This window comes from Carassius carassius, chromosome 21 (assembly GCF_963082965.1).
Source record: "Carassius carassius chromosome 21, fCarCar2.1, whole genome shotgun sequence".
Taxonomy (NCBI): domain Eukaryota; kingdom Metazoa; phylum Chordata; class Actinopteri; order Cypriniformes; family Cyprinidae; genus Carassius; species Carassius carassius.
Window position 1 is genome coordinate 22,160,502 of NC_081775.1, and position 243,793 is coordinate 22,404,294.

General features: G+C 38.3%; 9 protein-coding genes, 1 long non-coding RNA gene and 1 pseudogene across 16 annotated transcripts; 2 read left to right on the forward strand and 9 right to left on the reverse strand.

Annotated features, from left to right (window-relative positions):
* Window positions 1–68,097: 68,097 nt before the first annotated feature.
* On the reverse strand, window positions 68,098–115,566 carry LOC132097864 (UDP-N-acetylglucosamine transporter-like). 3 transcript variants are annotated; one of them, XR_009422783.1, is made up of 9 exons: window positions 115,144–115,565; window positions 114,287–114,515; window positions 112,930–113,084; window positions 112,732–112,854; window positions 112,475–112,649; window positions 110,626–110,744; window positions 109,261–109,394; window positions 108,948–109,137; window positions 68,098–68,282 (listed from the first exon to the last, which is right to left on the reverse strand). XR_009422783.1 is itself a non-coding variant. In XM_059503833.1 (8 exons), the coding sequence occupies exons 2-8, from the start codon at window positions 114,474–114,476 to the stop codon at window positions 109,047–109,049; spliced, it is 987 nt and encodes a 328-aa protein (XP_059359816.1). In that variant the 5' UTR covers window positions 114,477–114,515; window positions 115,144–115,565; the 3' UTR covers window positions 108,801–109,046. The 3 variants fall into 3 exon arrangements, 2 of the variants coding, with proteins under 2 accessions (XP_059359816.1, XP_059359817.1); XM_059503833.1 differs by lacking the exon at window positions 68,098–68,282 and having other exon boundaries at window positions 108,801–109,137; XM_059503834.1 differs by lacking the exons at window positions 68,098–68,282; window positions 108,948–109,137 and having other exon boundaries at window positions 110,587–110,744; window positions 115,144–115,566.
* LOC132097860 (forkhead box protein D2-like) lies at window positions 75,175–77,759 on the reverse strand. Its single transcript, XM_059503829.1, has one exon. The coding sequence runs from the start codon at window positions 77,136–77,138 to the stop codon at window positions 76,029–76,031; it is 1,110 nt and encodes a 369-aa protein (XP_059359812.1). The 5' UTR covers window positions 77,139–77,759; the 3' UTR covers window positions 75,175–76,028.
* LOC132097210 (forkhead box protein E4-like) lies at window positions 80,941–82,745 on the reverse strand. Its single transcript, XM_059502846.1, has one exon. The coding sequence runs from the start codon at window positions 82,564–82,566 to the stop codon at window positions 81,298–81,300; it is 1,269 nt and encodes a 422-aa protein (XP_059358829.1). The 5' UTR covers window positions 82,567–82,745; the 3' UTR covers window positions 80,941–81,297.
* On the forward strand, window positions 98,802–106,487 carry LOC132097211 (protein FAM78B-like). Its single transcript, XM_059502847.1, has 2 exons — window positions 98,802–99,269; window positions 105,822–106,487. The coding sequence occupies exons 1-2, from the start codon at window positions 99,007–99,009 to the stop codon at window positions 106,342–106,344; spliced, it is 786 nt and encodes a 261-aa protein (XP_059358830.1). The 5' UTR covers window positions 98,802–99,006; the 3' UTR covers window positions 106,345–106,487.
* Window positions 115,567–117,780: 2,214 nt separating the features above from the next.
* Window positions 117,781–181,750, reverse strand: LOC132097861 (neurogenic locus notch homolog protein 2-like). Its single transcript, XM_059503830.1, has 34 exons — window positions 181,396–181,750; window positions 161,326–161,407; window positions 145,118–145,383; window positions 144,630–144,971; window positions 141,280–141,402; window positions 140,085–140,318; window positions 139,713–139,868; window positions 137,188–137,373; window positions 136,978–137,091; window positions 136,002–136,115; window positions 135,635–135,868; window positions 134,994–135,104; window positions 134,679–134,871; window positions 134,271–134,416; window positions 134,074–134,187; window positions 132,964–133,083; window positions 132,611–132,763; window positions 132,007–132,235; window positions 131,714–131,915; window positions 131,311–131,464; window positions 131,014–131,198; window positions 130,459–130,591; window positions 130,126–130,368; window positions 129,906–130,018; window positions 128,799–129,316; window positions 128,187–128,537; window positions 127,945–128,087; window positions 121,373–121,577; window positions 120,964–121,054; window positions 120,720–120,873; window positions 120,277–120,599; window positions 119,627–119,774; window positions 119,413–119,510; window positions 117,781–119,303 (listed from the first exon to the last, which is right to left on the reverse strand). The coding sequence occupies exons 1-34, from the start codon at window positions 181,466–181,468 to the stop codon at window positions 117,921–117,923; spliced, it is 7,434 nt and encodes a 2,477-aa protein (XP_059359813.1). The 5' UTR covers window positions 181,469–181,750; the 3' UTR covers window positions 117,781–117,920.
* Window positions 181,751–195,579: 13,829 nt separating this feature from the next.
* On the reverse strand, window positions 195,580–196,105 carry LOC132097866 (uncharacterized). Its single transcript, XR_009422784.1, has 2 exons — window positions 196,061–196,105; window positions 195,580–195,737 (listed from the first exon to the last, which is right to left on the reverse strand). It is a non-coding gene; the product is annotated as an uncharacterized LOC132097866 (long non-coding RNA).
* A 1,504-nt stretch (window positions 196,106–197,609) lies between these two features.
* LOC132098280 (notch homolog 2 N-terminal-like protein B) lies at window positions 197,610–200,430 on the reverse strand (annotated as a pseudogene).
* Window positions 200,431–205,087: 4,657 nt separating this feature from the next.
* On the reverse strand, window positions 205,088–216,995 carry si:ch73-281k2.5 (neurogenic locus notch homolog protein 1). Its single transcript, XM_059504443.1, has 7 exons — window positions 216,977–216,995; window positions 211,457–211,666; window positions 211,026–211,367; window positions 206,930–207,052; window positions 206,035–206,268; window positions 205,666–205,821; window positions 205,088–205,517 (listed from the first exon to the last, which is right to left on the reverse strand). Exons 1-7 carry the CDS (start codon window positions 216,993–216,995, stop codon window positions 205,324–205,326), a joined length of 1,278 nt encoding a protein of 425 aa, XP_059360426.1. The 3' UTR covers window positions 205,088–205,323.
* A 3,992-nt stretch (window positions 216,996–220,987) lies between these two features.
* On the reverse strand, window positions 220,988–224,300 carry LOC132097865 (vesicle-trafficking protein SEC22b-B). 3 transcript variants are annotated; one of them, XM_059503838.1, is made up of 6 exons: window positions 224,084–224,198; window positions 222,696–222,749; window positions 222,477–222,586; window positions 222,146–222,306; window positions 221,915–222,061; window positions 220,988–221,392 (listed from the first exon to the last, which is right to left on the reverse strand). In XM_059503838.1, the coding sequence occupies exons 2-6, from the start codon at window positions 222,711–222,713 to the stop codon at window positions 221,238–221,240; spliced, it is 591 nt and encodes a 196-aa protein (XP_059359821.1). In that variant the 5' UTR covers window positions 222,714–222,749; window positions 224,084–224,198; the 3' UTR covers window positions 220,988–221,237. The 3 variants fall into 3 exon arrangements, with proteins under 3 accessions (XP_059359821.1, XP_059359818.1, XP_059359820.1); XM_059503835.1 differs by lacking the exon at window positions 222,696–222,749 and having other exon boundaries at window positions 222,477–222,576; window positions 224,062–224,300; XM_059503837.1 differs by lacking the exon at window positions 222,696–222,749 and having other exon boundaries at window positions 224,084–224,299.
* A 1,672-nt stretch (window positions 224,301–225,972) lies between these two features.
* LOC132097867 (N-acetylneuraminate lyase) lies at window positions 225,973–230,147 on the reverse strand. Its single transcript, XM_059503839.1, has 12 exons — window positions 230,007–230,147; window positions 229,754–229,823; window positions 229,561–229,634; window positions 229,372–229,459; window positions 229,023–229,080; window positions 228,749–228,824; window positions 228,561–228,653; window positions 228,274–228,422; window positions 228,119–228,165; window positions 227,671–227,755; window positions 227,516–227,555; window positions 225,973–226,924 (listed from the first exon to the last, which is right to left on the reverse strand). The coding sequence occupies exons 2-12, from the start codon at window positions 229,819–229,821 to the stop codon at window positions 226,779–226,781; spliced, it is 924 nt and encodes a 307-aa protein (XP_059359822.1). The 5' UTR covers window positions 229,822–229,823; window positions 230,007–230,147; the 3' UTR covers window positions 225,973–226,778.
* A 1,409-nt stretch (window positions 230,148–231,556) lies between these two features.
* Window positions 231,557–243,325, forward strand: LOC132097868 (ER degradation-enhancing alpha-mannosidase-like protein 3). 3 transcript variants are annotated; one of them, XM_059503840.1, is made up of 21 exons: window positions 231,557–232,744; window positions 232,839–232,884; window positions 234,015–234,115; window positions 234,224–234,263; window positions 234,366–234,478; window positions 234,576–234,726; window positions 236,315–236,449; window positions 236,907–237,012; window positions 237,134–237,231; window positions 237,983–238,108; window positions 238,192–238,275; window positions 238,379–238,462; window positions 238,653–238,777; window positions 238,902–239,076; window positions 239,168–239,313; window positions 239,532–239,676; window positions 239,855–240,046; window positions 240,184–240,349; window positions 240,609–240,794; window positions 240,986–241,033; window positions 242,141–243,325. In XM_059503840.1, the coding sequence occupies exons 1-21, from the start codon at window positions 232,632–232,634 to the stop codon at window positions 242,437–242,439; spliced, it is 2,679 nt and encodes an 892-aa protein (XP_059359823.1). In that variant the 5' UTR covers window positions 231,557–232,631; the 3' UTR covers window positions 242,440–243,325. The 3 variants fall into 3 exon arrangements, with proteins under 3 accessions (XP_059359823.1, XP_059359824.1, XP_059359825.1); XM_059503841.1 differs by having other exon boundaries at window positions 238,902–239,064; XM_059503842.1 differs by lacking the exon at window positions 240,986–241,033.
* The last annotated feature ends 468 nt before the right edge of the window (window positions 243,326–243,793 follow it).

Sequence of the window (243,793 nt, forward strand, 5' to 3'; positions counted from 1 at the left end):
TGTGCAGCTCGGAGCTTAAAAATAAACCTGCAGTGGCCTGCAGGGGCGCTGCACAAGATCCCGGGCCCTATGCATAGGCAGTCCAAATGGGCCCCCCTCCCCTTGAAAATATATATTCCAGACATTTCAAGGGCCCTCTCTTCCTTTGGGGCCCTGGTAATCAGTACTGGTTTTACCCCCAGTCCAGCGCCCCTGGTGGCCAGAACAGATATTTCATCGCTTCGTTAGACTGTGTGAGACTTTTCCCCAATAGGCTACTCATCCTGAAACATGTGCTCAATAAGCGCCTCCCGGAGTTAGGCAAATATGTGATTTAATTACTGTAAATTCTTGTCTATTCTTTCTTCTCCTGCTTTATTCAATGTGCGAATTATTCAATGACTTTCACATAGCCGACTTTTAAGACGTTTCTGTTAGTAATTTTCAGTCGCTGGAGGTTCGTGTCACGCCTGCCTAAACAGTACACTTTTTAAAAATAAAGAATAAGAATACATTCTTTATTTACATCCATAGAAACCTTCCAATGCACAAAAGGTTGTTTATAGTGCAAATGTTTTTTTAGATAAAAATAAATAAATAAATAAAAATGGTTCACTGTTCACTGGATCATAAATATATTAGTGCTGTCAAAAATTTTTTTAATCGTATGCCAAATAAAAGTTTTTGTTAACATAATATATGTATGTGTACCATAAATATATGTATATATAAATACACACACATGCATATATATATTTTTTTTTAGAAAAATATGTTATTTTTATACAATAAATATATTTATTTTTAATATAAATTAAATGAATATGAATATAGACACGTAAATACATGCAAATATTTTCAAAATATATACTGTATGTGTGTGTATTTACATATATGAACATAGAACACAAAAATATATTATGCAAACAAATATTTTATTTTGGATGCGATTAATCGCGATTAGTCTTTTAAAAGCACTTATAGCAAACAAAAAAAAAAAAAGTTTAGCTCACTATTTTGAGAAAGCACAAAACCTAAGATTTTTTATATTGTGTTTTGTATGCAGTGATAATGACAGTACTTAAGTTTTGTCATTGTACTTGCTCCACACTATTGTCATTGACAGCTACAGCACTCCACGTATTGTTGCTATGAGGCTACTCCTCAGACAATTTTGGCTTCTGTTCACTGACGTCTATTTAGCACACTAGTAACTTGTAATCTTATGTTGTGGTTGTTAAAATGTTGTTTACAAAGGTTGTTGAAATGTATACATGCTTCCAGATAAAAAATTATGCATTATAAGACCCCCTCAACCTTGTTTTGACCTCCTTTGTTTGGGTTCAAGGCTTAATTAGGGAGGTCACACCACCCAATTCCTCTATAATTTGCACCTTGATTTTACTCAAAGAGCCTTGCAAATGTGCAGATAAGAGCAAAGCTGGCAACCATGTTAAATTAAAAGCCATATTATTTTTCGCTAACTACTACTAGTTACTACAGTCAATGCTATTGTCACTGTAAGCTGTAGTTGCCATCATTACCCGAGCCCCCATTCCCGGATGTCTCAGTGAGTCTATAGACTGGCAGCAGGCAGTGGTTTGGAGGTGGAGGAGGTGGTGAGGAGATAAGCAGGTGTTTGTTCTTTGCAGTGATAGTGTGTCTCAGTAGTGAACAACCCCCCCCCCCATACTCTCCCCTTCCTCAATGATCACAGCCACATTCTGCAGCCACCTCCACTTGGCTGTTCCCCCCGGCTTTGATCAAAGCCCTCCCACATACACACAGCTGCCCGTGTGTGAGCTTCTGCCTCACTCCCCCAAAACCCTTTAGATCACCCCCAGAGAGTCCTCTGGGTAGGATAGCTGTGTTTGTGCAGTAGGGTGCAATGGATTGAAAGAAAGAGAGAGAAAGATTGCCAAAAAGCTTGTGTGTGCAAGAGTGTGTTAATGCTGGGAGCAACAACAGACTGAAAGCAAAGGAGTCCTTGTAAAAGAGAGAGGGAGAGAGAGTCTGAGAGTGTATTTAATGTTGATTTGTGTACATGATTAAGCACGCAGACTTTCAGATGTTTAGGCAGATCTTTTTAACACACAAACAGACAAGACCACAAATGAAAGCCTACAAACTTGCTGTCAGTAAACATATGTGAAATGTACAGACATATGGCGACACCTGCGTGCGCTTATTGTTCCCAAGCAAAAACTAGAATAGCACTCTGATATTTTACTTGAACTGTCACTACAAGTGTGTTTCACAGATAAACTAAATTAAGCATGTTTGCTGGAAGAGACAGCAAACATGAAATGTGAACTCCAATACAGGTTAAATCTTAACCTTCAGCACTATACATTAAAATATATAACGTGTGTTCAAAGATCAATATTAAATTCATTAATATTAGAAAATGTTGAGAATAAAAATGATAAGCATTTAAAAATATTAAATTAAATATGAAAACATTTAATAATAAATAATATCTCTTTAAAAACATGTCAAAAGCACTTAACAAATTGAGTCAAATGTGTTCTTCTAGCTTTGCCTTGAACTCTTCCCCTCCTCAGCCTGTGCAAACTAATTAAATGCCAATTATATCATGAAATACTTGCCATAACCCTCATAGCTTTGGTCGATAAGACATCACACAAGTGGGCTGCATGTGCTAAAATGTTCCTAATTTTCCTTTAGATTAAAAAAATCACTGCAGGAAATCTGCATAAGGGTGATGACTGAGGACTTTCAAATGAAGATAAAATTTGATATTCAAAATTATACATTCGTTCACCAATGACAAAAAACCCTAAAAAGTTGGACATAATTCTGATATTTCATGCATTATTTATAAAGCCATGACAAAATCTTAAATTGGCCATATAGTAACACACACAAAGCACACACCTCTCACGAGGCTGTCATGAAAACATCAACTGGCTATTTTCTTTACATCTCAAGGTTGTTGTCACAGCTCACTTATGGTTGAGATCAAAGCAGGGCATCCAGAAACTGCCCAAGGGCAGAAAAAGCTGAAAGAAATCATCAGAGAGACAGACTTGAGAGGTGTGACACACGGACAGTCATGTCTGCACCATCTCCAATATGCAATGCGCCTTATGCCAATGAGATTCCTCACACAGGCCTGATTTCCATAAACACCATGTGTTTTGCCACAACAGTGGTCGCGTGGGATATAAGCATTTCACATGAACACAAACTGCTGTGTTGGTTTTTAGGCATCGTCTTTGTGCTTCTCAGAAGCGATCAGATGTTTTTAATGCAACAAGGCTCACATGAAATCACCTTCAGCTGTTCGGCCTCTACAAGCAGAGCATTACAAAAACTGTGCATTATTCTATACTCTTTCTTTTACCGTAATACATAATGTAGTATAATTACAGGGTCTTAAATCCAGTCTAAACGTCTTAAAGCTATGTTAATTCTTGCATTTAGAAAATTATTGCATCAATAAATCTGACACAAGCTGTTTACCTAACCATATTTCTATTCCTAGGTTTTAGTCAATGTAAAATGTGCAAAGCATGTTATTTTAATTGACTGCCAAGCATTTACATGTAAACAACAACACAAAGAAAAGTAAAAATGCGCGCCTTTTCCACAAAGAGGAAAGCATATTCATCCATAATGCATGTGACATTAGCTGGTTGCTCATTCCTTCCAAATGTTTCATCTGGTTCTCCTGACTCACTTCAAGTGCTGATACCAGACAGAGAGACAGAAACTCATGAAACTCTAATCCCCTGCCTGTTTATGTAAGCTCCAGCCAGTGCTGTTAAACAGCCTCTTATTTTTGGTTCAACCTGTGGAGAGGCCAAAAACCCAAACTATTCAGCTGGTCTGAGAAAGTGTGTGTATTTGTGTGGCCATGTGTTTATACGAGAGGGCTGGAAGAGGAAAAGAAGCTAACAAACACTAAGACATTTTATTCTGCTTTTTGCTCTTTTGCGATCTTCTGCAACCTTGAAATGTTCCTCATTTTAACGTCTGAGGATACTATAAAACCATAGGAATTGAATTTATTTTGCTAGTCAACACACAATAGCAGCTGCATATTCGTTTGTGGTCATTATCCGCATAACAATGTATATATGAGAATGAGTTTGATCGTTAATAGACACAATTGCTACGTGTTTGGCTACATTTACTCAGGACCGTTTCCACCTCAGTTTGCATTGATTTTGGGAGCAAAAAGACATCACACAACAACATGGCGGAAGTTCATATTAATTCTAATTTGACTGAGGAGTAAGAGCGTTCTGCATGACAGTAGTGCATAATATTGTTAATGAGTATGCATCCAATGAATAAGCAGTGTTGGGGGTAACGCATTACAAGTAACGCGAGTTACGTAATCAGATTACTTTTTTCAAGTAACTAGTAAAGTAATAAAAATTACTTTTTAGTTTACAAACAAATATCTGTGTTACTTTTTCAAATTATTTTTTTTCCAATCTATTTATTGACAGCTCTCCAGTCCCCATGTTGAGAAAAATCATAAGATGTTACTGTAGTTCTAAAATAAATATGAATATGCTCTTCTCACTGCAATAATTTAATGTTAAACAACACAAATGTCCTTTATGTATTTAATCCCATTCTCTAAACCAGTGTCTTTGCTTCTGACCTTCGATGATCCAGTTCAACCATACTAATAAGCAAAAATTACTCTAGACAAACATTTGTGTGTCTTTTTTTTATTGCTGAAGTGCATTGAAATTTCTTCTTCTGCATTCTACTGTACGGATGTACTGTAAATTTACTTTCCCTTCAGCCTGAGGCATATTCATTTCACTTTTGGTGTGAAAAGGCTTTTATTTTTGCCAAAATTATAACTTTTTTTATTTTAAAAACAAACAAGCAAGCCCTGTACACTTTCTCCAACACTGTATAAGGCTAAATGCGACCTAAGGTTATTGATGTTTTTTATTGTCTGATGGAACAAATATACTCACCTAAACGGTCCACACTTTTTCTCTGATTTAGGAAAATGTTTCATTCAAATGTATCGGCTCATCTTTCCCTTTTCTTATATGAATGTAGCATTGTAAAGTCTGATTCATTAGTGAATTGGTTCATGCGGATGGTTCTTTTAAATGAATAGATTTACAAAAATGATTCACCAACTCATGTACCTGTAATTTATTACAAATAAGGGTGTTGTTGGTTTATTTTGGTTACATGGTCAAGTTGATACTGTAACATAGGAATATTTTCCCCTTAAATATCTTCAGTTTGCTTACCTGTTTTTTGTTTGTAGCTTGGAGCCCAGCTTAAAAAAATGCTTATTTAAAGGGGTATTTAACCCAAAAAATATTGTTTTCTTATAGTTGCTAGAAGATATTTTGAATATTCAAACATTTTCTGGTAGCCACAGAATTCCACAGAAGTCAGAATTTTCATTTTTGGGAGAGGTATCCTTGTAAACTTCACAATTCAAATTATGATTAGCTTTAACAAGCTACAATTTCAAAGTAGCTTCTCCATCACTGGTTATGACCAGACGCTTCCATTGTCTTCCACTTCCATTTAGCCAATGATAAAAGTGGTGCGATATTACAGATAAAACAAAGCAGAACTGTGGAGTACAGTCACTGAACTTTTACACTTCGTTTGTGAGGGCTGTTAAGGCTGGCTGAATTTAACACAGTGATGTGATTTCAAGGTATTCAAAAGCTATAATGCAGTCAGCACTCAAGCTTCATGGCTGATAGGAGACCAGAAGCCGGCGTTTGGATTGGATCACATGACATCTGCAGCCTCTGAGTCCTGTAAATCGAGCAGACAGCATAGAGACATTCAGTTTACTGCAAATACAGTAAAATAGTGTAAAACCGTGAGATATACTGCTAATGGGAGAAAGGGAGATGGATGGGAAAAAATTAAGATGGAAAGTGAGAGATTAAATGTGAGGCCTGTGATGTGGAAGAATGCGAGGCTATCCCTGAGTGCAGGGATTGGTAACAGCTTCTATAAATTTACTAACATTTCTCATGGGCAGAAATATCAGATGTTCTAAACAATCTTGCCACAAAAACACACACACTGAGATAGTCCATTGACATTTACTGCACATTCTACTGTGCTGATGAAACAGCTTGGAATGGAAAAGTACAGTTATGCATTTCTAGAAAAAGTAGTTCATTGTAGTTAAAAATGTATATTTTAAATTAAAATGTAGTTAATTGATATTACTCAGTACTTAAATGTATAATTACACTGTAACACATGCACCTTAAACCTTACAATAAAGTGTAACCCAAAAATGTTTACTGGTAGGAATAATATATTAAAGGGTTAGTTCACCCAGATAGCAAAATTATGTAATTAATAACTTACCCTCATGTTGTTCCAAACCCGTAAGACCTCCTTTTATTTTTGGAACACAGTTTAAGATATTTTAGATTTAGTCCGAGAGCTCTCAGTCCCTCCATTGAAGCTGTGTGTACGGTATACTGTCCATGTCCAGAAAGGTAAGAAAAACATCATCAAAGTAGTCCATGTGACATCAGAGAGTCAGTTAGAATATTCTGAAGCATCGAAAATACATTTTGGTCCAAAAATAACAAAAACGACGACTTTATTCAGCATTGTCTTCTCTTCCGTGTCTGTTGTGAGAGAGAGTTCAAATCAAAGCAGTCTGGATATCCGGTTCGCGAACAAATCATTCAGTACACCAAATCAAACTGAATCGTTTTAAACGGTTCGCATCTCTAATACGCATTAATCCACAAATGACTTAAACTGTTAACTTTTTTAATGTGGCTGACACTCCCTCTGAGTTCAAACAAACCAATATCCCGGGGTAATACATTTACTCAAACAGTACACTGACTGAACTGCTGTGAAGAGAGAACTGAAGATGAACACCGATCCGAGCCAGATAGAGAACAATAGACTGACTCGTTTACGAGTGAAGAACCGGTTGCATCGGTTTTCAGATCACCAGTAGTTCTTTCGGACAGTTCGATTCAATAAACCGGTTGAAGAAAACGGTTCACCGGTTCTTTTGCGCTCGACGTAATGGAGTCATTGGCGATGATTGCCCTTGATTCAAGCCTTCGGTTTACCCGCGCTCATAACACTAGCACAGAATCAGTTCAGAATCAATCACCAAAAGAATCAGTTCGTTTCAGGCGCTCTGTGTGTCAGTCTGCTTCACGCTGAATCACACATGCGCAGTATCATCAGCTCCTCGATTCTTCTTATCTGGCTCGGCTCGGTGTTCATCTTCAGTTCTCTCTTCACAGCAGTTCAGTCAGTGTACTGTTTGAGTAAATGAATTACTCCGGGATATTGGTTTGTTTGAACTCAGAGGGAGTGTCAGCCACAGTAAAAAAGTTAACAGTTTAAGTCATTTGTGGATTAATGCGTATTAGAGATGCGAACCGATTAAAACAATTCAGTTTGATTTGGTGAACTGAATGATTTGTTCGCGAACCGGATATCCAGACTGCTTTGTTTTGAACTCTCTCACACAACAGACACGGAAGAGAAGACAATGCTGAATAAAGTCGTCGTTTTTGCTATTTTTGGACCAAAATGTATTTTCGATGCTTCAAAAAATTCTAACTGACTCTCTGATGTCACATGGACTACTTTGATGATGTTTTTCTTACCTTTCTGGACATGGACAGTATACCACACACAGCTTCAATGGAGGGACTGAGAGCTCTCGGACTAAATCTAAAATATCTTAAACTGTGTTCCAAAGATAAACTGAGGTTTTACGGGTTTGAAACAACATGAGGGTAAGTTATTAATTACATAATATTGCTATCTGGGTGAACTAACCCTTTAAGTGAAAGTGCACAGGAAGTCAGTACCCACACAAAATCTGAGAAATAAGTGGACATGTCAAGTGTAAGTTGTAAGTAATCATGTAAGTTGTAAGTGCACACTAGCTACTGACCCACAGAGGCCAAATTTTTCACTCACTGGACACATGATTCTGAGAGTAGGCATGTAACCTACTGCAAACACCTGCATACTACTGCATCTAATGAATGTTTACTGTAGTACACTAAAATAAATGTTAAATATGTATTTTTTATTATTTTTAAAGCATTGTATTCTTTAAAATAATTAATTTAATAAAATAAAAATAATTGTTTAAATAAATATACATTTAAATATTTACATTTTATTTATATATTTCAAATACTATCTTTAAATTGTGCATTTTATATTTTATTTTATATATTTCTTTTCTATTACTTTGCAGGTAATTTTCCAACCAACCAATGTTACATTGTCACACTGTGTATAAGGCTTATGAGACATCTCATTGACAGACATGGAATATCCTCATTGTGTGTGGTCATCTGTGCGGTTATCAATTAAAATTACAACGGATGAAAAGATTTTTCCCTCTTCACAATGTATGTTTTTTAAATGCATTTTCAGCATTAACTGCTTGACTGTAAAATACATCAAACAACGAACATTAAGTAAGTCAAATAAAATGTTATCTATAAAATAAATGTTACTCTTAAACCTCAAGATATTATACCCCATTCCTTCATCTCATCGTCAGTCCTTCTCCTTTCCTTCCTATAGGTTTCTTCTGGCATTCTCACATGCTTGTCTTTGCATCGGAAAAAAATCCTGCAAGAAACAAGCAACTGTATTAACAGATGGACAGAGTCAATAAAGCACACACAAATCGTGTCTCTGACACATCTGTTTCTCAGCATTAGAGTAATTTCCTCGCTGAAGAGACCTGGGACAGCAGTGATGGAATGGAGGGGGGACTCTGGGCTCGCCCCTGAGACCTCTCATCTTTCACTGGGAGTAAGTAACTGGGCTAATCCCTCTTGGATGTTCTTGATGAACAAGCATCATTTGCATGATCACAACCGGCCCTCCATTGTTGAAGGGGTTTCTTCTTGTATTTTTTATACCACATTTGGCAAAGAGCATTGTTTACTGAATTGAGGTCCTATTTCATAGCATTTCTTACCAGATGCTTAGTGTCCATTTTATGATAAAACAAGACAATAAATAATAGGTTACAAACTCTGGACCGTAAAATACACATATTGTTCTCTTTCAGTACACTCACTTTGACAATAAGGCCATTTATGTGACAGAGACCCCACACCACCAGCTGAACTGGAACTGTGGCTGACCTCAGAAACACAGTTAGCTTACAATCCATATTGGAACCCTGCATGGCAGAGCGGCTCAAAGCAAGGAATTTCCCATGATTCAAATGCTCCCGTCAAATTACTGCAGCTCTCTTTACTCCTGTGAGTCATAACTGGCTTTTCTACTGAAAACCTTTGTGCTTTTAAATATATATTAATAAACCTCATTGGGAAATGATCTCAAAGCACTGGTGGTACCATGCTGATAGAAGCTGATGCTGTCTTCGGAAAAGGGACAAAACAAACAAGTTAAATTTGTAGTCCCCATTGTTTTGACCTATGCACTAACAAAATATCACTATTTCTCATCATTTAAAGAGCACCTATTATGCAAAATCCACTTTTAGATGGTGTTTGGACATAAATGTGTGTTGGCATTGTGTGAACACAACCACCCTAAAATCACAAATATCCACCCACTCCTGATTTTTTTAATCCCTTTTAAACCAAGTCAATCTCAATAGGCCTGCTGTTTTGATTCTCATCCAGTGTGACATCACATTGCGTAGGGACGGGCCACGGGATTTGATTGACAGACTCCTTTGTGAATGTTATGTCATTACAGTGCTTTGCATTTTAACCGTATTCGTGTGCCTACATTAAGTATATTTTAACTAATCAGCGCCGAGCTTGTGAGATTAGTTTCTCCATTCGTAGCAAGATATTCACTCAGGAACACAGCTCGTTCAATTGATTCGCTCCGATGACAGGTCAGCATGGCATGAGCTCTGTAACATCGCTCTGTTCTGTCCCACTTTCAGTGCATTTGTCTTCCCATATATACAACCAAACACCGGTTCTCTCGCTCTACTTTATGTTGCTTCTACCGGCTGTTTATTGCTGTAGATACGCTGAGAGTGCAGAGAGACAATACACAACGCCCTCTTCTGGAGACTTGGTGGGAATATGCAGCTCATTTGCATTTAAAGCAATACACTCCAAAACAGCTCAAAAAATTTACATTTTCCAGCTGTTATAATAAATAATCTGTTGGGTATTTTAGGCTGAAACTTCACAGACACATTCTGCGGACACCAAAGACCAATATTACACCATAAAAAGGGGCATAATAGGTGCCCTTTATAATATTTATAAAATATTGAACAGAATAGTGCTGTTTTTGGATGTTCATGTCCAAAATAGTAAGTACATATGTACGTCAGATGCATATAGTGTACAACCCGAATTCCGGAAAAATTGGGACTTTTTTTTAATTTTAATAAAATGAAAACTAAAAGACTTTCAAATCACATGAGCCAATATTTTATTCACAATAGAACATAGATAACATAGCAAATGTTTAAACTGAGAAAGTTTACAATTTTATGCACAAAATGAGCTCATTTCAATTTCGATTTCTGCTACAGGTCTCAAAATAGTTGGGACGGGGCATGTTTACCATGGTGTAGCATCTCCTTTTCTTTTCAAAACAGTTTGAAGACGTCTGGGCATTGAGGCTATGAGTTGCTGGAGTTTTGCTGTTGGAATTTGGTCCCATTCTTGCCTTATATAGATTTCCAGCTGCTGAAGAGTTCGTGGTCGTCTTTGACGTATTTTTCGTTTAATGATGCGCCAAATGTTCTCTATAGGTGAAAGATCTGGACTGCAGGCAGGCCAGGTTAGCACCCGGACTCTTCTACGATGAAGCCAGGCTGTTGTTATAGCTGCAGTATGTGGTTTTGCATTGTCCTGCTGAAATAAACAAGGCCTTCCCTGAAATAGACGTTGTTTGGAGGGAAGCATATGTTGCTCTAAAACCTTTATATACCTTTCAGCATTCACAGAGCCTTCCAAAACATGCAAGCTGCCCATACCGTATGCACTTATGCACCCCCATACCATCAGAGATGCTGGCTTTTGAACTGAACGCTGATAACATGCTGGAAGGTCTCCCTCCTCTTTAGCCCGGAGGACACGGCGTCCGTGATTTCCAACAAGAATGTCAAATTTGGACTCGTCTGACCATAAAACACTATTCCACTTTGAAATAGTCCATTTTAAATGAGCCTTGGCCCACAGGACACGACGGCGCTTCTGGACCATGTTCACATATGGTTTCCTTTTTGCATGATAGAGCTTTAGTTGGCATCTGCTGATGGCACGGCGGATTGTGTTTACCGACAGTGGTTTCTGAAAGTATTCCTGGGCCCATTTAGTAATGTCATTGACACAATCATGCCGATGAGTGATGCAGTGTCGTCTGAGAGCCCGAAGACCACGGGCATCCAATAAAGGTCTCCGGCCTTGTCCCTTACGTACAGAGATTTCTCCAGTTTCTCTGAATCTTTTGATGATGTTATGCACTGTAGATGATGAGATTTGCAAAGCCTTTGCAATTTGACGTTGAGGAACATTGTTTTTAAAGTTTTCCACAATTTTTTTACGCAGTCTTTCACAGATTGGAGAGCCTCTGCCCAGCTTTACTTCTGAGAGACTCTGCTTCTCTAAGACAAAGCTTTTATAGCTAATCATGTTACAGACCTGATATCAATGAACTTAATTAATCACTAGATGTTCTCCCAGCTGAATCTTTTTAAAACTGCTTGCTTTTTTAGCCATTTGTTGCCCCCGTGCCAACTTTTTTGAGACCTGTAGCAGGCATTAAATTTTAAATGAGCTAATTAAGTGGATAAAAGTGTAAAATTTCTCAGTTTAAACATTTGCTACGTTATCTATGTTCTATTGTGAATAAAATATTGGCTCATGTGATTTGAAATTCCTTTAGTTTTCATTTTATTAAAATCTAAAAAACGTCCCAACTTTTCTGGAATTCGGGTTGTATATAGGCCATTTAGGAATTAAAGTACAAACAAGTGTGTTTCTCATACAAAAAGAACCCATTTGGAATAGGTGTGCAGGTGTATCTGCTAAGCTTAAAATTAAGTAAAATGAAATAAATTAAAACCTAATATTAATATAATAAATATCTAATGTAATATTGAATAATAAAACAAAATTAAATAAATAAAAATGAGAAAAAACTACAAATGCATTAAATATAAAAAAATACATATTATACATATATATATATTATTGCTTAGCAGATACACACACACACACACACATGGTGTGTTCTTATTGCATGTAGAAATCAAACGTATTTATTCCCGTATTTGTTCGTGCATTCTTTTATTCATAACTGCATCTGCTGTGCATATGTGATGTTTTCTCTTGATAATCTATTGATTTTGCTCCTGTTATAGTAAACAACCACATGTGTAATACACAGTCTCCACAAAACTGGTGAATGACAACAGAACTATTACTGGAGTAAGAGGGATTTAATCATTTTCTGGTCCTTCACTGAGCAGTCTGCAGGAGTGGCCTTTAGACAAACAGTCACCACATGCTTAACTTTCAAATAAGCCATTATAGATCAAAGGCCACGAATGTGATTGGACCATGGACACTCTCTCTCTCTCTGTCTGTGTTTTAAAAAGGCCATTCCAGTACAATAATCCCAGCTTTCACCTGTCTTTTTTTCACAAAGTTATTACAACAAAATATATCATGCAAGATACAAGCTGACAGAGCGACAAAAAAATCTTTGTGAAGCGAAATAGCAAAACATCAAACAGATTTAATCAGAAGAGGTCGATAAGCATCCAGCCTCGGTTAATTCTCAACAAATTATCTAATCCAGATGTTGCACTTTGAGTGTAAACACAGTACCCTGCAGAATCATAAAACAAATAAGCATGAAAAGGGTTTAGAGTTTCAAACAGAGCCTAACCCGGCTCGAGACCTTTCCACTGCAAACCCCACCACCCTCCCTCCTGGCTTGGCCTTTTTCAAACAGGAAAATGTAAATATGGTAATATTTAGCACGTGTTCTAAAACAGATCGGTTTTCACAAGCAGGGAGAGAGAGAAAAAAAAAGGAAAAACAGGCCCACACACGATCCCAGGCCTCCCCACATTTACTGTGTGTTCCTGTTTGGTTCTGCAGGGATGTGCTTTGTGGCTTGATTCTGTTTGCAAACCGACCCACCCAGATCTTCCACACTCCGAAACCTCATCTGGGCCAGTGAAAGTGTCTCATGCGCAACAAACTTAACAATAGAAAAACACCAAACCAACAGGTCTACTGATCTACTCATGCAAAAGGATAATGTTTCCAAAGACAAGGGAGGGGAGAGAGAGAGTGAGAGAAAGGAGGAGAGACGGAGGAGTGAAAAGGGAAACACTCAAGACATATGGATGTGTTTAAGGACCACCAAGGAAGGGAAACTTGTGCATTTTCGCATAAACCCAGATAAACTCCAAATATGTAATTACACGGGGTTTAGGGCTTGTCTGTTGACAATTCATTCAGGAATCTTATGGCTTTTAGTGTACAGTGACTATGCTCTGTGATGGAGTCGGTGCCTGATCTACATTCTATGCTTGATCGCTTACATCCAAGGAGCGAGAGCGCGAGCAAGAGAGAGAGAGAGAGTACACTCCTTTTTGGCAGAGCAAGAAGAAAGGAGTGAGAGGAATGGCTGAAAGTACATAAAAAGAAAGGAGGAAAAACGAGGACCCTCGTAAAATACCTGCAGCACGTTTTAAAACTTTCATCACGTCTAGTATTTATAGTGCTTCGATTCCATGTCAGTGTTTGTAGCCAATTTGTTGTGTTCCAATAAATAGACTGGCCTATTTATCAGCAGACCACATGGCAGCCATTTATGGCGGCTAACGAGAGGCAGATGTGCCGTGTGTATTTTTTCGCATGCAGGTTTGACGCGCTGACAACCTCGGACAGATAGCTGAGATGTACGGCCCTGGCCCTGACTTCCGTATCAGCTGCACACAGCCACCGTGATTTCCTCCTCGTCCCCTCCACAGTGACTGATGGTTGTATTAATACGTTCATTCCAGACCATTTGGTAGGCGGACACTGGAAAGATTTTCTTTGGCAGGCGTGACGAGCGTATGCAGCCTAAACAACTTCAAAGCATCTTCACTCCTGGAGAGGGAGGATCATGTAATCTCATACACATCTGTGCTATCAAACTGTGATGTAACATGAATCATAATTTGGAGGGACTTGGCCTGGCTCTCCCTCACACGTCTTGAGAAAAGTGCATTCATGCACCACAATCTGTGTGTATGTGAGAGTGTGTGTGTGTGTGTTGCCAATTACCCCGGCTATAAATACAAGAGCCCCATCCGTCACCGAGTCTTTGGGTGGCTGTTGCACCACACTAATTGGTTACAGATGGTCCCCTAGATTTCTCCGCTCACAACAGCACCGTCACACAGCCTGTGTGTGAGAGAAAAGCCGCAGGGCAAAGCGAACATGGGAGGGAAAAAAAGATGAGTGGCAGTTCAGAAGTAAATATGGGGAGAGGACAGGAATAAACAAGAAGGATTTCGAAGTTCCTCTTCCTTTCTTCTTCAAATCATCGTGCTCCATATCCTCTCTAACTGTGAGCCAGATCCACAAGGGTGGGACAAACAGAGTATTAAACATGTTTTAGTTCGACTATAAATTTTCTGTTTCCTATTTTGCCAAAGTTGTTTTATGTGATTATGTTTATAAATGGTAAATTCCTTCCTTGAAGAGAAGGGCTTGTTGAATGTTACGCATCAGCCAATACAAATTGTCTCTAGGGCAAGCTTAGCATCACAGGGACCTTTTATGAGGACCAGAAAGTAACAGGGTTAAGGAGACGTTCGACATACTGCTGGAGCTGCGGCATATGCAGGTGGGACTTCACCTGAAATGGACAAAGGAATCAAAAATGTTACCTGTTCCTCAGGGTCAGGCAAAAAATCTATTAACCTCATTAATTCATATGCATGGATTTTTATTGAATTGGAACATAATGCAAGAAATTTGATAGTTTAATAGTTGAAAGAAATCAACACAGTAGTGCATTCAGGGAAGTCTACTTTATACAAAATGTGTAACTTTTCAGTTAAAATTGCAGTTACATTATTATTCTTTTTTTAATTTCAATTCATTGTAAATCAATCTATACATTTAGGAAGTTAAAATTTTTGGATGTTGTGGAATTAAAATTCCATACAAATTCAGAAACTGAAATTTGAAAGATATACTCAGTTCTGAATTGTGCTTTCTGAGACATTATAATTTATAACAAAGAACTTAATCTAAAATACAGTAATCATTTATAATACATATTGAACCATGATAATCAAAACATTCCAGCTATCATTATAGCAAACAATTCTTTGTTTTCTTTGACTTTGAGCATTAAGCACCATCTTATCTTAAAAAGATAGTGTTGCAATGCATCTCAGCATTTTACCGCGCTTAACAGTCTGGCCTCCAATTCCCTGGATTACCACCTTCTTTACAGGCTAGATGTCAAACTATGCGTGTGGTCTTGCTGTGCACCCTGGGGAGAGCTGATCAATTGACATCTATTAACACTAAATTAGTATTGATCGGGAAGCTGGGGGACACAGCTCCTCTGACAGTTGGCCAGAGCAAACACTAAAAGTACCCAAAATGACTTTCAGCTGATGTGGAATCCAGACATCATGTGAGAAGCTGAACTAACTGAGGACCCATCCTATAAACCCAAATGTCAAACTTTGCTCACATGACTGAAAGATATATTAAAGCAATGTAAAAAAAAATTAATAGCTTCTGATATAATTCATAATTTCCTTAATTTTAAACAAAAAAGTAAATGTGTATTTTTTACATAAATTTGAGAGAGAAAAATCCTGGGCCCTGTCCACAGAACATGTCTACAGAGAAAGAGGCAACGGTTCGACGGCACGTTCGCGTCTGGCGAGCAACTACTACATGACAAAGGAACGGACTTTTGAGCGAACTCCATACACCAATTAAAGCTATTTGACATCAGGGAGCCTCGTACCTCGGAGCCCTAAACGGCAATAAATCCATTAAATCCCGCTCATTAGAGCACTAGGCTCATTAAGTCTGAGCGAGAGAGGGAGGAGCAGCGCGTGAGTAACTCTCTGCGTGCGCACCGACACAGTCATTAACGCAAGCTGAGATAATTACGGCCGCCTGTTGTCAGCTAATCAAACTATGAACATCAACACCGACGCTCTTGGGTTGCGCTAATGTGGCTACTAAAACAGAGCAATATACACCTATTTATGTACGCCAATCATTAAGACTTTTTTAAGAGAAAAACGCGTAGCCTATTTAGGATTCAAACAAAGATTCATCAACAGGGATTGTTAAAGAGATAGTTTACAAAAAACAGTAAACACAAGATATTTTGAAACTTTGGACCCCATTGGATTTATGTACACTACTGTTCAAAAGTCTGGGATCAGAAAAATTGTAATGTTTTTTTGAAGATGTGTCTCATGCTTATGGCTGCATGTATTTGATCAAAAACAGTAGGCTGCCTAATATTGTAAAATACTGTTACATTTTAAAATGACAGTGTGACATGATCTTCAGGAAACCATTTTATGCTTATTTATTATTAATGTTGGAAACAGCTGTGCTGCTTAATGTTTTTTTTTTTGGCGCATGTGATATTTTTTCAGGACTCTTAAATTAATAAAAAGTTAAAAAGAACAGCTTTTTTTCAGAATCCTTTTGTTATAACTCATTTTTTTATGGAACATATCCTTGCTGAATAAAAATGTTTCTCTCAAAAAAATGAAAAAAAAAAAAAATTCTGACCCCAACTTTTGAATGGTTGTTTGTATGGTTACAAAAGATTCCATAAAAGAGCTGTGAAGTAAATGGATGCAATTTTAATCCCATAATACTGCCAATACAACCCTGCTAGAGACACTTTTAGGAGTCAGTCAGACTGTAACTCTAATTCCCAATTATAGAGTCCTATAAAATTTATAGCAATATTCATAAAGCATTGTGACATTTTGAATAGTGCCAGCTGAATCTTATTAAGCACGCTTCACACTATATTCTTTATGAGGGGTTAATGCTTTTTCTCAGCCATTCACATTAAAGAGTCTTGATGCTGCTGCAGCTTTAGGAATGAGGAAACATTCTGCAGAAAAAAAAAAGTGATGAGCGATGGAGAATAGAGAGAGGGATTGGTATGGGAAGGAGAGAAAGGAAAGAAAGACAGAGGGATGGTAGGAAGAGAGGAGACTGCAGGCTAAGGAGAGCCAAGCATTTGAAGTGTGAGCTCTTGTCTGGATGAGCATGTGTTAAACCTTTGCAAACCCATATCGGCCAAGATCAAATATTTATATATGCTATTGTCTAATGCACAGTAAAATCTCCAGTGTTGAAATCCCAGTGTTAAGGATTTTCAGAGTAAAGAGTTAAAGTTGTGGTGTAGTAGAATTTCAAACGATTAACACTAGCTAGTGTAAACAGCCCCGCTTGCGGTGTAAACACAGAAAGTAACCCTTATTTACACTGTTGAGTGTTATTAGTCACATCCGGGACATTTTCTCGTGTGCGAGCCTGACCCGTCTGAAATATTTTTTTCAAAGACGCCATTTTCTTTGCTCGCGATGCGAAGCGCATAAGGATGTAATCATGTAAAACAGTGAAATAAAGTGTTTAGTCTTACTTACAAAATGTGTTTTGTAATATCATATCGTTTTATAACGATATTTATGTGTATGCGCCTAAACGTTTCTCAAGTGACATTTCCTTTCACTCGCGATGCGGATCCGACTTTTCAAAACGGGAAAATCCGAAAGTAAGTGTTTTTATGTCATTTAAAATATGTATTTTATAACATCACATTGATTTAAGGTGATATTTATGTGGTGTACACTCCTAAACCTCTTCTCAGAGCGATATTTCCTTTCACCAGTGATGCGAAGTAACGTTAGACCAGGAAGTTGGTTTTAACAAGGAAAACACCGAAAGTAACAGTTAAGTGTTTTACCTCATTTACCTCATATGTATTTTATAAGATAATATTTTTATATGATGATATTTATTTGCTGGGCACACCTGAACAAGCCTAACGTTAACCGTTTCTCACAGATTTGAATTGCTCTGCAGTGAGCAGATGCGAGGTCACTGGGAAACACCAGAAGGAAGTTAACCGTTTTAAACGTTACCTAATTTGTCTATATGTGTTTTATAACATCATATTATTTATAGTGATATCTATCTGCTATATTTTCTTTCACTCGCGATGCTCTGGAGCAGATGGGGAAATTGGTTTTAACAAGAAAAACACCAAAAGTAAGTGTTTTATTTATTTTACGATATGTATTTTATAAAATAACATCACTTTATGATGATAGTTATATGCTGTGCGTGCCAAAACGATCCGAAACATTTTCACAGATGAAATCTGAAATTGAAGGGAAACGCCAGATGTGTTTTTAACGTTACCTCTTATATAATACAGTATGTAACACGTCATAATGTCAAATCAAACCACTGCAAAACTACTCAAATATAAATGGCAATATAAGTAAATTGTTCTTGTGTGTCTCATGACCAATTTTTGTGATTTTCATTAAGCATGCATTGAGTTTTCATGTTGTGGTTTTCTTGTTGGATTTGAGTGCTGTCTTCCTTGAATTAATTTGAAAATAACACTTTTCAGTAAACTCAAACTCTCTATACTGAGTGAGTTACATTCTTCATCATTTAAAGTGATTTTGTGCACCCACAAGTCTTGGAGTATGGCACATGAGTTGCAGTTAACTACTTTAGACACTTTATTATGATATTATCATTAAGCATTACATTATGTTTTGTATTTAGCAAAAGGGAGTTGTATGGGTTTGATATTACAATTTTAAGGAAACATTTTTTTTTATATTGTCACAGATGGTTCATGCTGGCTTAAAAGAAAAATCAAAAGGAGATGATGCGCTTTAAGATTATGAAGCCACCAATACATGAGTAAGTCACAATTGCATATTTTAATATTATCATGTTTGTCATGTTTATTTTTTCTACATAATAATAATAATAATAATAATAATAATAATAATAATAAAAGAGTCTTGATCTCTTTCTTTAAAAAATTAAACTTTAAGTTTTTATATATATATATGTTTGGACAGTCATTTATTTATGTGCTGTCCCATTTATTTCCATTTATTTTAATAGGAGTCGTCCAACCTCAACGCAGAGAGATCAGCATGCATTGGAATTGTGACTTTGTCTCTGTTGTTAGAAGACCCATTTTCTAGTAAGACTGACTTTCTTTTTACAAAATACATTTACAGTGAATTAAATTATTTTCCTTAAAGGGATAGTTCACCCAAAAATTCAAGTTAAAGCATTCGTTCATCCAAAAATTAAAATTAGCCTGTGATTTATTCACCCTTAAGGCAACCTAGGTGTATATGACTTTGTTCTTTCAGATGAATCCAATCTGAGTATTATTAAAAATGATCCTGGCACTTCCGAGATTTATAATGGCACTGGGTAGGAGTTTCTGTTCAACATTCCAAAAGAAGTACAATAAAATCCATCCATCCCTAATGACGTGACATGACACACAGCCAAGTATGATGTCCCATACTCAGAATTCGTGCTCTGCATTTAACCCATCCAAAGTGCACACACACAGCAGTGAACACACACCCGGAGCAGTTTACACACACACAGCAGTGAACACACACCCGGAGCAGTGGGCATCATTTACGCTGCGGTGCCTGGGGAGCAGTTGGGGGTTCAGTGTTTTGCTCAAGGGCACCTAAGTCGTGGTATTGAGGTAGTAATAAACAGTGCCTCACACGGCTACGGGGGGTGAATAAAGGCCTCCTGTAGCGAATCAGTGCGTTTTTGTAAGAAAAGTATCCATATTTAAAACATTATAAACACTTTTCTTTTAGCTTGTGCTGACTTTCGTGTGTGCAAGCCGTTCCGGATGACTTTGGTGTAGCGTTATCTCCAGTGAGAAAATGCTAGCCACATGCAAGAACCAACGCTTGTTTACAGGACCCTAGGAAAACCAGTCTTGTCTTGGCTTTCATTGAAATCCTCCAACACTTCTCTTTACAAGTCCTTGTTTTATACTTCTAATTCGGAATTCGCTCGTTTTGCTCTCTCCTCCACTCTTCAGTGTTCGTCACTTCTCACCATGCATGTGCTTAGCCGACGTTGTACTACATCCGCCCAGAAGGGCTTCCGCGTACAACACTTAGTGCAAGCTAGAGAAACATTTTATTATGGAAGGATGCCCTTTATTTCACTTCTTTTGGACTGTTCAACAGAAACACCCACCCACTGCAATTATAAAGCTTGGAAGAGCCAGGACATTTTTAATAAAACTCTGTCTGGATTGGGAGTGGTCCCATGTATTTCTTCTGTAGATTTAAAAAAAAAAAAAAAAAAAACGTTTGGTGTTCCTCAGAAGACAGAAGGTCATACAGGTTTGGAACCACATGAGGATAAACACATGACAGAATCTTCAGTTTTGGGTGAACTATTGTTGTATTGCAATTCATACTTGTATTTGACATTTCACCTGATAATAGTTTTGATAAATGGATTTGAAAATATTTATTTTTTGTATGTGTTTTTATTTATTATTATTATTGTTGTTGTTTTTAAATTTGACAGGGGAAGGTGTTTGATGCAAATAGGATGGGATCTTGCTTGGCTGAAAAATGCTGAGAAACGCATCTTGTCGTGCTGAAAAAAAAGAAGTTTAGAGAAGACAAAAAGACTATTCTCTCCAAGGAGGTCCAAACACCATCACAGACTTTGATTAGTAAGCATTAACATTTATTCTGCATTCATGGTAATTAATGGCATGCTGTAGTTTAACCTGATAAATGTCAGCAATATAAATCTTGTGACATTACGAGTACATATGGACCAAATAAGAATGTTTTTGTGTCTTTGTTTTGACATTAGAATGTTTAATTGTTTTAAGACCATGTTCTTTACATAGAAAATGTTTTTTTTTTTTTTTTTGAATTGAAACATTGAAAGTGAAGACATTTTGGTGCAGGAAAAAAATACAATGTTTCAATAAAATAAATGTAAACATTTTATTGTTTTGTGGGTTTATTTTTTTAATATTTTCACCTGAACACTGGGGCAGTGTTGACCAGTTAATCCATGAGTGTTAACTTTGAACACCAACTTTGGTGTTCTCATCATCCAAGCTGGTGTTAATATTTTACACCTTAAGAGTTTGTTGGTTAACACTGTCAGAGTGTTAATAATGTTAACTCTTTCAAAAGTGTTAATTTAACACTTTACCAGTGATTCCCATATATACTATGGGCAAGTGTTAATTTTAACTCAGAGGGAGTTAAATCCACTCTTTAAAATTTGCTGTGTGGAGAGCTCGGCGGTGAGTGCCTTAATTTGTTTTCCTCCACCACAAATTAATTCCGTCCCCATCATCAGTGTCCTGCGAGGTGACTGCGATTATCTCGGCTCTATCTTTGGACGGCTGATCAAGCATGCTCTTCAGACATTTAAATGGTCAAACTCCACTTTACAATTACTTCTCATCTGATACACACATTTCCATAGATTAAAGGTGAGGCAGAAACACTTGAGGGAGAGGCACGGACGCCCCTAACTAGCTCTCATTTCTCCCTCCTCTACATTTCTCCACTCAGTTTCCCTTTTTTCTCTCATCTATCACTTCCCCCCTCTCTTCTTAACATTGCTCTAATGAAGAGGCAGATTAAAGGAACATCTACATAAGAGCTTATCAACCCAAGAGCTTCACAATAGAAGCCGTAAGTACATATATTTTCTCTATACTATGTAATGTACAGTTACAAAGCCAATCATCAGAGAGTGACAGATAGAAAGGCAGCGAGCTGTGCACACGACACCAGGATCGTCACTTAGTGTAAACAGCATGTAAAGCAGAAATGTGCTGGCACACAGTGAGGTAAATGTTTGGCCCCTCCGCACCAATACAGAGTAAGTGTTAGAGCCTGATTGTACTGCTATTACAGGCAAATGGCAGCACTTCCATTCTATCACTGAGCCCATAATAATCAAAGTCATTGATGACTCTGAAAGAGAGAGAGGGGCCAGAGTCAGGGGCTCTCAGACACTTCTGCTGTCACCTCTATCATGTTGTCATGAGTGGATCAGAGGTTGACCATGATGAACCTGAATGCGCAGAAGTCACTGGGACTCAATGATCAAATACAACAGAAAGACAGATTGGTCTTTCATCTTGATTCAAGGAAATCAAGTCAACAACTGCCTCACCTCAAACCAACAAAACCCCCCAATTTGAGGCCAGGGGACACAAACATCAAAGTACAAGACATTATCTGAGCAAGCTGTAGAAGCAGACAGAGTGGGAGGGTCAGTGATTTTGATTAATGGAAACTGAAACCAATTGAACTCAGAAGGTCTGCATCCAAAAGTTTGGTCTAAGTTCAAAGAAGATGTAGAGTGAGGTCTTGTGCGATTCAGAATACAACTGAAAATTCATTTTAATGACAATTTAACTCATTTGAATTCAATTAAAATTTGTAATGAAACAGAATTACAGTGAATTGAAATTCAAAAGAATTTAATATACCTATATAACTAATTTAGAACTAGAAAAACTAATTTTATGTTAAAGCCTTGACTGAAAGTTTTGATACGATAGATAGATATGTTATTTACAAGTCACAACCCAATTCAGTTTCCTGTGGTGTGTGGCTTGAAATCAAATTCCAACTCATTAATTAAAAATGAGCCATTTCTTTTGTTCTGAATTTTGCCCAACGCTGTTGTGAGAGTTTGACACACTTATTTGTTTTCAAACTAAAATCTAATGTTGAACTCTAAATGGAAGATCTCTATTTAAGTCTTATTCAGTGCAGTTCTAAGCATAAACTTCACTGTGAGAAAGAGGTTCGAGTAAAAGCAGTGGGTTGTGTAGATGGAAACAGGTCAGATATCTGCAGCTCTTAACAGTTGTTACTTTTCACTGCAAGACAGGGAAAAGAAACAGTCTGTAACTAAGCTCTTTAAAACATTAACTTAACGTATGATATAACTGAATGTAATCTAATTTTCTGTAACTCAATTTTCATGTATCTGCACCCAATCTTCAAGAGAGTGAAACTCAATTTGTTCCTAAGATTCTGAGGGCGAGATATCTTGGAATAATGTTTACAAAGTCACCCCAAACTTAAAGGCTAAAAGCCTGACAAAGACGGCGTGTGTTGTCCTTAAGTGTTACAGCAGGAGGGTGTGGCTCAGTTTCCAGGAGAGTTTATTTGAGCTGACTGACAGACATGAAGCTAAGTTACTGTGGCAGGGGGGGCGTGGTTTAGCGAACCCTGCAGCGGAGAAGAGCGTCAGGAGACGCGCGGTGAGTGGGTTAAGCGCAAATAACGAACACCTGTCTCTTGTTGCAGTAATTGGCGTGGAGAGTATAAAACACCAGGAGAAACAGGAGCGGGGGAGAGAGAGAAGGACTGCTGGCTGCTACACTCCTGGACCACGGAATTTGTGTTATTAATTATTATTTTCCGTGCCCTTTGTTTTGTATAATTTTTTGTTGAAATAAAAGCAGTCAGTAGTAACAGCCGACCCTGCCGTCTTCCTTCCTACGCAACTAACATTGTTACACTGGTGCCGAAACCCGGGAAGGAAAGATGGATGCCGCCGCCGTGCCTGTGCCCTCCGCTGTACCATTTGCGGAGCTGATTACATCCCTCGCGGTCATGCAACACGATCAACACCAGGCCCTGCTGGACATATGTCACGATCAGGAGAGGCGGTTTCAAGCCATTCTCCAAACCAAGCAGGAAGACCACTCGCCCACCTCCCTCTGCACAAAATGGGGCCTGAGGACGACCCGGAGACATTTCTGGATTTATTTGAAAAGTCTGCCGAGGTACAGGACTGGCTGCGGGACCAGTGGCTGATGCGCCTGATCCCGGGGAGTCCCAGGAAGCGGCACAGCAGCTTCCGGTGCAGAACCTCCTGGTTTTTGACGACCTGAAGAGAGCCATCATCCATCGACCCTTCGTGATGGCCCAACAGCTCCGGGACTCTTGCCGCAAATGGTTGCTGGCCGACGGAAGCGACGTGGAAAAGATAATCGATCGTGTGGTGCTGGAGCAGTTCGTCACTCGGCTACCAAGAAGAACTGCCGAGTGGGTCCAGTGCCACCGCCCCACGTCGCTGGAGTCGGCTATTGATCTCGCGAAGGACCATATGGTGGCGTGCCCCGGGGTCAGCGAATCTCTTCCATCAGCTTCTCTCTCTCCTTTTTTTTCTTCTCCTTCTTTCTCTCGACCTGTCCCTTTACCCAGGTCCCGTCCGCCCGGCCCTCCTCGAGTCCCGCCCCCGGGGCGGGGTGGGAATTGCCAGAATCACTATGCGGCTCCCCGAGTCCTGCCCAGGGCATCGGCTGGGTTGGACCCCGCCCCTGTTTCCCCGCTCTCTCCACGCCAACCGCTTAACCCACTCCCTGCCACTGGAGCGGCGGGGAGGTCTGGGCCGGCCTGCTGGCGTTGCGGGGATTCAGACCATTTTGTGGACAGGTGTCCCGTTATGGAGGTGGGGGTGATGATCCGGGTCCCGGGCCGCATGGTTAAAGTACGGTGTGTACACAGGGATGTGGTTGAGTATCCTATTTTGCCAGTCGTTATCAAATTTAGGGGACAAAACCATAGTGTTGAGGTGGCAGTTAATCCGCACCTCCGGCATCCGTTAATTTTGGGGACGAATTGGCCAGAGTTTAAAGAATTATTGGGGGCTTTATGCACGGATGCCTCTTAGGGAAAGAATGCACCGGAGGGGGATGCGAGTGTGCGGGCGGGAGAGACTGAACCGGGACCACTGAGTACTGCCTCAGGGGAACAGAGCGAAATCGAGAGAATTATTCTCTCGGAGCGCGATGATTTTCCCCTGGACAGTCTTTTTTAGGCGGCTCATTCTAATCCAGTGGCTGGTCATTTAGGACAAGGAACGACACTAAATCGCCTCATGACCCGTTTTTTTTTTTGGCCGGGCATTCACGAGAATGTGCACAGGTGGTGCGCGGCTTGTCATGAATGTCAGTTGTTAAACCCACCAGCCATCCTGTTTAGAAGTTTTCTTTAATCTGCCGAGTGGGGATTCCTAAAGAATCCTCACTGATCAGGGCATGGCGTTTATGTCACGGACATTACGCGAACTTTATGAATTATTGGGCATTAAATCGATTCGAACCAGCGTCTTTCACCCACAAACGGACAGGCTGGTCGAACGTTTTAATTGCACGCTTAAGACAATGATTTGTAAATTTGTTCAGGAAGACGCCAAAAATTGGGACAGATGGTTGGAACCCCTGTTGTTCGCTGTGCGAGAGGTCCCGCAAGCCTTCTCTGGGTTTTCCCCCTTCGAGTTGCTCTATGGTCGACAGCCCAGGGGGGTGCTGGATGTCATAAGAGAGACTTGGGAGGACGGACCTTCTCAATCTAAAAACGAAATTCAGTTTGTGATGGACCTGAGAACAAAACTCCACACTTTGGGGAGGCTCTCTATGGAGAATTTGTTACAGGCCCAAGACAAACAGAGCCAGCTGTATAACAGGGGAACCAATTTGTGTAAATTTGCACCAGGAGATAAAGTGCTTGTATAACTCCCAACGTCAAGTTCAAAATGACTTGCAAAGTGGCAAGGACTGTTTGAGGTAACACGGCAAGTTGGAGAGCTCGATTATGAGGTAATACGCTCAGATAGGAGAGGAGCTCTCGCTCTGGCCCCAGGGGGAGATCATCTCTCGCCCTCCCAGCTCATTGATTTGACTACATTACAGGCAGAGTTTGCTGACGTGTTTTCTCCCCTACCTGGCCGTACAAATCTCATTCAGCACCATATCGAGACAGAGCCGGGCGTGGTGGTTCGCAGCCGGCCATATCACTTGCCTGAAAACAAGAAAAAAATAGTTCAGGAAGAATTAGATGCGATGCTTGAAATGGGGGTAATAGAAGAATCCAAAAGTAACTGGGCGAGCCTGATAGTTTTGGTTCCTAAGACGGACGGCTTAGTGCGGTTCTGTGTGGATTTTCGCAAGGTGAATGCTGTGTTGAAATTCGACGCATATCCAATGCCACGGGTTGACGAATTGCTTGACTGGCTTGTTACGGCTCGTTTTTTTCGACATTGGACTTAACAAAGGGTTATTGGCAGATCCCCTTGTCTACATTATCCAGAGAAAAAAAACGCTTTCACGACGGCGTTTGGATTAAACCAATTTGTTACACCCCCGTTCGGGCTGTTTGGCGTGCCGGCTACGTTTCAGCGACTGATGGACAGGGTGTTGCGGCCCCATGGTGCATATGCTGCTGCCTATCTAGATGATATCATTATATTTAGTAATGACTGGCAGCGGCATGTGCAGCATGTGAGGGCGGTACTGAGGTCGCTGAGAGGGGCTGGGCTCATGGCCAACCAGAAGAAGTGTGCGATTGGGCACGTGGAGGTAAAGTATCTGGGTTTTCACTTGGGACATGGGCAGGTGCGTCCCCAAATTGATAAGACTGCAGCGGTTGTGACCTGTCCGCGTCCCAAAACCAAAAAGGAGGTGAGACAATTCTTGGGGCTGGCGGGATATTATAGAAGGTTTGTGCCTAATTATTCGGACCTCACCAGCCCCTTGAGTGATCTCACTAAAAAGGAAGCACCAGATACGGTTCAGTGGACGGAGCCGTGCCAGCAGGCGTTAACCCAGGTAAAGGCTGCTCTATGTGGCGGGCAGTTGCTTCACTCTCCTAATTTCTCTCTCCCTTTTTTGTTGCAGACGGACGCGTCGGACAGGGGCCTGGGTGCTGTCCTGGCCCAGGAGATAGAGGGGGAGGAACGGCCGGTGCTGTACATTAGTCGCAAGCTCTCTAAGAGAGAGACTAAGTACAGCACCGTGGAAAAGGAGTGTTTGGCCATCAGGTGGGCCGTCCTCACCCTCCGCTATTATCTCCTGGGACGGGAATTCACCCTCTGTTCGGACCACGCTCCCCTGCAGTGGCTCCACCGCATGAAGGATACCAACGCGTGGATCACTCGTTGGTATCTAGCTTTACAGCCTTTTAAGTTCAAGGTGGTCCACAGGCAGAGTGTTCAGATGGCTGTGGCCGATTTCCTCTCCCGGAATGGGGGGGGGCTGCAGGCCGGATGGCTTCCCGGCCTGAGTCGGGTGGTGGGGGTATTTGGCAGGGGGGGAGTGGTTTAGCGAATTATTATTTTCCGTGCCCTTTGTTTTGTATCATTTTTTGTTGAAATAAAAGCAGTCAGTAGTAACAGCCGACCCTGCCATCTTCCTTCCTACATCGTTACAGTTACACAGCTCCCATTGTGACTCAAGCATCTTCATCAGTGTGAAGCAGGTTAAGGATGTTAGTGGTCTGAGACTTGAGTACAGGAAACTGTGCTGTGATGCAGGATGGTTTAGTCACCCTCAACGGTCTGGGAAAACTCCTGAGTCATTTCTAGACAGTTTAGTCTGACTGTGCAAGGCATGGCGGAACACTGATCTTTGATAATTTCTCAATTTTACAAACCAATGTGAAAAGTTCAACAGAAATAGTTTAGATTTTTTCACAAGTCTGATTTAGACGCCTAGTAGCCTACATACAGTATTAACCGATACATGTAAATTTCAGTTCATCCCTGCAGTTAGTGCTATCCATTTCTGTAATCTGTCAGTTGTTGTTCCGTCGGTTTTCCTACATGTTTTCGCAAGGAAAAGAAAGATTTGGTGTTGATGGGATTTGATTAAGTTCCAGGCTGAGAACGGATGACCTTTTAAATTCGTCTTGACAGAGGAGCAGCAGTAAATGCTTTCCGACACAGGCAGCAGTGAAATTTTTCTTCATTTTCCCTAACAACCCCTTTCAACTCTCCATTACCATCCACCTATCATACGTTGTTTAGCCCACTCAACCAACTTCCTTAATTCTGTGTCCTTTTGAGCCTTTAATGCCTCAGCCAAGTGGCATCAGACGTTATTTAGGAAATAGAATGTGAACGTTCGAAATGTTTATGAAATTTCAGAGGTCCGTTCCTATGGACTGTGTAATTGTTCCACTATCAGTGTAGGCGGCTTAAGTGCAACAGTTTGCAAGCCATGTAGAGATTAAACACAAACTCAGTCTTTTATCAAAGACAGATATGGAGAAAAACAATGAATTAGCAGGACAGAGATTAGCAGATAGAAAGTGTAAGAAACAAAGTTTGAGATCTAAAGATACTGTTATGGAAGTGAGCGAGTGTGTGTGTTGCTCTCTGGCAGGCTGGAGTGGAAGCTGAAGTCACTAATGGGAACAGTGTGTTTTTTCCCTCCAAGTTCTTTGCCCCAGCTGCCTATCAAAAACTAATATCCTCAAATTTGACGCTTATGTTGTCCTTTGAAATTAGAAAGAATCTGTGTCTAATGCTATAAGCCAAACCTGGCTCCCCTGAACTTCGCTCCACTTTCAGCGCAGTCTGACTGACTCTCTCTCTCTCTCTCTCTTTCTCTCTCTCTTTCTCTCTCTCTTTGTGCCACTGAGACCCCAGGATTTAAAGACCTACAGCGTTCTTCTTCCAGTCCCGCGCCCTTGCTCCCCCAGGCCCCTTGGCCTCTCTCTCCTTCCTCCCTCTCACTCACTTTCTCCCTGTACGGTCGGTTCTTTTTTAAATACAGTAACACAATCTGCGGGAAACTGATATAATCTTTTCTAAACTATAAAAGTCAGTCACCCAGAGAAACATCTGCATGGTCAAATTTAAAACAAACTGTCAGGGAATCGGGTAACCCATAAAGAGAATGGCGGAGAGAGAGAGCGAGGTGCCATGAGGGGCTCCCTGATCTTTTAACTTCACCTCTCCACAGACGCTCCACTCTCAGTTTCTTTCTGTTTGTTCCTCCTTCAGCCTATCACTCCATTCCAGTAAATTCTATTGCATTTCTCTTTTTCATCTCAGCAGAGCCCACCCAGGGAATACTATTCTTGGAGATGGATTTTATTAACCGTTAAAGACCCGCTAAGCAATAGGTTTTGACTTTTACCTTGTGGTAGCCATCAGATGTTCCTGTTTTGTGTCACAGGTACACGTTCACATAGACTTCTGGGATTGAAAGACGCAATAAGTATAGCTGGTTCTGTTGGAAATGTGTAAAATAACAGAAAATGTACTGGCAGCTCATTACACAAAACACTATCCATACATTTTATGGACATTTCTGTTAACTCTGAAACACAATGTAATGAAGTAAAATTCTAAATACTGGTAAAACAAGTGTAAAAAATAAATACAGAAAAAAATGTATTCAAATTATACAGTATATTGTGCCCTGTTTTTACAGATTACTTTTAGAGTGGAATATGTGGGTGTTTACTGTGTATATTTATATTGTATATAGAAATAGACAATTTTTTTTATATTTTATTTTTATATAAAATATTTATATATATATATATAATATAAGCTATTTATAATTATAAATTTGTGTGTACATGCATTTATATACATAATAAATAAACAGTACACACACATAAACATCTGTTAAACACAAACTTTTATTTTGGATGAGATTAATCGTGATTAATCATTTGACAGCACTAGTATAAAGTATATACTGCACATACACACACACAAACACACACTTCTATTCAAAAGTTTGTGGTTGATAATTTAGTCTTTCACTTCTCCAAGGCTCCATTTCTTTGATCAAAAATTGAAAACAGTAGAATTGTAAAATTTTATTACAATTTAAATAAACAGTTTTTACACTAAAACTAATTTCACTAAGAAATTACTAGTAAATTTCACAATTACAAAGAAACAGCAATTAACACATTGAATTAAAGGGGTCATATGATGCCATTTCAAGTTTTCCTTTCTCTTTGGAGTGTTACAAGCTCTTGGTGTGTAAAGAAGATCTGAAAAGTTGCAAAGATTAAAGTTTCAAACCCAAAGAGATATTCTATATAAAATTGAAGACTCGTCCACACCCTCTTAAAACACCTCATTTAAACACGCCCCCACATGTCTATGTCATGATGTGTGAAGATTTGCATAACGCCTCCCAAATGTTCACACAAAGAAAGAAGGTGTAACTTTTATTCTCTCTATTGCCACCGGTGCCATGTTGTGGAAAAGCTGTGTTTCATTGGGAAAGCGGAGCTACTTTGTTTGGCTTCCAAAAGAGGACACAGCTAGAAATCAGTGGTTAAGTTGTGTTTCAACACTGTTCCAGAACAGTTCAACCCAAATATTCAGATGTGTGCAGCACATTTTATGGAGGACTGTTTCCTGATCCTGGGAGAGAAGACTGCAATGCTGGCTGTTCTGACTAACAGTCTGTAAGTATGATTACATAAAGGATTTGCCACTGATGATTCAAATGCGAGTTTTAAGCAGTGTAGAATAGCGCTTGTTGTTTGTCGTTTTTCCGATGAAAAATGCAGACATGGTTTTATGTTTACGAAATGCGATGCAACACAGCGCAACACAAAATAATGTTTTTTTTAGCAACATTATATGATCCCTTTAAATGTTACATTTTGAAACAGGACAACTGAAATAGCATTTTCTTGTAAAACATACCCCAATAATTGTTTTATTTGCAGTGTATTTTAATATACTTTAAAATAAAATATATTCCTGTGAGTCATACTCCACTCTTCAATGTCAAATGATCCTACAGAAATCAATCTAATATACGAATTCAGCGCTCAGGTAACATTATAATATTTAAAACAGTTTTTTTTTTTTTTACAAGATTCCTTTATAAATAAAAAGCACAAAAAAAAATGTAAATAAAAATTGTGTAAGTCTTACTGTCTCCAAATTTGTTAATGGTAGTTTATACATACACAAATGTTAAAATAAATGTTAAAACAAAAGTAATTCTGAGTGATTGAAAAAGCATGACTGCTATGTGTAAATCTGTGTGTGTGTCCTCTTGGCTGTTGAGTCACACTTTGGATGTGTTTAATTGCCACACTGACCCACCACTATTGGAGAATGAACCCAGCCAAATGCACAGACAAACAGCCCTTACTCACACACTAAATACTTCAGCCCGTGAAGTGTACTGCTTCTGTCTGAGGACATACAGTGATCTCGGTATTTAATCACATCAATGCACACCCTGCTCAGAGAGAGAAAACATATTAAGAACCACATACCAATGAGCGCACACACACACACACTTGTCCACTCACTTACTCTCTCTGTCACATCGGGTGACTAATCTCACCCACAAATAGCTTGAATAACACCCACAGCATGGTGTTAAATTGGTAGTAAAGAGTGTGTGTGCATGTGTGTCCTTTGTGGGAGTCAATAACAGTGGATCTGGCTAATGCCAGTCCTAAATGGTGTCTCTAATTACTTGGCCTGGAGATGGCTTTTAGCTAAATCACATGCTTTCTGAAGAGCCTGTATCAACAGAGACAAGGGCCTGAACAATTACACTAGTCCTCTCCCATCTGCAACACAGTGTGGCTTTACCCATCAGCCCCTGGCTCGCCGACGCTTCCTCATTAGCTGCTCTCCTGGACTAGGATGTTTTCCCCTGTGTCTGTCATAGAGAGAGCTTACTTATGTTAATGTTTTCACTGGCTAGGGGAGAGAGAGAGAGAGAGAGAGATATGGATAAACAGAAGCAGAAGATGAATACCGAGTGGACTGTTGGTTTTAATTGATACTGGAGAGGTGTAACATGATTGTTCTGTAGAGGACACTGGAGCACCGCTGCGCTCACAAACGCACACACATGTACTCAAACTGAGTGCTATGGGTACAGCTCTCATGTTTAATGTAACGTGATAATACAGAACACTTTGACTTGGATTCATAACCTTCCTGCAATATTTGATCAGCTGTTTTTGGTAACGGTGGCTGAGACCCGAAAATTCTCACACAATATACCCAAGTCTCTGGACCATTTAGTGGTTTTCCAGTTTTCTTTCCAGTATTTCTGTTTGTGCGTAATGTATAGTGTGCAGACTTCAGGTAATTTTCAACGCCATTAGCGACACCAAACAATATTACCAGTATTAATTATAGGTTAGGTTTCTTAGTAGTTGGCGCTAAGTTGTCTCTGCACACTAAGCAGACATAAACAAAACAAAAGTCTTTATCTTATTTTATTATAAATTATTGTATTATTGTAAAGTATAAAAGAGTAGATATAGATAGAATAGATAGCACTATATACAGAATAGATAGATAGCACTATAAAGATAAAATAAAACATAAACAGTATATAAATATATATATATATATATATATATATATATATATATTAAAAAAAAGATTTTTAAAAAACATTGCATTGTCAACCAACTGAAATTTTAGTAAAAACAAAAATAATAAAATGTAAAAAAATTAACCAAAATGACAAACATTAGTGATATAAACACATAACAAAATTATTCAAATAAAACCAAAATAAAAAACATTAGCTATATAAATGTGCTTTTGTCATTTTTATTGTTTTTATGTTGTTTTATATATATATATAGAAAACATATTAAGAAAAACACACACCACACCCCCTCCCACACACACACACAAATGAACTAAAACATAAAAAAATAACACTGATTATTATTCTTAAATTATAAAATAAGATAAAAGAAAATAAATCATTAAAACAGAATAGTTATTAATTTTTTTTTCTCATCTTAAATTATTAGATTATAATGATATATTATAAATATTTAAATAACAAGAATGATAATACAATTTTATATTTTGTTTTAAAGTGCCAGTTTAATGTACATGTAAATAAAATAGTTAATAAAAAAAAAAAAATACAATCACACACAGAGCCTCTAGAAGTGGCAAAAGATTTTTCAGATTGAAATCTAGCGTTTATCAAATGCTCAGTTTAACAACGTTTTAACACTATAGTTCTATACTCAAGCCTGAGAGTGGCAAGACAAGAGTGTACACGGAAAAAGAGAAAAGAAGAGGATTCAGAGAGAGCGAGAGAGAGAGAAAGAGGAGTATAGGAGCTAAGTGGGGTTGGCTCTCTCAATAGTCAGCCTGCTCCACCTTATTAGCCTCCAACCATCCTCTTCATCCAACAGCACCATCCGTAACTCAGCGCTGACTCCAAAACACTATCACCATCCGAGAGATACAGAGAGAAGGGGGGGGGGGGGCAGCCTCAGAGTACGGGTGGCTCTGGCTCTTCAGTTAAAGAGCTTTGCAATCATTGTGCATATTTCATTTTGCACCATTTCCAAATCAACAGTCACTCTCTGTTCTGAAGCCCATGTTGCAATCACGAACAGGCCTCTTCACCGCAGTCTGCTTCCACTGGAACAACATGCACCAGTTCCACACATTTGCTGTGTTCTTCTTTTTAAAATTGCAGTATTACTCATAACTTAAAAGTATGACATGTAATTTTAGAGATGCTAGCAGCATCAAAAACCCTCAAACTGAAGGCTGATTTATACTTCTGTGTCGGATGTTATGCATCAGTTTGCACTTATACTTCTGCATCATTGTCCATGTCGACCGCTAGTCTCTGCAGTGTCCATGGGCATGTTGCTGGTGTAACCTGCAGTACGACATAAGACGAAGAAGAAGTGGCTCATCGGAGGAGCATTATAACCGTAACAGCAGCAAATAGATATATTAATTAATTAAATTAATTAATATAAAATTACAAATGGAGACAACAACAGAACAGGACAACTACTGATGTATAATACTATGTAGTCATAAATGATAAGACATTTGTTCTTTGTTTTATTTTATATAAGAAGGTGTAACATTAAAATATATTAAAGTGCATATAAACACAGACAAAAATCTAGTACATACGGAGGGAGGGGTTGTAATAGACCACTCACAGTCCTTGTTGTCCGTGTAGAATTGACGCGCTGTTAGATTGTTGTAGAGGTGCACGTCAGGCTAGGGCGGAAGGGAGTGCATCTAAAAACAGTTGTTTCCAAACAGGTTTCCCACACACTGATAACAGTCAATTCCCTTCTGAACAGCTTATCACAGGTAATTCCACCCCAAAGTAATGCTGCACAACATGTCAGAAACCTTATAACAAAGTTTAGAAAACACCACAATGTTTATGACTCGATTATCGTTGCACATTCAACTATTTTAACATGAATTACACTCTTCACCTATAACTTAGTAGGAAGAGACAGAGCAAAAACAAGAGAGAAAGAGAGAGAGAACATCTATTGAAAACCTGTGGGGTCTGCACTTTTAAGGAGGGGAATTCATAGGGGTTCGAGACAATGGCACCAGTCAACAATGGGGCTGCCCTCTCTCTCTCTCCATCTCTTCCTCTTTCTTTCTGCCTCTTCTCCTTCTCCCACACAAAAGCCAGCTGGTTGGATCACTCAGTGGAGAAATGAAAGAAGTACATGGCATTTTAATGGGCGGGCCAACAGACAAGAGGAGAAGATAGAAAAAGAGAGAGGGAGAGATGGAGAGAGTATGTGTGCAGAGCCTAGTCGTGCTGTTCCTGAGCCTTTTTATCTGAGTGATTGCCCCCAATTAGATCCGTGTTCAGGGTGGTTGAGAACACGCTGGGTTCAGGGAGGGGGTTTATGGTGATGAGTGCCCCGTCTCCTGCTCATTAACCCCAGTCAAACAGAACCGCAACGCAAAAAGAACATCAAAAACAACACATTATTTTGTTTAATTGCGGGTTTTAATTTTAGACATGTAAACAAGCGCAGAAACTGGCTCATTCTGTGTCATCTGATGGTCTAGGGGGCACGGGTAGATGCACAGATTTACACAGGTGTCCTGAATCAAATTCGCGACCAGGTATAGGCACTTAGAGGAAACAGAACTGCTTTCTAATTGGATCTGATGCTCCCAAACTTCTTATTAGCCTTCCTGCTCCTCTTTTAACAATTTTGAAACATTTTATTCTTTTTAGTTCTGCCTCCTTATAATGAATCGTATTCTTTGTTTTAAGTTGTTTTAGATGCTCAACCCAATATTCAACATGCAATTAAATAATCAAATTTATTTTAAAAAGTTAATATTACTAGCTAATTAAATGCATGTTAATGCAGTGTTAACCAATCCAAATATAATGGATTTTTACACAATATATATATTTTTTTAAATGTATTGTTCATCTAATTTAACATTGGTATTTCAAGCATAATCGAATAAAACTCTCAATGTTTGTGGACTCATTTTGGGAAGCTATTTCTGTAAACGTTATTTCTGTAGGTTCATAAAACTGTTACCAGTGCTTTTAAAACTAAAACCATTAAAACATTTTTTTGATAATAGAAATAAACCTGAAATAATTTAACGTAAATATTAGAAGAAATCTTTTAGAAATGTTGTCTTAAGAACTAATTGAAAGAAACGTTTAATTTGAAGGTCTAAACTGACTAAAACTGAATAAGTCCTCTTTTTCTTTTCCATTCATCCTCTACCCTCTTATATCACATTTGAGTGAAATAATACTCTATCCTCATGCACCTCAGACAAGCTTACAGTAAGTCTCATCTACATCCGAGTCTTTCTCTTCTTCTCATACTCATGCTTGAACTGCCAAGCAGAGAAATTCCAGCAGATTTTCATTGAGCTACTGGGAATACACTGTCATAGCTACATTGAGTTATAATGCCAATTTGCATGGTTTGATATAACTTTATAGCTAAATTATTGTGTAATAAATTGGTTTTCATTACTCACCGAGGCTATTGTGGGGCAGAAGGGAGGCAGGGAAGGGAGGTAAATCTTCATGCTCTTACTTTCTTTGATATTAAATAACAGGAGGACCATTGCTACAGCTGCCTAATGCACATTAAGACCAACATACATTAACAGATTGTCACTGTCACTGTCATGCATGCAAACATTCAGTCTCTCTCTCGCCCACTTTCAATGCCATATTGACACAACAGGTGTGGAAGGGCAAGGGGGAGAGAGTACTATTGCAATCCCTTGTCTCCACTGGCTTAGACATTGTAGAGAGAACGAAGGAGGAAGCCAGTGTCCATAAATCGCCATGAACGTGTAAATGCCACTGCTGTGCATTCCAGAAAGAGAACAGGAGTCCAAAATGCTACAAGTTTCTTTCTCTCGTTACTGCTGTTGTTTTAATAATACTGCAATCCCACACATACAACTCTCTCTCTCTCTCTCTCTCTCTCTCTCTCTCTCTCTCTCTCTCTCTCTCTCTCTCTCTCTCTCTCTCTCTCTCTCCCTCTCTCTCTCTCTCTCTCTCTCTCAATTCTGGTCTTTTACTGGCACAAAAAAAAATGTTTTACTTGCCAATACGTCTGGCTATGTACTGTGATAAATTGTGCAGTGTTAAATAAAATTGCAAACAAATAATATTAACATTCAAATATCAGTAGACCAAAAAATAAATGAATGAATAAATAAATAATCACAAATAAAAAGCTAAATAATTTTTTTAGTAATTAAAAAAGGGCATCATAAGAAACTAGCAATTAACAAGTTGAATATAAAGGAATTGTAATATTAAGTCGAGATGATTTTGAGATTTTGGCCTATTTCGCTTCTTGTAAATGAAACATCCAAAATACACATTTAAATGTTTATTTTATTGCACTTTTATCTTTTTTGTGCCTGTAGATTTCTTTCAAAGCCATTTTTCACAATGAGTCAAAAATCTCCACTTCAGTATCACTTACATAAACCAAACTTTCCAATTGTATTTCTAACTATATTCTTAACGTTTTACAGAGGTGTTTGGTCATTTATCATTCACCTGATTTAAATAACTTATCGGATTGATAGTATTTTCTGAAATATGTGATAAATAGAAAAATCCAAATCCCCTCTGTAAAAACTTTAATATGTCAAAAAAAATTATAATAACACAAAACAATAATTTTGAACCTACTTTATCCAATGTTCAAATTTCTGTTCTGAGAAGTTATGCAAATTAGTGCATATTTAATTAAATTATTCCTTGTTTGCATATTCAAACACGACATTTCAGAAAACGTTTTAATGTACCGTATTTATCAACTAAGTATGGTGTCTTATTAGTTACATTTTTTTTACCTTGTTCACCTTTTGTCTTTTCTTAATTGATGAAATCAGTAAGAAACCAAAGGTGAAGAAAAACACTAATTGTGCCAAAAAAGAAATTGTTATGATGAGCCTTTCTTTCTTTCTTTCTTTCTTTCTTTCTTTCTTTCTTTCTTTCTTTCTTTCTTTCTTTCTTTCCCTTTGAACCCATGAAAACAATAGTTTTTCTATTAAGAAGTTTTGCTGTCATCGGTGATTTGAATGATGCCTGTTTCTGAGGACACAGTCCCTCGGTGCCAAAAGCTGAGAGACAAAGAGAAGCGTAGTAATATGACAGCGTGTTTCCACTCACAATATCCAAGGGGCAGAACCTTCACAATTACTCCCTTACACCCCACAGTTAAACAGAGAGAGAGAGAGAAAGAGAGATAGTTTACATTATCATCAGAGTTGCTGGATTCATGTTTATGTTTAAATAACCACTGTAATTATTTGCTTGGACAATACAGTTACTTACACAGTCCACTGCTTCAGTTTGAGCGAGACAAATTGAGTGTGTGGGAGAGAAACTGAACATGAAAACAAGATATGTTTTTCCTTATTTCATGTGTGTCATGACATTCTTTGTCATCTCTGAAGCAAGAGGCTACAGATCAAAACAGAAAAACACAGAATAAAGCCTTAAATCCAAATCCTGAATTATGCTATATTTATTGCCACTGGAAAACGGTTTGGAAATTTGCCCCTGATTTTTCACAGACATTTCAAAGCAATAGTGAGGTGACTCTGGAGCGCATTTCCTCAGACTGTAGCGCTCGCATGGCTTTTATCCTGTGTGACTCAGACTCAGCATTACACAGCAAACCGATCCACATCTGTTAACAAAGAAAGGACAGAATCCACAATATCTTTGTCTTCAATAATTTGTAATCGAACCCCATAAAATGAGTCAACACTCGCCTTCCACCTGATGGCCATTTTACTGAAAACAAGGAGCTGTGTCCATAGCAACTGACAAACCACTGAAAATACCCCTTTGCACAAAAAAAAGAGATTAGATTAGACAATTCAAAGTAGAGTTATTTAAAATGGCATATTTTTGAAAGAACACTAAAAAGTTGCATAAAATCTAAGTAAAATTTTAAGTTAAAACACTGTTGACACTGTTCTTTAAAACATATCTGGTCCTATTGAAAGTGACTAGTCAGTCTGTATTATTATTATTATTATTATTATTATTAATACACAATATTTTAAAGAACACTGGGGTCTTAACAACATACACTTTTAAAAATAAAGGTTTTCACAGCATGCATAGAATAACCATTTCTGAGTTCCCCAAAGAACATTACAGTGAACAATTCTTCAAAAAAAAAATGTATTTGGTGTTTTATGTTTTACTAGTCCACTATTAAGAACATTGTGTTAAATCGAAATGGTCTAGGAATGATAAAGGTTTTTTTATAGAACCTCCACTGCCAATTAACAAAATAATAAATAAATAAATAACATTTTTGTCTGTGTGTGTGTTCCACAATAACAAAAGTCAGTAATACAAGTTTTGGGTGCACTGTCTCTTCATTTCTATGGAAGCATTGGAAATTCTTGATGATTCAGAGCAAACTTTTAATCAAGTTTGAGAGTGTACAGTGTGTAAAGGAGTCAAACACAGACATACAAACACCATCAGCCCAGGTCTTAAACTGGGCCTGCCTGCTTTCCCCTAACCCCCCACTCTCCCACATCAAAGGCCATCAATCTCTCCCGGTACAGAGGGAAAGCCAAATATTTAGAGAAGGCCCAAGTCCCCATAAATCTGTTGTGGGAGAGAGTGGGGAGAACACGATATACCCCTAACACACACACCTAGCTCCCCATCCCAGCACTCTCCTCACCTCCATCAGCCAGAGGAAGCAAAGAAAGACAGAAGGAATCTGAAAAACAGAGAAACCTGCGCTGTACCCAAGATGAAAGGTGCACGGGGAGTCTTAAATTAGGTAGAGAAGTATATAGTGCCCCCTGCCTTTTAATATACACATGCATAAAGACAAAAGTGTGTCAAAACAAAAACACACATTAAAAATGTATAACTACAGCTTTAAATCATGGCTATGGCTAACATACTTCCACAAATGCAATCCCCTGAACACAATACACACACTTGCAATCCAGCAACTTTGCTCCCGGCCTTTGATTTACAATAACAAGGCTTGGTTCCACTCGAGTAGGCTGGCAAATATTCTAAACTATTTATTCCCCCTTTCATTGGAAAACAATATGGTGTTTTGTGTAATAAAGAAAGGAATGCTGTACTGGCAGGTCAGAGGTCGTGTTAGGAGTAAATTGAGGGCAGATGAGGCCTTGCGGAGAATCTAGTTTGTGAATGGAGCTGTGCTGAGGAGAGTGGACAAGACGCAGAGATGTTTGGCTTGCTCTGAGTGCAGGATGAGGAACCAGCCCTAAGATCTGGAGGGCTCTTAGCACCACTGAGATAAATGACGTGAGTTTATCCATCTTATGGCTGACCACTTCAATGAGAGCATGCCTATTGTACCTGAGAAACTATTTACTGGTGCATTGGTAACACACACACAGTCACAAATACTCATATACACAGTCTCTCATCATCCACTTAATCTCTTTTTCATTCTTACACACACACACACACATCTATACAGAGGACAGTCCTCAGCTGTCAGGCTGACAGGGAACAACAGGGATTATACTCTCTCTCGCTCTCTTTCCACATCCTCAAGAGTTCTCAGTTTGTCCTTTATAGGGTCAAACATGAAGATCGATCCAATGGACAGAAAACAACAACCTCGAGCCCTGACAGATGCCTGGATCAACTAAAGAATTCTTTTGGGACCTTGCTGGAGACAGCCACCTCAGCCGATTCAGAGCAGCCCTAAACCCAGGACTGCTGCTACTACATCATGCAGTCTGCATAGGGCACCAGAAGTTTATATGTAACAAAATAAAATGATAATATATTTAAATTTTAACGTAATTGTTTAATATTTTATTATTTTTATGTTGTAGGCTTAGTTTAAGTAGGTTGAGACTAATAAATTGTCTTGATAATTAAAGTTGTATAAAACTGTTTATATTCAATAAAACAATATTGTATTCATTAAAACAATATAATATAATATAATATAATATAATATAATATAATATAATATAATATAATATAATATAATATAATATAATATAATATAATATAATATAATATAATATAATATAATATAATATAATATAATATAATATAATATAATATAATATAATATAATATAATATAATATGGTATTAAGAGGCTGTGCTATATTGTGAATAAGAATTCATAATGTATTATGACTTATTTATAATACAGCATGCCACAAGTACCTTATGGTAAGAATATGTATCAACATGTTACTTTTTTCCAAGTAAATTCATTCAATTCTATCATTCCAGTAGTTTCTGACATTGGTAGAAAACAGCAAGAGAATGTTCTTACGTGTAACACGCTTCATGTAATCAAATAAAAAACAAAGACTAGGAACTTTTCTCATCTGCTGTTTGATTTTTTTTTATAAATATATGGTATTTCCTCACATACATCTGCTTATATCAGCATGAGAAAATTTTATTTTCCAACTTTTAGTTTAAAACAGACTGATTCATGGCACAGCATGTCATTAAACAAAAAAAATTATGAGCACATCATACCAAAAAAAAATCAAATAATAATATTCCCTCTGTACTACAGAAACTGGAGTTTTCATACAAGCATCTACAAACGTGGGTACGGTGGCTCTGCAATTCCATTCTGTCTGTTTGTGTGTTCTGACACCCATGCTTCAACCTCTGTCTCAGCATCCAGGAAAAGGCAAATTCAGGTGCTTCTGTCATCTCGCTCCGTCAGTTTGTTGGTATTCTTGGCTGTCTTGCCCAGTGAAATGTCACCTCTCTGAAGGCCGCTATCTATTTTGTGCATAAATGTCAATAATGAGTTATACAACCACAATATGGCAGAGGATTCTTTGCACGGGGGTTTTGTAACCTTTTTTCAATGCTGCGACTTTACTTTTAAAAATTCAGGTATGTCTTGAATGTTTCCCCAGAGCAGCTTTTCCCCCCTCTGTTATTTAACTAACCGCTTCTCCTGTATTTCTTTTCTGTGTTTATTCTTACAGCATTAATTCCATCTTTCTTCTCTCTCTCTCTCTCTCTCTCTCTCTCTCTCTCTCTCTCGGTTTCCCTGTTCCTGTGTGGGCTGTGCAGAGAGAGCTCCCTTGTCTCAGTGTTTGACACGCGTCTTCCTGTGTGGCTGCCAGGACCGCTGGGGACAGGAGAGGAACAAAGCTGTCCAGAGGACTGCCCGATTCAATTACACACCTAGGCCACAAAGAAAACTCAGACCGTCTGCACTCACAGGCACAGTGGCCTGCACCCACCACTTTGAATGAAGATATTTTTCTTGGACATTGGATTGTTTTGCAGTTATTCAGCTTTTTGAGGACAATTTTTAGGTTGCATTCTAATAAAATTAAATGACAGGGCATTAGTTTATTGTTATGATAGGAAATCCTCCTAATAGACTACAACACATGATCAAGAGAAGATTCTGTCATCATTTACTCAAACTCATGTCGTTCCAAATACTGAAAATCATATATCACAGATACACAAAAGAATTAAGCACTGTTTTCAACATTGATGATAATAACAAGAAATATTTTTTGAGAACCAAATCAGCTATATAGAAAAATTTCAGAATGAATATTAGAATTATTAGAAAGAAATTATTTTTTGAAGAATCATGTGACACTGAGGACTGGAGTAAAAGCTGCTAAATTCTGCACTGCATCACAGGAATCAATTACATTACATAAAATATATCAAAATAGAAAAAAATATATATTTTAAATTATAATAATATTTAGAAATATAACCATATTTGTGAATAAATAAATGCAGCTTTGGTTAGCAATAGACCATTTTCAGAAACATTTAAAAAATCTAATTTACCCAACACTTTATACATTTATTTCATACCATAAAAGCACTGTAAGTCACTTCGGACAACTGTGGTAATAACCAATGTAACACACTACCTCTAGAGGTTTATTGCATTTATAAAACAGCAGCAAAGCAATATGATAATATGTCACATATATCATTCCTCTTACTCCTCCCCTCTCTTCACCTCATCCCTCTTGTGAAGCCAACAGCCCCCTCCACTGGGCCAGGGAGGGTCTCTGGTCACGTAATTACTCCTCGCTGATCCTAATAGCACATCACAGCCACTTCAGCCGGCCTCCGTCCAGAAGCACCCAGTCGGGGACATTCGTTACCCCTGTGACCCCCACTCTAGCACCCTGAGAGGGGCCCCCAACATCTTCTACCCCCAACACCCAAGCGCTGGCCCCCTTGCACATGCATTGTCCCCTGGGGTTTAATTGGAGCGATGTTCCCTATTGTTCTCGCTCTCAATGGCAGTGGAGAAGCCCATTGTAGGAGTGAATGAGGCCAGGAGTGTTCATTAGGTCCCGCTGCTGAATGGGTCTATCTGGGATTGAGGACCACAACACAGAGCGTCCCGGACCTCCGTGGAGGGTGAAACCACCATCGGTCTGACATACACTGACGCTTGGCCTCATGAAAGGCCTGTAACTGCGGGTTCATTTGTTATGGGCCTTTTGTTGCTCTAAGATTGATCAGAGAAAGAAAGAGAAAAAGAGAGGCCTGGATGCCCGACCATACCTGAGGGATCTAGAGCTGCTGAGAGGAGGCAGATAATGTCCTGCAACATCGAGAGACAATCTAACCGGGATTCAGATAATTCAAGTGTAAACTTGCAAAAATATACGCAAAGAAGATGAAACTGTGTGGCAGTAAATGTATGTGTGAATATATATATATATATATATATATATATATATATATATATATATATATATATATATATATATATATATATATATATATATATATATATATATATATACACACACACACACACACACACACACAAACGAAAAACAAAAAGTTTATGCTGCTCAGCAAGGCTGCTCTTTTTTTAATCAAAATACAGTGAAAACAGTTATAATGTGAAATATTATTCACATTTAAAAGCTTCCTATTTGATTTTATTTTAAATGTAATTTATTCCTGTGATGGCAAAGCTGAATTTTCAGCAGTCATTATTTCAGTATTAAGTGTCACAGTATTAAGTGTCCTTAGAAATCATTCTAATATGTTGAATTGGTGGACAGTGTTATAATGGTTATTAGTTTTATCAACAGTGAAAACATTCTTCGCTGCTTAAAATATCAGTGAAATATTTTCAATATTTTTCGATGAATACAAAGTTCAAAAAACAGCATTTACTTGAAATAGTAATCTTTTGTAAACATGCTAAATGTATTCAAAAATGCTAAATGTATTTCTTAAGCATCATATGAAACTGAACACTGGAGTAATGGCTGCTGAAAACTTGTTGCCACCACACACATAAATTACACTTTCAAATATATTAAAATATAAAGTTATTTTAAATTATAATATTTTATAATATTGCTTTTTTTCTGTATTTTTCACCAAATGATTGCTGTTGAGCAAAAAATAAATAAATTTCAAAAAAACTTAGCGACCCCAAACTTTTGAACAGTGTATTTACAAATATATACATATTAAATATATATCTAAGTGTAGAAAATGCAGACAAAGAAGCATGAAACAAGGCACTCATCACTGCAATGTCTGATATGAATGAATTCGATTTCTCTTGGGGGACGGCAACAGCTGGGCATTTCCGCGCCTCTGCAGACTGCAGCTGGCAATGTGCCTTTCCCCTGGCACACCGCCAGACCCTTCAGCAGAATCACAGTGCATCGTCCAGGACAGAGCAATTCAGTTCAGATCATCAGATTGAACTTGCAATAAAAACCTGAAGTATGCTTATCGACTTTTTAGTGCAACAACAATCCAAGGTGTTTATAGGTGTCATTTTTACATTTATCCAACAGCGTGTACTGTAAAAAAACCCACAGAACGAAATTGAGCTTTAAACATTAAGCCTGCACCGCAGGTTAGTTAAACCTGTCCTGTAGCATGTCATATACAATGAATCATTTACTCACCCTCCTGACAAACAACCTCACCATGCTAGTTTGGTCTAAAGCTAAACAGTATATGGGTCTAACTTTGGTGACCCCGAACGTAAACCGAGCCTTTTAGGTAAACTCACAAAGCTTCCTGCAACCAGACTGCACTGACTCAAGCCCTGCCAGTCTCCGCCTGTCCTGTCACTGGAGCCACAGTCATGGAGCTGTCCTGACAAACACCAGCCCTCATCCCGACCAGCGCTCGTCACGTCAACCCTCACAGCCCTGCTATTGAAGTTCGGCTGCTCTAAGAGGACTTTCTCTCTCACACACACACTCATATCCGACAGCCAGGAAGCAAATTCAATGCCAGACATCATGCAAATGAACATACACACAAGCAAGCCTAAAATGTCATGTTAATCTGACATCAAAAGTAGTGTGCGTGTATGTGTGTTCTGTCTTAGTCATTAAATACACAAACAAAATGTCTACCAGGCACTTTCCACCAATATAGGGTACAAAATACCATCTTAAAATTACAATAACAATATTTTTATTTTTCAAGAAATATAGTTGAAGGAAAATGTTGATCATTTACCTCACAATGTCAAACTAAGTATTCATTGAGCCATTTTATTTTCAATTTTTGCAACACTGATATTAAAATTTGGGACACATAAAACCCTAATTTCTGCCATTTTCTAGCAATAAAAATTAAATTAAAATATAAGATTGTTTAAAAATGTCATTCCATTTTAACTGTTGAAGTACAGAAAAACCTCTGAGGTAAGACAGGCCAAAACCACAGTTTTTAGGGGTAATACAGACATCTGATGCATGAGTTAGATGCTAATTTAATTTTATGATACATAATGTTTTACCTGACTGTCCTGACATATGTATTAGCTCTCACAATAAAAATGTGAGATTGTTGGCTGTAAAGCTTAAGAGAAAACAAAATGTGCCACTAGCCACAACATTCCTTCTTTCTGTGTCTGTTTATTTTAGAGGATGTGTGGAATAGCTCACAGTATAAACACATGTATGTACTTCATCCCACAATCATAAAGCACACAATAATACACACTCAACATATCCACCTCAATACAATCACACTAAAGCCTGATGACGCCGCATTCTCATAGACAAGCACACACAATTTTCTTAGAAGTCTAGATAGAATCTGTATTAAATAGTATATGTGACAGCGCTTCACCAACTGGCATTTTTATTTTGTGTGTCTCCTTTCTATGTTCTGTCCTTTCCTGTTTAGCCTGGGTGTCTGCTGGGCGTCTGTGGGCAGTAAACAAAGGAGGGCTACGTAACCACTAACGCTCAGAGAGATGGGATGGTTTTCATTGTGGCCGAAAACCCAAGGCGGATCAGACACTTCCACCATAAAAGTAAAGTATTTTGACAAACTCTGCATTACGCATGAACTCGCTTAAAAACATCTATTAATTATTTGAAATAATTTTACAATAAATCCTTAAAAAAATTATATAAAGTATGTTGAGAAAATAATTAAATAATTATTTATCTTGATATTTGGGTTGTGAATAATAATTTAAAGTAGTAGACACATCATTTTTGTTACTTTTGTGAAATAATCAGGCATGAAGAGGAAGAAACAGAAGAATAAAGGAATGTTAAATATAAGCATTTAAAATTATATTTAATTCAATCATAAAATTATATATATATTATGATTATTATTGAATTAACTGAAGTGCAAAGTCACTGAATCGTATCCACATGAAACTGTTAGCCTTCAGGTTTTAAGTTCTACAATAAGTGAATTAAATGGTGTTGAAAAAGCAGCTCTGTGATATTTTTACCTCGCACTCTTTTCTCTCCTTGTTTTGGACCAAATCAGTATTTCTAACACTAGTTTCTCTCTTTGCTCTTTAATTTCCTTTTAAATGCTTCAGCTCTTTCAACTAATTTCTGCCACCCTCTGCACAGTGTAACCCTACAGCATGGGCGAGGCTAGCCCCTTTTTAGGGGTGCTGAAGCACCCCTAAAAAGGAGCTCAGCACCCCTAAAACTTGGAGTGAGAAATGTTGTTATTCTAAAAGTTTTGTTCGTCTTTTACACGGTCAAATAATGTCCAAAACATACTCCGTAGTTTGTGGGTGTTAATGAGGAAAATGAAAACATCCCCGCATAGCAAATGGTGTCATCCTCTTCTCTTCTTCTACTTCTCCTCTGTACCTGCACCGCTCAGCACGACCGTCATCCAGCGCGAAACACACACAGAGTGAGAACCCGTGATGTAGTGTTGTGATCGGTTGTGATGCAACTAAGTTCCGAAACCATATCGGTGAATACTGGAGTCAGTATCCTGAATCACCATGGTGGTTCTATACATCTATAATCTATGGTACATCTATAATAAGTGTTTATTTTCGGACTATTTTAGTCCGGCGGGTACCCGCCGCTGTGGAGTAGCACAGGACCTGGGTGACTCGTCCATAGTCATAAACGGAGAGAAGTAACGCCGGTTACAATGTTCTTCCGCAAGACGCATGCAGTTCTGTTTATTAACTGCTAGAGCGTGAAACAAAAACAGAAGCGCGACAAATAAACTGCGTACCTGTGTAGTGCGTACGTGTGTATCTGTTGTTAAAGTTTATCGTTAATTTAATACTCGGGAGTCATGTAAACATGACGTCACGTGCGTCTTTTCTCGTCAGTCGTCATGGAAACATGAAGCCCTGTCGTTTTGAGTGAAAACAAACGACGTATCACTGAAAACACTCACTGTGGCTTTTTAAAAGAATTGTTATTAATTCCTAGATTTATATCTGTTATTTTTCAGTTGTGGCTGACTATCAAACTAGACAATAAAATAAAGTTTCATGTTTTTCTTTTGCTGTATTTATTCATTCATCACACACAGGATTTAACCTGAACCAGGCTTAACTCCTGAACTCCTAGCATTACTCTCTCTCTCTCTCTCTCTCTCTCTCTCTCTCTCTCTCTCTCTCTCTCTCTCTCTCTCTCTCTCTCTCTCTCTGTGTGTCTGTGGCCTGGCAGTGAGCAATGGACATACGACAATTCTTTAAAAGAAAAAAGACAGATTCAGGTGAGAGAGTAGGGACAGTCCATAATGACCTCTGTCTTGTTTTTTTTTCTGCTGAAAAGAGTTAAGTTAAAGTAACAGATAATGCAAACCCGCTGCTGTTGTATCAAATTACTTATCAAGTCAATGGTCCCCTGCTTTTATTTTTTATTTATTTATTTCAAACTCACAAGCTTCTCTTGTGAAATGAATTTGTCATTTAAAAAAGTTTCTAAGCCCAATAATAATAATAATAATAAAGACATTTAAAATGACTCTTGATATGAAGCTTGTTTTTTATTATTATTTATTGATGACATATTGGTTTATGAAAGTTCAGACAGGCGTGCATCCTGATATGTTAGAGATGGCCATTTGTAAATAATTTACAGAAGATGAATTACATTTTGTTGTCGTACCTGTTACTTTGTTCAATGACAATAAAGTTGAATCTAATGTAACCAATCTGATGACTGTTGATACAAAAGGAGGCACATGGAGTTAACGGTCAGGAAAACCAGCTGAGTGAAGAAGGTTTTGTGTTTGTTACAGGGGGCTGTCTGTGTGAACTCTCACAATTAAGCTGTTGTTTTGAAAAGGTCTCAAAAAAAGAAAAATATTTGGAGTTAGTTGAATCAATGTTAAAATTATAAAGTTATTTTTCAATAGACATATTTTTTGTTTTCGTGTGAAAAGAGGGTGGGTGGAGGCATTGGGGCTCATTGGGTGCTCAGCACCCCTAAAGCTCTGACCCTAGAATCGCCCCTGCCCTACAGTAAAACCCTGGACCGCCTTCTCCACCGAATCTCTCAAATGCCATCAACCCCCTCCCCACTCCAACAGTTTGATCTACTTAAAGTTGCGCTCTTCACTTTTAAAGTGACATCTGTGATTAGACACTGTGTATCTGCCCACCCATGTGCTGAACATCACACAGAACAAGCTATCGAAGATGTAAAGACATCACGTTCTGCCAAAAGCATGAATAAACACCACTGTGCGACCCCAAGATCTGGCTGACAGAGCCGTCCTAGGATCACACTGTGGGGTGTGGGCTTTAATAGGCAGCCAGGCTGCATAAAACTCACTGCTTTGCTAGTTTCTAATCCTTCGTACTGAAAAATCCTAAAGTGATTCTCAGCGCCACCCTCTTTCATTGAGGACTATCTGCAGAACAAATGCTCCTCACACTGGAGCTGTTACTGGCCACACGGTGGAGGAGGATGTTTGGAGGAGAACGAGAGAGAAAGTGTGTGTGCTTGTGTGGTGCTGAAACGGACTGATGTGTGAACACACACACTGTGGAAGGCAGGGCCTGAGTGTCGTGGGGTGTGTGTAAATGAGCATTATCCTCTCTGCAGCCCCTCACATCCTGACTCACGCCACATCACAGAACCAGACCCAGCCAGACCACGCTCACCCAGCCATACATCTGTCCCCGAGCACAGAGGGGACTGAAAAAGACAAACAGAGGGGAGAGCCTAAGAGGGAAGCAGACGTGGTGGCCGCACGGCAGCATGCCGTATAAAAAGAGGAAAAGGAGTGATGGAGGAAGGATGGGTAGAGCAATATTGATACAAAGAAAGAAAGTAATAGGAAAGTCCAGCTGTGTCCCATTAGAGGTGGAGCACAGGAGGTGGTTGGGGTTGGCAGGGGGCAGTGTTCAGGAAGTGCTAAGAGGGACATACAGCGGTCTGGACAAGGGTTTTATTAGACAAAATGCCCTCTGTCTCTCTGTCTCGCTCTCTCTCTCTACGCCCTTGGGCCTAGCAAGGGCTACACCAGTAGAAAACTATTAGAGCTGTGGAACTGAGGCCGGACCACCCAGAGACACACATATTATAATGGCTACCAGGAGGAAGTCCTGCCATCAGGCCTGCAGCTGGAGAGAAAAAGAAAACTAAGCCTTAAAGAGAATGTGGATGAGGCAGACGGAGAAAGAGGGATGGATAAAAGAATAAAAGAGGCGACCGCTGAGGCTTTGCCACTTGTGAACGCAGCTTTTGCTTCCCCGCTGCCTTCGCTAATCTTGGTTTTCCACACACTGTCGCTGAAGACACGCAGGTCGAAATAGTTTGCGCGCTTGCATCACATGAGAAAATGTGCGCGGAATCTGAGAACTTCGAGAAATGCGCGCGCGCCTCGGTGAATGGACCCTCCCGCCTTTTTCTGACAAATAACGATTATCGTCGGAAGCCCGAGGGGTAGAATACATATTCAAAGCGAATAATTTCTCTGGTATGCCGGTGTATTAGCATATTCATCACCATCGCCTTAGGCAATGTAACCAAAGTTTTTAATAATGGTATCTCGCTTTTTAAAGTAACTGAACCGCGACAAGCATATGTGGAGAATTTGACACAGCCACCCTCAGTGTTAACATTCCGGAGCAGGATGTGTATACCGGTAATGAGCCTTGGCTCGGACTTCTGAGATCCTTTCCTCCATTGTCTTTGATCTTCTCCATCTGAGTTGTATATTGGACCGTCCAAACATGCGCACCGTCGCTGTCTCTACAAACCACAAGAATGTTTGACTAAATAGCGCGATTCCTCGGCAGGAGTCATGGAAAGAAAGTATAGCCAAGGTGAGGGCGGAAATTTGTCCTCTCAAGGTCAAGTCAGAGATGAGAAAGATGGTAGATGTTTGGGGCGGGACTCGTTTGTTACCATGGTAGATTCTGTTACCTCATCCAAATATAACAAACAAGGGTGGATCCGGTTGAAGTCTGTGACTGTGCTGGCTGCAAAACTATTTATATAAAAAATGTCTTTATATGAAAAAAAAAAGATATTTATATGGCAGAAATGGTCAAATTAGTATGTTGGTACGTCATTTCCCATTCAGCATTGGCCACTCACACACCTTCTCATCCTGTTTGCCAGATTGCCAGACCTACATGCAAAATCAGTCAAATACCAGCGCTCAGAATATACTGTAGCGCTTAAGAAGTTTACAATTTTACAAAGCATCTGGACAAAGTATTTGTATTGTTTTACAAAGCATCTGGACACAGGTTGTAAATATATAGATAATATTATTTAATGCATCAGGGATCATAAACTAAGAATAAAATTTTTTAAATTTAATAAATCACTTTTTAATAGATTTTTTTATATGTATAATTTAACATAAACCTAATGTTGTAAAGTATTACATACATACTGTACATACATACATAGGAAAACAGGCTTGGCAGCTCTGCTAAATTCTACGGGTTCCCTGATTTAATACTAAAGCTATTCAATCATTAAGAGTTTAATGAAGCTAAACTGATCTTTATTCTCTTTTATAAGTCTTTCATTACATGAGAGGAGCTACAAGTACATAAGTTACAACATAAGTTACAATATAGCTATTAAATAATACATTATAATTATAAAATAATCACACAGTGTTATACAAAATGAGCTGATACATGATACGATTGACTAAGAGTTTAAAAAAATCTTTTATCTTTCATACTGTGAATAAAAGCAACTTTTGAAGACTGCGATGCCATTTTGCTCTACAAGTAGACATCGAAACTGTTTCAATTATTTTATAATTGATTTTAAAGAAAGCAAAAGCATGTAAAATATATATATATATATATATATATATATATATATATATATAAATAATCAAATAAATGAAGGCTTGATGAGCAGAAGAAACTTCTTTCAAAAACATTAAAAATAGTAATGTTTCCAAACTTTTGGTCTGTACTGTATATATATATATATATATATATATATATATATATATATATATATATATATATATATATAAAATCCCAAGAAGTGTTCAATTTTGAGGAAAGAGCAACACGCACCATTCAAAAATGGATCATTTACCTCAGTCTCGGAGTTCACTTCAAAAAGTGAAGCTTATTCATTCGCAGGTAATTATTAAACCACCAAAAGTTGTCCAACACAAAGATTTACGGAGAAGGTGCCCCTGCAAGAAAGCAAAGTGTTGGGACGGTTTATTCTCCATCTGGCAACATTGTCACAATCACATGGCTTGGTCTCTCTCTCTCAACCTTCATCCCATCCGGTTTAATGCTGTAGGCTCCCTGACGGAGCTCAGGTCGGAAGATTTAATACTTAAGCTATTCAATCATTAAGGTGTTTTATACATCTAGCCTCGGCCTTCTCGCTCCCTCATAAAAAATAATATTTGTCTTTCCAACTGTACTGTGAACCACAAAGTCCTTATATTTTATTTTCATCTGTGCTGTAAAACCTTGTTCTTGCCCTCAGACCCACCCGGCTATGGGCAATTACCTTGTTCTGTTACTGTACTGTGGTGTGCGATCATGTATGTGTATGCGTGCCTGAAGATGTATGAGCTGAGCTGTGGGGAAGCCACACTCTGGGCAGGAGGTCAAGGCTACTTGAGATTGTGAGAGTGTGTAATATGTGCTTTAACTTCCCTCGGCCTGGCACACGCATGCACGCACTCACCAGCCCACATTTGCAGCCGTGTTTTTCCAGGCTTGAAATGTTACTGCTTCTGTGGTAGTAACGAAACGACAAGTTGTAAATGAAGTGTGAGAAGAAGTTGGAGTGAACAAGTGTAGAATAACACTGAGATCAATTCAAAGAGAGGACACACCTCACGACTTTAGTTTCATAACTGAAGAACATCTCATACCTGGTTCTTCCTCTCAGTTTTATCAGCAGAAACTCCACAGCGACTGTCCAGACGTTTAACATCACTGTGTGCTTGAGTGCTGTGTCAAGTCAGCTAATATTATTGCTGCCTTATTTGCTAATCAAAGCGCTAACTTATGAGATGAGCTGAGTGATCCTGTTAGCATTGTGAAGTGGCATCTTCAGGGCTGTCATTTTTCTCTTCTACTCCAGGCTCGTTAGAGGACAACAATCTGCTCATTAGGAGTGTAAGTAGTGGGCCTGAATATGAGTAACTCTCCAGAGAGGCTGCTCAGAGCTGTTCGCAATAGCCGACTGGCAAACTACTCAAACATAGATTTTGGCATATTCTCTGTCTATGGATGGAATACCTGTATTATGCTGCAAAAATGTGCATTACATACTAAAGAATACTAAGAGGAATATTGCAGACATTAATGCAACAAACTCATTACTATTATTATTTTAGACATTTACATATTTTAAATATCTGAAACAGGTTTGCTACTGTTTTTACATAAATATATATATTATTTATTTATGTTTATATATGAATAATCATTCGCTTATATTTAGATATTTATAATTGACACTCTGGAATTCTGATTACAGAATTCTGAATATAATTGGATTTACATCAATTTTCAGAGTTTGCATTGGAGAATAGTACATTAGACGCTTCTGTAATTTACTTAAGATGGAATGTTTTCTGTTTGACTTTTCATAGCCTTCGAATATATCAAATAAGCTGTTTGATGTATAGCTTTTAGTGTGTGTTTCTGTGGCTAAATATGAGTGTTTCATGACCATGGCATTACATCAGAATACAGAAAATTAAGCATCCATTTGACCAGTTTCAAATTAAACATTAACTCCTGTTCTCTTGTTAAAGCTGCTAGCACGTCACTCTAGAGGTTGTAAATACCTTCTCATAGCCTCGTCCTCACCTCCGTGTATATAGCTAGCTACAGTAATAAGGTCCACCAGATGGCTCAATATGTGCATGTGATGTGTGTGTAATTTGACAATATTGTATAGTCCTCCTGACCCAAAACTTGATGCATTCTACCAACTTCAGTATACAACGAGCTAAGTATACGCTCAATTCTCAACTATTAGATTATATCCACAAAAAACATCTGTTTATCATTTGAAGAAAATCCACTGAAGATATTTTTGCCTGGATTAAATGCAGATTAATCAGATTGTCAGGTCTGTTTTTATTCCCCTTATTATATTTTTATCTTGGATCATGACTAGAACATTAATTTTTTGGCCTATACTTTCTCCATGGCAACAGTTTATATATTCCTTCTTTGACATCATGAATGATTTTGTCACCTCTGTCCTTTCCATCCCATTAATAAGGCAAACACATTACAGCACAGCAAAGGGAAGATAACAGGAGCCTGGATTTTCCTCTCGAACCTCCTCCCAAAGAATAAAAATATTATCTTATGCTCATTTATGATTTAAGATTTGACTTTGTGGTTGCCTGTAAGGTTTTGATAGTGAGCCAGTCCCATGGACAATGAGAAGCAGCAGCTGGACTAAGCTGGGGAACAGAGAGATGACTATGGGCATGGACAAATGGGGTATTCAGTATCAGCATTAGGTTACAAAATTCAGCATCGTCAACACTTTTACACACTTCTTTCTCTGCAGCAGGAGTTGACTGACTTTACCCTCTGCCAAACACACTTAACCCTCATAGCCCTTTTTAAACAAATCTTTTTCAGAGCCATGGCTTACTGATGTCCAACACAATGAGCTGGAATCTAATATAGGAGAGTTTGGTTTGCGATATGATTCTATTCTTGATTCCTTCCCCCTTCCCCTTAAATTTCTGTCCTTTCTGTCTACTCTCTTTTATATAAAAGTGTCAAAAAGACCAAAAAGCTAATGAGATCTGGTAGTGTTGGAAAACAACATGCATTAGCAATTCTTTCATGCTTTTACCATTCCATTTAAGATGAATGTTCTTTGTCTCTGAGGGTCTGTCTTTCTCTCATGTGCTTTCTTCCTCTCTGCCTACCATTATCCCGGTTTGTCTATTTTCATATGCCGCGTTTGTTTTTCTGCAGCATTCCAGCGTTCTATTGCCGCATTTAAGCCGGATTCCTGAGTATAAATGGATTACATCATTGTTATTGAATAGATGTTGCTAATTCAAACGTGCTGTATGGATTTGTTTTTAGAAATCAAGTACAGTAAGTGTTTAGGGAAGAGCAAAGGTACTGGACAGGAGGAAGTAGAAAGAAACGGAGAGAAAACCACAGGAGCAAGTTAAAGAGAACCCAACTAAACTTTATTTTTTACCCTGAGTGTTGGGTTTGGAGGTACGGCTGAGCTTTGTGGCTGGGCTGTGTTTGGGTTTCTCCCTATCTGCTGACAGCCTTCTCCATTGGATCGAGGCAGGACGCTTCCCACAGCGCCGTCCCAATCATGCCAATCAGATTTGACATTTCGAGTGGGCCCCAGAGTCAGGCCGAGCAACAGACTGACCTGTGAGCTCTGTTAACAATACCACTCAGCAGACTTCAACACCCGCTCAGTTCCCAAACACTGCTGTGCATCTCGAGGCTTGATATTGTCGCAGAGGACAAATTGAATTGGGCTTAAATTGAGCACTGGATGAAAAAAAACAGCATTATACGCCCGTTTTATTGCACTGAAATGCAGCAAATTGGCTCAAAGGGCTGCTGGGAATTTTGGGACATGTTAACGCACATGATTTTTGAAACATTTCCATCAGACTACTGTTTTCCTGGGGCCTCACAATGAAAAACCCAAACAGAGACAGCCAACTAAGTTGCTTTAATGCAAACATGGAGGTGTGTGTAAAACTGAGCAAAAGTGATCGAAACAAAGATAAAGCAGGAGTATGAGAAATCTGAGAGTCCTGTGATTATGCCCATGAGTTTTTCCACACATACACACAGTTGTTCTGACCACCCAGCAACCGACCGCATCACTACTGCCCCACACCCAGTCTGGAGCATGAGCTGGAAAAAAACTACACTGCCCACTTCCTCTTCTTCCACTTTCAGTCTCTTTCTCCCACTCTCTCTGCCACTCCCAGTCATGTTATATCAGCTCGTAAAGGTGAAAGACTTTGAACCCCATTGTTAGAGAATCTCTTGCCCCTCCCCAGATGACAGCTCGGTTGCATGTCCTTTAACTATATAGTAAAACACATATTTATACATTTAGGATTTCAGGAAGTATGTGAGAGAAAGGAGTAGTTAATTTTTAAAGTCAGTTTTTGAACAGGCTATTCAGTGTTTAAACCAGTGGGGGAAGTTTTTGTAATATACTACTGTTCAAAAATTTGGGGCCAGTAAGATTTTTTAAAGGAAATTAATACTTTTACTATCCAATAATAAAACAGTAGAGATTTTTAAATTGTTACATAAAATGTAAAAATCTATACTGTTTTATTTATATTTTAAAAAGAAACAATGTTCTTTTGAACTGAATATTATTCAGTGAAGCCTAAAAAAATCAGATATTATCAACATTTATAAAAATTACAAACATTTCTTGAGCAACATATTAGAATTCAATTCAATTCAAGTTTATTTGTATAGTGCTTTTTACGATACAAATCATTGCAAAGCCACTTAACAGAAAATTAAGTTTCTACAATATTTAGTTGTCGCTTATCAGTGGTGACTGTCAGTTTATGTACATATGGCAGAAATTTTTGGAAAAATCAATTAAAGGCGTCAAACAGACGATGAACACTATTAACAGCAATTACTATATGATGCAATCACACTTTTAGCAAAATTTGGTAGGTCTGTATGTTGTTTCAGGGTTTGCATCATCTGAGGTCCTCTGAGGGGTTGGCATCATCTCTTCACATGTGTTCTGGATCCAGACTGGAGCTTGTGTAAATCCTAGTAAACAGAGAAACAAATAGAGACATAATTAGTGTAGCTGCTGTTCCAACCAAGTAAAATTAATTAGTTTAACCCAAGCTAAACAATAAGAATGTGCATTTGATCAGATATAACTGTAGTCCAAAATTATGAGATGCATTGTTTGAATGCTTGGCCAAAGAGATGCGTTTTTAATCTGGATTTAAACAGAGAGAGTGTTTCTGAACCCCGAACATTATCAGGACGGCTATTCCAGAGTTTGGGAGCCAAATGTGAAAAAGCTCTACCTCCTTTAGTGGACTTTGCTATTCTAAGTATTACCAAAAGTCCAGCGTCTTGTGACCTTAGGGAGCTGCATTTTGGACTACCTGTAGCTTGTTTATTGAAGATGCAGGACAACCACCTAGCAGTGCATTACAATAGTCCAGTCCAGTAACATGTTTCGTAGCTTGGCAATGTTTCTAAGATGGAAGAATGCTGTTTTTGTAATATGGGAAATATAGTTTTCAAAAGACAGACTGTAATGGTTGTTTAAAATGTAGCTTTACTATCACAGAAATAAACGGCATTTTAAAATATTTAAAATAAAATAAATAACTATTTTAAACTAATAATAATAATATTTCACAATATTACAGGTTTAAATTAACTCTAGCATTATAGACTTCTTTAAAAACATAAAAAGTAGTGTATATTTGTGATAGATAGAAAGATAAATTCTTTGTGATAACTAAGCCCTGTTCTCTTTTAAACCTATAAGTACTTCATTTCAGTTCCTTCAGCTTTACAGTTTAATTTATGCTTAGAGGAGAAAGTTAAGGCTCCTGTTAGGGCAATGTGAGCCTGGCACAATCCCTACAAACCCTCTGAGGAGTCAGACTGCTGCTCTTCTGGTGGTTAGGAGAACTTCTTTCCTGCCGCTAGTGCTGTGATCTGGCTTTGTCATTAACACTACTACTGTCTGAGGATTACAGTAGTAATACAGATTACCATCTCTTACATTCTAATAACTCAAACCAAACCAGAGCAACTAGGCTTATGGACATTTCTGGAATGTAAAAGAGCATTTTCTTTTACTGTTTCTCTCCTTCTACATGTACTGTACACTTGCTTTTTGCTCGCCATCCTCACTGTACCTCAATGTCTTTCTCTCTTTCTTTTTCCTTTCCTTCTTTCCTCTCTCTGGTGCAGATGTTGCAGCGGTAGCAAAGGTCAGAGGTCACTGAGGATTTGGGTTTCCTGAGCACAGCCTCCTGCAGAGCTCAGTCAGGACGCTTCCTTCAGCTCAGCCCACTCACTGCAGCCTTCTCTGCAAAAATATTAGTCTTCAAGCAGTACAGGGGAAAAAGAAGAGTGAAGGAAAATATCCTTTTTCTTTGCCAGCTATGATGATACAATCATGGCTTCATTTTAAAGTAAAAAACTTTGCTGAGCTCAAACAATGTATGACTCTGAGTTGTCATGTCCAGGTCATATTTCATGCAAAAATCAATTAAAAAAACACTCTATATATTAAGGACCATTATTAAAATTAGTCAGTACCTTTTATTAACAATTTTTAGTATCTTCACCAAAATGTATTCACCACATGCACACAGAAATCCTAATAACGAACCAAAATAATTATTATTTTGTTCTCTATTATGATTAAAAAAGACTGACATCTTCCAAAATTCAGTAGTAAGCATTTTCAGGCTTTGTGAGATTCATCTGGGAGTTTGAGACAAAAAACATTTTCTATTTTTATTTAAATCCGTTTATAATCAGCATAAAACTTGAGTGAAAAGTTGAATAAAACATGAATGAACATGATGACTTTTGCTGTGGAGTTAAAACAGTCAATTTCACAATTTTTTGCACATATCATTATTAACCTAGTGAAGTGTTTTATATTTCATAGTATGAAATTACTTTAAATATTCCAAATGAATGACTCCTGAAACTTTATTTTTTTTTATTTACAGATTTAATTTAGATTTTGAATTCCACATTTTCAATAAGATTTCAGACATTTGGGCCCCACTATTTTTAAACAAGTATATATTAAACATAGTGTGTGTTTGTGTACATGTTTACAAGCAAAGCCTATATGTTTGTGTAAGTGTGTGTGCTCTTGCAAGGGCCCGGAGGTCCGGCCTCAGCGCTCTTTATAAACACATCAGTTGAGTTGACAGTGCACAGTAGGGGTGGACTGCAAGGCATGGAACTGGGACACAGTCCTCATAAAAAATCACTTCTAATTTATTTCCCCCCAAATTGGAAAGTGCACGCTCACACCTGACTAAATCATCATGTGTCAACAGAAGACGGCCCCCCGCCGCACACAGGCGAAACCTGAGCTCAGCTTTGCTGCACGGTCTTGTGACAGCCAGGCATAAAAAAACACACGAATGCACTGCACACCCTGTAATGGATTCTGCAGATGTGCCGGTCCAGATAACCCTGTTCTTAATATGGCCTTTGCTATTCAGAAATCCTTTATCAAATTTATAATTTTGCTCTTTTTCATTCCTATCTCTCTCACACTGGTCAGGATGGCCTCAGAATGTCCTTTCACTCTTTCTTATGCTCCCTCTCAAGGCTTGTAGCTACTACCCTTTCTTGTACCCTACTCCTCTCCTCCCTTGCCTTCAATTCCTCCCTTCAGCTCATCTATCACGTCTGGGCCAGTTGGCATTTGTACGCGGGGTGTCCATGCTCAGCATGCTTCGGGAAAAGATGCCTTCCCCTTAATCTCATATTCTTTATTTAACTCATAATCAGCTTTCTGATCAGATCATTTTACAACCCGAATTCCGGTAAAGTTGGGACGTTTTTTACATTTTAATAAAATGAAAACTAAAAGACTTTCAAATCACATGAGCCAATATTTTATTCACAATAGAACATAGATAACATAGCAAATGTTTAAACTGAGAAAGTTTACAATTTTATGCACAAAATGAGCTCATTTCAATTTAGATTTCTGCTACAGGTCTCAAAATAGTTGGGACGGAGCATGTTTACCATGGTGTAGCATCTCCTTTTCTTTTCAAAACAGTTTGAAGACGTCTGGGCATTGAGGCTATGAGTTGCTGGAGTTTTGCTGTTGGAATTTGGTCCCATTCTTGCCTTATATAGATTTCCAGCTGCTGAAGAGTTCGTGGTCGTCTTTGACATTCGTCATTCGTTTAATGATGCACCAAATGTTCTCTATAGGTGAAAGATCTGGACTGCAGGCAGGCCAGGTTAGCACCCGGACTCTTCTACGACGAAGCCATGCTGTTGTTATAGCTGCAGTATGTGGTTTTGCATTGTCCTGCTGAAATAAACAAGGCCTTCCCTGAAATAGACGTTGTTTGGAGGGAAGCATATGTTGCTCTAAAACCTTTATATACCTTTCAGCATTCACAGAGCCTTCCAAAACATGCAAGCTGCCCATACCGTATGCACTTATGCACCCCCATACCATCAGAGATGCTGGCTTTTGAACTGAACGCTGATAACATGCTGGAAGGTCTCCCTCCTCTTTAGCCCGGAGGACACGGCGTCCGTGATTTCCAACAAGAATGTCAAATTTGGACTCGTCTGACCATAAAACACTATTCCACTTTGAAATAGTCCATTTTAAATGAGCCTTGGCCCACAGGACACGACGGCGCTTCTGGACCATGTTCACATATGGCTTCCTTTTTGCATGATAGAGCTTTAGTTGGCATCTGCTGATGGCACGGCGGATTGTGTTTACCGACAGTGGTTTCTGAAAGTATTCCTGGGCCCATTTAGTAATGTCATTGACACAATCATGCCGATGAGTGATGCAGTGTCGTCTGAGAGCCCGAAGACCACGGGCATCCAATAAAGGTCTCCGGCCTTGTCCCTTACGTACAGAGATTTCTCCAGTTTCTCTGAATCTTTTGATGATGTTATGCACTGTAGATGATGAGATTTGCAAAGCCTTTGCAATTTGACGTTGAGGAACATTGTTTTTAAAGTTTTCCACAATTTTTTTACGCAATCTTTCACAGATAGGAGAGCCTCTGCCCATCTTTACTTCTGAGAGACTCTGCTTCTCTAAGACAAAGCTTTTATAGCTAATCATGTTACAGACCTGATATCAATTAACTTAATTAATCACTAGATGTTCTCCCAGCTGAATCTTTTTAAAACTGCTTGCTTTTTTAGCCATTTGTTGCCCCCGTGCCAACTTTTTTGAGACCTGTAGCAGGCATTCAATTTTAAATGAGCTAATTAAGTGGATAAAAGTGTAAAATTTCTCAGTTTAAACATTTGCTACGTTATCTATGTTCTATTGTGAATAAAATATTGGCTCGTGTGATTTGAAATTCCTTTAGTTTTCATTTTATTAATTTAAAAAACGTCCCAACTTTTCCGGAATTCGGGTTGTACCTCTGTTTTTTTCCCTTCTTCGTTCCTCCAGGTTCCTGCCTTGTTCACACTCTTTCTTTGCTTTCTAAACTCTGTGGAGTCCCAGCTTGCAACACCTAATGTGGGACACACGTTATTTTGCCAGATCAGATTCAGTTTACTATAAGCTTGACATAAACCAAACAAACATCATTAGTGCTCATGGGATAGGAGGTATCGGGATGGGACGGGTCGAGTCAGATCACCACTGAGACAAAACATCAATGCAGACATCCACAAGATGGCTCAGCTCATTTAATGGAGTGGTGCAGTCTAGAAAGAAAACTGAGGTGGAAACCAAAATGTTATTGGTTCAAACCATGCGAGGGATGACCAGTACTATTAGCATGATGTCCTACTGTAAAGCACTTAGCCCACTGATGCTGTAATGATACTCTCCCTGCAATATGTGTCAAATTCCAAATTAGATACATGCAAATACAAACAAATAATGTATATATGGAAGTGTTGGCTAAAATGATTCACATTGAATTCACATATAATAAATACACTCTACAATATTTAAGCATAGCTCTAAAATAACTAACAATTCTTCTTCTGAGAACAGATCTAGTGAGTAGAGGTGAAAGGGATATTCCACGGCTGATTAATGTCCTGGTTTGGTAGAGAGTGAAGGACAGCAGTAGTCAAAGGTCAGAAAGGGTTAGGCTGTCAGTGCTGTGACACAGAGCGCTTTAACTCTCTCTCTCTTTGCCCTCTGTCTCTCCAGGGCCATGCCAGATGTTAAAATCTATGTAACTACTGACAGGCCTACACAGATCTTTCTCTTAGCCTGTGACTGACCCTTATAACCTCTGTTCTCACAGCTGTTGTACTGTAGAGCACTGTTTCCACAGAGATGGCAGACAGAACAGAAGAAGAGGATGGATGATGCTATAACTTATGTGGTAAAATGTTGTGTATTGGTTCAATGTTTTCACTAAATATACTACATAATGTGAGAAAGATGTGAATGGTGTTGATGAAATATGTGTTTGAAGGGGAGATGACTGATTATGTAATAAAAAATATAATAGACTGTTTAGGATTTTGCAGAATGATGTTCCCAGGTTTTCCACAATAAATAAAAAAAAGGAAAAAAGGACATAATCTGGAATTCTTTCTGGGAGAATGGATGACATCATAGAAAATATATACTACACAGTGTGTGTGTGTGTGTGTGTGTGTGTGTGTGTGTGTGTGTGTGTGTGTGTGTGTGTGTGTGTGTGTGTGTGTGTGTGTGTGTGTGTGTCGCTCGTGTGTGTCGCTCGTGTGCATTTAAGAGGGAGAGAGAGATCTATATATTAGATATATATTATATGTATATATATAGAAATATAGAAACATATAGCATCAAACAACAATATTATAAGGTAATTACATTATGATATGACTAGGGAAAACTCATTTATAAATAATATGACTTAAAGAAAAAATAAATAAATAAATAAATAAAACTTAAATAAAAATAGCAATTTTGATATTTTTCTTTGCGACTATTCTATCAAAACTGTACACTTAAAACATCATTCTAATTAGACTGCACATCCACCCTCTTAATATATAACTTTTTCTGTACTTCAGCATTCAGAATCCTCATATCCTGCAATTTTAGGTAATATCTGACAATGAATGACAAACAAATGAATGAATGTATTTATGAATCAATGCTACAGTATGTAATGTCAAAGTATAAATCTACAAAATGTTGCATACAAACCTGGATTATACCAAAGTAGAATATTTAGAAAGATTTTTGAGATACATTTTATTGTACAGTTTAGCTCCAACCCAAATCAAACACAACAAAACAAGGTAGTCAAGATTACTACAAAGCTACAGCCAGGTGAGTTTGATCAGGATTGAAGCTAAACTCTGCAGAACAGTGGACCTTCAGGCTCAGATGATGTCATAAAGAATAATATAGAATGTTTTGTAGTAAGCTTGGATAATGTCTTATATTAAGTACTTGGACTGAGCTCATATAGTCTATCAACATAAGAAAACTGCTTACAGCAGTGCTAATATGCTCTGTGGTAAAAATGCCGCCAATGTTTTTCTGGTTCAGTATTTTAGCGGAAGAGATGAAAACTACAGTCTGGATTTTGTCACATTTGAGCACTGGATATTTTTATACCCCACAGTCCCTTTTGGCTGCACTAATCTGCTAACCCAATGGATTTCGACACTAGTTCAGCAACAGCCCAAACAATAATGCTACTTGGTATTATCACAACCATGCAAGAACAACAGCAATTTAGACAGGAGACATACTGGGGTGTGATTTGCATGGGTGACCACTGGGGTTAATAAGACAAGCAAACATTTTTACAAACAAACACATCTGTTAAGGCACTGTCTTAGGTGATCAATCACTTTAGTAATTGTGGTTTAGTCCCACCAACCAACAAGTCAGGTTCTGTGCTGTGGGAAACATTATCTGGGCTAATACAACCTGCAGTGCCGTGCTAAGTTGTGTTTGTGTTATTACAGCTTGTCCAGCTGCATAAGCAACAATGCCTTGAAGAACTGAACACGCCCCGAGACAAATCCAAGGCATATAACATCACAATACACCATCGTACCACCATAATTAAATACTGCCAAATTAAACACCAGCATAGCAGACTGATCCAATCACCTTCAAACTGAACATAATCATACCAAACAAATGAGTGTATAATCAAACATCATCATAAACATTATCATACCAAGCCACATCAAAAACACCATGTAACACCTTTAAATCTACTCAGAATATCCATTTCAAACATAAGCAAACCAACAGGGACTTGTGCTGGGTTATTTGCTGATTATTTAGAAACTACTCAGTTCTTGGCCCAAGAACAAGCTCTTTCTCTGCATAAATATACAAGATCTATTTTGAATTATTGAAAGCAAATGGCAATACTGAACCTATTAGCTGCAAATTTTAGGTTGAATCAACTTTTGAATTTAAGTATTTGCTTCCTAGTCAATCTATCAAACCTTCAGACTTTGTTTTTTTCTTCTTCTAAACTTTCAGGAATTGAATTGGAATTTAAAGGGATCTCTCAATTCTGAATTGCACACAGACCTGCCACAAATACATAGAATTGTTTATTAAAAATGCATTTAGAAAGTATAGATGTAAAATAGAAAATAGATAATAGTTCACATTTACATCCATTTACATTATCTAAAGTGATTCACATCAGATTCAATCAGACCTCACTTTCCCTGGGAACTGAACCCATGACCTTGACATTGCAAGTCCCATGCTCTACTTTTTTGAGCTAAAAGAATGACATTTTTATTTTAGTAAACATTATAGATTTTATAATAATTTGAAGCCATTCAGCAAGGCAACTCCCACTTTTATTCTCAACTCCTCCTCTCCGCTTCCCACTTTTTTGTCCCACCTCTGCCTCAGCATCATTAATGAGACGTGCTGAGCGAGACCTCCAAAAAAGGCTCCAAAACGTGGCGATTAGGATCTGGGTAAAACAACTGTGCCTCCTACTTTCCTCCCCTCTTCTCTCGCTCTGTCTTTCTTTGTCTCTCCCTCTCTATCTCCTTTTCCTTCAATCCCTGTGTGGCTGTATGTAACATCAGTAAAGCTGTCAGGCAGCGCAGCCAAGATAAACAGGCCGAGGGCTGGGTTCAGAGGTGAGAGGGGCTGAAATGTTTTTCCTAAGGAACTGAGGGACCCCTGGAGAACCACGGCTGGGGCCAGGCAAGGGCCAGTGGGGAAGACGATCCCCTCGATTGCCCTCTCCACACTAACACATTGGCCAATCTCCTCTCTATCATTTTCTTTCTCTCTCTCTCTTTTTCTTACTCTCCCTCTTTCTGCATCTGTGTACACAAATACTCTCGACAGGATCCCCTTCACACGTACACACACTCATTCATTCATTTGCTGTACTGGCTCTTTAAATTACTGCTGTGTCAACACAAAGAACCAACACTTGCATACACTCACACATACGAAGGTACATACTGTACAGTAGTTAACCGGCACAAGAATATAACCTAACATACTCCTTTCACATTCACTTGCTGTGAAAATAAGATTAATTGCTATTCCTTTGTCATCGTTGGAAAAAAAAACTTTGACATATCTGCTAATCTGCAAAAATGCATGGCAGAAGAGTGCCTGTATGGAGTGTGAGCATATGGTGTAGACTTTGGGAGGGGTGATATCACTCACCCGAGAGTGACCTTTTTCCCTTTGGCTTTCTCGTCACTTGTTCTTTTCATAGAGAAAGTACAAATAGAATGATTTAGGGACAAAGAATGAAGCAATAAAAGGTATCTAGGTATGTAAAGCAAACCAGAAGCATTATAATCTAGAATTGGGTGATACACTAAAACGAAATGTAAAAATAGAGGGAGAAAGGCATGGGTCTGACATGTCCATGCCAAGAAAAGCATGTTGAACCGAAATAGGACAATAAGATTGACAGAGCACAGGAAGAAGAACAGCAGAGGGTGAGAGAGTTGGCTCGATTTGAGCGCATACTCGTTCCCTGCCATCTGGACCGGTGTTCATAACACAGCTCAAAACAGAAGGAATCATCTGGGATCGGATTCCTTTTCATCCTACCTTGCTGCTGGTTCTCAAAGCTGATTCTAGTTCAGCGCTGCTGACCTGTAATACTCAAGCACAGGTTAAACAGTAAAACTACAGTCAATTCTGAAGGTTTTAAAAATAATATTTCTTTTGTCAGACAGATCCACATCTAAATTCATGCATTTTGAAAACATGAACTATATTTCATAAAATAAGTGCAAATTTACTTCTAAATTTGTGCTGCCAGACTCTTGCAAAATATAACACAAAGAGAGTAATTTCTACCCTTTCTCTGTTTTTACCTTGTCTTCTTCAGGTTAGGCATCGTGGATTGTGGTAACATACCAGGAACTGATTAATTCCTAATGAATATGACTTTGTCTGGAGTAGATGTATTTATACTTATGACATTACACTGTAAAACCACAAAAAGAAAAAGAAAAGATAAATAGTGGTGCATGAATACTACCGTTCAAAAGTTTGGAGTCAGTATTTCTTTAAAGCAATAAATACAGTACTTATACTTTTATTCAGCAAGGAGACATTAAATTATTCTAAAATGAAATTCAACACATTTACAATGTTACAAAAGATTTCTGTTTCAAATATATGCTGGTCATCAAAGAATCCTGAAAAAATGTATCATGGTAACCACAATAAAGATTGAGCATCACAACTGTTTTCAACAATGCTAATATGAAGAAATGTTTCTTAAACACCAAATTAGCATAGAATAGATTTCTGAAGAATCATGTGACACTGAAGACTGGAGCAAAGGCTCCTGAAAATTCAGCTTTGCCATAAAAATACAGTAAAAGTGTTTTGAAACTGTAATAATATTTGTACAATGTTAAGGTTTAAATAATAATTTCAAAGACAAAATGACACCTTGGAGAAGCCCAGCAATCTCAAATCTGGCTGTGAGGAATATATCAAGTCCTACCGCAGCAAAATGACAACCAGAAGAACAGGACCACAACTGGAGAATAACTGAAACATGCATAAAGTGGTAAACATAACATGCTGCTTTATTCCTTCTTACATCCTGTTTTTCATATGTGAATATTTGTGTGTAAAATTGCTTATATATGTTTAGTTTTACTATGCTTTGGCACTTATTTACCATGCCAATGTAACCATTTGAAAGCTGTACTGAAAATAAGATGTCACAAGGATGAAACAGCATATCGGTTACCTGCTTTTTCTGTCCCAGCTTTCAGCTTCCTGCCACTGCTGCCCATCAATCTGCCCAGGTCACAATGGTCTGTGACAGAGCCGGGTAGGACCGCAGAGGAAGACAAACACTGGTGGATACACACTTCCTCTCCCCCCCCATCATACTGCTCACACGGGAGTCTGCCACCCTGTTGGCCTCCCTTGTGCTCCTCAGCACATCCTCTTGGCACATAAATACCCAGGAAAAACTTCCTGCCCTACTCCAAAACATGACCCAGAAATAAAAGAAGGTGAGACGGAACAAAAATAGAGGAAGGTTATATTAGGGTAGGAAGACAGTTGGCTTCAGATGGTTTTATTTTTATTCGAGACATTATTGATTTTGTGCCACAATATCAGCTGTATTTCTGTATACATCCGACACTCCGGGTTCAAACGCATATGCAAGCATAGGATATGGAGAGACCCTGTGCAATTATATTATTTTCACTTGAGCTTTTTCCTTCTGCAGCCCTAAGATGTCCTTTCATTCTCCTCTCTCTCACTCACTCAGCATCTGTTACATCTAAACAGCCCACTTAACCTCATCTCTGTCACTTTCTCTGCCGGCAACATGCACATATACACAGAGGCATACTTTCTCTGAGATCTCTCACAATGCATTCATGACAGAAAAAGAGAGGAGAAATCCTTAGTAAAATTACTGGAGGACATTAATCATTAGGGCAGATTATATGCAGCCCCTGTACTGCCAGATGCCTCTCTGTTTGAGCCTCTGCTCTGCAATCTCAGGGCACTTCACCTCCGCTGCTGCTGCCTCTTAGGGAGGACGGCCATTGTTTCTGGACAGCTTTTATTTCTTTATTCCTAACATTTTTTAAATAAGGCGCATTAGAGAGGTCTCATAATCTTTTCCCGCTTTTCAGCCCTCCTCAGCTTTGAACTTGGGGGCTGAAAACCACAACCCACTTCAGAATCTTTAGCCCTGTGTGGCCGCACACACCAACACACACATATATGCACATGAAGAAACCTACACTTACGCCACAAAAGACTTGTTCCTCCATAACATTGTGCTTTAGGCCTGAAAAATAGTCCTAGAAAAGGTTCTCTAAAGGCAACAAAAGCCTAAGGGGAATATAACTACACGTGTGCGAGCGCACACACTCACTCACTCACTCCTCTCTTAAAGGATTAGGGTATGAGAAGCAGTATTTAGGACTAAAACCACTAAAGTAGGGTTACTACCTTAGAAACTCGCTCTAAGAGTGATAAGTAGTCTCCACCTCATCTCTCCTTTCGTGTGAGAAATTGAAAATGGCAGTGAGTTGCTGTAGTAATAACGGTGCTCCACACCTCCTGTGGTGTTTGCTGATGCAGGAAAAAGTATTTTAGTGAGAGTAAGTGCAATTCCATGTTATGCATGATGGCCTCATACCTGTCAGCTGTGTGAACAAACAGACACAATCATAAGTAAACCTCAAAGCATCAACAACTACCACACATATGTTCTCAAGGGGAAAAATCAGGCAGATAGAATTGCATCGTCTGATATCTATTAAACTAAGATTAGCACATGTGTGAACTTAATCGTGTCCTGCTGCCAATAAAAATGGCATGGAGGTGCACAATATTTAATCGTGTTAACAACAAAGAAGAGGCTAAGATTTTACATGCTTTTAAATTTATCTGAAAACTGTAAGCTTACAGTGAAATAAATCATTCACAAATAAATCATTTATAATGGTTGTATGAACACTTATGACTGTGTATAGTGTAAATTAAAAATCTATTAACTACAAATTTTGCCTCAAAGTCCTAATTTGCTGCTGATTACAAGTTAGCAAGGTAGTTGTTAAGTGTATGAGGTAGGATTAAAGGATCTAAAATATGGCCATCCACAATAAGGCATTCATATGTGCTTTATATTATAATATATTATGTATTCAAATTATATAACAATAATAATAATAATAAACAGCCAATATGCTAATCATATGCGTACTAACAAGCAATTAGTTAATATTGAGAATTGTTCAATAAAAGTCATATTAATAAAATGTAATATTTTAATTTAAAATGAAGAAATTTGTAAATAATCTACCAATCAGATTTGTAAAAATAAATACACCTTTTTAATATATATTTAAGTATTAAAAACACTATTAAGAAAACATTTCTGGTCATTTTATAATAAATAATAATCCCTTTTTCGTTGTTCATATTATATATATATATATATATATATATATATATATATATATTTTTTTTTTTTTTTTTTTTTTTTTTTTTTATATATATACTTCTTAAAAATAAATGTTCACCATGTTTGTTGTTTTAGAAAAGTATATAAAGAACCTTTTTCACTTGTTCCAGGACATTTCATTTGTGGATTCGCTTTGGCTGGCTGGGGTGTAGAAGAGGGATGACCAACAGGAGCAGAGGGAAAGATTTCATTCCAAAATGTGCAAATAGTTTCCCCTTCTCATTTCCTCTCCTGCACACAGATCTACAAATGTGAGCATAATGACAGTAAATCCATAGCACACAACAATCCCGTTCATTTAAGAATTAGTAATGGTGCACAGAGCACAGCAGCATCTTGAAACAATGAATCACTGGACAGGACACATTTAGACAATGTCTGTCCAGAATGTTAAACACTAGGTGCAACAAATCCGGATTATCTGGCAATGGATTATCTGGTATTGTTTAGACACACACACACACACACAAACTCTCATTACCTCACACAACCATACTACATAGAGTGGGGTTGGGGAAAGGTGCTTGAGAGTGGTGGAACATTAAGTGTTTCGAGTCACCCTGTGAACTCAAAGCTATTGTGCCCGTATGCTGGCCCATATCTGGGAGGCAGGGGGCTCTGCCATGACAGGGTCCCATAAAGATAGAGAGTGAAGTGCAGAGAGGCTTCACCCTGCACTCTCTGCCCGCTGCCTCTTCACTTGAGTATGTCCTTTGGTATGTGTTGCTCCCTAGCCATTGTGAATTTGTGCTCTCAATGGCCTTATCACAGTGGTGTGGCATCTGTCCAATAGTTTTAAGGCACTAACACTTAAACTGTAAGCAACATTTGTTATTGCTGCAACTACAGCCAATACTATAAGTTTGTAGAGGTAAAAAAAATTGTTTGTTTTTTTAAATACCTCTTAGCTCTTAAAAAATAAACGTTTATTTTCAGCTAGAGAGTAAAGTTTTGTTTGAAAGTCCGAATTGAAATTTTTTCGTATTGGAATTTGTTAACAATTTTAAATGTGCACTTCTGGTGAATGTAATTAATAAATATCTTTCTCAATGAAATTCAGGTATTTTAAATACCCAAATATTATTAGTTAAGCACATCCTTGCATCCCATAGTGAACCGCCAAAAACGATGAGCTACTGCAGACCTGAAGTTCTGAATTTTGTTGTTGTTGTATTTTCTAAAGAAAGCATCATAATTTTTTATTTTATTTTATTTTTTATGTGTGGTGTTAGAAGGTGTTCCTCCAAAGCTGATACCCTCCCTAGGATCCGTTTTGGTGGCAAGGCGCGGCCGGGAGAGCGTGAGAGGGGACAACCGGAGGGACAGTAGGAGGGAGCGAAGCAAAAGCGGAGAGGGAGTTCGACGCGGAAGACATGGACTGGCTGTTTGATGGCCATTCCAGCTGAACAAACAAAACACCCCAAAACACGACGAACCTGGGAGTTGGAAATATGTTCGGGGTTTGCTACGAGGTCAGAATCCTAACCGTATCTAATTCAATTTTACAAACTGTAAGAAAACACATGGATGGAGCCTCGGTCTCCTCACAAACAACGCACATACACAGGTAAACAAAACACGGAGGATTTTATCAGTTATCTAAAAGCAGAGAGGCAACGGGGTTAATTGGTTCTGAAACGAGTCCATTTGGGTAACGGTTAAAATTTCAAAATAATGAATGTGTTGAACCCAAATATTGTGATTTGTCCGTCTCGCTTTTTGATCCACAAGTCTCCTCAAGGGGTTCCCGCCACAGTGTCAGTAGCCAGGAGAGGCTCGCGCGCGCGCGGTGGTCCGGTCAGCTCTGCTAAAGACATTAGTGCAGCGCCCGAGGAGAGCGCGGGAGGCTCATAGACAGCGCTCACTTCTCTAAATAAACATTAGTCTTAAAAAGTTTGGCCCCGCGACCTCTCTCTGATCGCATTTCACTCTGGATAGTAAACTTCATTTTTATCGCGGGACTTTCCCATTCTTTCCGAAAACAGTCTTCGGTTTACGAAGATATGAAATGCATACACTGACAAAGTTTCTCTTTCACCTGGCTCTGGAATAGACGTGTATCCCATTTCTTTTACTGTGGAAAATAGAGCCGTTAAAAGTGACACGGGAATTAAGTTTTAATTTCAAGATGAAAAGGTATGCATGCTTCTCCGTTGAGAAACGTGTTTGGATTAGCCCTGAAAACCAAAAGATCATTATTTTGTTTAGACAGACCTCAAAATTTCACACTGAGGGAAAATGTGTCTTCTAGAGTGCAAGAGGGAGACTATAGGTGAAACGTTATGCCGTTATCTGAGGCGCCTGTACATCCCCACATTTCAGCTGACATTTCACTTAAGATTTTTCTCAGTCTGTCACTGATAGGTTCTTGGGACTAGCTTAGGCTAATTGAAAAATCACAACCCTTGTTGCACCATCTGTATTTATATGTCATTTCCTAAATTGGAAAAGTGGTATAGCTTGTATAGGTCTTACTTAAAGCGAACCTTAGATAGGCTATTTGCCTGGGAAGAAAATAATTCACACTCATGAAGGTCCGGTTTGCATGCAAAGCAAAATGAAGGCAATAAGTAGGCTAAACGAGTCAAGCAAACCTGAGAATAAGGCATTCAAATAATTTAAATCAATCAGTGGTTAAAATTGAGGGGTTTTTTTTTGGAAGCCTATAGTAGTGGTATCCTGACCGGATAACGGGAGCATGCTCGCGGACAAACGACAGCTGCCCCTCTCCATCAAACTAAGAGTTTTTGGGGTCACAAGTTAAGTCCTCGGGCTTCCATAACGCTAACACTAAACCGTCACTAAACCAGGCTCCGCTTCGGTTATATCCAGGCCACATCTTGGAGGAGTGTGCGTTACTGTTTTATGGCAAACAGAGAAGACGCACGGGAGGATAAGTTGGGCATGTTGCCATGGAGACCGTCATTATACGTACCATACATCACTTTCTGTCGAGCGGTCATTTCTAGGTCATATAAAGAAGCTATTGTGCTTATCTGATGACAGAACAGATTTCAGAATTTTTCTTCAGTGATCGCTCATCGCGGTGATGCCCGTGTGTTCCTCTCTGTGCATGTGGGATGGCAGGCCAACAGCAGGTGTCCTTCAGTGAGTCCCAGTGAGTCGAAGTCGATGGGGCGAACACTTCCAAAGTTAATATTTTGTTTCCAGAGAAGAGGGGAGGCCTGTATCTCTGCTTTATTTACACATTCTAAATTAATTAAGCAGAGGATTCCTCGGTGCGCTAGAAAAACATGGAGGGGGAGATGCTGGGCTGCGAAGGGAGGGCCTAATTTATTGTGACCGTACATCTCTGCTTCATGCAGAGTGTCAGGGGACTCGGCCGACGGCATTCCTTCACAATGAGGACTAGAGCTCCCATCATGTTTATTTCACCGCTCTAAATGAAAGAGTCTGTTAGAGAAGCAGAGGAGAGAGAGAGAAAGAGAGTGCAGCAAAGTTTAAAGTCACAACAACAAAGTTATTGTGGAACCCACTGATAAATGTCTTAACGAGCAATATTATTAGCAAAGTTACAGAGCGCCAATATTTCCAAAGCCACATTGTAATAATAAAACATCTAGCTAATATTGAATTATGCAGGTTTCGTCAATATAGATTCATTATTTTACATTAACCAAAAAGGGGAAATAATAATAATGAGATCGCGTTATTGCGCATTAAAAATAAGTTTGGACCCGATATCATGTTTTTAAAAACGGGCTCACGGAGATTATTAAAACGTGTAGCCTATAACAGACTAAATGTACCACGAGCACAAGCACGAGCGCGCAGCACCGTGTAGTTCTTGCAGCAGGTGCCCCAGTTCATCTAAGGTAATATGTATCTCACTCATTTTTATATCAAGACGCTTTAAATAATTTTCTAATTATAACTACAGAACTAAAATAGATGTACAAGCAGGTCTTGTAAGTAGATCCTCACTAGACACGCAGTGGAGCGTTGTTTGTCACAAGCCAAAAACAACCACAACTATTTAAAAGGCCTAATAATAAGTTTGAAATAATGCGTTCAACTATTTTAACTAGTTTTAAATAAAATATAATAATATGCAAAATATGTATAATTTTCAAAAATAGGCCTATATAGGCTACTGCCACTTCCAAATGTATAGCCCAAACCGGCAGCCTATTTGATATTTTACACATTACATACCTATTTTTTAAAGCTGACGTTTGTTGTATGAAACGATATAGCCTATATGCAATAATCTGTTGTTTATTAGGTCAATGAGAGGTTGAGGGTTGAGAGTGTGGTGTGCAAGCAGCCTAACCATGACAAAAGAATAAGAAATCATTGTCAGCGGTTTTACGCATTATCCGAACCAAAAACATGAAAAACAGTGCCGTATGTAATATTTGTTCGTTAATTGAATTGCCCATTAATTAAATAATAAAAGGCATAAATAGTTATCATTAAAATCAACGTACAACACAATTTATAATACAGCATTTATCCTGACGAGAAAAAACATATTGTTATACTGAAAGAAGCCTGTTCGTTTTACGCGTCCAGTGAAAGCCGTTTCTAAAAGGAGAAAGTTATGAAAAGCGCCTGCTGTACAGCAAAAAAACCCTGCAAAGAAATTGAAATTATTCATGTTCACTTATGATTACAAATATTCACACAATGTTAAGCATAGATTAACTATTAAAAAAAATTACTCATCTAGAATATAGGCATTGTGTAAAATTAAATGACAGTAGATCTAAATAAAATCTAAATCAACAACAACCATTAAAAAGAGAAACTTATGCGTTTCTATCCTACATATAGGCTATACATTTATTTGAATGAAATGTCGATCGGATAGCGTTAGTAAAGGTGAACGTAAACTTAAATTTTATAATCAACAGCACAGTTAACTGGGAGGGGGGCAAAATCACTGTACACAACAGGGTGAACCCGTAATTTGAATGAACAGCCAGTGCAAAAAAGCAGAGAACATAAAACACCAGGCCAGAAGCAAATACGCAGTTGTTTTAGAGGTATCCGTTTTAAAATTACAGCGATAGAAGAGATAAGTAGAGATAGGCTACGCTTTGCTCCACGCGAAATCGTGGGTGGTCCCCTGGTGTAACTAACGCGCCACGGAAAAAAATAAATGAAAGCGAAATGAACGGGCAATTAGTGGGATTTAAGGCCGTAACCCATGATTTACACTTTCGATCCGATTAAAGGAGAGTGATGTTATTTCTCATGGAGAGACAAAACAAGACTGAAAAGTACTGAACGTCAAGAGAGAAGATAAACGTCCCTTTTACATTAAAGCCAATCTCGCATTTCGCCTCCTTTAATCAAGAGCCCATCTTTCTGAAACTTAACTAATCACCACAAATTCATTAGCTGTAAATTATGACATAGACATAAACACTACCACATGTAAGCAAACGCGGTTAGGAGGATATTTTTCTCCTTTCCATTTCATTCATAGGCCGCGAGTACAGTTTTATTCACTGTAAGTACAGATCAAAAGTAGCTACACTATTGTGTAATGCTCCTTCCTCTCTGCTGCTCTGTCACCTCCGACCAGCAATACATTTATCGTCCTTCCTCCCAGAAGCACATGACCTCTGCCCTCAAGTTCAAAATAAATGTCCCAAAATAAAGTCACCATATTTTTTTTATACATAAATAAGCTATATATATATATAGGCTATATATATATATATATATATAGAGAGAGAGAGAGAGAGAGAGAGAGAGAGAGAGAGAGCAAGAGAGAGTATAATTATTATAGGCTACATTTGGTTTAATTATTCAGTAAGCATCACAATTCTGAGTAACCAAAAGAGGGCTACTCAGAAATGCGTATTATAGGCCTATTAATTAACCTTAATACTCCATAACTGAGTAATTTACAAATTCTTAGACTCTGCAGCTCGTACTTATAATTTTACAAAAATGTAAAAAAAAAAAAAAAAAAAAAATTTAACATAAAGGTTTACCTTAATAGCTTTTTTAACAAATTTAAAATTTACAAACTATGACTGTGACAGAAAATTAAAAAAACCTTCAGGTTCACGCGCAGTTTTGGCTGGTAGTCCAGAAGTATTTGCAAAATACGGTTAAAGTTTGGTCCACTTCTTTGGTCTCATGAAACATGGCCCAATATTTAGCCTGTATTTTAGATATAAATATACGATGTTTTGAATTAACAGGCTACAGCCCCGACCGACATGTTCGCTTCAAAAGGATTTGCGGAGTTGAAGAAGAGAGAAAAATACGGTGAGTGAGTCAACCCTTCCTTTATGCCTAACAACCAGTTGTCAAAAACACCCCACGAAGCAAATTTACCCATTTGCGCACGAACCAAGTAAATAAAGGCAGCTTTTTTATACCACCTTCTGAACAGTACCGTGTGTTCGGCCAACTCTGCAATGGATTCATCAGTCTGTTTTTCGCACTACGGTGAATTCCCGCTGTTTCTTTTGTACATGTCTCAAGACAACACAGATGACATGAAAGCGGACAACCGAGAGTCTTTTAAGACGATCGCCTTTCAGAAGCAAATGTGTGTGGCTTGTCTCGCTAGGGACCACTTGCTGGGTGCCCATTCAGGCCTTGGGGACAAGGTCTTCTGTGACAACATCAACAAATGGGCAAAAAGCTGCATTATTGTGGATTAGATTCCAGATGAAAAAAATGCTACCACAAATTAGCAACGAATCCTCAAAAGAATTCGTGGGTATCCATGTAGAACCCTCACATTCAATTATAGGCTTTCAAAGCGTTGATGTTCCCATTGCTTTAGCTCTTTGTTGTTTGCCAGAAACTGGTCAATTATCATGGCTCAAAGCGCCACACAAGAGGAAACGTGCCTTGGGCCTTCAACGTATACTGGTGTGAAACTGTCACACACTATGATTTTTTTTAATATAAAATAAAATAAATACAAATCTATTTTGCATAAAGCATTAATAAATTATATGTGGCAGTATATATTAAACTAACATTTTGACAATGTAATTATATTGTTGTTATGTTTATTATTATTATTATTATTATTATTATTATGTGTGTCTCATTAGGTCTAGCAATGTATAAACTGGTGAAAAAGATTACACTAAACCAAAAACAATGTGGTTAAAATTATTGGTTTTCCTAACTGACAGTTGTTTGAACATCAAATAGCTATTATATTTTGTGAATAAACGTTTGACAACTCTGTTGTAGACTGATTGGCCTGTTTGAAGAATAAAGCAAAAAGAAGTTAACGAAAACATCTTCAAATTCACAAACATTTATTGTCTTGCCAATACAACAAAAAAATGACCTATGGACATTGTTTTGTATCTTTACATATAACAACATTCTTTTCACAGATAATTGTTTTTCAATGGAATAATGAAATATGTATTAACAAGAGTCAGACAGAAAGAGGTAATGCGATTTACACCAAGAACCACATAATCATCTATCAACAGAAATAAAATAAGAATAAATTTCACCAGAACACTTCTGTTGAGAGAACTAGGGGAAGTGGGACGTTAACCTATGTAATCTATTTACAGCCCCTATTGTCTCTGCGGCAATGTGCTTTCAAAAAAAGTAATCCTGAGTTTTAAGTCTCGGTACTGACAGTGCTTTTCACAAACTCACAAACTATACAAAACAATACAATAATTAAAACAATCTTCATTTAAGTCAACCAAAAGAGGAAATTCCATTTCAATGAGTACAAACTATTTGACTTTCTGGACAAAACGGCAAAGGTCCACTGGCCGTCCAAAGGTGACATCTTAGCTTACTATTTACATGGCCTTAATTTCCTCTCTTTAGTATGTTTCTCTCTTCAAACTCTTACATATTTACAGTTCATAAATATACTTAATTATCCTTTTATTTTTTAAATTCAGAAACATGAAACGGACAGCATTTTATCTTGCAAAAGTGTAAATCCTACCTTAGCAAATGACGAAACAACCATATTAAACTGGACTGCTGCACTTTCTATTTGCTGCCACTCTAGAAATGGCAATTGTTAAGGCTTGACGTTTTGCTCAAGAAAGTCTGTGTGCCGGCCTGAAGCATCGATTCCTGCGTTAGATTCAAGTGGTTCGTGGCAGAAGCAAGTGTGGGAGTCAGCATGGCTAAGATCTGAGCCTGTCCACCCGGTTGCGTGGTGTACGGCGAAGCTGGTGAGCTAGCCGCACCAATTATATTGTCTATTGAGAAGGAAGGCCGACTTGGGCCATTAGTGTCCGTTTTGAGAGGCGCCAGACCAGGAAGGGTCGGGCTGAGTTGAGGATAGAAAGGCTTTCTCAGTTCGGTACCTAAAAACGAAGGCAAGCTGTGTGGCGTGGAGAATATGGAGGAAGGCGTTGGGAGAGCACAAGGTGCGTTTTGGAAAGGGAACGCGCCTCCCGGGTGGTGTGGGTGATAGGGGTGATGCGCGTGGAAATTTTGCAGCTGTAGGCCGTAATTGTAACCGTACGGTCCGTAGCCGAAGCCAGGTAGAAATCCCCCTGCGTCCCTAAGGATCTCGTTGGTCTGGTGTCTTTTGAAGCGCTTCCTCCTGCGCAGAAAACTCCCATTGTCAAACATGTCGGCAGACTCTGGGTCGAGGGTCCAGTAATTGCCTTTGCCAGGGTTACCGGGTTCACGGGGTATTTTGACGAAGCAATCATTTAGTGACAAGTTGTGACGGATAGAGTTTTGCCACGCGGGGAATTTCTCCCGGTAATATGGGAACCTGTTGCTGATGAACTCGCAGATCTCACTGAGAGTCAAACGTTTCTTTGGGCTCTGCAGGATAGCCATGGTTATCAGGGCTATATAAGAATAAGGGGGTTTCACCAATGCATTTTTCCCTGGTTTATCCCCCGTTAACGTACCGGTTCTGTTGTCATCCCGTGGCCCGACCCGGTCACCCGGACAGTCCAAGCTGCTTTGGCCCGGAGAGATTGCGCCCTCTCCCGCATTCTGGGATAGATTGTCATCGGAGTCATTGTCCAATTGAAAACTGTGATGGTGGTGAATATATGTACCCTCTTTTACAATATCCCCGCCAACAACATCGATGTCCACATCGTCGGACAGAGCAGAACTGTCCGACATGTCCGTCCCCAGAGTCATTCTTGGAGAGTCTTTTTGTCTTCCTCTCTCGCGTTCCGTGTCCAGTCTCGTGTAGCACGCAACACAAGCAGTGTGTCCCTCTCAGTCACTTGTGCGTTCTGGAACCACAAAACTCCAGTCCTCCCGAAGCCAAGAATATATTTTCTTCACGTCCGGGAGCCGCATAGAAAATATACCTTAAGAAACGAGAAACACTCGAAACACTTGCATTACACAAAAATCGTCCACACCTCAGAGCGCTTTCAAGTCTAACTGGACACTCGGTAAGATCTCGATTTCCTCTTCATGGAGCGCAGCTGGTCCGTATGCGATATGAACTTTTGGATTTAATGACTAGCACTATGACTATGCATTCACTAACGAGTTTTCAGTTTTCATAACTCGAGCATTTGTTATCGTGTACAGTCGCAGCGCTGCGCGTGAATGAGCCTCCAAGTCTACCCCCGCGCGGCTTCCAAAAACTATTTATCCAGACACCATAATCACGTGATCAGCATGTCAGTAACCAGGAACTACGGGAAGTTTAGAGCCGAGAAAAGCGGCAGAGGGGTGACAACAGCAAGTACGTGTTATCAACTCGCGTTATCATGTGTATTTAACAGACATTCGCGACAAATGCAAAAATAATAGGCTAGCCCCTACTGATAAAATAAAAATCCGTTTAGGTTATTTGACTTTTTAAATCCCGCACAAATTAATTTTGATAAAGCTGAGGATTTTTCAAAGATAATAAACTGGCAACGCATAAATCAAATATCATCACACCTTACTACACTAAATTATTTATTATTTTTATGTTGCTTAAACTAAACAGTAGGCCTATAATAACAAATATATTAATAATGTTCCAAATAAATAATGATAAGATATTTTAGTAATAAGTCAATGATACAGAAAGATAGAAAAGCAAATGGCATATTTTTATTTATTTATTTATTTTTGCATCAAATCGCCAGATGGATATTTTATGCCATTGGCTATAGAAGCACAAATAAATAAATTAAATGCTACCAAATAAATAGAATAAAACTGTTTTCTTTAACAGGATTCAACGAATCGATATTTCCTAAATAAACGGACACATCAAATAATAGGTTACATGAGACTGAAAACAGAAACATTTTAGGGCCACAAAGCAACATTGATTAATTACAAAATTGCACAGCACGATTGGTGACAAATTATTTCAGTATTATTCAGGCTTTGTCAAAGTTAATCCACAGTTTAACACATAGAGGCCACAATACAGTTAACTGCAAAATATTCAGGATATTTGTAAATATCCTTGTATTTGCATTGCAGAACAGCATGAATCGATAGGCTAAGTTATTCAAGAACTCGGCAGGTGCATGGACTGTGTTAATAAAATGTATTTATTTGGCATGAAAATAGCCTTAAATTGTAATATATTCTTACAAAAAACAGGGTGAAACCAAATGTGCGTTTAGTACAAAATCTCATGCGTTCGAGCTATAAGTAGGTTACTTTTTTAGTGCTGTTATTTACCTCGTTTTTTCTCAGTCAAGAATTCCAAACACATCCGTTTATGGATATGTAAATATTCTCCTAACGTATATAAAATCACATTAAACTGCGCAACCTGTTTGAATTCGTCTTTGCTTATGAGTTGATAACAATATGCGCCACAAAACGTGCTGGGCATCGAATTCGTTTTTCTTTATGCTCATTATACATACACAAACCCAGAGACCAGTCTGTGCCTCAGATTAAAATATGTTCCACAGGATACGCCAAATTTCACGCTCAGCATGCTTTGCGACCATATTTTCTCTTATATTCCGTTTCCCATAAGAATTTCTATTCCATTAAGCTAAATATGCGTCTTTTCTGTTATTAGAAATTAAAGTGCACATAAAACATGCATTTCGGTATTTAAAAATATTTTAGTTTAATTTTACTGTAGTTTAGTCTGTAGTCTTAATACATTAAAAGTAATTAATTGCTAAACATTTCAGATAAAAAATAAAATAAAAAGTGTCGCTATAAAAGTTCGTGAAATACTTGTTGGAAACGATGGCGGGGACGGAGCAATCTGTGCACTTACAGAACAGCTGCCCATGGGAGCCCAAACTCAGAGGTCAACTTAGCACCTCATGCAATTCTTCTGTCTGATTAAATAAAATATTTGATTTATAAATTCAATAGTTCAAAACATTTTCTCAAATTTGTATCCTATAGCCTATTTATTACTTTTTTCAAAGCCTTATGAAATTTAGTCTCTATCTTAATATACAGCGCTCGAGTAGGCCCTGAATAAATTTTAAAAACACTTTTCTGTCTGCTCAACAGACAAAAAAAAAACATCGTGCACGTCCAGGTCCCTGCACAACATAAATGTCACAGTGCAAACCACAGGCGACTGTCTGAAAAAGAACCAGATAATCACCGTCGGGTTTTGGCCTAAACTGACAAATAGGCTTCCCCTTCCTTTTTTCATTCTATCCGCTTTTAAGTGGGCTCACCAGTTGATGTGTTGATGGCTGACACGGAATAAAAGGACTCTGTACAGCGCACTGTAACTGTAACATTTTTAACCAAATTACTGCCACCTAGCGGTTCTACGGTGCATACCACACAAAGGAGAAAAAAGCGCGCTTCAACTCCTTAACCAAATCAAAAAAAAAAATTGGCATTTTTTTTAATTAGACGAAAACTAGTATTGTGGCTCTTAAAACGTAGCCTATTATTCATAAATAAAATGTCGTGGTACTTAAATGAACCTTGTGCTGCAAAAAGTCGGAGGACCACAACGACATGGGCTGGGTTCCTCAAATCATGCTCTTCATTCAGTGAAGTCACTCTTTTTCTTTTTTACATCGTTTTCTCAAACCAGTAGCATATATAGGCCTATTGTATATCAATAAAGAAATGAAGTGATTCGTTAGTCTTTTAAGAGTTTATGTTAGTCTTTTAAGAGTTTATTAAACTAACACCAAAGGGGTTGTCTCTCCAGAACTTAAAATGACCTATAAGCATGTAAATTCATATTGCTTACGGGCTAAGAATAAGTATAACATTCTGAATTTAAAAAGGGGGGGAAAAATATAGATGTTCAATAAATAAAATAAGTAGTAAAGTTAAAAAATATGTGCATTTAATGGCACTGCACTTGACGTGGATCATAAGGGCGCGGTTACATTTAGCCTATTGTGCTCCTTTGAAAACTTAGGTTATAGACCTACACACAACTGAAAACGTTTAAAACAGAGTTATAGAACAGACTACAAAAAATAGAAAGACTGTGGATTATAAAATAGAGAAAGACTGTGGCGTAAAACGCCATTTTTAACAAAACATTTTATTCTCGGAAATATGATTTTTAAAACGTGTGATTACGTGCTTCATAGACAACCATGTGTTTGGACTAGCGTTCTTAGGATATTAAACCCAGTCATGGCCTAAACCTGGTGGTGCCTGACATCTAGTGGATGTTTTGTAAAATGCTCCAACTCTTGGTTTTATTGCATATAGTCCAATAACCAGTCGATGTCGCCCCCTCACCAGCACAATAAGTGGACTATTACATAATTTGTGATTGACGTTAAAATATATAGGCAAGTGCATAAATATTTTGTTAAGATGATAGGCTATTGTATAGGCGTAGCCTAAGTGTCAAAAATAATTCAGATTTCTTCTCTAGAGAAGACCCACAGACTATATCATTTGACTGAACTATTTAAGAAAATGTATTTTAAAAAAGGTTAATAATAATAGTCGATAAACAGAAACATTGTGTTGAATGTTAAATAACTACACATATTTAAACGGTACACGGACTACCATATAATGGGAAGATTCAAGTAAAAAGATGAGATGCGTAGGCTATTTGTGTTAGCCTACTGTTATTATGTGTGATTATTGAATCCAATTGTTCTGAACGACAGTTAAAACAGAGAACAAACGAAAAAATATTACACAAACACATTTATTAAAATATTTACATTGTTAAGGGGGGTTGTATGTTCTCTGATATAAAGTCAAACAAATATTTCAGACCTCATATCAATAACAGAATTGCAAATCATTTTATACAACACAAATAACTTGTTAATTCTCTCACACGGTACACAACTTTTGTTACATAGTCAAGAAGAACTCAATCTCGATGCAGTGGATCACGCTGTCATTGCAGGAGTTTTTACATGTATCGCTCCAGTCCTGAGGCAAAATTGGCTTGTCTCATATATGAATTATTGTAGGAGTTCATTGTTGGTCCGGAGAGACCTAAAAGTGGTTCGGTGTGATCTGTGCACGACCCAGAACGCACAGGGGGCAGCGAAATCCTGTTTCCCGAACAGTACACCTGTGAGCCTCCCGGTGAGAAGCTGGACTGCGTGACCCCGGACAGGTGAGTAGGCGAAGCCGACGAGGGGTATGTGTAGTTGGTTGTCATGTTTGAAGCAAGAGGTCCCGTGTTCCGGTTCAGCATGTTGCTCGTTTGATTTATCGATTGTGTCTGAAAGCAGGTTGGGTCAGAGGTGGACACGGAACAGCAGGAGGTCATGGCACCCAAGTCTCCAGCACCCAGGCCGAGAGACTGCAGGTTGAGATCTCCTCCACTCTGCATCACTGTCTGCTGGCTAATAATGTTATCGATGCTGAACATCCTGGGCTGGCCCTGTGTGACCCCGGCCGAGGCCTGATAGTGATGCAGCATCGCCGGGTGCGGGGAGCCAGCCAACTGAGTCCCGTAGCCAGACGTTACACCCGGGTACAAAGTGCTGGGGTACGCTTGTCTACCCATAGGTGTGGGCGTAAAAGCGCTCGAGTTTTGCATGTACCCAGGATATGTGCTAACATCAGTCCGCTTGAAGCGCTTCCTCCGGCGCAAGAAACTCCCGTTGTCGAACATGTCCTCAGCGGCGGGGTCAAGCGTCCAGTAGTTTCCTTTACCGGGCCTACCGGGCTCCCGCGGGATCTTCACAAAACAGTCGTTGAGGGTGAGGTTATGCCGTATGGAATTTTGCCACTTCTTGGAATTCTCGCGGTAAAAGGGAAAGCGTTCCATAATGAACTTATAGATGCCGCCTAGAGTGAGTTTTCTCTCAGGTGAATTGGCGATAGCCATTGCTATAAGCGCGATGTAACTGTAGGGAGGTTTACCTCGCTGCACTGGCCTTTTCCTCCGCCGGCTGCCAGTGGCAGGCAGATGTTCTTCTGTTTGACCCAATGAAACGCCTTCCTCTCTGTCTGTATTTGGACTGCTGCCCCGGGGCTCGGCTTTGATCAAAACGCCGTCCTTGGTTCGGGCTTGCTGGTTTAACGCTGGGGGATGAAGAGTAATCGGGGAGTCCAGGCTCACGTTGGGAGACACCACCACTGGACTGGCCGCCTCGGCTGGCGAGTGCTGGGACTCTGCCGTCATATTGCACATGCCCGTGAAGTATGAAAAACTTGCAAGATTCATAAAAGTTGTCTTTTAAACTTTTAGGATTGGCAGAATTGAAAAAAATTCTTCAATTTGCCCACTAAACAGGGCATAAAAATATTGACAACAATAAAATAAGCGTGCGCTCAGCTGTAAATTAGAGAGGTGTTTGTCTAACCAGGTGAGTGAGTCGGGGGGAGTTTTATAGAGCGGGCGGAGTGACGACACGGGCCGCCTCGTGACGATCGATTGGGTGACAGTTCTTCCCTCACTAACAAAGAATGCGAGGTCAGATAATCAACCTTAAATGCATTTTGAACAGATGGATTTGTATATTAAAGACATATCTGATTAACCTGACTAAACACCTAAATTCAAGATTAAATCACACAAAAAATATAGATATATTTATATATATATAAAGTTAAACACGGGGAAAAGTTTTAAATATCTAACCTAGCTTTTTCATATTTCAGTATGAGCTCTCATTAAGAGTTCATGCTTCTGTCCTTCAATTAAAAACAAAAAGGAAGCAAAAGGCTATACTTGTGACCTTATATGGAAAATAAATTGTGAGATATCAGATAAGGCAAAGTAGCTTACATAATAGCTTCCACTCATTTGGGGGTCAGTCAGTGCAACACTGAGCAACAGGATTAGGAAGGAAAGGTTGGAGAGGTGGAGGTTAAATGCCTACTAAATATTGTAAGCTGAACAGTTTCAAAAAGTATGGCTTTCTTCACATCACAAAGATCTGGAACATTATGAATGTGAATACTCAGTTTGTTCACTATAAAAAACACCATTAAGATATATATATATTTTTGTTTTTAATCTCTGCATACATCCCTTTAAACTGTAACAATTTCTGCCAATATACTATTATCAATTAAATGTAAATTGTCACAAAGTGCAATAAACTTTTCTGTGTAGATTTTCACTTTTGCATCACTTTGATTTGAGGCTAATGTTTTACAGTGCAAAAAAAAAAACAAAAAAAGTCACAGACCGCTCACTGCAAGTTCTATCTTTGATCTCTCTCTCTCTCATAGTTTGCCCAGGGTTCACTGTGTATCCAGGACAGAAACAACACACAGAAAGGCTGTAACAGACTTCCCAAACTACCTCTCAATCCACCAATTGAAAAATAAAAACAGGCCTTTAAAAACAGCAATTGAGCTGTGAAAGCTTTACAGAATGTTAAAAAAATACTGCTGGTTTAATTTGTATTCTCCAGATTAAGACTATAGAGGGACAGGTGTTAAAACAGCATCATTGCACCCAACATCAACTTCTCGCCCCGGATTTTACTGATTGAATTACAGCAAGACAATAATAGCATGCACATAGAATTCTCATCAGCTTTAAAAGAATAGTTAAACCTATCAGGGCATTACTAGGGCTTTGCTTTTCAACACAAGGGATCTATAATAAGGTCAGGAGGTAAAATGTCTCTCATGCCTAAAACTCAAAGTAAGTAAGTTTTCTAAACAAACAATCCATTAACAATTTAAAACAGGTAAGTGCATACATATTTGGGTAGGAGCAAGCAAATAAAATAAAAATTTGATATGAACGAGAGGGAGAAACTGGACAGACAGTATTCAGCTCTGACTGAGAAGAAAGAAATGGCAGTATGAATAAGACCAGAGTCATAAGCAATAACAGCATTCACTCCTGCCCAAAGCACAAAGCATGTGGCGGCCCCAGCCCAAGCCCCTCCCTGCGCCCAGACAGCCGAACAGAGCGGCTGGCTAACAGCTTCAGACAGGCGTGGGATCAGGGCTGTATCCAAGCAGGATCTGCCCCTAGTGCTGCCAGGTCAGGCAGACAAACAAGGGCTACAGCCAGGAAACAACCCCTCCTCCCCCGCACCCTCATCCAGCAGCCCCAGGGCCTACCATCTCACGGTAATCCCCGTAATTTTACTCTCTTATCACACACACACCAGAGATACACAAATCAGCCAACTCTTGAAAAAGTGCTGTAATAAATTCTTAATGGTTTGTAATGCTTATGTGTCTGCATGAACATATGCACACTGTGGTATGCATTATATCATGACCAGTCTCCAACATGTGATTATACAGTAAAGATACAAGATATAAATGCCTTCCTAGGGGCATTGTTTGAGGTTGCACTGAATTAAATGGACGGTTAAGATTTAACGTCCCAGGACCTATTAAAGTAGAATACATGACTGTTTCCCATGGATTTTATGCAACCTTTTATGAAAAAATTTCCCTGTGTTATTTGGACACCTAAAGCATAGTTCACCCAAAAAGAACTATTCTTTCATTATCTACTCACCCACATGTCCTTCCGAACTGTGTTTTTTTTTTTTTTTTTGTAGACAAAAAAATGAAATGAAAGACAATGAAGTTCATTCAAGTCCAGTGGGGGCAAACAGAAGAAAAAAGTCATAGGTGTGTAAATTATAACAGAATTTTATAACATTTTTATTAAATATCTTTTGGAAACAAATCAGGATCATTACTCAGACACAACTTTTGTGAAATGTTTTGCTTTAAAATGTGCTCATGCTATCATTCTTTAAAGTATATTTCACTTGGGTTGATATTTTGTTATTTAATGGCATTCATATACATTTCATTTTTATTAATTTATTTTTGTATAGAAAAAATGCATAAAAGGAAATGCATGCATTCGGGTCCGATGGGAGCAAAAACAGAAGAAAAAATCATGCAGGAATGGAATCACATGATGTAAGTGATAACAGAATTTAAAATTTTAGGTGAATTTTCTTTTAAAATTGCATTGCATTAAAATATTAAAACAAACTGCATTTGCATACAAGTTCTTTTCTCAGAGCTAACTTTTGTGAAATGCTTGAAAAATGTTCTTTTGCTATCATTTTTAAAACATTTCCCTTGGGTTGATATTTTGTCATTTAATGCAAGGACACTCATACGTTTCTAAGTGTTCCACACATTATGAAGCCACATATGTCTATGAATATATGTCCCACAACTCACCTAATTCTAACCCCAAATCTATGCAATTGTTTTTCATGTTGGAAGAGATGTTTGAAATTTAGGTTAGTGTCCACCTATGCTATATCTGTCAGAAAAGAGAGAGAGATGTGAAGGAAGAGAGAGAACTGCTGAGTAAACACTTGGAACTCATTCATTTGCACACTGGCTCCAGGCAGGGCTGGGGTTTGAGAGGGGGTGCATGAGAAAAAGAGAGAAAGAATGAAAGAACGAGAGGGAATGAGAGAGGGAAAAGAGAGAGGGAGACAGAGCTGCCCCTTTTCTTACTCAAGCTCATCAAGTACGGGCCAGGGCTCCTGAAAACGACAGGATTAGTGGAGGGCTGGGGCTCGGTCAGGTCGGCTCAGCCCACATCACTCCTGTACTGCACGCTACGTTGCTTCGCTAAAGCGCTCCGACATGGTTCTCACAGAAACACACATACACAAAGACACAAAGACACAATGCAATGCATATACGCACTTACCAGCACGCTCACACAAGCATGCGCCACACATAGGTCACTGACATTCTCGGCAAAGAGCAGCGTTAATTTACTTTAACTCTTGACACATCTATATCCACAACAACACATTCACACGACTTAATTTTAGTAGTGAAAGTGATTTAGTGATTTAGTCTTCTGGCAAAACTGCTGATATCAGTAGGATGACTTCAAATGTCCTCACAAATCAGTTTTCATTTATTTTTAAACATCACATATATTAGTCAAAAATGTATACAAACTTTTAACAAACATGTTTGGTTACAAACATTCCCCTAAATATCTTATTTTAAGATCAAAAAAGAAAGATACCATAGAGGTCTGGAATAATGTTAGACTGATATTGGTTTTTTGAAAGCTGATGCAGATATCTTGGAAAGCAGGGTAGCCGATAGCCGATATAAAGCACTACATATATACATACATATACATATATATATATAATTTTAATTAATATTCAAGAAATTTGAAATCCTTTGACAATGGATAAAAAAAGTGTAAAATAAACACTTTAGATGAGAAAGTATTTTTCACAAATAAATAAATATTTAATAGAAATATAATTAAAAAGGAAGTAAACTGTAATCAACAGGGCACTCAGTATTCTGGGAAGTTTGTGTGCATTGAGAATCATATTTTTCAAATAAAGCCAGGGTAAAACTAATTTTACATACAGCACACAGTAAAAAAAAAAAAAAAAAAAGACATTATTATGACAGTGGGTAAATGCATAAAGCACAGCATAATTTGAAATCATGAGTTTAAAGAAAGACCGACTGACCGTCACGCAGAGAACACGCGATCATGCTGGATAAAAATTTACACTTCACAAGACCTCACAGCTTGATTCAACTAAGTTTGCAAGGTTTGTGATATTAAATGTTCATTAGCCATTCAAAGATTTGTTTAAATTAAACTTTGCCGACATATTGGTCAACCACTAGTCTGCAACAACTTAAGGGTGAATAAACAATGTGAGAATTTTCATTTTTGAGTGAATTATCTCTTTAAGGAACACCTTTTCAACAAACTCTTAATGGCAGTGCTTGGTGATTTTGTGCCTCTGGGTCTGCAGCCATGCACGAAGATGAGAACTCACTCTCACTAACACAAACATGGTCATATACTGATCAAAAATCAGTTTCCCTCTCTTTTTACTTCTAAAGTATCATATCTGCCAGTGTCGCAAGATATTTTTACTGGTTAACTATCAGGGATATTTCACAAAAAAGTCATTTGATCGACCTCATGTTGTTTTAAAGCTGTATGGCTTTCTTTGATATTTTGAAGAACTTTGTGGTCTAAACACTATTGGACCTTACTGACTTTCTGTATATGGATGAAATTTTTTTTTCCAGATTTTCAGGGTTTGGTGGGTTTGTTGATTCTCCGAGCAGGAAGTGCCCTGAGCAGGCAGGAGATTCCTGAAGCGTTAGTTAGTCCAGACTGCTGACTGACCGACTGACTAAATGTGTCTGGGTCTATTTAGAAGCAAAAGGGGGGTTTTAGGAGCTCGTAAGTGTCCTGAAGCACTACAGAAATTATTAAATAAATATTTTTAAATATAAAAATTACAGTTTAACATTAATTACACTTTTTTAATCTGAGATTGAAAGTAGTGTAAAATTAAATACAACTGTTAAATATAATTGTTGTTCATCTAATAATATACAGTCAGATCCACTAATAAAATTCAGTGGAAAAAAAGTGAGCAAGTGTTGCAAGTGAGACCATAAAGTCTCTGAGATGAGAGACAGAGACGACCACAAAGACACAAGGACCTTCTGTTTTACTCCAGTTTTATCTTTCAACAAACACTTGTCCTTGTCTTTACTCTGCTCATAGCCTAGAAAAAACCCTGATACAAATCTTTGGTTAGATTCCAAGAAAATGTGACTTTATAGTTATATAGTTAGTACAAAGTTAGTACAAAGTAGTTAGTACAAAGTACAGATGCATTCACGTAATTAAACCTCAAAAAACGATGTGTGACTGTAGATCAAGTGTCAGTGCCAATGTTAAATTATTTTCTATTTTATCTCAGAAAATTTTCGTTATCAAACAGTAGGCTGAATAGTGTCAAAGGATTGAATGTAATTAGCCTGAAAGTCTGGCAGGAGCCGTGGTCTCGAGGCATCTGCGATGTAGCTGAGCATTGAATAGTGATGAGAGATGGAGCTTCAGTATCTCCAAACTGTTATTACATCGAGAAAGACAGAGAGAGGAGGGAGAAAGAGGAAGACAACGTATAACGTACACATCTAGGCCTACATTCAACTGACACTCACAAACAGTGCCCGCTTCAACACACACACACACACACACACACGTTACTCCTCTTTTATCTTCATGACATTTCATTAAAGCAGAAAGGTCAGATACAAACACCTCACCTACTGTGCTCCTCCCACAATTCATCCAGTACCACACACACACACACACACAAACTTCCCGTGTCACTTTAAAAGACACCAAGCAAACCAGTGAATGTTCTATTCACAGCATTAAATCCTCAGATGGTTTTAGGGATTTCCCCGTTATACTCCACAACCCTGGTTTCCTCTAGATTACACAGATTTAAATATTTTGTTGTACTGTTTACTAAAGGAGGATTCTCATGCTTGTTCCTCCACTGAGTCACATTACACATTCTGAATAGGTGCTAAAGTGGCCTAGACTTGCTCAGCAAAGGACAGAGAAGGCCTGGATTATTTACCCACCCATGTAAGGATTACAGACCATCTTAACTTGTCCATTAGTGCTGGGCCATCTCAGACAGACAGGCTACCTGACAGACTCTTTCTCCTGTTCTCTTTTTTCTCTCTGAGCTCTAATCCACTCCAGCCTGATCAAGAACCAAATAAATCTAAAGCAGCTGAACTGAAGATAGCTGCTTCCTACCTATACAAACACCTCACCTACTGTGCTCCTCCCACAATTCATCCAGTACCACACACACGCACAGCCGGGTGCTACACGCTCTGGGCAGATAGAACGGCAGATGACTCCGGTAAGACAAGAGGTGGTGGATTGTGCATTTATGTCAACAAAGCTTGGTGTACGAACACTGTCATTGTTGGGAGACACTGCTCAGCTAACCTAGAGTGTCTCATGGTTAAATGTAGACCTTTTTATCTGCCGCGATTCACTTCACTTCCACCATTATAACCGCAGTCTATATTCCACCAGATGCTAATGCCAAGCTTGCTTTGAACGAACTTAATGCAGCCATTAGTAAACAACAGTCTGCTCACCCAGAGGCTGCTTTTATTGTCGCGGGTGATTTTAATCACTGCAAATTAAAGACAGTGCTCCCCAAATTCCACCAGCATGTTTCCTGCCACACTAGAGGAGAAAAAACTTTGGATCATGTTTACACAAACATTGATGGAGTTTACAACGCGACCCTCCTCCCCCACCTCGGACAGTCTGATCACCTTTCTTTGTTTCTCACCCCTAAGTATTCACCCCTCATCAACCTTGTGAAGCCATCAGTGAGGACCATCAAAGTGTGGCCAACTGGAGCAGACTCTTTACTTCAGAACAGGTTTCAACACACTGACTGGAGAATGTTTGCTTCTCAGGCTGCCTGTGGCTCTCACACAGACATTCACATCTATTCCTCCTCTGTACTGGATTACATCAACACCACCATTGACAGTGTTACAACAGAAAAACAGAGAACAACATACCCTAATCAGAAGCCATGGATGAACAAGGAGGTGCGACTTCTGCTGAAAGCCCGCAACACTGCATTCAGGTCAGATGACGCTCAGGCCTACAGTAAATCCAGGGCTAACCTGAAAATGGGCATCAAAAAGGCCAAGTACTGCTACAAGCTGAAGGTAGAGGAACATTTTTCTAACTCTGACCCCCGACGCATGTGGCAGGGCATCCAGGTCATCAGTGACTACAAGTCAAGCAACTCCACTCCAACGGTCACGGATGTCTCCTTCCTGAACGAGCTAAATGACTTTTATGCTTGCTTTAACAGCGACAGCAAGGAGATGGCCACCAAAATCTCACCCTCAGCAGACCACCAACCTCTCAAACTCACCTCCACAGATGTCCACACTGCATTGAGCCGGATCAACGCACGCAAGGCTGCTGGCCAGGATGGCATTCCTGGACGTGTGCTAAGGGTATGTGCTGAGCAGCTTGCAGGGGTCTTCACAGACATTTTCAACCTGTCCCTCACCCAAGCAACTGTGCCAACATGTTTTAAGTCCACATCCATTGTCCCAGTACCAAAAAACTCCTCCCCAATGTGCCTGAATGACTATCGCCCCGTAGCACTCACACCCATCATCATGAAGTGCTTTGAGCGGCTGGTCCTAGCACACCTCAAAGACTGCCTCCCACCCACACTGGACCCACACCAATTTGCCTACCGTAAAAATAGGAGCACAGAGGATTCAGTATGCACAGTGCTGCACTCTGCACTCACACACTTGGACAATAACAACACATATGTACGGTTGTTGTTTGTTGACTTCAGTTCAGCATTTAACATCGTCATTCCCTCCAAGCTGACAACAAATCTTGGAGACCTAGACATTAACACCTCCCTCTGCAACTGGATTATGGACTTTCTGACCAACAGACCTCAGCATGTTAGGTCAGGCCACAACCACTCCACCACCATCACACTCAACACCGGCGTACCACAGGGCTGTGTGCTGAGCCCATTCCTTTACTCCCTTTACACCCACGACTGCAAGCCTGTGCATGGATCCAACTCCATCATTAAGTTTGCAGACGACACCACGGTGATTGGCCTCATCACAGACAACGATGAAACTGCCTACAGGGAGGAGGTACAGCACCTGGACACATGGTGCGCTGACAATAACCTGCTCCTTAACACCACTAAGACAAAGGAGCTCATTGTGGACTTCAGGAAGAAGAAAGGAAGCACGCATGACCCCATCCACATTAACGGGATGGTTGTTGAACGTGTCTCCAGCTTCAAGTTCCTGGGAACCACCATCTCGGAGGAACTGTCCTGGACTACACACACCTCCAGCCTGGTCAAGAAGGCTCACCAGCGCCTCTTCTTCCTCAGGACACTGAAGAAGAACCAGCTGTCTTCATCCATCCTGGTGAACTTCTACCGCTGTGCGATCGAGAACATCCTGACCAGCTGTATCACAGTCTAGTATGGGAACTGCTCAGTGGCTGGCCGCAAGGCACTGCAGAGGGTAGTGAAAACTGCCCAGCGCATCACAGGGACACCACTTCCTGCTATTGAGGACTTCCAGAGGAAACGCTTTCTTAAGGCATTTCTCACAGCATTCTTAAGGACTCCTCTCACCCTGACCATGGACTGTTTAACCTCCTCCCCTCCGGGAGGCGCTTCAGGAGCCTCCGGACAAGGACCACAAGATTCAGGAACAGCTTTTTCCCTACAGCTGTCTCCTTGCTGAACTCTGACCTCTGACACCACCCCACACCACACACACAGACTCCTCCCCCTCTTCACCACTGCATCTGACTGATTTATTTATTTACAACAAACAAAAAACAGTAAACTTGTTATTACTTGCACTACTGCCTGTTCATCCAGAAACACTGAGTAATCCATTTGCACACTGAAATATTTTCTTTGCACTGTACTGTCCATTGCACTAGTGTAAATTATGTTCATATGTTCATAGTTCTGCCTATAGTGTACATACACTTTTACATAATCCATCTGTATAGTATGTTCATAGTACACCTACCTGTATATCAAACTTATAGCATTTAAATTCTGTAAATTATGTGCATAATACTTATCTGTATAGTTATTGTACATATCATAGACCTTGTATATTCTGTACTTACTGCTTATTGCACTTCTGGTTAGATGCTAACTGCATTTCGTTGCCTTGTACCTTACATGTGCAGTGACAATAAAGTTGAATCTAATCTAATCTAATAATGGTTAGTGGCCTAATGGTTAGAAAGTTAGACTTGTAACCCAAAGGTCGCAGGTTCAAGTCTTGTTGTTGGCAGGAGTTGTGGGTGGGTGAATGAACAGCTCTCTTCCACCCTCAGTACCCATGGTTGAAGTGCCCTTGATCAAGGCATTAAACTCCCAGTTGCTCCCTGGGTGCTGAATATAGCTGCCCACTGCTCCAGGTGTGTGTTCATGCTGTGTGTGTGCACTTGGATGGGTTAAATGCAGAGCACCACTTCCGAGGATGGGTTACCATACTTTGCAAATGTCATGACTTTCTTTTGTTTTTTCTTTCTTCACGTCCATGCACTCTTTCTTGACTGCTTACTCTCTTGTTCTCTCCATTGCCATTTTGACCCCAAGCTTGATTCAGAAATACAAAACAGCTACGAATATGCATCACAATCATACATGTGTCATATGGATGAAGGTAACAGAAATGCAGACGTATTTTAAATAAACCTTTTCTGCATTAAATCCAAAAACATTAATCACCTCCACGTTTCTACAGGATCCAAGCAGGGGCCAAAATTGACGCGCATTTCTCAGAAGCAATGTCTCCCCCTTCTGGATATTTTGGTAAATGAAGATTATGCCATTAGAGAGATGGTAGCATACTGACAGATAATACTTATAAGAAAAGGAAACACAGGATAAAGGTAAAAAACTTAACATATACATATATAGGTTTGGTTTTTATATTTTTGGCACGTTTTCTTCGCTCACTGTTACGATTCATAACTTATGAAAGACTTTAAACCAGACTGTGTTACTCATAACTCATACTGCTATATGGTTGTTTTCATTTTCAAGTCACAATGTTATAAAGTGAGCAGAGGTCGACATCTAAAAGTTATTTATTTTATTGTTTTAATTTATTTACCTCACTTTGTCCAGCTGTTCATCTCTCTTGTGGCAGATAGCGGGTCTCTGCGCATTCGTTCGGCTTTAGAAGAACGAGCTGGGAGCGCAGACAGTCGTTCAAATTCATTTGGTAAACTGACGCTTTTATGGAAAGAGAAAAATAGGTTGAATTCAGATTCACAATCACCATCATCTTCTTCTGACCTCACACTAACTTGACAAGATACCAGCCAATTTTCACAGTGATGTTTGCCTGACGGATAAATCTGACATGAGATCGGCCTTAGAGACGACAGTCCATCTATGCCAGTTGTCTTGGTTACGCAAGCCATCAATTAAGAAGCGGAAGATGTCTCTCGAGCTGTATAATCTCCCCTGAAGCTAATCAGTAAGAGAGAAGGGGAGGTAAATATGTTGGCTATATTATGAAATACAATTTTTTGTACGGCACATCTATAATATTATATTACTGAACGTGTGATAGGCACTGAGTGTGTGTTTTCTTTTTCTTAAGGCTCTTTTGAGAATTAAAAAAATATTGGTGACATGTAAATCTAATTTGTTTGTTCACCGTTTACAGATCAGCCTATTCAACCTATGGTGCAAAACACAGAAAAAATGTGAATAGGGTTGCCACCTTCAATACAGAAAAATAAGGGACCCCTTGGGGTGGGGGGGGGATACACCCCTCGGGGCCATGATGACCACAGGTCCGATGACGTGCAAGTGGTGGTAAATCACGACTTAAAACATGTTTTCATAAAAATATTAATTGCTAATGAACTTTAGTAATTGTATAAGGTGGCGTGAACACAGATTTTGGATAAAATATTTGTCATTGTTTGCAGACTGTAACACCATCCAAACAGTGAAACCACATAATAAATAACAGATCTATAAACATTTCTAAATTCATGTAAAACACACATTTTTTATTTATTTAATTATTATTGGTAACTGAATCTATTTTATATAGTCTATTGTTAATTCTACAGTAGCCTATTGAATGATGCAATCATTTAAATTAGTTAAGCTGTTTATTTGCTTCACTTAGGCACTAATATTTATTTTTAAATATATCTATCTTATTTCTTATTAAAATAATGCTTATGTGTCTGACTGTAGTCACTGTACACCTTAACTGTAATAAACAAATCACTAACACTTCAAAATAAGGTTTCATTAGTTAACTACATTAATTAACATTAACTAATAATGATCTGCACTTATACAGCAATTGTTCATCTTTGTTCATGTTAATTTCCACATTTAATAATACTTTATTAAGTTTTAATATTAGTTAATGCACTGAACCTACATGAACAAACAATGAACAGCTTTATTTCTATTAACGTTAACAAAAATTAATAAATACTGTAACAAATGTATTTCTTACTCATTGATAGTTCATGTTAGTTAATACACTAATGTTTAATAAATGAACCTTATTGTAAAATGTATGAATGTTGTTCTCCCGAGGCATGCCGTGGCACATCTGACAAGCCACCGTGCGAAACAGAGAACACTCACCGACAAATTGTGCTTGATACTCATTTTCACTGACACTTTCCAGCCAAGTATTTGATTCTTGATTAGCAAGTTACTAGCATTTTAACACGAATAGCAAGTTAATAACATGTTAGCATGATTACAGCATGATTAGCATGTAACTAGCATGATTCAAGCATTATTAGCACTTTACTAGCATGATCATAGGATGTTTCTAACATGTTTAACAAATTGCTAGCATTTTATTAACATTATTAACATGTCACTAGCATGGTGTTAACATTTTGTTAGCATGGTCAATATGTTTACTAGCATGTTACTAGCACTATTCTGGCATGATTAAACAGTTACTAGCATGTTTCTATGCTAATCCAGCTAAAACCAGTTGATTCATAAAAAATAAAAAAAAAGACTAGTCTGTTACTGCTAAAAAAAATGGTGACCAAAACCACTTTAAAACCAGCTTGGGAGACCAGCCAAAGCAGTAAATCTTAAAGGTGTTAGCGTTTTTTTTTTTTTGTTTGTTTTTTTCCCAGCAGGGAGTTGTTATATATCAATATACAGCTTGAATACACCATGGCCAGGTCTCACAAACGGGGCTTAGCTTAAACCAGGACTAGGCCTCAGTTAAATTAAGGTATTTAAACAACTTGCAAAAATGCCTTAGAAGAAAACATTACATGTGTGCATCTTGACACAGAACAATTACGCAGCGCTGACATATTTTAAGATTTATCAGAGCAAGATATTTTCAGTTGAGATACCTCAAACGAGCATTTTAGTCTGGGACTAGCTTAAACCTTGTCTGTGAAACCGGGGGCATAAGTCTTATTGTATAAGTTTTACCGCTACCTATCTCTCAAGTGGAACATTCACACTCCTAATTGAGATTTTAGATAGAGTGTCAATGGTCCATTTGAGAGATAGGTAGCGGTAATGCACTTAAGTCTGGATCCTCTGTAAAGCAAGAAGAAGAAGAAGACGTGTCAAACGCCTGCTGTTGAGAGGAATGCACTTGCTAATTACTTATAAAGCCCCGGAATGGTTTAGCACCTCAGTATTTGACCGAGCTCTTATCGTATTATAGTCCTCCACCACTGCTGTGATCTCAAAACTCTGGCCATCGGAAAATACTTCGAATATTAAAATCAACTGCAGATTGCATATCCTTTTCCTATTTAGTGACAAACTTATTTTTACTGTATTATATTTCTGTAAAGCCTGTTTTGCCATGATACAGATACAAAGTTCCCAGGGGACTGTGGTGATGCCCCTTTTTCAGCTAGTGCATGCTGGAGATGTAGATTTGTCATTTGTATTTTTAAAAAGAAAATGTCAAGCAATTAAAAAGAATATTATAAAGACAAATGCTAAGGAGTTATTGTGATTTTTATGGGGTTGGAGTTGTAAAAAACAGATGGTATAAAAACAAATGTCCCACAGATACAGGTGCATCTAAAACAAATTGAATATCATGGAAAAGTTCTTTATTTTTTGTAATTTAATTAAAAAAAGCAAACTTTCTTATATTCTAGATTCATTGCACACAAACAAGTTTTTTTTTAAATTCTGATGGTTATGATTTAAAAATTTACAATTCAGAATCTCAAAAAAATTCAAATATTTTCTCAAAGATCAACCAAAAAGAGATTTACAAAACAGAAATGTTCAAGATCTCCAAAGCAAGTTCAATTATGCGCTCAATACTTGGTTGGGGCTCCTTTTGTATGTATTACTGCTTCAATGCGGCGTGGCATGGAGGTGATCAGCCTTATAGGGCACTGCTGAGGCGTTATTAAAGCCCAGACTGCTTTGATAGCTGCCTTCAGCTCCTCTGTATTGTTTGTCAGATGTTACTTATCTTCCTCTTCACAATACCCCATAGATTCTCTGTGAGGTGCAGGTCAGGGGAGTCGGCTGGCCAATCAAGCACAGTAATATCATGGTCATCAAACCACTTGGGAGTGGTTTTGGCACTGTGGGCAGGTGCTAAATTCCTGCTGCAAAATGAAATCAGCATCTCCATAAAGCTTGTCAGCAGATGGAAGCATAATGTGCTCCAAAATCTCCTGGTAGATGGCTGCATTGACTTTGGACATGAGAAAACACAATGGAGCAAGACCATCAGACATCACGCACCCTAAATCATCACTGACTGAAACTTCACACTGGACTTTGGATTCTGTGCCTCTCCAGTCTTCCTCCAGACTCCAGATCTTGATTTCCAAATGAAATGCTACATTTACTTTCATCTGAAAAGAGGACTTTGGACCACTGAGCAACAGGTGAAATGCTTCTGAGGTTGGTTCTGGTTCAGGAGTGGCTTGGTTCTAGGAATGTGTCAACTGTAGCCCTTTTCCTGAAAAAGTCAGAGTGTGGTGACTCTTGATGTGCTGACTCTGGCTTCAGTCCACTCTTTGTGAAGCTCTCCCAAGTTCTAGAATCTGCTTTTCCTGACAATCTTCCCAAGGCTGTGGACATCCCTGTTACTTGTGCACCTTTTCCTACCACACCTTTTCCTTCCAGTAAACTTTCTAGAAATATATTTTGATACAGAACTCTGTGAACAGCCATCCCTTTCACCAATGATCTGCTGTGGCTTACCCTCCTTGTGGAGGTTGTCAATGATCATCTTCTGGACAACTGTCAAGTCAGTAGTCTTTATCACAACTGTGGTTACATGTTCGAAACTAGCCCAAGAGGTACTCAGTATTTATACCTAAAATTTATCAAACTAAATCAAGCTCAAAATGGAATATTAAATTTTTCTTTTTAGATACTAAGCTGTAAGTCGTAACCATCAGAATAAAAAAATAAAATAAAAAAAAACTCAACACAAACAAAATTTCAGTTTGCGTGCAATGAAACTAAAATAAGAAAGTTTTTTTTTTAAATTAAAAAATAAATAAAATAAAGACCTTTTCCATAATATTAAATTTTTTTGAGATGCACCTGTATGTGGTGCAGAAGGGAGAGTACGGAAACTTGTCATTTGCAAGCGAAAAACAGCGTTTGAGTCTCAAAGCAGCAGATTTACCGCCATTGTCATAATGCACTTGTGTTTGTGCTAGAATAACATCCAAGAAAAATAAAAATTATATACACACACACACACACACACACACATTTATGTGTATGTATGTACAGTGCCCTCCATAAGTATTGGAACAGTAAAGACAAAGTTGCTTTCTCTGCTGTGGAGTAAAGACATTTGCAAATATGATTAAAAGATGAATATGTGACAAAACTACAAAATGTCACATTTTATTATTAGGTCTTTCGACACATACATGTTTTACCAAATAAAAAGGACAGCACTTTTAGAGTTCATCCCACTATTTGATATGCATTGGAACACTTGAATTTAAGGCAGATGTAAAAGATTAAAAGCTAATATTTAGTTGCAGATATCTTGCATGTAATCAGAGCAGTGAGTCTGCAACCAAACTCTTGGTTTTATGCTTTGCAAGGCTTTTCCTCAGCTTTTAATGCAGTCAAAATAATAATAATAATAATAATAATAATCATCTACAAGTTTGAATCTTTTGTCTGTGAATTTACTGACATACTTGTGTGGCTATTCTCTACAACTACAAATTCCGCTTTCACAGACGCTCAGTTGTTTTGCACCAAAAATACATTCATATCTGGGTATCAATCTTGAGTCATGCAGTCATTGTGCTATAATTGCACTGTAAAGTTATTTCTGGTTTTGATGAAGGGAGAACCCAAGATAATGAACGGAGTGTAACTACGTGAGGAGGACTATAACGTGCACTAGTACTCCCACGCGCCTCTGATCGTTCATTCAGCACCACAGCAACCGAACAGCGACCGCGGTGTGCATGGGAACGGTTCATTTTAAAAGCCGTACAGCAGTCGTTTTGTCAGCGCACATCATTGCGGTTTTATCCACTCTCATCTGGACGCCTCGAATGTTAATATGTGGACGCCGGTTTACTGAAGCGATATATGCTATAACGGAACGTCATTTGTGATTTGATCGAGAGCAACGTTCCGTTGTTAAATACTTTTTCTAGCGGTTCCTCTCCTGTCGTAAATCATGAAATACTTTGAAATTGTTTGCTGTTCCGAAAGCGCAAACCTCAATCGGGAAAAACAGAATTGCGACCACCTCTTGTCGAGGCGAGCGGTCCGCCACACCTGACGGGTTTTCTGCCTCCGGTTGTGACATGAAAACTCGGACCAGAAAGAAATGGATGAAAGGACGAAGAGCTGCAAAAGGCCATGTGGATTTGAAAGAGAACATATCAGATTAAAGTGGAAGCCCGGAAAAATCCACAAGTCCGATCGCGACTGACAATCACAGGCATGAGGACACCAAAGATCAAGAGATGGTCGGAGCTCTCGCAACCTGTTGTGGATCCCGAGTAGACAGAGATTTGATGTTGATTATATATCTAAATGGCAGTGACTTGGGGTGGGGGTTGGGGGGACAGGTGCTTTTGATTGATTGATGTCTTGTTTCTTGATTTGTGTTTCTTAATTTAAATGCATTCATTAATTTGAGGAGCAACTATACTGGGAGCCTACACTGGACATGAGCATAGATTGAAGCGTTTTTTGGGAATATAAAGGTATATTTATATTGGGGGAAAACACCCTTCATGGTTGGTTGGTTACCCTGATTCTGACCCACTCCAGCCATGGGTTGCCTTCACAGCGTCGCCTGCAAACCCCGAATTAAACGCGAGAATATAGTTGTGTATGATGTCTCTGCTGCTATTGACCACTGCCCCACACTGATCGAGGAGAATTCACCCATAGTGCTCCGCTACAAAACTCCGTACTTCAAGGCCTCCGCTCGGATAGTGATGCCGCCGATCCCTCGAAACGAGACATGGATGGTGGGCTGGATTCAAGCGTGCACTCAAATGGAATTCTACAACACTTATGGAGACCTCGGCATGTAAGCATAGCGCATGTTTTATGACTTAGTCTCGACCATAAACACACATACTGATATAAAATTAGGGAAATTTAGACACTGATAAGAAATCATTTATATGGGTCAACGCCAAATGAGGATGTCCAAGATGACAAAATCTCTTTAAATAAAGAAATAAATAAATCTTATGAAAAAAGTGCAAACTTCTTGGAAAATAAACCTAACCTCTGAATCCTGGTTTCAGGCATACAAAACGGTTTATAACCAGGGCTGGACTGGGACAAAAAATCGGCCCGGGCATTTTTGCCAAGACCGGCCCACTATATGATCATAAACACCACCCATCTTTGCACGCCCTTAATTATATGCATACCAACTCCTATTCATTAAAACCACTAATGCCATGTAATGAGTGAGTATAGGAACTAGTGAGAGTTAACAGATGAAATAAGTCAAAATTTTAAATTTATTAATACAGTTGAACTATACTCCACAGCGGTGAATCCTAAAACAAGCTATAAGCGGCTCTGGCATAGCAAGTCCAGTGTTTCTTACAGGATTTTTGTAAAAACTATGGTGGTGTGTCCTCTGTCCTTCTAGGGGGGTTCGGGGGCATTCCCCCCCGTGAGAAAATTTTGTGCATTTTAATGTTAAATTCATTAATCTGGTGCACTTTGAGAGTTCAAAATTAAAAGCTCCAACCCATATTCAGTGTGCAAATTAAACAAAGAAAAATTCAAACCTCTTTTAGTTACAGTGTCTATTAACATTACACCTATACATAATAATAGTTATAATATTAATCCAATGACAGTAATAGCCATATTTTGTAAAACAAATGCACAAAAAAATAAAGGAAACTTTCTTAATTAGTTGTACCAATTTCTATACTTGAAAGAGATAAGCACATGATCTTTTATTTTGACACAAACTGCATCAAGCTTTTATTTTGGCGGAAAACATTTACAAACGCCTCTTATTAAATTTCTAGTGAATTGCGGTAATCGTCAACTATGCAGATGTGGAAATAATCTACACTCATGACATGGCCTAAGTGTTTTGAAAGTAGTTATGCTTACCGCAGGCTCTACACTTTCTCATCTCTCTCCTGATCCTCCGTCCTTACATTTACATTTAATCATTTAGCAGACGCTTTTATCCAAAGCGACTTACAAATGAGAACAACAGAAGCAGTCAGGTAAACAAGAGAACAACAACAGCAGTGTTGGGAAAGTTCACTTTCTACATGAACTAGTTCAAAGTTCAATTCACAACTAGTTCAGTTCATAGTTCAAACTACAAAATTTTGAACTAAAGTTCACAGTTGCAAAAATGAACTAGTTCATAGTTCTTTTTTTCCATACGTTGCTGAGGAAAACATTCATTAGGAAAACAGTGTCAATAATGCAAAAATGATAGTTAAAGGCAGTTCATCATTGGATTCAGTTATGTCATCTCTGTTCAGTTAAATAGTGTCTGTGCATTTATTTGCAATCAAGTCAACGATATCGCTGTAGATGAAGTGTCCCGAACTAAGCAAGCCAGAGGCGACAGCGGCAAGGAACCGAAACTCCATCGGTGACAGAATGGAGAAAAAAACCTTGGGAGAAACCAGGCTCAGTTGGGGGGCCAGTTCTCCTCTGACCAGACGAAACCAGTAGTACAATTCCAGGCTGCAGCAAAGTCAGATTGTGCAGAAGAATCATCTGTTTCCTGTGGTCTTGTCCTGGTGCTCCTCTGAGACAAGGTCTTTACAGGGAATCTGTATCTGGGGCTCTAGTTGTCCTGGTCTCCGCTGTCTTTCAGGGATGTAGAGGTCCTTTCTAGGTGCTGATCCAGCATCTGGTCTGTCGTTTGCTGTTTTTTTTTGATGACGCGTCACGCATGCGGCGGACGGCGGTGCCAGAGCCGTTGAAAAACAGAGTTGCGACACTCCCATAGACTGCCGTAGGAACTTTGGAATGCGGAAGTAATGCGTGTCATGGAGCAGCCAATAGTTCCAAACACTGATAGTTCCAGCGCTGAACTCCACACATTTTCAATGTTTCTGAAGTACGCTCGCTGGTAAGTTGATGAAATTACTGTATTTTCGACATTTAAACGCATTAGCCGACCTCTCATGAATCTATATAATAGTTGTATTTTATGTAGCCAGCTTTATTAATGTTTATTAGATGTAGGTAGACTCTTAATCGCTGCTATCTTAAGTAACAAACACTTAACTAATATTAGCTACCATAATCTGATGTTGGGCTACATTTACCTCAAATTTTCTTCAAGTTCGTTGGCATACAACGTTTATTGTCAGTTATTAGATTTGTTGTTAAAGTGATTTACACTTGTATGCGACCGTATTAGTACACCTGATTACAATTTTTTATTTTTTTTGCTAGCTCAACATGATAACATGGGTAGCTTGTATCTAGCAAGGTTGTTCCTTGGTTAATTTAGTCATTGAAGTTACACAGACCGTTTGTTAGACACTGCATTGTGATTATATGAAAAGTACCATAAATGTGGATTATCCCAGCAAATAAAAAGTGTAATTGGAATGTATACACATGAAACCAGAAAATATCTTTGTAAATATTAAGTATTTTTTGATTGCATTAAATTTTACAATATTTCACTTTCTCTCTTTTAGGAGGTGAAAAATAAGTCTAAACCCTTATACCTAGATAAAGTAACAGTAATTTAAGTTCCAGCTGTCGAACAGGTGGGATTTAATCTACAAAAAGCCATACACTGGCCATCACTGTATGTATGTGTGTGTTTGTTTTCAACAGGATGGATTATCGGTGGGGAGTGTAGCAGTGGCCAGGCTGGGGAGCTTATGGTTCCTGTAAGCAATGGAGTGATGATGAAGCTGGTTTACTTACCCTCTCACAGGATGTAATGTTTAATTAAATGTTTTGTTGAATGCAATCGGTTGTCTTGTATATTTTTCACTGTTGACATTCTTTCTTGCCTTAAAACTGAGCAGCTTCTGGCATTCATTGATATTCACTTGTTGCGCATGTATATATTTATGTGAATGTGTCTTAGCAATATATATACAGTAATATTAACATTAACACAACTGGGTGAGGAACAGCCAAACTCAGCTAACAAGGTTGCTGAAAACAGTTTACTGTAAAAAAAAAAAAAAACATATAGCACGGCAAGACGCAGCAAAAAGACAGAAGGCAGATGTGCTGCCCAAGCTCTGTTGAAGAAGCACAAAGAAATTAAGGACTGGTCAGCAGTGTCACCAAAAGAAACTTACTGCAGCAGATGAAAGGCACATCATGCTTACTTGCCTCGCAATCTGAAGATGTCCAGCAGTACCATCAGCTCAGAGCTGCAGAAAACTAGAAGGTTTTAAGACAACTTTGATTCACTTTTTTTGATCCATTTCAAATGTTAACTACTCTATATTATATATACATTTATTTATTTGATTATATATGTATGTATAATAAACACATGTAATGTATGTGTGTTTATTACGTGTGTGTGTGTGTGTTTGTGTATGAAATAAAATGAACCTGAAGTTGTTATATATTATTAGTATACAGACATTCTGTAGGTAAACATAAACAGTACACTTATGCTTAGGGAAGGTTTAGCCTATGTTTAGGGGAGGATGAAGGGGTTAACCATCCTGAAATTAATCCCGTTAACAGTAACGGTAATGTTATGGATTGTATTTAGGAAAAGAGAACACACTGTAAGTGTATTGAGCATAGTAATCAATTCAGACGCGTTAATATTTGCCGAGTCGTTGCTGTAAATGTATTTTACGCTATAGGAGCAGCCCGATCTTCCCTCCAAAATCAAACACAAAAACTGAATAATGCCGTGTTTCCGCCACTCCCCAGAAAATAATGCTATTATATGTATGTAATGCAAGTGTCAACGTAATAATCAATGTATATTATGCGTCTATATTTACCGATAATTGCTGCAAATATAGTTGCAGCTGTCTGTCCCGCTTAAAACCATTCAAACTGGTTGACAGCGCGGAGTTGTTTGGAACTATTGAGAGCTACATGAACCACGTGACAGCGTGGCGGCGAGATCAAAGAGTGTCGCAACTCTCATATTTAACGGCTCTGGGCGGTGCGACACTGGTGACTGGTGTTGCCAGATTGGGTATTTTTCCGCTACATATTAAGACCCGTTTACGGTGTGTTTTAGCCGGGGTTTCGCCTGGAAGGCTCTATAGAAATCTGGCACCCTATTGAACGAAGTTAACCTGAGAGAGTGTGCCGTTCACAGACACCAGAATGAACGAGTTCACAGTAATGTTCATCAGGCAGTAATACAGCACGTTCAGTTCACGTTCACCCAAAATATGAACGAGTTCATGAACTATCGTTCAATGAACGCGTTCAGGCACAACACTGAACAACAGTATACAAGTGCCATGACAAGTCTCAGTTAGTCTAGTATAGAACGCATAGGTAGGTTTTTTTTTTTTTTTTTTTTTTATATAAGATTAAAAGACAAGAAAAGGAAAAGGGTCATCATCTGCCACAGGAGCTGATGAAGGTCAGAAAACATATATTTTGACACAGTTTACAGTGTCTGCTTTAAGGGCCTGGTTCTATTTTTTCACGCTATTTATCTGCACATTCCTTGCGTTTCTTCTTCATCTTTTTTTACGGATACACACTGACACTGCTGCCGCTCGCTCACTCGTTTAAAGTTGTGATTGGGCCAGCCCAGTGTCAATCAAGAAAAGAGCCAATGGGCCGCTGATCTACGTGTTTCATGGGCTGGTCTGTCAGAAAAAAAACCTAACACTGACTTTGACCAATGCATTACACCGGCACAAACCCAGCGCCGCCAATTAAGCAAAACAAAACAAAACGAATGGGCCGCCGATGTACAAATTTTAAGGGCCGTTTAAAAAAAAAAAAAAAAAAAAAGTATGAGTATGAGTATGAGATATCGGCCCAAAAAGCACGTCGGCCCACCGGGCAAATGCCCGTTATGCCCAATGGCCAGTCCAGCCATGTTTATAACCAACAATTAACAACTCCAAAACGTCAAAAAAAACATCAATATTAAAAGTAATCAAATATAACTTTTAAGTCATGATTCATGAATATCAAGAGTTATTTTAAAGTTACACAATTTGTCCTGAAGAAAAAGTTTTATAAAGTCAAAATCAATTATTCAAAAAACAAGTTAATTTAATTTCTCAAAAATGTTATGACCAATCTTATGTTATGATTGGTTAGATGGACAAACAATATTTATATTTAATTACTTAACATTTCCATTTCTGTGGTCCAGAACTTCAGCCCTTAAATTATGAAGTCTTTTGACTTTTTTTCTAATTCTCAGGAAAGTATTTTTACTTTAAACCAAATAAAAACAACATCAAAATGGGTTTAAATTAGAAAACGAAAAAAAGGTTATAGAAGTGGATTTTTAATGTATTTTAGAATGTGTCATTTTAGAAAATGTCACTGACTCATCCGTCACTCCATTAATTTAAGTAAATCTGTCTTTTATGTGTGGCACTTTGTTTAACTCTGTCTTCAAATAGTTTAAAGCAAAGGATAACTTCAGTGCACCAGTGATTTATATTCACAGACAGTATGGATACATCAGCTCGGTGCTTGAGGGGAGGAGTGTTTGTACCTTCATCAGTCCCTGCTCTTTCATTTATACTCCCACAAATGAGTTTCACAGCCTGTCACTGGATCAGACGGGGAGAGGCAGTGGATAAAAACAGAACAGCTGCTCTGAAACATCAGCGTGGTTGCGCTAAACAGAGTTTTGTATCGCAGGTGAAAGCAATTACGTGCTCACTGCCTAATCTACAAATAAAGACAGAGCAGGAGAACGAGACAGAGACATTCTCACATCCACCCACGAGCCCTGTGACATGTGATGTGGGCCCTTCTGATGCTGCCTGGGGGGCCTGTCTGTGTGGAGGTGTGGACATGTGTGTGGGGGTGTGTATTACTGCCTGAGCGGCTGGTTGCGTGGGGTTATCTGTGACACAGATGGTGCTGTACTGAAGAAGAAATGCCAGCGTCGGGTCATACCTAACAACACCCAGCCACATTAACGTCCTCTCACACTGAGTCATTTTACACTGGCAGCTGGGACCCTGATAATGAATGTCATCCTTAACCCCTGTTATCATTTGTACAGTTGGAATCACCATCATTTTACACTTATACATTACTATTTTAAGTCAATTATTTCTATCTTTTGCTGTAGTGTCAGTAGGAAATATCAGTTTACATTTCCAAACATTCATTTTGCCATTAATTGTAATAATCCAGTGAGATGTTTTGTCTGACAACAGCCAGTGCTCCACACAGAAATCTCATCTCATCATCCAATCTGTCTGGAATGACATGAAGAAGCAGAACAAACTGAGACAGACTAAATCCAGAAGAGCTGTGGCAGCATCACTAAGAGGCTGATATTTCCCACTGACACACTACGCAAAAGATACAAATAACTGACTTAAAAAAATACTAGTGTTCTAATCATTTTGGCCACTACTGTATATTCAACAGCACAATTGGGCTTGTTTGTTTAAGGTCTAAACGTTAATTTCCACAGGTCAAGCTGGGAGCTGCCAGAGTTACGAGAAGGACTGGTGAAGGCCATCAGCGACTCGGATGGTGTGAGTTACCCATGGTACGGAAATACGACTGAAACGGTGACCCTCTCCGGCCCCACATCCAAACCTTCACGCTTCACTGTCAGCATGAACGATAACTTCTACCCCAGCGTAACATGGGCCGTACCAGTGAGCGAGAGCAATGTGCCTTTGCTCACGCGGATCAAACGCGACCAGAGTTTCACCACTTGGCTGGTGGCTTTGAATATGGCCACACAGGAGAAGATCCTCCTGCAGACAGTGAAGTGGAGGATGAAAGTGGACATCGCAGTGGATCCCTTGAAGAAGCTGGGCTCTCGAGCAAGACTCACCGGCCGGGTGCACCAGGACCAGCCCAAGGTGTTGACCCATATGGAGCTGATCCCTCCTAACGCTTTGGGTAAACCCAATGCTAATGACGCACAAGTGCTAATGTGGAGGCCCAAGCGAGGACCACCATTAGTGGTGATTCCCTCTAAGTAGCAGGTTGTGGCAAAAATGAAAGGTTTTTAATCAAAATAGTCAATCTGCCTTAAATCCACACTGCTGCCTTTAAAGAGATACTTGGTTCTTCAACAGCCTTGGAGACACTTAAAAGGACAGTTCATTCAAAAGATGAATATTAATGAGTTAATCTTTAACTCACCCCCACGTCACTCCAAACTTGTATGATGTTTGCTCCTTCTGTGGAACACAGATGAAGATATTTTAAACTATGTTTTTGTCCATCCAATGAAAACATTGGACCCTACTGACTGGGGGAAAACCCATACACTGAAATGTTTTGCATTCCACAAAAGAAAGAAAGTCAGACAGGTTTTGGCGAAATTATAGTTTGGGTGAACTGTGCCTATAATTTGATACTGACATATGCCTTAAACCCGCAGATTCAAGTACAGGAGAACAATCCATAATTCTGCACTACATAAAGGGATACTGGACCAAACCTGGCTTAATTTACTCACATTCATATAATTCCAAACCTGTATGACTAATACACACAAATATTTATACAAGCATATAGAGCAGCAAGCTTTACATTCTAATTACAGATACACAATGTTGCAAAACAAAAGAAGCAGTTGTGCATGAATGCATGACTTTAGAAGATCTACAGCTGAATTCAGCATTGCCTTTCAGTTCAATCAGTTTTTCTGAAAGTTAAGTTTGAAGGCAGCAGAAAGCTTTAACCATCAGATGTGTTTGCTATTCAGTACTGCATAAATTTAAGTAAAAAGAATTGTAAGAATCATAATAACCTGGGGCCTCATGTATAAAAATCTCTGTAGAGTTCATCCTGAAAGTATACGTATGCGCAAAAGCTAGTCAAGAGCATCCGTACAGTGCGCGCATATTTACGCCAAGTTTATTTTTTATAAATCCAGATACGTGCGTGAAAAACAGCGCATTTCAACAGCTGATATGGGTATAGAAATGTGTGTATGCTGTTTTCCACACACATTTATACATGAAGCCTCTGGGCTTGAAAAAGGGTCTGTGTGTGGCCCCTGGACTGTGAATACTGCTGCAATGGAAATGAGGGAACTTCGGTTGCTTAAATTTCTTTGCTCTGAGCTGAAGGATGTCTGGAGCTGTCTATTAATTCCTTCTTCTGCTCACCTGGGAGCGAGGGAGGAGAAGTAAGAGATTTGAACAGTGCTGCAAACACCAAATCCCACCGCTACTCATTAAATTTAAAATTAAATTAAAAATGTAAAATTAAATTTAAATTAAATTTAAGCATTCAGCAGATGCTTTTATCCAAAGCGACTTACAGTGCATTCAAGCTATCAATTTTTACATGTGTTCCTGGGGAATCGAACCCCCAACCTTGCGCTTGTGCTCTACCAATTGAGCTACAGGAACATTCATTAGAGAGGTGAAAACCATCCGGACCTTCCTACTGAGATAACAAACACACATCCAGACACAAAAGCACAACAAACACTCAACCACCTTCATTGAAGTACCATCCTCTTCCTCCACTAGAGAATACTGCGCCTGCACAAATTACAGTGGAGAGATTGTTTGATTATCAAAAATGAACCCAACCCACTCGCTTTAAAGCATTAAAACCACTGGATTTGTATAAACGGAGTTCATGATGCCATATGAGATGTGCAGACTTAAAAAACGACCTAATGCTGGTCTTCAGAGGTCACCGTAGAGTTTATTGATTTTGAGGTTCACAGTGTGTTCTGAAGGACTGGGGCAGCTTTCCTGACTGTAAAATCTAATTTTTACCCTTTTCAAGCTGTGACTGCATGCATTGTTTTCATACCTTTTAAAAAAATAGCAAGCCTTTTCTTTTCAATTTTGTGCTGCCCTTGTGGAAATGTATGTATTGTTATAAAAAAATTGTTTTTTATTAATTTATTAATTTATATATATATATATATATATATATATATACATACACATACACATACACATACACATACACATACACATACACACACACACACCTGATTTATTATTACTCTTCAGCATGTACTAATATACCTTCACACAGTGCAAAGCCACTAAAAAAGCACTTCCTTGCATATATAACTCAAGTAACACAAGTATTCTTTGTTGCCTGGTGACAGAGGTAATCTGTAAAATAATCAAAATAATCAACTGGCTGGCTGGCATCGTCTTAAGTATTGTTAGTCATTTTCATTATAATAATATCAAAAGTTTACATTCTGTTCACAAAAGATCCCTTATTTCCTCAATTTCTACAGCACAGAAACTAAGCCAGCAACTCAGTCAATTAAAATAGCATAAAATAATTTTTTTAGGACTTGCAGTTTGAATAATTACACAAAAATACAGTGATGCAACGACCCCCTTAGGAACATCCATTGCAGAGTTTCTGCAAGATTCAAGTTTCATTTGTGGCAAGTTACTGAAGGCCACTGTTGAGAATTAAAAGCGGCCATTGACAATTAAAGTGTTTTAATCCATCACCCATTAATGTGTTCAGTGCTGATTAATGTTTTCCACGTAAAACGTGAGTTTTACTGAAACCAGAGATGCGGAGCATTTCTCCCAGTGTATTTCAGCTCAGCACTGCACAGAAGTGGCCAAGCCGGTTATCCAACCTTGTATCAATCCTGTTTTCCACTCTATACCCCTTCTCTCCTCTTCTCCTCTCTGTCGTTCTTTTGTTCCACTCCACTTCAACCTCATCCATCCACTTTTCATGCCCTGCTTGGGTTGGGTGCCGGCTTGCTCTCATATCCATAGAGAAACGTCGCCATTATGACCATTACTGTGCCCAGGAAGAACACACTGGACAAAAGAACGGGGTTTTCAGTTTTCATTTCAATTAAATGCCTCTTTTTTTTACTCTAAATCAATTGAATTTAAAGCATTTATTGATCACAAGACATAAAACATTTTAATTTTTTTTACCTGGTAGGCTCAAAATCCTCAAGCCAGAAATATGAAATGAATGTGGAGAGGATAATTGAGAGTGATGTAGCAAAGCCTTTCAGTATGTTGTCAGCATACTTGATGACAGCAGCTATCACGAGCCCTCCAAGAGCCTGTGGAAAAAAAAATAAATAAATCAATCAATTTATATTGTTGCACATTAAAGGTCCCCTTCTTCGTGATCCCATGTTTTAAACTTTAGTTAGTGTGTAATGTTGTTGTTAGAGTATAAATAATATCTGTAAAATTCTAAAGCTCAAAGTTCAATGCCAAGCGAGATATTTTATTTAACAGAATTCGCCTACAAAAAACGAGCCGTTTGGACTACATCCCTCTAGTTCCTGCAGTAATGACGTCACTAAAACAGTTTTTTGACTAACCTCCGCCCACATGAATTCACAAACGGGGGGCGTGGTCTTGTTGCGCTCGCACGGAGAAGAAGGAAGAGCTGCGTTTGTGTTTGACGCCATGTCGTTGAAACGTTATTTTCATCTCGGAGTCCAATCACCTTTGTTTGGGTTTCCCAGGGACGCTGTACTTGGAGATTAATGGTTACAATTTATGTTTAACTCGGTTCCTGAAAATTATAATCCACATGTAAAACTATGTGCAGCACATTTTGCTGAGGACAGCTTTCTCAATCTTAATCAGTTTAATGCCGGATTCGCACAAAGATTATTCCTGAAAGATGGAGCAGTTCCCTCTTTGTCTGGAGAAGGCGTTGTTTATGGACCACAACCAGTAAGTGTATTTTATTATTTAAGTTGGTACGTTTAACAGTTTCTGTAACTTATTAAACAAAGGGCAACGCTGTTTAGCTTTGTTAACTAGATGTTAGGGCTGTGCAAAAAAACGAATGCGATTTTCATGCACATCTTGTCAGTAAAAACGCTCCTGTGATTATAAGTACATCTCCGGCACATGCTCCTGTCCACTTGCTTCTCAAAACTAGTCCAAAACCAATCGCGTTTCCAGGAGGGCCGCGTGCGCTCAGCTGCTGTCGAATCACAACACAGGAACCGCTGGCCCAATCAGAACCTGTTACGTATTTCTGAAGGAGGGACTTTATAGAACAAGGAAGTCATCAGTCCGTTTTTATGACAATGAAAACAGCTGTATACAGATAGGTGAATTGTGTGGAAAATACTGTATTTTTTTACACGCGAAACATGAACACGTTATATTGCACACTGTAAACACAATCAAAGCTTCAAAAAAAGCGCGTAAAACGGGATCTTTAATGCGTTGCAGGTGAAAAGCTCTTCTTGCTTCTTCCTGATGCAGCAATTATCAGTACTGACTCACATGTAAACTTGTCTTTTACTAAAAAGTTTTCAAGCTCACTTGGAGAGCGACCACAATCCAGGTCAGCGTGTTGTAGCCCTGAAACATTCCGTGTTCTCGGACTCGGTCACCATCGTAGGCCAACATCCCGAAGATCCCAAAAACCAGACCAAACATGCCTGCACACAGAAGACACAGAGGGCGAAACATTTACTTCTGTTTTACATACAACAGCACTCAGCTATGTTCTTTTTTTTTATTTATTTTTTTATAAAGTAAATAGGATTACAACTTAGTTACAAAAAACATTAATTAATTTTAAATGTATTTATAAACACATTATTTATATTTCAATTATTAATTTATAAATGCATTTATTCTATAATTAAAGTTAAAACTGAACAAATGTGAAAATGAATTTAAAAATCACAAACAGTAAATGAATGATTTCATCTGTACTACCACTCAAACGTTTACTGCATCTTTTTATACAGTAACACAGTATTGTAAAGTACTATTAGAATTTAAAATGTTTCTATTTTAATACATTTAAATGCATTTTATTTTCCATGATAGCAAGGCTATTTCAATAGCCATTAGTTCAGTTATCAGTGGCGCAAACTCCTTCAAAAACCTGTTTTTCTTTTTTTCTTTTCTTTTCAGGATTCTTTGAAGAATACAAAGTTAAAAAAAATAGAATTTCAAATAGAAATCTCTTGTACTTCTATAAATCTTTTACTGACACATTCGATCCATGTGTCCTTGCTCAATAAAAGCACTACTACAAAAAAAAAAAAAAAAAAAAAAAAAAAAAAAAAATTCTTACTGACCTTAAACTTTTGAACAGTAGCTTGTAAATACAAGTTATGAAATGAATGGTGACTTTGATATGATCAAATTATAGGTTATCACATTATGTTGGCACTCACTGACGAACATGATGCTTTTTTGGCTTAGCTCATTATGATGAACAGAAGTTCACATCAGGAGGTAAATCACTACAGGCGCTCAATTCACACATTGCCAGTTATAAATAAACCCTACAGAGATTCCACATGGCAAACATGAAAACACACGCATAAATATTAGCTTTAAGTTCCTGAATGTGACAGGAATGTTTTGTACAAGGATTTTGCTTGCTAAAAGAAATAAAACCTAGCTAAGTTTGAGATTGTCTCTCAGAAATACAGATGGTTAACAGAATTCTAGTGTAAAAACAGGCTATGTGTGTCATATGTCATCTTCTGCAGTGAATGGGTGCCGCCAGAATGAGAGTACAGACAGCTGATTAAAAACATCACAGTAATTCACAAGTAATCCTCACAACTCCAATCCATCAATTAAGGTCTCGTGAAGTGAAAAGATGTGTGTTTGATATAGATAAATTCATCAAGGCATTTTAAATTCATACTGTCACTTAAGGTGAAAAAAGCCCACAATTCATAATAATGCTTTCTCTATTGGAAAGTCCATCCCCCGTTGTCTTCTCGCATCAAAAACCATAATTATCGATCTCTGCCTATTTCTCTCCCGATTCAGATGAGATGTTTTTTTCATTTCAGATGGAATGCAACAGTTTAAAGAAGTTTATCGCTTCACAAGACATTAATTGATGGACTGGATTTGTATTACTATGATGTTTTTAATCAGCTGTTTGAATTCTCATTTTGACGGCACCCATTCACTACAGAGATATCCATTAGTGACCAAGCGATTTGTCATGCTACATTTGTCCAAAACCTCTTTTGTTTTGATGAAGAAACAAACTCATCTACATCTTGGATGGCCTAAAGGCGGCAAATTTTCATTTTTGGATGAACAACTTTTTAATGCATAACTGTCCATCTTTTAAATTCAATACAGGGATGTTTAGTATAATATAAGAGCCATTTTCTTTATGAACTCTTACCAAGCTGGATGTTTCGGACCCAAACACTCTGCTTGGTCTCTTTAAGGATCTTCTCAAAGTAGACACCAGCAAACCCACTAGAGCAACAGGCCACCAACACGGCCACCAGCCCGACAAACTGTGAGCCTGGAGTCAGTTGCTCTTTCTGCGGGTCTGACGGGGAGTCTGCTGGCCACTGTCCAAACAAACAAGCATCATTTGCATGAATACATCAAAGACTATAACAAAACAGAGTTTTCTAATCAAGGTATTTTTACTTGTATAAGTGCAATGCCGGCCATAAGAATCAGCAGAGACAACCACTGGTATACCCCGAGCCTGCGGCCCAGCATAGAAACTGAAAACAGGGCTGTGGTCAGGATTTTCAACTGGTATGTCACCTAGAAGTGTACAAGAAAAAAACTTAAGAATTATAGCCATAAAATAAGGTAATTATTGGACAGATAGTGGCTTACCTGGTAGGTAGCCGCATCAAGGTTGGACAGTGCTACGTAAAGCAGGTTATTCTGTAGCGTGTAGATCCCTGAAGGAATCGCCAGCTTCAGTGTCTCTATAGGCTTATGTAGAATCTCTTGTCTCAAAATACTGCTTAGCGCTCGGCCACTGTAACCTGTTTCACACAGACAGAGCAGTTACCCGGCAATAACGAATCAAATTCACAGCCATTCCACCCAAAGTATATTTTCATTTAAAATAAATGTGGTTCTTTTAAACATAAACATATTACGCAGGACAACTGTTCTCAACACTAATAAGAAGAAATATTTCTTAAGCACCAAATCAGCATATTAGAATCATTTCTGAAGGATCATGTGACTCTGAGATGCATTCAATAATATTTCGCAATGACTGTGTCCGAGAGCCTAGGCAGCTGACTTGCTACTTATCAGGCAATGACTTTGCAGGCAGCACTTTTGCATGAAGGGACCGCATAAAACAAAACAGAACGAGTTTTGGTGATAACTAAATAAATATTTAAATACTATAATACTGGTTTTATTGCTAGAAATAACATCAAAAGTGCAAAAGGTTAGTATACAAAATAAAATAAAAAAATAGGAAAACACTTTCTCAAAATATCTGTATCAGAGGTACCGGGCTAATATTATCAGCACTTACAAGAAAAAGGAATCACTGGATAAAGCAATATTTGCCAGGTTAGGGGTATCAAATATTTGGAAAATATTCACAATCTGAAGCACCATGTCAGTAGAAATTCATGAGTAATATTATACAATCTGTTTTGTTTTCTGACTGTAAATTAATTAGTAATCCACTTGTGTGGACGGAAATTGTCTACATACATTTTTAAACTATTTCTTCAATGTCTCCCATACTACTGTTTACAAAGACTGTTGCACCATAAATAAGATTGTATTTTCTTCAGTCTATTTTAGTCATGTTGGAGGGAACAGCAGGCGTCATTAATTTATTAAAGAGCTAGCAATAATTAAATAAAAAAAATGTAAAATACGTTATTTAAAGATAAAAACAATCACAGTGAAACGCTTATATATATTTTTTTTTTTGTTAACTTGCATGTCGTGCTCATTGACCAACATTCAAGAACCATGAGCAATGCAAATATGCTATTAAATTATTGAAATATTCAGGGCTGCAAAATGATTAATCGGGATTACTCAAATTAAAAATAAAAGATTATGTTTACATACTATGTGTGTGTACCATACTATGTGTGTGTACACATATGTATATATTTAAAAATCTTTGTATGTATATATACACGTGCTTTCAGGAAAAGATATCAGAAACACTACTTGTAAAGCATGAAGGAAGCCCCATGAAACTCACTATGATCTTTGAAGACAAGCCCCACACAGGTGAGGATCTTGAGGAACTCTGCCACCACCACAGCAGAGGAGGCCAGGTAACGTGGCCCGTCGCCTTGCAAGGTGCGCGAGTAACGCATGGTGAGAACCAGTGACGTGGTCTGGAACACCAGGATCCCCAGAGAGAGGTACTTCAGCTTGGCTGATGCCATGATGACAGCCTCTCACAAGGAGACCACGACAGACTGGGGCTACATGAGAAAGAAAGGGGCAAAGAGCAGACAGATGTTGAAATACAATGTTTTCCCAGCTGGCTCTGTAAACATTAATGGCCATAAACAACAGCTATAGTGTCTTTAACCAAGAAATATTAACCCTGGCCTGCAGTTTACTAAATGTCGTACATTTAAATGGATAGTTCACCGCCAAATGAAAAGTGTGTCATGATTTACAGTCAGACTTTATTCGCTCGGTGGAAAGACAAATTGACACCTTAGTCACCATTCAGATTCACTGCATCTTTTTTCTATACAGGGGAAGTCGATGGTGACTGAGCCTGTCATTTTGCTTTAACATCTCCTTTAGTGATTCAACGAAAGAAATGCAGTGTAAGTTACAACATGAGGGGGTGTAAATAATGACATATTTATTACTTATAGATAAAAACTGGTTTTAAAAAAAGAAGAAAAAGAGTAAAACGTTCTTCAACTTCAGTGTAAATAAAGTCAGCTGTAAAGACTTCACATAAAAGTGGCAAAAAGAATATAAATGACTAAAAATGATTGAAGTTACAAAACTAAGCAGACGCGAGAAGACAGACGTTAACATAAAACTATGATCCCACTTTGTAAAATAGCTGCAAATACCACATATTTTTACACTCACCTTTTCTGAAGACTACTGCAAAGACCCGGAAGTTTGTGAGTAGAAGTTTGAATACAAAAATACACGTTAAAACCGCGTCAAAGATCAATCCTTCAAGATGCGTTCTGCAAAAGTTGAATCTACACACAGTGAGTTAAATAGTTAAATAGTTCAATACAGTCATCTCATTTTGACAGTTGTTACACACTGAGAGCTGCTGCAGCTAAGCTATTTTCTAAGGAAATCAACCGTCCTGGGTAACGTTATTCCTCGCGCATGATCATATGCTATGTGTCCTCCCATGCCGCATAACCTCATTCATCAAGAATGAGAAGCCGACTCTCGAGTGAAGTGTAGAAAATCTTCATATGAATCGCAACAATCTTGCAGTACTTCCTAGCGTTTTATTCTTTCGATCATTGTATCGTTGTCGCCACCTATCGGTTGGCGGACAGAAGGCTGTCGAAGTCGAACTGGGCTGCGGTCTACGATGCTTTTCGAAAACACCGCCCTGAAACTTGCTTGAGAAGCGAGCGTTCATCTTCTTTGCATTGCATTTATTAGTCTTTCGTTTTTGATCTTTCTTATAAAATGCCCAATGTAGGTTTTCCTTTTGCAAGTAGTGGGCAATTGTAACACTCATATAAATCAACATAATAAATATGTGACAGACAGACAGAAACATAGATTGAGACTCATTCATTAAGCCAAATCAATTTGTAAAGGTTTTCTTTCCTTTATTTGTGTTTCATCTCTATTTTAATCATCAGCTGTCTTGGATTATCTCCAATACACAGGGTTTTTATTTAAATCACAAATTGTAATCTATAAAATACTAAGACGAAACATTTACTTCATTCTAGCATACTGTGTTGTATATATTTGTTGAACAGGAAAAGAAAGTACAATAGGTATAAAAAAAATTATATACAGCACATATAAAATTAGCTTTGCATAACATTCGGGTGAAGATACGATGCTCCAAAAAACCTTTGCTTTGTTCTTTATTTGATGGACTAACACCTGTTAAATTCCTCAGATTTCAGTACACTAAAAATCATACTGTTGAAGGGCCCTTAAGTGCTACAGGATATTAACTGTTTCCAAAAAGAAAATGCTATATGGAGCCTATAGTACATAAAGGTTTCTATTTGCATAAGCAGACTCTCTTAATATTGACCGTGAGCACACAAAATATCACTGATCCACCCACCTGCACAAATATAGCATACAGGAAGTTCAGAAAACCTTTGATAGTATTTCATCACCACTCTGGCTAATGTATGCATACATCTCTAAATACTATTATGAGTGTTTATTTGGTGTATCAGAGATCCAGGGGCTTTATTGTGCAAAACACATTTAAAAAATGTGATTGTACTAATTCGTTTTATAAAGATTTGCTCAAAAACACAAAACAGAAAAAGTGAAACAGCACATTTAGATTTTATAAAGTATTATTTCTAAATTACCAAGTGATTCATAGGTTGCAACGACAGGCTGATTGTATTTAGGATGAAGGAAATACATGATGTGTAAATAAAAGATACAACTTCAGAACAAGTTAAACTGCTCAGAATGTCAATATACAAGTAACACAAAAAAGACAGAACAAAACTAATAAAATAGTAACAATGGTTACAATGATGTAAAAGGCACTGATAATATTATGTATAAACATTTAGTTTTCTGAAAATTTCACACGGCTTGATGGCAGCTGGAATTCCTCTTCAAACCTCTGTCATGTCTGTGCGGCCACTGAATACTGCATACCATTTCAAAAGAAACAAAGTGGAACCCATATTTACAACTTCTACCTCTCTTAATCATCGGCAAGGCAAAGTATAAACCGTAACAAGTAACATAAAAATGTAACATTTAACTATCTACTCCACAGTTTAGCTCTGAATCACACATGAATGAATGAGATGTATGTGTAGCACATTCACGTTACCAATCGCAATAAAAGTACCACCAATCAAGAAAAAAAAAAGAGAACACATGAAAGCTGACCCATTATATAAAGATTAAATTATCAGTTAAAAGCATAGTTCACCAATAAATTCTGATGTACTTTCAAACCTGTATGACTTTCTTCTGTGAAGCACAAAAGATGATATTTTAAAGAATGTTTTTCTTCATATGATGAAAGTCAGTGGAGTTCAAAGCGAACTTAAACCATTTGATTTCGTTGTATAGACAAAAAAGGAAAAAAACTCTATTCTCAGACATTTTTAAAAATATCTCCTTTTGCATTTCACAGAAGAAAGCAAGTCATTCAGGTCCGGAACAACAGAAGAGTGAGTAAATTATGACAATTTTATTTTTCGTGTGAACTATCCCTTTAAGGTTTGTACCAACTAAGCATATCTGACTTTTAACATCAACAAAAATGATCAAAAAAGACGGCAGATTAAATGAGAAAAATTTCCTTCAAATTGTAAAACGCTTGACTAAATCTTGAAATAAATTTCCCCAAATTGGGGACAGTAACCACAATTGAGACTTCTTAGTTTGGCACTGTGACTGTGCATTGGTAAAAGTGCCCTAGATCATAGATGGCCATTAACAGGATTCCCAAGTTGTTAAAAGTGGTTTCTCACTTTTATGATTAGTCCGGGGCTTCTGTTCTATTAAATATCCGGGCTAACGGGAATTTACAATGAGCAAACTTCAAAGTCAACACGGAGAGTGGAGAAGAATGGAGAAAGGATAAATGGCCGCTCTTCTGGCAGCTGAAGAGAGAGACAAACGAAACAGCCATGCAATTAAACTCCCGAAGGTCCAAGTTCCTACGCATACACACTGCTGCGCTGTGACTGCTGCGACTGTGTCGGCTGCGCAGCCTGTGATGGGGGCTGCAGCTGGGCTTGTTCGGGAATGTGTGTGTGGCAGGAAGGAGGCAGTGTGTGGGGGTGTCCTAGAGGGGTGGGACTTGTTGTGACATCGGACCAGTCTGAGTTGGAGTGGGGCGACGAAGAGGACCAGGGGTCAGGTGATTCAGGCGAAGGAGTGAGGTAGGGGTGTTCGCTGGGATTGCGTGCGGGATGTCCAGGGGTGGTTCCCTCAGAGCCGGCGGTGACGTAGCTGTGCTGGGAAGGTGGCGTTGGATATTTATCCACGGGACTCTGCCGTGGCTGATAGGAAGCTACTTGTTGTGCTTGGCTCTCAGGCAGCCCATGAGGGAGTGTGTGGTTGTGACCGTGGGGGTGTTGAAGGGTATGGGACAGGCCGTGCTGCATTCCCACATTAGGCATGGGGTACATCATACTTTGGTTACAGTGCAGGTGCTGACTTTGTGCCTGATTTTGCCCCTGTGCCTGCATCTGCCCCTGTTGCGCCTGCTTGAGGAGGCTCTGCCCATTGCCTGCCGCCATCATTTGGAAGGTGACAATGGGTGGCAGCTGTTCACGGCTCATGGTGACATTCATCGGGGTGAGCATGCCTGTGCTGTGGTGCTGCTGCATGCTGGTGTTCATCTGTTGGGGTTGCATGAGGCCAAACATGTGGCCACTGTAGCCATGTTTGGCCAAACTCACCCAGCTTTGCTGCTGGCTCAGCATGTGACTCACAGGAGGCAGCATGGGCCTCACGGATGGGGTGCTGAGCAGAGGGGGAGAATTCGCCGTGCTGGTGGTGGCCACTGCCTCTCCAGCGTACGAGTGTGGAGACTCCAGGGAGTCCACAGGTGACATGGTGACTGAGCTCTCTGAGAGGCCACCAGCTGCTTTGGTGACATTTCCGCTGGCTCCTGCCACCACCACAACATTTGGTCCCTCTCCTCCGGCTGGCTTCTTTCGCCTCTTTGTCTTCATTTCTTTTAGATCTTTGGCTGTCCCGGCTGCAACAGTGTTTGCTTTTCCTCCTGCTCTGCGATTCTTTTTGCCCTGTGGTCCTGGACGCATGCCAATCATGAATCCTGTGCCATTTGTCCCACAGACCATGGAAGAGTGTCCCCCACCGTTGCCCACGTGGTTAGGCCCAGAATGTGGGCTGTGTACCAGGTTGTACTGGTCCAACAGACGCACAATGTCGTGATGCATTCGTTCTTGCGCAGTATCACGAGGCAAGCGGTCAAGGTGGTCAGTGATATCACGATTTGAATAATGATCTAGGAGAACTTGGGCCGCTTCAAAGCTGCCCTCTCTGGCAGCCAGGAACAAGGGGGTCTCCTCCTACATCACAGAACAAACAAAACTGAAGTGTTTGGCTGGCACACAAAACATCTGTGTATTCAAAAAAGTGATTAAACATGCACATAGATAAATAGACTTGAACGAGTACCTTGTTGTCCTGCATGTCTCGATTGGCTCCATTCTTGAGTAGCACTAGAGTGGCATCTACATTATTAACAGCAGCGGCCCAGTGCAAAGCTGACTTGCCTGAGAATAAGATGAGAGTGATGAGATTAAATCATTTCATGTCTAGAATTTATTTTATTCCATTTATCAACAAAGTTATTTTCTATGATGTATGTTCATACGGGCTTTCATCTTACCATGGTCATCCACAGCATTGACATCTGCATGGCAGTGCACCAGTTCCTCCACCATGCCCTCCACGGCCAGTCTGGCTGCCAGGATGAGTGGTGTGGTGCCGTCATTCATTCGGGCATCAAGATCAGTGGCACGGTTACGGATGAGAATCTGGAGTACAAAAACACAGTAATGATTGGTATGTGCACACAAAAACATTTTTCACAAACCATGAATAGAGAAAAAAAAAGAAAAATATACTATCGGCAAACTAGTCTTTGTGTGTATATATATAAATACATATGCAAATAAATTTTTCCACAGTGCATGAGAACTGCCCACAGAAGAGATATTCAGGAAATAACCAGAAGTTCTGTCAAAAACTAACAAAACAGGACCCAGATCAGCTAAAACTATTTACGAAACAAAAAAATACATGACAATACATATACATACCACTATTTGAGAGCACTTTCTAGGTAATTATATATATATTTCATATTTTAGAGCTGTTGTATAGCTCAATTATGTTAGTCACTATAGATATTTGCATGATTTAATAATTTCCTTGAGTTTTCAAGAGTTTGATTTAATTGATAATTTTCATGACTCTGGGAAACCTGTAATTCATGATGAAGTTATGAGGCATATGAGTAGAAGCTCATTCCCTAACCTGGAAGACTCCTTGGGCATCTGCCGCCACAGCCGCATGTAGAGGGGTGCGGCCCATGTTATCATGAGCATTGGCATCAGAACCAGCATCCAGCAGTCTCTTGGCGGCATCAGCTCGGGCGTATCGTGCAGCGAGGTGAAGGGCAGTCTCCCCGGTGCGATCTGTCTGGGCATTGAGTGATGCACCCTGGCCAATTAAGTCAGTTATGACGTTTGTGCCAGGCTCATCAGCGCCACTTTCCTCCTCCTCATCTCCCAGCATGCTGCCACAATCGGGGCTGCTGCCACTTCGTAGAGATGCCAGCATAAGAGGAGTGAAACCATCTATGAGCATGAAAGAGAATATAGAGTAAGTCAAACTTTTTAAAAGTAAAACAAAAGAGTGAAAACCTTCTTTCCTCATCTACTCAGATTGTGAGTAAGAAAGAATCTCAGTCTGTTAACCTGGTCCTTTAACATTGACATCCAGGCTGTCCATGTCCATGTCCGCCTGAGGGGGGGTGAGTGTAATGTCCGCAGCTTTGTGATGCTGCAGGGTCCACTCTCTCCTGTCCACTCCTCCATCCACTCCGACAGGAAGCAATGGCTTATCCTCTATCTGTGAGGTTGGAGGGATCCATTCAGATTGATCATAAACAAAGAGATCTGATACTTTCATCTTCAGAGCTTTGGAGGTACTGTCTCTTACCCTTGGTTTTTTAGATAGATGATCCTCCTCTGACCAATGATGGGTAGAACTGCCATCCATCAGCCCTACATCCTGTGGTTTCTGCATGCTCCTGAAAGAAAGTGGAGGAAGAAGGGTTGACTTTAGATGCCATCTGAAATCAAAAGGTTTACAGAATCAAGTAAAAAAAAAAAGATTCATGCTGTTGTTGCATCATATATTCATTTTATCACATAAGAGCTAAAAACAAAAGAGATATGAAATTGCCCACTCAGACATTTTAAATAATAATAGATGTGTATAGTGTGTTAGATGTATAATATATACAATATCAGTTGAAAGCACACAGTCACATTATTAATCACTTCCCATGGTAACATCAAGGCAGCAAATATCTTGAGATCATAGTGGAGTTCAGGTGCACACTTACTTCATGCCATAATCATCCTGTCCCACTGGCTCCCTCCGCTTGCTGTCTTTCTTTGCCAGGAAGCCATCAGGAAGCCATAAAATCCCATGCTTGCGCTTACGCTTGGCAGCCAACACGCCCAGAACCAAAATCAGAAGGATGATAGCTGCAGCCACAGCAACCAGGTACAGGAGAGGAGGCAAGGTGGGTACTGAGTCTTTATCGCCTGAGGTGGAAGAGGATGGTTAACCCATTTAAAAATTCTTCTAAATGGTTTCATGCATATAGTCATGTTAACAGTCTCCTATGTGAACATGTTCTGCATTTATTTTCCCCAGGGTTTTTTTTTTCTTGAAAATCGTATTTGAATGTGTGGCAACTATAGTTGCCGGTGGGCAAATATGTTTTATGCACCCTTCAATGTCAAATTTGAATAGGAGGAGAGCATTTGGTGTCTAACTCAAAATAACTGCTTTCAACAGTTCAATCTTTTTTCATAAACAAATTTTTTATGCATAAAAGTTGAAGAACAATCGATGTAAACCCCAAAAAAGTTGCATCGAGCTTATAATTTCATTTTCAGTTCAATTAAAATAAATAAATTAAAATAAATAGAATGAAGAAAATATTACATCTATATAACAGAAAAAGGTATACCTGACAGAAAATTACAATTTTTTTTCAGGCCCATACTATTCAATGGCTGATTTCAACAATATTGATAATAAATGGAAATGTAAACTCATTACTTCCAAATTTCAATATTATAATGGAATCATAAGCTACTAGTCATAAAAAGAATTATGGTCCTTGACCAATTACAATGAAATGCATCCAAACTGGATAAAAGGGGCCTCAATATTTATATATAATTAATGTTAGCTTTCCATTCTTTCTTTTGTGTGACTGACTGAAGTTCTGTCAGGAACACTATCATCAAAACGATAGACACTTAGCATGAAGTTTGGTTTGGAGGTATGGTTCTGTTCTGGGCAAAAACTCCCTGTCCATCCATGCAGCCTGTCATGAATGAACAGGGAGAGCAGCAAAATTAACCCCCCTAGGGTAAACAGAACAGAACAATGCAAATATCATTAATGTACTTATTCAAGAAAAATGAGTCCGATTCAGCAAGGAATATCGGAAAGCCAAGTCCTGACTGTGAGAAAGGAGGAGTTGGGGATGGAGGAGGGTAATTTGCTCCTGAGCAAGCGGAAAAGCTGCTGAATAATACTGACTAGAGCTTATATAGGAATGCCGCGATACGTGTGCTAAAGCTTAATTTTGTACAATTTTATTAGTAACATGAAAATGTAATCTCTTTGGGAGGGGTTGTCTTCGTCATGCTTCCTGGAAGTAGGGGTAGGAACCTGACAGCCTCATGTAACAGGAAGGAAGTGAATACCTTTTTTTTTGGTTGCTTGCTTGCATGTCATTAACCCTCTGGGGACGGATTGGGCGGTACCGCCTCAAATGGCATAGTTTTACAAATGTGTAGTTATCTCAAAAACTATTAATGCTAGAGAGATGCGGTTTTTTTTGCCGTCTTCCTCAGATTCCACTGAAAACAGCGGTATTGTATATTAAACACGCTTCCCTTATTGCGCAATACCCAGGGCAGGACTTACGGTGGTGGGGGCCCCTGGGCTTGAGTCACTTTCGGGCCCTACCTTCTATACATTACTTTGAATAGAACAAAATGATACATACACAAGCTATGTATTAGAGCTACATGCTGCATGCGCAGCCCACCTGGTGTCAGAGAGAGATTTTAGTGTCTCAATGCGTTGGTTTTCATTAGGCTGCAAACCTGCAGTTACCACCTTCCATCTAGCTGTGGATTTCAAGCAGAAGTTGAACAAAGTCTGAATGAAGTTAAAAAAATCGGCGGTCTCTGTGCAGCAGTTTACGCTATTAACTCCAGCCAGATTAAGCATGTGCGTGGCGCACGGCACCCACTCTACTAGTGGATTTATGTCTTTGATGTGAGCTTGCAGCCCGTTGTACACTCCTGCCATGTTGGCGGCATTATCATAGCACTGTCCACGGCAGTTACTAATATCTATGTCCATCTCATGTAAAACTGTGATCACGGCATCACAGAGTGCCTTCCCTGTGTGGCTAGATATAGGGAGAAATTTTAAGAATCACTCTTCTACGAGGCCCTCGGGTGAAACATACCTTATAATAAATGTAAGCTGATCAATGTGCGTCATGTCGGGAGTTGAATCAATGCAAATGGAAAAGTACTTTGTCACTTTCACTTCAGCAATGATTTCAGAAAGCACTCTATTGCTCATTAGCTCGATAAATTCGTCAGATGTTTTTGATGAGAGATATGAGGGGGTTCCTACCCCAGCATTGCAATATAACGTTATCTGTATGTGTGATTTCAAGAATGGGTCGAATTCACTGATCAGTTCCAGGATTCCCATGTAATTCCCATTGTCAGCTCGACCAAATATTTCACTGGAGCCTCGGAAAGCCAAACCACTCTTTGCAAAAGTTCACTCCAATAATTGCATTGCGACTCGAACTGCTTTTTAAGTTGAGAATCTATAACTCCGTCAGCTGCTGCTCTGTTGATGTAATTAAACATAGCCTTTCTATGACTGTCACTATTTTCGTGCTCGGCAATGCGTCTGGTAGCATGTTTCCAGTCATTATAGCCAGACTCAAAAAGGGATTGACCGTCACCCTCGCCAAAAAGGCGGCAAGCAAAACAAATCACACAACCGGTGGATGGTGAGCAGAGCAACCATTCTCTGGGCAAGTACTCACCATTCAAATGCTTGCATTTGAAATGAATTTTAGAAAACAGTCTCTTCTGATGTTTGTAGTGGCGTTCAGAAGCCTTGACATTAGCATCCTTATTTTGAACGGACTCCGGACCTTTTCGCGCCCAATAAGCACGCACGCTTTCATCAATTTTACCCCAGCGAGCAGGATCAGTGGATAAATGGATTTCTGGATAAATGGATTTCTTACTGCTAAATTCTGAAAAAACAGAGGTGTTAATTATATGACCTAAAAACTCTGCTTGTAATAACCTAGAACACTGTCTAAGACTTGATGGTTGCTCTGTCAATTCTTCGTCATCAGTTAGGAACCTAGGTGTGCTATTTGATCGCAATCTTTCCTTAGAAAGCCACGTTTCTAGCATTTGTAAAACTGCATTTTTCCATCTCAAAAATATATCTAAATTACGGCCTATGCTCTCAATGTCAAATGCAGAAATGTTAATCCATGCATTTATGACCTCAAGGTTAGATTATTGTAATGCTTTATTGGGTGGTTGTTCTGCACGCTTAGTAAACAAACTACAGCTAGTCCAAAATGCAGCAGCAAGAGTTCTTACTAGAACCAGGAAGTATGACCATATTAGCCCGGTCCTGTCAACACTGCACTGGCTCCCTATCAAGCATCGCATAGATTTTAAAATATTGCTTATTACTTATAAAGCCCTGAATGGTTTAGCACCTCAGTATTTGAATGAGCTCCTTTTACGTTATAATCCTCTACGTCCGCTACGTTCTCAAAACTCAATTTGATAATATCTAGAATATCAAAATCAACTGCAGGCGGCAGATCCTTTTCCTATTTGGCGCCCAAACTCTGGAATAACCTACCTAACATTGTTCGGGAGGCAGACACACTCTTGCAGTTTAAATCTAGATTAAAGACCCATCTCTTTAACCTGGCATACACATAACATACTAATATGCTTTTATTATCCAAATCCGTTAAAGGATTTTTAGGCTGCATTAATTAGGTAAACCGGAACCGGAAACACTTCCCATAACAACCTATGTACTTGCTACATCATGAGAAGAATGGCATCTACGCTAATATTTGTCTGTTTCTCTCTTGTTCCGAGGTCACCGTGGCCACCAGATCCAGTCTGTGTCCAGATCAGAGGGTAACTGCAGTCACCCGGATCCAGTACGTATCCAGACCAGATGGTAGATCAGCACCTAGAAAGGACCTCTACATCCCTTAAAGACAGCGGAGACCAGGACAACTAGAGCCCCAGATACAGATCCCCTGTAAAGACATTGTCTCAGAGGAGCACCAGGACAAGACCACAGGAAACAGATGATTCTTCTGCACAATCTGACTTTGCTGCAGCCTGGAATTGAACTACTGGTTTCGTCTGGTCAGAGGAGAACTGGCCCCCCAACTGAGCCTGGTTTCTCCCAAGGTTTTTTTTCTCCATTCTGTCACCGATGGAGTTTCGGTTCCTTGCCGCTGTCGCCTCTGGCTTGCTTAGTTGGGGACACTTCATCTACAGCGATATCGTTGACTTGATTGCAAATAAATGCACAGACACTATTTAACTGAACAGAGATGACATAACTGAATCCAATGATGAACTGCCTTTAACTATCATTTTTGCATTATTGACACTGTTTTCCTAATGAATGTTGTTCAGTTGCTTTGACGCAATGTATTTTGTTTAAAGCGCTATATAAATAAAGGTGACATTGACATAAAGAATCTGTAGTTGGACATTGTTCGGTCGCTGTTTCTGAATTCAAATCGTCTCCAACCGTTTCTTCCAGCGGGTTTGGGTTGTTGTCCTCTGGATTCTCCCCTTGCACATCAAGCTGTGGTGTCATGGGTGTAAAAAAATCCAGTAATCCTTTTCATTTTACTGATAACTTCCTTTTTGCGTTGCTGTCTTTCATTCTTTAATTTTCTTTTAAGCGCGCCACTCTGATACCGTTTGTCCACCATTACATCACTGTCTAATGCAGACAGGTTTTTTCAACGGCAGTAAACGAGGCACTGCGTAACTGCCAATAACCAATCAGCAAACCTCAAGATGACTGACATTTAATTTAGCTAATTAAGTTACATTTTTCATTGCAGGGCAGGACCAGGTAACAATGCTAGACCAATCAACAAACTTTAAAATGAAAAATTAAATGACTGACATATTATTGAAAAAATCTAACGTAAACGGGCGGGGCCCCCTATTGGGCGGGGCCCATGGGCTTGAGCCCAGTCAAGCCCAATGGTAAGTCCGGCCTTGGCAATACCACTGCGTAAACAGGCCAATGAAAACTATTATGTTAGGCAGATTCAACACGCAACAACCAAGGTAAAAACCGCTGGGAGGAATATTTTTCTAACCCAATCAGAGGAAGGTTACCATGATTTATTCTAGCCATTCAGAGGACTCTGTAGCTCTGCTGTAGCCTTGTAAAAGCTGGGCTGGACTATAGTAAAACGACCTCCAGCCAGGTGTAATCAATAACCGATCGGAGAATCAGCATGAGGTGGAGAAAGCAGAAAGCGATCGGAGTGTTACATAGAGCGATCGGAGTATTAGCGAGCACAAAGAGATAAATTCGAGAGAGATATAGCATTATTACAGAATTGTTTTATCAAAATTGCAAGCAGTAAAAGATTTACGGCAGAACAAGCTCTGGAACAATTACTGGAAAGTGACGAGGGGAAATCTGGAGCAGACAGCTTTTACACAGATGACGAAGTATTTTACCAGGATGGGGAAGATCCATTTGAGGACTGGTATGTAGCTTCAAATAACCTCTTTATCATTATAATTTATTATATCATACATCTTGCTTGAGTATGTATATGTTTTGGATTTTTAGTCAGATAGCGATTGAGGCATGAAATATTTGTTTTAGTGTACCATACTACTCTTTCCCTGTAAACTCAGTTCAAGAGTGGTGTGAAATTTGTTTCAATAGACTGACTTACTCAACTAAGTAAACTGCTCAGGTCAAGAGAGGTGAAATGTGTTTTTAGTGTACAGTGGAGTTTCATAGGGTTACATGAGTTTATAGGAGTTATTTTTTCTACATTGAATTTTGACCCAAAAAAAGCTTCCAGTTTGATTGTGTATTTGCTCTGATGCAGGATGCAGACAGGACAACTCGCCGCACACCCCTACCCATTGTCCCTTGGACCCAGCAAACCCTGCACACAAGCCTGCAGGTGTCAGAAAGTACTGTGAGCACTGCAAGGCAAGCAAAGTGTACAACAAGACCTCCTGGCCTTGCTTTGCTCACTGGCATGCCTAGGACTGTTTGTAAAAAAAAGTTAATTATTTAATTGTTCTTTACACATTTGATTAAACAATAACACATTTCTGTCAAGCAAAGAGTTTGAAAAAAAATTTTTTTTTTCAAAAACTTTTCTATATTGTGTGTTTTTCAGTAATAAATGACAAAAAAAAAATCTCATTTTCGTTTTTGAAATTCTCTAGTTTATTGTACAATTTTTCACTCATACTTCCTTTATAAACATATTGCATGCATGCTTATGGTAGCTTAGGGTCTTCTGAATCCATCGATACCAAATACATGGTGGTCCATCATCATTACATATGGTTTATAAGCCGAAATGTAAAAATAGAGAAAACGGACCAAAAAGGGCTTAGTCCCCTAAGGGTTAAGAAATAAAAATGAATAACATCTTGAAAAATACTTACAAAAGGAAAATGACAACTATAAACTGCGGCCACTATAGATGCACGTGGGCTCAAATGGGTTAACAAAGTTTACATAGAGAGAACAACACTACATAAAGTGAAAACCACAATGTTTTACTAGTTCACTTACTTCCCACAGAGTAGATGGGGTATGGCAGATCTGAAGTTAGGAACTCGGCAGCTATGAAGGCTGCAGCCTGGTCTGCACTGGAGATGTATTCAACCGAGTTCTGAGAACACTGTCGATTGTCAATCTCCAGGTGAACCTTAGAACTAAACAAAGGAGACATCCAAAACCATGTTCATTTTTACAAACATGACAATATTATGAAGGTAAACAACAAAATGTTCATTTCTGGGTGAGGAACATACCCAATAACCTCCCTCTCCACCTCTCGTTTTCCACGTTGCTTCATAGTGGCAATATTGTTTTGAATGTCATCTTCCTCATTTCCATAGTATGGGTACACCATAGGTTTCTTATTCTCATCCAGCTTAAGTCTCAGGTTGGTGTGCAGCAGTGTCCCCAAAGAGCGCAGGAATCCCTTGAGGTCACCCAAAAGCTCCTTGGGCTGCAGTAGCACCACGATCACCAGTGTACCATCAGCCAGCTTGGGAGGAGTATCTGTGGCACAGTCCAGACCATCCCAGCCACATGCTTCTGTGTTGCAGCCCTGGTTACAATGACCATTGGCGTAATGATCTGCACAGTATGTGTCATATCTAAGGAGAAATTAGGTTAATGAATATGTATTATTATATTTAAAATGGAAATATTATGCAAGTATATATATTTGGGGCCTGTAAGATTTCTTTTTGCTTTAGACAAAAGTCTATGTTCACCAAGACTGAAATTATTTGACCAAAAATACAGTAAAAAAAATTGTATATCTACATCTAAATGTTTTCAAGCATTATCTCTGCAAGTTTCTCAAAGAAAAGCAGTAATCCTCTAGAGTGTGAGAAGTATACTGGGATACATACTTGCAAGTGCTCGGGCCAGTCGATGAACCTTTCTGGCATTCAAAGCTGTCAAAGAGGCAGCCTGCATTGTTGCACTCTGGGTCACAGCGGCCATTATGGAATAACTCCCAGCAGGATACGGAGGCTGTGCAGTTCTTCCAGGGCTTGTCCCAGTGCAGCGTACAGTCACCTCCATCCCACTCACATTCTGGGGTCCTACATTGTGGGTCACACACTTTGTCTCTTGCCCGCTGTTTGCACTCCAAATATGGGCAGGATGGTTTATACGTTTGACAGGTCGGCCCACTGAAGCCGGGTGGACAATGGCAGCTGAACTTGTTGGAATTGTCTGGCATACATTTGCCACCGTTTTGACACATGCAGCGGTTTGTGATGCTCTCGCAGTGCGGTCCGGTAAAACCCATTGGGCAGCGGCACTGTGGGCGACCCTTAATCTCCATGCACTGTCCACCATTTTGACATCGCAAACTGGCACAGGAGAGCATCTCAAAAACGCCACAGTTGAAGCCGGTGTAACCCTGAAAGAGCCACACAGAGGCTGTTAGACCCCAAAAATAAAGCAAATCATGGTGCTACCTTATAACGAAATGACTAGGGGCTAGTAAGACAGCAGCAGTGAGTGAAAGAAGAGTAAAAGACGAGTTAAGAGAGAATCAGACTTTCACTTCATACCTGATTTATGCAGCTTCAGTCTTTAGTGCAAGCATGAGAATAAGGAGAGAAACAAGCTGCCTTGAGAAAAGTAAACATTTTCAAGCAAAGCAAGACAGAAAAAAGCCAAGCTAATGCAGCCATTAAAAACTGTCAAAGAAATGTCGGAAAGCACAGCAAGAGACATTAGTCATTAAGATATCCTTCTCCTCTTGGAGAGTAGTTAGTGAATATCCTTTAAATAGGGAATGCTATACAGTACAGCAAAATGCAATTGCTTGCACATGCACACATATACACTTACATTCAAAAGTTTGGGGTCAGTAAGATTTCCATTTAAAAAATAAATGCTTTTAAAAAAATTGTATTCATCAAAGAATACTTAAAATTATACTTTATTAAAAAAATACTTTTTAAAAGAATTTAAAAAAATACTTTGTTTAATTCTGCACTTACAGGTTGGCAGGTACAGGTGTATCCATGTAATGAACTCGTGTTCATGGCACATCTGCCGTTATTGTGGCACGGCTTGGACTTGCACAGATCCACCATTAACTCACAATGTTGCCCTACAGGGGGACGGAGAGCACAAAAGTGTGTAAGAAAGAAAATAGTTAATTTGAATCACTTTAAAATAGTTAGTATGATAATCTATTATTCTAAAATAAGATCTCACCAGTATAACCAAGACGACAGCGGCACTGGTAGTTATTGGTGAGCGGCACACAGTCAATGGCGCCGGATGGATGGCAAGGTCCAGAAAGACACTCATTCACATCTCCCTCACAATGCTCTCCAGTGAAACCAGGAGGACAGGAGCAGGTGTACCGCCCCACACCATCCACACACTGGCCGCCATTCTTACAGCGTGCGCCGAATTCTGGGGCGCATTCATTCACGTTCACCTCACACTGCAAACCTGCACAACAGAGAGGATGTGGTAAGGGGACATTTACATATCAGTGTAACATCCTAACATTAAACATACTGCATTAAGAATCAGTCATACCTTTGGTGCCAGGAGGACATGCACAGGAGAAGCGGTTGATCAAATCAATACAGGTACCTCCATTGCGACAGGGATTCGACTGGCACTCGTCAACATCATATTCACAGTTCACGCCCTGAAAACCTGCTTTACACTAATAGAGAAAGTGAAAGGTTTAGATATTAAAATATCAACCGATTTCTCTAGTGTACATTATTTCTATATACACTACGTTTTAAAAGTTTAATGTAATTTATTCCTGTGATGGCACAGCTCAATTTTCAACATACATAACTCCAGTCTTCAGTGTCACATGATCCTTCAGAAATCCTTCTAATATGGTGATTTGGTGCCCAAGAAATATTTTTAATAATATTAAAAGTATTAATAATACTGTTAATATTGAAAACTGCTGCTTAATATTTTTTGTGAAAACTGAGATAGATTTGTTTCCCCAAGATTCTTTAAATAGAAGTTTAAAAGTACTTGAGATAAATGTCTTTATAATTTCACTGTATTTAGCCCAAACTTTTGAACAGTAGTGTATATCAACGTTATTAAGTGAGATTGGTTTACCTTGCAGTTATATCCACCCTGGTAGTCCACACAGGTCCCTCCATTTCTACAGGGGTTGGAACGACATTCATCCACCCCTTCCTCACAGTAACTGCCCATATAACCAATCTGACACAGACACTGGTGTGTGTTGTCTTTGTCGATACACCGCCCTGCGTTCTTACACACCATGTCCACCGCCACACCTGGAGCATATAGGAAGTTACATTAAGAATTCAACCAAACCTACAGCTTTGTACATTTTGCTGCATTTCAAAACATTTACAGTGAAATTAGTCACTCTGTCTAATCTCTCACCCTTGTTTTTGGCAACAGTCTGACAGGACATATTAGGGATGTCACAGTACAGGCCTGTCCAGCCATGCTGGCAGCTGCATCTCCAATCCATCTCCTTCTGGATGCATGTGCCTCCATTCCGACACTTAATCTGACTGCACACGTTCACCATTGACTGCAGAATGAAACAATCAGAGAAATTAATTAAACTTTATTCTCTGAATATTCACCGACTTACAACCAAATTTCACACAGGACAAGAATCATTTTATTATTCCAACTGCGTGTCTAGTATGTAATTACTGAGATGAAAGAAGATTTCATGTTTTAATGGCAGTTAATTAGCAAAAAGTCCAACATCTAGTCATTGAGCTATATCAGACCATGTGGGTTCGCAATCTACAAGTGAATGGACAGTTTTTACCTCGCAGGTTTTTCCATTATACATCAGTGGGCAGGTGCAGTGGAAAGTCCCCAGGCCATCTATGCAGGTGCCACCATTTTTACAGGGATGAGAGTCGCACTCATTCAGTTCATATTGGCAGTACTGACCCGAAAAGCCATTCCGACAGCGGCAGGTGAAACGGTTAATTCCATCCACACACGTCCCATTGTTGAGACAAGAGCTATGGAGTAAAAGAGAGAGAGAATATGAATATGCATATATATATGATACAATGAAATAAAACACATGGATAATTTATATGGAAATCGTACGTCTCAGTGCAATCTGGGATATCACGTTCACAATTGATGCCGTCATAGCCAGGCGGGCACTGGCATGTGTAGCTGTTCACGTAATCAGTGCAGCGACCTCCATTCCAGCAGGGATTGCTAGCGCACTCGTTCACTTCCTCCTGACAGCGCTCACCATAGAAGCCAGCTCTGCACTCGCACAAGAACTGGCCCACTTTATCGACACACGTACCCCCATTACGACATGGATCTGGAGAAGAGAGCAAAATTTCGAATTATTGGGATTTTCAAGCTGGGGTCCAAAGACCCCTAGTAGGCCACAAATGAGCCCTGGACATTAATTAATTTTAAGCGCTGTCAAAGATAAATATATTGAGCAAAGTGTTTTGTAAATTTGTTTAATAGGTTTGATATAAATTCATATATATATATATATGCATATACATGAATTTAGATATATTCCTTGGGACATTGGGAAATTAAACTTATTTTATTTGGTCATTTAGTTGATCTCTGACCTCTAGGATACACTACTCCCATTCTGACAGACAATATTAACACAAGGATACATTTAATGTCTGTCACTCATGACATGTGAATGAATCTGTGTAGTAATGGCACATACTGGAGCTACAGTCATCGATGTTAGTCTGGCAGTTGACCCCACTGTATCCAGGCTGACACTCGCATCGGTAGCTGCCCACTGTGTTCCAACAATGACCTCCATTCTGACACGGATTTTTCTTGCATTCGTCTACATCCTCTGTGCACTGGGCTCCTACACACATATGTCGTACAGACATTCTTGAAATGTTTTGGATGGATTTTCATAAATTGAATCCACTGGGAATCTACTGAATCTACTGGGGATATCATGTTATCAGTAATCAAAGTAAAGGTGTTATATGTGGTTGTCTCGACATCAAATAAACTCTCGAGGAAAGCAAACACACCCACAAACAAACTCAAATCACTTACCTTCCCATCCGCTGTGGCACAGGCAGGTGTAGCTGGTGTAATCCAGGGATGGCTGACAAACTCCTCGTCTCTGACAGGGCTGAGAATCACAGGGGACTAACTTATCCTCACAGTGTCTCCCTGAGAACCCAGCAGTACAGTCAGTTGTGGATATATAAGAGTGTTTTAATATTAATATGAATTTAAAAAAATTATGAATAATTATGGCTGGATGATTAATAAAAACAAAATCGAAACCGAAATTCACATGGCAATATTCATTTATTTTACTTGCAAAAAATGAAAGTTATTTTCTTTTTCTTTTTTTAGACGTCACAGTTGTAAGATTTCAGAAATAAGATTTCAGTTGTTTGAAATATTCAACAAATAATCATAGTTATAGTTATAGTACTGTTATAGTTACAAATATTTTGTTTCCTTCAATTATTTTAAAATCACAAATATAAGAAATGCACTCTATAAGTATTAAAAATAAGAATAAAATAAAATAAAATAAAGTATTTTTAGACTACAACCCTTTAATAAACTATGAGGGCAAAAAAAAAAATGTAACAAAAAATAAATAAAAAAATCATTAAATAAAAGTTACATAATAATAATCGAGGTAAACTGTTAAATGAATCGGTTTTGTCAGGTCAAATCGCCCAGCCCTATTAATAATTATAATATTATGAATATGGATTAACATTATTAATATACTTATTAAAACATAATAAGAATAAATAGCAGCACAAATGTTTACAACACTGATAAATAATGTTTCTTGAGCAGCAAATCATATTAGAATGATTTCTGAAGGATCATGTGACACTGAAGTCTGGAGTAGCGGCTGCTGAAAATACAGCTTTGGCATCATACGAATAAATTACATTTAAAAACATTAAAACTGAAAATATATTTGATATTGTACGATATTTTTTTTTACTGTCTTTCGGAAACAATAAAATATCTTATGACCCCAAACTTTTGAACAGGAGTGTAAATAATATATAATCCTATTCTTACATGTTGGGACTGAAACACCCTAATTAAACGTAAAAATCTGACAACAAAAGTGCCTATTCTGAAATTGAAATCCTTGTAAAACTGTGCACTGTAAATGTGCGTCACCTGTGTAAGGCAGAGTGCAGTGGCAGATGTAGCTGTTGACTCGATCCACACAGGTTCCCTGATTCATACAAGGGTTTGACTCACATTCATTAATATTTATCTCACAGTTCAAGCCTGAAAGAGAAAAAAGGGCAAATCAGGGAGTTGAACATCATTATTACTTTGTTTAGAAAGGCTAATGGATTACACGCCTTTACCTGCAAATCCACGGGCACACATGCAGGTGTAGCCATTGAGACGGTCATTACAGGTTCCACCGTTCTGGCACGGGTTGGACTGACACTCGTTCTTCTCTCTCTCACAGTTCTTACCCTCCCAGCCTGGCTTACATGCACAAAGATACCTACACAGATAGAAGATGAGACTAGTTAACATGAAAGAGATAACTGTCCATAGATCGTCATACTAAGGCAAGTAAAATGACCTCTTACAGCAATGCTACAAATGGAACATGTATTCGCTTTGTTAATCAATTTTACAGTTCTTATATAGAATTAAATAATGCTTATTGATCTCTTTACAGGTTTTAACAGAAAATGGAAGTAGGTTGTGCTACTAATAATCAGTATCGGCCACTTTGTCAGAAAGATAAAAGCTGTTCCTACCCCTCCTGCTGTTCAATACACTCTCCATGCAGGCAGGGCATAGGGCTGCAATGGTCTGCACCTGAGTGACACAGAGGACTGTGAGTCCCAACTGGACACAAACACTGAAACCCGTTCACTTTGTCCACACATGTCCCTCCACTCAGACACGGGTTCGAACTGCACTCATTTATCTCCTCGTTGCACCGCTCCCCTAAGAAGAAAGAAAGTGTGGTAATTGAAAAAGACTGATTGAATGATTTATAAAGCAGTGCATTCGAATAATTGGAATGATGCATTTTGTTGTTTTATGTATGTGCATGTGCATGAACAAACCTGTGTATCCAGGATTGCACACACATTTGTATTCATTAATTCCATCCTCACAGGTCCCGTGCTGGCAGGGATTACTGGCACAGTCATCATGGTTAATCTCACAGTTTACACCTATAACAAAGACAAATGACAAAATAGTCAATCATGGCACAAGTAGATGAAATAAAACTGGTCTAATTTATACAGAAGCCTTTGAAAGGTCCCTAAAGAAGTCTGAGTGGTGATAGATTATATCTGTGTGTGTGTGTAATAAGAGGAAGTGTCCAGCAAGGGAGTGTTGCGAGCTTTGTTTTGTTTGTTGGACAGTGTAATTGAGAAAACCAGGATTTGTCTTACTGTTTTTGAATAACAGGGTCTGAAGCACTTTTTAGACATAGACTTACACTTATCATTAAAGTTCACATATCACATACTTTACATAAAGATTAGCAAATAAAAATAGAGATCATGCGCACATCTCAAATGAACAGTTAATCATTTCTAAATAGTGGATAATAATAATCGCAATATACTAAATTAAGACCATCTTGCTACAAGAACATCTGCTGTTATCATAATTAGACTTCATTAAATGCTTCAAAGGTGTTGTATATTGCCTCTTAAAGAGCCTTTGCCATGTAAAGATCAAGTGTGAGACTCACCTGAAGTGCCTGGCTGGCAATTGCATTGGTACATATTGACTAGGTCAACACAGCGTCCTCTGTTTTGGCAGGGGTCACTCTGGCACTCGCGTATCTGCTCGCTGCAGATGGGGCCCATGTAACCTGGGTAACAGTCGCATGTGAAGGTAGCAATTCCATCTATACAATTGCCATGGTGACATGGTTTGGGTTCACAGTCGTTAATGTTGTCTCTACACAATGTCCCTGTGAAACCTACAGACACCAGCATATAAAACAAGGGATTAATACAATAAGGTCAGTTCTCTGAGAACTAGGCCAATGAGTTTTTAATTTTAATTATGCAGAAATTTGTTTTGTTAGTGCTTTTATCTTATTTTTATATTACCTTCAGCACATTCACACTCATAGCCATTAGGACGGTCGAGACACTTGGCCCCGTTGTTGCACGGCGTGCTGGCACACTCGTCAATGTCAACTTGACACATTTCCCCAGTGAAACCTGTTGTCACAGATTCAGTATCAGGACAATGAACACTATCTAAATGGCACATATTAAGGATGTTCACCCATACAACTATTTGCAGCAATGAAATAACAGCACGTCGTTAATTTTGACTGAAATTTGGTGATATTCGACGATATGAGCAAACGGTGGCCTTAACAAATTTGAGAAAAGTTGCAATTCAATGCAAATGCACTTGTGGTGCAATTACGATACACACTGTTTGTAGTCAGATTTTTTAAAAGCTATGGACAGGTAATCTCAACCAACCATTTGGGGGACTTTTATTTTATTATTTATATAAAAAAACATTAATAATTATAGTAATACACAATATCGAACAAATGGTTGGTGATGGTTATATTTGTAATGCTTATGAAAGAATGTGCACACTTATGTTGCCCAAGGTTTTCTATTTTAATACATTTTAAAATGCCATTTACTCCTATGACTGCAAAGTTGAAATTTCAACAGTAAAATAGTTTTACTGCTTAATACTTAGGAATGTAAATAACATCCAAATGATTATCACATTATCTGATTAGTTAAAACAAACCTACAATCAAGAAAAACTGAAATCTATTATTCCTTTTATTATTTTTCACTCTCAATAACTATTATTTTTATTGAAGAACATGCAGTTCTTAAAACTTCTGGAATCACAAAATGAATCATGGCTAATTAACTATATCGACACTCCTAGTTCATAGTTAATAAAAAACAGGCAGCTTTGTCATAATTACAGCAGAAATACCAGAGGATCCTATAAATCTTATTTATGAGGCATTCAAATATTGTGCTGTAAAAAGAGGGCTATTACAGAGTCAAAAAACTTTACTGCAGCAGTGATTGTACTCACCTTGAGGACACTCGCAGACAAACCGGCTGACTTGGTCTAGACATCTACCACTATTGAGACAAGGCGAGCTGGCACACTCATTAACGTCAATCTCACAGTGCAATCCATCAAAGCCTGTGGTTGAACACATACACAGATACTAGATGAATATGAGGACATGGAGCCAAAACAGTGTCATCACGCTCCTCATTACAGTGTGTGAATAATTACCTGGCATACAGATGCAGGTGTAACCTCCTATCTGGTCCAAGCAGGTGGCGTCATTTTGGCAAGGGTTAGAGCCACATTCATTGATGTCCTGCTCACAGCGTGGACCGGTGTAACCCGGAGCACAGTTACAGGTGAATGAGCCCTCTGTGTTCTTGCAAGAACCACCGTGCTCACACGGGTTTGGCCCTGAGGGGTAAAAAAAAGTAAAAAAAAAATTAAAAACAAAAAGAAGGATTAGAAAGTTTTAGGTAAGATATGAAATGCATAAAACTAGGGATACACAAAATTGGATTTTTGCCGATATACGATATTTTTAAACTCATTTTGGCCGATACTGATACCAATACATTTCCCTTTTGTTTGGAAAAACACCAAGTCTCTCCTATACAAAAAATTTATAAATTTGGTTAGTTTATAACAAGAACTTATTTGTTAGAACTAAATAAACAAAAATGAAGGTTTTTTTGACAGCACATTGAAGCTTTGAAAATAACTATAAATAAACTATACATCAATCACTGCTTTTTTCCCAGAAAGATGCAGTGTTTTGCCCTAACATTTTATTTTAAGATTTAACATTTGTAGATGGTCTAAAGCAAAAGAGTTGTACAAATTCTTAAAATCTTTTAGAGATTATGATTTGTTTTAAAAATTTAACATATTACACATTAGGACTGCAGCTATCGATTATTTTAGTAATTGAGTATTCTACCGATTATTCCATTGATTAATCAAGTAATCGAATAAGTATTTTTTCTTTATTAAAAACAATACTAGATATACAAGAGAAAATAAGAGAAGTCTCTTAAAATAAAAAACTAATTTGTTTCCTTTTTGGGAAAATAAAATTTTTTATTACTGAAATTGCAGATATTAATAACCGTAAAAACTAAACTAATTTAATGCATTTAATTGCCAAACTACATTCAGACTGCAAATAAAAATATAGAAATAAAAAATAAACAAAATAAAAATATAAATAAATATAAAATAAATAAATAAAAATACAAAAATCTATTTAACCATTACAACCTAAAATTACGGCATAAATCAAGAAATATAAAAATCTATTTCACATTACTTTGAAAAAGTAATCGGTATATATGTAAACTAAGCCACAATCAAAATTATAGTAATAAAAATAATAATAACTAAACATTGGCATTTATGTTGTGCAACTTAACATTCAAGTTTCAGCCTAACTAAAGCTCAAGCATGACATAAGCCTTTACTTTCTTCTTGGAAGGCTTTGTGGCTTTTGTAAGAGGCAAAAATCAGTGGACAGGAAGGTAACTTGGAACAAGAACAAGAGTCCATACGCAATTTCTAAACACATTTTTCTGCAGCATGAAATTAGATTTATATGGAGAAAAAACCCTCTAAAATGTATCTGTTCCAGTATGTTTAAATTTATTAAAAATTTTTAAAGCCTTTTTTTCTAAAAGTGTGCATCATCTTTCGAGTCAGATTCTTAAATTTAATCAGTCAATTAGAATAATAAGACATTTGGGCTGTTACTAAACAAATTATATCAGTAAAAACAAAATGCATCTGAAGAGGCATTCAGATATAGGTTTATTTACACACTATTTCGGGGGTGTCAAACTAAACTCCTGGAGGGCTGGAGCCTTGCACAGTTTAGATTCAACGATAATTAAACACACTTGATCCAAATAATCAAGTCCCTCAGGCTTATTTGAAAACTACATGGTATGAGAGTTGGAGCAGGGTTGGAACAAAAATCTGCACTATTTAATTTACCTCAGAGGGACGTGAATGCATTTAACCTGCAGTTACAAATGCTTGAAAAATATTTTGTTATTTTAAACATATAGCATTGAATACTGATATTTACAATTATTTAAAAAATGAAAAGACACTTTAAATGTGAAATTAAAACCACCAGTAGGTGGCAGCAAGTCACTGTTAATAATGATTCATTGCGATTGAACTGAATCATTTAAGATACTCAGATGCAAAACAGCATTGTGGCTGTGTTTGAAATTATTTTTTGCTGGTGAAAGAGAGCACTATAGGCAATATGGCGTCTAAAACATAAGTCTCTTAATATTAAATTCCTGTTTATTTTTTAATTTAAATAGAACTAGGCCAACAGTGCCCCCTACGGATTAAATCTCTTTACATAGGGGGGTTAGGACATGGGGCAAACTGTCACTGCTGTACATGCTTTCACAAATTAAATGCAGCATCCAATACAGTCAATCAATCTATTTATCATTCAGACGAAACTTTGCTTCAAGAATGAGCCACACTGCTGTCGTGATCTAATCACTGGCACACCATGAGCACATCTGAGTTAATATATTCCTCTTATCGGCAAGACATATTGGCATCATTTTTCATATCGGGCCAAAGCCGATATTTACATTTAAATCCAAAATTGGCTGATTCCGATAATATCGTGCATCCCTACATAAAACACTGTAATGTGTGTGCAGGGAAAGGTAAATATAAATACAAAGACACATAGATAAACACAGACAAAAGTCCTGCAACTGTCTCACCGATCACACACTCGTCGATATCCTCTGCACACGTGCTGCCCTTGTACCCTGAGGGGCAGTTACAGTTGAACTTGCCATTGATGGGGTTCGTGTAACATTGAGCTCCCATCTTACATGGGTTACTGGTGCAGGCATCATCAATGTTACACAGCAAACCTTGAAAACAGAAAGAATCACTATGATTACTACAACTGATCTGAGATGGTTTTATATTGTAGTATGAAAAAACATTATTTTAGCGATGCAGTATTTCACTGTAAAAACTTGTTGTCTATGTTGCTGAGAATTGGTGTAAGAGTCATTTGAGCTCATGAATAAAGTGATCAAGTGTCCAAGAGTCATTTTTTAGGCCTTGTGGTTGTTTTTACTGACCAGTCTTGCCAGGAGGGCAGCTGCAACTGAAGGAAGCCACGCGGTCGATGCAAGTGGAGCCGGCAGTGCAGGGCTTAATAGCGCAGTCATCAATGTTTTCAGAGCAGTCAGGGCCGCTCCAGCCATTCACACACACACAGTTGTAGCCATTGCGCGTGTTACTGCATGTGCCTCCGTTCTGACAGGCGTTGGGCTGTAGTCTGCATTCATCCACATCATCAGTGCAAAACTGACCTGCAAATGAAAGGGTCAAAATTTCAAAAGGACTATTTAAAAAAGGTTTGACAGAAGGTTTCTAGCACTGAGCAGTCTGCATTGAAAGGAATTGCAAAAAAAGCAATTAAGCTTGTCAAACTGAATCAGTGGATACACATAAATCAGTTTGAATGAATCGTTAAAAATAAAAATAAAATTGTAAATCAAGTGCTGCACGATTTAACCCAAAAAATCAAATAGTGATTATTTTGAGATTTAATTTTTAGGGCTCGCAAAATTTATAAATCGTTGTTAAGTCTTTGGGCAGACATTCTTCAGTTTTTGGTAGCCCAAAATTAAACTAGCCCGAATAAAATAAAATAAAATGAAACCGGATGAACTTCACAGCAGACAAAACTACATGATTAAAAACTTGAGTGATTGCTTTTTTTAATTCAAATAATAAGTCAAGAGAGTAGGGGCACAACGGATCACAAAACACGGATCATACTGCATTATTATATCAGATTTTGAGTAACAGATCGGATCATTTTGCTGATGAGCAAAAAGAATATTGTTCTTTATTATTTAAATAACAGAACACTTCTTTGATACCACAGCAAAAATAAGTAGCATATAGGGACATCGGGCTAGCGATTTTGCAAACCGTGATTTTAATTAAAAACATTATTTTTATTTTGTTAAAATATAAATATTTAACACAGCAAAAAATAAATATACTACTTTTGCAAAAATTCTATTTTACTCTAAAATAAAATAATCCAGCATTTAATAATAATAGTTTACATGCAATACTAATATGTCTTAATTTATTTGCTTTCAAACATTAAACAGAACTTTTAAATGATTTATCCGAATCATTAAAAATAACAAGTTCCAAAAATGATTTGTTCTTTAATTAGTATCTGTGAGTCATCTCAACTAGCGGAAAAGAGAACAAGCAAACACACACACACACTATATAAAGCTGTTTTCATACCAGTCCATTCAGGTGGGCACTGGCAGTTGTAAGTGTTCACTCCATCCATGCATGTGGCTCCATTCTGACAGCGGTGATTCGGACAATCATCAATGTTTACCTCACAGTTTGTTCCATTAAACCCTGATTACAGGAAAATCAGAAAGAAAATTTCCTGAACAACTCACCCTCAATCCCAGGTATCGGTAACACAAAGGTGCTCTGTCTCTCTTTGCCATTATTAAATGTAATTACTCAACTTTAAGGCATGAAAAGACATTTCTCACGGCTCATATTCACTGCCTGAGGTGAGAGAGGAGTTTTGGCCTGTTGCTGTATTTTGCCAGTACAGCACTCTTTAAATGCTAGTTAAAGGGATAGTTCACCCAAAAATGAAAAGTCACCAAGGCATCCAAGATGTAGGTGACTTTGTTTCTTCAGTATAACACAAACAAAGATTTTAAACTCAAACCGTTGCAGCCTGTGCTAGAAACTGAACAGTATTTATATTGTTTTTTTACCTCCGATGCACTGCAAGACCTGAACTATCTTGAACTGTATTGAGTGTGTCCTCCACACAGCCTGCGTGTGTGGAATCTTCTTCTTCTTGCTTTACGGCAGACTTATAAGTGCATTACCGCTACCCATCTCTCAAATGGAGCATTGACACTCTATCGACAATCACAATTGGGAGTGTTAACCCTCTGGAGTCTAAGGGTATTTTTGGGGCCTGGAGAAGTTTTGTCATGCCCTGACATTTGTGCTTTTTTCAGTTTCTTATAAATATCTAAATGGTTAAAGTTAAAACACCTGAATAAGGCAAAAAACACAAAGAACAATGGTTCCCGGGATTTTTGAGAACTGGAGCTTGTAGCCTAAAATTTTTCTTTCTAAATTATGTGAAAATCATCTTGTTTACTCACTTACAGAAAACAATATATTGATTTAAATTTTCTAAGACACTTTTGGTTGGTAAAAGTCATATGCGAGTAGGCGTCAACTATCATGAATATCATTGTGATTTACACATGAGAAGACAAAGGGCCGCATAATGAGCTGCATAATGAGCCATTCAGTCATCTGTGCCACTGAGAGGAAGGAGTTACAAGAAAGAATGTGAGAACAAAAATCTATATAATTTTATGTTTGTAGTTTATTTAGAATATATTTAATTATCCCAAAACATAATTTAATATCCACTTGGGGGAGCAGTTAAACAGTTTATTAGGATCAATCAAAGCTGACTTTCAAACTAATTTTTTGCAGCATTACTCAAGTCACACAATCCTTCAGAAATCCTTTTAACAATCTTATTTTCTACCAAAAAAAATTTTTTATTGTTATTATTATTATTATTATTACCATTATTATTATTATCATTAATGTTGAAAAGAGCTGAGAATATTTTTCAGGTTTTTTAGGGGGGATAAATTAAAAGAACACCATTTTTTGTTACATTTGTTACAGTTACATTTATTTGTTACATTTATATTATTTACATCAATCTTTTGAATGGTATAGTATTGTATATTGTTATTGAAACTTCATAATATTTCACTTGATTATACATTTAGTCAGGAATTATAGTTTGGAAAAAGTCTAACTAGTAAAATGTTTACACGTTATGTGAAAACTAGTACAAGTATATAAATAAATAAAAAGAGACTTACTCATGTTTATGATCTGCTGAATAAAGTGCTTCATTTTTTTTCTGAGGAAATCCATTTCTCAAATCCTCAACCACATCACATCTTTTGGGGTGAATTATGTCTTATTCCTCTCATTGCGAAGCAAACAGTAAAATAAAAGAACTTGAAGAACAGTCTCGCTGCTTTTTCTTCTGTGTGGGCATATTCAAGCCGCGTGCTTCAGTTTGAATCTGAATAACGCTTTCAGCGCGGGGGCGGGGTCACATTAGATATAATGAAGGGAGACATGAAAAACGGACATCGCGTTGTTTTCATATGGATTACTTTATCACAGAATATCTGTTTTCGGCGGCTTGTTTAGTTTAAAAGTAGACATGTTAAGCTTTCTATAGATATCTCTCTCATGTCTCTTCGTTGAGTATTCACGGAGTTACAGTTCATTTTAATGACGTGTTTGTAAATGAAGATCAGCGCAGACAAAGGCTGCAGACAGCACACCTTGTTTGTTATCTTTATTTTATAAGTGCACAAAGTTTTGTTGTTATTATGTCCATATCCAAAAAAAGTAGACCCTTTACAGATTCGATTGATGTATTGATCTTATCTGTACGATTAAAACTGAAAGTGTAATTTAAGTTCTTTTCGGGGTTATCAGGAGAAAATGACTCATAACGCGTATCCGCGTTAATCGACTCCAGAGGGTTAATGGTCCATTTGAGAGATGGGTGGCGGTAATGCACTTATAAGTCTGTGATCTGCCGTAAAGCAAAACGATGACCCCTCACGTGCAGGATGTGTGGAGGATGCACTCATACAATTCAGACAGTTCAGGCCTTGCAGTGAATCAGAGGTAAAAAAAAAAAAAACACTATATAAATACTGTTTAGTTTCTAGCACAGGCTGATCGGTCTGTGTCTTTACACATCAATGTATTGTCACAAGCTGCAGGGTTTAAATTGGTTTTGTTTGTGTATGTTTTTTTTGTTCTTATTTTTTTAATGTTTTAGCAGTGATTCCATTTCACCTCCATTATAAGACTGATAGACTGCAACGGTTTGAGTTCAAAATGTTTGTTTGTGTTTTACTGAAGAAACAAAGTCACTTACATCTTGGATGCCCTGGAGGTAAACAGATAAACATGCAATTTTCATTTTTGGGTGAACTATCCCTTTAAGGTCTCGCTGTGTGTTTTAGCGTCAAACAAATCCAGATACAACCAGCAAATTATTGAATGAAGAAACATGACTGTTTGTTCCGACTGAGAATAAATGAAGATATCTATTATATTTGGTATCACGTTTAAAATCACAATATTCCCCAAATTATCGTTGAAAAAAATAGACAGTCAAAACAAACACAAGCTTGACTGTAACTACACTTATCCGTTATTAACCAGTCTAGTCAAGTTTTATTGCATGTGAAGTGACTGAAACACCCATTTCCTATGCAGTGACATTTAGCATTTCTAGAAATGTCTGAAAATAAGTTAGTTGTTTTAACTGGTTTATCACCCAATCCAACTTGCACTGTGGTAAAATCTCATCAGAAATTGTCCTGTCTGGCTCAGGTCCAAGTGAGTGCTGACATGTTCATTGGGTGAGCTGTGGCATGCCTAAATAACACGTTTCAGTTGCATCTGAACAAATATAGCTTCGGTTTTTGAATTCTGCTTTTTTTGCTATGATAAAAATAGATTTCTATTTCCTTTCTTCTGGAACTAACCTGGCAGGCAGTGGCATACATAAGTTGTGTCTGTCATCTGCCGGCAGGTTCCACCATTGAGGCAGGGGGATGGAAAGCAGGGCACGTAATCTGTCTCGCAGTGGAGGCCAGTAAAGCCGGGTTGGCAGTTACACCGATATGAGCCTGGGGTATTCAGACACAAGCCTTCGTTCTTGCACAGAGACGGGAAGAAAACACACTCATCTGTGTCATTGAGACAACGGGGGCCATGGTAACCAGGAGGACAGGTACAAGAGAATTCACGATTGGGCAAAGTATAGCAGATACCACCGTTGGCACATGGGCTGGACAGACATGTGTCCTCTTGCTCACAATGTTGACCTGAGGAGAAAATGTCAACCGTAGAACAAAAATAAAAAAAAATGTCAATTTGTATTTTTAATACCTTACTGAATTAGTGTTTTTTTCTTTTTCCAAAAATGACAGAGGGACACACAGAGACTGGAAGTGAGAGAGAGAGAGCTGACCTGTCCATCCACGGGAACACTGGCATTTGTACTGGTCATTGGGGAGGAGTGAGCACTTCCCACCATTGGTGCAAGGGTTGTTGGGGAAGCATGTGGAGTTTTTCTGGTTCTCACAGCGCTGGCCTGTGAAACCCAGAGGACACACACAGCTGGGGCTTCCAGGTACACCGGCCACACTCACAGTGCATTCTCCTCCATTCAGACAATATCCTACGTAACATGGGTCCTTGTGCTGACAGTACTCGCCTAACAAACCAGGAGCACACCTAAAACACAGAAATGGCAAAATATTAGTCAGTTTCTGAGAAGAGAATCATTTAAGGTCAAATTCATTTGTTTTGAGATGAGTCATCCAACATAACAGGAAACAGTATTTTATCATATATGTATGGTGTAAAAATCTTGCTCAAGAATCTTGCCTCATTAATGTGGCATCCATTGCAAGTACAACATTTTTAATGTGGAACAGAATTCAAATTTAAACGTTTCAACCCCATTGAAATAAACAAAACATATGCTCATTTGCATAACTGTTAATGTAAAATCATTGCAGACTGTTGAAAGAGGCCTGTAGCAAAAAAGAGAAACAATAGCTGCTAATTTTCATTGAGTTCAGTGTTTGCATTTTCCATATATTTTTAATGCAGTTATCTATAAAATATTACTATGAGCACAGTCCAAACAAATGACCAAACCCAGCAGTATTTATATGTATATATATAAAGTTTCCACTCTCAGCCAAAATCGGGCATCCTAGTGCATGCCAAGGCTATTCACGTTTCCACTGTCACTTCCGGGTCTTGATAGTGCCTTGTCGGTGCTGGATTTGTTGGCCCGACGAAAACCTTGATCCAAAGCAGGCCAGCTGGGGCTAGAAGAGTGGTTATGAACAAAAGGCGGGGTTTATCTGCATCTGGAGAGCATCAGCGCTGCGGATCATTTCATAAAGCTAACAGCTATAATACCAGCATTAAAAACTATTTAAAATAAGTTGAGATCATAACTCACTTTCAGTCAGCAGCAAGTGTTTGAAATAACTTATCTGATAAGAAATATTTATAAGCGGTGCAAAAGACTATGCATGTTAGCCATTGATGTTAACATGCTAACCATGGTAAATGCGACCACTTGAAGAAATCAGCTTCTTATTCTTGATCACAATCATGTATTTATTTTGTAACATATTTTATCTGTAATAAGTCTCGTCTCGAGAGTTTAGCTCCATGTAGCCTATATCATAAAAATATAATAATGTTTTTTGTTCGGGAGCTTTTATAAAAATACAAAAATGAGCATTCTTTCTAAATGTGATTTATAATAATAAATAAACAGGCTGTTCAAGACCCTTTATTTCTGTGTGACTAATTTTCAATCCTGATAAATTCATTATGATCAATGTATCACTTATTACAGTAAAACATCAATGCTTTTGGATTTAAATATTTCAGAAAGTATGCAAACAGCCATTTTTGTCATGTTCGTTTTGTGATCGCGCTAGTTCCCATGACTTATTTCTTATTAGTTTTCAGATAACTTCTGTTTGTTGGTAAAATGATGGGGTTGTGTGACGTTGTTCCTGATAGGTGTGTTAATAATTAGAATTTTGATAATATTTAATTGCAAATTCTAATTTAGTTTTTCAGCAATTTTGAAGAGCCTGTATTAGGTGAAGTTGTAAAGCTTTGACTCGGATAACTCGTTAAATCCATAAAATGAAAGAGATAGAAAATGAGGAGTTGGTGTCCCACACATTTAATGGCTGGTACACGGCAACGCGCTCTTCTCATACATGAGTGATTAACTCTTTCTTGGCTTTATAAATAAAGTAGACAAAATAATAACAAGGTGGCATAGCAAACATATCATCCATTGTGGTTCTCACATTGTCCTTCTCTTAAGAGACTGATCGATAACGCACACTATGTGTACTACCTGAGAACCACTATGGATGATAAGTTCGCTCTGCTGCCTTGTTATTATTTTCATGCACTGTACACTATAATGTGATGCATGCAAAATACATAGTTTTGGCCGTTACAAAGTCTCCATCCACAAACATACCATCGTCTGCAGATATAAGGTATTTCATAGGACTTTAACAAGTAATCTGAATGGCCTATATGTGTGCAATATTTTAAACGAGCGCTCACTAACTTAGTTTAATGCCACAGTTATGTTAGAATGCATATCTTTCTTGTTTCTGTGGCGGTGCGTCGAGCTCGTCATGAGGCACACGATCCGGAGAGCTGTGACTGATGCATCAGTTCAATTAAACTTTACTCCAAATATATGAACTTACCTGTTTTGAATACTTTTATATTTAACATGTTCGATTATGTCCAATATTAGTGTTAAACTGTAGGACTTTAAAAGAAATATACTATAAATTTTCACCGTTGTCTGATTTTGCAGAACATTTAGAGTGATAACTTCCGTGCGCAGATACGGCAGATTTGTCACAGAATGTGCAATATGACAGTTCTGTCAGACTATATATGAACTAGCTGTTTTAAATACAGTATTTTAAAATTTAACGTTAGTTTATCAGTATGTTTGAAAGTATATTTTTTCTATTATTGGTGATTCCATAGGCTCTCTCGTGCACCAGCACGGTTTAAAACACCAAACAGTTATGCTATGACAAGAACAAAGAGTCTCTCTCTTTCTCCACCCATGCACGATAATATTGTTTATCATCGATCTCACGGGCTGACGATATGACGATTTGAAAAATTACCATATCGCCCAACACTAATATATATATACCGTAATTCCTCAAATAAAAAACGGTATTCAAATAAATGCCGGGCCACTTATAGTGGCCGGGGGCGTGGTCAACACGGACAAATAAAGTTCAAGTTCAAGTTCATTTATTTATATAGCACATTTAAACAGCCGCTAGACAGACCAAAGTGCTTTACAGAACAAGCATAAAAAAATAAAAGCAGCAAAACAGACATAAGCACATAGAGAACAACTAAGCTAAGATTAATTATAAAATCAAGAAGCAAATGTAAAATAATAAGAACAGTCTAAGATAAGTAATCAATATGCTAACGAGAATAGATAAGTTTTGACCAGAGACTTAAAAACAGAGAGGTTGGGAGCCGTTCTGATCTCTAGAGGCATGGTGTTCCACAGACGGGGCCCTGCCACCGCAAAAGCACGCTCCCCTCTACGCTTAAGTCTGACACGAGGGACTACCAGCAGCGCCTGGTCGTGGGATCTGAGACTTCTGGACGGAATGTACGGATGAATAAGTTCAGAGAGATAAACCGGTGCTAGGTTGTGTAAAGACTTGAAGACAAAGAGAAGAATTTTGAAATCTATTCTCTGCCGGACTGGTAACCAATGTAAAGATCTGAGGATGGGAGAGATATGATCATATTTGCGACAATTATGGATGAGTCTGGCCGCAGCATTTTGGACTAACTGAAGACGGGAGATTTGAGAATCTGATATACCGCAATATAGTGAGTTGCAATAATCCAGTCGACACGTGATGAAAGCATGAACTGCCATTTCCAGAGTTATTGGAGTGAGAAAGCCTTTGATTTTAGAAAGTAAGCGAAGTTGGTAGAAACCAGAACTGACTACAGATGAGATGTGTTTATCAAACTTTAAAGGCTGGTCAACAAGAACACCTAAGTTCCGCACTCCTGTAGATTTAAAGGGAGATAGATTCCCCAAGTCTGGGCATGTGCACTGGGACCTTTCACTCGGGCTGAAAACAATGACCTCGGTCTTATCATCATTAAGGGATAGGAAATTTTGAGCTAGCCATGCCTTCACCTCCTCTAAGCATAGATGAAGAGAGTTTAATGCTGCAGGATTATTGCGCTTGATTGGAATGTAAATTTGGGTGTCATCTGCATAAAAGTGAAAAGATACACAGTGTTTCCTAAAAATTGTGCCCAGCGGTAGCATGTAAAGAGAAAATAGAGAGGGAGCCAAAATAGAGCCCTGTGGAAGACCACATCTCAGGGGTGCCATGGAGCTGGAAAAGTTTCCCATCTTTACTAAAAACTTTCTGTCAGTAAGGTAAGACTGGAACCATGACAGGACAGAGCCTTTTATGCCCACCCACGTCTCCAGTCTAGCTAACAGAGTAGGATGGTCAACGGTGTCAAAAGCCGCCGACAGATCTAGGAGAACTAGAACCACAGTGTCTCCACAGTCAGTGGAGAGATAAATGTCATTTAGCACTCGCAGGAGAGCGGACTCAGTGCTGTGGGCGGTCCTAAACCCAGATTGAAAGACCTCATATATACAGTTATTTGACAAAAAGTGTTGGAACTGATCCAACACGATTTTCTCTAATAACTTGGAAATGAAAGGTAGGACAGAGATGGGTCGGTAATTTTTTAAAACAGAAGGATCCAGTGAAGGCTTCTTGAGCAAAGGAGTGACCGTAGCCACTTTAAGATTGGCCGGAACAGAGCCAGTGCTTAGACACTTGTTAATAAGGGATACCATACCTGGACCCACCGTGTTGGTGATTAATTTTAAAAATCTCGGGTGAATGATATCATTTGGGCAGAATGAAGGTTTGAGCTTGGCGCTCACATCCTTCAGTGTCTGGAGGTTAATGGGAACAAAAGCCTCCCAAACACAGGAGGTACGCGGCATAATAGGGGGGAGAATTAATTTAGGGCAGATACTGGTCCTTAATGTAGTGATTTTGTTAATAAAAAATCTCTGGAAGTCTTCACATAGAGCATCTGAGGCAACAGACAATTTAGCAGATGGGTTTAACACAGAATGAATGACAGAAAACAAGACCTTAGGGTTAGAGTGATTGGATTCAATTAAGTTTGAGAAGTATGCGGCTTTAGCTGATTTAACAGCGTTCTGGTATGCTATAAGTGAGTCTTTGAACATGCGAAAGGAGACACTGAGCCTGTCCCGTTTCCATTTGCGTTCGGCCTTTCTACATATTTGTCTTTGGAGACGAGTGTCAGAATTTTGCCACATATCTGATTTTGGTTTGGGTTTGTGAGGCTTAAGAGGAGCAGTCACGTTTGCTACTTTAAGCCAGGCAGAATTTAAAAGGCTAAGATGCTGATCTGCATCCAGATCAGATAAAGGTTGGTCCAAGTGCCAGTGAGAGCATAGCTCAGTAAAGCACAAGTCGAAGTTTGTGTTGAACTGAGGAGAATAGAACCGCGACATAACAGGATCAGTAGTGGGTTGAGAGAGCTCCAGAAGAGACAGTGAGAATAAAATAGGCTTGTGATCAGAGAGAGGAAAATCAGAGATAACAATATCGGTGACATCAATCCCATAAGATAACACAAGGTCAAGTGTGTGGCCCTGAGTGTGGGTAGAGTTTTTGACCCACTGCAGTAGGTTAAAAGCATCTATTAAATCAAGAAACTCCTGCGACAGGGAGTTAGAATGACAGCAGACATGAATATTGAAGTCGCCCATCAAAAGGAAGCGATCATAGTTTGTGGCAATGTTGCCAATGAACTCAGTGAATTGCAGTATAAAATCCTTAGTGAAGAGTGGAGGGCGGTATATCACCCCTATACAGATGGGACCATTCCAATCTAGGTGGAGAAGCTGAGTTTCAAAGCTGGGGAAGGTCGTTGCAGGGACCAGCCGGCATCGTGAGGAGAGAGAGTTATTTAGAATAGTTAAGATCCCACCCCCGCGTCCATTAGGACGAGGAGAGTTAAAAAATGTGCAGTTTGCTGGAACCAGTTCTGATAAGGGAGTTAAATCACCGACCTTTATCCATGATTCTGTGATGAACATAAAATCCAAATTGTGTGATGAGTAGAAGTCGTTTAATAAAAAGGACTTATTCACCACGGAGCGGGCCGGTGCTTTTCTCAATGAGCGCAGATTTCCGTGATTTACTCCGTTCCGCCGGGCACGTCGGCCAACACTGCGGAGATCAACCTGAGTGGCAAGACTCGTAGATGTAAAACAGGCAAGATGTAGAGGGAAAACAGGATGCAGACATCGGTAAACCGCGTCCCGCGGGTGCCATGCTACAGATCTGCGTCCAAACGAAATGTCAGCTTGTAAATAAGCTTTCAGTTTCGTCATGTAACCTCCGCGGTTACCTCGTTTCCTCCTTCGCTTTCTCCGCACGGTGATTAGCGGCCACCGGCAGATATCGTGCAGGAAGATAGTTCGGGGAGGCTCGTACGGTTTGTGAAGTGGGCATTCCACGTCCACGGTGTGAAAGTTCGCGAATGAATCCCCAACGGAGATGCGGATGTCTAGGAGAGCTTGACGGGCGTACACCAGCCGCGTACAGCAGGTAAACGATACATCAGACAGAAAGAGAAGAAAACACGAGAGCTGCAGACGGCATGCCAAACACACAGGCGCCATCTTGCTCCAAATAAAGGCCGGTCTTAAATAAAGGCCGGGGGAAAATTTGTGCAGCAGAGCCAGATAACGAACGTACATGTCCAATGCCGGAGCGTTTCTCGTTCTCGAGTCAAGAACCGGTTGCATCGGTTTTCGGATCACCAGTACACTGAACCGAGAACCGTTTCTGTCGGACGCGTCCGATTCGAGAACCGAGAAACTGATGATACTACGCATGCGTGATTCAGCGTGAAGCAGACTGACACACAGCGCATCTGAACCTAACTGATTATTTTGGTGATTCTGAACTGATTCTGTGCTAATGTTATGATCTCTGTCCACTGGAACGCTATCGCTTTTAATTTAAAACGGGTTATTTAAAACAATTACCAAACAGATGGAATTAGAAATAAAGGCCTGCCTCTAATAAAAGCCTGCTTGAAATAAAAGCCTGTTCCCTTCTGCATTTAAGGTAAATAAAGGCCCCGGCTTTTATTTGAGGAATCACGGTGTATATATATATATATAATTTTTGCAAAATTGAGCTTTTACCCAATATTAACTTTTTTTTACTGAACTGTTGTATAAAATGTGCACATTTGCACTCATGGTATTCGGAGATAAACAGCACTCGTGTGATATTTCTCTCGCTGCTCATGTGATATTGCTTATCATGTGATATAAATATGAGACAAAAACAACTCATAAAGGGCTTTTTTGCCCCAATATCTTGAATTTTAGGGAATATGACGTACAGGTCTGTGGGCGGGGCCAGTGCGGTAACTGCGTTAAAACATTAATTGCATAATGTTTCAAAACTAAACGAGTTAACACATTAAACTAACAGCCCTAATATATATATATATTACATTATAATTTATATATATATAAATATATATACCGTATTTTTCTGACTATAAGTCGCACCTAAGTATAAGTCGCATCAGTCAAAAAATACGTCATGACGAGGAAAAAACATATATAAGTTGCACTGGAATATAAGTCGCATTTATTTAGAACCAAGAACCAAGAGAAAACATTACCATCTACAGCCGCGAGAGGGCGCTCTATGCTGCTCAGTGTAGACTACAGGAGCACTGAGCAGCATCTCTGGCAGCATAGAGTGCCCTCTCGCGGCTGTAGACGGTAGTGTTTTCTCTTGGTTCATTTCTCTTGGTTCATGTCAAATTAATTTTGATAAGTCGCACCTGACTATAAGTTGCAGGACCAGCCAAACTATGAAAAAAAGTGCGACTTATAGTCCGGAATATATGGTATATATTAAAAAAAAGTCTAAAAATTTATTTATGCTTGCAAATGCTGCTTCATGTTGTCTTTCAAAACTTTTGATAAACCACATGGGATGTGATGCCACAATGAGGACAGAATGAGGGCAAAGGTAGATGTTAAACCATACATATCAGTGTGACAGTGTACAGTGATTTGTCAAGACAGTGGGGACCATTTCTCATTCGCCTCCTTACTGCAGCTCTCCAGAGATTTCAGCACATGACTAGCACTCACAAAGAGGAAATTACATGATTGCAAAATAAGATAGAGGGGGAAAATACCCTGCCTGTCCTTCTGTCTTGTTTTCTCTATCCATGCAACCCCTTCTCTCTCTCTCTCTGATCTTTTTAGTTTTTGCTAATTTTTAACTGTCATGGTCCAGTGAAGACATAAATATAGACTTCCCAAGAAGTGTTTGAATGAGAAATAATAATGAAAGAAAGTAAATAATGTTCTTACTAACATTAAATCAAATGTTTTAGTTCTATGTAAAGTGTTTCTTGTGTGCGACACACTACTGCCTGCTGCCATGCAGGTGCTGGCCTCCCAGAGGACGGTCAGGTAACACAGACGAGGGATAAAAGCCCTTTTGACAATGTTTGTGTGTGTGTGTGTGTGTGTGTGTGTGTGTGTGTGTGTGTGTGTGTGTGTGTGTGTGTGTGTGTGTGTGTTTGTGTGTGTGTGTGTAGTCATGCCCGTATGACTGCATACACACCTACTTAAGATTCCAAACAACCCGTTTCCCAAAGTGTCTCTCTTAAGATTATACACAGAACACACACATGAAAACTGTTGCTGATGAAATCTTGGCTCAAGATCAGTCATTTCGACCACACACCTTCCAAAATTAAATAACGTTGGGTGATATGAGAAAATGTGCAGGTCATAACTGTTTAAACACCACTGCATTTTTCCTTATTTTTTATCAAAATGATTTAGATTTTAATGAAAATGGTTTATTTTACTTATAATACTCATCTACAAAAGAGTCTATTTGTTATCCTTCATGCATTTTGTGTATTTGTAACCCTGCATTTCTCCACCATAAAATTGGGTGCAAGAATAGCTTAAGCTTTCATCCTGCATCTGGTCACAATGCACAACCGTGATTTAGGTCTCTTTTCCAGCTGTGTGTGTGTGTGTGTGTGAGAGAGTTTGTGCTTTGGGTAAGAATACAACCACAGCGACCCTCTGGTCACAAGATCACAGCAGTGCTGACACTCAAACAACAACAAACACACTTAAACTCAGCGCAAGTGAACAGCCTGGACTCAGGGGAACAGACCTCTTTGAGACAGTTGTGTCACTTTACACTCTTCAAAGACAAGGAGGGATTTTGGCTTATCTCCCTTTTGATTTCACCAGGGAAAAGCTCAGTCACCATCCAAGGGTTGCAGGTATTCCAGCCCTGGTTTTTGCAATTTTGTGACTTTATTTATGACTGTCTTTGTGATTTATATAAACATAAACAAATCACAGTCTGCAAATCTAAAAAGCAAACCTCAACAAAATAATGACTCCAGCAGCTAAACTCTCTATAGGTTTCTTTGTTATCCTTCATGCATTTTTCTCTCTCCCTTCCTCCGTCTCCCCTTCGTTCTCGCTCTTTCTCCTGAGGTGTCAGATTTCTACAGATGGTTCATATTAGCGCCCCTCTCTCTCTGGCTCACTGACCTCTTCATGTCCCATCCACGGGGCCTGGGGTGAATGGGTGGGGGAAAAACTCTCTCTAGTTCATATTTTTTCATATAAAGGCACCTTATCAAGATTTTGAATTCAACCCACTCACTTCCTTGTGCAAAAAACATCACCTTAGAGTTTGTCCCCCACCCCCAAGGTACTGAGATTGTCTAATCTGAACCAGCCCAAGGTCGGGTGGGCTTCACCAAGAGTGGGCGAAATTGTGATTTTTTTTTTCATCGCACGCAAAAGGTAACTAAAAATGATACTTTCCATTATTGCTCTATTCCTTCTTGAGGAAAAGAGCCCAAGCCGTATTTATAGAAGCAGGCGGCCCTCCTCTACATCCTTGGCTTTCTCTAAATTTCACTAAAAAGCCCAATGACCGCAGGAAAAACAGAGGGAAAAAGAGTGGAGGCAGGGGGAGGGGGATGGGCGCAAAATGAAAAGAGTAACACAGACAGGGAGGGCTGAACCATAGAGAGGGACTAGAAAAAGAAAGAAAGAAAGAAAGAAGTATCAAGTATGAAGTTTTGTTTCTCTTTCTCCCTTTTTTGACAAGAAAAGAGGAGGACAGAAGGAGGGCAGGGTGGAGTAGACAGAAGTGCTGTGGTGAGACTGAGCGTGACTATGAGTGCATATGTGCTATAAATCTGATCTGAAAACAGCATGTCTCACTGAAGGGAGGGTTCTCTGCTCTTTATATACTCCTCCTTAATATACACTTCCTCCCTCGCTCTTTTTTTTCCTGCTCTCTTCTATGGTCTCTTTCTTTTCACTTCACTCAGTTACTGTACCATTTTCGTATGTGCTTTGATGAAAAGCTTCATTGTGCTAGTGTAAAGTCTGAGTACCAAAACACACACTGAACAAATCTAGACTTAACAAAACTTGGCTGAACAAATCCTTAGCTGCAATGTGCAAAGAACACAAATTAAGTTGGCCAATTTAAACAGAATATATAAATAATTTGATACAAAAATGTAAATTATTATTTAAATAACTAAATTGTTGCAATATTTTAAAAAACAACAACTAACCTTTAAAAGAAAACTAAATACAGTAAAAAAAAAAAAAAAATTGCAAAAAAAAAAAAGTTTGTGAAATTAGCATGATCAAACACGTTACTGATGTAACAGAAAAATGTTTCACACCGGTTTCCCCCAAATAAAGATAATTATCTGCAATTACCCAGGGGTCTTTGTTCTAGATGGCAGGAAAGGTGGTCTTTATATATCCCCTAAAGGTCATGGGGTCAACAACACACCCATGTACACAATGATAGCTTTATCAAAAAGAGCTGACTAACCATAATTAGCTTAACAGATGGAAACGTTTATCATGCTGATTATACTTTGTTTGTTTACTTTATCTTAATCTTATTTATTGGTTTGTTCGGTGAGAGAGAATGTCAACATTTGTTTTGTATTCTGATATCAGCAAACACCAGGTATCCACAAATGGAAAACTCCTAAGCGATACTTTTCAGGAATCTCATGCAATGGAATGCTAACTCTTAGAATAATTAGTAAGTTAATTGCGTGCCATTTACCAGAGGGCTCTCATTCCAAGAGCCTTGTGGTGTTGTAATTGTAGGGCCGGTTCCCCTGGAGCAACGCAGGGTTTAGTACCATTCTCAAGGACATAATGCTAGTAAGTCTCTGCTACGGATTGAACTCACAACCTTTGTGTCAGGAACCCAAATTCTTAATCATTATAGATCTCCTATCACCCCAGTATGACTGTTGAGGACAGAGAAATCACAGCCAAACCTGTATGCTAGGTAACCTAAAACCTCAGCAATTCTAACACCCCAAGTTGTGTGTGTATATGTGTGTTTGTGTGTATCATTGTTCTCATAATCATGTCATCTTCCTGTCACTCAGCTCTACTTGTCAGCACGGTGTGTCGTGGGTTTAGGCCCTGGTTGCCACATTTCCCACTATTATGCGAGGCCTCCAGCGATAGGAAACATTTGTGAAAATGTTTTTAATAGACTCATGTTCAGCTTGACGTGGGACGGCCCCTTCTGGCCTGAAGCAGTTGTTGAAGCATGAGAAACTTTCTCTCATGATAAAGTGTTTCATACCGAAGTGTGGTTCAAACATGTACCCACATTCACATTTACGCAGATAGTGAGGCCTCAGACTACAGGAAATCAAACTACACTTAATAAACACTATCTTTGTAGGACTAAAAAAAAGGAAGGAGAAAGAAACAGACAGCAGGTTAACTGTGTGATGAACTTAATTTCTTTTATACAACCGAGTTCCTTTGGATATTTGAGATTAGGCAGAGAGTATAAACGGCATACAAACTGTTTAACTGCTTCTGTAGTAAGTGGTAAACAAGTAATGCTGCAAAGTTGCTTTGGATCAAAATGACTGCCAAACGAATAAATATAATTGTAAACTACATGTTCATGTGTTTAAGTTTACTCCACCACTTAGGGGACAAAATTGTTCCCAGACGTCACATAAAACCTCCCTTATAAGATGCCCTCAAAGATTCATAAAAAGGATTCATAAATGTTTTTTTTTTTTTTTTTTAACTTTAAATGCAAATGTATTTAATTATTTGAAATAAACATCGGTAAAATTAGATTAAATTAAGAAAAAAATTTATATCAAAAACCGTTTGTTAAATTGAAAAATGCACCTTTTTAGTTAATGTAATAAATGGGTTTAGCTAAATGTATCTAAACTGCACTTAGGTTAGCTAGCTAAACGTGTGTGCGGGGGTGTTTGAGTAAATCACGGCCTCTGCTTGCCACTCTTCACACACAGCTGAGTTGTTGACTTTAGCTTGAGTGCTATACAGAATTGGGTACATGGGTACGTGCACCTTCACTTTCTTTATGACTAGAGTTTCTGGTTGGCAGACGCTCTTCCTGCCATCACACTTTTAATGTGACTTTGAAACAAATCAGCCCAGCCTGTAGGCACACAAAGAGAAAGGTGAAAGAAGGACAGGGATGAAAGGAGGGTAAAATAAAAAATCTGAATAATACAGCAACAGAAGGGATGATATAGCTCAAAGATTTAAAAAAAAAGAGAGAGATGAAGTAACAGTGAAAAAGAAGCCAAAAAATATCGTAAAGGAACAAAGAGAGAGAGATGATTGACAGAGAGAGGTATTGACAGGGTAATTTCTCTCTCTACCTCCTCTATCTCTCACCGGCAGGCAGACCCATCTCCGATTTCACCCTCTTGAGCGCTAAAAGACATCTCCGTACTGCTATCCTCTCCCCGTAGGCACATACTACCTGTCAGATCAAACAAACGCCAAGCTGACTCCACTCTCCCTTCCGACCGAGAGGGGGAGGAATGTCTGAAGGGAGGGGGGGAGGAAGTGAGGGGTAAAAAATTAATAAGTTTGCACCCCTCACGCAGGCCAAGACAAAGAGATCTTGTTTGATGTGAAAGAGGGAAAATAAGATTCTGGGCTCAGGTATTCAAGGCAGTCTCACTTCTGCTCTCAAAACACACACACACACACACCCAGCAATTCTCTTACTGCAAACTCACTCACTCTGGCTCAGATAAGCACAGATCCATTTGCAAGTTGCAAAGTCATTGACTTGTGTCAGGCCTGGAATTGTACTGCTTTTTTTTTTAGGTAGTGGTGTGCAAAAATGCACTACCGCTCAAAAAAAAAATAAAAAAGAGGTTAATAAAGTATATTATGTTCACCAAGGCTATATTTATTTCATATTAAATACAAAAAAACAGTAATACTGTTAAATTCTGTTACATAAAATTGAATTTTCAAATTTATTCCTGTGTTGGAACTGACTTACTCCAGCCTTCAGTGTCACACAATCAATTCAATACATTTTTGCGGAATAAAAGTATTAAATATTTAATTGACTTTGACAAAAACTGTTGTAGGCAACTATTTTATTGTTAAAGAGGACAAATTTAAAAACAAACTGACTGTCAGTAAAAAAAAATAAAAAAATAAATCACAGTAGCTGAAGAACTCTACATAAACCCACTGATCTGCATCATTACTTCACCATGAAGTCAGGTTTTGGTGAACCACTTCTTTTCTTTGTTCTACAGGTAGTGTGCTCTGAAACTGACACTGCAGTGGAAATCCTGCAGGCTTCCTCACGTGTCTCTCTCCTACACCATACACAGGCTTTCAAGTGCAATGACGCACACACAGGCACATATGAAACCAGACATATGTGCGCATGCGCACACAAAACATACAATAAAATGACAGACACACAGGTGACACACAGCTTGGTTCTCACACCCTGGCTGGAGGCTTGTAGACGCACCGGTCTGACCACTCGCACACACACACACACACACCCTGCTCTGCCAACCTCTGTCACACTGCTCTTCCTGTACCGAGCTCTCAGTGGCAGAGGGAAAAAAAACCTTGTTGACTTTGGTTCTCGGGTGTCACCTCACCTACACAGAATGTATTAGTAACTCCTGAGAGTACCTTGTGTCAGCCTGTTCCATTTTGAGATTGCACGCACACCCAGGCAGCCATTTCAAGTCACTGAAAGCCTGCATTCTCGAGTAAAGTCAAGCCGAGATGAACTTTCATAGCATTCAAGAATTTGAGCTGTAGAGAGTCTAAAGCTGTCGGATCCGGTGGCGACCGGTGTGCCTGATTCCTGTCAGCATGGGAAGGTCACATTCTGGTTTTCACACCAGAAAGTTCCCTGGCAGAACATAAAAACTTGGTGGAATTTTCTAGCGTAACAAATCACGATAACGCAAATGATACTACACAGGCTTCTTGTTTCATCTTATCTCTTTCACAAACACCTTTCACCTTTACATCATGAGTAAGAACTGTTTTACAGTAAAGACATTAAATGGAGAATTAATGCTATTGTTGTCATCTCCTAAATCTCAACAAATACTACTGACAAACAGACTCTGTATAACAGTATCTCCTCTAGAGTTTAGGAGCGCAATCAAAATCCCCAACATGCTGATAATTATGGTCATGTTATGGCTGCTAATAAAAAAAATAGCCCATACTGAATTTATTTTGTCAAAATTTAAGAATAAAAGACAATTTAAAACCTCCAATCATTTTAAAACCTATAAACATTTTAATGTACAATATGAAAAATGTATCATAATTTTGAGATTGTTGTTAACACATCACAATAAGGTTAATATTAGTTTTTAATGTTTCAATGTTTTATGGGTTTATATTTATGAAACAAATTTAACAAACAAAAAAAAACCCTGAAAACATAAAAAGCTTAACTTAAACAAAATGAAAATAAAATAACAAAAGCACATAAAAAAAATATATTAAAACAAACTAAAAACAAACTGAAAACTGAAAATACATTTTAAAAAATGTATATTATATAATATAACAGTATACATAATACTAAAATAAAACTGATTCAAGAATCAAATTAACAAACAAAATAATATAAATAAACAATACAGTGATGAAGCAAAAACTGTTTTCCGACTTCCCAAGATATAATCAAAATTCTACAGTAAAAAGGCAAATAACCTTTGTAAATGATGATTTCTGGGCTATGATATCACAATTAATTTCACAAAATCAATACAAAGTTGAATAATAAAATAACTGAATAATATTCAAAGTAACTATATAAAAGTTAATAAAACTTGAATAAAACTCCATAAATACACAACTGAAACCTCCATAAAGATTTAAGATCAATAAAAGGGCTTTTCTCCAAACACACCAAGCATTGTTACCTCTCCAAAAACACTAAAGCAGACACACAAAAGTCTGTCTTAAGTAGATGTGGAGGATTATTTATTTGAACAACGAGTGTGATAAGTCTGTGGTTTTATTATGTCTATCTTACCCAATCTGAACCTGTGCTAAAGGCATGACTCATCCGCTTTCCTGGCAATAATTGTTGTGAAAATTCACAAGGTCGCAACTTTTGGTTGCAAAATTACTGACTCTGGGAAACATGACTTCATTCCATAGAAGCCAAAAAATTCCTAGTATGAACTGAACTTATGTCTCAAATCATTTTTGAAAGTTGTGTCTTCAATGTGGCACTGAGGTAAGCTTTCTGTGCATTCCTGTCCTGATTTACCGCAAGACCGAGCTTTACCATCAGATGTGGTTTCAATTTCTTTATTTGCATGTTGTTAAGACTGGAGATGCAGCAGTAGGAACGTATTTACTGTAACCCAAACCCAAAGTGCAAAATATTGTCAAGGTAAGACATGCGGAATTTGTGAAATATGTTTCCATGGCTATGGACTGTATGAAGAGGATTCATTCAATGATGGGAAAACAGTCCGTCTGTGTTTCACAGCCCATAGAAATGTAACATGATAGGTTTGTTAGCAAGTGTTTATTTTGGGCAAAGCAATAAATGTAACCCTCAATCATACGGCATAAAAAGCACAATTACAAGCTGCCACAAGCAACGTTCAAAGAACAACAGCAAAGGAACCAGCATTTAACAGTGAAGGAAACTTGTGTGTGTGTGTGTGTGTGTGTGTATGTGTTTGTGTGTGTGTGTGTGTGTGTGTGTGTGTGTTTTTTTTTTAAACCCTGCAACCACAAGAATTGGATGCATTTTAAAGTTTTTCCACTCCAACTGTTACTCGACTTCTTTGAATCCACTTTGCATAGTTTTTCCTACACTCACAGACAGTTTTAAATGCACCACAAAAACAAGCACATGTACACATAAAAAGGCAATCATTAAGACCCACACTTCTCAGTGTACCGTGGGAGGACTCCAACTCTGTCAGGAGAGCGGATCTGGCAATATTGAATACTTAGGGTGACCTAATTTTATTATTTCTGTGAAAAAATTAAGTTAGGCAACGCAGCTTTGTGCAAAACAGTCTCGCCGCTGTTTGTTCTGCTTCTCAATGAGCCTCAGACAGTGGAGTTTAAATGTGAGAGTCGTCCTGTCTTACCTGCAATAGCCTGTTCCATTGTTGAAAGTCACACAGGTAGCATTGTTGACACAGGGCTTCACAGGGTCCACACACTGCAGAGCTGTGAAAAAACATGAATACATCAGATCAGGACTGGCTCAGTTAAGATGACATCAAGTGCTGTGCAAAGAACCAATAAAAGTACAAAATCAAAATTAATACAATTTCATTATATAGTGTTTTGTGCCAGTGTTTTGTATCATAACACAGTTTTTCTTGTCACCTATTAATATTATTTCAACTCAAATTAATATTTTGGGTTAATTTATGTACAAGTTAATTCAGGTTAATTTATTATATACCCTACTGTTCAAACGTTTGGGGTCACTAAGATTTTTAAAAAAAGAAATAAATGCTTTGAGACCGAGCAATACATTGATCTAGGTCTAGAAATTTAGAACACTGACTTTAATTTTTTTTTCGAAAATTCCTTTATTTATTTATTTTTTTAATTATAATTTTTTTCTATTTTCCATCCAATTCTATTTTTCTGGACTTAAATTTAATCATTGAATTAAAGTTTTCATTTAATTAAAGTACTGTACAAAAGTAATATATTTCTGTCACAATTTCTAGAGATGTTCCGATACCCTTTTTCTCTTCCCGATACCGATTCCGATACCTGGGCTCAGGGTATCGGCCGATACCGAGTACTGATCCGATACCTGGGTGTGTATCTGTATATACAGCTGTATATACTACTAGCCCTGTGTAAATTTCTAGAATTATTTTATGGTGTGCTCCAGACTTATCCCTTGATAAAACATGAACAAATACATGGTTAACTACTGTATTTATTACAGTATTTTTATTATCTGACATGAATTTGACAGTAATATTATTTAATTTCTTAAGCGAAAAAGAACTTCAAATGCAGCCAAAAATCTAACACCTCAAACTAAAAAAGGTATTTTAGTATTTTAGTTTTACAATATTAGTGTATAAAAAACTGCAACAAATAAGTCTAGGAATATAAAAAATTCTATATTAATCAGATAATCTCTTTACAACAAAACAAGTAAAAAACAAGCAACCGTCTAGGCATAATTATTATTATTAATAGAGACGTATTATTACTACATAGAGACGTAGCTAAATCTACTGTAGGCTACAACAGTAGCTTAATATATTGTCAATTTACTCGCCATGAAGATCTTTGAGTGTCTGTGTTTATGATATGACAGTTTTCTCAAATGAAACGTTAAATTCTCATGAAGTGACGGTTTATGCGTTCATGTCCTCATATAGTGACACACGGCAGAGGCCACAAAACAGCGAGCTCCCGTGCATCTGCGCCCGTCTCCTACAGAGATGTAGACTTTGCAGGAGTAATATTTAAATAGTATTTTGCAGTTTAATATTCACAGACACTAGTATATATATTCGGCTACAGTCTGGAGCCCTGCGCTTAGACTAACACGGAAGCGACTGAACGCAGCTGCGGGTAACGAATATACTCAAACTTACTACCGGTTCTACAGAGACGCTGGTATCATCACATTTTAAAATTTTCAGCACCGTCTTGGTCCCTAGTCGCCGTTTTACTGTCTGGTTGGTCCAGTCTGAAATACTGCTAAACAGCGGACATACTGCTAACCACTGATCTATGATATAGAAGCGGCTTCACTGTCTGTTGGCAGTTTAGAACGCGATGAGCGATCCAGTCATATATAGATCAGTGCTGCTAACGCGTTTTCATTTCTTCTTCGCTGCTCTACACAGGGGTTGCTTGTGGCATTACAGCACAACGTCCTGTGTTTGCAATGCATTCTGAGCAGTGAAGAAGAACCGTGCAGCGGTTAGGCAAAGCTAGCGTTCATAACTAGGTCTTGAAAATGGTATCGGATCGGTATATGGGTTCATGTACTCGCCGATGCCGATGCCAGAATTTGTTGTGGTATCGGAGATATTTCCAATACTAGTATCGGAATCGGAACAACTCTAACAATTTCTTCAAGTTTAGCCTGCCTTTGTTTGTGTGTATATGAAATGATGATGAAGATGAAATTTTTTGCTAAAATTACATGGTCAAACACTCATGAAGTGACTCTCAGAGCAGCTCAGGAGATGTTGTTAATGTATTTGTCCTTATTTAGTGATAGGGCAGACATTGAAAACACTGAGCGTCACGCACACTTCAGTATGTGTAGAAAATAATCTGGGCAACTCATTTACATTTCATATTTAAATGTCTTTTGTGGCTTAATATTAACAGACACTAGCCCATATCACAATCTGATTTAAGTAAACTGAACAACTCTTGATTTATTAATCTAAAATTTGGCAAATTCCATGACATTTCATGTTACACAGTAAATTCTATTTTTATGACTGGATTCTGAAATTCTGTCTGCATTTTCCACATCCCAAAATTTATACAGCATTAGAAATTTTATGTCAAATAAATTAGGGAAGTTCATTTCGGTTATTTCATTTCATTTCGGCAGAAAGCGGCATTCAATTTTAATTTCGGCTTATTTTACACACAAAGATTTTATCTTTATGACGAAAAGGAGTAGTTGCTTCCACTGTTAGTAGGAAAAAAATTCAAGTGATTGTGCTGGCGCCGAATGCGCACACAAAGTTAAGCTTTGCTACCTTGACGATGCAGTCTGCTTATTATCAAAATAAAATACAGTCAGTCAAACATATGGAGACAAAAAAAACACTTAAGTGTCATCACCATACCGCCATGATGTCACACAAAACTAGTGTTGTCAAAAGTACCGACTGCGGTACCATTCAGTAGGGCTGGGCGATATATCAAATATCAGCGATAATATCGGAATAATTTTGACGACGATGTAAAATTTGAAAATATCGTGAATATCAAATATTTCAAATTCAAGCATACCCTAAAAGAACACGAACGTCCAAAAAAGGAACATGTAACCGCGGTCTGCTTTACACGCCTTTCATGAGATTTCATGAGAGCGGTTGCTAAATAAGAGTTTAAATCCGCAAATCAGAGCTTCGCTGTTACAAGGATACAGTTTCTGCCCGGTGTTTGCTTATTTAAAGTAAGTAACTTTGCGGAAGCAATGCCAACAATGATCTAAAAACACTAACAAGCTGGAGATAAGTGATCTAATGAAAGTGTCGTTCAGCTGGTATGTGTTCTGTCATGAGATCTCGACAGTATTGTTTGCGATTGGTATTCATATATATATATATATATGAATATATTATATATAGATAGCTATGTGCTTCAGCAACTAGCTCCCCATCTGAGAGGGTCAGTGGTAACAGTTTTGTGCCACAGAGCTTCTCTTTAAAACGCAGACATTTGACAGACTTGTGTTCTTAGCTAAAAAAAAAACTTGAAAATGTTTTTTAAATAAAATCCTTATCCCAGTTTAGTTACTTCCCCCAGTTGCATAGTTTAAATTGTAAATTGCATGCACTAAAAAAGTTGAAAGAATGTACTTTCTGTACTTGTTTTGCACTACTTCAGTTACATACAGGCCTACATGTGTTCATTTAATAAAAAGCAGCAAGTAATCACTTGGTCTAGATTTTTTTTTTACTGCTGAAATTAGCTGTTTAATCTAAATTATTATTATTATTTTTTTTTTAAATGGGCAAAAGAAAATCATATATCTGTGGAGCACATGGAAACTATGACCAATCAGCGCTGTTTAAGAATCTGCTTAACAGTGCAATTATCTTGAAAAAAAAATTGGGAAATAGATGTTTTTTTAAATTTCAGTACCGAATGGTATTGCGGTCCTTTTGACAACACTATGCAAAACATTTTGATTTACATGGATATTGTAATGTGAGTGAAGTATACTACATAATAAATAATTTGGCATTCAAATATCACGAATACAGAAACACTTGATGATTAAATGAATTTGTTTTGGCTTGTCGTTTATATTGCTATAACTTCTGAAAGGCCCATCTATTTTTCTTGTTCTTTTCACTGTTAAATGAAAAGATTTGTTGCAGAGTGAGGGTAACTAAAATAGCCTAGCTATGTTTATGGTTTATTATCATGCAACTTATTATATGCAACTTGTTTTTTTCTCTAAAAAACATAAAAATGTATACGCATAGCATATTTTAACCATGCAGCAAACTTTTTTTTTTGTTTTTTGATAAATTACTGAAAACAAATAAATTACTTTTTAAACTGTTTAACTGATTGTATGAATTAGTCAAACTTCTTAACGGTCAGTTAATGGTTAAAATGAACATCCCTAAAATAAAAGCTTTTCAAAGAATAAGTTTGCAACAGTATCAGAAAATATAAGAAATCTTAAGAAAAATATATCTTGAGCACCAAATCAGCATATTAGAATGACTTCTGAAGGATCATGCGACACTGAAGACTGGAGTAATGATGCTGAAAATTCAGATTTGCCTTCATGTGAATAAAGTTTATGTTAAATATATTTACATAGAACACAGTCATTTAAAAATTTTATAATACTACTATTTTTACTGAATTTTCTTAAAAAAAAAAAAAAAAAAAACTACTGTACGCGCACTTGCACCTTTGATAACTGTGCACGTCGTTTTATCTGATTGTACATGTATCGCCAGCGTGCAGCACCTGCCGCCACTAAATTACATTATATTTGTCCCATATTGTCATTAATATACATACTGACTTCAACTTGAACCACTAAATAAATAGACTACTACTGTTATGCAAGTATGAGGGATGGATTATTTAGTGTACAGGTCATTTCGAGAGTGATAAACAAAGTTATAGAAAATATTTATTTTCATCCATTTTATTAGTTTAAAAATGTGGAAACCACTCATTGCATCACACCATCTCCTGACTGCATTATTATTTGTAAAATAGGGGCTTTATGGAGAGTGTGTATACATGGTTATAAGTATAACAGTTTATAGTTTATTAATTTAGGGAAATGAACAAGTGTCTCAGCCCTCAAGGGACTATTTGGCCAACCAGCTTATTCCTGCTTGAAAAGCAAAATGTTATTGATAGTGTAAAAAACATCAACTTTGAAGCACATGTGATTGATTGACTAGAATTACTCAACATTACTTACTACCTTCCAGCAACACTACAGTTAATGAAGATAAAATGGTAAAAAAAACATAATAATAGTTCATTTAAATGGAACCGGAATTGGAACCTGAAAATTTCAATACTGTAATATATGACATTGCCAACCTTTAAATTAAGTTAACTTGACAGTAAGTAATAAACAGTACTGAGCATTGAGTATTGTGCATTTTTCCTAACCACTACTTTTTTAGTAGTTGTTTAATGATTTTAATGGAACCGGTATTGCAACCGGAAAATTTCTAACGATTCCCAACACTAAGTAGTGGTAAACATAAACCTGGAGTTAAGGAGATGTAATGAAAGTAATGATAAACAAAGATGTAATCTCTTTGCATGATGATTGACAAGGTTACATGAAGTAGCTCCTCCCAAATTTTGTTCAGATCTCCATTTTAATGTACAGCAGGAAATGTGTACGGTTTAGTGCTTTTGAAACGTGCATAACGAGTTTAATCTTTTAACTGGCCCAAAAATGTTTTTAATATTATAAGCTTTAAACACTGACCTAATCATACTGATACGAAAAAAAAGCCAAATATGGCCAGTACCCAAGATCACATTTAACACTTAATTTCTAATTCACACAGTCAGGCTAACTAGTTTAGTACTTTAGTAAAAAAGTGAAACCTGCTTCACATTGTCAGGATGTCAAAAAAAAATTGACGACACAAAGCAAAGGAAAAAGTTGCAGTAGAGTGTACATACACCACTCCCTTTGATACAAACAGTACAGAGAGTGGAGTTGTTAGGGGAAAGAGGTGAGAGACAAAGTAGAAGATCAACAAAGGTAAAGAAAAAAAAAACTAAGTGCATTCAAGATGGAATTTCCTAAATGATCAGATACTTTCACTTGTTCCTCTCAAAATACAGGAAGCATCTAAACACACGTCACAGGTCTGGATGTCACAATGATGCATATGAACATCTGGCTGTAATATAACCAAACAAAGTCAATCCAACAAACTCATTTCAAATGTGTAAATGTGTCTGGTTTATATCAAAGATTCTGTTCAGGCTAAATCTTAAAACCTTGAAACACTTGATTTATACATATTATGCTGGTTTACCGAAAAGTCAAGTGCATTTCTGCAAATAGAAGTGAGCCCTAGCCTACACTTCCCTTTAAAACATTGGGTGGCAGGTCATATGATTTCAAAGTAGCGCTGACACTTAGTAACATAGTACTACAGCTCAAGACAGGAAGTGCATTGAGCGCTAATACTGACTTCCTGTACTTTGACCGGGCCTCAAAATATCCCCATGTGCAAAAGTGCAGAGAAAGCAAGCTCTGTCTGGGCACGAAGCCAAACGCTAAAGACGGGGCTTTACATAAAGGCCCCAAAGCTCTTTAACGTTGAGCCCGGGTACATATCGTTAATAACACTTGGAAGCCTAACACTCAAAAATGACTAAAATGAGTCTTGAGCACTGTGGAAAATGTTCAAGAACTTTGCGTGATGAAATTAAGGATTAAACCTGGTTTTACTGATCATAAAACTCAGAGAAAAGACATGCTCATCACACCATATACCACACATACCAGTGGCTCGACACACAGCATTACATCATGAAAAATAAACCCTTTAAAGTCAGAAAAAGGAGGTAAAAAAGTGGTGGATGTGGTCATCTTGTCAATTCACATTTTTATTTGGCTAAACAACCGGCATGGTGCAGATAGAAACAACACCTTAAACCACCAAATAAGTCAGTTGAGATCCGCTAGTGTAAACCAATATACTATATTAAGCACATTGGCATACTGTGTAATCATGCGCACACCTCCTCAAAAACATGATGATGTTTACTCTGCAAAAGTTCAATATTACCTTTTACTAAGGGGGGGCGATATGGCAAAAATAACATATCAAAATTGTATTTATTTATTTTTTTTAATATCACAAGTCACGATTTTATCACTGAGCAGTATAGCCAAACTAAATCCCCTATTATAAAGGCAAAGCTTTCATGGTAACAAAATATAAATAAAAGAATGGATATTTAGGCCAAAGTGGTCAAAGATTAAAATCTTTGGTCATTATTATATCTTTGTTATTAAAAAATAAGAACAAAGATACACATTACAAATAGACATAATATACAAATAAAACATTGTTTTATTTTCAGGTACAGTAGGTGTATTTAGCAGGAGCACTCAAGAAATTGAATGAACAAATATGCACTGCATCCTCAATTTTAAATTTTACTTGATATTTATACAATTTTGTCAATAAATATATGAAGATATAAGAAGAATACAAATTATTTAAGAAAAATTTTTCATATGCAATTCATATGTGTACATTCTTCTTCTATTACATCATATTGATATTCGTACTGGTATTAAATTACCGTATTTTCGGACTATAAGTCGCATCTGAGTATTAGTCGCATTTATTTATAGAACCAAGAACCAAGAACCAAGAGAAAACATTACCGTCTACAGCCGCGAGAGGGCGCTCTATGCTTTCTTTGGTAGGCTACAGGAGCACTTAGTAGCATATAGCGCCCTCTGGCGGCTGAAGACGGTAATGTTTTCTCTTGGTTCATTTCTCTCGGTTCATGTCAAATTAATTTTGATAAATAAGTCGCACCTGACTATAAGTCGCAGGACCAGCCAAACTATAAAAAAAAGTGTGACTTATAGTCCGGAAAATACGGTATGCAGTTTAATGGGTAAATGAATGTATCAGAGACAGAAATGTTTAATTTCATTTTTAATTACTCAAGCACGCATCTTGCCTCCCTCTGCCATTAGGCACGTTCGATTTGAAGCGGTGCTGCACAGGATGAGTATTTGACATCAACATAAGGATTCGACTGCGGTCTTATCACTCTCGCGACACTTGATGTCATACACTGATCATTCTGTGCAGCGGGGCTTCAAATCAAACGCACCTAATGTATTCTACCGCGACAAAGCACGTATGCGACAAATGATATCAGGTAATCATCAGTAGGTTATAATTGGTTATGGTCTATTACTGAACCTTAATTTCGATACACCGTCTGTCAATTTTGTCATAGTGTTTTATTTTTAAACCATCATTTAGGGCTGGGCGGTATATCAAGTTTGTACAATATATAGATTTTTTCTTTATAAGCGATTCGATATGAGGCAATACCATTTATATCGATATACAGTAGTTTAATACAAACACATCTAAAAATATAGCGAGGACACAGACTGAGCTACAGTGGAGAAAGTGCTTAATCAATTTTTTTCTTAATGTGACAATCTTTATATTAAGGCCTTTAAAAACTGGTAAGACATTTTATATAAGACAGTTTATAGTTTTGTTTCGCAGTAGTTTAAGCAGCTCAGCCAGTCATATGCTCAGATAGGAAGGCCTCTGACCTCTGACTGAGACACAGGCTAATCACACTGTTTAATGCATTTGAGATGTGCTGTCTTCCTATAAATAAAATAGTCTAACACAAATCAGTGCTTTTGTTCTCATTTATTTTCATTTTTAGTTTAGTGAATTTAACTTCTGCTTTAAAAGTCTTATGTTTGTTTTTATATTGTAATGTTACAGTTTTATAATGAGATGTGATTTTAACCCTTTTTTGCAAATAATATAAAGGCTTACATGATTACATTAACTTCATAGCCTTTAATATGTATTGTTTTGTTGGACAACATTGGGAGGTAAGTGAAATAAATGGACATTAAATACAGATTTTTTTTAATCTAAATACAAAAACGAAAATACAGAGATATATATATTAGGTATCGCAAATCGGCCAAAAAATACAAATATATGATTTTTTGCCCATATCGCCCAGCCCTACCGTCATTTAGTTCTACTTCTACCTGAACTCTCATTAAAATAAAACTTCTTCACCGTGTTTCCCTGTAGGTTTCTCCCTTTGTTCAACAGGGCTCTACACCACAACTTTTTGCCTGTTAAATTTTGTTAGAAGTCGTGGTGCCACTTCCAGTTTGCCTAACTGATAACCCGCTGCCATTTCTGTTGCATACGAGAAGCATTAAATGGCAACCACACTATAAGTGGAACGAAACCGCACTACTCATTTGAACCACACCACATGGACCATTTATCAGCTCAGCGCAGAGAGAATTAACAGCAGGTGCGTTTACTAAACAGTGCTTTGAGATCCAGTACAAAGCATTTGAGTTTGGCACAGATTTCTCAGACATGCTAGCTGACATTCTCAGCAACACTTATTATTCTCTAAGTATATAGGATAAACATGTCTCTTTCAACCAGACCAATGTCTAATTTAATAAAAGTAGAGTTCAGAACTCAGAACATTTAATTATGCTATTAAAATTAGATTGTTACAATGTTTACAGACTTTACGGTTTTTGTTAATTAAAATAAATTTCAATCACACTCCATTTCAAGCTACTCCAAGTCACGCTACGGTGAAATGTGCATTGCAAACAAAACATGTAATATTCAGTGGTACCACATCAGGTGTTGGTGCCACTCTTGTCAAATGTCCAGAACCTTCTGGGGAAAAGCATCTCATTCTCTACAGAATGAGGCTGTCACTGCTGCACTGCATATAGCGTTTTTCTGATCACGCACCATGTTTGGCTCAGCTTCTAAACTCATCAGACTCTCCCACATGATTTCTGCAGCTGAGATGTCATATGACATCTGAACAGCGGCTTTCTCTTTGTTACTCTCTATTAGAGTTGTGACTACTGATTCTCCTGTATCCATCCCCTGCTTGCTGTTTTTCAATTACTGTTTCACAGAGTTGCTTAGTGTCTTTTTATCTTTAATGGAGCATGGTGTGCCTTAATGCTGACTTTTCATTAGCTGGATCATCCATATACAGAAGTATATATACTTTACTACAATCAACTAAAACCCTGTGTCTACACACAGACAGTCTCCATTTAATTAATCATGTGACATCAAAACCCACACCATCTGACTGCACCCATGATGATTTAAACACATATTAAAGGTAGTGAATACTAATCAAATAAATTATAGATTACTTTGTCTAAGAATGGCTTTACGCTCGACATTAAAGTGTCTTTTCTTATCATCAGCGAGATCACTGTGCCAAATTAAGTTCACTGTGATTCAAATGCTGTAAGACAAGAAAACGTGAAAAAGTCCAAGCAGGATGATTACATTCTATACACACAGTGTCGTGCCCAGCATTTAATGCCCTGTGAGGTCAAAGCCTGCAACTGGAGAAGGCGTTTGGTCGCACCCCTTTTTGGCAGCAACTATGGTGGGAAATATTTGGGAGAAGTGGCTAAGCTGAGTGTGAAATTATGCTTTCACAGAGATTTAAGAGCCAAGGGGAGGGGAACTGGAGTGCTGGAGATATGAGAGGGAAGAATAGAAGACAAGAGCAGGAGTCAAGTGTGCTCAAGATGGCAAGAGGCAATAATGGAGAAAAGAATGAGAGAGAGACTGGGAAACCAAGCACTGGTTTATAAATGCACTCTTAAAAATAAAGGTTCTTAAAAAAAAATGTCCATTGCAGCACCTTTCGATAATAAATCTTATTTTTGTCTGTATAGTAAGGCTGCTCCGATCACGATCGGCCGATCGTTAATGCGCATCTCGTCAGTAAAGCCGGTTCTCTAATCAGCGGTAAATTCCCTCAGGTGCGTGATTTCACATAGAGCAGCTGTTACTACACGGAGCCGTTGTTAACTGAGAAGATGCGCAAATCCACTTCATTTTCAGCGTTTATTTGCGCATCTTCTCAGTTAACAACGGCTCCGTGTAGTAACAGCTGCTCTATGTGAAATCACGCAGAGAACAGGCTTTACTGAAGAGATGCGCATAACGATCGGCCGATCGTGATCGGAGCAGCCCTACTGTATAGGGTTCCTGAGTTTCCTGTATGGTTCTTTAAAAATTCTAGCTGTAGCTGTCAGATCTAATTAAATTCAAATACACTTTTAATATGTGCTTAATATATCTTAATACATCTTAATGTGTAAGGTCAAACAAGCCACTTAAAGACACCTTTTGATATAAACAAGCATGTAAGCTACTACTGCTAAGTACTACTGCTAAGTTAAGTCAATAAGCTGTAAACATGTTTTCATTTTCAACAACCCAGCAATAAAAGTCTTAGAGGAATTACACTGGTAGGCTTTTATGTTCACTGATGACAGCCATTCTTGTAATATAATACAGCAGTTTAAAAGTATAGTTCACCCAAAAATTTCGATTCTGACTTAAAGGGATCATATCATGTTGCTAAAAAGAACATTATTTTGTGTATTTGGTGTAATGAAATGGGTTTAAGCTTCAAAAAACATTACCTTCCACATACTGTACATCATTGTTTCTCCTCTATGCCCCGCCTTTCTGAAACACGTTGATTTTTTTCCAAGCTCATCGTTCTAAGAAGCAAGGTGTGCTCAAACAAAGTAGCTCCGCTTTCACAACGAAACACAGCTTTTCCGCAACATGGCAGCGGCGGCAACAGCGAGAATAAAAGTTACAACTAATTTCTTTGTGTGAACATTTGGGCGGCGTTATGCAAATCTTCCCACATATTGACGTAGACATGTGGGGGCGTGTTAGAACAAGCCATTTTGGGGGGTGTGGTTGACTCTTGACTTTGATAGAGAATATCTCTTTGAATTTGAGACTTTAGACTTTGCAAATTTACAGATCTTGTTTATGCACCAAGAGCTTGTAACACTCCAATGAGTTTTGTAAAAAAAATTTAATCACATCATAGGACCCCTTTAATATTCTTATCCTTTTGTTGTTTCAAACCTGTTTGACTTTCTTTCTTCTGTGGAACATAAAATAAGTTTTTCTGAAAAATATGAATTGTTTTGTCCATTCAATGAGTCCAATAAGTCAATGGAGTCTAAATTATTATTATAACCAATGATTTAAAAAATATTTACACATAAAAAAGAAAGTAATCTTGTTAGAAATTTTTAGAAACCTTTAAAAATTTTTGTTCAATTTATGCATGCTTGAATGAACTGTAACTTGAAAAACTTCCAGCAATCGTTGGTTACTTAATTTAGATATGTTTGCCTTTGTGCCATCATTCTAATTTAATTAGTTTGTTCTACTAATATTTAACATTAATTAAATGAATATGTGTGTTCATAAGCATATATGTTTTTCTGTGGTATTAAAATTGGTATCAAGAGTTGTGTAACTGAACCGGTATTGCTGACTTCTGAATTGATGGTATTGTGACAACCTTTATTTTTTAAGAGTGTGGTCACAAAGTCTCATGGGCAAACATGATGAAGACAAAGCAAGAGAATGTAGATGACTGAGAGACACAAGCAAAGGGTGAGGTTTGCACAGAGAGCAAGAGGCTCAGCCCTGACTGGTCTGACAAGCTCCCCTAATGTTTCATCAAACCGCCAGAGGGGATGTTCTCAAAGGATTTTTGGACGGGCTTTTGTAAATGAACACTTTTTAACTCCTCTTCACTTCTAATCATACTGAAGAGACGTTTTTAAGTCTCATGCACTTCTAAATCCAGGATCTGCAAACCATAAACCAGGCACTTCATTAAAGGTCTGCACACCTGCTGCGATCAGCATTCTGGCTTGGAGTCAACCTGATTCACCACATCACTGATCTGACCTGGCTCTACTCTGAACCACCTAATGAGCAGTGATCAGATAGACAGGAGGGAACTATTCCTAATTGAGGACACTGCAAATGGGCTTTAAAAGTCTATGTATGGGCACGTGATCTACACAAGCCAAATTCACTCTGTTTATCATGATTTTTCACAAAAGCAAGGAACAGCCAAAACTTTCACACAAACTCTGTTTAGAGTAACCCTGCTATGATTAACCAACTGCTAAATATTTGGTCTTCATTTTTCCAGTCATGAGGCCAGAGCTCGGTCCCTGAGGTGTGAAGGAATGGAGCCAGGGGCAAATGTGAGGAAAACGTGAGAAAAAGAGGAAAAGTACCCAATAAAGAAAGAAGTGGGAGGGTGATAAGTGGAATAATTAAGAGAAGCAATTCGTACTCGTTTGTTAATAACAAACGTATCTTCCTTTCCCGTTCTGTTAAACTCGACTAACCTAGATCTTTCAGAAATGAATGATTGGGTGTTCCAGGAATAATTTAATGAACAGATAGACCGCAACAAAGTGGTAAACTAGGCTATATATTTTCAAGCAAATGTAGTTTTAGGTTCACTTTGGTTTTGGGTGCACCCGATCCCAAATGGTTGCGTTTCTTAGGCAGTGTTTACATAACATGCCTTCTTGCATTCAAAAACAGCTAGACGGAGCGCAACAAAATGGAACAGAATGCAGGGGTCTTGAGACATGCTTTAAAAGTCAGACTATTTTTAACTTGACACAATCTTACTAACATATTGTTCGTGGAAAGGAGCTAAAAATAACACAAGATGCAACGCAATGGGAAAAGTTGTCTGTTTTTTTATGACTATATTGAAGGTAAGATAAATCCATGGTAAATCCAAAAGGGTTTTACCAAGCAAAGTCAAAAAATAAAGCACAACATGCTGTTTAAATCAGCACTGCAAAAATAAATAAACAAATAAATAAATACAAAAGTTGAAATTGTATAAACTAAGTATAATTTATTTCAAATGTTAAAAGAAAAACTATTTTGGGTGCTTTGGGTGTCCTGAGTGTACTTTTAGATAAACAAGGCATTAATAGATGGCACTAGTGGAGGCAAAAAAACAAGGTTATATTTATTGAGTTTAAATGTGAATATGTCTAAGAAAGATTGTATTACTGTACTGTGATAAAAGAGAATCACAATGCTGAAAAAGCATTTTCAGAGACAACATTTGGATTTGAAATCTAAATAATGGATAAATGTTGTGTTTGTGGTAAACAGCCGCGGATCAGGAGCAGACTGCAAACGTGTCCTGTGCGAAAGCAAAATCAGTCCATGCTGCTTCTACACTGCATACACATACTGTATACGCACAGCAGACAAGGGGACATGTGAACATGGTGCAACAAATCTATTTTAACACCTGGGGCACCGCCACAAAGAGCTCTATAACCAATTCATGCCAAAACAATACCCGGACACTAGGGCTGTACGATTAATCAAAATCGAATCAAAATCGCGATTTGAGACGTTGCGATTTGCTAATCACAAAAGCCTGCGATGTGGACGCGATATTACTCTGTTCCAGAGCATATGCATGACTGTCAGTCTTGAGTGGCAGTCTTACTAACCGATAGAGTGAGGGCACATCCGTTATCCCCAATCAGCTCTGCTCTTGCCAAATGTGTAAACACCCACCATTAAAAAAAAAAAAAAACCCACCGGAAAGCAGGAGAGAGACAGAGTGGGATTATGGCATCTACAGGGTCAGGTCAATAGTTAGGCAAATTAAAACTAAAGAAAAACTTTATGTAATTTAAGCTTTGAAAAGAACAACGAACAAAAAAGATAATTTACAAGAGCTGCGTCACAATGAAGAGCATATCTTATTGCATGTTCGCTATTCCCAATTCAGAAGACTGCACACACAGCCTCTGTCTCTGAATGCTTTTCATACACCTCTCTTCCCCACGCGGCGCGAATCCCGCGTCACGGACTAGCCGTTCACACTTGCCGCACTCACACAGCCTGTTTCGTTAACACTCGGTTATATTCGCACGCGCACTGCACTGCCCTGCAGATCTCCACGAGCGCATCTGGCAGTATGGATGAGACTTGACTTGCGTCGACTCGCACCTGGCTCCGCATTTAAAACGAATGTAAATTCAGTCTAACTGCTTGCTAATTTCACTTGAATGAAATGAAACATTCAGCACATTTTCCACTTGTTCTTAAAATCCCAAATACAGTGTAACATGTAATACTTTAATAATTGACTAAATAAATACAGTTATAATCATTTATTTTATTTTTTTCAGCAGACTAATTTTATAGAATTAACTTATTTACTGAATTTCACTGGAAATATTTATTTTTATATAAATAAAGAACTGTATTTCTTTAGTCAATTATTATAATAATTATTATTATTATATATATATAGAACCCCTCCTAAAATGCCAATTGAAATTTGTAAGGATTTCAGGGTTATAATGGGAATTGTACTCGAATTATGCCAAAAACAAATAAGGAATTTTGTAATGGTTTCATGGAAACTGTAAGAATTTCTGTTGTTTGTTTTTTGTTTGTTTTTTTGTTTTTGTTTTTCAGCAGGGTAATGATACTCATACTGTGCTGCACATTATTGGCAATATTGAGCTGAAGCTTGACTTGGCAAATTTAAAATCGCAAATCGAATCGCAATCGCAATATCGGTCAAAAAAAAATAGCAATTAGATATTTTGCCCATATCGCACAGCCCTACTGGACATGGGATTATATTTATTTTTTGTCCGTTCTAGAGACATTTTGCTACACCTTTATGTATGTAGTGATTATTCTGCCTTGTGTCTGTTCTATAGGCATGTTACAGCTTTTTGATAAAGCTCTACTTGGTTCTCTTTTGGAAATATGTTTCAAATTCACACTGAATGCATTTATGAATGTAAAGCATGTCTGTGTGTGTCAAAATTGTGATTAAAATCAAAAACTGATCAAAGTTTTTTTTTTTGTCCATAATCAGACAGCCCTAATGGATGGATGACCACATTAAGGTTTGGAGGTCCAACACAGAATAGACATTCCAGGAAATCGTAACACAATACACGCTCAGTTCTCAGACAGCACAGACCACATAATTTTCAACTTTCTCTTGGTCTTTCTACATCATGAACTCCCATGCTTTTTCCTTGTCTGTAGTCTGTGTTTCTCATTGTCTGTCTCTCTTTCAGATGGGGCTACAACAGTAACGTGACCAGATGTGAAAGCGTGACGTTTTCTCAGCCGGTTATAAAATCAGTTGCAATACATCTACACACAACCAATGTATGTACACATGCAAAAACTGTGCACCAGTATTAGGGGTGTGTGTGTGTGTGTGTGTGTGTGTGTGTGTTTACTGGCACTGAACACTTGGGTGTACGTTCCGAAGCCAACTCAAACCTGCCTTCAATAAAAAGCAGTCCCATGACTTTTTATCCCCACAAACGCAGGAATGGGATCAGGGACTTTCTAAACTACATTCAGTGACTTATAAAAACTGCTTTCAACACAAAATCTGTCTTGAATTAGATCTTAGGCTTTGCTGAGATGTGGGAAATTAGTCTTAAATACATAAAACAGCTGTGATATAAAGAGCCGCCCACCACTACGCCCACAAAAACACATGAAATACATGGTTCATGCAACTCTGTATCAAACAGACATAAGTGCTGGTCACTTCTGATCTGCCTTTGACCAGCAGCAACACAAAAAAAAATTCTAAATCAGATTATCTTCCACTTAGTGAAAATTGTACACTCAAAAAGTAATAGCACACCTCTTTTAAAACAAGCCACGCAATCTGAGGTATCATTCATTCATGTCCATAGGTTTTGTGACAAAGTTTAATATTTACTTTAAGGTGTTCATTCAAAACCTTAATCCTAATTATGAGCTATAGGTATAGTCATGCAAACAGCCCTAATAAGGTCAAGGAGTGTTTCAAACACAGTCTGTTTCTCCTTCTTCCTGACACTGATCAGGCTGCATGAGTGTGTCGGAGCTCTTGCACGGAGCAGCTGGTTCACAGCTGTAAGCCTTGCTTGTTTGAAAGCACTGCCTCATCCCCGCGACCAAACCCAGAGCCCAAGGGACATCTCTGCTCGTGTGTGTCTCTCTCTCCTGCTCTCTACTAGTGCTAATAGCTGTTGAGAGAGATGGGGAAGTAATTATGAGAGTCTGACAGGGCTTGGTTGAAAGTACTCAATAGAGCAAGCGAGCGAGCGAGAGAGAGAGAGAGAGAGAGAGAGAGAGTCAGAAGAGATTTGTCGGAATTGGCCCGCATCCATACTGGACAGCAGAAGGAAGTTGTTCACGCTGAGTGAGGAAGTAACCCCATTTCCTGGCATTGCTGTATATACACCAAACGATCTCTATTCTGTTAAACGTTGACATGGTAACAAACAATAAACCCTTCCTGAAGCCATCTGTAATGAGACAGGGGGCGTAATTGCATACAGATTTGATAACATAAGAACGAAGGGAGGTTTTCAGTGGCACTCATTAAATCTGCACGTCATGTGGGGCTAAAAGGCACCCTGATTGTTTAATGACAGGCTGTGTCTAGTTTGGGAGGAAACCTGATAATTCTCAAAGCAACAACATTCCAGTGAAACTGTTCTGAGAACTGGCTGTATGCTAACAATCAGAAAGAACACTTTCCCATCAGCTCACGCACAAAAATAATGAATATCACAAGTAGAAATTAGGGATTGGTTATTGTCTGATAAGACAGATTTGGCTTTATTCATTGTTTTGGTTGATATTACATACACTATTGTTCAAAAAGGTTTTTTTTATTTTTAATGAAATGAATACTTCTATTCAGCAAGGGCACATAAGGGCACCTTCAATACCACGACTAAGATGCCCTGAGCAAGGCATCGAACCCCCAACTGCTCCCCGGGCACCGCAACATAAATGGCTGCCCACTGCTCCGGGTGTGTGTTCACAGTGTGTTTGTGTGTTCACTGCTCTGTGTGTGTGCACTTCGAATGGGTTAAATGCAGAGCACGAATTCTGAGTCACCATACTTGGCTGAATGTCACATCAATTTCACTTTCATAAAATTGGTCAAAAGCATTCCTATTTCAAATAAAAGTTGCTCTGCTGAAATTTCTATATCAGGGTCTGATGAAAAAATGTGTCACAGTTCCATCATATCATATATGATAATAATAAGATATGTAAGCACCAAATCAGCATATAAGAATGATTTCTGAATCATCATAATGACACTGAAAACTAGAGTTATGGCTGCTGAAAATTCAACTTTACCATCAGAGGAATAAAGTATTTTTATATTTTATTTATATATAAAACAATAATTAAAACAATTATTCAAAATTATGATAATATTTCATGATACTATATTTTTAATAATATATTTTCAGGATTTAAAATGACTGATTTTAGTTTTTAGTGTTTTATTTTTTAACTTGGACAATATAGCATGCAATTTTATATTAGTTTATCAACATTGGCCATATTAATCCTTAATCACAAGCCCACTGTAGATGAGGCTGATACTAAATTACTAACATCAAAAATGTCTGACACACAGTCAGCAATACTAAGGAGGAAATGATGCTGCATGACATGGAATATAGTTGACAGATCAAGCCTGTGAAGCTTGTACACGCTGGCACTGTGTCTGTGTGGCTGGTGCCAGGCTGAGCTTATTGCAGTGTGGTAGGAATGCAGAACGTCTTAATTCCCACTTCATTTGTTAACCTGCTCAGTGGTTTTAATCCACGCATTTAACAAGCTTGAGCATCTCACTCCTTTCTGGCCTCCCGCAGCATTCTCCTACACTTTAAGGGGAAAAAAGGGGTGAGACCCCAATTGTGGAGATTTGATTATAAGGAACTCAGTGCGTTGTAGTACACAGATGGGAAGTGAAAGGCTTCTCTGATCATTCCCTGGTTTCTTTTCTCTTAAAATTGTCACCTTATGTTTTTAAGCGACACAACAGCCAATAAATCAGCAAGAGAGTGAATGAGCAACATTCTTCAGTCTTGTAGTGTGCGCTTCATTGAGCACTAAGTGAAAACACAAATGTACACTCACTTAACCTAAATGAAGAATAATTTCTAAATGTCAAAATAACACGATGAAGCACCTTCCAGTGACCCGGTCAAGACCTCCACCACACCAGCTGGTTGGATGTGGGCATCCCTGAGATATGCATGACCGTGGGCCATTTCATAACCATCCCGTTGTGTACTGAGAAGTGGGAGTTTGCTGAAGATAAATCACATTTCACACCAGAGAGCAGCAGTGGGTCAGAACCGTGGCCGGCCACTATGCATGCCACTCGCAGGCGGGAACAATGGGACAAATTCTTATTGCACGCGCTATGTGAGCAAATACATGCAACTTGAAACAACCTACACAACTGAGGCGACATGTAAGGCGTGGAAAGAAAGAAAGAAAAGCGAAATCAATTCCACCCCAAGGAATGACACTCAATACAGGGAAACAAGGAGAAACATCATCTGTGGGACACAATGGGTGAGCTGCATCATTGTGAAAATGAGTGCATCCACAGGGAAATGTGTGTGTGTGTGTGTGTGTGTGTGTGTGTGTGTATGAGAGGGGAAGAAATCGAGAAAAGTAAGAGAGGGAAAGAGAGAGGAATGTGAAACACCAACAGCAGCATTCCTCCCTCTTCTTGCCGAGCCAGCAGTCGTTACATTGTCTTGTTTTCTTTTGTGAGGCTCCTCTATCTGGAGGGATTGTGTCAGACTTGCATGTGGAATGGAAGTCATATGTGACCTTATTTCTCCGAACAGGTCTCTAATGCAACAACTGGCACCCTTTGTTTCTGAAACCCGCTGAGACGAGCTGCTAAGCATAAACAAACAGCCGTCAGATGGAAAACTCTTCAGTACTGCTGAACTGAGAAATACAACAAATACACAAACCATCATTCAACTTCATTTTTCTGGAAACTTCACACTCCACAACACACATACCTTAAAATAACGAGTAAACAGAGTTCCTCCTTACTCTTAAAGAAAAAAAAAGTGGTTGATTCGACTACGCGTTGAAAACCCAAAGAAAAGTCCATCTTTTCCCCTCATACGTGTCCATTTTGAATTCTTCTCTCACATACTGAAAGCCTCTGCAGATTTCATCCTCTCAGACTCTCACACATCTGGGCAGATGTGTGAAACACGAGTGTACCCCTCAGGAAAAAAAAATTCTCTGGACTTTTTAAATGTTTACGCAAAATATATAAATAAATAACATATACATTTATTTTTTTCGTGCGTTTAAATAACGTGAAGCGGACACGCCATTCAAGGCCGTGGAGAACCGAAACGTGAACTCTGATGTTACACACCGCCATACAAAAGCGTACTGAAGGCAAATGCCTCTTTTAGAAATGTGTTCTGAAATATGAGCCGTTAAAGTACTTACCATATGATACTTTAAGGCAGCAAATAACGATAAGGATCACTTTGCCCTTAGAGACACCGGGTAATTGGCCCATATTTTGAGTAAAATCCACATAGAGCCTCCAGCGCGAGGCTGTGCTCCGTCAGGTTAAAGTGTAACGTAACGTGACCAATCTCAAAATGTTCTTCAAGAGTAGGTAACTTAAAAGACTTATACTTGATAGAGGAGCTCTCTTTGCCTGTTAGAATGTCTCGTTTGGCCACATAAATCCGTTTACTGCCTTCATTAGAAAGTTTTTTTCTTCTCGTAGTTGCGCTGTGACCAAACTTTGTGAACTTCTCTCTTCTTGTCGTCCTAGCCACTGAAGTCACTGACGGAAATGTTCTTCCGCCAGCCTCATACATACTGATGGATCTATAGTCTGTGATGCGTCTATAAATAACGAGCTCCTCAAAAGTTTGCTTCCTGTAAATCATTTAAAATATTTTTAGAGATTAATAGTTGAATATGAATTCATTTAGTTTTGAGCGGGTTCTGAAAGAAGGCTCGATTTTGTGCCAATATTTTTTTCTTGCCGTGGCGGAGGAATTTTTCACTTATTTTGCAAAGACGAGTATGACTCAAATTTAACCCGTTCATACTTTTTCCTCTCCACCCGTTGACGTTAGTAAGTAAATTACCCACCCCTATCTCTGGGGTTTTGAGCGATTTATTCGGTTTATTCCTTGTCTTTCGCGTCTGGCAGGCTTACTTGTAGTAATAGAAAACATATTAATAACAAAAAGAGGTTGTTGTGTTATGTATTATCACAATCCAGCAACACTATTTGGGTATTAATCTATTTTCGATAAGTTGATATCTTCTATGTATGTATTTTAGTATTTGTCCCAGTGAATTTGATTACTTCTTGGATGTTTCATTTAGAAACACAAATTAAATTAGATTGGTTTACTATAATTAAAATTTGTGTTAGTCCTGTGTGTGTGTGTGTACCATCATTATCCTTTATCATACTACTTTATCATGTATTATACTTATCTGAAAGAAGTATAAAAGTATATGAGAAAACACGAAAGGATTTAACTTTATGACTGAAGCTGTGTGTATACATGTAAAAGGATGGCCACATGGTTTATGTTCGCCAAATTAAATCAGTTATTGTCATGTTTAAGCATTGCTATGGGAGCAAATGGCCACACACATTCTCAAAAAGTGACAGACCATAAATGGTGTGACAAAATTCACACACACAAAAAATTGCTCCTTGTCAACAAGACTATAATTTATAGTCCTAGTTATATCTAACTTGAGTGTAAGTCCATTTTTTGGCAAATAAGTTGAGCAACTTGAGTCCGAGTCTGTGCATTTCCATTTTTGGCATAACTGCAAACACAACATCCTCATAAAGAAAATGTCTATCATTCAGAGATTTTGAGAGACCTTTGTAACAAAAATTATTAAACAGCCAATGTCACCTGCTGAGGTGGAAAAAAAAAAATCAGTCTGTGAAACAAGCTGCTCGTGTCCTGCCCTAGTTCTTTCCACCTACAGTACACACATCAAAACATTACAGCTCAAATATGTCATGAATTAAGCACCATCTACCCAGAGATCATCAAAGATGTGCCTGTGGGACACCATTGTTTAAGACATTGCATTGAAGGGCTCCTGTTGTAAAGGCAAAATAAACAAATCAATCCCTTTTTTGTTCATGTTCTCCAGTGCTTTCTGTTGAAAGACTTTGCATTGAATAGAGCAAATTAACCCTTCCAGTTTGCCTGTAGGGGGTCCAGCTTTAGTTACTCTAGCTGACTGCAGTCGTCATGTGCCATTTGCCTTTCTCCAGGGTGTCGTAGACTTTCTATTCTTTCCCTGTTTTTCCAGACCCAGACGGCTCGCAGGTCTCAGCTCATTCCTCAAGGATGACATTTTCAGATGCACATCATGTGATTTTCAATTTGCTGATAACGATCTGGGGTTTTTCATGGCCTTAACAAGATCTTTACTGAAAACATTGCATAATTTCAACATTGTTTGTTTTATAAAAGTCAAATTTATTTTTTGGCTTCACATTGAACAATTCTAAGCGATTAATCATTTTCACTAGGAGTTTCTTCTGGAAACTCCCTTAAAGTCCCTTACAAAAACAACAACTTCAACCTTTGGGTGTACCATCTGTGCCTCTGAACTCAGACTGTGCTCATTCAGCAAATAAAAAAAACCTGTACAACATATCAGCTGAAGCGGTTTCATTTAATGTTTTTTTTTTAACTTCTAGAAAATGAAAATGCCTGATCTGGATCTAAAGTATCTTTTCCGTAATAAAAGGAAGAGAGTACATCTGTCACATCTTGCATGTCAACTCCAAAAAAAAAAAAAAGAAAAACAATCTCCCATATCATTTTGTAACTGATGAGCACCACAACCAACAACATATCTGGTGGTACATCAGTAGCACAGCACCTATACTGTACTAATTAACACACCTTCATGAGCCTCACATTTCTACATGCTTTCAAAGTTGAAAAGTTGCTTTGTCATTTATAAAGGTTCTGCAAGTGATTTTGAAACATTTGTTTTGTACATGAATTGTCTTAGGGCCTCCATTAAATTTACATATCATGTGGGGTTCACTGGTGTCAATTTCCTGGACACCTCTATATCAATTGTGGATAATAAAATAGTCTCTTCTCTTTATAGAAAAGATACAGCTAAGAACAGTCTCCTTCATGCTAACAGTGCTCATCCAATGCCCCAAAAACGAGGTTTACCTTACAGCCAATTTTTGAGACTTCACCGCATTTGTTCTGGGAGAGAAGACTTTGAGTCTAAAGCCCAGAGCTTGTACATGGACTTTAAATCACGAGGCTATCCCAACCAGTGGCTTGATACTGCACTTGAGAAAGTTTTCATCCTACAAAAACAGGAGGAGAGAAATTTGACTATGAAAAAATAAATAAGAATTTTTCATGCATTTTTAAATCCACATTTAGTCCACTGAGTAATGATATCAAAACCATTATCAAGAATCATTGGCACATTATTCAAAGTGATCCCCAGTTATTGAATGTATTTAGTGAACAACCACTTTTTTTCTCCTCCAGGAGCTATAATTTGAGGGACAAGCTTGTCCATGCTGACACCCACATCTCCTCTCCAACTACTCTTGTCGATGCCCAGGGTAATTTTCCATGTCACAATTGCTCTTCTTGTACTAAGTATGTCAAATGTAAATCATTTACACATTCTCGTACACTAAAAACGTATAAGATTAGACAACTGATTACCTATAAGAGTACATATGTTGTTTACATTATCATTTGTCCATGTCCACAACTATATGTTGGCAAAACTACACGTGCATTACACACAAAAATGATTGAACACACAAGTGCCATTAGGAGACAGGATGATACATCTTCAATTTCTCATCATTTTAAGTCTGCTAACCACTCTCTGTCTGACATGAAGTTCCTGGGCATCGAGAGGATTCTACCTCACAGGAGAGGTGGAGATAGAGATAGAAAATTATTGCAAAGGGAGGCTTTTTGGATCTTTGAACTTAAATCTTTATTTCCTGAGGGTATGAATGAAGAACTTGAATTTTCTTGTTTTTTGTAAAACATTCTTTCTTTTTGTGTGTCTGTAATGCTGTATTATCATTGGAAGTTGTTCATTTGAAATGTGTATATATACTTGTTTGTAATTCTACTTGAGACAATTGAGATTTTGAGATATATATAAAAATAAAATATTTTTTTGTAGGCTTCCAGTCTTGAGTGGATCAGTGTGGCTAGCCACTCTTCTTTTTCATTCAAAGTTGAAACAAACATTTTTTCAGACTGAAGGACACTTGATGCCAGGGCTGCAAATGTAAATATCAAAATGAGCGAATATACCCAGGACAAGGCAAAAGGTCAGAAACTGCTGGGACAATTTTTAATGGCCTGCCATCCAGAGGGTGATTTATCACAGTAGGCATGTGTCAAAGGGGCCAGATAAAATGCTGATATATTGCGACTAGGTGGCATCAGAAGACTGATTGCCTCACAATTGGTTACCTACACTCCCACCTCTTCCGCCTACGCTCCATTTGCGTGGGAAACTACACACCAAAAATTTGGCCTTGACATTTGAGAAGTTACCAATTTGAGAAAATTTGGACAGACAGATAGATAGACAGATATATACAGACAGACAGATAGAAAGATAGACTAACAGAGTAAAGGTTATGCGTATTTGTCATGCTATCAAGGGGAGGGCTCCAAGCTCTGAATTTTGACCCAAACCCAGACTACCCCCCCCCCCCCCCTACAGGTTAGTACAAAAATAGTTGTAATTGCGGAGAAGAGATAGTGGAGAAATTCTGGAAAAACTGTCAAGGAACAGAGGAAGGTCTCTGTATATATACACATCTCTTATCTTGTTAATTGGGTTGACTACTGATTGTGCCACTCTCGTGTTAATTATTTGAACGTGCTCCTCCCGAACTTTGTTAATAAAACATCATATAGATAGATAGAATCATTATCTATTTCTTGCTCTATTAAAATGAAATAAGTGTGGGGGCACAGGAAGTGAGGGGTATATTTAGTGGTAGATTACACTTACACTCGCCTGCAGCATATGAGCTTGACTGCAAAAACCACAGCAGTGGCTGTAAAGCAAGACTGTTGATCATATATAGGATTAAGATCTGCTTTAGCAATTCTAAATACATAATATACAAAATGATTAAGGCGTTTTAAGTGTGTAACTAATCCCTATTTATCGATCTCTATCATATGTTTAATTCCTAGTGTCATTATAGAAAGAGAGTCAGTTAGATGACAACAGGTGAGGTCTGGGAAAAGACAGCATGGATTAGTTTGACCTGTTTATTCATTTCTGCAAATTGTCACCCATACATTTAATTATTTATGCATCATCTTATCCATGCATCATCACATTAGGTCATCACATCATGTTTTACACACAAAAGCTGTCCACAAAAAATAATCTAATATTAATGCTAGCATGTGACTTGCAATGATGGCATAGTTTTATCCATACAACAGTCCCTTCTTTTCTACATAAGTGAATTGAAAGCGCTATCATGTTGTTGTGATGTGATGAGTCATGTGCCATGTAGATGGCATAATTTGCATCAGCATTATGAATATAGCACACATGAAGCTGGAATATTTGGCTCTTTTGAATTTAAGGTGTGTTCGATTCTGAACACAATGGAGTGTCTGTACAGTTAGACACATTCATGCTAACAGTTAAAAGACTCAAAATCAGGAGGAGAACAGGAAAATGGCCTGGACTGATGACCTCAGAAAAGCTGTCATTAGCAGACAGAATAACGCAATGCAAAAACATGTGACATTTACATTCAGAATTGAAAGACTGACTTTCTTTCAAAATAAGTTAGAAATTGAATTGGCCAGACAAACAGGAAGGTTCAAGTGAATTTGAAAAGGAATGACAAAAAATAGCACTTTGTTTAATCGCAATTCAGTAAAATACTATACAGGCTAGCTAATGGATGTATCTATCAGGCCTGTAAATATCAAGCCTTAAAGTGCCTTATTATGGGTAATAAAAGGTTCATATTTTGGTTTTGGGAGTCCCCATCAACAGGTTGACAGGCATGCAAAGTCAAAAACCACTTTTTCTATTTTTTTTACCTTATTGCTCAATGACTCCCAAACGATTTATTTTTCCAAACCCTTCCTTTGCATGACGCAGTGATTGGTCAATTTCATTTTCATTTCATCTTGCCTGTAATGCCTGATTCCTCGATAAATCAGCTGTTTTTGAGTGCAGTGCTTCTTTGTTTACAGCCGTTACCGGGGAAACAGCTATTTATAAAATGGATAGGTCTGGTCCTTGATTCTGATTGGTTGAGCAATGTTCAAAGCTTCTCTGTGTTGCTCGGCAACCATTTAGTTGAAACCACATCTATTTGTAGGGAACTATATTGTTTGGTGGAAGAATACAGATTTTATTTATATCATTACATTTTATTTGCTCTGTTTTTATTTTGTGAAACCTTACTCCGTATATGGAAAAACAGTTTTATAAAGTAATAAGCCCCGTAAAGCCATGGTTTACAGTGAATTTATAACAGCCCAAGGGGTTTTAGGAACTCAGCTTCACATATAATGACGCCCCTTAGCTGTTATAAATTCACTGTAAACCACAGCTTCTTGGGGCTTATTGCTTTGTTAATACATAATGGGGCACATTTTCAGAACTTTCAAACAAAGTTTTGTCAAGTCAACATTTAAAATCTGTCTAAATAAACATAGCTTTTCCAATTAAAAATGAGTTATCTTTTATAGATCAGTGGATCTGATCAATTAAAAAAAGAGATCAGAACTTGATCCAGTCATTTTAAATAATATTTTGGCTTTAATAACACCAATTAATCTAGATGTAACAATAGTGTGCAGGTATAACCTGTGTATTCACAATTTAGATGGGTGTTTGATGATAATGTGCTCCCTTTATGTGGTAAGAGCCTAACAAATCTTTCAAATTTACGAGAAATGTCATACAGCAATAATTATAGGAAAAGCGCCTGATATGTTGCACTGTCTTCAAATCAAAACAGTCATGATCTTGGCATGTACAAAAGCATGGTTCTCAAGAATCAGGTTCACTTTGCGCAAGTGTTGGGATCACCGCAGCACCACACCACTTCTCAACGTTCCACAGTGGTCAGGGCTCTGGGTCAGCTTGCAGCCCCCACTGACACACAGGGCGCGAAAACCACTCTTTTCCTCAGAGCAGACAAGACAGTAGAGAGCTTACTGGAAAATGGGGTAAGCAGAGAGCTGACAGTTGAAGCCTTTCTTTAGGGGGAGAAATCTGTGCGTGTCCTGTAAGGGGAGCTTTGGTCTTGGCTGGGGCAGGTGGACGGAATTTGCTGTTGCAAATGTGATGTCTACTTAGCAATCACATACACTGTGAGAGGGCTATTTATACAGCACTGTGGGAAAAGGAAAACGCTCATGTTTATGAGAGTTGACCTACAGACATGGAGAACGAAGGATATATCATTTCAGCCTGAAGACACCATTAGTGGCATTGAGGTCAAAGTCTGCGTGGGGACACATACAGTTTATATGTTTACATGCTCCTTGCAGAATCTGAGATTTTTATCATTTTAATTATAAAGGGTTACACACACACACACACACACACACACACACACACACACACACACACACACACACAGACAGACAGACAGGTGCTGGTCATATAATTAGAATATCATCAAAAAGTTGATTTGACTAATTTCATTCAAAAAGTGAAACTTGTATATTATATTCATTCATTACACACAGACTGATATATTTCAAATCTTTATTTCTTTTAATTTTGATGTTTATAACTGACAACTAAGGAAAAATAAGAATTAGAATATTGTGAAAAGGTTCAATATTGAAGACACCTGGTTCCACACTCAGCTAATTAACTCAAAAGACCTGCAAAGCCTTTAAATGGTCTCTCAGTCTGGTTCTGTAGGCTACACAATCATGGGGAAGACTGCTGAATTGACAGTTATCCAAAAGACGACAATTGACACCTTGCACAAGGAGGGCAAGACACAAAAGGTCATTGCAAAAGAGGCTGGCTGTTCACAGAGCTCGGTGTCCAAGCACATTAATAGAGAGGCGAAGGGAAGGAAAAGATGTGGTAGAAAAAAAGTGTACTAGCAATAGGGATAACTGCACCCTGGAGAGGATCGTGAAACAAAACCCATTCAAAAATGTGGGGGAGCTTCAAAAAAGTGGACTGCAGCTGGAGTCAGTGCTTCAAGAACCACAACACACAGACGTATGCAAGACATGGGTTTCACCTGTGGCATTCATTGTGTCAAGCCACTCTTGAACAACAGATAGCGTCAGAAGCATATCACTTCAAAAAGGACTGGACTGCTGCTGAGTGGTCCAAAGTTATGTTCTCTGATGAAAGTAAATTCTGCATTTCCTTTAGAAATCAGGATCCCAGAGTCTGGAGGAAGAGAGGAAAAGCACACAATCCATGTTGCTTGAGGTCCAGTGTAAAGTGTCCACAGTCAGTGATGGTCTGCGATGCCATGTCATCTGCTGGTGTTGGTCCACTGTGTTTTCTGAGGTCTGCATTGCTGCAGTAAGTCAGGCAAAAGGAGCCCAACTAAGTATTGAGTGCTGTACATGCTCATACTTTTTATTTTCATACTTTTTAGTTGGCCAATATTTCTAAAAATCCTTTCTTTGTATTGGTCTTAAGTTAATATAAATATAAATATAGATACTGAATTTGGGATTTTCCTTAGTTGTCAGTTATAATCATCAAAATTAAAATAAATAAACATTTGAAATATATCAGTCTGAGTGCAATGAATGAATACAATATACAAGTTTCACTTTTTGAAAGGAATTAGTGAAATAAATCAACATTTTGATGATATTCTAATTATATGACCAGCACCTGTATATGTATTTAAAATAACATTGCTTTGAAGTTATTTGACATATTTACTTATATGCCTCAAGTCAAAATACATAAACATTTTACAGAATATGAAATAAAATAAAAAAGGCAAAATTAAACAAAAATGTGAAAAAAATGAAACACACTATCTTAAGAATATGTAATGTAATTACATATGCAATATGTACATTTTTGAATAGGATAGTGTGTGTAAATAAAGTCATTATTTTGACTTGTGTAAAATAATGGCTTCATCGGGAAAGAATAAAGTTAAATATCTTACAGATTCTGTTAAATGTATGTGAACATATGGAAAAAAGAACATGTAAATGTAAACCAACTGAAGTGATTACCGTATGGTGCATAAAACAGTGGGGTCTTCGAAAGGACACTTGTGATGATCCATTACAAGAGTGTGTTTGTGGGTTACAGTCATAGGGTATGGCAAATCATTTTAGAGTTCATCCTGAATAAACCACCCTTTGATTTTCTGAGGCTGGTCCCACCGGCTTAAAAGTGCACTGAGGTCAAAGTAATTCTCTATGGTCGGCAGCCTCTCAGCCAGCCTGGAGGGAACAAGTGAGAGTGAAAATTAAAAAAAAAAGATACTTGATGACTGTGCTGAAAATATTGAAATATATGCAGATTTACGGTCCACTACAGGCAATATACATACAAACACGCACAAACATACATGTAAGAGCATGGCACTGGGGAAAGTGTAAAGTGAGTGAGCCTAGTGTTTTTCTTGCCAAGGGTTAATTGTGTCATAAATCCAGCCATAGGCCAGGCATGACTGGTATTCACACCTCCGACTGGAACACAGACTCCCACAGCAGCGTAGCTAATCTACATAGGACACTATTACTGCCATCTGCAGTCACCAGCTTGACGCATAGTAAGTGCTTCTGCAGGTAAACCAGCTAGCGGTTTGAACAAAACAGAGCGGCTATCATTACAAAAATACATTCATGTGTAAAGACACAAAGTGTTCGGTCTGTGCAAGAAACTGAACAGTATTTGTTTCATTTTTGTTTTACCTCCAATTCATGCAATGTGCCAACTGTTCGAACTCTCTTAAGTGCATCCGTTTTGACAAATTACAAAATAATTAAACTTATGACTGATTTTGTGGTCCAGGGTCTCACATTGTTTTTGCAAACTCATATCGAACTAATAGGAACTCTTTATAATGTTTGAATGATATGGTTCGAATTTTAGAAAATATCCTTTTGGATATCTTTTTCAGCATTTTATTTAGGTAAATCAACATTATGCCACAAATGCTAATGACTGAACCTGAAAACTTTTTTTTTTAAATAGTTAAGCAGCGAAATGAAGAATCTCTATACATCTAACCCAATTGCTATACTCTCCCTTATGGCTGAGGAGCTGTAGAATATGAAGTTTAGTGTGACCTCGGTACCAGGGTCACTCCCTTCAGTGTATGTATTGGAGATTGTGTACACACAGGGTGAAGGGGCATCAAGCTTCAGCCGTCAGTCTTGTTTCAGGCCGGGTGAGGGAGGAGGGCAGTTCCCAGGCCCCCGTGTGTACGTTGGGGGGCAATAACTCACAAGCTTCCTTGGAACTTCCTCTTTCGTCCCTGGTTTTTACGACCACTGTAGACTGGAGTACAGCTGCTCAGGCTCTGCGGTGCGAATCGAGGGAGCGTGAGAGAGGAGAAACAGGAGGAGAGAAAGGACAGCAGGAGAGCTGATGGAGAAAGGTGAAATCACAGTGTCAATTTGAACAGCGAGCCGGAGAAAGAGGAAGCCTGATATTGAGGTTCATGTCATACTGTGATAAATACTGCAACCAGAACGACAAGATAGCTACAAAACAAGCCATCGTGTGTGAGAACAACACTCTATTGAAGCTGTATGATTTAAGCTGGTTAAAGTATCACTATAACAAATGAGAATGACTTGAAAAATAGTTCTCATGCAAATAAAGAAATATTAGATACAATCTATCAACATTGTCAATAATCAATTCAGTAAAATAAATTGGGCCACACAAAACATTTCCACCAAACACTAAAAATCTTAACTGAATTTTAAAAGAAATCCAAACAGCATTTTCAGAAAAAAAACACTGATCACTGTTATGCTGGGGAAAGTTGCAAGAGACTTGGACTCTCTTTTAAAGCAAATCAAAGAGATTTTTTTTGTCCATTTTATCACCTGCCAGGCAATGTTTGTTAGAAAAAGTAATTGCAACATGTATGGCAAGTTAAGTTAAATGATTAATTTAATTTAAAACAATAAATATAGAAAATATAAGAAAACTGAAAACTGTTATATTTTACAACGTTCATTAAACTTTGTTCATTTAATTCAAAAACTTGTATTTTTTTTAAAATGCTGAGATTAACATTAACTACGATTGCTGAATGCAGTATAAATATCGTTCATTGTTAATTCATGTTAACTACCTAAAGGTTAACAAATTAAGTCTTATTGTAAAGTGTTGTAACCTTCATTGGTAGTGTGTCTGTGTGTACATATCCTTTTGTATTAGAAATAAATATTATTTTACAGTAAAAGTAACTAGTAATAACTATGGTATTTTGGCAGAAAGCGCTGTTATCATTGTACATTTTTACCATTATATATTTTTCCTTGTATCAAGGACAGTATTAAGTGCATTTTTTTTACACAATTGGACATATTCCTTATAAAAATACTAAGTTAATACAGAATGACTGAATATATTTTTCTTCACTCTAGTTTCCTCCAAAACAGTTCCAATACACATGCCATTAACTTTCACTGCAAACCCTTCAGAGACGACGTGTGTGCATAATCAGTTTATGGTGTGTTTAGTTCGTGTGCAGTATCCCCGACCCCTGATCACACAAAGTATTTTAATCCAATCGGCTTCGTTTTCACATGACTGTCACCACCCCTGCCACCATGGCAACAGAAAAGAGAGAGACAGGAGGAAGAAGCAAAAGAGAGCAAGAGTAAAATGTTCCCTCACCTTCCTCCGACCTTTTAACAAATGATCAGTTCTGAATCTGCCCTCTCTGAACAGCATCTTGTAAACTTGGCTCTTATTCTGCCCTGTCTGTATCACTAGAGAAAGAGCGTAGATGATAAACAGTGTGCAAACACTTCCCCTCTCACACAGCTTCCCACAGTGTTAGATATGGGTCTTCTGTGAAGGTGAACATGAGATAGAAAAACAGATACACCTTTTTCTCAGATCACAGTGGCACAGAGTTATTTTTCTTAATCTTAAAAGGAGAATGATTTAACTAGGTTTAGTACTTGTTTTAATCAATCAATCAATCAATCTGTAACTTGAGTATGTATATGTCTCTAGGTGTTAATGTTTTTAAAACAGAGCCTATTAAGGTGATCCTTTCTGTTTAACAAAGTGTGTGGGAGGTCATAGATAACACTGATGGTGACAGCAAGGTCACGAACTAAAAATCAGCTCCATCATCTGGTGCCTGTGATACATATTGAGTTTTTATGAAGAACATTGCTAAATATGCATGATGCTTTAGCGAACTTCAAAAACAGCAGCTGTTAAAAATGCATCCACAAATCTAATGTGCACGTTTCTTATCTATTCCTTAGTTTCTACAAATAAAAAAAAAATCCAGCATAGCTCAAGGCCTGGCAGTGTTTATCAGCAGGTCAGCCTCAGCAAACTCCCACTTCCCCCTTTGCAAAGAGAAACTGAGGGGTGAAGAGTTGAGTCTGAGCATTGTGGTTGGTGATGCACGCTACCGTGGCAGCTTCTCTTTTCGGCTGTGCCCACTTCCTGCACACACGCAGACATAACGGGGTTGGAACGTCAGCGTTTTTTTTTTTTTGTCTCTGCAAAAAAAATTGTTAGCACCTTTTCTTGCAACTAGTCGCAAAAATCAGCTCTATCTGTCGGTTTCCGTCTTGATAAAAACAGTACAATATCGGAAGACTGTTAACGCCCCGGACTGACAACAGGAAGGTTTGGAGACGTTTTGTAACTCAGGGTTTTTAACTGCAGTTGGGCGCACTCTGGTGGATGAGCACGGGAGGAAAAAAACGGCATGAAACAATGAGCACTTTAAAATTTTAGTACCGTTTTGCACACATAAAAAGCTAATATTGGGCTGTTCTTACAAACGCAGGAGATCCAGTAATTCGCGAGTCGCAAAACGCCTTTCTGAATTTAAAAAAGCGAAACACGGAAAATCTCGAGACATTTAAAAAACATGACTGAAACAGCAAGGAAACACGAGGCAGCCATTGCACATCTAACATTATTAAAAATAAAAATCAATACATATAAAAACCGCACATAACATGAAAAAGCCGAGCTCTAAAATGCTTACTTGGGTGGGTCACAAATATCATGTGATACTATAATACTCCTTTAAGTAACTATATTACTGGATACTTTCAAATGGAATAAACTGCCAATGCATTCCCCCCCCCCCCCCCCCCCCCCCCCCCCCAAAGGCAATGGCAATCATAAACGACTGCATCTTGTAGGTGATTTATGTCAGAAGAATCTAGCAAACATGACCTAAAAATTACCGAGTGAACAGACTATATGATATTTAAGTAACCTTTCGTTAAGTGTGTCATGTTAGAAATTACTATCCGAGTTTATCAGGTCATGCTTTCCAACTAATATTCTAGTTAACTAGAAAGCACATTCATGTGAAGTTACATAAAAAGCCTGACATGCTTTTTGGCAATGAAAACCCAAAAAGCCACAGGCAACTGGAACTCAACCAGTCCACAGATTAAAAAACACTTCTGTTAGTGTGAACTATTAAAACGGAAAGAAAAGCAAATAAAAACGTAGTTCTATCTATACTGTAGGTTTTGTGAGCAGAACAATATCTCTTCTGATAAGTATTTTAGCCACATCCAGTTGGTACATGGGCATCTGTTTAGTTAATGTGGTTTTAATTCTTCAATGCATGTCAAACACAGATAAAAGTAAACACAGAGAGAGCTGTTGGAACCCAGGTCATATATAACTTCTGCAATTGTGAAAAAGGCAGGACCAAAGATACATTTACGTTTAGTAATTTAGCAGATGCTTTTATCCAAAGCGACTTATATACAGATGTAAGTTTTTCTAGACTGCACCAGGATGCATTTGACCCACATCTCTGCTTTTTGAAAAATATTGCAGGCCACCACTCCACTCTCCCCTGGCACTAGTTTCAGTGATCTGGTCTGGATAGAGTAACTGAACATGACCACAAATCTCCCCGCTTTGTTGGGCAACTTTTACACCAAGAAAATAACTGAAAGTGTCAAAATGTCTATTCAGTCTAAATGTGACATGAATGTTCATCTGAAACCTTACCTAACATCCACAGCTCAAGGAGCTAGGGGAACTCATTCAATCCAAATCTGAATTAACATTAGGCTAACCTCTGTTGATAAATACTAATTCACTGGTTCGGGATGCACCACTGCTTTATACTGTTCTGCACTACATAAGAAAGGAGGGATTTCACAAAGACATACAGTATACAGAAAAACACTTTTACTCTTTCATTTACACTTCAAACATGTGCAGACAAACTTCTGTGTAGTTCATAAAACAGATACCAGTGAGGATCGGGTTAGGGACTCGACAGCCTGTTAGGGGGGACAGTGTCGGATCCAACAATCTTTAAAACACAACATTAACTTATCGTAATTTGAGACTCTGTCTGTAACTTTCTTAAAGGGGTGATATGATGCGATTTTATTTTTTGGCATTCTCTTTGGAGTGTTACAAGCTCTTGGTGCAAAAAAGAAGATCTATAAAGTTGCAAAGATTAAAGTTTCAAATCCAAAGAGATATTCTTTATAAAAGGGGGTTTGTGTAACTCTGAGCTCCCATCTTACATGGGTTATTGGTGCAGGCATCATCAATATTACACAGCAAACCTTGAACACAGAAACAATCACTATGATTACTACAACTGATCTGAGATGGTTTTATAGTGTTCTACGGTAAAGAACAATCAAATTATAATGAAAAACAAATAACTAACTCTGAATAAAAATACATTTATGAATCTTAACAGATTTATGTGATTAATATTTCAAACTCCGTATAAAATACTTCATAGAGATGCATTATTTAATTGTCAATTTTTTAATTTTTGTCTATGTTGTTGAGATTTGGTGTAAGAGTCATTTGAGCTCATGAATGAAGTGATCAAGTGTCCAGGAGTAATTTTTTAGGCCTTGTGGTTGTTTTTACTGACCAGTCTTGCCAGGAGGGCAGCTGCAACTGAAGGAAGCCACGCGGTACAGTGTACAGCTCAGCTGCACAGTCATCAATGTTTTCAGAGCAGTCAGGGCCGCTCCAGCCATTCACACATACGCAGTTGCAGCTGTTACTCGTGTTACTGCATGTGCCTGCGTTCTGACAAGCAATGGGCTGTAGTCTGCATTCATCCACGTCCATTCTGACAGCGGTGATTCGGACAATCATCAATGTTCATCAGAGTTATAAAACCAGATACGGTAACACTTTCGATTAGGGAACAGTAACACTATTCAACATTAACCAGTTGAATATTGGCTGTACTTATAAAGCACATAACAATGCCTTATTCTGACCATATTCTAAACATTATGGTCTAAACATTATTCTAAACACTTTATCATATCCAGTATCTAAATATATCTGCATTTATCTGATAAAAATACAGTAAAAACCTTTCATTTTAATCAGAAATTACTCCAGTTTTCAGTGTTATTGTATTTTAAGGCAGGCTTAAGAAATTATGTACATTATGGTGAAACAAAAAAAAAAAAAAAAGGCAATCACCACCACTTCTTATTAGGACATATGCTAGCAGTAGGTATTAGTTGATTTACTGAATGGTTTTCTGACTTACAGTAGTATTAACATAGTTGAGGTCTCAATAGTTCGCATAACACATTGTTTAATTGTTAATGTTAATGTAATTGTTGTTTAATTAAGTGTATCATAAAAATGTATGATAAACTTAATAATAAACATAATAATAAACAAGCGGATGAGTCGTCAGAACTGGATTGTGATATTGCAATGTCAGGTAGAACATTTGTAATAAACTTGTCACAGAGATAAGCAAGAGAAGTGAATCCTACAAAAAGACAACTGGAATTTTGAACACGGTCACTGACTCTCACCTGAATAAATTCATCTGCCACATTGCTTCAAAAGAAATACAGCTGGGACTAATGAGAAAATGTGGTTGATGAATTGGGACAGTTTAAGGAATACATTAAGAATGTGTATGTTAAATCAGCAAGTGAGTGTTGTTTATAATTCATAAAGATGTATTTTTTTACCCTATATGTAACAAATGGCTCTGAAGAATGTTCTTTTCCAAAGTTGTCATTGGTAAAAACAGACTGTGATCAACACTGGCACGAAGAAAACTTAATCATCTGACACACATCAAAGGTTAATTTCTATCAGTATGTGGTAGTCCATGTTACAGTATCTCATTAACTTTTCAGCATCATAAAAATGTTCAGTCACTAAAAATTTTTTTAATTTTTATTTGCAAGTTTAGATGCTTTGTTGCATTTATTTTAGTAATATAAAAAGCTGATTCATTAGGAAGATGAAGTGGATGCAGGCTGTAGGTCTACTGATACAGTAAGTATGTGTCAAATTCAGCCAAACTGGAACAGTGTGCCAAGTTTGGTCTGTGTGTATTTGTGTGGTTCACGCAGTGAGATTTGCCTATATTTAATATGACTTAATAGTTTTGTATGTTATTATCAAAACAGATTTCAATTTCCTCTCCTCGGGAACTAACCTGGCAGGCAGTGGCATATAAGTTGTGTCTATCATCTGCCGGCAGGTTCCACCATTGAGGCAGGGGGATGGAAAGCAGTGCACGTAATTCATCTCGCAGCGCTGGTCTGTGAAACCCAGAGGACACACACATCTGGGGCTCCCAGGTACACTGTCCATGCTCACAGTGCATTCTCCTCCATTCAGACAATATCCCACGTAACACAGGTCCTTGTGCTGACAGTACTCGCCTGAGAAACCAGGAGCACATCTGAAACACATAGAAACATGATTAGATGGAGTCCTGAACACAATGACTTGCCTAAAATAAAATTATATATAAAACAGTTCAAGCATATCACAGTGTTTGTTTAAATGTTTAACCTATATAAATGTGTGCTGTTAGATGCATATCCAATCATTTGTGCCGAGAGTGGAAGCTGAATCACGGTGCTGAATGCTGCATTTTTGCTCATAAAGGTAAGAGTAATACGTCATTCTAAACTATAAAGGTTCTAGTTTAGTTGTGTGAACTCAGTGTTGTGCTTTTATAAAATAAAGAAAACAAATGCTTTCTGCCATCTCGGGCTTGAACAGGAGCGCTTCACAATGATGAACCTAAACTCAGCGAACTGCATCACAGACATGATTAAAAAAAATATAGAAAGCTTTAAATTACTTCTTTAAAACGAAATAAGTCAAATCAGTTCTTTTTCTCTCTAAAGGCACATCCAATGAGGAGATGGCGAGTCATTTTTCATCACCATGATTGATGGATGTCTTAAATATAAAAAATAAGGAAAAACCTAAAACAGGCCCAATTATGATGTTTTATTTTAGAATTCTGTACACTTAAAAAATAAAACAAATTATAATAGCATGTAAAACTTTGTCTTTTAATTGTAAAGCTGCTTATATTTTCTGATTTTTATGTTGCTTTGTTCTAAATACCTTACAATTTAAAGGATTTGCAATTTTGTCTGATATGTAAATTATTTATTAGCCTATTTTTTTATTTATTATTTTCTATCCATGTAGCTAATGCTTTACAAACCGCTTTAAAATTATTATTGCATTCCAGTTGCTTTTAAAGTACTTTTCACTTTAAATTTTATGGGTAGCTTGAAAGTAAAACATTCGAATCATTCCCATTTTTATTCCCAATTTAAAATGTAATTTAGCCCAAAATATACTTATTCTATACTAAAATAATAAGATAATACAAATAAAATTAGAAAATGTTAATTCTTTAATTTTTATATTTTATACATTGCTCAGACAAAATGATTACTGGCTCTCATTATTAGCCCTTCTCCCCTCTCCCAAACTCCACCTATGAAATTTTGTACCAACATTTGAATTATGCTCAAAATTAGCTTTTGTTATAAATGTATTAATGGCCAGTATGTATCTTGTGGTTGTAATTTGCCTCGAAGTGTTATGGGTTTTTAAACATTATTTAAAAAAAATCACATTCCCATTTATAAGAAATATTAAGTATTGTATGGTTAAAATTGCAAGAAGTCAGTAAAAGTATCAGTATGGTACCGGGTTCCTTTCTTGAGTCGTTATATCTTACCTGCAATAGCCTGTTCTATTGTGGAAAGTGACACAGGCAGCGTTGTTCACACAGGGCTTCACAGGGCCCACACACTGTAGAGCTGTGAAGAAACATCAACACATCAGATCAGGACTGGCTCAATTAAGATAACATCAAGTACTGTGCAAAGAATCAATGACAGCAAACTCAAAATTAATACTGATGAACCAAATTAGAAACAGGCTAGACAATAGAGATTTTTTATTAAACAAAACACTTCATTTTAATGGTAAAATCCAAAAATTGACATATAATGACAGACTAAGATTTACTAATTACTGTCCATACAGTATCTATTATCATAACAGCAGTCACTTTAAACTTGAACAACACTCTTGTGCACTCAGTACTACAGATTAGATTTGACAAATTAGACATTTTGATCAAATATTTGTTTTTGGACATTACATTTTCACAGGAAATTGTTTTGTTTAAAAAAAAAAAAAAAAAAAAAAAAAAAAAAAAAAGTGACGTGACATTCAGCCAAGTATGGTGACCCATACTCAGAATTCGTGCTCTGCATTTAACCCATCCAAAGTGCACACACACAGAGCAGTGAACACACACACACACTGTGAACACACACCCGGAGCAGTGGGCAGCCATTTATGTTGCGGTGCCCGGGGAGCAGTTGGGGGTTCAGTGCCTTGCTCAAGGGCACCTAAGTCGTGGTATTGAGGGTGGAGAGAGCACTGTACATGCACTCCCCCCACCCACAATTCCTGCCGGCCCGAGACTCGAACTCACAACCCTTCGATTGCAAGTCCGGCTCTCTAACCATTAGGCCACGACTTCCCCGTAAAAAAAAAAACCTGGTTGCTGTATTATTAGATTAAATTGGAACCTGCTGCCTATTTGTATTTTATCAACAATCAAACACCATATATGCCAATGTTGTTACATATTATATTGAACATTTATGATAAATAGCATATATATACACTGTAGATCTTTCCAATAATAAATATAGCTACTGACGGCAAATGACTCTTAAAATGTGTTCTGAAATACAAAGTACTTACCATTTGATACTTTAAGGCAGAAAATAACTAGAACGATGACTTTGCTCGGAGAGACACTGGGTAACTGGTCCATATTTTGAGTCAAATCCTAAATCACCAGCTTAAAAGTCTAAAAATGATCTTCTATAGTCGAAAAACATTTTAATAGTGTTGTACAGCACATCTGTGAGTCTCCTGAAAAAAGCAAGAGATAGAGCTCCTCCCACCAGCAGTCATGTCATATGAAAATGTATTTTGCACATGCAGCAACATTTACATTATTTAAAAGTGTGGTGAATTATCAGTGCATTTATGCATTTTATGTTATTATTAATTAACATGTAATTAGCTATATAATGTACGTAATGATTTTGATAACACTTTCATTCATTTCCTGAAGGAATAGCCTTAATATTTAGTCCATGAAGGTGGAGGCCAAAGTGACGCTGCTTTGATTTGATTGGTATTTTTGCAATAGCAGGAAGATCCTTCAACAATAATACAACACAAACATCTGTTATAGGCCCCCGGTCTTTATATTTTATAACCGTAAGCTCAATAAAATGAATAGGCTAATAGCCAGAACAGGTCTCAGCATCTCTAATAGTAGGAAAGAAATTATACAAGAAAAATTAATGTCTTAGATAATGAACAGTAAAAGAACTAGTAGAAAATCATAGCCTATGTTAATGGGATAACTACTTTATGGAGACATGCTAGATTTTGAGAAAAACAAACCTTCTATACATCTTAACATTCATTTTGATGATTTCCTTATTCTTTTAATCATGTGACTACCACAAATAAACAAGCAAAATGTCAGATTGTCTGGAGCTTAAATGGACAGTATTTCTTATAACACTGTGTTCTGGAGAAATGTCAGTCGGAAGTAAATGCTTAATGTAAAACACATATAGCTCTCAGCCACTTTCAGTTTTAAAAAGCAGCTCTGAAATGAAATAAGGTTGGAGACCTGGTTGGATATAACTGGTTCTTCTTATGTGCAATTCAGCAAACTTCCCCTCTTTTACAGGCAAAACAAATTTGGTTTTTGATTACTTCAGCTTTTTACTCAATTCATGGTTTTATTTTTGGTTATTTTCATATTCAGACTGATGTTTAGCTGACTTGTCCATATTCATCTGTTATTGCAACACACATTTTGTTCTCAAAAGCATATAAATGTTAAACATTTAAATGAAAGGAAAATGAATGTTTGGTATGATGAATTTAAAATTATTAATTTCCTCCACATTACATAAAAAGAACTGTCTGCTTTGGCAACAAAAAGCCACAGGTCAGTGTACCATTTCTATAATAAAGAATGACAGTGCCTTGTTATGAGGCATCTACCAGTCCAGAAATTAAAGAACATTTATGTTAGATTAAACTGTAAAAACGGAAAGAAAAGCAAATAAAACTAAGTTTGAATTATTATATTAATACTGCAGATTTGGTGAGCTGAACAAATGCTCATCTGATAAGTATTTCAGCCTCATCCCAGTTGTACATGTCTGGTTGGTTACTGTGGGTTTATTTCTTTAATGCATGTAAAATACAGATTAATGTAAACACTGAAAGAGAAAGCTGTTGGAACCCAGGTCATACAGTATATCATATCTTTAACCATGCAAGAAGCAGGACCACAGAAACAAATATACATGTAGTTCAAGACTGCACTGGCCTGCATTTGACCTAAATTTGACTGAGTAACTGGAAAAATCTCCTCGCTGCAGTTCAAGGGCTGTTTGTGGGCAACTTTCGCACCAAGAAAACAATTGAACAGCAGGACTTAAACCATTAATTCAGTCGTTTTAAATTGTAGATTCTAAAATACTGTTATATGACAACATAATATTTACTGCTCAATGCCTGTTCCTAGAGGACAACCACCCTGCACATTGGGTGCTTTTGATTACGTTACTTACATTACAGTGACCATTGCATTTAGGGGTGGGGGTCAGTTAAAGGTCATCATTTTATGCCATGATTTAGAAACACAAATTTAGAAATGCGTTGAATGGGGGATGGGTTCTGTGTTGTGGCAAAGGTGTCCCCAGCTCAGCAGACCCCACGGTCACGTGTTTGCATTTCACAGGAAAACACTTCCACATTTGTGATTTGTTTAAAGGTGGGGTACATAGTTTTTTTTTGAGTGTACTAAATATTAAAAAATGCCATAATATGTTTGCAGATATTTAGGAAATATGCTGAGATCACATAATCTCTGAAAAACAATGCTACAGAGAGTTATTGTACTTTGAAATGTGCGTTCTGTGTCTGAATTTCTGTTTTTGCTTTGGTCTTTCTGTGTGATTCTGGTCACTGCCAATTTACACAAGGAAATCTATTAGTGGAAAAAACAATGTATTGCACTCATGGAGATTACAGGTTCAATCTGACCTATAAAGAGCCACATCATACAACTAAAGTTCTATGCATCTTGAGGCATCTTGAGTAAAACAGCACCATATTTAATGGAGCACATACAAAACACTTGAACCGGAAGCAGCGAGACCTGTTTTACAGAATAGGGAAGTCTGTTGCACATGACCCCCATTGCGCTCTTTCCTGTTGCAAGAAAGAAAGAAAGAAACTCACCAGTGACTGACTTCTGGCCTGTGTTCCAAGCGGTTTAGTGATGCTTTCGGAGGGAGAGAACATACTGTAGCCATGTTAAAGGATTGTTCCAAACCATTTTTTTTTTCAAAAAGAAAAGAAATAATAATTTGGATGACCCCTGCTTTTGAGCCATGCACTCTACTATCCTCCAAAACTGATAAAGGGATGATCACTTCTGAATGAAACACAACCCTCTCTTTTAAACTAAGATCCAATGCAAATTACTTAAGTTAGAAATGTTATTGTTTTAAATGCTAAAATATGATCTCAAAAATGGATGTCTGCTCCAATACAGCTTGTTGTTTTCATTCATACAAAAAAAAAAAAAAAAAAAAACATCAAATGGATCATCTTCAAACCATGCAGACAAACAGTAATGGAAATCAAGGTATTTTGTCAAACTCTTCTCGAATACCGTCTGAACAATAATATATAGGCTCAAGTTACATAAGGCCTTTAATAGCTTTATTTTTGGTCGTTGGAGGCATATTTGCACTATATGTTGGTGTATCAACCGCAAGGCTATCTGCACTGACTTGCTTATAGTTTCTGAACCAAAAATGGCCAAAAATCTCTTTAGATTTGGTACACCACCAAGTTAAACCATATCCAATTTACCCATGTCATTCATTTTGGTCATTGGCCATTTTATATTTTGACGTAAATTGCAATAATTTACAAATGCATTGTGCTATTTACAAAACTTGGCAAGTGTCTTTTGCACCGTGTCATGAAGGTACTCAAAAGTTTCTTGTGGTCAAAAAAATAACAATGAAAAGGGGTAAAATAAAAAAATATTTTTTTTATTAGTTATACCTGTTGTCATGAAAATCATCTTGATAGATTCCTTTGGTCATGCCGAGAACACTGATACCAGTTATTCTATAATTGGCCAATCTTTATGTCCACCATTTTGATTTCCTTTAAAAATCTATTTTTTTCAAACTCCTCCTTGACTGTTGGTCCTATTTTAATGAAATTCAAATCAGGTCATCTTCAGACCATGCTGACAAAGAGTTATGGATTTCATGTCCATTCAACAAATTGGTTCTCATTTACCGCATCAATGAATTTCATGGCATTATGTCAAGCTGAGGCTATATCTCTGGCAAAGCTTTGACATATTCATAGAAAAACTAATGTTGTGTCACCACACCACATCAATTTGATAACTGTGCCACCTATTGGTCAAAAGAGACAAACCATTGAATCATATTACTTGTGATTGTGTTTATGACGTTTTAGCCATTTTGCCTAAAATCATCTTTATTCTCATCTATTTATTATTATTTTGTATATCAGTTCTGATATGTTTCCATGTTTTCACACATCCTTTTATGGCTTATATATTTTATTCAGTAAACTCCAGTGCATAGAAATCACAACCTTAAAAAACCTTAATCCCTCCACTTTGAAATATGTGCTTTTCAAAGTTACACACTGAGGTCTAAGGGTATTTTTGGGGCCTGGAGAAGTTTTGTCATGCCCTGACATTTGTGCTTTTTTCAGCTGCTTATAAACATCTAAATGGCTAAAGTCTAATATCACTGTAATAAGCACAAACTGGGCTATAATAATAATATGTGAGCAGCATGTGTTATGCGTGGTTAGTGAAAAACTAAAAATGTTAAATCACTTGAATAAGGCCATAAAACAGATACAGAACATTGGTTCCTGGGACTTTTGAGAACTGGAGCTTGTAGCCTAGAATTTTTCTTTCTAAATGATGTGAAAATCATCTTGTTTACTAACTCACAGAAAACAATATATTGATTTAATTAGTGAAATAAATCAACTTTTTGATGATATTCTAATTATATTACCAGCACCTGTATTTTTTATTATTATTATTTTGTAAATCAGTCATGTTCTGATATTTTCCATGTTTTCACACATCCTTTTATTGCTTATATATTTTATTCAGTAAACTCCAGTGCATAGAAATCAGTACACCTACATTAAAAAAAAAAAAAACATTTAGCCCTCCACTTTGAAAGCACTTTGTGCTTTTCAAAGTTATATCTTATTATGCCATTTCATTCCCCTCCCCATTTCAAATTTTATATTAATAGTTTTATTAAAGTTACTGTGCTGTTCCCTCCATTTCATTATCTTTCTGGAAATGCTGGTGAAGCGGTGGAGTGCAGAAGCATTATCTTTACACAAACACTGCGAAAACTGCAAATCTTCAAATAAGATTACAATTTAGAAACACATGGTAATGCATATAATTCATGCTCGTTTAGATTTTTTAGAGACTAATTATAGGGAATTTACTCCAATTTAATGTGGATTGTCTGGGTGTGTTACACACTTACAGTACACAAATCATTTAAATGTACATTTCAGGGACATGTTAGAATTTAAAGGTAGACTTTTTTTGCATACTAAATGCTAAAGTCAAACAAATGAGTAATGGTTGTCACACACACATAAATTCATGAATTATTACTGAGACCAATCTGCTTCTATATCTTGTACCTGATTACAGTGTGTGTGAGCGCGTATCTAAGTACCTGCAATACAGAAGCAAGTGTAATCTCCTTTAAGGTCCAAGCAGGTGGCGTGATTTTGACAGGGGTTAGAGCCACATTCATTAATGTCCTGGTCACAGCGTGGACCAGTGTAACCTGGAGCACAGTTACAGGTGAATGAGCCCACTGTGTTCTTACACGAACCACCGTGTTCACATGGGTTTGGTCCTGGGGTGTCAAAGAAGAGGGTTAGAAAATTTCAGGCAAGACATGAAATGCATAAAATACTGTAAATGTGTGTGCAGGAAATGATGAATAGAAATAAAGTAACACACTGAGAAACACAGACAGACAAAAGTCCAGCAAACTGTCTCACCGATCACACACTCGTCAATATCCTCTGCACACGTGCTGCCCTTGTACCCTGAGGGGCAGTTACAGTTGAACTTGCCATTGATGGGGTTCGTGTCACATTGAGCTCCCATCTTACATGGGTTACTGGTGCAGGCATCATCAATCTGACACAGCAAACCTTGAACACATAAACAATCACTTTGATTACTACAACTGATCTGAGATGGTTTTATATTGTAGTATCAAAAAACATTATTTTAGAGATGCATTATTTCACTGTAAAAACTTGTGGTCTATATTGAGATTTGGTGTAAGAGTCATTTGAGCTCATGAATGAAATGATCAAGTGTCCAAGAGTCATTTTTTAGGCCTTATGGTTGTTTTTACTGACCAGTCTTGCCAGGAGGGCAGCTGCAATTGAAGGAAGCCACGCGGTCGATGCAAGTGGAGCCGGCGGTGCAGGGCTCATCTGCACAGTCATCAATGTTTTCAGAGCAGTCAGGGCTGCTCCAGCTGTGCACACACACGCAGTTGTAGCCATTGAGTGTCTTTCTACACATGCCTCCATTCTGACAGGGGTTTGGCTGCAGACTGCATTCATCCACGTCATCAGTGCAAAACTGACCTGCAAATGAAAGGTTCATGATTTAAGTACAACCATTTGAAGGCAGTTTAAAAAGAGGTTTACACTAACAGAGAAGCCTGGATCATTTTGCATAGGGAATTGTTCAAACTGGTTTAAAAACAGTTCACCAGTTTTAGCTTGTGCCAAATTTTGCTTTGAATCAGTGAATAATTTTTTGTATCACACAAAAAGAGATTTTGTTCCAAAATGATTCGTTCATGAATCTGTTTGACTGCATGATTTAAGCCAAAAAACCTAATTACAAATATTTTCATATAGTTAAGTCATGTGACTATTTTCACCAGAGTAATTCAAGATATGATTTTCATATTATTAAAATATAAAAATTAAAGAATCCAGCCTAATGTTTTACTATTACATTAATAGTACTGTAGTATTCATTAATAATACTTTTTCTATAATAATTAAAAATTTCAAATGATGCTAATTCTTTGTTTTTTGCTTTTAAACATTTAACCATAGAGCTTTCATTTCTATTATTTTATTTTTTAATAATCAAAAAACATTGGTTTCAAAAACGATTGGTTTGTCAATCAGTGTCTGTGAGGCATTTCCACTAATGGAAAGGGAAATGATGGAGCAAACACACATAAACACACACAAACACACACATACACACTATATAAGGTTGTTTTCATACCAGTCCATTCAGGTGGGCACTGGCAGTTGTAAGTGTTCACTTCATCCATGCATGTGGCTCCATTCTGACAGCGGTGATTCGGACAATCATCAATGTTCACCTCACAGTTTTGTCCATTAAAACCTGATTACAGGAAAAATAAAGCTTTTCATCATGCAGCCCTCTGGGTTTCCATAATTGTTTCTATCCAAGCATTCCTGTTTATCACTGATCAGCTGCATTTAGTCAATCTGTATTTTATATAGTGTATCAAATAAACGTGAATTTTATTTAACATCCAAAATCGGAAATAGTCTGAAATTGGAAGTAAAAATATCCTCCTCACGCAAAACATGCAGACAAGTCATCAGAAATGGATTCTGATATCAGACAAAACTTTATTGTCAATGTTTTTAATAGCATCACTGATAAATTTGTCACAAAGCTAAACAAGAAATCTGAATCCTACAAAATACTTTTTTTTTTTTTTTTTCCTCATTGTTCCTACTTGCCTGTATTGCCTTTGTAGTCTTTACTGAGTTTTTTCTATTCTAATTTCTTTTATTATTTTTTTTCTTCTCTAGTTAATATAATATATTTCAATATTTGTATTCTCATTTGTGGGTACTGTGACGCGTGTCCCGAGCTCTCATCAGCGTCACCCTGGAAACAGAGCAGGCACACCTGCACCTGCTCATTACGGGCTGAGCGGTCACACCTGCAGCCCATCAGGGACGGGCTTTATAAGCGGCGTCGACGAACACAGAGATGAGAGATGTCTCCAAAAGACTTCGCTAACAATTTTCAGTGTTTCCCTCCAGACAGCAGCGTGTGACCCCCAGCCCACAAAGGACACGGACTTCACGGACCCACACAGCACTGCGCACCGAAGGAGAAGAGCACTGGAAACCCCTCACGTTTTGATTTCCCCCTTCACCATCACAATAAAATCCACCCTTCGGGGAACTTACCTTGATCCTCGTGTCGTGTGCTTCTTCACCCCGTTACACTGGTGGAGAATGCGGGCATTGCACTGAAGAAGTCACCGACCAGGATCCCACTGCATCACTATCACCATTTACTTGGTTTATTGACGGACGTTTTTTTCCCGGGTTGTTTTTCTCACGTCCCCTTCCTGTTTCCCCAGGTGGCGCTCCTCCCCCAACGATGGAGGATCTGTTGAAGCACCTCACCGAGGTGAGCATCCGCCAGCAACAGATTATGGAGCACTGCCTCCCGACAGGGGGAAACGGAACAAGAGCTCGCCGCCCTCCGCATGGCGGCCGCCCTGCGAACTCCGCTACCTGACCCCCGAGCCCAGGCTACCCAACTCATCCCGAAGATGACGGCGCATGATGACGTCAAGACATTCCTTCAGATGTTCGAGGCGATCGCCGCCCGGGAGGCGTGGCCCAGGGACGAGTGGGCGCGGATCGTGGCGCCGTTGCTGACGGGAGAAGCGCAACGGGCATACTTTATGCTTACCCCCGACCGGAGCGGTTCTTATGAAGAGTTGAAGAAGGAAATCTTGGGGCGGGTTGTACTGTCGCCCATTAGTGCCGCCCATCTGTTCCATGACTGGTCCTACAACCCACGGCGGCCCACCCGTGTGCAAGTGACTGACCTCTCACACCTCGCCCAACATTGGCTACTAGCCGGGGGTCCCACCGCACACCAGGTAGCGGAGCGCGTAGTAGTGGACCGCCTTCTACAGGCCCTTCCCCGCCCTCTCCGGCAGGCGGCCGGTATGTGAAACCCCACCAACATCGACGAGCTGGTGGAGGCCATCGAGCTGGCGGAGGCCACCCAACACCGGGAGGCTGGGGAGCGAGCGCCGCCCTTTCCCCGAAGGGTGGTCCAGGAGCGACGTGTGCCAGAGGGCACCCAGCGACCAGTCGGCAGGCCGGCGGTTCCCGGGCCACAGGATGAGCCCATGCCCACCGAAGCTCCTCACTCCCCTGGACGCGCTTGGCTGGCAGGCTGTGCCGTACACGTGGAAACTCCAAAGCAGGCCCCACAGGCGGAAGTGAAGATAAATGGCCAGCCGGTCCTCGCCCTCCTCGCTTCAGGCAGCATGGTCACCCTTGTCTGGCCAACTGTCCTTCCTCCGCGGCCGGAACCCAAAGCCAGACTGCCCATCAGGGTGAGTCTTCCCATCATAACCCTAACCTCTATTATGACCTCTTCCAGCAGGTGACTAGGGCTGGGGCCTTCGCCCGAGAGCAGCATGAGGACGACCGCCTCAAACACTGCTGGGCCCAAGTTAGGGTCGCCGATGGGAAGGACCTCCAACCGGCACCCCACCCAACACCTCACTTCGTGGTCAAAAATGGCCTGCTGTACCGTGTTGCACACCGAAGGGGGAAGGAGAAAACTTTGCTGGTAGTCCCACGGACCAAGACAGGAACAGTGATGGAGCTGGCGCAAGCCCATCCCATGGCCGGCCACCTGGGGGCCCAAAACACCATCCAACGCATACGCGATCGTTTCCACTGGCCAGACCTGGAGGCCGAGGTAAAACGCTTCTGTCAGGCCTGTCCCACCTGTCAGCGGATGTCTCCACGCACCCCTCCCCCCAGCCCGCTGATTCCGCTGCCCATCATTGAGGTGCCCTTCGAGCGGATCGGAATGGACCTAGTGGGGCCACTGCCAAAGTCCGCCCGGGGACACGAACACATCCTGGTCATCCTGGACTATGCCACACGCTACCCTGAGGCCATCCCACTCCACAAAGCCACCGCGAAAGCCATTGCCCAGGATCTCTTCCTGTTGAGTAGTCGGGTAGGCCTACCATCCCAGATACTGACTGACCAGGGCACCCCCTTCATGTCCCGGGTGATGGCTGACCTCTGCAAGCTTCTCCAGATAAAACAGCTCCGCACCACCGTATACCACCCGCAAACAGACGGCCTGGTCGAACGCTTCAATCAAACACTGAAGCAGATGCTGCGGCGAGTGGCTGCTGAAGACAAGCGCGACTGGGACAAGATGCTGCCCTATGTCCTGTTCGGCATCCGGGAGGTACCCCAGGTGTCCACCGGGTTTACCCCCTTCGAGCTCCTCTTCGGCCGGCAGCCCCGCGGCCTGCTTGACGTCGCCAGAGAAGCCTGGGAACAGCAGCCGGCCGTCCACCGCTCCACCATCGAGTACGTCCGGGAGATGCGGGAGAGGATTGACAGGGTCATGCCCATCGTCCGGGAGCACCTTGCCAAAGCCCAGCAGGCCCAGCATTGAAATTACAACCGGGCGGACCCAGCCACGGGAGTTTCAGCCAGGAGACCACGTCATGGTCCTAGTCCCCACTGCCGCCTGTAAATTCTTGGCCAGCTGGCAAGGTCCCTATACCATCACGGAAAGGATCGGCCCTGTCACCTACCGAGTCCGGCAGCCCGGAAGACGCAGAGAGGACCACAAAAGTCAAGAGCTGCAACGCCTGGTCAGTCAGTTCACCAATGTGTTCTCTCCCCAGCCAGGACGGACCCACGTACTCAAGCACTATATCCGCACAGCACCCGGAGTGATCACCTGGCCCTCACCGAAGCCAAGTACCTCGTCTACCAAGTGGGCCACGGCCTCATTCGACCCCAGGAGAAGAAGGTGGCGGCGATCCTCCCCGCGCCGTGGCCCACCACTAAAACGTACAGGCCTTTTTGGGGTTGGCGGGATATTACCGCTTTTTTATCCCTAACTTCTCCTCCTTAGCCTCTCCCCTGACAGACTTGACGCGTGTCCCGAGCTCTCATCAGCGTCGCCCTGGAAACAGAGCAGGCAAACCTGCACCTGCTCATTACGGGCTGAGCGGTCACACCTGTAGCCCATCAGGGACGGGCTTTATAAGCAGCGTCGATGAACACAGAGGTGAGAGATGTCTCCAAAAGACTCGGCTAACAATTCTCTGTGTTTCCCTCCAGACAGCAGCGTGTGACCGCCAGCCCACAAAGGACTTACTTTGATCCTCGTGTCGTGTGCTTCTTCACCCCGTCACAGTACTTAAAAGGTAACTGTCTTGAATGAGGCATAAGGTTGTTGGCTACAATTGACAATTCATGGTTGCAGTTTCTTTTTCTGCAATTTTATTATTAAAATTGATTTCTATTTTCCCTCCTCAGGAACTAACCTGGCAGGCAGTGGCATACATAAGTTGTGTCTGTCATCAGCCGGCAGGTTCCACCATTGAGGCAGGGGGATGGAAAGCAGGGCACGTAATCCATCTCGCAGTGGAGGCCGGTAAAGCCGGGTTGGCACTTACATCGATATGAGCCTGGGGTATTCAGACACACGCCTTCGTTCTTGCACAGAGATGTGAAGGAAACACACTCATCTGTGTCATTGAGACAACGGGGGCCATGGTAACCAGGAGGACAGGTACAAGAGAATTCACGATTGGGCAGAGTATAGCAGATACCACCGTTGGCACATGGGCTGGACAGACATGTGTCCTCTTGCTCACAATGCTGACCTGAGGAGAAAATGTCAACTGTAGATCAAAAGCAACAACAAAAGAGTCAATATGTGAGTTTAGAAGAAAGAGACCAAGAGAGAGCTGACCTGTCCATCCATGAGCACACTGGCATTTGTACTGGTTGTTGGGGAGGAGCAAGGACGTCCCCACATTGGTACAAGGATTGTCAAAGTTAATTTCATTTAACTCGCATCGCACCCCAGAGTATCTCAGAGGACACACACAGCTACTCTGGCACTTTCCTCCATTCAAACAATATCCCTCAGTACACGGGTTCTTGTGCTGACAGTACTCACCTAAGAAACCAGGAGAACACCTGTCACACAGAAATGTCACAAATATTATTCACGGTCTGTAAGTGAATCATTTAAATTTAACAGATTATTTATACCAAATAATAGAAATCAGGCTGTAAGTGAATTAAAAGTTTTTTTTTTTTAATTAATTAAAGTTGCAAGCACCCTTATGAGTGCTAAAATTATGAATGGGACAACCTACAGCTCCATGGACTTAATGGACAGGGGCAACTGAAAGACCAAACGTGCATGTGAAGTTTGCCATTTGGGACAGGGCCTACACAGTCTTTTTGTCCACTTGAACACTTGGGTCATATACTGAAAATACATGGCGTAAACAGACAACTTGTAAAGTGACTATGGGATATGCCAGGGGTGGCGAACACCTGGGAAAAGCCCTTTTTGCTGCATCTGAAGTTACATACTCTCGAGTAGGTAATTATTTTGAACAAGTAATTAATTTGTGACAGCTAAAAAATATGTTCTATATACTATGAATGTGTGTAGTATGAACATAATCTTGACATACTATTTTGGTCATACTGTCATACTACGTTAACTTCCAGCATCAGTTGCATCGCTTCACTGCCATTCACAAATTCCCTCCTGTAGGCCTCATGGGATAGTAAAGTATCCATCGTATGCACACTTCAGAATCTAGGTAGTAGTTAGATCATCTGGGTACTTTTGGCCTATCCTTTTATAAGTACTGTGAATTCGGACATACTTCTTTTTTCACATACACTTTCGCCTACTATATACTAATAATAATAATAATAATAATAAACAAATAATAAATAATGGAGGAACAGACATAACCAATGAGCATAACTTCAGTTTTACCACCGTTTATGTACAAGAAATGATAATCCATCCATATTTTAATCTCTTAATTAGTAATGCAGTCAGACAAATAAGCAACGTCAAGGCACTCATGAGGTTTTGAATGTATATAAATCTGTGTGACCTCCGAGGGATGCCAGTTGAGACAGAACTTATCTCAGACCTATAACCACCCATAGAAACAAACTGGGAGACTTCAGTAAAATAAGACCTCAAGCAGTCCCAGACACAACAAACACTCAAAGGCAAGTAAGTAGTAGACTGTTATCAACAGTATCAAATGCGGCTCTTTGATCAAGAAGAATAAGAATAGATGTTGCACCAGAGTCAGAAGCCATCAACAAATCATTGGTGACTTTGACCAAGGTAGTCTCAATATACATAAACCCGACTGAAGAGGTTCAAAAATATTATTAACTATGAGATGGTTACACAAATGAGAGGCAACAATACGCTCAAGTAATTTAGCCAAAAACGGGAGATTTGAAATAGGACAAAAGTGACTGAAGTTGTACAGTGCAACATTTTCTTTTTTTTAGGTACAGGGGTTACAGCAGCAATCTTTAATGCTGCTGGAACAACCACAGCCTGTAAGACTGTCATTTATAATACTGAGAACAGCAGGACACAAAGCATCAAAGCAAGATTTAAATAAGCTAGTGGGTATAAGGTCAAGCAAGAAAGTGGTAGATTTCATGCTAGTTACCGCCCATTTAATAGTCTCAGTGTCAAGATTAGGAAAGTTAAGAACAACACCAGTAAACTCTGGTGAACAGTGACATTATCAACTTTTGAATTGAAAAAATTAAGAAATGAATTACATAACAGCTGAGAAACAGGCATGGTAGAAACAGCATTAACTTGAAGCAGACAATTTATAGTTTGAAACAAGTGTCTTGCATTTCCTAGGTTGTTTTTGAATAGTCTGAGATAAATAAGAGGATATTGCAGACAGTCATAATTAGGGAATTATGCAATTTCGGATGCAGCCTGTTTTCTTCTTCCTCGATTTTAAATGGCTCCTATTATGCAGCCTATAATGAGCTGGATATTCCCACTATGTCTTCAGAAGAGGGTATAGCTTATATATCTCTGGTTTGCATACCTTCAGCAATAAACAGTCGGTAGAACCAATGTGACAGGGTGAGGGAACCAGTGTTCAGCCGTACATATGGGAATCCAAAAAAAAGTGGGACGAAACAGCCCAATGTTACAGAGCTCACACCACACTGACATGTCTATAAGGTCCAAGCCAACGACTCAACAGCTCAAGTAGGATGTTTGCACATGTTACATCTAAACACAGAACACAGGGATTACTTATGTGACATTGTTGATGTCACAGCTGCTCGAGAGCAGAGAAAATAGAGGACAGCATACAACCAGACACAGCTCACTGAGGGTGGAAACTATGGCAATACAGCACTGTCAGTCAGCAGACATGGGAGGGGCCTAAACAATGTGATGTCACATTGCTTGGAGAATCAATGTTTAGTGATACTGATTTGGTTTAATGGGGATTCAAAATAAGTAGTGGGTAGATTTTTATCATTGTAGGGTGGTTGTGTTCACACATTTATGTCGAAACACCATGTAAAAGTGGATTTTGCATAATAGGTGTCTTTTAACTGTAGTTGGTATCCAATGAATTAGGTGCATTACTGCATTTCTTAAGTTTTAATTCTACCCATCAGTCCTGTCTCCCTAATAAATTCAAATTAAACTCTAAAATGCATCTCGCTTGACAGGTTTTCTATTCTTTCTGATATTCTCCATCAAATTTTTCCTTACTTGTTTGCACAGTAAATTCAATATCTGCATTTAGTCTTCTCAGTCTCCTTTTAAGTGAACCTACCAAAGGGAACCATCATTATTTTAAGAAATGGAAACATTTATCATGTAGAAAGGCACATGACCTCCAAATATTTGCAAACGTTTTAATCTTACTTGTGGGCTTGCTCAGTGAGTGGGAACTTGCTGGATGGAATAGTGACAGGTCTGTAGTTTTATCAGTTTTATCTTGCACAATCTAAACCTTTGCTAAAAAAGACTCACCCGCTTTCCTGGCAATATCAGTTTTAAAAATCACAAGTTGCAACTTTTGGTTGCAAATTACAGGTGAGGTGGAGATGGGCACATCAACTCTACTCACAATCTTTAAAAATATTGATATTAAAATGATATTACTAATACAAAGCATGGGGTTCTGAATCCCTTTTAGTAGTTTTCTGTAGTTTTGTTTAATGCTTGTGCATGACTGTGAAAACCTGCTTTCCTGGCAATATCCAGTTTGAAAATCAGAAGATTGAATCTTTTGATTACAAATTACAAACAAGATGGGTTACATCGACGCTGCAGTATTGATATATTAATACTCATAAGAATTAAAAATACTGATATTATAATTACATTAAATGTAATTTCAATTTTTCCTTTCACTTTGGAGTGTTACAAGCTCTTGGTGCATAAAGAAGGTCTGTAAAGTTGCAAAGATTAAAGTCTCAAATCCAAAGAGATATTCTTTATCAAAGTTAAGACTCTGCCACGCCCCTAAAACGCCTCGTTTTAACACTAGAACCGCCAGAGGTCGGTAAATTTTACCCACGCACATGGCAGCTGTTTTTATATTAAAGAACATTATTTCACTGTATTATGCGAGTATTAATACATTATCACTGTATTAAGTGTCCAGAGTCATGAAATTATTATGTCTAGTCATCAACTATATTTCTGTCCTGCTGTTTTATGTTCAAGGCTTTTTTTATGCAGGCTACACTATTCATGTTTCATAATGGTCAGTATTAAGATAAACAATCCTGCACTGACAATGAGAAGGAAATAAATACATATTTGGGTGGTGTAATAGGCTATTATGATACAATGTCATTAATCAATATATTAAGATAACCTATGTTATTTAAATGACTAAAATAGCCTATGAGCCATTAATAATTCACCACATTGCATAGGATGATGCCATGACAAATTCAAGCGCACAGCTTCACCTAATTAACTATTATTTTGTTTAGTTATATCATTTATAATCTAAATTATACAAGAACACTAATAAACTTTGGGTAACAAAAAAAAAAGAGAGAGAGAAAGAGAAAGGTTTCATTCATTACATAAAATCAGATTTTTCTTCTTCAGGAATAAGGCAGATTAGAATAAATAGCGACACAGAAGTGAACAATAAACAATAGAAATGGCAAAACAAAATTAAATAATCAAAATGTTGTACAATTATGAGTAATATTAGGATAAAACGTCTAAATATGAAATATTGGTTGGCGTCAGATGCTGAGCTGACAGGATGCTTTACTTATCTCCCCACCATCAGACTCTCCATAGGTCATGGCATTTAGTGCTTCTTATACCTCTTCAGCATTCATAATTTGCTGTTTGCTGGGCATTCGCCTTCTTTTACTCATTTTGTCTATTTATGAAACTGATAACCGCTAATTCAGTGAGTGAAAGGTGTTGCCTAGCATTGTACGGTTTAAAACAAGCGGCATGAAAATGACAGCGCAAACATACAAGCATTATTTAGCGGGTAAATTTGACCCGCGCTGGCGCTTGTAGGTATAAATACCCTGTTTTTCCATCTGGTTTTATCTAAACAATTTTTAAACAACAGGGGATTGTAAATCACACAATTTTAGTAAAGTCAGTGACTGGGACACTTGAAATGTTTTATAAAAAACATTTTATGTACGTTTTAAAAACAGCCACGGGTAAAATTTACCCCGTGGCGATACTAGTGTTAAATACGCTCCCACATATCTACGTCACTATGTGGAAATATTTGCGTAATTCCGTCCAAATGTTCACGCAAAGAAAGAAGGCGTGGTTTCAGTAACCGCAGTTAGTGTTGAAGCAGCCACGTCAGGGAGATGCTGTGTATCATTTTATTTGGCCTTCAGAAAGTAGATGCATTTAGGAATCTTTAAGATTACTTACAAAAGAACAGCAACACATTTTATGGACGACTGTTTTGTGAACCTAGGAGAGGAGGTCATTCTGACTGTGCTACAACAATCTGGCACTTCTTAATCAGCTACTGTAAATATGTTATTAGTTTAAGTATTTGCTATTGAATGTTCAAATGCGGAGTTTTGCGCATTGCATGTGTGTGTGTTAGCGTGTGTGAGAGAGAGAGAGACTGTCAAACATTGGAAAACGACACGTTGAGAGACGCGGCATAGAGGACCAACAATCATGTACAGTAATTGAAAAATAATGTGTTTTTTGAACATTAAAGCATGTCAACATATACTATTACACCAAATAAACTAAAATATATTTAAAATATATATATTTAAATACATATAAAAAATATATTAAGCATCATATGACCCCTTTAATAAAAAATATGGGGTTCGGCATCACTTTCAGAATTTTTTTTCCCCCCTGTTCACACTGAGCCTCAGACAGTGGAGTTTAAATGTGAGAGTCATCCTGTCTTACCTGCAATAGCCTGTTCCATTGTTGAAAGTGACACAGGCAGCGTTGTTCACACAGGGCTTCACAGGGTCCACACACTGTAGAGCTGTGAAGAAACATCAACACTTCAAGTGCTGTGCAAAGAACCAATAATAGTATACATTTAAACTTAATATTAGAGCAGAACCAATATAGACATGAGTCACATGACTCAATACAGATTTTATTACAAAGAACACTTCTGATTGGCAACTCAAATGTTTGTACCCAGTAAAACCTGATAATTAATCAAACAATTAACTAACTCAAAGATTAAGTTAATAGTATTTACATTTTTATTTTGTATTAGACAAGAATACTAAATAAAATGTAATTGAAATATTCAATAACCATTTAAAAAAACTATCACTTTCAAGAAATGTGTTCTGAAATATAAACTGTAAATACTTACCATGTGATATTTTAAAGCAGCAAATAACGAGAAGGATGACTTTACTGGAAGAAACAATGGATAAGTGGCCCATAATTTCAGTTTAATCCAGTCACCAGGTTGTGCTCGTCAGCGAAATTAATCTTAAAATGCCCCTCATAGAGTCAGAAAACGAATTATACTCGATAGAGAAGCTGTCTTTTAAAATGTCTCGTGTGGCCACATGAATCTGTGAAGTGTCTTGTTTTTAAATATTTAAAACGTAAAAAAAGTAGCCAGTACTTTGTGTGTGGCAGGATGTAGATCATAATCACATCTGTCTGTGATTCATATCAAGAGTTCTAATGAACAGGGTCGGTGATGGGCAGAGAAAAACAACCCTGTCGAAATCAGGCTTTTGATTGGGCTTCATCTGAACTTATACACTTAAATGGAACAAATGTAATGCTTTTCACAGCAAGCCAGTCTGCCGGAAAATGCACCCCCCATATCTCCCACCAGGAAAGAGTCACATCCATGGATCATACCCCACTTAATCACATTAGTATTACTATACTATAACTACATATAGGAAAGTGTCACATCCATGAAACTTCGTCAGGGTAGCGCCATATTTAAGTTTTGACAGTAATGAAGTCAAGGCTGTGAGGGATGGATGTACAGTGTGTTCAATGGATTGTACTGTTCTTGATTATACTAATAGTTCAGCAGCAGAACTTAAGATGACAAATTTCTTTTCTGAAAAAAAAAAACCCTTTCATTGGACAGAAACTCCATAAAAAAAGTTTTGAAAGTAAATTTTTTTTATTTTTGTAAATTTAATATTGTAAAAAACGTCTGTCTCTCGCAGCCTAATTTTAATTTTAGTTGCTTTGAGTGACGTGACATCCAGCCAAGTATGGTGACCCATACTCAGAATTCGTGCTCTGCATTTAACCCATCCAAAGTGCACACACACAGAGCATTGACCACACACACACCTGTGAACACACACCCGGAGCAGTGGGCAGCCATTTATGCAGCATCGCCCGGGAGCAGTTGGGGGTTTGGTGCCTTGCCCAAGGGCACCTAAGTTGTGGTATTGCCGGCCCGAGATTCAAACCCACAACCCTAGGGTTAGGGCTCAAACTCTCTAACCTCTAGGCCACGACTTCCCCAAACTTTGGATAAAAGCGTCTGCTAAATGAATAAATGTAAATGTAATGTAATGAGCGTTATAACAATATGACTTCTACCTGACTAAAGCCTATAGCTGAATACCATTCACGTATGTCTAAAATGTTCTTTAAAGAGCATTTCATTCAGAAAACATATGTAAGGGTGATCATGTGAAAACCATCTCTTGAGATTTTTTATGTTAGTTTATATTAAAACATTTTCTAAATATCTATTAAATATAAGGAAATGTATTGCAGATGAGCGAAGTCTAAAAATATCTTTCAGATGAAACCATGTACATCAGACGTATCCACAATGTATATCACAGTTCCGATTATTTTACTCCAGTATATCTGGAAAGCTCAAGAAAATTTGATAATGCCTGAATTAATGTCCCCTTAATTTACACCCCTAATGGTAACAAAATTTGTCTGGTAGATGATTGAGGAGGAAGTCTACTGTCGTGGAGGTAAACATAACACAAAAATACTGAGTGTACCTTTAATTTGTGGCCATTTTTCCCCCTTTTAATCAGCAAGGACTTTCAGTGTAACTTAAAGGGATAGTTCACCCAAAAATGAAAATTATGTCATTAATTACTCACCCTCATGTTGTTCCAAACCCGTAAGACCTTAATTTATCTTCAGAACAAAAATTAAGATATGTTTAAAATATGATGCATTCTGACAGCTCTTTGACCCTCCAATAGACAGCAAGGGTATTGCCACGATCAAGGTCCAGAAACGTAGTAAGGGCATCAGTAAAATAGTGTGTGACATCAGTAGTTCAACTGTAATTTTACAAAGCTACAAGAATACTTTTTGTGTGCAAAGAAAAAAAAAGTATTGCTCTCCTTCTCATCCGGTCTGCTGTGGCTGGACTCCATTTTGGAGAGTATCACGACGCATGCGTGTACTTCTGCTTCATGTAGACAACGCATGTGCATTGTTTTCTTGTGCACAAAAAGTATTCTTGTAGCTTTGTAAAATTACAGTTGAACTACTGATGTCACACACTATTTTACTGATGCCCTTACTACGTTTCTGGACCTTGATCGTGGCAATACCCTTGCTGTCTATGGGAGGGTCAAAAAGATGTCGGAATGCATCAAATATAATATCTTTATTTGTGTTCCAAAGATGAACTAAGGTCTTATGGGATTGAAACGACTAGAGGGTGAGCAATTAATGACAGAATTATCATTTTGGGGTGAACTATCCCTTTAACGTTAGACATTCCCATCTATGTTATCAGTTCATGCTCTTCAACCATAATTCTAATTAACATGCATTTTTAATTACATAAAACAAACAAAAAAAGGCCTGCTTTGGAAAAGAAAAACCCAAAAAGCCACAGGCCAGTGATACCATTTCTGTAGGTAAGATTGACAGTGACCTTGTAGTAGACATATACTAATCTCTCTCTCTCTATTATATTATATTATATTATATATATATATATATATATATATATATATATATATATATATATAAACATGTCAGTGTGAACTGTAAAAACAGATAAAAGCAAATAAAAACTGAGTTTGAATCTTTTATTTGTAATGTAGGTTAGGTGAGACCAACAAACTCTCTCCCGATGAGCATTTTAGCTTTATCCAGTTGGTACGTGGATGTCTGGTTGGTTACTGTGGGTTTAATTCTTCAATGCATGTAAAATACAGATTAATGTAAACACTGAAAGAGAAAGCTGTTGGAACCCAGGTCATATATCATATCTGCAACCATGCAAGAGGCAGGACCACAGATACAGATATATGTATTTCTAGACTGCACCGGACTTGCATTTGACCTAAATCTCTGCTTCTTGAAAAAGTGTCAGGCCACCACTCTCCCACAACACTAGGTTCAATGATCTGGTCTGGATTGAGTAACAGCTGGTCATGACTGCGAATCTCCTCGCTGCAGTGCAAGTGCTGTTTGCTGGGCAACTTCTGCACGAAGAAAACAATCCAAAATTCCAAAATATCTGTTTGGTCTAAATGCGACACAAATGTACATTTGAAACTAATTCAAACTAAGACTTAATAAACCAATCCATTTTATAAGGCTTTAAGAGCTACAAGTTGAATTCTGGAATACCTGTTTTATATATAAAAGCCTAAATGGGCAGTCAATACAATTACTAATTTTGTGCATATCATTGTTGGGACCACAGCTTTACTAATACAGCTGACCCACAAGCTCATTTTGCGTTTACTCCCCTGGCTGGAAGGTAACCCTAACAGCCATAGCATGAGGAGCATTAAGTGTTCAGTGGAAGCGATCCAACCCACAATGTGCTAAAACTACAAATCTGAATTAACATACTTCTGTTAATGAATTATCAATTCACCTTTTTTGGGATGCACTGCTGCTTTATGGTATACTGTTATACAGTATATAAGATTAATTTCCATGAATGGAGGGATTTCACAAAGACGTACAGTATACAGGAAAACACTCTTTCTCTCATTCATTAACACTCCAAACAAGTGCAGACAAACTTCTGTGTAGTTCATAAAACAGATTCCAGTGAGGATCATGTTAGGGACTCGACAGCCTGTTAGGAGGGAAACTGCCAGATCCAACAGTCTTTCAGAACAAGCTGTAACTTTAAAACACAACGTGAACTTGTCGTTATGTGAGAGTCCGTCTGCTTTTCACCTGTAACTTTTCTTCCCTCCGCACATCCCATACTTCACAGCCACCAGAAGCGTATGTATACGATCAACATGATGAAGAAGACTCCACCCGCAGCTAGCTTAGCATATGTGGAGCGAGTGTTCAGGTACTTAGCGTCACTTCTGTATTTCTTGGACAGGCTGGACAAGTTGCTGGCCTTCGAGTCCAATGCTGAGAAAAAAACATGATGAAATGAAGAGAAGAAAGCTGAAATTTAGCAAGTTTAGCTCAGGGATCTTCATTTTTTTAGCAGTCACTACTAGTCTTTAAAGCCTCATGATCCTTCAGAAATCATGCCTTTAGAAATGTGATTGATTATGATGATTTGGTGTTAAAGAATTTATTTTTTTATTATAATCAAATCTGTTGTTTTGTTTATTTATTGAGCCCTTGCTGAAAAAAAAACCTACAAAAAAAAAACATAACGGTAATGCACAAATATTGGACTTTCACTTGATTTTAGAGCCCCATTTATACATTTGCATTTTTATTAATATAAAATTTTGTTGATGTTGTCATTAAAGCTATTAAAAGCATATTGTATTACAGAGCATTTTAATTTACACTTTTAAAATAAATTAAAAACATGGAGCTTTGATTAAATATTGCATTTTAAATGCCTCCAAAATAGAGGTTACACATTTGTTAAAAATAAAAAAAAGGAGAGAAAAAAGGTTCACAAGACGTATTTACCAGATAAGGCCTCCCCTCTTTGCAGGACTTCTTCAATGTTGGCCACCATGATCCTCTGTACATCCTGTAGCTCTGTGTTGATGTTGCTCAGGTTCCTGCGTGCTCTGCTGTCGATGTATGACTTTTTGGTCTTCTGAATATATGTATCTTTGGACAGGTAATAAAACAGAATTACAAGCTTGACATTTGATGGGGAGTAAGTGAAACTCTGGTTATAGTGATTGCTCTTACCAAACTCGATGAAGGAGTAGGGCCTGGAGACCGTGGGCACCTTCTTGCCATGCTGTTCATGAAACTCTGCTTGCAGATCTTCGAGATAAGCAAAGGCTAGCTTTTTAGGAAACCCGGCCTCACAGAGCACCAAATAGCAAACGCCTTTCTCTATGACGTAGCTTTGAAAAAAGGTGAGAAGAAATCTTTTATTAGCCATGCGTTTCAATCAATCACATAGTTTTGTGTGTTAAACTAGAACTAAAAATGTACTGTGATCTCAAAATGAAAAAACTCACCTTCTTATGATCAATTATTTTATGATTTTAGCTGTAGTGTACAGTATACTTACTGAAAGGCCATTGATCCAGCCTCTAAGGTGCATCGGTTTGGACTCTGTTCATTTAATTTGCGGAAGAGCTGCTTGGCTTGGCTCTGATAATGCTGGAGATCTCGACCCATCTGAGAACAAAAGTGCAAATTTATTAGATAAAAACACAGTCACTCTTACTCTGATACATTTGACTCAGTCCTATTCAAAGGGATTTTACAAAGCTAAAGGTGAACAAACCTTTTCACTTCCCTTCATGGCAGCATGAAAGGAGGAAACGTAGAGATGTTAGACCTAAATCAAGAGACTGTTGTAAAGGTAATAAAACAGCTGGGAAACCTATTAGTCACATTAACACTTTTCGGAGTAACTCTATGGAAGCTTTTTGCTTTACATCTTTCAAATCTACCAAAGCCCAAAACTTTGTCTTGATCCTCTAAACATCAACAACAATGTTTTAGCATCAAAAAAAATTAAACATACGAGATAATTATCAAGATGTTTTGCATCAGTTCAGCTGAAAGAGAAGTTACGGAGTTATAATCACATAAATATGGAAGAAATATATTGTCTTAACTGTTTGTACAATATTTTAACAAAGCACACTTAACATGTTAACGTTGGTCTCTTCCTCACACAAAGTTATCTTATGAGTATAGCCAATATGGAATATACCATTAGAACCATTTGGTGCCTTTGTGGACCTTGACATATCACTGTATGCTTTCAATGTACAGAAAAAAAATATAGCAAGTTATTTAAAAAAATATTTACAACACTCCTTTTGTGTTACACAGGAGAGTCATCATACAACACAAAGGTGAGTTTATGACAACCTTTTTCAGTGAACTATTCCTTTGAATACAGCCATTTTTTTAAATGTTATATATTTATTTTTAATTGTATATTTATTCCTCTATATTGATTGCATCAGGTCATGGAATATACTCAGATAAAACATGGATAGTTTTTGGGGTAATGTCTCAAACAAATTTACATTACATTTATTCATTTAGCAGAAGCTTTTATCAATGATGATTTTTCTCTAGAGTTAACACTGTGGAAAGATAATTTTGTGATTAATTCAAAAAGTTGCATGGCATTAAAATTCTAATATTCAAAATTTTTATTCTAATATTTTTTAAATTATGTTACTGATGTGTTTGCGTTTTTAATCTGTTTATTAAAAAACAATTGGATTAAATTTTGTATGGTGGGAAGAAAATGGTGTGAGTTCAATCATGACAGAAGAGGGCGCTGTATCTGATCAAAATGATGCGAATCCATCTAATGAAGCCCCTCTATGTATGACCAATTACATCTTTCACACAGAGAATAAACGATATGGAGAAAAATATAATAGCTCAAGATTTACTACGCCGTTAGATTCCAAATAAAGCATTTCAAATTAATGTAAATACTCAAACAGACGTCTAATTACAGCAATTTGAGCTAATAAAGTACAGATTAAAGCAGTCTTTACTGTTGTGGATTACAAATCCAGATAACTAGACACTTTTAGAAGTAAACGTAATGTTTTCAAGATATTGCTCTTTGATTTCTTACGCTTACAGTACGTGTAGGCCTAAAGTAAATGATAAAACACACCGATACCACTGAGCTCTTACCTGCTCGTCCTCCTGCATTGAAGCCGCCAGCGGCAGTCCGTCCGCCAGACGCGCGATCATTGTCAGCAGCACCATTTCGCTATAATGTAAAATTTACCCACAGCAGGCAGGCGTAACTGAAGCGGTTAACAGCTGTTAAATCTCTGTGTCTGGATTACAGCTCCACAACACTCCTCCGTACGCTGAGCTGGCCGGAAATACGTGCATATTTGGCGTCGCTGTATTATTGTCCCGCAGGGCTTTACTTTTTTAAACTACTATCATTGGTTCCGCCTGTGAATGGGGATTAGATATTGTTATATACTGACTTTGAAGGAAATAAATTAGTGTTAATCATTTAGTTTTGAGTCATTTATTTTATATATTACCAGGGACAGTTTTTTTGTTTTAAAAAAGGTAATGACCTATTTTAACCAGAGTAAACGCATTTCTTGTTGTCAGTTAAATCATCTCTCCACAGTGGAATATTTATCTATACAAAATTACATAAATATATTTACATATACGTTTCTGGACATAAAATAGCTCAAATAAAAGTAACGAAAAATTGATTTCTGTGTGCCTATTTTGTGTCAGCCCCACAAAATCACAGAGGGCCTAAGCTTAAAATTTTTACACTGTTTAAAAACTGTGGTCCTTATGATTTCTGAACCCTCTCGAAGATCAAATCAGTTGCTATTTAACATGTTTGGTTACCAACAGTTTGTCTGCTGGAGACAGATACTGCTGGTGCACTCAGCAGATACTACATATGAGCCTTCTCATATGAATTTAAATGTCTTTTGCACATAGACCCAGGAATAAAGAACTAGTGGCAGACACTCTCCAAGAATAATAATAATAATAAAACCTTTATTGATAACAACATGAGATGTTACAAAAGTAATTTAAAGGATATCCACACTATGTGTCCAGTCTCTGATTTGTAGTCAGGCAGCTTTTTCTACAGGAAACGTGGTCATGACCTGAATTTCAAAGAGCTGAGGTGTCTGTTTTAGACACAGTTTAGTTCTCTTTACTTGTATCCTCACTGGAAAGGAAATTGCTAATGTTGTTCGTGCTGCTACTGCTGACAAATGGTCATGTACTGTGAAATACTGTGCTTGTTTCAGTCAAACTGTGGAGTCAGCAGTAAAACAACTGATTAGGTGATGATAGTGCAGTCTGGGATGTGTCCTGCTGAGACAGTAGTGAAACATTAACCATACCCATTAACCATACATTGTTTGTCACACAAAAAGGTATTTAAGACAAAAAAATCAATACATAAGAAATCAGACTTAATTTTATTCAGTTGTTTTTAAACATCTAAAAAAAATGGAATGTTATATATGAGTTGCAGTTTATGGGAGATTATGAAATTAAACTAAAAGACAAAGGAGCCAGGAACATTTCATCCACTTCACTTCAAAGGTTTGATTTGTTCTGTGTCATTCTGCCAGATTCCCACCACAGGCTTGAACAGGGATGAACACAGATAATAGTGGGCAATGACATAACAGCATTATGACAGCTGGATTAATCAGACAACAAGAGAGATACATTCTTTGTCTTCTAAATTTCTCAGTTTCCTGAAGGGCCACTGTCCTATGGAGTTTACCTCCATTGGAGCACACCTGCCTGAAAGTTTCTAGTATGTTTAGTGAGATCTTGATTAACTGGTTTAAGTGTGTTTAATTGCAGCTGAAGTTCTCTGAAAAACAGTGGCCCTCCAGGAGCAGGACTGGACACCCATGTTCTAGGGCTCTCTAACCAGGCCGAAGAAAATAAGGTAATGCCAGACATTAGTAATAATAAAAATAAATTAATAATCACTGACTAGACAGACAAATTAAAGTGGTTAGATTCCAGGCTACTATGAGGCCGAATACAAACTTCAAAGCAGTATCTTGCATTCAATAATGAATAATAATTTTTATTAGTTACATCTGAACATACAAAAATGTCCCTTTTTGAGCAGTATTCTGCAAACATGCGAAACTCAAGAGATTAAAACAGTGTGGTGCATGTGATTTTCCACAAAGTATTCAGTGTCCATGGACAACAGCACTCACATTTGAATAGAATCTGGAAAGAACTCATTCTGTTATCTAAATATCATTAAAAGAATATCTAAAAGAGATAAGAGTATACAATTGAGTAATGTTACATAGAAATACTTTTGTAAGTGTCTTACTCAAGGGCACAGTGGTGATATAGTTGGTCCAGCAACCACTGCCTCAGCAGCCTGGATTAGTTAACAATTACTGTACATCAACATCAGCTAAAAGAAGGTAATTAATACAGTACTAAAGAATAAAAATTAATTTATATGCATATGTTTTTTAACCCAAGACAAGAACAAACAAAACATACAAAACTCATAAAACATTTAGGTATACAAGATCCAGTATATCATGTTGTGAATAAATCAGTAACACTGAGGATTATTTGTAACTCTTTTGGGTAATTCAAGTAGGTTTACCAAAATTTCTTGTTTCATTTTAATGTTATTAATTAGAGAAAACAAAATGCTAAATGTGTTGACAATAAAAAAAACTAAACATTAATCAGGCAAAGCAAGTATAAAGTATGAAAAAAGGTACAGTACATCAATATACTGTAGTGTAATAAATGTGGCACTGTTTACACTTCACTAACAACACAAATGATTTGTTTGGAGTTTTCAGTTAGGTTCAATGAAATGTGTTTCATTTTATTGTCCCTGAGAGAAGTCCTTGATTTTCTGTGCAATAGCCTGGGCCTTTGAGACAGGACATGGCAGCATCGGGAGTCGAGGGGGACCCATTGCTAACCCTGACACTTCACTCATCACCTGCTTATTCACAGACACATCAAAACCTGCAGAGCATAAATAATAATAATTCAAATGAAAACTTCCTTGCAATAATATACACAACAAAATCAAGACTTATGGACACTTTTCAAATGTTTGAGATCAGTAAGTTTTTTTTATTTTTAAGAACTTTTATTTAGCAAGGATGTATTGAATAGGTCACAAATTACAGTAAAGATAGTTATTATTTTACAAAATATTCCCTTTTTTTTAAAGTTATATTTTGATCTATTCATCAAAAAATTACTACTGTTTCCAAATAAATATTAAGAGGCAACATTTAAAAAAAAATTTGACACTGATAATTAAAATAAAATTTTCAGCAATTCAGCATATTACAATGATTTCTGAAGGATCATGTGACAAAGAAAATTGGAGTAATTGCTGCTGGAAATTCAGCTTTATCATCGCAGGAATGAAATACTTTAAGAAATATATTAAAATAAAAAAACTAATATTTTTAAATTGTAATAAAATTTCACAGTATTACTGTTTTTATTGTCTTTTAAATCAAGTACATGTAAGCATAAAAGACTTAATTAAAAAAGAAATCCAAACATTTGAAAGGTAATGTATGTAGAAAACAATCAACTCACCAAGGTTCTTAGCAAATGTGATAACCTCCATAAATTCAAACTGTAAATAGAAAATGAAATCATTAATTTCTGTAGTTAAAAACATGCTGATAAAATAAAGTCCAAAAGCATCACTAAATGAGAATTAAACATGCAAAATGGGATGAAGGTTGTACCTGCAGGGCTCTGGTCTGCATGTGGTTGCCATTATCAAAAGCAGCAAGCATCTGGTTCACTATGCGTCCGAGGTAGTTATATGTGCTGCAGAGGACAAAGAGTGTTACATGGTCTTCAGTAAAATATTAAGGAAAGGAAAGGACATGACATGTGGCCAAGAATGTGTCCATTACTCGAAATTTGTGCAATGCATTTCAAAATTAAAATTTCCTGAAATTGCCATCCAGGATGTAGATGGCGAAAGCATTTTTGCATGAACTATTCCTTTAAAATAATAATGTAATCCAAAACTGAGATAACACTAATCCCAAGAACCAAATCGGTCACTAAATAACAAAATGCAAGAAGCAAATCCACACCACAGCAGGAAAAACAGTGAAAGGTCATGAATTCATAACAACTGAGGCCAGATAAAGAGTTCCTGGATGGCATGATGTTGACACTCACCTCCCTACTGCTCCATGAACACCGAGTACCAAAGCTCCCAAGAGTTGCTGCAAAAAAAAATTGTAAAGCAAAATATATCAAATTAAAACCACATTATTTAAATGTTAGACTAGCAGGAAAAATGCAGTAGATGAAGGAGTGAGGGGACTGTATACCTCATCTATTCCGAACATTACAGACCAGTTATGGGACTGACTGTAACAGACACACTGCCCGAGATCCCTCAAGTCAGTCCCAGTGTATTTCACTCCCTGAAATGAGGGGATCATCTGCTCTATCCCATTTAGCACATCAGCTGCATCCACTGAAAAATAAAGGAAAAATAGATACTGGACTTCATGAGTCAGTGTGAACCGGTCACATTCTGTACTATGCAATTCTAAAGAATTTACAATCAGTGTTTTGACTGCCAGAAATGATGATGTGTGGGAGCTGCACTTACACGCAACACCAGTCATGCTTGGAATATGATAATAATACATCGGAAGATCTGGAGCAAAGGCGCTCACTTCTTTTAGGAACAACCTCAATGCATCTGTGAAAAGAGGAAGAGAAATCATAAGCATGGATTGAAATATAAAAAATTAAAACTAATTAATAATGTAGTGTTTAGGAAAATAGTGTTTAAACCTGCATTAATGGGTTTGAAATAGGAAGGAGAGATTACTGCTATGCCATCAGCCCCTATACTGGCGGCATGCCGAGCCTGGGGAAAAGTAAAAAAACATCCACTCAGCATTTTCACACAGTCACGAAGAGGGAACATGCTGAAACACGAATGGATAAGCAACAAATGAGACAAAAGCAGAATGTGGGTCTTCTGTTATGAAAACGGAGATGTGATATGCATGAAAAATGCAGTTAATGCGTGTTAATAAAAGAGATTGTGAAGAAGTGTGCTCACCAGTTCTTGAGAGTCTTTTATACTCATGCAGCCAACATGAACAATCACTTGCTCAAGCCTTGACAAACACATAAAAGAAACTAAACCTCTGGCAATGGAAACTTTTATAAGGAAAAAAGTAATAAAGTATTATTACTATTAATATGAATAACAGTGTTTCTTCAACTTTGCACACTTTGGGCCTCATGAACTTTTAGAACATATCTTTCATCATTACATTTTTCTTCATCATCATTAAATATTTTTTTCGTTAATATGTCATTGTATTGTATTGTCAAACAACCCTTGTCCCCTTAGACATTTTTGCTGTCCACAGCTGAATAAACACTATAAACATGCAATAACTCACTTGCCCTTTCCATGTTGGCACCAAGCTGCAGCAAGTTGCTTCCTTTCCTCCACAGTTAGAGAAAAGCCCTCACCTGTTGTGCCGTTAACTACCAAAAACAAGGTGGTTTAGGTTACAAATAATATAAATGAGAAAAACAGGCTGCCTTATTCCCCATTTTTGTCATTTTTATTAAATAAATAGACTTACTAAACACACTCTTGACATTTTGCTTCTCTATTAAGTAATCAATGTATGGTCCAATTACAGAGAGATTGATCTCCCTGAGAAAAAGAAAAAAAAGAAAAAAAAGAACAGCAAAGAAGAACAGATCAATGAACAGAGCACTACACCTCAGGTAAGATATTCTGTAATACTTTTATTGAGAAATGAAATATTTCACCCTTCTGCCGTGAGTGGTGTGAATGTAGCTGCCACGAGCCCTGTGAGCTTTTTTACGCTTTTAGACATCTCTACATAGATAAACAACAACAAAATGTCTATCACGTAAGCCTTTCCACGTAAGCAATTCCTTGTTCAAGAATCAGGTTATAAATGGCCCATAAAAGTCTCAAGGTCTGTTCACAACATAATTATTAAACTTGGCCAACCAACTACATTTGAGTTCATTCCAGATATAAAATACAATGTCTTACCTTCTCTCTCAGTCGATAAAAGCGTTTAAAGAGCTCGGGCAGTGTTCATTCGACAGTCACTGCACTGTCTGCCTGCTGATCCGTGCGTGTTTGTAAATGACGTCACTGCACGAGACAATCATGTGATGCGTGCTTAACAGGAAGCGTACCCAGACTTGTTGCTACATCTTGAAAAGTAAAATATGTGGTAAATCAGAAAGTTAAGGACTTTTAATGCATTACGTTAAGAAAATATGTTGTAATGAATACATACAATGTCATGGGATTTTATTCTTTATTTATTATTGTTATTGTTGATCATTCTTGTCATGTGAGATAGACATTGCGGCTGGAGCATATTGCTTACTGGAGTAATAAATTATGTAAACTGGAAAAAAATCGTCTACAACAGCATAAATAGGCTATCTAGTAAATACAATTAATTCACAATTGTATTACATAGTAATTACCCAATGAAATTAAAGCAAACACATATACAAAGTGAAATCTTTGTAAGGTGCATGACAAAGAATATTAGTAACTTGGGTAACACTTTAGAATAATGGTCCATTAGTTGATGTAAGTTAATTTATTAATTAACACGACCAAAAAATTAACAATACATTTATAACTTTATTTATTCATCTTTGTTAACGTTAGTTAATGAAAATACAGTTATTCATTGTTAGTTAATGCTAATTCACAGTGCATTAACTAATGTTAACAAGCACAACTTTTGATTTGAATAATGCATTAGTAAATGTTGAAATTAACATCAACTAAGATTAATAAATGCTGTAGAAGGATTGTTCTTGCTTAGATCATGTTAACTAAAGTAGTTAACTAACATTAACTAATGGACCATTATTCTGAAGGGTTACCGCAACTTATTGATGTTTTAATTAACATATTCTTATATTTAAGATTCTTTATTATTCATGTTCTTAATTATATTATATTTCTATGTTTGTTTTATATTTTATATTTTTTATGTAGTTTTTTTTCCCTTCTTTTTTTCTGGAATAAATAATTGTTATAAATTTAGGTAATTTTTGGAACAATATCACTATTTCCTTAGTCTCGACGAGGCAAATTTCATAGATAGAAGTTTATGTATTAACACACAACTAAATAATTTTTCACATTTTTTATATAATTTGACATTAATCACACTAAAAAATAAATATAACACAAATAACACAAATATAACCCATAAATACTGTATTTTTCATATTATTTTTTACACGTGTACTCAAACTATACCAAAAGGAATTTAAAGCATACATAAAAAGTGTATTTTAGTAAGATGCATTACTACTACAACTACTACTAATTATAATAGTAATAGTAATAATAATAATAAAAAAAATAATGTATTGTTTTATCACTTTTTTATTCTGTTATATTTATATATTTTTGTTTCATATTTAATTTTAATTTACATTTTTTGTTGTTGTTGTAAAAGTAAAACACTCGAAAGGCAGGCTGGGAACTGTAGTTTTTGCACAACACAGTTTACGGGGCGTAAACCCGGATGCGGATGTTGACGTCCTCCTATGATCTGTCGTAAGACGGGTGATCGTCATCATTCACTCGGCGATCGTGAGAGACAGACGTCTGGCTTTTTGTATCACACATGCCGTAAAATCACTATTAAACGGAATATTTTTTATTTGTCGGAATCGGACAGCTGAATGGACCTTTTAGTAACTCATGGATGATCGAAGAACATATTTAAGATGGTCTTTCTGCTAGTTTCAGCAGCGTTTCTGCCTCAGTAACATATGTTCAGTAACGTTAGTGTCAAACTGTCATCGACGGGTTAACGTTAGCCGGTGAGCTAAACAACAAAGCATGACGGGTTAATAAATCTTTTTGTTTCTTCATCATATCGTCTTGACAACAACATTTCGCTGGATATTTTATTCTTGAATAACGCCGCAGCATTTTCTACATGGTTTAAACTTGTTTTTAGTATCACGAAGATGGCACTGGAACACGCATACTATTTATCTGATTGCTATTAGTTTTAATCGGATCTCCTTCTTTCTCGGGATGTAAACTGCTGATCGTGTCACCCATGGTGATGGTTGCTATTAGAGGCGAAGCATCTTTCCTCATGGCCCCATCTGGAGCTCCTCTTGAGCCTGTCTCTGCTGGGGATCTACAGTGATGTAGTTGTGTTGTTGTTTTGTAGGTGATGAGAGTAGCATGCAGACGCGTCACATGGGTGCCAGCGTGTTATCAAGGTGACAGGCAGGTGAGACAACAGCAGTTGGCTGTGTAATACTCTACAGGACTTTCTTGATCGTTCTTTCTTCATTAGTCATTTGTAATAGACACTAAAACTCAAAGCATCTCTGAAATGCAAGATCTGCAATTATCCAAGTGAGACGTTCAGATATAAACAGAAACTGTAAAGTTATTGAGCTAGAACAGTGAATGTATTCAAATGCTGTGGGTGTTGCTAAATCTTCCCTGCATTAAGTTTTTTTGGCATTAAATTTGAAAATGATGGACTGGAGGTGGAGGAACTCTAACTTGTTGCTAAATACACACATCTAAGATAGGAAAAGTTGACTCAGACACCTGCCTAAGGTGTCTTCATCTACGTGAAGTCCATTGTGAAATCAGTGGATTTGAGCCATGTGGATGCTTCATTCTGCAACAATGTTGCCTGCTTTTTTGCTGCTGTTTCTTATGAGAACCTCCATCAGTTTGTCGGAAACCATGAGTAGAGATGAGAAGAATAAACTGAGGTATGGGTCTGTGTGAGGAAACGCAAAATGATGACTTGCCTGTTGTATGATTCAGAAAGTTTTTCTTTATCTGACAAATGTCTTTGTTTCTCAGGAACCAAGTGGTGGAAATGTTTGACCACGCCTATCAAAACTACATGGTATGTACATAGTGACTGATAACTTTCTTTGTTAACAGTTGGGTACAAGGAAATGTTAATGCTACTGTTCCAGTCTCTTATTGTCTTAGGCTGCATTAATTTGTGCATAAATACACTAAAAAAAGGTAATAATGTGAACTAATATTATAAACTTAAAACAAATGGTTTCTACTTTAACATTTATTTAATTTTTTTAATATTATTGTGGTTGAAAAGCAGAATTTTCAGCAACCATTACTCCAGTCTTCAGCGTTACGAATCATTCTAATATGCTGATTTGCTCTTCTAGAAACATTTCTTCTGTTATCAGTGTTAAACAGTTATGCTGCCTAATATTTTTGGGGGTCTGTGATACTAAAGAAATCTTTTCTAACATTATAAATATTTTACTGTCACTTTTGATAAATTGAATGCATCTTTGATGAATACAAGTATTAATATCTTTTTAAAAAATCTTACAATCAAACTTTAAACTAACAAAAAAATCTTTACACAACTAAGTTCTGAGTAGCAAAAATTACGTACCATAGGTTTAGGGATTGGTTTATTTTTAGTTGTATGTAATTATGCATTATGCATGATTTATTGCTACTAGTAAAATAGTAATAACTGTAAATTAACAGTAACACTGTATCCAGGTTTTACTGCATTTCTTTCTTCAATGAAACACAAAAAACCACACACAAAAAAATTCTGCTCCATAAAATGAAAGACAGTCAAGTGTTGTTTTGGTCTCTACTGACTTTCATTGTATGGACAAAAACAGTTGAAATGTTCTTTTAAATATCTTCAAGTTCCACAGGATAAATAAAGTCATATCAATTTGGACATTAATGTGAGTAAATGAAGCCAGAATTTTAGATTATCCCATTAACATCACTGGTTTGCAAATAAATGTTCTTTAACAGTGAAAAATACTTCCCAGAAGCCTCTGTTATGCCCAGAAGAGTTTCTAAGCAGGTTAGAAACATAAGATGTATGAAACTAAAATGCGAAATCCTTCAGTTTGACAAAAAAACTTGCACGGAAAGGATGGCGAGGATAGGGGAGGCAGATTAATGTTTGAGAGAACAGCAAAATAATAATTAAAATCTGCCTGATTTGATCACATTTCATCTCTGTTTTGACAGGACCATGCCTACCCCGCTGATGAGCTGATGCCTTTGACTTGCCGTGGGAGAGTACGTGGACTAGAGCCCAGTCGAGGGGATATAGATGATGCCCTTGGGAAGTAAGTCTGTTGGAGAGAAAATAAAGATGGAGAGGTGTAGAAATGTCTTTTTATTTAGTTCTTTTCAAAGAAAGACAGAGATGAAAACATGTTTTCCTGTTCCTTCAGGTTCTCCCTCACTCTCATTGACACTCTTGACACTCTTGCAGTGAGTAACATCTCAAACTTGAATTTGGAACTGCATACAAACAGTCATATGTATAGTCAAACCCATGGTTGTTTGCTCATGACGTGCTCTGACATCTCACAGTTGTTAAATAAGACAGTGGAGTTTGAGAAGGCGGTGAGGAGAGTGGTGGCGGATGTACGGTTGGATAATGACATCGTGGTGTCCGTATTTGAGACCAACATCCGGGTGCTGGGGTGAGTAAGGCATCTGTCAGAGTTTCAAAATGGGCTGACAGAGTAAAAGACTACATTTTTCAATTGTGGCCATCTAAAACTTTACTGTTCTCCATAGTGGACTACTGGGAGGCCATTCCATGGCTGTCATGTTGAAAGAAAGTGGCCGAATGGTCTGGTACCAGGACGAGCTGCTGCACATGGCCAAAGATCTTGGACTCAGACTGCTGCCTGCATTTAACACCAGCAGTGGCCTGCCTTACCCTAGAGTGAGTAATTGCACATGTACATGCATTGCATATACAATATGAATGATCAAAAATCATCACTGGAATGGAAATATGTCCCTCTTCAAGTCTTTTTAGACATGTTATGGTCTTTTTTAGAGCATTAATTCTCTTGTTTTGAATCTCTTTTGAATCTGGTGTTCTGATCGTAGCTGTGCTTTGTTGAAGTCTGCCGTAGGGAAATGAACTGTGTGACTTCCAGCGATGGCTGCACAGTCTCATCATCAGCTTGACCACTCCTTTCCCATTTGCTGTTAGTTCAATATACAGACATACAGTTTTGCTGTATGCTCACAGAACTTTCACAGAACTTATTGCAGACATGTCTGGAATACCTGATTCTACGTTGATGCATTGCTGCCACAAATTTATTCTTTTTCCACTCAATCATGTTATAAAAACAAGATGTTATGTCGTTTTAACAACATATTTTCTCGTTAAAATGACATCTTTTCTTGTTAAAACGAGGTATGTTGTTAAAACCATATAATTATCTTGTTAAAAGATGAGATAATTTGGAACGACATCTTTTCTCGTAAAACGAGATATATCGTTACAACTATATCATTATCTCATTAAAAGATTAGATAATATGGGACATCTTTTCTTATAAAAACAAGATGTTATGTCATTTAAACTATAGAATTATCTCGGTAACAGGACATCTTTTCTCGTTAAAACAACATATTTTTCTCATAATAACAACATATTATTGTGACGCTAACAATGGAGGACAGGAGGCAGATGCAAGTAAAGGTAGTTTATTGACAGAAGTATGATGGATGAATGCTGGTGAGTGACGCAGGAACCACGATGGTAGCACAGACAGGTGGGTAGGTGGTTGGAGTGCGTTGGTAGCGATGGCGGTGATGGTAGATCGGTGATCGGCGGTGATAATCCGTGAATGACTGTGAATATCCGATGAAGACTGAAGCAGGACACAGAGCAAAGACAGGAACACAGGAGCACGAACAGACATCGACACGAGGACCTCAAACAACGATCTGACAAACAGGAGACGAAAGACAGGGCGTTAAATAGGCGGTGGAATGAGATGCACCTGCCGCTGATCAGGCGATCAGTGGCAACACCCACATGAACCAATCAACATGACATAACATGACTACAGCTGGAGACGGTGCATTCGCGAACCGTGACAATTATGTCATAAAAACAATGTTTTCCCATTATTATAGATATAATACGAACAATTTTTTTTAAATATAAAAATAGCTTAAGTTAATAATAATAGCTATATTTCTACTTTAAATAAATGCTGTTTGTTTTTAATTTTCTGTTTATTAAAAGGTCCTGAAAAAAATTATAAATTATAGTTTTCATGAAACTAGGCATCTAAATATTTTCAACATAAAAAAGAAAAATGTTACTTAAGTGCCAAAATGATTATGTGACATTTAAGATAGAAGTAATGGCCATCGCAGGAATAAATTACATTTATAAAAAGAACATGCAGAACATGAATTTTGAAATCATAGTAATATTTTACAGTATTTAGTTTTTCTGTATCCTGTATTTTTGATACCTAAATTTTGTGATTCTTTTTTTACAGGTGAACCTGCGTTATGGAGTCCGTGGACCTGAGACCCGTACAGGCACCGAAACGGACACCTGCACTGCCTGTGCTGGGACAATCATTCTAGAATTTGCAGCCTTGAGCCGCTTTACTGGGGACCCCACATTTGAGGTAAAATAGCTTAATGTTTGAAATGTGAACAAATGTCATAGTTTTGTTTAGTTTCTCATATAACATTCAGAAATGTCTTTATATAATCTCCAGATAAATATTTATTTTTAGGGTACAAAGAAATGTTTTGTATCATTCATTTTGACTTGAGCACTTAAGGTCACCAAGCTAGTAGAAATACTGTTGTGATTGTTTTGTAACAAACTAACAATGAAACACTGACGTCATTTCAGCCTGATGTACTGATTCCTGGAATGTTTGTACACATTCTGTCTACAAAATTATAGCATAGATCCCTTATGACATAACTGTACCGTCTGTAAGACTGACAACATTAGCGTGACTCTTTGTGACCTATGAAAAGTATTATGAGGTCAGGAATGTTGTGAAAGAGACTTACAATGACTAAATCTATTGAAGTATTTTAGGTGTTGGTGTACTGTTGTATTGTTTACAGGCTCATGCGAGAAGAGCTCTTGACTTCCTTTGGGAAAAGAGACAGAGGAACAGTAATCTAGTGGGAACAACTATCAATATCCACTCGGGAGAGTGGGTCCGCAGGGGTGAGACTGAATCACACCCTACAACCCATCCAAGACATGAAACAAATGTACTTATATACGGACAAATAAGGGAAACGTCAAGTCTGAATCATGGTGTTTTTTGTAATTGTTCTCTTAACAGACAGTGGAGTTGGGGCAGGCATAGATTCCTATTATGAGTACTTAATGAAGGCTTATATATTACTTGGGGATGATCAATATCTGCAGCGCTTTAACACTGTGAGTATCTGTCATTCTTTTGTTAAAGTCATTGTAATCCTGCTTTCAAATGGAGCGGCACTTAATAGACAGAGCCATAGATCACTGACAAGCTACGCAATATCGCGTTCATTATTGCAGATGAATCGCCTTCGATAATGAACGCGATATTGCGTAGCTTGTCAGTGATCTACGGCTCTGTCTGTTAAGTGCTGCTCCATTTGAAAGCAGGTGATGGCGATTTAGCGCTAATCACGGAACCAGATTTACTGACTAGATGCGCATGATCATATTAGATATATCGCCCAGCCCTACTTTGAAGAGACTCCATTCACTTTCATAATTTCATATGCATGTGTATGTTTAGATTTTTGTCTTGTTTACTATTATTTTCTGTGTATTTTAGTAGGCTGGAGTAGGTTGTGTCTTTTAACATTATAACAAATAATAATTTATTATTAATATTTTTAATAATGAATTATTTATTTTAGTAGGCTGGGGTAGTTTGTATAATTTACTGTTTTGAATTATTATTTGTATATATTTTTTAGACATTATATTAAAATTATTATTCTATTTATTTTATAATAGATTATTATTATTCAAAACAAAAGCCCTGGAATGTGGTGTTATATCTTGTTACCCAAAGCTGTTGGATCCATTTTTTACTTTTTCTAGTGTGACTCTCATTTTAGTTTTGTCTGCTATGATATAGCAGCTTTCTTTATCTCGTCTGTATTCATGAATTGTGTTTGCTTGGCATGTATTTCAGCACTATGCATCCATTATGAAGTATATTAGCCAACCTCCTCTGCTACTGGACGTCCACATCCACAAACCCCTGCTGCCAGCTCGCACCTGGATGGACTCCTTGCTTGCTTTTTTCCCTGGATTGCAGGTGAGTAATCAGTCATCAGTCTTGTTTTCATTCAGTCATGAAAATCCAAACGTAGGAGCTCTGCTCCTTTCTGCTCCTTGCAGGTGTTAAAGGGGGATATCCGGCCGGCCATAGAGACGCATGAAATGCTTTATCAGGTTACCAAGAAACACAACTTCCTCCCTGAGGTAGATCCTCTTTTCTGCTGTCTGTCTTTTCAATTTCGTCAATATCTGTGGTTTACAAACTCTTCTTGACTTTGGCCCACTCCCTCACGTACTGTCTCGCCAGGCCTTCACCACTGATTTCAGGGTTCACTGGGCTCAGCACCCCCTCCGGCCAGAGTTTGCAGAAAGCACCTACTTCCTCTACAAGGTACAGAGGTGTCACTGTGTTCTAAACTAAATCTCAATATAACATCTCCTTCACTCACATCATTTTCCTTCTCATCAACCTGCAAATGTGACCTCCTTCACGCTGCACTGCTCCTGCTGTAGTGCACTCAACCATGTACTTTAATGTTGTTAACCACTGAGACAATACAAATGATTCATTTCCTCTGAAGGCAACCAGAGATCCATATTACCTGGAGGTGGGCCGCACCATACTGGAGAACCTGAACCGGTACGCTCGGGTTCCATGTGGCTTCGCTGCTATGAAGGATGTGAGGACAGGGAGTCACGAGGACCGGTAAGAGCAGGAGTTTGTGGGTAGCTAAAGAGGATGTTGGTTTATATGAAATATTTTTAGACAAGAAGATTTTGTGAAGGGAGTGTTTATGAGTAAAGTTATTTCTTTTATTTCTCTTTATCAGCATGGACTCGTTTTTCCTGGCGGAGATGTTTAAGTACCTGTTCCTGTTGTTTGCTGAGGAGGAGGATTTGCCTTTTAATGTAGAGGACTACGTCTTTACCACAGAAGCTCATCTGTTGCCTCTTTCCCTCTCCACTGTTTCAAACTCACCGGCGCCCCCTTTGGTAAACAATACGGTACTGCACATACACGCCAAATCAGTTTTTACTGTTTGTGTATATCTTTAAATCTATCAAATGTTGATATACTATCTCTCTGTCACCCCAGGCTGGAGAAGAGCTTGATGACTCAAATTTTGAGTGGACTTGCCCTAACACCCGCCTACTCTTTCCTGATCCTGCCTTCCCACGCAATCTCCGCGATCCAGTCAGGAGCGCGTTGGATAAGAGTTGTCCTCACCCAACCACTCATCGGTGAGAAAGTGATATTACCAGCTGGTCTATGTTTAAATAGCATTTTACATCATTTTATATTATAGAAATGAGATATATAATTAGCATTACATATAGTTACAGCTATAATATCAGATGCTCTATTTTAAAATAATAATAATAAAAAAACAGGTGCTCAGGTAATAATAGGAAATTTTCAAGAAGCTATTTAATGTTTTCTTTTCATCTGTCTTGTGCAGAGAACCTGGTATGGGACGTCCTCCTCTCAGGGCTCAAGACTTCATGGTCAATAACCCTGAACATCTGGAGCTGCTGAGGCGAATGGGTGTCAGTCTCATCCATTTGAAGGATGGCAGAGTACAACTCGTTCAACATGCCACCCAGGTACCATGCAGACCCAGCAAACCTGTGTTGATCTTTTTAACACTATTTTATTCTTATTAAGGCAATAATAGTTATAAACACAAATATGATATTTTATTATATTACAAATAAGAAAGGAAGTATACTATTTAAGTTGTCTGTAGATTCAAGCAAAATGTTCCTTTCTTCCTCACTGTAGGCGGTGAGCGCAGTCGCTGCAGAAGACGGCATGCGTTTCATGCAGGAAATGATGGAGCTGTCCAGCCAGCAGCAGAAAGAGCAGCTTCCTCCACGAGCTGTTCAGATTGTTTCTCTCCCCTTTTTTGGTAGAGTGGTTTTGACTGCAGGCCCTGCGCAGTTTGGAATGGATCTTTCCAAAAGCAGTTCTGGAGTGAGTATGATTAACTGTGACCTTTTATTATGAGCTTTCATACTTTTGGCTATTTCTGTGTTGTTCTTGGTTTGTTCTTGCTACAGGGTATCCATTTTTTTAGTCATGCTATACTGTGTATTTTCCTTCTCCCTTAGGTGCGTGGTTTCGTAACTGTAGCGGAGCCCTATAACGGCTGTTCTGAGTTGAGTAACGGTGAAATTGTGGCAGGCCGCATCGCTCTGCTGCAAAGAGGCCAGTGCATGTTTGCAGAAAAGGCCAGGCACATTCAGAAAGCTGGGGCCATTGGAGGCATCGTCATAGGTGAGATATGTTTAATGAGGAGTCAAGTCACTTAGATCAGGAGTTTTCAATTCTTTTGATGCCAGTGTCCCCTAAATAGAATGATTTCCTCACAAAGAACTCCCCCCTAAACAAACTTAGATAGGTGGGCTATATATTGTTACTGAAACCCAAGCAAATTCTTAAAATATTATCTGGAAAATATTTAGTTTTTATTAAGTTGACAGCCTCACTCTTCTCATATTTTCCAATGACCCACGTAAAACCCTTTTGTGTTTAGATGACAATGAGGGCAGCAGCAGTGATACGGCTCCTTTGTTCCAAATGGCGGGAGATGGGCGGAACACTGACGATGTCACTTTACCACTTCTTTTCCTGTTCTACAAAGAGGGTAACATCCTGTTGGAGGCTCTAAAGGAGTACAGGGAGGTGGAGGTGCTGCTCAGTGATAAAGCTAGAGACAGAGGTGAGACACTTTGTAAGACAGAGCGAAGACATGAACATGAAAAAAATTTTAATATGTGAGGAAGGTGGTACACGATGCATCATCTACTTTCTTTTCTTTCTAATTATTCTTCCTTTATTACTCTTTCCCTCTGTGTTTGTATCTATTATCTCTTGCCACTACTTTCCCCCCCCACCTTCTTGGATGAGCAGAATCCATATTTAAGGGGAAAGCCCTCCCGGGCAACCTGTTGGATGGCAGTAAGTACCCCTCCTCTATGGGTTTCCCTTCATGCATCAAACCCACTTGTTTTTAATGAGTCATGTTCCAAAGATTATATTTGCTAGTTGAATGAAAATAAATGGCATCACCAAGTAGGAAATTCTGAATATTCTTTAGGCCCTCCGTTGGAGGCATGTCAGCAAGATAATAGATGCGGTGTTAATTTTTTTTTAAATGAACTAAATTATTATTTTTCATTTACAATTAAACTAGTTAAGGATCTGTTTACACCTGGTATCAATATGTGTTTTTGTCAATCAGATCTCAAGTGGAAAACATTAAATATAGGCATAGATGGAGTCTAAAACATTTTGAACTTGTACACTTTTGACCACTTTCCAGTGGTAGTCGAAAAAACCCATTCGACCAGATTTCGTTCATAGCGTAGACACTTATGTGGTAGAATGTGTTTGAACAGCCACAAGGGACCATTTACTTTCTGCCCAATGATCTAACACGTAAGCACTAAGGGACGGGTTTTGAGAAAGTGCACCAAAATAATTCACTCCAACTTGATTACAATTGAAATCGACGTTACCATTTGCTTCCTTTCCCGCTCACTTATAAGCAGCGTATTACTTCCTTCATTCATTCATATTTGTGTGCCATACTCAGCACTTCCACAAAATAACCGTGTGATGAAATGAAATGAGAGGGGAGGGTCTGGACAAAATCCAAACACAAGTGATGTACTTAAACACATAACAACCAGGTGTAAATGGTAATGCAAAAATAAATCGAAATCAAAATTTGGACGTTTTGCTCTACAATGTGAATTACATATACCTAAACTGTAAATGCACATTTTTAAGCAGTTATGCTTGTTTTTATAAAAACATACATTTGTATCAAGGAACTACATAAGAACGGGAACCCATGGCAAATGACTTTTCTGTGTTTTGACATTAAGGCTGCAGCATTTGAACACACCGAAAGTTTATGGAGTCTTATTAGTGCAACTTCTGGATGACAAAATTTTGTCATCATTCTCCACACCTCATGTGGCCTACTAGGTTTTGTCAGTGATGTATAATTGATATTAATTAAATTCCTTGTAGTTCATTCAACTGACTTCTTTTTTTAAGGTACGGATGGAGCAGAAGAAGGGGACTGCTCCACAGAGGAGAAAGACCACACTTCTCCTGCCTTTTCAGAACCTGTCGACCAATCACAAGTAACTACTCAGGAACAGACAACAGATGACTCCGTCGTAGGACAAGAGTCAGTTCAGGCAGTGGAGGGACTTGGCAGTTACGCCTCTGTGGATGAAGGGGAGGAGCCTGCGGCAGGCGGAGACTCCAGCAGCCAATCGGTGGATTCGCTGATGGCTGATTGGCAGGAGGACTTGGAAGCGTTTAAACAGATGGAGAAGGATGAGCTTTGACATTCCCCTCCATCTTGGACTCCATTACGTTGTCCCAGCCGTAGCACAGACTGAGAAATCGGTTCTGTCCCATAGAGTCAATATATCAGACAGGCGTGATTAAGAACTCTGACTCGAAGAGCTAATTTTCTAAGGCCAGTTCTCAGGGGCTTTTCTTTACCAATTCACATCTTTCCTGTTTTCTTCTTCAACTGAACACTGAAAAACTGTTATTGCAGATTTCACCCACACATTACCACTTGTCTCTTTCTCTACATGCCTAGGGTGCACAATCAGTCCTGTTTTTGTCTTCCTTCTAACTAATGGATTCCCTGATTATTGAAGTGCAGGCTTAAATCATCAGTGCTGATTAATCGCCTGAAGGACTGATTACTTTAATGGCTGGTTTAACCGTGACGAATTGCCTTTTTGCAATAGGACTCATACTCTGTTCTTGTCTCAATTTGCAAGGTCTGAAAAAAGAAAATATGAAGAACTTTATGGAATGATATATGTGTATGTTGGAGTGTTTGTAGGTATGTTTATTGTTTGATTAATAAGTGAATCAGCCTGGGAGCCAAACAAACAAATCTCCTGCAGATCAAAAATGCTTCTTCCAGTCTTCTGCATTAAGTATTTAATGGTCTTACACATTCAGTCCAGCTAATATGACTTTATAATGAGGTCAATGTTTTCGAAGAAAAGCATTAAAGGACCATGGATGACAACTTTGCATGTCAATGAGCGACAGACTATTTTCCAAGGATCAAGGAGACGTGCAAAGCATTTCGAACGATCCTCCAGGGGGCGCCATTGCTCCGCTGCGCCCAATAGCTAATTAATTGACTGGGAGACCATGCCAGAGGGCGTGAAATGTGATGAGCTCAATAAAATTAATGGAAAACTTTATGCTTTCTTTTTTTATTGGATAGGCTTTCTATCATGTGAAATATTTATGGGGGGAAGGGGGAACTTGATTACATTTTAGCATTATGAACTTGCGTATGTGATAAATTAGTTTTCCTCCTTTTAAAGCAGCAGTTAGGCTATTGCCTCCAGGGGTGTAGCACCAAATGTTGGGCCCCAGTCACACAACCAAGGGGGTGGGCTCCTCGCAACACAACACAACATCATTGTAACCCCCTGTTACTCAGTTCCATCATTACACCCAGTGTAAGTGATACAGTAAAACCACACATCCTAAATATATTACCCCTTTATTCCCCCTGAAAACATTTCATTGCAAAGTTTACCATAGAGCCATAAATATTTATAAATAATATAATTGCTTGGCATAAGCAATTGACAATATTGGAAAGTCTTTTTCGAGACATGCTACTGGGGGTGATAAGTGGAAAACGTTTCGGATAATTTG

Excerpts from the sequence above, each read along its gene's own strand:
- LOC132097865 (XM_059503835.1), bottom strand. The coding sequence starts at position 224,158 with ATGGTGCTGCTGACAATGATCGCGCGTCTGGCGGACGGACTGCCGCTG. Across the intron at positions 222,577-224,061 it reads AAGAGCTCAGTGGTATCGGT|ATCTCCAGCATTATCAGAGC; the intron begins GTGTTTTATCAT and ends AGATGGGTCGAG. Across the intron at positions 222,307-222,476 it reads GCTGGATCAATGGCCTTTCA|CTACGTCATAGAGAAAGGCG; the intron begins GTAAGTATACTG and ends CTTTTTTCAAAG.
- si:ch73-281k2.5 (XM_059504443.1), bottom strand. Across the intron at positions 207,053-211,025 it reads TGTATGCCACTGCCTGCCAG|GTTTTAATGGACAAAACTGT; the intron begins GTTAGTTCCTGA and ends TCCTGTAATCAG. Across the intron at positions 205,822-206,034 it reads CTGCCCTCCTGGCAAGACTG|GTTTGCTGTGTCAGATTGAT; the intron begins GTCAGTAAAAAC and ends TATGTGTTCAAG.
- LOC132097860 (XM_059503829.1), bottom strand. The coding sequence starts at position 77,138 with ATGACTCTGGGGACGGACATGTCGGACAGTTCTGCTCTGTCCGACGAT.
- LOC132097210 (XM_059502846.1), bottom strand. The coding sequence starts at position 82,566 with ATGAATCTTGCAAGTTTTTCATACTTCACGGGCATGTGCAATATGACG.
- LOC132097861 (XM_059503830.1), bottom strand. The coding sequence starts at position 181,468 with ATGGGCCAATTACCCGGTGTCTCTAAGGGCAAAGTGATCCTTATCGTT. Across the intron at positions 128,538-128,798 it reads ACTGGCCCGAGCACTTGCAA|ATATGACACATACTGTGCAG; the intron begins GTATGTATCCCA and ends ATTTCTCCTTAG. Across the intron at positions 119,775-120,276 it reads ATGCCCAAGGAGTCTTCCAG|ATTCTCATCCGTAACCGTGC; the intron begins GTTAGGGAATGA and ends TTTGTACTCCAG.
- LOC132097211 (XM_059502847.1), top strand. The coding sequence starts at position 99,007 with ATGGGTTGCCTTCACAGCGTCGCCTGCAAACCCCGAATTAAACGCGAG. Across the intron at positions 99,270-105,821 it reads ACTTATGGAGACCTCGGCAT|GTCAAGCTGGGAGCTGCCAG; the intron begins GTAAGCATAGCG and ends TAATTTCCACAG.
- LOC132097864 (XM_059503833.1), bottom strand. The coding sequence starts at position 114,476 with ATGGCATCAGCCAAGCTGAAGTACCTCTCTCTGGGGATCCTGGTGTTC. Across the intron at positions 112,650-112,731 it reads CCGGCATTGCACTTATACAA|TGGCCAGCAGACTCCCCGTC; the intron begins GTAAAAATACCT and ends TTGTTTGGACAG. Across the intron at positions 110,745-112,474 it reads GGTCCGAAACATCCAGCTTG|GCATGTTTGGTCTGGTTTTT; the intron begins GTAAGAGTTCAT and ends TTCTGTGTGCAG.
- LOC132097868 (XM_059503840.1), top strand. The coding sequence starts at position 232,632 with ATGTGGATGCTTCATTCTGCAACAATGTTGCCTGCTTTTTTGCTGCTG. Across the intron at positions 238,109-238,191 it reads CTTTTTTCCCTGGATTGCAG|GTGTTAAAGGGGGATATCCG; the intron begins GTGAGTAATCAG and ends TGCTCCTTGCAG. Across the intron at positions 240,047-240,183 it reads TTTCCAAAAGCAGTTCTGGA|GTGCGTGGTTTCGTAACTGT; the intron begins GTGAGTATGATT and ends CTTCTCCCTTAG.
- LOC132097867 (XM_059503839.1), bottom strand. The coding sequence starts at position 229,821 with ATGTCTAAAAGCGTAAAAAAGCTCACAGGGCTCGTGGCAGCTACATTC. Across the intron at positions 228,654-228,748 it reads TTTCAAACCCATTAATGCAG|ATGCATTGAGGTTGTTCCTA; the intron begins GTTTAAACACTA and ends CTCTTTTCACAG. Across the intron at positions 227,756-228,118 it reads GTTCATGGAGCAGTAGGGAG|CACATATAACTACCTCGGAC; the intron begins GTGAGTGTCAAC and ends TGTCCTCTGCAG.